Below are 280227 nucleotides of genomic sequence, written 5' to 3'. Positions count from 1 at the left end.
TCAAAGCTGGTACTCTATCTAATGTGCTACCTATTTGCCCCTTTGAAGACCATTTGAACCTACCAGCACATGAGCCTCTACTCTCTTCATTTGGAATGGAAAATATCAAGGAAAAGGTCAGGAACTTTCCTTAGGGCCACAGGGACTCAGCATGGAAACTCATTAGAGCAAGAGATTTACTGAATGAAGTCAAAAGAATGAATGAAGAAAAGAGGAAGGAACCAAAGCTGAATGGCAATTTTGAATTCCTCCCAATCCAATAAAACATCCTCAGCTTTAACACCTTGTTAGTCAACTGTAACCTGGAGCAGAATGTCCACACGTGCTCTCCAGTCTCTCCAGGGCCTTTCCCTTCCTTGTTGCCATGGTTTCCCCAGAAACAAGTTCCATGGCATCTTCCACATGGAGTAGTTGCGGATCCGCTGCACAAGCTGAAAGTCTTCCTGTGACCCAGAATCCCATGACATACCTATTGCTTCTCGCTCCTTCCTCTGGGGCCAAGCAGAACAAGCTTCTTGGCCAGCCCACATGACAGCCCTTCAAATACTTGAGGACAGTTACCATCTTTCCCTTCTTAGTCTCTTCCCCAGTTCCTTCAGAAGGTACAGCTCATGGCCATGAGGCTCTTCATTGTTCTGACCACTGATCTCTGGACATGCTTCAGGTGGTCAGTGTTCCTCTTAAAATGTGGCACCTGGAACTGAACACAGTACCCCTGCTTTTTTTATGATCAGAGCAGAATCTATCAGCCCCATCGCCTCTCTAGTCCTGGATACTATGCCTTCATTCACAGCTTCAAATTGCCTGCCATATCGTGCATTGAGCATGTAGTCCATGAATCACGTCCCCTCTCCCCATCTTCTTCCATGACTTCGATTAAGCCATGCCTGCCCCATTTTGTTCTTGGGAAGTTCATTTTATTAAGCCAAAAGTATACAGTTTTACATTTATACTTACTAAATTCCATCTCATTAGATCGAGTCTGACATTCTAGTCTGTCAAGATCTTTTTAGATTCTGCCATCTAATGTATTGGTTATCCCACCTGGCTTTGAGTTGTCTATAAATCTGACAGGCTTGCCTCTATGCCTTGATTCAAGTTCAATGGTGAACAACCTCTCCTTTGCATTAAGTTTTTATTGGTTACTTTCATACTTCACAGAATATGCAAAAGAATTTTGGGGCAGGATATTGAAGTTAAGTGACTTGCTCAGGGTCATGCAGCCAGGAAGCACCCAATTTGGCCTGTGCCTATGGGAACTGGTTCTTGGTGCATCCCTGTCTGATGCTGAGGTATCAGCTCATCTTAGGAGAGCAAGGGCAGCATATTGAATGCCTCGCTGATCGGACTAGAAGTCATTTATTCTTTACTTGGCTTATCCTATTGATTTTAGTGAAGAACGCTGTTTACTTTGGGCTTATATTTCTCAGAGTGTTTGCTTGTTTTGTGTCTTCATTATTTGCGGTTCATAAACACTTTGGGTTGAGTAAAGAAATCTTTAAAGTCCTACATGATAGGACAGTTCTGTCTCGTACACCAGTGGCTTTTTGCTTACAGAAGCATTTCCCAGTTTCATCAAAGAGAGGGTGAGTTCAGTTGCTCCAGGGCCCTCTGACTTGTTTTGAGTGGGAGCTGGATGCTATATTAGGTACAACTTGTGGCCTCAACATGGCGTAATTTCAAGAGCCCTGGGACTGGAATCAGAGGGTCCTCGTGCTAGCTCTGACTCTTTTTGTACAGCTGATCTTTGGTAATTAGTCCTCTCTGGGCTTTATCTGTAAAATGAGAGGTTTGGATCAGATGGTCACTGAAGACCTTCCACATCTAATATTCTAGGATTTCTGGCCGTAGATATAAGGAAATATCCCAGGCAGAACAGAGGACATCACGAGAAGTTGAATTCTCTTCATTCTTCCTGAGGTTGACCTACCTTACCTATTACTATTAGACTGCTGCCCCAAATCTGATCTCTATCTCTCACCAGGATTCACTCTACCATGGCTCACATTTGTGGTACTTGTAGTCTCGTAGATGGGGGAGCTAGGTGGCACAGTGGATAGAGTCCTGGCCCTGGAGTCAGGGAGACTCGTTTTTTATGAGTTCAAATATGGTCTCAGACACTTACTTTATTAGCTGTGTGACTCTGGGCAAGTCACTTAACATTGTTGGCCCAAGTTTCCTCATCTATAAAGTGAGCTGGAGAAAGAAATGGCAAACCTCTCTGATATCTCTGCCAAGAAAACCCCAATTGGGGCCCCAAAATGTCAGATATGACTGAAACCACTGAACAACAACATTCACACACTCTAGTGGCCCAAGGGTGGGAAATCCTTTTTATTCCTCTTTGGTTCCATCTGAGACAAAGTTTGTGGTTTTTTAAAGGAACTTTACCAAATTAGAGTTATGCTAAGAAAGTGCTAAATATGTCCCTACTCTCTAACCCAGAGATTTCTCTCCTCTGCATATCCCTAATAAGAAGGGCAGAAATACAACCACATCTCACAGATACCAAAATATTTATAGAAAATCTTTTTGTAATAGCATGAACTGGAAACAACATTGATGCCCATTGATTAGGGAACAGCTAAATATATCAGGATATATGAATGTGATGGGATATCATTGCTCCATAGAGATATAATAAACATTTACCAGGTCCTACTATGTACCAGTACTAAGTAAGCACTTTATATTATATATATAATATAATTGTGTAAGCTCAAATATAATTTAGTTTAATCTCAACAACTTTGGGAGGTAGATGCTATTGTTATCTCTATTTTGTTGTTGTTAACCTTTACCTTCTGTCTTAGAATCACTACTATGTATTAGTTCTAAGGCAGAAGAGTAGTAAAGGTTAAGCAATGGAGGTTAAATGACTTACCCAGGGTCACATAAGCTAGGAAGTACCTGAGGCCAAATTTGAACCCAGGACTTTCTGTCTCTTAGCTTGACTCTCAATCCACTCAGCCATCTAGCTGCCCCATCTCTGTTTTTTAAAATAATTGAGGAAATAGAGACAGAGAGAGTTTAAGTGATTTGTGCAGGTCACATAGCTAATAAATGTTTGAGGTCCGGTTTGAACTTAGGTTTTCAAGCCCTGAACTCTCCACTTCACCATCAAGCTGCTTGATAAGAGGTGATGAATATGAAGTACTGGAGAAATACTTGAAAACTCACAGCAACTGATGCATTGTAACAAAAGCTATCAGGAAAACACAATATACAATCACTATAACAATGTAGATGGGAAAGGCAACAACAAATCAAATGTGAATGCTTTGTAATGATAAGGAACAATGCTGGTCCCAAAGAACAGAAGAAGTAGAATATGGAATATATTGTTAGACTTGCTTGATGTGCTGGTTAGTTTTGCTGAACTGTTTTTTTTTCTCTTTTACTTCTTTATTTTAAGAGCTAGTTCTCTGAGAGGGGGAGGAGCGAGTACTTTTTGAGAAATGAAGATCTAAATCAGAAATCAATAAAACTAAAAAAGAGTTTTACTGGGTAACTAAATGAAATAACCCAGAAGTCTACATAGTGCTCCTTTGCCACCTCCAGGTAGCAAGAATCAATTCAGGTTTACCATCTATTTGACCAGTGCTCTACTTCCACCCAGGTCTAAACTTCTCTTCAACCCTGGCTAAAGACCCCTCATTGAGGTTAGCACTTCCACACCTTGGCCCTCAAAGATTTCCTTTTGGACGCAGACCAAGCTCTTATAACCTAGCACGTGTTTTTGTTCCCCTTGCCTTAGGAGTCTATGGCTCTGGCCCTGGTAGTTCTTGTTTTTTTCTTGATCCATTTTTATGTCTGGGTGAGTGATCTGAAGAAATATCCTTGGGGCTGGTTCCGCTGTCTCATGAAGCTCACCTTTCCTTCTAGTCCTAACCAGGATCCTTGGTTCTCTAGAAGAGATTTGGAATAATGTCCCTATTATGTTTTGGATCACTCCTCAGCATGGTTCTGTCTTTTTCTGCCAAGATTATCTACCTTCCTTTTTCTCTTTCAAAACTTGAGCCCCTGCTATACCTCCCCATCTAGAAAGGGCTTCCTGACTTCATCTCTTCAGTGGGGTTGGGATAACAAAAATACCTTCAGTCAAATGAGCTATTTTTAAAAACTTATTTTCTGTCTAAGATAATATAGAGGTGGGAGCATTTTATTTGTTTGTTTGTTTGTTTATTAATTCATTCACTTATTTATTTATTTTTGAGTTGGAAAGTTTTATTTAATTAATTAATTTAGAATATTTGTCCATGGTTACACGATTCATGTTCTTTCCCTCCCCTTCTCCGCCCCCCCCATAGTTGACATGAAATTCCACTGGGTTTTACATGTGTCATTGATCAAGACCTATTTCCATATTATTGATAATTGCACTAGGGTGATCATTTAGAGTCTACATCCCCATCAAATCCCCATCAACCCATGTGATCAAGTAGTTGTTTTTCTTCTGTGTTTCTACTCTCATTGTTCTTCCTCTGAATGTGGATAGTGTTCTTTCTCATAGGTCCCTCAGAATTGTCCTGGATTCTCTACTAGCATTACTGCTAGCATTGCCTCTGTGTGCAATGTTCTCCTGGTTCTGCTTCTTTCACTCTGCATCAATTCCTGGAGGTCATTTCAGTTGACATGGAATTCCTCCAGTTCATTATTCCTTTGGGCACAATAGTATTCCATCACCATCAGATATCACAACTTGTTCAGCCATTCCCCAATCAAAGGGCATCCCCCCATTTTCCAGTTTTTTGGAGGTGGGGATATTTCAAAGAAGCATCTCTCTCTCTCTCTCTTTTTAAGGAATATCAGAGTGACAATGAATGTGTAGAAAGCTATCAATGCAGTGAGGGAAACAGGATAGAGGACATTTATGTGGGCATAAAAGGAAGGAAAGAATAGAAATGATTTTACTACGGAAGTCCATTCAGACAGATGAAAGAAATGTGGGATAAGCTTCTAATGTGTAAAATGTGAGCAGAGGAAAGATATAGTAGTTATAGGGAACCAGTTATCCAGATATCTTCTGGAAGTATCTTTAAAGAAAAGTTCCTTTTAATATCACCTAAAATTCTCACTGTATCATTCCTCCCCTGCCTTCCCAGAGAACCACTCCCAAATAAGATATTTTTAAGAAAAAAAATAAAAAAATAAAAAACCAGCAAAACTAATTAATATATAGAAAAATAATTTCAAAACATATACAATGATTCCCCACCCCAGGTCTCTTACTTCTGTAAGATTGTGTGTGTGTGTGTGTGTGTGTGTGTGTGTGTGTGATGTTCTCTTAACTCTTCTCTGGGCCACGTTTACTTTTTGTCATTTTGCAAGTGATTTTCAGTTGTTTGGTGAGAGTTGGTTTTTTAATTTACTTTATCATAATCATCGTATATATTGTTTTCTTGACATTTATTTCATGTTCACATGAGTCTTTCCAGGGGGTAACTAAGTGGTGCAGTGGGCTTGGAATCAGGAAGACTCTTCTTCATGAGTTCCAATTTGGCCTCAGACACTTACTAGCTGTGTGAGCCTGGGCAAATTAGTTACCCTATTTGCTTCAATTTCCTCATCTGTAAAATGGGTTGGAGAAGGAAATGGCAAACCATTACAGTATCTTTGCCAAGAAAACCCCAAATGGGATCATGAAGAGTTGGACATGATTGAAACAACTGAACAAGAAGTCTTTCCAAGCTTCTCTGTATTCCTAATTCTTACAGCACAGCAATAATCCATTACATTTGTGTTTCACAATTTGTTTAACCATCCCTCAATTGTTAGGGAAGGATCTTTTCTTTCTTTCTGATATACTTTTTCCTTGCCATGCTGTCACTTTTGTCTTTTCAAAAGCAGAGCAAGCAACAAGAAGAATACTCCTCTACCTAATTCTGATTAGTTGAGAGAACCTGGTTATTGAAGTGGAAGCAATGACAACCTTGGGGGAAAGTGGCCATATCATCTTTGAACTTGTGATAGCTAAGGAGAGGACAACAGGGTCCTCAGATGGAAGATTTCAAAAAGTTGAGAAAAGATAGACAGCGTGAACATCTTGAAGGAAAGACAAGAAGAATGATGGACTTTTATAAAGTAGATTCTGCTGACAAAATTGTTCCTCAAAAGGAAGAAAAGAGTGGAACATCTAGAAAGACCACTAGAACTATGTAGCTAGCATTTATTGGGCATTTTAAGATTTACCAAATGCTTTACAAATATTCACTTGGTCCTCACTACAAATCTGGGGGATAGTCTATATTACCATCCTCACTTTACGGTTGAGGAGACTGAGTCAGACAGAGATTAAATGACTTATCCAGGGCCACACAGGTAGGCAAAATTTGAATTTAGGTCTTCCTGACCCTAGGTCTAGCAATCTATCTACTGTGTTATCTAACTGTCCAAGGTGGAATGTTCTGATATATTAAAATATTTCAATAATCTTGGATTTTAAAAGGCCAATATTAAATATGAAATTGAAGGTATGTAAGAAAAGAAGAAGGAGGGGCAGCAAAGTGTCTTAGTGGATAGAGAGCCAGGCATCGAGATGGGTGGCCCTGGGTTCCAATTTGGCCTCAGATGTGTGAACCTGGGCAAGTTACTTAACTCCAATTGTCTATCCCTTACCACTCTTCTACTTGAAACCAATACCCAATATTGATTCCAAGACAGAAGATGAGGGTTTTAAGAAAGAAGGAAAGAAAGAAAAGAGGAAAGAAAGAAAGAAAGAAAGAGAAAAAGAAAGAAAAAAGAGAGGAAAAGACGCTTCCTTCCATTTCCCCTGTTAATAAAAATAGATTTAAACATGAAGAGAGAACAAAAATAATTGAGTGAAGAGGAGACAGTAAGAAGAGTTAGCTTTAATTGAGGACAAGAACACTTTACATCTTTAAGTATTAAAAAAACATCCAAACGTAATCAGTCAACCACAGCTTGTGATTTTTGAGAAATTCTAGACAATAGGATAAATAAATGCATTAGGAGTAGAGATGGGCAAAAGTCCTCACTTTTTAAAAGGGGAGACCTAACAAAGATTTCTTTTAAGTATAGACTAGTAAGTTTGATGACTATATCTGGAAAAATTATAGAATGGATCTTTATTTGAACAGTATATGAGCAATAGAGAATCACTGATCACAAGGAGTCAGCATGAGCTCACTAAGACAAACCTCATTACCTTTTTTTTTTTTTAATAAAGCAATTATATTGGCAGATTAGGGAAATGCTATAGACCCAGGATGATAGGATTTCAGAGTTAAAAGGGACTTGAGACATAATTTTGTACAAAAACTCCTTATTTAAAGGAGCTTTACAATTAGAAATTGAGGGGATGCCCATCAACTGAGGAATGACTGAATAAATTGTGGTATATGATTATAATGGAATACTATTGTACTATAAGAAATGATGAGCAGGATGACTTCAGAAAATCCTGGAAAGGCTTACATGAACTGCTGCAAAGTGAAATGAGCAGAACCGGGAGATCATTGTACACAGTAACAGCAATACTTTCCAATGAATAACTGAATGGTTAAGCTATTCTCAGTCTTACAAAGATTTAAGACAATTCTGAATGACTTAGGATGAAAAATGCTATCTACCTCAAGAGGAAGAACTGATGGAGTCTGAATGATAATCAGAGCACATTATTTTTCACTTTGTTTTCTTTGTGTGTGTGTGTTTCTTAATGTGTGTCTTCTACAACATGACCAATATGGAATTTTTTTTTTGCATGATATCACATGTATTGTTGTTCAGTAGTGTCTGACTGGCATTGGACCCCATAGTTATCCATGGGGTCTTCTTGACAGAGATGCTGGAGTAGTTTGCCATTTCCTTCTTCCGCTCATTTGACAGATGAGAAAACTGAGGCAAACAGGGGGAAATGACTTCTTTAGGGTCACACAAATAAGAAATGTCTGAGGACAGATTTGAACTCAGTTCTTTCTGATTCCAGACCCAGCACATTATCCACTGAACCATTTAGTTGCTTCCTAGACATACAGAGGTTAAGTGACTTGCTCAGGTCACATAGCTAGGAAGGGTCTAAGGCTGGATTTGAATTCAGATAATTCCAGGCTCAGTGCTCTTAGCCACTGAGCAACAGCTTACCTCTATCACAGTTATAACTTATATCAGATCGATTACTTTGGTGGGGGAGTTTGGTATTTGGAACTCATGACAACTCAGGCCCCCTCTATCAGCAAGCTCACAGGTCTTCACAAGTCCAGTAAAAACACTAACCTCTGCCCATGCACTGATTCCTCCTCTCTTTAAATCCTCTTCCAGGGGATTTAAAGAGGACAAGTGGGATGAAGGGATCAATCATCCCTTCTCCCCATCATTAGGAGCTTCGACTCTGAATGGTGTAATTTTCTTCTACTTTTGGAGAGTTCAAATTTGGTCTAGAACAAGTGTGAGTGCTTAGGGGTGGGTAGAGGGGCTAGAATGGAGCCCTGCCCACTGTCCCTATCTCAGCATCCCCAACCCACAAGTCATCCCATCCTCTGGTGGCCAGTTTTTTATTTATTTATTTTTATTTAACTCTGTATTGGTTCCAAGGCAGAAGAGTGGTAAGGGCTGGGCAAAGGGAGTTAAGTGACTTGCCCAGGGTCACACAGTTGGGAAGTGTCTGAGGTCAGATTTGAAACTAGGACTTCCCATATTTGGCCTGGCTCTCAATCCACTGACCTAGCTGCCCTTGGCCAGTTTTTTGATAGCAAACTTTTCCCCACTTAGATGGGCTGGTCTTCAGAGACACAGTCTTTCAAGTAGGCAAAGTCTTTCTAGCTTGGGTAGGACATGCCCCAGCTTGTGCCTCATTGGCACCATTTTCAAGATCCCCAGGTCACTTCCACTGTGGAGACGAGGCATCAGAGGAAGATCTTAATGCATTTATCCCTTATATCTTGTACTCCATTTGTGTGTATGTCTTACATCCAATTTCCTTGTAAATTCCTTTAAGGCAGGGTAGTTATTGATTTCATCTTAATAACCCCCTGCCACAGTGCCCAGAATGCCTTGCCTATAATAAGCTGGCTCAATAAATATTTTTTTTTCAAAAAAATGAATTAAAAGAAAGTTAGGTGAGCAGACTTGGTGGTTGGGAAAGCAGGAAAGTTGTTTTTGTTGTTATTTGCTTGTTTTATTATTTTTTTCTGTTCACAGTTAATTTTATTTGGTCAATTTCAAACATTATTCCTTGGTTACAAAAATCATATTCTTTCCCTCCCTCCCCTCCCCCCGCCCTTCCTGTAGCTGACTCGCAATTCTACTGAGTATTACTTGTGTCCTTGATCAGAACCTATTTCCATGTTGTTGTTTACACTGGGATGTTCATTTAGAGTCCACATCCCCAACCACATCCCCTCGACCCATATATTTAAGCAGTTGTTTTTCTTCGGTGTTTTTATTCCCACAGTGTTTTCTCTGAATGTGGATAGTGGTTCTCCTCATAGGTTCCTCCAGGTTGTTCAGGATCACTGCATTGCTACTAATGGTGAAGTCCATTACATTCAATTGTACCATAGTGTATCAGTCTCTGTATATATTATTTTTTAAGATAATGAAAAATCTAATCTAAAGCCTGAGATATGATGTCTAGAGATAAGTAATAGAAGAGGAATAGAGTCTGACTCATACCTTAAATAATTTTATATATTTTGTTTTTATATCACCAAGATTTCCCCCAGGATCGATCACTCTTCTTGCTCTCCCCAGAGAGACATTTCATATAACAAATAATATTTTTAAATGAAAAAATGAATAACAAAGAGGAAAATAAAAATCAAAAAAATCAATCAATATATCCCAAAAGTCTAAAAATATATGCCATATTCCATAGCTTTGCAAAGGAATTTGACCCATACCTTAAAAAAACAACAACACAAAACCCTTATTTTCTGTCTTAGGATCAAGGCCCAAGCAGCCAAGGATGCCCAAGGGTCACACAGCTAGGAAGTGTCTGAAGTCACAGTTGAATCCAGGTCCTCCCAAATCCAGGCTCTATCCACTGTATTACCCAGCTGCCTTGAGCCATACCTTTTCCCAAATCTTACCCTCTCATTGGTGCTAGTACAAAGAGATAGATCTCTGCCTTCTTTGATTCACTGACACTCCATCTCCAACCCCTACCATTTCCCTTGGCCATCTTTGCATGACTGGAATTCTCCCCATCCTTATCTCTATCTCCAGGCTTCCCTGGCTTTCTTCCAATCCTAGCATAGTGTTTGGCACATAGCAGATGTTTAATATAAATAGTGCTTTATTACTGGCTAACATTCTACAAGAAGCCTTTCCTGATTTCCTTAATATTAGTGCTTTCTCTCTGCCGATTGCCTCCAGCCTATCCTGTGTCTATTTTATTTGTACATAATCATATGCATGTTGCTTCCCCTTAGACTGTGAGCTCCATACTTGCTTTGTATCATCAGCACTTGGCACAGTGGTGCTTGGCAGATGCTTAATAAATGTTTGGGTTTTTTCTTTTCTTTTCAACTCTTACCTTCTGTCTTAGAAGTATCTGTTCTAAGGCAGAAGAGTGGTAAGAGCTAGGTAATTGGGGTTAAGTGACTTTCCCAGGGTCACACAGCTAAAAAAATACTTATTGACCAAGATCCTTTGTAGAATAATTACTTTTTCACTCCTAATCCAGATATATGGGAGGTGAATGAAAGTGTTCTTTCCACATCCCTCCATTAAGATTCTCATGTAAACAATGAAGGCAAAAAATAAGGGTTCCTGGGGGCTTAATGAATAGAGAACCAGGTCTAGAGATGAGAGACCAGGGGTTCCAATTTGGCCTGAGAGACATCCTAGCTCTGTGACTCTGGGCAAGTGAAATCACTTAACACCCAATGCCTAGCCCTTCCTGCCCCTTTGTCTTGGAACCAACACAGTATTGATTCTAAGATGGAAAGTGAGGGCTTAAAAAAATCAAATAAAAAATCAAACAAGGGATGTGGAACTTAAAGAAAAGCTAAACATATTTTGACAAATCTATTTCATTATAACTAGTTTATTTTATAAATCTATTTATTTTGTGTTATGCATTTTAAGACATCCTTCTGAGAATTTTATGCATATAGAAACTTTCTTCTGGTGGAGTGATGATAATTCTGAGAAGGGGGCCATGACTTAGAGATTTCCATGGTCTTTCACACCAAGGGTAACTGATTAACAGTCACAGTTCCCTCAAGGAGATTTTAAAGCTGCATTTTACTTTTATCAAAGCCAAATTATTTTAAAAAATATTCTTCTGGTGATTCTGTAGGGCTGTGAGTCATGGAACACTAGGATCTCAGAAGAATCAAAATTGTAGGTAACACAGAGGGTAAAGGAAAGATTGATGGTGGGCGGAAGGAGGCTACAGAATATTAGCAGTGACAACTTGAGGGGGAGAAGTGGAATAAAAGACATCATCAACTACATAAATCACTGAAAAACAAAGTGGTTTAGACTGGGAAACAATAGATGGATAGTCTGAGTACTCCTTTGGTACACTTGGGATAAAAAAGAAGAAAGAATGCTGATTATAATACATATGACTATTATTGTGTACAAGGAGGATTAGCACCTCCAGCATGAAGGCTTGTCAAGACCATTTCAGGGCTATTCATGCACCTTTGGTGTCTACCTTCCCTCCTCTCTCACCTGGGACCCCAAGGAGCTGTGGCACATGGAGCATCCATATCCCAATAAAACTTGTTTGGGAGACAAGCTAAAGAAGGTTGAGGGTGATGGTTGATGACGGGGGGGGGGGGGGGGGGGGGAGGAGGGGAGAGGGAAGGTATCTACTACCCCAAGCATGTGAAGATTTTCCCTGATGGAATGGGCAGATGAGAATAATTTGTTCCAGTAGCCATGAATGTAGAGCTTGGTCAGGCATCAAAGATGCCAAGGTCATCCTGCATCCTGGACCACTGCAATTCATCTGACTTTTGTCTGGCCATTGGATTGCCAAGATGGTTTACTGGAGAGTGGCCACTGTGCCTGCTACTGCTTCTTGGAGCCCCAAGTGAGAGCTGAGTGGAAGATGGTAACAGAGGTACCAGTCTTCTCTGAATACCCCATAAATCCAGGAGGGCAGCTAGGTGGGGTAGTAGATAGAGCATTGATCTTGGAATCAGAAAGACTCATCTTCATAAGTTCAAATCTGGCTTCAGATACTTACTAGCTGAGTGATCCTAGGCAAGTCACTTCACCCTGTTGCCCTCAGTTTCCTCATCTGTAAAATGAACTGGAAAAGGAAATGGCAAACCACTCCAGTTTCTTTGCCAAGAAAACCCCAAATGGGATCATAAAGATTCAGACATGTCTGAAATGACTGAACATTAGATACAGGTTAAGATTGCATAGGAAGGCACCTTGAGGGATGGCTGCCTGCACAGTTTCATCAAATTATCAAAATTATTTTTCTCAGAGCAATTATATTCATCAAAGGAGGTAAGAACTGAGAATACCTAAAGGCCAGGGTTAGTGGTTAGAGTTGGGAGGCTTCCCTGGGCCTGGGAAAGAGGGAGAATAAAAAGGAACCTAATATTCAAAAATCAGAGAAAGGCTGTGGTCAATTGGAGAGGGTATTTCTACTGGAGAAGGAAGGAAAGAAAGAAGCTTTATCAAGTGCTTACCACATGCTAGATGCTGCATTAAAGGTTTTTACAAATCATTTGATCCTCACAACAACCCTGGGAGGCAAGTGCTCATATTATGCCCATTTTGCAGTTGAAGAAACTGAGGCAGACCAAAGTTAAGTGACTTGCTCAGGGTCACATGGCTAGCAAACATTTGAGTCCAGCCTGGAATTCCTTTCTCTAGGATCAGCACTTTCATGTTTTCCTCCTAACTGTCATGCTAAGAAGACCAGACCTTAGTTACAAGTTAACAGCTGGTCATAGTAACCTGATCAGAGAGTACTTAAATATTGGTCATACAGCCATTGTAGCAGCTTGGGTTTTAGTACCTCCATTTATTATATGTGTGGCCTTGGGCAGTCATGATTTTAATAAGCTCTAGTTTCCTCACCTGTAAAATGGGAATAATATCTAATAAGAGGCACATAAATAGCACCCTGGACCATTAGCAGCCATCCTAACTCTTGTCTTACCACTGGAATTTCATGACTCTGGAAGAGAGTGAGGCTCATAATTTTGTGCAACTCTGACTCAGATTTATAAAATGTATAATTTATAAAGATGAAGATAAATGTACATAACATATTTCATTTACAAATTCAAATGTATAAAATCTAATTTATACTCAGGTCAAAAGATATCACCCATTGATGTCATTTTGGACCTTTTTGAATACAAATGACAACAACTAACCTGTCTTTGAAATAAGGGGCTCAAGTACTGCCATCTCCATCTTATTGATGAGGAAACCAAGGCTGGGATACGAAATGACTGACTGACTTATAATCCTGCCGTTATTAAGTAGTGATGGAAGGAAATGACATGTCTTTCAACTCCAAATCCTAAGCTCCTTCCATGACACCTGGCTATTTACCCAACACTGTAATAATACATATAGTGGTGCTTGGTATATCTGTAAAGCCATCTGCAAGAGGATAAAGGAGTTCTTTTCTTTTAAAAAAAATCCTTACCTTTTGTCTTAGGATCAATGCTGTGTGTTGGTTCCAAGGCTAGGCAATGGGGGTTAAGTGACTTGCCCAGGGTCACACTGCTAGGAAGTGTCTGAGGCCACATTTGAACCCTGGACCTCCCATTACTACGTTTGGCTCTCAACCCACCAAGCCACTTAACTGCACCTCCAATAAAGTGTTTTTTGAAAGACTTATGTGAACTAATATGAACTGAAGTGGGCAGAACCAGGAGAACATTGTACACAGTTGACACCAATATTATACACTGATCACCTGTGAATGACAGCTATTTTTGTCAATACTAAGCAATGCTGATACAATCTAAGCCAGTTCCTAAGAACTTGTGTTGAAAAATGTTATCCAGCTCCAGAGAAAGAACTGATGGAGTCTGAATGCTGATGGAAGCAGACTTTTAAAAACAACTATTTTTCTTGGTGATTTTTTTGGTTTATGTTTTCTTTCACAACATGACTAATATGGAAGTGTGTTCCACATGACTGTACATGTATAATTGTTATTAGATTGCTTGCCTTCTCAATGAGGGAGGAGGGAGAGAATTTGGAACTTAACATTTTAAAAAACAAATGTTCAAATTTTTACATGCATTTGGGAACAATAACATATTTAAAAAAGTTTTCTTTATAATAAGGTACCACAGGATGAATTATATCTGAGAAGTAGTCTATTGCCCCCCCCCTAATGAAAAAGACAATTTCAGAGACCATGAGAAATTAAAGAGACCTTGAATGCTTAGCTAATGAGTCTAGAATTGATGCAATAAGCAACAGGGAGCTATTGCAGATTCCTGGGTAAGTAGAAGTGGCAGGATGAAAGGGCTATATTAGGGAGATGCACCTGGCTTCAGTTTGTAGGGCTGATCAGAGAGGGGAGAGCCTGCAAGTCAGGAGACTGGCTTACAGGAAGCTGCTTTAGTAAGAAAGGTTGCAGGAAAATAAATAGGATTCAGAACTTTTATGAACAGATGCAGAGCGAAGTGAGCAGAACCAGGAAGATAATTTGTACAATGAAAGTGAGATTATAAAGAAAAACACCTTGAAAGACTTCCTTCCTTCCTTCCTTCCTTCCTTCCTTCCTTCCTTCCTTCCTTCCTTCCTTCCTTCCTTCCTTCCTTCCTTCCTTCCTTCCTTCCTTCCTTCCTTCCTTCCTTCCTTCCTTCCTCTCTCTTTCTTTCTTTTTCTTCCTTTCCCCATTTCCTTCTCTCATTGTATCAATTTTAAGACAGTAACATGGGCTAAACAATTGGGCTTAAGTGATTTGCTCAGGTTCACACAGCTAGGAGGTTTCTAAGGTCAGATTTAAACCCAGGACCTCCTGTCTCTGGGCCTGGCTCTCAATCCGCTGAGCCACCCAGCTGCCCCCAACTTTAGCACTTTAAACAATGCAATGACCAGTCACGATTCCAAAGGGTCAAAAGATCAAACATGGTAGCCACTTCCTGACAAAGTGGTGATCAGCTCAAAGTACAGAATGAATATACATTTTTGGAGATGGACAATGCAAGAATTTGCTCTCTTTTCTTTTTCTTTTTTTTCTGTATGATGGAGGTTGGGGATGTAGGAATGAAAGAAAAAAATTCTAATTGGATAAAAAAATTAAACAAAAAAAAGATGAAGGGTAGATAGTTTAAAACTTGGTAGTGGTTCTTGTACCCTTTCCCTAAACAGAACTGGTGAGTTGCCTCAGTATCTGTGAGATGTAGAAGATTCTGGAACATTTTTCACTCCAAAGAGTAAGGTCCCAGAAATTCAGACTAAGCTGGGGAGACCATTCTCTTGCTCCATTTCCTAGGAGGTGGCAGTGAGAAGGGTCAGTGGGGAGCCTGAAGCAAGACAGTTGTGGAGAAAGAGCCTTGGTAGCTGACTGACCAGCATTCCTCCACACTCATCCACCAACCCAGGCCATAGAAAGGCACATCTAAGCCCAGAGTTCAGAAATGCCAGATGAAGTGATGTTCAGAGGATTGCAGGGCGGGGAAGAGAAATCTGCCCTCTGGATGCTTCTTGGCTTCAAATAGGTAGGAAAAGAATCAACTTTTAGTGATTGGACTAATCTCATACTAGCTGCTAACAAGTTAAAAAAAGGAATTCTAAAACAGTGCCCAGACTTTGAGGAGGGGAGGAAGGAGGGACAAATACTCACATAACAGTAAGGTCTGGGGAGGGGATGGAACCTGGAAGCATGGAAATGAGAAAGCATCAATATATAGGAGGAGGACAAAAAAAAGAGAAACATGGACACAGGGAGAATAAGAGCTAAAGATGAAAGATAAGTGAGGGAAAGGCGAAGCTGATTAAACACATACAGAGGGGGAATGGAGGGAAGATAAAAGATATGGGGTGGGGTGGGGGGAGATGGTAAAGCAGTCACATGGCCAAACCTGAGATGGTTTTGAGAATAGTTAGAAGTCATGCTCACAATGATATCCAGGTGTGCCACCCAGATGGGAAGATCTAAGCCTATGCAATCAACACCACAGGGGTGATAATTCTTGTGAAATAATCGAATCTTAGGATTTAGAGCAGGAAGAGTCCTTGAAGACCATCTAATTCAACCTCCTCCTTTTACAATTGAGGAAACTGATTATTCTTTGCTTTATGAAAAGGACTCAGGGTATGGGCTTGGAAACAGCTACCTTCAGAATCTATTTAAAATATGACTCGACTGACTAGAGCTCAATTTATATGTAACTTTTAAGGAACATATCAATTACATGAAGTGAAGTGTTTGTATGAGAAATGAGGGTTAAAAGTGCAGAGAGAGTCTAGAATAAAAGAATGCTAGAGTGGGGAGGAGGTTAATCCAGGCAGCTTTCTCCCAGAAGAGACCTTGGATGCTCAGATGAAGAGTCTAGAATTGATGCAATAGGCAATAGGGAGCTATTGTGGATTACTGGGTAAGGAAGTGACATGATGAAAGGGGTGTATGAGGGAGATGCATCTGGCAGCAGTTTGTAGGGCTGAATAGAGAAGGGAGAGACTGCAAGTCAGTAGACGGGCTTAAGGAATCTGCTCCAGTAAGCCAGGTTGCAGGAAAGTGAATAGGATTCTATTACTATATATAGGATAGTCTCCATAATATTTACATATATGTATATATAATCTCTTCCTATATATAATACATAATAATCTAATAATATATACTCTTACAGATGAGGAAGCAGATGTGCCTAGAATCACATCCCCAGCATGGCTGAAGTCAGAACTCTCTTTCCATCATAGGTATCATCAAATCCATTATAGGAAAAAGTGCCAGAATCAGAAAAAGATCTAGTTCTGAATCCCACCATTGGTATGTCTTAGCTGTGTGACTATGGACCAGTCATTCAACTTTTCTGAGCCTCAATGCCTTCATGGGTAAAATGGAGATAAAAGCACCTACCTCCCAGGCTTGGGAGTATCAAGTGGACTAGGGTGTGAAGGATCCAGAGGAAGACTGTAACGTGGGAATTGTCCACCAGATGGAACTCTTAGCAGCTGAGCAGTTCAAAAATCTAAACTGGTTGACTTTTCTGCAGTTAAGGAAAAGGATCACATAAAACATTGCCCAAAAAGTACTGAAAGCAGAAATGTTTGGTTTCCTGCCTTTCTGCCCCACCATGTACATCTGGGATCTCTCCTACCAGTGCAATGACTGCGCTTCTCCCATTGATAGGAAAAAAATATCAATAGATAGTCAGATGGTGTATTAGACATAGCAAAACCCTCTAAATATTTACTGAGCCTCTGTGCTGGGATACAAATAAAGCTCCCCTGCTGTCCCTTCCTCCCCAAACCCAATGCTTGCTTTGGGGAACCTACAGTCTAATGGGGGAGACAACATAATAAACTACTATTTATAAACTCTGTGGAAGCTATGTGCTGGATAAATGGAAGATAATCCAGAAGGGGGAGGTACTAAAATGAATAAGAATTAAGGGCATCCAGACTTGCTACGAGGATCTGAGATGAGACTTAAAGAGATCAGGAAAGTCAGGAAGTAAAGATGAGGAGGGAGAGCATCCCAGGAATGGGGGGACAGTCAATGAAAGCACTTGAAAGTGGGAGATAGTGTTTTGTTAGAGTAATAGTAACTAGTGTCGCTGGCTTGTATATGGAGTATATGGAGGGGTATAAGGTGTAGGAAGACTGGAAAGTTAAGTGGGCTGGAGGACTTTGAATGGCTGACAGATGATCTGATATTGATTCTGGAGCTGAAAAGAGAGTTGCTTTTGAGCAGAAGGTTAGACCTATGCTTTAGGAAGGTGACTTTTGGTAGCTGAATGGAGGATACACTGATGTAGGGAAAGAGTTAGGAGAGAAGGTTATTGCAATAATTTGGGCATGAGGTGATTTTGAGGGCTTGTACCAGGCTGGTGGCAATGTCAGAAGAGAGAAAGGAGATATACCCCAGAGATATTGTAAAATTAGAAACAATAGGACTTGGTAAAAGATTAGATAAAGGGGATGAGGGAGAGAAAGATGAGCTGACGATGACATCCAGGATGGTGGTATAGGAACAGGGAAGTTCAAAAAGAAGTTCAAAAGAAGGACTTTTCTCAGGGAATAGATAACATTCAGTTTTGAGTACACTAAGTTTCAGGTGTCTATGGAACATACAGTTAGAGATATCCAATGGGCTACTTTGGATACCAGACTGGAAGCCAGCAGAGAAATTAAGGCTAGCTAAATAGATTTGAGAATCGTTAACTTAGAGGTAATATTGAGAATCCATGGGAATTGATGAGGTTGCCAAGTGAGATGGTATGGGGCAAAGAGAAGAGGGACAAAGTCAGAGCCCTGTTGTACACCAGTAGTTGGCAGTCATGACTTGGTCAGATATGGAGAGAAAGAACCAGGAGAGAGCAGAGTTACAAAAACCTTGAAAAAAGAGAGTTTGGAGGAGAAGAGGGTTGTCAACATTGTCAAAAGCTGCAGAGAGGTCAAGAAGATAATTAGATTTGGTAATTAAGAGATCAATGTGGTAGCTTTGGAGAAAGGAGTTTTAGCTGAATGATGAGGTCAGAAGTCAGATCAGAGAAGCCAGTGGGGATAGATGGAACATGTGGGGATTTTTTGAGGACTGAGGAATCATGGGCATATTTAGAGACAGGAAGTAGCCAGGAGACAAGGTGAGATTGAATATAAGTGAGAAGGGTGATAGAGAGAGATAATTACTGGAGAAGACAGGATAGAATGGGATTGTTTGTGAGGGGGTTGCCTTGGCCAGAAGGGCCATGCTATTTTGTGGGACAGCAGTAAAGACACAGATAACAGCAGAGATCATCTGGGACCTATGATTGAGGAGGAGAGAAGAGGGATCTCTTGTTGATTTTTTTCAGTGAAATATATAAAGACTCTCATTTGACAGGGTGGAGAGTGGGGGAGCCAGAGGTTTGAGAAGGGGTGAAAAGGTCTAGGAAAGCTATTGTAGTGAGGATAGTGAGATAATTGGGAAGGTGTTAAAGGGTTGCCTTACTTCCATGAGAGCCCAGTTGAGGTTCTGTAATATAAATTTGTAGTAGATTTTGTCAGCACAGTTTCATTTTTTTCCCAATTTCATTCTGTAGCACGTGGGCTGGCATTAATGACGGATGGTGGGAATGATCCAAGGCTAAGGCTTGGCAGAGCAAGATCACTGATAGGATGAGGGATTTAAGAGAAAATGGCAGTGTGGTGTTGACCTGATTCACTAAGGAGTAAAAGTGGGAATGGGAGAACAATGTTACCAGGGCAGGGGTGATGGTCTGGGAAAGAACTATAGAGTCAAAGGATTAGATAAAGAACAGGGTTTGGGGTTGCAAGGCAGAGGGAGAAGTAGAATATTAAAAGATTGTGATCCAGGGGTCATAAACTTGGGAGTGGAGCCTCTATGGGCAATGGCAAAAAACAAGGGTATGACCAACCCTCTTCATAAGTGAGGTGTGGTAGAAGGAGTAACTGGTCATTGGAAATGAGTGAGTTATGGAACTGAGAAGTAAGTGTGTTTAAGGGAATATTTATAGTATGTTGACTATGTCAGATTACTTGCCTTCTAGGAAGGGGACAGGGAGAGGATTTGGATTGTAAAATGTCAGAAAACAAATGTTAAAAATAATTTCTAGGGGGGGTATCTAGGTAACTCAGTGGATTGAGAGCCAGACTTAGAAATGTGACCTCAGATACTTCCTACCTGTGTGACCCTGGGCAAGTCACTTAAACCCCATTGCCTAGCCCTTAGCACTCTTCTGCCTTGGAACCAATACACAGTATTGATTCCAAGATGGAAGGTAAGATTTTTTTTAAATAAAATAGTTTCTATGTGTAATTGGAGAAAATACTATAAAATATTGCTGGGAAAAATATGTAAGTTGAAGTCTTCTAGTATGAAGACAGGAATTAAAGAAAGAGTAGGAAAATGAAATTAAGAAGTGTTAGGTACTTCTCTCTTGTAGCCCTCTAGTTCGACATCTTCCTGAACTCCTCCTGTACTCTTTCCCCATCCTCCATCTTTCTGGGTGGGAGCAAGAGGATTTCCAAAGGGATTATGCACATAAATGAGGAATGGGTGTGTCTAGAACTGTCAGAGGTTGATATCTCTGGGTATATCTTGGACAAAGATCTGAGAGTCCTCCTCAGAGGTTGAATTCTCAAGGTCTGTCTGAGAACGGGTCCAAGTGCCCTGACCTCCACCTTCTCTTAGTTTCCCTTAACAAGATTGCTGACCATTCCATGAACCCTGTATGATTCCTGGAATCTTACCCCAACCATTATCCTACCAGCCACACTATCTACATTCTTGTTATACTTTCCCATAGACCTTTCTCATGGGCAATGGTTTCTAATTCCTGTAGTTTTTACCTTTAAGAGATCTACCAGTTTGCTTTAACATGGGACCTCATCTTGGGGTTCTGTAACTATTTCAAAGCAGGAGAAACTCAATGAAAAGAGGAGCAACTGTCTTCTTCATTTCACCATCACATAGGTTTTTTTTAATAATTTCCTGTCCCTATCACTCTCAACTCAATTCCTATATGCTAGATGTTCATTGTCTGGTAGTTCCAGGGAAACACAATTCTATGAGCTTAGTTTAACCTTCTAAGGTCCTGACCCCTGGCAGATAGAATCTCATACCAGTGTAGGAGAAAGAAAATTGAACTCCGAATCAGAAGATTTTGGTTTGAATTGTGACTGACACTAGCTGTATGCCCGTGGGTAAATCACTCTAACTGTTAATCTTAATTTTCTTATCTATCAAATGGAGATAATAGTATCTTTATTATTTACTGCATAGAGTTGTATGAGGATCAAATGAGATCATATATGAGCCTCGTAAGCCTTAAAGCTGCTATCTGCTTTTTATAAAGAATGATAATATCATTATATTATAATCCAGTAAAGAATAGGGACCAGAATCCAGGTGCCTGGACTCTTACCTCAGGGCTCTTTCCAACTCTGTGTGCTTCATTTTTTGGGGTTAAGCATTGTTCCATTAAAATGAAAATATTCTGGGAGAAGTAACATTTTTAGTTAGAAATTGAACTATTAATGGCATTTAAAACTTGTCCTTAAATCAATCACTTAAAGACTGGGCATCTCAGTTTCCCAACTTGTAAGGTAAAGGAGCTGAATTCTATGGACCTGTCAAATCCCTTCTAGCTCATAATGTAACATAAGGTTTTGAGGGAAGAAGATATTTGGCTTTGTATCCCCAGTGCCTATTTTTGGCACATCACAGGCACTGAATAAATGCTAAATTATTTATTTTTTATAACTCTTACTTTCTTAGTAAAAATTCTAAGACAGAAAGGCAAGGGCTAGGCAAAAAGGGTTAAGTGACTTGTCCAGGGTCACACAACTATGATGTATCTGAGGCTGGACTTGAACCCAGGATGAGGTCTAACTCTATCCACTGAGCCATTTAGCTGCCTGCTAATGCATTCATCCATCCATCCATCCATTCATTCATTTTCTAAACCCTGGTCTTCTGCCTTAGAATCAATGTTGTGTATTGGTTCTAAGGCAGAAGAGCAGTAAGGGCTAGGCAATGGGGATTAAGTGATTTGCCTGGGGTCATACAGCTAGGAAGTATCTGAGGTCAGACTTGAACCCAGGACCTCTCATTTCTACCTACCTGCTCCCTACATGCCCCTCCTCCACCCCATTTATTTGTAAAATCAAGTTTTAATAGTGTTGGTGAATAGATAGAAGCTTTGGGACCTAGGAATAGGTGGTAAGTGGGCAGCCACTATACTTTAAAGCATATTTGTGGGGGACAAAGGTAGAGTTAAAGAGAAATGTATCTATTTCAAAACTCTTTTTTAGGGCCGTTTCTACCCATTTCACAGATAAGGAAAAGAGTCCAGAGAGGACAAGAATACTGAATGTGAAGTCAGAACATATGAGTTGGAGTTCTGCCCCCCAACTAGTTACAACTTTTGTGACCTCGGGCATACAGTTTGTGCTCTTGGCCTCAATTCCTTCATCTGTAAAACGAGGAGGTTAGACTAGATGACTTCTGAGGCCCCAATAGGTCAAACTTCTATGATTTTATTAACTTATCTGTGAATAAACAATAGTCTAACTCTCCCCATTCCAAGTAGGCTGGTCTATCCTGTTTCTAATGAATTAATCAATAAGCATTTGTTAAATATCTACCTTTCCTTTGACATTGTGCCAGGTTTCTGAGGATACTAAAACCAAAGACTGAAGGTACTTTAATAGGAGCAGCAAGATAGTTCAGTTGATTGAGAGCCAAGCCTAGAAATGGGAGGTCCTGGGTTCAAAGCTGAGTTCAGATACTTCCTAGCTGGGTGACCCTGGGTAAGTCACTTAACCTCCACTTATAAGCCCCAATTGCTCTTCTGCCATGGAACCAATATAGAGTATTGATACTAAGATGGAAAGTAAGGGCTTAAAAAAAATAGAATTTATACTAAGCCAGAAGGTAAGAGTTAAAAAAGAAAAAGAAAGTTCAATGCATATTATCTAAGGTCTTTAAGTGTTTTTAAAAGCCAAAGGAGGGGATAGCTGGATGGCTCAGTGGATTGAGAGCCAGGCTTAGAGAGGGGAGGTCCTGGGTTCAAATAAGACCTCAGACACTTCCTAGCTGTGTAACCCTGGGCAAGTCACTTAAGCGCCATTGCTTAGCCCCTACAGCTCTTCTGCCTGAGAACCAATACATACTATTGATTCTGAGGTGAAAGGTAAGGGTTAGACATGTATGGGGACAAATGAGCTAAAAAGGACCGTTCTGGACTGGGCTAGCTGGTCATGTAGCTTGCCGTTATTAGTTACTGTCACAAGAGGGCGCTTCAACCACAAATTCCCAGCCTTCTCGACCTTCCACTTCTCTCCTGGTCTCTGGGACTCAAAGAGATGGGAGTGGGGAGAGAAGGGCAAAGAATATACTGCCTAGGAAAACCCCAACTTAAATCAGATTCTGGAGTCAGGGTGCAATAGATGGACTTCCAGTTAGGTAGGTGCCTTTAAGGGCCTGCAGTCCGAGGGAATCCAAGATGGCGCTGGTGGAAGTTAGGGTCCCATCTTGGCAGGAGGGGGAGGCACAGCTCAGTGTCCCTGGGACTTTGGGAAGTGCAGGCTGTGCCTAGGAAACTGAGGGATCTGGTTACAAGGAAGATTAAAGGAGCTAAATTGGGCCTGGGGCAGGGGGAGGTGTTAAAGAGAGGAAAACTGAAACTGGCCGTCCCAGCCCAGCAGCTGCCAGCATTTGGAGGGACTGGAGGGCCAAAGGTTGGAACAGGGAAAAAAATAAAAGAATAAAACAGGAGCAGGAAGCCCTCCTGACCCGCAGAAAGGGCAGGAATGTGGGGGTCAGCACCCCAAAACATTCTTTTTAGAGTCTTTGGATGTGACCCCTCAAGGAGGAGGGGACAAGCAGGGAGAGCAGGGTGGAAGGGAAAAGAGAGCCTCGTTGGAGTGGGAGAGAATTTTAGCACGGAGTAACGGGGAGTCCTTTCCCCTGTGGATGTGGAGGCAGACCTAGGTTTCCATCCACCTCCTATGTACTTTAGTAGGCTTTCAGTCCTACCCCGTGTCAGATTGGGGGAGGGAGGGAGAAAGCTGTGGAACAATGGAGTCCCAAGGACCCAGATTTACTCATTGGACCCTGCTATTTACACAAGTGTGACCTTGGGTAAATCATTTAACATCAGTCCATAAGCTGGGAAAATTGGACTGTGGAAAGGGGGCTGGAGCTGGAATCCATGAACCTGGGATCAAATCCTTTGATGCTTACTGCCTGTGTGACCCTGGGCAAGCCATATCACCTCAGTTTTCTCATCTGTAAAACTAGTTGGTTGCATGAGATGGGATCTGAGGTCCCTTTCAGCTCTGAATCCCCATTGTATGACCAGGATTAGACAGCCTCAGCTGGGGTGGTTTCCAACTCTAGCAGGGAGAGAGAAGAAAGAAGCTATGTGTGACCTTAGGGGCATTGTTTCATCTCTGTGGACCTCAGTTTCCTCATACTTACGTGACCTCTAGGGTGTTTTCTCCCTTGAACATTCTGGGTGTGTATGATTCAATGATTCTCTTTCAGCCTTCTCAAGAAGCATTTATGGGAAATGGCTCCCAGCCTTGCCCACAGCCACCCTCCCCCAAAGAAGCCTGAGCCACAACACCTGCTGCAGCCCCTCCCACCCCCAAGGGCAGGCTGTCATCCGGCTATTCTGGTCCTAGGGCTGGGACACACACTCACTGGGCTAGAGCAGGGTGTGGAGCAACTGGACCAAATGGGAGAGGACAGGGACAGCGTCTAGTGGGGCTCAGTTCTAAAGGGGTGGGGAGCAGTGACATTCCAGGGGGAGCCCAGACTCTTGGAGGGTGGTGGTTGGGGTATTGGTGTAATATAAAATATAGGTATAGGTATAGAGAATATATATAATAGGTGTAGGTATAGACTGCATATAGATGATATAGGTCTAGTTATATAGAACACATACAATAGAATCGGCATATATAATAGGCATAGGTATAGGATATAGGAATATATATATTATATAGACATAATATATATAATCTAGGTATAAGTAGATGTACTGTATACAATAGAATATATATATATATATATACTCTATAGGTATATATAATATATGTACAGGTATATAACATGTATATATATTTATGTTATATATACATATATTATGTAGGAATAGATATATAATATAGGTATCGTGTTTTATATATACAAACAAATAATATTGGTATTAAGTATATATAATATAGGTATATATAGTATACAATATAATGTATGAGGTAGATAATATAGGTATATAACATATAATATAAATATAGTTATGTTTTATATACATATATCATGTAGGTATAGATATAGAATATATATAATATAGATATAATTATGTCATATGTATACACAAATAATATAGGTATAACTATAACTGGCATAATAGGTTTCTCTATTTCCTTCTTTTATTGAACATACCTCATGGGGATCTCAAATACTTTTAACTGGGAGACACCATATAGTTTTCAAAATTAGAGAGCTTAACTGGATCACAAACTGAGAACTGATTTCTTTGTAGTCACATATATCACTGATTAGTGTGTCCGGTCAGATTGTCTTCTTTCTCAATACTCTCTAAATAACCACTCTCTTGATATTGCCTGCTCAAGGGGCCCTGCTCAAAGGCCAGTTGGGGGCACTCCTAACCAAGGGCCCTGGCCTGGAGAACGGCCAGCTCTGCTGCAAAGGAGGTCAGTTTGGATCTGACCCTGACTCCTCAACTGTCTTCTTTCTCTCTTCCTCCCTTCCTCCCTCCCTTCCTCCCTTCTTTCTTTCTTTCTTTCTCTTTCTTTCTTTCTTTCTTTCTTTCTTTCTTTCTTTCTTTCTTTCTTTCTTTCTTTCTTTCTTTCTTTCTTTCTTTCTTTCTTTCTTTCTTCTCTTTCTCTCTTTCTCTCTTTCTCTCTTTCTCTCTTTCTCTCTTTCTCTCTTTCTCTCTTTCTCTCTTTCTCTCTTTCTCTCTTTCTCTCTTTCTCTCTTTCTTTCTTTCTTTCTTTCTTTCTTTCTTTCTTTCTTTCTCTCTCTCTCTCTCTCTCTCTCTTTCTCTCTCTCTCTCTCTCTCTCTCTCTCTCTCTCTCTCTCTCTCTCTCTCTCTCTCTCTCTCTCTCTCTTTCTTTCTCTCTTTCTGTCTCCCCACCCTCCCCTTTCTCCCGGTCTCAGTAACCCTCTAGGACAGCTTGGCAAGAGCTAAACAAATAGGGTAAAGTGACTTGCCCAGGGTCACACAGCTGGGAAGTGTCTGAGGTCAGATTTGAACCTAGGACCTCCCATCTCTAGGCCTGGTTCTCAGTCCACTGAAATACCCAGCTACCCCCTGTATACTTAATTCTTGCTAAAAATCTTTTGCTCAAATATCTTCTATGGCTCCCTACTAAATCATATCTAACTACTTCTGCCTGATTTTCAAGGTCCTACATACTTGATATCATAATTTCCAGTCCAGTATTATTTCTCACATGAAACTTCTACTCAAGGCAGGCCAGTCTATCTCCATATCTCCATACATCTTTGCTATAATGAAAGAGATCTAGGAATGTGGTTCAGTCGGGCTTCAGCCTTGTTGAACCTGTAATCTAATGAAAAAGGGTCTAAATTCCCTTTTCTTATATTCTAGCTCATTAAGACTTCACACTAGGGTCTTGGTCATAAGTGATTTAAATTTTAGGTACAGGATCAAATTGAAGGTTTCCCTAAACGGAAATGTAAAAAAGTCTTGAATGTACACTGTAAGTCAAGCATGGGACAAATATTTATTTCTTGCACACAGGAGGAAGACTAAAACACAGATAACTGTCACAAGTATACATTGATACCACTTAAAAAAGGGTTCAGTAACTCAATCCTACTGTTACCATCTCTTGGGAAACTGATACAATTTATCGGAACTGTAGAGTTCCAGCTCTCTCATTTAAAAGAAGAAACTAAGGCTGTGAGATTTAAGTCTCCCAGGGAGTAACTGAGCTGGGATCCGAACTCAGGTTTTCTAAACCTCTGAATCTGGTGTGATTTTCACTGTACCATACTTGCTTATAGGGCAGCTAGATGGTGAAGTTTATTGAATACTAGACCTGGGAGTCAGGGAGACTCATCTTCCCAAGTTCAGATCTGGTCTCAGACACTTACTAGCTATGTGGGCAAGCCATTTAACCTTGTTTGCCTAGGTTTCCTCATCTATAAAATGAGCTGGAGAAGGAAATGGCCAACCACTGCAAGTATGTCTGTCAAGAAAACCCTAAATGGGATCACAATTTGTTGAACATGCCTAAAAAATGATTGAACAACATGGTCTTACATCCTAACCTAGACCATAAATTCTATAAGGGTAGAGACGGTGTCTTTTCCCCAGCCTAGCACAGTGCTAAATAAATATTCACAAATGGATTAATATATCTTTTTCTTCAGACTGAGCTCATACTAATTTAATATTCTGAAGGGATAATAATTATAACAGTACTTTATTCTTTCATAGCAGTTTATAATTTTCAGAGTGTTTCAGAGCAGTTCTTATACATTAATTCATTTGCCCTATTCAATGACCCTATGCAATAATCAGGACAGATGTTGTTATCTCCTTTTTACAGATGCGAAAACTGAGGAATAGAGAGGTTAATTCATTTTCCCCAAATCATGCAGCTCATTGGTAAAGATGACACAAGATTAAAATAATCAGTGTTTGAGGATCTGTGGAAGACAGGCCACTAATACACAATGGACAGAACTGTGAATTTTTGAACCATTATAGAAAATAATATGGAAAGGACATGGGTTCCAGAGTAAGAGAACATGAAATCAAATCCTACTTCTGATTTTTATTACCTCTATGACCTTGGACCAGCCACTTAACTCCCCTGGGCCTCAGTTTACCCATCTGTAAAATGAAGGGATTGGACTATATGACCTCTATGCTCCTTTTAGCATTGTTTCTAAAACCAATGCAGTTTATATGGTACCCACCCACCACAATTACTTGATTGTTCATGTTCACACTGTTGTCTTCCCTATGAATTGTAGCTTGTGACAAATAAATCTGCAAAGTAAGGAGAGAATCAGGCAAATTATTCTTTTCCTAACCTCTCATACAGTTGAAGAAAGAAGAGAGAAGTAAGCATTTATTTATTTATTTGTAAACCCTTACCTTTCATCTCAGAATCAATCTTATGTATTGGTTCCAAGGCAGTAGAGCAGTAAGGGCTAGGCAATGTGGGTTAAGTGAATTGCCCAGAATCACAAAACTAGGAAATGTCTGAGGTCAGATTTGAACCCAGGACCTAGGCCTGACTCTCAAACCATTGAGCCACCCAGCTGCCCCCCCAGAAGTATGCATTTATTAAGCACCAGCTATATGCTAGGGTTAGGGTGAGCTAAGCACTTTATGAATATTATCTCATTTTGATCCCCTCATCAACCCTGGAAGGTAGGTACTGTTTTTATCTCCAGATTATAATTGAAGATACTGAGGCAGACAGAAGTTAAGCGATTTGCCCAGGGTCACACAGCTAGGAAGTATCTGATGATGGGTTTGAACCCTGGTCTTCCTGATTCCAAGCCCAGCCATCTATTCACCATGTTATCTACCTGCCTTTCTGTGGTTTCACCCAACTTCCTTGGATTCCTTGGATAAAATTTTGGAACTTTTTGTCCTTCTGTTTCCCTATTCCCATCACCAGCTCCATCCCTATCAATGCTTGGTCTACTATGGAAGCCCATTATTATGACCTAATTGACTCTTGGTCCCTAGACACGTCAATGTGTCAATCAATATTTATTGTGTCTGCTGTGTGTCAGGCAAAGTGGTAAACACTGGGCATATAAAAAGAGTCAAATGACATTTCCTGCCTTCAAAGAGCTGATAATCTATTGAGGAAAAAATGGTAAACAAATTTGTAAAAACAAGCTATATATTTGGTAAATAAGAAATGGATTGGTTGGTTGGTTGTTGTCCTTCATACTCAAAGAGGACCAAAATGACATTACAGGTGATTTCTTCTTTAAATTTTAACTTTCTAAAATAATCCATACCTTCTGTCCTAGTATCAGTTCTAAGGCAGAAGGGAAAGGGGTAGGCAAGTGGAGTTAAGTGACTTGCCCAGGGTCACACAGGTAGGAAGTGTCTGAAACCAAATTTGAACCTAGGACTTCCTGACACTAGGCCTGGCACTCTATCCATTGTGCTACTTAGTTTCCCCTGGTCACGTCTTTTGACTTGTGCATAAATTGAATTTAAGTGAGACAGAGTTGCACAAAGTTTTGGCCTCGCTTCCTCTTCCATAATCACCAAATCCAGTGGCAAGACAAAAGTCAAGAGGGCTAGTTTTGGCAAATAAGAAATAATTAAGATAGAGAAGGCACTAGGATTAAAAATGATTGGGGAATGTTTAGTGAAGATGAAGTTGTTGTTTTTTTCAGTTCTCAAGTTTTTTTTTAATTGAAAATTTTTATTTAATTAATTAATTTAGAATATTTTCCCATGGTTACAAGATTCACATTCTTTCCCTCCCTTCCCCACCCTATAGCTGATGCACAATTCCACTGGGTTTTATATGTGTCATTGATCAAGACCTATTTCTATATTATTGATCTGGGGTGATCATCTAGAGTCCACCATCCCCAATCATAGCCCCATTGAACCATGTGATCAAGCAGTTGGTTTTTGAAGATGAAATTTTAGTTGGGTTTCAAAGGAAGCCAGGAGGTGCAGATGAGGAGGGGGAGGCAGGGCATCCCAGCCATGCGAGACCGCCAGTCAGAGAAAATGCTTGGACCCAAGAGATGGAACATCTTCTCTGTGACCAACCCAGAGGCTGTTGTTACTGGCTCCAAAAACATATTGGGGAATAAGGTAGCAGAAGCCTGGAAAGGTAGGAGGGGGCTAGATTGGGAAGCAAATAGAATATGTGGTATTTGATTGCCGAGGTAGGCTGACCTACCAACAAGCTATTGCAATAGTCTTGGTGTGAGGGTCCAGGGTCACACAGGTAGGAAGTGTCTGAAACCAAATTTGTGGTGTGAGGAGATGAGGGCATGGTGGCAAGAATAAGATGAGAAAGGGCACCTATTGGAGAGAAGTTGCAAAGATGATGCCAATAGGCTTTGGCAACAGATTTGAAATGGAGGGTAAGAGATAGTGAGGAGTCCAGGATGACTCCTAGGTGATGAGTCTGAGGGCCTGGGAAGATGGTGTTGCCCTCAACATTAATAGGGAAGTTGGTTGGGAGGATTTAGGGGAAAGATGATGAGTTCTGTTTTGGACTCATTGAATTTAAGATGTCTCCTGGACATGCAGTTTGAGATGTCTGCATGGTGTTTGCCAAGGTGGGTTCAACTTTGAAAACTTTAGCTCCCTTTGGGACAGGAGGTCTTTACCACATCTGCTTCAGGATGGGATGTTTTTGTGGGGGCCAGGGTTTGCCCTTAAAAGTAGATTTTGATTGGTCTTTTGTTTTTATGACACCTACATTTTCATCTGCATCTCTTCATCTCCTACAAAACTATCTTTTTAACACATAGTTAAAGAAAAATTCCTTACCATCTGTCTTAGAATCTATGCTAAGTATCAGTTCCTAGGCAGTTGTTAAGGGCTAGGTAATTGGGGGCAAATGACTTCCAGAGTCCCACAACTAGGAAATGTCTGAATTCAAATTTGAACCCAAATCCTCCTCACTCTGGGACTGACTCTCTATCCACTGAACAACCTACCTGCCTCATAACACATAACTTTTTAAAAAAAACTGCTACCTTCCACCTTAGAATTAATAGTAGGCATTGGTTCCAAGGCAGAAGAGTGGTAAGGGCCAGGAAATGGGAGTTAAGTGACTTGCCCAGGGTCACACAGCTAGGAAGGGTCTGAGGTCAGATTTGAACCTAGGATCTCCTGTTTCTAGGTTCGGCTCTCAATCCACTGAGCACCCAGCTGCCCCCACCACATAACTTTTAAAAAGAGGAAGAAGAGGAAAAAAATTGAATGAAACCAATCAATTCATTTTTTAAAACATGCCATTCCACAACTATGCACCTTCACTTTTGCAAAAGAGTAGATATGCCATCTCCTGTAATGTCACAACACTGAATTTAAAAAAAATATATTTTTATTGATTTTTTTTTGTTTTTACATCATCTATTTCCTCCTCTATGCTCCTCATCCAGGAGAGCTCTCTACCTTTGAGAGAGAGAGAGAGAGAGAGAGAGAGAGAGAGAGAGAGAGAGAGAGAGAGAGAGAGAGAGAGAGAGAGAGAGAGGAGAAAAAATCAGCAAAATTAATCATTATCTTTTAAAAAATGATAGTATATGCAATGTCCCACATTTGTGGACCCCATACCATGGCAAAGGAATGGGGGGAGATATCTTCTTTATCTCTTCTTTGGGGCCAAGCATTGTAATTTACAAATCCTTGGTAATTATGCAATATTCATTTTTTGGTATTTCAATATTCAGTTTGGGATGTTTTGAGATTATTATTCTCTCTATAATTTTGTAGTTATTGAGTATACTATTTTCTTGGTTCTACTTACTTCACTTTGCATCTATTCATATGCATTTTTGATGCTTCTCTGTATTCATTAAATTTGTCTTTTCTTAAAGCATTTACCCAATTTTTTAGCCATTCTCTAATCAATAAACATCTATTTTAAAAATTATTTTTATAAAAACCTTTACCTTTAGAATCAATACATCAGTTCCAAGGCAGAAGAGCAATAAGGGCTAGGCAATGGGGTTAAGAAACTTGCTTAGAGTCACACAACTAGGAAAAGACTGAGGTCAAATTTGAACCTAAGACCTCTACATCTTCAGGCTTGGCTCTCTATTCACTTAGCCACATATCTATCCCCCAAAATTGTAAATATTTTGGTCAATATGGAACCTTTATTTTTGTCAGTGATTTTTTTTTTGGGTATACAACATAACAGTGGGATTCTAGGGTTTAAAATTATGAACTATTTATTTGTTTATTTTTAAAAATAGTTTTCCATGGTTACATGATTCATGTTCTCTTCCTCCGCTCTTTCCTCCCCCATCCTGGAGCTGACAAGCAATTCCACTGGGTTACGGCATGAATATTTTAGACCCTTTATTTGTATAACTCCAATAATTTTCAAGAATGGTTAGAACAATTTACAGCTCCACCAACAATGTGTGTGCTGTCTTTCCAAAGCTTTCTAACACTATTTCTGTATCTTCAGATTCTCCCTTCTCTCTCTAACTAGTTTCACAAAAAACACCAAAATAATGTACCCAAGGTTAATTCTAACCAGATCATCCCTTGCCCAACAACCTTTGCTGGCTAACTTTTACTAAGAGGATAAAACATCAACTTTTTAACTTGGCACTTAAAGCTCCCTTCCACCTGGCTCCTAACTTCTTTTTCAGTCTTGTTTCATATTATTCCTCTTCAATTGCCTTTCCTTTCCACCTAAATAGATCACTAGCTTGTTCCCTAAACATGACATTCTGTCTTTTGTCAAGTACAAGGGGTTCCCCGTGCCTGGAATGAAGGCTTTCCTCATTCTGCCTTTCCGAATTCTAATCTGAATTTTCTTCTGAAGCTTCCCTCAGATGTCACATCTTCTATGAAATATTTTCTAAGTTACAGCTCTCTCCCTCCTCAAAATTTCTTATATTGAGTTCCTGGGGATAGTGCATTGAGGACAGACTGTTCATTTTTATGTTTCTCTTCTTAGCACTTAGCACAGCACCCATAGTAAACCCTTAACAAATGTTGGAGAACTAAATGCTGTTTGGAGCGCAGACATTTCTTAGAGTGCACCATCACCTGATGACAAGACATATGCTTCTCCCCCAAGGATACCTTTCTAATCTCTATTCTTTGTACACCTCTTCTATCCCATCTTTGGACCTTTGTTTGTTTTAAACGCTTTCTGTCTTAGAATCAATACTAAATATTGGTTCAAAACAGAAGAGTGACAAGGGCTAGGAAACTGGGGTTTTGATTTTCTTGGGGTCACACAGCTGCGAAGTATTCAAGGCTAAATTTGAACCCAGGTCCTTTGGATTTCAGATCTGGCACTCTATCCACTGTGCCACCTAGCTGCCCAAGACCTAGTTTTGACTTCTCTTTCTTTTTTTTTTTCTCTTTCTTTCTGATTTTGGCTTTGGCAGTGATCTTTTTTCAGACAACAAAACCCTGTCTCTTGGGCAGCTAGGTGGCACAGTGGATGGAGCACCAGACCTGGAGTCAAGAAGACTACTCTTCTTGAATTCAAATCTGGCCTCAGGCATTTATTAGCTCTATGACTCTGAGTAGTTCACTTAATCATATTAATCTCAATTTCCTCAACTGTAAAATGAGCTGGAGAAGGAAATGGCAAACCACTCCAATCTCTTTGCCAAGAAAACCCCAAATGGGGTCACAAAGAGTCAAACTCTTTGTGAACAACAACCCTATCCCTGTATATTTAAGTCTGCCTAAAGGCATGTTCTCTTCTTCTGAACTTATTAGTTGCCCCTGTGGCAGAGATCCAAGTGGATCGATCCACTATGACTCCTATTCTGGGCTCTAGAGTTGTCTATGCTTATATGATCCCAACTTGAAATGTCATTTTCCTCTCCTGACTCTTCCCCTGATGACTGGGATTATATACCTGGTTAAACAGGACAGACCCCTTTGGTTCTTTCTACAAACCCAGGCTCTCTTTCAGCACACCAGGAACATTCCTGATGGCTGGTGGGCTTTTTGATATGCCAACCATACCTATCTCTTCCATCTTGATCTCAAGAATTTCCCCCTGTCCCAACCAATGTGGAATAGGGTAAAAGGACTTCAAAATAGCATTGTAGTCCCCCCACCCCATTACTCAGAAAAGGAATAATTCAATCTGACAATCAATTTGTTCTTAACATTAACATTAAGCCTTTCTTCACATGTCCTGTCAGGCTAATCTATCCCATTGGCTTGTAATAGATTTAACAAATCCTTGGTCTACTGAATCTTCTGATCCCTAAAACAAATTCACAGATGATCCAGGAAACCTGTGGGGTCCTGCCTCCTGTTAAATGAAGGATGGTGCTCAGAAAAGTGCATGGGAAACTCTTCTCTGGCCTTAACTTGGGGAGCTGTCTCTGTTCCCCAGAGAGCTGGTAGAGAATTAGAATTGTTTTTCTGTAACTTTCCTGGCAAGATTTTATTTAGCAGTGGTGTCATGAGAGGAAAGTATAGGGAAAACTAACAGAAGCAAATTCACTAGGGACCAAGGAAAGAAGACCATAGCTTTATAAAAACAAATGGAAGAGGATGGGGGCAGCAAGATAGCTCAGTGTATTGAGAGTCAGGCCTAGAGGTGGGAGGTCCTGGGTTCAAATTTGGCCTCAGACATTTCCCAGCTGTGTGACTCTGGGCAAGTCACTTAACCTCCATTGCTTAGCCTTTCCTGCTTTTCTGACTTAAAACCAATGTACAGTACTGATTCTGAGATAGAAGGTAAGAGTAAAAAAAAAAATCAATGGAGGAAGAGCACACTGAGGTGGGGATGGGGGTGTTAAAGAAGGATCTGGGATCAGAGTGGGCCACAAGCTCCTGTGTGACTCAACTGTACAGCATGAATACTGAGAAGAGCAGGATGATTCCTGGGATATAAATAGCAGTGCCGCATGCTAGAGTTGTGAGGTCATTCTCTCATTATATTCAACTCTCTTCAGGCCCCGTTTAAAGCACTGGTTTCTTGCAGCTTTGAAATGATGTAGGAAACTTGGAGGAGATCCAGAGGAGGGTGATAATTCCTGAAAAAAGACATGAGGAAAGATGAAAGGAATTGGGATGATTCAGCCCTGAGAAGAGAAAGCTAATGGGACTTATAAAGAAATGTCTTCCATGGGAGGGAGGAGAAGCTCTCTTAGACGAATTCCAGAAACTCTTTAATGGACCCATATCTCAGATCAACAAGGGGTGGGGAGTTGGGGGTGGTGACTCTTCTCAAAGAACTGCCTCTGGGGTACCCAGACTGCCCCATCTGGTCTCCTTGAGGAATGGAAATCTCTTTTTTCTTCATCTAATGGAGGCATTAACACACACACACACACACACACACACACACACACACAACTTCAGCAAGTAATTATAGGAAAAGGAATCTTGGAACAAGATTATAAAGCTGATTCCGGTCTGTTTACAAAAGCTGTTCCTTCATTTAACTCTTTCTGGTACAGTCACCTGGCTCCTTAAACTCACTCTCACCCCTCCAAAACCATTTGGAGAGCAGGGAGAGGAGCCAGAAACAAATCCCTTCAGCATTTATCTTTCTGTGGGTTGGGACCAGAGATTCCAGGTCATGAACGCTCTTCCTTCTCTCTTTAAAGGTACATTAGATACCTGATAGCCCGAGAATCACCCAAGTGCTCATGAGGCTGGGGGCAAAGAGATGCAAAGGGAAAGGAGGAAAATAATCTATTTCCTGGACATCATTGGATGGAGCTACGTGCAGGGAGGTCTCTTATAGATCTGAGTGTGATCGATGAGCTCACATGTCTTTCAAAGCAATTTACGAAAAATAGAAAATGACAAAATTTCCCCCATAGCAATCCTGTGAAGTAGGAGGTACATTTAATAGGTGAGGAAATAGGTTCAGAGAGGGAATGTGACTTATCCACAGCCTTAGAGTTAGAAAAGGAGTTGTTGGGGTTTCAGCCTAGGTCCTGGGTTTAAATTCTACCTCTGATACATAACTTCAGGTTTCTCTATCTTTACACTATTCTCTCCTGTCTCTTATGGAGGTATTAATCTCTTTTGGAGGTAGTTGGTAGATATAATAACCTCTTGAATTCTATCGTTTGGAGGCAGTGGTTTGGTGGTTAGAGCACTGGGTCTGGAAATCAGGAAGACCTGAATTCAAATTCAATCTAAAATACTTTTTAGCTGTGTGACTTTGAGCAAATTATTTAACCTCTGCCTCAGTTCCCTTAATTGTAAAATGGTGATGACAATAGTACTTACCATTCAGGGTTATTGTGGGGATCAAATGAAATAATATTTGTTTTTTTAAATTATTTTTAAAAACCCTTACCTTCTGTCTTGGAATCAATACTGTGTATTGGTTCCAAGGCAGAAGAGTGGTAAGAACTAGGCAAGTGACTTGCCTAGAGTCACACAGGTAGGAAGTATCTGAGGCTAGATTTGAACCCAGGACCTCCCATCTCTAGGTCTAGCTCTCAATCTACTGAGCTACCCAGCTGCCCCCATATTTTTTTTTTAAAGGCCTGAGGGACATCTAGGTGGCTCTGTGAATAGAGAGCAAGGTTTGGAACTGAGAGGAACTGGGTTCAAATATAGCCTCACTTACTTCCAAGCTGAGGGATTCTGGACAAGTCATTTAACCCCAATTACCTAATCCTTACCACCAATGCTTAGCATCGATTCTAAAACAGAAGGTAAGGATTAATTTTTTAAAACTGATTGGAGCAGCCAGGTACATAGTGAATAGGGCACTAAGCCTGGAGTTGGGAGGACTTGGGTTCAAAAAGAGACACTTCTTATCTGTGTGACCCTGGGCAAATCACTTAACTTTGATGGCCTACCCCTTACCACTCTTTTATCATAAAATTGATACTAAGACAGAAAGTAAAGGTTTTTAAAAAATCCTTATTGGTTGATTGATCTAGTCTGATCCCCTCATTTTACAGATGAAGAAACTGAGGCTCTGAAGTGAAATCATTTACTAGATGAGGACCTTAGTCTTCTCCCTCCTAGCATTCTCAGCTCTCTCCCTATATACTACCTCCTTACACTGAACTATTGATGAACTTTATTTATTTTTTCCTTTAATGCCACAGAGGAGGAGGAGGAGGAGGAGAAGGAGGACTTAGGGTATATATTTGATGCTGAGAAGCACCAGCGATCATTCTCCTTAATGTCTCTTTGGGATAGCTCCAGAGGGAAAGATGCTATTGAGTTCTGGTCGATGGACTGAGACTGTGTTTGGAGGTGGTAGGTAGAGGCTGGCTAACTATTTATTGAACATGTTATGGAAAGGTTTCTTATTCAGGACTGGAATAGCCTGGAGGGTCTCTGAAGCCTCTTCTAATTCTGAGTTTCTAGGACTTGGTAGAGGGTACCACAATCCTCTAAATCACCCAAAATGGAACCCTTGGAGTGATTTTTGATTCTTCCCTCTCCCTCACCCTGACCTCTATCAAAAGCTTTACCATATCCTATGGATCCTACCTCCACAGCATTTCTCAGTAGAATTCAGTCCCTCCTCATTCAGCATCTTTAACCTGGACCATGGAAACAGTTTCCTGGTTGGTCTCTTTGTTTCCAATCTTTGCTGTCTCACACAGCTGCCAAGATAGCCCTACTTACACTAAAGATGTCACTTCCTGCTCTAAAATCTTAGAAATCATGGGCATGATTTTCTAAAGTCAATAGAATGAGATTCAGACTCCTTAGCTGGGCTGCAGTGAAGGCCCTTCACAATCTGGCTCTGACCCATTTCTCCAGCCCAATTTCACATTCCCCTCCTTGAGGAATGTGATGTTCTGGCCCAATTGTATTACTGGTTGTTCCCTAGTCTGGCTCTATGTTCCCACTTTTGATTATTCACCCAAGCTCTCCCCCCTTCCCTGGATTTTGCTTCCTCATTTTTGACTGTTGAAATTCTCCTTTCTGGTCAAGCAATGGTGTCAGCCCTTTCAGGGACCTTTCTTTGATCCTCTTTCACCCTACCAGCCTAGATCTCTTCTTTGTTCCCCTAGCATCTGCCTTGTGTTGTAACCATTTGTGTTTCTATTAAAGCTACCCCCTCCCCAGGAGACTGCAAGCTTCTTTAGGGTAGTGGTTGCTTCTCATTCTTTTCGCTGTCAGCACATGGCACAGTATGTGGCCATTTGTTAGTGCTTAGGAGATGGAGTTGGAGCTGGAAGTATTTAGGGAGTCACTTGACAGATTCTTGGGGGGCTGGGAGACAGTAAGATAGGCAAATGGGGAGCCAGGTCCATAGGGATGTGCAGAGCCAGGGAAGAGGGAGGCTTGCACTCTGAGAAGAAAAGATTATTCTGAGTTCTCTCTTCTTGAGAGAGTAAAGACCCCATTTACTTCCCATCTTCTCTACATACTTCCTTCCTTTTCTCTCTCTCTCTCTCTCTTTTTAAGCAACCCTTACCTTCTATTGTAGAATCAATACTGTGTATTGGTTCTAAGGCAGAGGTGTATTGGTTCTAAGGGCTAGGCAATAGGAGTTAAGTGATAGTGCCCAAGGTCACACAGTTTGGAAGAGTCTGAGGGTCAAATTTGAACCCAGGACCTCCCATCTCCAGGCTTGGATCTCAATCCATTGAGCCACCTAACTGTCCCCTTCTCTTTCCGCTTTCACTCCCATTTATCTCCTTGGCTTGAAGTCTCCTTTTCCCTGCTTGGCAATTCACGTGATGCCTCTCTTCTCCTCCCTCCTGCCTGGACCCCTGGTCCTCAGCCTGAAAGATCTCCTATTTGGATGGAGCAGAGGTGGGGGCGGGGCAGAGGTGAGAGAACGTCTCCTACTTGGGCAGAAAGCTCCTAGAACTTCATGTCTGTAAAAGGAATAGAGGACAGGACGGGGCTGAGCCAGGAGGGAGAGGAGAGCTGGGGGAGAAAGGGAGGACCAGATCTATGGAATGGGGCTAGGAGCAAGGGAGGAGGGGCCCTGGGAATTAAGGAGGCTGGGTAGAGTCTAGGGGGCAGGGGAAAGAGACATGAGGAAAGCTGGAGAGGGGTGGGGATGGGCAGAAGGTAGGGAGCCAATTGCGAGTTTTGTTGGGAGGGGGTGAAAAGTCATTTGGGGAGAGAATAGAAAATTAATTAGAGGAAAATTTAATAAAGAGGAAAGCCAGCTCTCCCCTCACCTCCCAACCATCCTTACTGCATCCCATCCTAGAATATTGATTTCCAGTCTTCCATACGCCGCCTGCTTCCTCCCACCCATTTGATTCGGTGATAATACTGCCTTGAAATTCCTTCCCTTTTACAGGCACCACTCAGGATCTGGCCTGTGGGCCGGAGTGGAAGCCTGTGCAGCTGGAACCACCCCAAAGACTGATGTTGTAGGGAGAGCACAGGGGGAGAAGAGGGGATGCTCAGAGAGCCCTGATCGCTCAGGAACAAGGGGATACCATCTGAAGGGGAACTCGGGTGGGAGGTGACTGCCTTTGCTCAATGTTTAAGCTCCCTGGTCCCTGAAGACCGTAGAAACCAGACCAGAACCTGCTTATCCTTGAGCCTATAGCCAAAGAACTCTAATATTGAAAGGGAGCTCAGAGTACATCTAATCCAACCTTTAGACCATATGGGAACTCCCTTGATGAAATCCCTGGCAGGTGTTGATCTTGCTTCCACATGAATACCTTTAGTGACAGAGAACTCACTACCTGATCCCTTTTCCCTACAAAACAACCCATTCCATTTCTGAAGAGCTCTAACATTTGGAAAGTTCATTTTTTCTTTTTCTTCCAACCTCTAATGCTGCTTAAGTTGTAGATATTGACTCCTATCAGAGACTACGTTCCTAACAAGAGTCCATCACCCACACTTCTGTGTCGACATGGCCCTGACCTAGTGCTGCTGCCTGCTGCCCCCAACCTTCACATATGCTCTCTTTTCCTCCTGATTTAGAAGGGCAACACACTGGGGAACAGTAAAAGAAGGAACAGGAAAGTCTGAACTTAAGAATCGGGAGCTAGAGAATAGAGAATAAAGACTAATGGGAATGGTTATTGTTTAGGAGGGAAATTGGAGACTCATGAGTGTCTCATCCTTGAGAACCACTCTCAGTTCAAAGACACTAAATTCCCTCTGCCCTTGTCCTAGCCACAGGGGAAAGGGCATGAAGAACTCCTGATCAGTGGTGAGACTGTATCACTCTCTTGGTCATGAACCATCAATACCTCCAAGTGTCCTCTAGGTTAAAATTTGGATTCCTCAGTTTTGCACTTTCAGCTCCATTAAGTCTGGATCTGGTCTCAGTTTTCCCTTCATGCAATCACTGTCCATTCTTGTCAAACTAGCTTCCTTAAGGTTGTTCAGAATCTGAATTGCACCCCTCCCCACCTTGGTTCCACTTCCACACAAGATATGTCTCACCTGGAAAGTTCTCTTTCTCACCTCTGCCCTCTCCAATCCTTTGTTCCTTCCAGGCTCAGTCCTGATGCCACCTTTTGTGGGGAAGAGCCTTTCCTCTAAGTTGTTGAGTCTCTTGCCCCCAATTATCCAGGACTGACCTATTCCTTTATATGTGTCTCATAGAGAGTATAATTGTCCAGAGGATAGAATAAACTTGTGACTTGTGTGTGGTAGAACCTGTGATTTCATAGTATACTCTCAGATAAGGAATCCAAAGCAGCCCCAGATCTTTTCTGAAATTTATGGTTATTGAGAATGACCTAGAACATGGAAAGGCCCTGAAGTGGGGAAAGGAAGGGAATATGCATCAATATAGCACCTACTATGTGCCAGGCATTGTATGAAGTACTTTACAATTATTATTTCATTTGTTCTTCACAACAGCCTGGGAGGTAGGTGCTGTTTATTACCCCTATTTTATAGTTGAGGAAACTGAGGCAGAATGAAGTGGCTTGCCCAGAGTCACAGAGCAAATAAATATCTGAAGCTAGGTTGAACTCAGGTCTCTCTGACTATTCTCTTCACTGCACCACCAGGGTTTCATAGCCAGTGTGTATTGGAGGAATGGTTTGAATCTGGGTTGTCTTGGTCCCCAGACTATGTCTTTAACCATCCTCAGGTTGCCTCTCATGCACACAGTAGATCCTCAATAAATACTGCTGAACTGAATTAAACTGATCAAGGCAGGGGCAGGGTGACCCTTTTCATGGCTGGGCCTTTACATCTAGCTGGAGAGGTTTCTGTAGTCACACTCAAGACTCAGGGATCAGAACATGACTTTCTATTTTTAAAAAATCCTTACCTTCTGAGAATCAATACTGAGGATCAGTTCCAAGGCAGAAGATGGGTAAAAGCTGGGCAATTGGGGTTAAGGGACTTGCCCAGGGTCACATAGCTAGGAAGTATCTAAGGCCAGATTTGAACCCAAGACTTCATATCTCCAGTCTCTATTTACAGAGCCACCTAACTGCCCCAGAACATGACTTTCTGTCCTGGCATAGATCTTGGATTAAGACAAATGGGATTGCTTTCCATTCAATTCACTCAACTGGCTCCCAAGGCCAGCGTGTTCCAGTTATGGCTTAAACTCCTGTTTGGGAATTGCCTTCAGAGTGTGTGATGCATTCTTCTGACTTTCCTCATGGGTGACTCCTTTGAGACTTAGGTTTTTATTTTTTGAAAGGAGCCGAGTTAATTCAGGCCAAGTTTGGTGAATGAGGTGAGTGGTCATAGGATAGCAATGCTTTGCTTCTGGAAAGCCCTCGCTGTTTACCAAATGCTCCATTGGCTCATTCCAGCCTCTCTGAACAATAGCCCTATGAAGTAAGCAGGGTAGGAATTCTCCAGTCCGTGAGCCTTTGCTGAGGCTCTTTTAGATGCCTGGAATGCCCTTCTGTTCCTTTGCCTACTGAAATCCTACCCATCATTGGGAGGTGACCTGGAGTCAGGAAGAGCCTTGAGTTCAAGTTTTATCTCAGACACTAGCTGTGTGACCCTCAGTGGCTCCTTTAGCCTCAATTGGCCTCAGTTTTCTCATCTGTAAGATAGGAATAATATAGTGCCTGTCTCCTAGGTATGAGATATTTGTAAAGCACTTGGTAAACCCTAAAATGCCATATGAATGCATCTTTTATTATTAATATCAATTTATTACCAAGTAATATATAATAAACATCGACTTGTTTAAAAATAATTTGATGTTAAATAATATAGAATAAATAATAATTTGTTATTAAATAGTAACAAATAATTTATTATTAAAGTTCAACCCCTCTTTCTTCTCCCCTGAGTCTCCAAAAGTGATCAACTTCCACACATCTCAAAGCACTTTTCCTTGTATGTATCACAAATTCTTGTGTATTGTTGTTCTATATGTTTGTGTCCTCAGATCATAGTTTTAGAGCTGGGAGGGATCGTTGAGGCCATCTAGTCCCAAGCCCTCATTTTACAAATAAGGAAGAGATTCATTGAGTTGTTTAAATGAATCTGAGAGAGGGTAAGAGGCTTGTCCAGAGGTATACTATCTACTGTCTAAGACAGGATTTAAACCCAAGTCTACCTCTGACCCAGCCCAGAGTTCTATCTGCCTTTTAGCCCACTCTCTCCCCTCTCTTCCATTAGCCTGGGAGCTCCATGAAGGTAGGGACATAGGAGGCATTTGAATTTGAATTCTCATTTTACAGATGAAGAAACTGAGTCTAGTACTTTGTACTGGATCACATCTGTTCTTGTATAATCCAGAACTCTTTTTTAAAACCCTTATCTTCCATCTTAGAATCAATACTGTGTATTGGTTTCAAGGCAGAAAAGCAATAAGTTATGGGGGTTAAGTGACTTGCCCAGGGTCACACAGCTAGGAAGTATGTGAGGCCACATATGAACCCAGGACCTTCCATCACTAGGTCTGACTCTCTATCCACTGAGCCACCTAGTTGCCCTTGAACCCAGCACTCTTAATACCAGTTCCATTCTTCAGTGACACCTATAACTGGCTAAAAGCATTACCATTTTTGGTAAAAAATGAGGTGTGATTATGTAATAAGGAGGCCAGCTTTCTTGTGTGTCTATTAAGCTGGCCTTGGAGGGGTTTTCCTCAGAGAGTTCCAAGAAAGATGAGACCAAGAGGGAGGCAGCCTTCCAAGGTACCCAGTTTGGGGGATGACCATCCCTTGGACTGCAGAAGTTGGGTGTGCTTATTTAGACAATGAGAAGAAAGACTAGCAAGGATAGCAGACCAGGCTCATTACTTCTTGTTTCTCCCTCATTTTCAAAGACTTGACCTCAGTCTAATTTCCTAATCTAGGGTCCTAGTTCTGCCCTCTAGGTCCAAAGAGAACATGTGGAATCCCTTTTCTGCATATGGCCCTTCAAATACTCGTAGATGGCTCTCTTGTTATCTCTAGTGCTCACGAAGTGACATCTTGGCTGATGTTTTGATTTGCACGTGAATTGGATTTGTGAGGCAGAATTGCACAAAGTCATCGGCCTCACTGTCTTTTCCAGAGTCACCCAAGTTCAAGAGCAGAGTCAGGATGACTAGTGAGAGCCCAGGATTCAGCAGGTGACTCTTTCATCTTCCATGTCTGATTTACAATGCCTGCTTCTGCTCCCTTCATGACCTATTGGTTACCCTCAATCTGGTTTAGCCCATTTAAAGAGATTAGTTTACCAGGATGTGTCCGGTATTCATACTGTAGTTTCTTAGAGCCACAGGTGAGAGTGGGAGAAAGGTGGACACCAAAGGTGGACGAGCAGCCCTGAAAAGGGCTCAGCAAGCCTTCATGCCAGAGGTACTAGTTCTCTCTGAACACAATTATAATATATTATTGCATAATATATAAACATAATAAACATATAACAATATATTATAATATAAAACATATAAAGATAATATATTCTAATCAGTACTTTCTGTCTCATGTATCAAAGTAGTACTTAGACTACCCATTTATTGTTTTTCACTCACCCCCCAGTTAATTTTGTAGTGGTTTATGTCCTTGATGATCCTTTCATCTCATTTCTTCCTAGCAAGTTGTCGTGGCTTCCTTATGCCCATTCTTTGAAACTTCCACCCAAGGTTGAGGAAATGTGTTGTGGTAGAGAGGTCATTGGACTGAAAGACATGGGTCCAAATCACCTATATGTGACCCTGGACATGCAACTGGACCTCAGTTTAATTTCCTAAGCTGAGATCCTAATTCTGCCCTCCAAGTCCAAACAGAACATGTTTAATCCCTTTTCTACTTGCCAACCCTTTAAATACTTCCAGATGACTCTCTTGTTCTATCTAGGGCTCATCTTCACTAGGCTATACAGTCTTTGTTCTTCTAACCAGTCTTCTGAAGGCATGATCTAAAGGCCTTTCTCCACCTTGATCCCCTTCCTCTGGATGTTCTCCAGTTTCTCGAAGTTTTTCCTAAAAGCTGACACTCTAAATTGAGGACAGTTTAGGATTTTTGAGATGAGAGTCCTCAGAAACAAGTTCAAATCTCTCCAAATGGAGGCCATTGCATCCAAACCTCTCCAGTTCAGATCATTCTACAGGTGGTCTGGACAGTGGACCGTAGAGTGGGACAATTAGAATGTAAGCTCCCTGAAGGCAGGAACTGTTCTTGTCTTCTTTTGCCTCTGTGGTTCTTGACACTGCATGGCATATTGTAAGAGTTTAAGAAATGCTTGTTGACTGACCTTCTCTAAATGTAGCTGAAGATCACATGAGCTTTTTTTGGTTGTCACATCACATTATTGACTCATATTGAACTTACAGGCTATTTAATCACACCCTAGTTATTTTTTTAGAACTGCTCTTCTAAAATACTTTCCCCACCCCAATCTAGTACTTGTCAAGTTTATTTTTGAGCGTAACCTTACCTTTCTCCCAATTACATTTTATTTGATCAGATCTGGGTTCTAGTTTGTTGAGATCCTTCGGGATCTCTTGGTAGAGCTAGCCCATTGCCTACCAATAAAGGCCAACGCCTTAAGGCTCCAATCTTTCTACTTTTCTGGTCAGATGCTACATTACTAGCCTTTCAGCATTCTGCCTTCCCAGCCAAACTGAATTAGTCACCATTTCATGATCATATCCCATATTTTCTCTCTCTGTCTTTGCTCACATTTCATCCTGGGCCCGAGATGCTCTCTTCCCTCATCTCTGCCCTCTTCAAGATTCAGCTCACTTCCTTTCCTTGCTATCCAACTTGGAAATTAGTTTTTCTTCTTCTGAACTCTGATAAGCCATTTGTATTTCTCTCACACACTTCAGATTTGTTTGGTATTACAGCTTTTTACCTCCCCTAAGGTCCTGTTTCATCATGGCCTTTGGATGACCATGGGCCAAAGATTTAGTGAAAAGACAGGGCTGTCCAAGCTTGAAAGGTCAAAAGAAACGTGTCTTTTGTTTGACCACTAGCATAGCTAAGAGCGAAAAAGAGATTTTATTTTGACCTGACAACTCACGAAATCACCTACTGAGGTTTGAGAGAATATCTTCATTTGTGAAATCATAGTATCCTAAGATTTTAAGCTAGAAGGAACCTTTGTCCAAACCCTTTATTTTATAGATGATGCCCTGATAGATTGGATAATTTGCTGGAGGTCACATAAGTATTAAGTAGCAAATGAGATAATCTTAACAGTCTAGCACAGTATCTGGCACATAGCAAGCACTATATGACTGTTAGCTATTATTATTATTATTATTCATCCATAATGATTCCCATTTTCTCACTTAATTAATGAAGAATCAAAGTATATATTAACTTTTTTTTTGGTACTCTTACCTTCCAGTTTAGATCAATACTAAGAATTGGATCTACAGCAGAAGAGTGGTAAGGGCTAGGCAAGGGCGGGGGTGATGTATTTAAATGACTTGCCTAGGGTCATAGAGCTAGGAAGTACATGAATCTAGATTTGAACCCAGGACCACCCATCTCCAGGCCCGGTTCTTTATCCACTGAGCCACCTAGTTGTTCCACATATTAATTTCATTTGAATGATTTTGCCAAATGCCTTAGAGCAGTTTTGTATAACTTCATCCTCGGTAACAGATGCTGGCATGGAAATGACAATTATTTTCATGGTGGCCTTTTTTGAACATACTCATAGTGAATCCTCCAGAGCAATATGACTAAGCATTTTATGAAGCAATGTTTCTTGCTGCCTTTGGGCACGCCATGAAGCCAACTCTATCATCTTTTTAATTTGTCTTTTTTGGATGAATCTGTGAGCCATCTTTTTACACATGTGCAACTTCTTAATGTCTTCTGGTTTCATTTATCATGAGAATGACAATATTGATATAATTCAGGTCTTCCAGAAGTATAGCAAATGCTTCATCACTACACAAAGAACCTGCATGTAGAGTACCAAAAGTTAAATGAACGTTTATAGAGAGTTTAAAGACCTATGAGTCTTCCCATCCTCTGTTCAATTTCCCATCACTCTGCCACCATCACTAAGGAATCTGTGAAGTCTGAGAGACATCTTGTATTTGTTTCTTGGATTGCCATAAGAAAGAAATTCATCACTATGATAATGAATGTCTTCCTATTGAGTTAATCTAATCTTCAGATAGCTGGTGAAGACTTTTGCCAGGATCATACTTGAAGCGTTTCCAATTTTGTAGAGATGACCAGAACTTGCTTTTTGTTGGATGAGTGTTCAAGGATATATGATCACCTTCACATCACATCGAGGCAATAGATTAAGACTTTTGTGGAAGATTATAATAATATCCTTTATTTGATTAATCAGAGGGTCTATAAGTATTTATTCAGTATATACTTTGTGCCAAGCATTGTGCTAAGCATTGCGGGTATAAAAAGAGGTAAAGATAGAACTCTCCCTCAAAGAGTTCATAATCTAATGGGAGAGATAACAAACAAACAAATTCATACAAATTATATTCGGGATATATTCAGGATAAATAAGCCTCAAAAAGGATGAATAAGAAATAATTAAGAGAGGAAAGGCACTAGGAGTAAGAGGGGGTGTAGAGGATGGGATTTTAGTTAGGATTAAAGGAATCCAGGGAAGTCAGAAGGTGGGGAAGAGGAGTGGGAACATTCCAGGAATGGGGGACAGCCAGAGAAAATACCAGGAGTGGAGAGATTTGTTTGTGGAAAAGACAGGTAGCCAATTTCACTGGATCAAAGGGTATATGGAGGAGTGTAAGGTATTAGAAGACTAGAAAAGTAGGAAGGCACCAGGTTATAAAGGGTTTTCAAAGCCAAAGAGAGCATTTTGTATTTGATCCAGATGATGACAAGGAGCCACTGGAGTTTATTGAGTTGGGAGTGAGGCATATACTTTAAGAAAATTATTTTGGTGGCTGGCTGGATAGCAGTGAAGAGAGACTTGAGGCAGGCAGACCCATCAGCAGGTTATTGCAATAGCTCAGGCATGAGATGACAAGGTTCTGTATTAGAGTTGTGGCAGAGTCAGAGGAGAGAAGGAGGTGTATGTGAGAGATGCTGAAAAAGTGAAATAGATAGGCTTTGTCAACAGCTTAGTGATGGGGTTGAGAAGTAGTGAGAAGTCCAGGATGACCCTTTGGTTATAAACCTGAGAGACTGGGAGAATGGTGTTGTCCTTTACTATAATAGGGAAGGTGGAAGGGGAAGAGATTTTAGGGGGGAAGATAATGAGTTCTGTTTTGTATACACTGAATTTAAGATGTTTACTGGACATCCAGGTCAAAATATGCAAAGGCAAAATTTGTTATTTTTATTTTTTTGAAAATTTGATTTAATTAGTCAATTCAGAACATTATTCCTTGGTTACAAGAATCATATTCTTTTCCTCCCCTCCCCCCATCCCTTCCCATAGCTGATTCCGCAGTTTTACATGTATCCTTGATCAAAACATTTCCATATTATTGATAATTGCACTAGGATGATCACTTAGAGTCTACCTCCCCAATCATATTTCCATCGACCATGTGATCAAAGCAGTTGGTTTTTTCCCCTGTGTTTCTATTCCTACAGTTCTTCCTCTGGATGTGGATAGCATTCTTTCTCATAAGTCCCTCAGAATTGTCCTGGATCACTGCATTGCTACTCGTAGAGAGGTCCATTACATTTGATTGTACCACAGTGTATCAGTCTCTGTGTACATTGTTCTCCTGGTTCTGCTCCTCTCACTCTGCATCACTTCCTGGAGATCTTTCCAGTTCCCATGGAATTCCTCCAGTTCATTATTCCTTTGAGCACAACAGTATTCCATCACCACTAGATACCATAATTTGTTCAGTCATTCCCCAATTGGAGGGCATCCCCTCATTTTCCAATTTTTTGAAAGGCAAAATTAAAAAAAATATTTTATGGGGGCAGCTGGGTAGCTCAGTGGATTGAGAGCCAGGCCTTAGAGATGGGAGGTCCTAGGTTCAAATCTGGCCTCAGACACTTCCCAGCTGTGTGACCCTGGGCTAGTTACTTGACCCCCATTGCCTAGCCCTTACTGCTCTTCTTGCTTAGAACCAATATACAGTATTGATTACAAGATGGAAGGTAAGGGTTAAAAAAATTTTAATTTTATGCAATAATGTACTAGGTGGTCTTAAAGGGGCAGCTAGGTGGCTCAGTGGCTAGAGAGAGTCAGGTCTGGATCCAGGAGGTCCTGGGCTCAAATCTGGCTTCAGACATTCTATAGGTGTGACTTTGGGCAAGTCACTTAACCCTAGTTGCCTAATCATTACTGCTCTTTTGCCTTGGAACTGATATTTTGTATGGATTCCAAGACAGAAAGAAAAGGTTTTTAAAAAAGTATTCTTAAGAGTTCTCCCTCAGGGATGTCCATCAATTGGGGAATGGCTGAACAAACTGTGGTATATGTTGGTGATGGAGTACTATTGTGCTAAAAGGAATAATAAAGTGGAGAAGTTCCATGGAGACTGGAACAACCTCCAGGAAGTGATGCAGAGCGAGAGGAGCAGAACCAGGAGAACATTGTACACAGAGACTAATACACTGTGGTATAATCGAACGTAATGGACTTCTCCATTAGTGGCGGTGTAATGTCCCTGAACAACTTGCAGGGATCCAGGAGAAAAAAACACCATTCATAAGCAAAGGATAAACTATGGGAGTGGAAACACCGAGAAAAAGCAACTGCCTGAATACAGAGGTTGAGGGGACATGACAGAGGATAGACTCTAAATGAACACTCTAATGCAAATACTATCAACAAAGCAATGGGTTCAAATCAAGAAAACATCTAATGCCCAGTGGACTTACGCGTCGGCTATGGGGGGTGGGGGGGAGGAAAAGAAAATGATCTATGTCTTTAACGAATAATGCTTGGAAATGATCAAATAAAACATATTAATTAAAAAAAAAAGAGTTCTCCCTCAGGAGTAGAAACATGGAAGAAAACAACTGCTTGATTACATGGGTCGAGGGGGATATGATTGGGGATGTAGACTCTAAATGAACATCCTAGTGCAAACATCAACAACATGGAAATGGGTTCTGATCAAGGTCACATGTAATACCCAGTGGAATTGCGCTTGGAAGGGTGGGGGGAGGGAAGTGAGGGAAAGAATATGATTCTTGTAATCAAGGAATAATGTTCTAAATTGACTAAATAAAATTTTCAAAAAAAAAAAAAGAATTCTCCCTCAGAAAGCAATGTTTTATCATTTACAGTTTTGGCTAGGGGGAAATTCTTTTAAAAATTATTGATCACTTACCTTTTTCAGCACCTGTATTTCCCAGTATATTATTCTTCCTATCTCAAAAGGTATTGCCTTATTGCAAAGAATAGAAAATAGAAAAAAAAAGAGATCAGCCAAGTTAGCCAATACGTTAAAAAATTTAACATTATCTTTTGTGATCCATTCCTATTTTCCCACCTCTACAAAGAAGGGGGGGCATTTTTATCTCTTCTTTGGGACCAAGTTTGGTCATTATAATTTCACAATATCCCATTTTATTTGCTTTGTGGTTTTTTTTAAAATTTGCATTGTTGTAGTCATTGTGCAGACTGTTTTCCTGGTTCTGCTTAATTCATTTTACATCAGTTAAATCATTTGGTGCTTCTCTGTATTCTTCATATTTATCATTCCTCCAGCACTGTGATATTCCATTACATTTATCAATTTGTTTATTTAATCCTCAATCAGTGGACATCTGATTTTGTTTCATTTCTTTGTTACTACTACGGAAAAGGCTGCTATAAATATTTTTAGTGTTTATAAGACCTTTCTTTATAATCATAGAAGTCTTTGGGCCATACTCCTAGCAGTAGAATCTCTGAGTGAAAACGTATGGATATTTTAAGTCACTTTCTTTGAATAATTCCAAATTTCTTTCCAGAATGGTTGAACCATTTCATATCACCAAATATTCATTAATATGCTTGTCTTTACACAGCTCCACCAACACTGATTATTCTAAAGAAAATTCTCAGAAACAGACATGGCATAGAGAGATCAGAGAGGACAAAAGAGGCAATTTCAAATATATAAAATTCAAGTCTATGAACAAATAGAATCAAGAAATATAAAGACTGGGAAAACAATACTTCCATTTAATTCCCTTGGTAAACTTCTGACATTGAAAGTCTGTAGTGAATTGTTTTAAGTCTATAAGATTTATATCAATTATTTCCCAATAGATGAGTGGTCAAAGGATATAAAACAGTTTTTTTCTTTTTTATTGCCATGCAAAACACAATTCCATGTTGGTTATTGTTGTGAGAGCAAAGTCATACATAACTAAAACCCCCAAATAAAATCCAAGATACACTGATGTGAACGATGACTCCAATGGTTCTTTCTCTGGAAGTAGATAGCATTCCCCATCATAAGTCTTTCAGGGTTGACCCAGATCAGTGCATTGCTGAGAGTAACCAAGTTTGATATGAAATTTTCTTTCTGTTTTTTAAAATTTTATTTAATTAGTCAATTTAGAACATTTTTCCTTGGTTACAAGAATCATATTCTTTCCCTCCCCTCCCCTCACCCCTTCCAGTAGCTGACACACAATTCCACTGGGTTTTACATGTATCCTTGATCAAAACCTATTTGAACAGTTTTCAAAAGAAAAAAAAAAACAACTATTAGCAACTGTGTGAAAAATGTTTGAAATCACTACTAATCGGAGAAAACACCCCCGTAGTATTACCTCCCATCCATGAAGTTAACAAAGATGGTAAAAAATAGAAAAACTTATTATTTGTGGGAGATAATCATACTTATGAGTCAACCTGGCATAGTTGAGAGAATGCTGGACTTGGAGCCAGGAAGACTTGCCTTAAAATCTTGCTTTAGATGTTTATTGTTCAATCCTGAGAAAGTCCTTTAGCCTTTCAGAGCCTCAGTTTCCACATCTATAAAAGGAGAGAAATTGCATTTGTAGTACTTATCTCAGAGGGCTGTTAAGAAGATCAAAGGAGTATTAATGAAAATCCCTTTGCAAATACTTATGTACTATGTAAATGTCAGTTATTATTATTCTGATCACTGTTGGAGTCTTAAATTGGTTTAGTGGTTCTGGAAAACAATTTTGAATTGCACAATTATTAAATTCTCCATACCCTTTGACCCAGAGATTCCATTACTGGGACTGTATCCCAAGGATGTCAGTGGCAGCAAGAAAAGATCCTAATGCACAAAAATGTTAATAGTAGCTTTATTTGCAATAAAAAACCCTGGAAACTAAATATATTCAATAATTGAGGAATGGATCAACAAATGTGGTATATAAATGTAATAGACTGTCATTGCACCATAAGCAATGATGAATGTGAAGAACTTGATGCAAAATGGAAAGACTTATGTGAAGTGATGCAGAGGGATGAAAACAGCATAAAAGCAGTTATATTATATTATGTATTATAGAATATTTACATATTTGTAATTACTACATAATTGTAATTTGTAATTACATATAATACCATGGTGTGAATTATGTCCATATTGAGAAATAACAGAACTTTGGTCAAATGCAGTAGTTTATGTTAGTACATTATTATCAATGTTAAAAGCTAAAGAATATATATTTTTTGTGAATTATATTTTAACTTTTTCAGAAGCATTTTGCAGGGAGTTTGTTGGGTGTCTGTTGTATTAAAACTAAATGTGTCAATGATTTTTTTCATGGCTTTCCAAAAGTTGCCTATTATATAAATGTTAATATGATACAAAATTTCTCAATAGACATAATCATAGAAATAAGTTGGTTCAATACTCCTGTGATTATCCATATTAATCGAGGCCTAAAAGGGGGGAAATATGCTTATCATTGTTAGAGAAGATGTTCCATGCCTAGAACTACTAGAACAGATTTTATATAGATTTCAAGGAATTCCAATGTTTTTGGAAGGCATGGATTACATCAGGCTCTGCATATCCCAGATACCCCCTCAGTGAATTCCATGGCTACCCAAAAGAGTTTGGCCTAGCAATTAAAGCAAAGTGAAATAAAGACAAATTAGTGAAAGCCAAAAATTCTTCAAGATTATGGCATGCAGCTGGATGGGATGTTCATCATTGGGCTAAGTTTTGGACAGTGACAGTCGGTGAACAAGCATTAGGACCAGAACTGAGCAGTAGAAGGGCCTGGGGACTGCATTTGAGAAAGTGTTCAGTGTTTTTAATTAACTTCAACTCCTCCTTTTCCTCCTCCTCCTTCTCTCTGTCTTTCTCTGTCTGTCTGTCTCTCTGTCTCTCTCATACACACACACACACAATTTTTTTAAGACCCAGTATTTTCCTGGTGAGGTTCTAGGCTGGGAATCATGGAACATCATGAGCAAGAGCTAAAGGACACTAGAGAGATACATACATCGCAGGGACAAGTAGGAAGCAGAGAACTGCCAGGCTTGTATGCAAGAAAAGACATAAAAGATACAATCAGGGTATAATCAGAAAAGGAGTCGGACAAGTGATGTCATTAGATTGAGATCTAATAAATGGACAACTGAGGTCTGCATTTGTACCCACCAAATGAAAAATTATGTAGGGAAAGCCCTCCAGTGTGCCAGGAAGATTCTCAAGGGGAATTTATGAGAGGCTAGAGAGAAGACTAGCACAGTATAAGATGGAAATGGATGGTTAGTAATGTGTACTAGTTTAGGGAGTGCTTACCTTGATATCATTGATTTATCCATCAGTGTTAGCATTCTTGATGCTAGGAATTTAATCTCTAAATGTATGAGGGTATGAAAGATGTCCATACTCAAAGGACACATCTAGAGATGCTCAGATCCAGTTAGCAATTTCAGGAATGTTTATTGGAGGAAATGGCAATCATGACAGATTTATATTAATGGGACCTGAGAGGAGTGAAGGGGGAGAAGTTGGTTGAATATAACTGAACTTTTTGGAAAGTCCCATCTCTTCAAGAATATTATCACCTTGGGAATAGAGTGGATTGGACTTTGTCATACCAAGTCATGACTTGACTTTTACATCCTCACTGATTTCTCAGTCACCACCACCCTGGTGCCCGTAAGTTCCCTACACTCCCTAACTAGCCTCTTACTGTTCTCCTGTTTCCTATGTCCAGGCTCCTGTGTTCCAGGCTCTTCTCTATAAATACCTTGTGGCCCAACTCTGGTATTTGGGGTTGGCAGCTGTTGCTGCCAGGAAAAGGCTGTGTCTGACAGGCAGGCTCCTGATGGGATACACAAACCCCTGGGATGTGTGTGTCAGGGTGGTGCTGGGGTAGGGGGAGGGAGAAGATGGGGAAGAATTCTGAATCAGAGAAATAGGCTTGGGGAGGTGGGTAAGAGGGTGGAACCATCCTGGGGAAGGAGACAGGAGCCATTACTGAGGGAGGGGATTGGAAGGCTATAAGGTAATCGCTCAGAGAAATCACTCTGTTGTTTACACCACTCAGGGTATAAACAGTCCAATCTAGGGTTTGGACAGGGAATGAGGGAATGAAGTCCAGGGAGAATAGTAGGAAACTGAAGTGAAACTGTGCTACAATGCTATAACACAATTGACCACAGAACTTGGGTTGTATCCATTGTGGTAACCACTGCTTTAGGCTTCCCTTTTGCTCTGTGATTCCTTGCCTGGTAGAAGAGAGGTCTCTGATGCAAATAAGTCCTCAGATCAGCAGCAAAGGAAAGAGACCTATACCTTTGATGAACTTGGATAAGTCACTTAACACTCTCCTAGTCTCAGTTTCCTTATTTGTAAAATGGGAATGAAAATAGCCTCTACCCCTCAGTAGGGTTATGAAGATATGAATATGAAATCATATGTATAAAGTACTTTTCAAACTTCAGATACTTCCTATCTGTGTGACCCTGGGCAAGTCACTAAAGTTCATTTGCATAGCCCCTGCCCTTCTGTCTCAGAGTTGTTTCTAGGACAGAAGATAAGGATTTTTGAAAAAATGCTATGTAAATGGTAGCTATTATTATTAACCCTTCTAGTCTTTTTTATTCTGGAGGGGGGAGGGGGTCATGGAAATAACAGCTGTTCAGTTTTCTGGGGGATGAAGGGATATATCCCCAAGGATCACAGACTATTTCCCAGCAAGTGGTCCTTAACTTAGTCCCCAAAGAGGGAGAAGCTGGAATTAGGGGTTGGCCTTCTGAGGAGGGAGGTGCTGGTTCTGATGAAGCCCAGAACTAGGGCTGGGGTGTGTATTCCCCTCACCATCATGCATGGATCAGTAGGCCTTCCTTCTATTCTCCTTCCTTTAAGGAAGGGGTTTAATAGGTCAGGTATCATAGTGGGGAGAGAACTGGCCTGTGATGAAGCTCAGATCCACAAGTGGGGTGTCTCCATAAGTCTCAAACAATGATGGGAGGCTCACTAACTCCATATCTCTACTCTTTTTTTTCCTCTTTGTAATGGAAAAGGCTAGTTTCCCTAGCTAATGGGAGACCATGCTTAGCAGAGGTGTTACACTTTGGTTTCCTCTATCAGGACCCCCCTTCCATGCCTTGCCCCTCTCTCCAGCCTGGAGTCAGGGCCTCGAAGGGGAGGAGTTGAGTTTGTAGATTCCCTTCCCCCTCTGCCTTGCCTTGCCTTCCCTTCCCCCTCTTAGGGGCCAGGCACTTTTCTGGCAGGACAGTAGGATCCAGCAGCTGTCAGGAGGAGGGGCGGGGAGGGGGCTGATGTCAGGAGGGATACAAATAGCCGGCTCTTCGAGGGGCCCTGTCTCCCCCTCACCATATCCTCCCTGCAGCTGTCTGTCCAGCCCTTCTGACAGCCACCATGAGCCAGTCCTACTCCTCCAGCCAGCGCGTGTCCTCCTACCGGCGCACCTTTGGGGGGGGGCCCAGCTTCTCTCTAGGCTCTCCTCTGGGCTCGCCCTCCTTGTCTCGGGCGGCCTTTGGCTCCAAGGGCTCCTCCAGCTCTGTGTCCTCCCGAGTGTACCAGGTGTCCCGCACCTCCGGGGGAGCCGGGGGCTTGGGATCTTTCCGCAGCAGCCGTGTGGGGTTCCCCCGCGCTGCCGCCTCCTCTTCCTATGGGGCGGGCGAATTGCTGGACTTCAACTTGGCTGACGCCGTGAACCAGGAGTTCCTGACCACCCGCACCAATGAGAAGGTCGAGCTGCAGGAGCTCAATGACCGCTTCGCCAACTACATCGAGAAGGTGCGCTTCCTGGAGCAGCAGAACTCTGTGCTGGCCGCGGAGGTAAACCGGCTCAAGGGTCGGGAACCCACGCGCATCGCCGAACTCTACGAGGAGGAGCTGCGGGAGCTGCGGCGCCAGGTGGAAGTGCTCACCAACCAACGCGCCCGAGTGGACGTGGAGCGTGACAACCTGCTGGACGATCTTCAGCGACTCAAGGCCAGGTGACGGAGCCCCAGAGGGCACGTTAAACCCTCTAACAGGGAGGGAGGAGACGGGAGATGGGCGGGAGGGGATGACGGGTGGAATGGGTATGGACCCTCTCCCCTAAGGAGAGTCATCAAACATTCGAGCTATCAGGGCAACTTGGGAGGTGGCTTATTTTTTGGAGAGGAGTCCCTAAGAGAGAAAGGGCCACGTGAGTCATAGAATTCTAGATGGAGAGCTGGAGGGGGACCTCGAAGATCATCTATTCCTACCCTTTCATTTTATAAATGAGGAACCCTGATTTACAAAGGGATGAAGTGACTTGTTTGAAGTCACAGTGCCATGAAGTTAGTTTGGAACCCGTTGTTTCCACTCTAAATCCAGTCCGTTTTCAATTGTCAAGTCTTTTGTCTCTGTCCAACATTGTGCTAGCTAGGCTCCTGGGACACCTGCCCCAGGCTGTCTGGACTTGGCAGGGAGAATGTCTCATCCACTCCAGTTCACTGTAGAAAATGATGGAGGGCAGGGAAGGGGAGTGGGGGAAGGCAAGAGAAACTTATGCTCGGGTAATTCGAGCCCTCTCCTACACCCAACACTGCATAGGGAAATATTTGAAGCATTTTCAAAGACACATTTTCAGAGCTAGAAGGACAGGAGAGATCCATGTTGATAGTTGGGCATGATGAACAGGAGGTGAGAAGGGAAGGGAGGGGGTAGAATGGGCAGGTTGAGGACAGTTAGACTGAGGATGGAAGACACTTAAGAATCAGTCTCCTTGTCAGTTCTATCCCTAGGAAGGGATCTGGTTTCAGAAAAAGGGTCTCACAGAGGTATGGGCAGTGGGGGATTGGAGATGGGGTTGGGGAATGGTTTCTCTTAGTCCTAGAGGCTCTTATTACCTAATCACACCCTAAATCCCAATTCCTGTTACCAGGGGGAGGGAGGAGCCTCCTGGGCAGAGCCTTGCCCCAACCACTTCAGCCCTTTAAAGTGAGGCCATTGTCAAATACAGTGTTAGTCAAAAGTATCTGACTGGTGGGCCGCTGGATGGCTCAGTGGACTGAGAGCCAGGTCTAGAGACCTGGGTTCAAATTTGGGCTGTGTGGCAGGTCATTTAACCCCCATTGCCTAGCTCTTATTGCTCTTCTGCCTTGGAACCAAACCACATGATTGATTCTGAGACAGAAGGTAGGGGTTATTATTTTTTTTTACGTATCCAACTGGTTACCAGTGAATCACCTTGGGATTGGACTAATAAATATAAAAATAGATATAAAAATAAAAAATAAATAAGGAGTTTCCTCAACTGACTCCCTTGCTGTTCTTGGCCTTAAATAGTTAGTCTATGACTGCAGGGATGGGATTCCCTTCTTTGGCAGCTTGGTATAATGGGATATATATATATATATAAAACACAGTTGGAATCAAGGTTCAAATCCTAGTTCTACCACTTGGTAGGTGTGAAACACTGGGCAAATTGTTTAACCTCTTTGGACCTCAGTTCCACATCTATAAAATTAGAGGGTTAGACTAGATGACCTTTAAGATCCCTTACAATTCTAAATCTGTGATTCTATGATACCAACCCATGTATGTGAGACACCATTTGGAATTGCTGCAGGAATCCTCAAGCCTATTATTGAGTTATTTCATCCCTTGGGGAACCCTATGCCAACCTGTTCTTTTTCCCTATGTCTCATAGGCTTAGTCAGGGAGACCGTGGGCAGCTGCCAGTCAGAATCTCATAGGCTATATGATCATATATTTAGAGCTAGGAGGGACCTCAGTAACACTTCTCCTTTCAGATCTAGCATTCTGTGATTCTCTGAGCAACTCCCTGGGGGATGCAAACAGCTGTACTAAGTCCTAAGAATCTATATTTCCCCTATCCTATCCCAGGCATCCAGTAGGAGATCTTCAAGCCCCAGAAATTCCTCTCTCCTCCTCCCTTTGGGGAAGCCCTGGGTGTCCCAGTAGTAAAGCAAGCATTGAATTTGGTGTGAGATAATTTCTAGAATCATCTTATCTCTGTAGGCCTCAGTTTTCTCATTTGTAAAATGAGGAATTTGGGGCATATGATCTTAAAGGCTATTTACTGCTCTAAATTCTTCAACCCCTGAGCCAAACTGTTAGTTTCCTGAGCCCAAAGGGATATATTGGGATGCAAGGAATATATTGGATGCAAGAGTTGTTACCAGGTACATGGGACAGAGATTTCCAGGGTAAGAAGGGAGAAATAAAGAGGAAGATGTGGCCTAAGGAATGGTTTGGGGGAATATAGGAAGATGGGCTTGTCAAGGTTATAAAACAAAAAAAGAGAGGTATTTGGAACTCTGACTCCTCAGTTTCCCACTGGTCCTGTCTCTAACCTTTTTTGCAATCTGGTTAAATCTTCACTCAATTCAGTCCCATCTTTTTCAGCAGGGTTCATATCCAATAGTAGGGTCACTCCTTGTACCCTCCCATGTCAAAGACCCCATTCAGGAAGTAGAAAGAGCACCTGGCACTCTCACCCCCTGTCTTTGCCAATGCCAGCTCCTAAAACTCATCCTTAAGGAGACAATAATAAGAACACTATATTAGAATCAAGATGTTCCTGGCCCTCACACCCATTAACTTTTGACCTTGGGTAAAAACATCCCAGATCCTGTTTCCTAACCTAAAAATGAGGGAAATGCTTGTATAATCTATATCACACTTGTGAAGAAAGTACCTTGCAGAAGAGAAGCACTAAAGAAATAGGAAATGGTAATATAAAGCAGTGGGGAGTAGAAGCGGATTGGTTTTTAGAATGCCTTTATTGTTGGCTCTGCTATCTATATTTGTTCTTGGGCTGGCTATTTAACTATTGAGTCTGAGTTTCCTCATCTGTAAAACAGAAAAAAAATATTGATGTTTTCTATAGAGTTGTGAGGAAAGCTCTTTATAAACCTTAAAATGTCACATAAATGCTAGTTATTTTTAGGCTGTCTGTCTCTGTGTCCCTGTGCCCCCTGAGCCAGGCTGCTGAGGACTTGAGGCTCTAGCCCCGCCCTTTCTACCCATCCATCATTCACTTGACTATCTATGTGTTCCATCCAGATTGCAGGAGGAGATCCAGCTGAAGGAAGAAGCTGAGAATAATCTGGCTGCATTCAGGGCGGTGAGTTGAATTCCCCTGAGACCCTCCTATCCCTGGCCTATCCCCATGGTCTTGTCTGTTTTCAGGTTGACCTTAGTGTGTCACTATGGCTCAAGCTGTTGTTTTCTTTCTCCTTCCATCCCCTTGGCCAGGATGTAGATGCAGCCACCCTGGCACGAATTGACCTGGAGCGCAGGATTGAATCTCTGAATGAGGAGATCGCCTTCCTTAAGAAAGTCCATGAAGAGGTAAGATCTCCTCTCCTTCCCTCAGCCTCCTCTTTCCCAAGGAACCACATGCCCAGAGTATCTCAGGAGCATTGGATCAAGGAGAGACTGCAAAGCTGGGGGTAAAACAGAGTTTGGGGAAAGAGGATTGAGTGGAGTTATTAGCCTGACCCATAACCCACCTTCCAACTCCTGCAGGAGATCCGTGAACTCCAAGCTCAACTTCAGGAGCAGCAGGTCCAGGTGGAAATGGATGTTTCTAAGCCAGACCTGACAGCCGCACTCAGAGACATCCGGGCCCAGTATGAGACCATTGCTGCCAAGAATATCTCTGAAGCTGAGGAATGGTACAAGTCCAAGGTGGGTTGGTTTGAGCCATGATAACCATTATATCCAACTAAGCCCTTTCTGCAAAGCTTCTGAGTGAAGAGGGTGGACAGTGGTTTTCATTCAAGGAGGAGGCACCTTCTTTTGTCTCTTCCCTGGTCTTTATAGTTCATAGCCTTGAATTCCTCTCCTCCATCTTCTTGGAGGTTGATGGCTATTCCCTCATGACCCACAGGTATCGGACCTGACCCAAGCAGCCAACAAGAACAATGACGCATTAAGACAAGCCAAGCAGGAGATGATGGAATATCGACACCAGATCCAATCCTATACCTGTGAGATTGATGCACTCAAAGGCACTGTGAGTATTAGGAACCAGCCCTCCATCACACTAACTGGCTGGGTGACTTTGACCAAGCCTCTTTGCTCCCATTGGCCTTCAATTTCCTTATCTGCAAAATGAACATAATACTTTCCCAACCCATCTCATGGAAAAGTGTTTTGAAAGCCTTAAACGACTATAGATATGTGACTTATAGTGATTATGATTCCCTGCCCCTCCTATGTCCTCTCCATGCCATCCCCTCTAAACTCTGAGGTTCTTTTCTTTTTATTAGACCATTAAGGATCACAGCTTGGGGTCTGACCTATCTATGTTCCATCCCTTTTCTTCCCTGGTCCTCTGCCCCCAGAATGATTCACTGATGAGACAGATGCGGGAGTTAGAGGATCGATTTGCCAGCGAGGCCAACGGCTACCAGGACAACATTGCTCGGCTTGAGGAGGAGATCCGGCACCTAAAGGATGAGATGGCCAGGCATCTACGAGAGTATCAAGACTTGCTCAACGTCAAGATGGCATTGGATGTGGAAATTGCCACCTACCGGAAGCTATTGGAGGGCGAGGAGAGCAGGTGGGGTAGACCAGGGCCTGCCCTTGGGGTTGAGGATCTGAGACTATTCACTGAGCCTAAGGAATATGGAGGTTTGCCCAAGGATAGTACTGGGGTGTGGACTAAATGCAATCATGAAGAGACCTATTTCTTCTCCTGATTATCAGTCTTTGTCACCTGTGATATAGTAGGGCTATTGAGATAGTGATCAGCTAAAGTGGTGAGGTGAGGTAAGGAGGTGAAGAGCAGCAAACAGATCCAATCAGAAACTGTCAGAGCTGGAAGCAACTACTCTAATTCTACAGAGGAGGAAGCCAAAACTCCAAGGGAGACTACAAGGTTTGGGAGGAGGAGGGAGAAGGAACAAGATCCAAGCCAGTAAATAGACATAAAGCCAGACCAGGGTCACAAGCAAGCATTCACAAAGATAGCCATTTCAGAGAGGAGAGTGGGGAAGGCAGGAACTGAATCTGAAAGTAAGAGGCTGAGAGTGGAGACTGTTCTGCATGATACAAGGTCAGGAAAATACTGCAAAGAGGGAAAAGCCCAAGTCTACGGCAACTAACAATCTTTCTCATAGGAGGAATTAGCTCAGTGCAAAGACCTTTTATGGGTGCTTCTCATCGTAGTAATGGGGCTTTGGGATTAATTATTGACAGTCTAATGGAGAAGTAGAGAACTTAAGAAATATTTTTTCATGGTAAAATGATATATAAAATTATAAAGTCCAACATATTTAGTTTTTTAAAAGGAGTATGTATAGATGCATATATGAACCTCTCTAATAATAGCTATGTCTTATTTGTTTCTGTGTATCCTTATGATCTCTTTGGAAACCTTTTCTGTCAAGATCCATTGATTAAATCACTGAAAACAACAGCTGAGGACCACAAAAATAAAATTTAAAATAACTTAATAATAATAATAGTAATATTTAGCATTTATTTGGCATCAGGTACTGTACAAAATACTTTACATGTGTTATTTGATTTGCTCCTAACAACAATCCTGGGAGGTAAGTGCTATTATTATCCTCATTTAAAAAATGAGGTAAACTGAGGTGATGTAACCTGCCCAAGGTCACACAACTAGTAAATGCTTGAGGTCAAATCTGAGCTAAGATCTTTCTGATTCCAGGACCAACACTCTATCTACTGTGCTGCCTAGCTGCCTTAAGTCTGTGTTGTTTTGTTTTACATCTGTTTTTAAAGAGAGAAATCAGTAATCAGCTTTCAAAATTAAGAAATAAGAATAAAATTTTCTAATCAAGAAATTATTTTATAAAATTAGGACCAGTTAAGGGATAGAAACAGAGAGGAGAGAGAAATGTGAAATTAATAGTCTGAGGTGGTTGCTGGAAGACACAGGAGGATGGGGTACACATTCAGAAATGGAACAAAAGTCTACTAGTGAGGCAGGTAGCCACACAGAGACAAAAAGAGATATCAAGACAGAAAGAAAGAGAGAAAGGAAGAAAGGAAAGAAGAAAGAAACACACATATACAGAAATTTCCAATAAAAAATAAAACAATTGAAGTCATGTAATAGTTTTATGACTATAACCCAAATGGCCAATAACCTCTTAGTACCACGAAATAGAAAAAAATAACCTGAGAATGGTTTCATAGGCTGGAGGTTCCTCACTTTAGCCTAAGGATCCCCATTATATTTAAATGCATGTATAGAAATATCTGGTTGCCATGTTGGGGGTATTTGCTGATTTGGTGATGGGTTGAATGAATTCTTCTGGAGGTGACAGTTCCCTAGAGTATTTGTCCAATTCAATCTACCCTATAGATCTATGGCTGCTCTTACTTATACCTTGGGACTGGCATCTGAAGGCCATCTCTTGAGTAATGTCATGACAGGCAGAGGGACATATGGGCCCAGAGAGCTAGTTGGGGGCATTGTGGAAAGTACATTTAGATCACTTCCTAGACCTCAAGTTTCTTCATTTGTAAAATGAAGAGGTTGACCCATATGGTCTCTGAGATCTCTTTTAGGGCTTCATGGAAGAAGAGAGGAGTTATTTGGGGAGGAGAGAGGGCTAGTATTAAGGGAGAGACAGAAGAAAGGGAGTTTCCTATTCTATCTTGGACATTTGGTATCTCTTCCTCAGGATTAACCTCCCCATCCAGAGCTTCTCTGCCCTCAACTTCAGAGGTGAGTGTGTTTGAGTTCATCAGGGGAGCAGGCTGGGTGGAATGGCCATACTGGGGCATGGGGTATGGTGAGAGGATGATAGGGCCATGTGAAAAAGATGGCAATGGGAAGAAGTAGAATGGAGCTGTGGGGACTCAGACAGAGCAGGAGGGAACTGTGTAGGGAGGAGCCAAAGTGAAGAACCGGAGATTCTTGGGGTATGGTAGCAAATAAGATCAGAGGGAGGTGTGCTATGCTATGGAGTACATATGGGCTTGATTCCATGTTACACTAGTTTTCTAGTCCCCCTTCAGTGATCTAATCATTTTAGAGCTTGTTGCCCTAAAATGATTGGATTAAGGCAGGCCCATGAGTAATAGAAAATGAATAACACTTCATCTTTGTAAAGCACTTTGTACCTTGAGCATTTCTTTCACCTATGATGTTCTATTAGAGTCACTCAATAACCCTGTGAAGTAGGCAGGGAAGATATAGTTTTATCCCCTTGAGAGATGAGAAGACTGAGGTACATGGAGCCTAAGTAACTTGCATAGGTAACACTACTAAGTAGTGATCCCTCCCCCATGGCTCAATTATCTTCCTCAGATAGCAAGCTAGCTCCCTCTAAGAGGCAAATCTATAGGCTCCCCAAGGGAGTATGGAAGGACGGGGCTCCTTGGATGGGGGAGAGGGGGATCCCAAGAGTTCAAATTTGGATAGGACCTACAGACAGGATGGAGTGAGAGGGGATATCTAGATCTGACTCATTCCCTCAAGATTCTCTTGAATTTGAGGACCTGCCCAAGCTTGGAGCTACCCCTTGGGCACAACTCTGGGTCAGAGGGTCTGAGGCTCATCCAAGTGTAGCAAATATTTAGGATTAGGGTTCATTTTCCTGATGGATTGGTTCAGATCTAGGCTGGGTGCTGACAGGGTCAAGTGGGGTTTGATAGAAACTGTTTACCAAAGAGGAGGAGGAGACAAGGAAGAGGAGGAGGAAGATAAAGAGGAGGAGGAGGAAGAAGAAAAAGAGGAGGAAGAGGAAGAGAAAGAGGAGAAGGAGGGATAGGAGAAGGAAGAGGAGTAGTAGGAGGAGGAAGAAGATAAAGGAGGAGGCAGGGATGAAGAGAATGGAGAGGACACTGGAAGTATCAAATCTTGGGGACTGGAACCAAGTTGATTTTATATATGATATTGCAGAGACAAGTCCTGAGCAGAGGGGCTCTGAGGTGCATACCAAGAAGACAGTGATGATTAAGACCATTGAGACCCGGGATGGGGAAGTAAGTACTGGATTCCTTGGATCCCTTTCAGCCTTGGACAATGGAGGGAGGGTTGAGTTTGTTTTATCGGGGGCCAGCTGGGCTTCACAGAAATGGGACATATTCCAAATGTTATGTGACTTAGGTTGTAGCTGGCCCATTCTTGGGGTCTCCTTACTGAGGGTTTAGAGGTGCCAAGCTATGCTTGAACCCAATTAGAGGGACTGGGGAGGAGGAGCAGCAGGAGATGAGTTGAATGAGTGAGTTTCTCTCCACAGGTGGTCAGTGAGGCTACGCAACAGCAACATGAGGTGCTCTAAAGGCAGAGACACAGCCGGAGGCACCCCCCACAGCCCGAGACTGCCTCCCATCACTACACCTTGAAACCAGCCTCCACCAATTCTGAGACCACCCTACCCAACTGAAGGCTTTCTCCTCACTGCCACCGTCCAGTCCTCCTCACTAGCCATTCCTCCCTCACAGCCAGGCCCCTGCCAGGCGCTCCCACAGCCCCCTGCCCAGCCCTGATTGTCTGCAGCCCTTTCTGTTGACCTCAAGTCTTAGACATGTTGGAACCCACAGTGAGATATTTGCCTTACTTTGGATCCCTGCCCTACATCCTCCCACTCCCACTTCTGTGGAGGGAGGCAGCAGAGGCACTACCTGCCCCTCTGACCCAGGAGTGTGTCCTGTCTCAGTTAGTGCCCTGGAACGGGACTGGAGTTGGGAGAGGGCAGAGAGCCCTTTTCACCCTTTCCTTCTGCTTCCTTGATTCTCCTACCTGCCTTCCTAGCCAAGTTCACGTTTTTAGTGTAGAACACTCAGGCTTGGAACAATCCACCCCCACCCAAGAAATGTCCTTTGACTCTTCTCTCATTAACCCATGGTTAGGAGATAGAGTACCCCCAGGAAGCCAGCGCTAGAACTGGGGGGTGGACTCCTGCTGGGTGGGGTGGAACAGCTCCTTTCCTTATTCTCCCACTCCTGCCCTAAGGTGGACCTGGGGAGAGTAGGGGCTGCAAGAGGGAACCCTGAAGGTGCTGGATGTGGGAGCAGGAGATATAGAGTGAGAGAGGATGTGGGAGATGCTGAAGAGGAGAGAAGAGAGAGTCAGAGAGTAGTCCTGGGCTGGTGGGCAGGGGAGGAGCCCATCACTCCCTCCTCCATCCCCTGCCTGGGGCGCCTCCTGGGCAATAACAATAAAAATAGAGCACATACCTAACACAGCCTACCTTTTAGCTTTTTTTTTTCCTCACTATCTTTCCTCTGGTATCCCCTGGTATATGAATGATACCTGCAGCATTCCCCAAACTTTTCCAAAGCCCCCAATTCGGCATTTTCTTTAGGCTCTGAGCATTAGCTTGCTCCCATCCTGACCTCTGTTTGGACTTCTCAGGACATTTCCACATACTTTCCCTTCAGGCCCTCCTTGTGATTCATCCCCTTCCTACCATCCAGGATGCTTTTCACCAGTTGGAGAGAAGACTGACTACCTGCAGGAGAATGGTTAGGGTTGGCCAAGGAAAGTCTCCACAAGGGGTTTTCTCAAGACATAATTCTTTCATTCCTCCCTTCATTCCTCCCTCCTTCCCTTCCCATTCTCTCTCTCTCTCTCTCTCTCTCTCTCTCTCTCTCTCTCTCTCTCTTTCTCTCCCTCTCTCTCTCTCTCTCTCTTTCTCTCCCTCTCTCTCTCTCTTTCTCTCCCCCCCCCCTTACCTTTTGTTTTAAAGTTGATACTTAATCTGTTCCAAGGCAGAAGTGCAGTAAGGTGAGGCAATTGGAATTAAATGACTTGCCCAAGGTCATATAGCTAGGATGTCTCAAACCAAATTTCAATCCTGGCCAGACTCTCTCCACTGTGCCACTTAATTGCGCCTCAAGAAGGAGCACTCTCTGAGTAGGGGAGAAGAATGTTTCTTATTCACCAAACACTAGCTTTCATACTTGGGTGGAGAAAAGGAATTTGATGAAGAGAAAAGGAGTCTGGATACCAGAATGGACACAAGTCTACTTAGATCAAATGAGATTATATTTGTAAAGCACTCAGCACAGAGCCAGGCACTTAGCGGGTGCTTAATAACTGCTTCTTCCATTTCTTTGCTTCCATGGAATTGAAATCTGGGGCTAGAGGAAAACGTTCACTTTGACCACGCTGGTCAGTCAACTGGCATTTATTGAGTCAGAGGAGAGAAGGAGGTGTCTATCAGATGTTACGAACGTAGAAGTAATAGGCATTGGCAACAGATTGGCTATGGGGGCGAGAAAGAGGGAGGAGATGGGGATGAAGTCTATGTTGTGAGCCTGGGTGATCGGAAACATGATGTGACCATTGACAGTAACAGGGAAGTAAGGAAGTGGGGAATGTTTGGGGACAAAGGTCATGAGTTAATTTTGGACATGCTGAGTTTAAGATGGTCATGGGAGAGGCAGCTGGATAATACAGTGGACAAAGCACCAGACCTAGAGTTAGGAGGTCCTGAGTTCAAATGTGACCTCAAATATTTCCCAGCTGTGTGACCATAGACAAGTCTCTTAATCCCAACTGCCTAGCCCCCCTTACCACTCTTCTGCTTTAGAAACCAAACTTGGTATTGATTCTAAGACAGAAGGTAATGTTAAAAAAAAGAGAAAGATGTTCTTGGGACTTCCAATTTGAGATATATGAAATACAGTTGGAGATGGGAAACCAGAGGTGATGAGAGAATTTAGGGCTGAACAAGCATGTCTGAGAATCATCTGTATAAAGATGATCATCACAATTAAGAGAGTCAGCATTGTGTGTGTGTGTGTGTGTGTGTGTGTGTGTGTGTGTGTGTGTGTGTGTGTGTGTGTGATTTCAGGAGTCTCTGGGGTTTTTGATCAGGTGGGACCTTAGCTTCTTCCTTCCTCAGAAAGAATAATATTGAGGAAAAGGGTTTCTTTTTAGTACAGTGATACTAAATAAGCCTGAAGCTAGAGATCGGTTCAGCTAAAGGAAACTTTATTACCCATCTTCCATATGCAAAGCCTTCAGAGATACAAAGACAAAGTGAAGAACAGTGCCTACCCTTGAGGACCTTACAGTCTACTGAATAAATTGTTTGTCCTCCGCTGCATAGACAAGTCAATAATAGATCATTTAAAGAACATTTATTACTAGGGGGCAGGGTAGCTAGGTGGCAGAGGGATAGAGCACTAATCAGGAGGACTCATCTTCCCAAATTCAAATCCAGCCTTAGACACTTAGTGACCTTGGGCAAGACACTTAAAACCTGTTGATCTCAGTTCCTCAGAAATAGAGGAAATGAACCCAATGGAATTGCTTGTCAACTCCAGGAGGGGGGAAGGAGAGAACATGAATCTTATAACCACAGAAAAATATTTTAAAATTTAATTTATTAATTTAACTTATTAAATTAATTAATTTAAAATTTAATTTATTAAATTAAAAAATAATATTAAAGACAAAAGAAATATAAGAAATGGCAAACCATTGCAGTATCTTTGCTAAGAAAACCTACAAAAAGGTCACAGAGTTGTAGAAGTTTGAAATGACTGAACCACAGCAACACGTTTCAGGTCCTGTGATAAGAACTCAGAATACAGAGAAAGGGAAAAGACAGGCCCCTTCTCTCAAGGAGCTCAGTGCAATGGAGGGGCAAGTGGAGCAACATGCATGGAAAAATAAAATATATACAGGATAAACTGGAGATAAGCCAGCAGAAGGAAGGTCAGCATTAAAGGGGCCCAGGAAAGGTGGAATTTTAGCTGAGACTAACAGCAAAGGCAGGAAGGAGCCAGAGTAAGGAAGGAGAGAATTCTCTGAATGGGAGCCGGGTAAGGGAAAATACCTGGAGCTGGCAAATGGAGAGTCCAGTTTGAGGAACAGCAATGAGCTCAGTGCCACTGGGTTAGAGTACACTGGACCTCAAATTAAGGAGATTCAGCAATTGTTGGCTGTGAGTGCTAGGAGAGGAAGATTCCAGCATGATCTTGAGGATTCCAAGTCTTGGTAACTGGAAAAGGTGGTAGTACCTTCAATAGAAAATATGGAGGAGGGACCATTTAAGGTGTCTGTATTTGGGAAAGGGAGTGTGAGGGAGAGCCCAGTCCTATATATTGGTTCTGGGGAACCCACAATGAAGTGGGAGCAGAGGCTCCAAAGACTATCAGGGCCCATGCCCCTTAATTTGCCTCTCCTCATGCCTTCTTGGCACCTAGATAAAGACTTGAAAAGGAAGCTGTCAGGGAAGAAAGTAGCTTACTAGATGATTTTTTAAAATTTGAAGTTGTCATCCAGTCAACTCCATACTATCCTCAAGTCAAAGCCCATCTATAAATGAGGGGGCTGGGGAAGATGTTCCACCCAGATATAAAACCTTTACCCTTTTGGTATCCTCCCTCTCCCACATAGGAAACTTTTGATATTCCTTTTTCCTCCCCTAAATCCATATCTTCTGTTTTAGAATCTATGCTAAGTATGGGTTCTAAGGCAGAAAAGCAGTAAGGGCTAGGCAATGGGGGTTAAGTGACTTGCCCAGGGTCACACAGCTAGGAAGTGTGGGAGGCCAGATGTGAACCCAGGTCTTCCTGATTACAGATCTAGTATTCTATCCACTGTGTACCTAGATGCCCCTGATATTCATTTGAACTTGCATTCTATTTGTATGCCACTGAGAGTCATCCAATAAAATTCCCTACTTGAACAAGATTCTACCTCCCATCTTCAAAGTGTGCTCATCCACTCAAGTTTCTCTTTAAAACAAACAAACAAAAAACAACAAACTCTTACCTTCCATCTTAGAATCAATACTGTGTGTTGGTTCCAAAGCAGAAGAGTGATAATGACTAGACAATAGGGGTTAAGTGACTTGCCCAGGGTCACATAGCTAGGAAGTATGTGAAGTCAAATACAAACCCATTCAAGTCTCTACTTAAACTCTTCCAGCAACAGGGAGCTCATCATCTAATAAGGCAGTTTGATTTATTTTCAGAGAACTCAAATTTTTTATGATCTTCTCTCCCTCTACATTCTCCCTTTCCCACTTTTTAATCACTGGAAACTCCCATCACAGTCCTCCAACACCCCTCAAAAGATTCCCCCCAAGAGGTCTAACTCTCCTGTAAAGGAAGTGGACTACCTCCTTACTGGTGACTCTGGAACTTCCTGCCTCCCACTCTTAGAGCCATCATCATATCCTAACCCTAATTGCCCAAATAAAGTCTGCCCTGGAGATCCACACCCTCCCCTACCAATAAATTCTCCTCCCCTCCAAGGAATTCCCAGGGGCCACCCAGCAGCCTCTTTTCCTGAGATTTAGCTTAGGACAAAGTCTACATGCCTATCCCTCACCCCCAAGGCAGGGAGGAGCGTCAGTCTGTACTCTCCCAGCTCAGGCAGCTGGCCCAAGAACACCAAGGGTTCTAGGCAGAGGTACACATGAGGGAATCTTTATTAGGCTGCACAGAACAGCCTGTCCTGAGGGAGAGCAGCCAGAGCGCCATTCCTGGAGTGTCTTCTCTTGTTCAGCCACAGATGGGAGAATGATCACTCCAGCAGAGGGTGCCAGCTGCGAAGAAACTCATCGATGCATAGGGGCTCGAGCAATAAGGCATAGATACACTAGCTACCCCAGGACACCTAGGCACATGGAGAAAGGGATGCCCACCTGTATACCAACTGGCAGAGGAGTTCCTCTCCTCTTTCCTTCCTCACAATCTGTGTGCCCTTTTTATGCCAGCTAGCATTCTGGATACACCATTCATAAGGCTCACTCTTTGGATGGTTTTTCTAGGACTAGTAGCTCTTTCTCTCCTTTCCAGTCTCTCTCTCTTTCTCTTTTTCTATCTGTCTCTTCTCTATCTCAGGGATACTGGAGTGGTTTGACATTTCCTTCTTCATCATTTTACAGATGAGGAAACTGAAGCAAACAGGTTTAGGTGACTTGTCTAGGGTCACGCCATTAGGAAGTATTTGAGGCTGGAGTTGAAGTCAGGAAGACTCTAGGCTTGGAACTATTGCCTTTCCTGGCACATAGTAGGAGATTAATAAATGTTTTGCATGGAAATAGTCATGTTTCTAAATGAAGGCTTCTGGTGTGGAGGAAGCTCTTCCTTTTCTGGGTAGCTTTAATTGTTAGGAAGTTTTTGAACTAGAATTTTCCTATGGTTACTAGCTCTGCTCTCTGGAGCCCAATAGGTTTGGTTTCATCTCTTTTTCACCCATAGGAAAATTCATCTTCATAGATGTGTGACCCTGGACAAGTCACTTAACCCCCATTGCCTAGCCCTTATGGCTCTTCTACATTGGAACCAACGCATAGTATTGATTCTAAGATGGAAGATAAAGGTTTTTTAAGAATCACAAAGGCAACAACATAACTGTAGCAATTGATATTCATACAGGGTTTTCTAGTTTGTAGATTAACTACTACATACAGTACATTTTTCTCATTGGATAGTCATAATAATTCATTCAATTAGTATTTACCAAGAATCTACTATGTAGAGCAACTAGGCAGCTCAGTGGGTAGAGTGCCAAACCTAGAGTTGGGATAATCAGGGTTCAAATCTGGCCTCAGACACTTTCTAGCTGTGTGATTCTGGGCAAGTCACTTAATCTAACTGCCTAGTCCTTACCTGCCTTTGCCCTGGGTCTGATACTTAATATGGATTCTAAGACAAACAGTAAGAATTAAAAAAAAACCTACTGTGTGCTAGGCATGGCATTATGTAATAAAGCCATAAGCACAGAAATGAACTTGTTCCTGAACTCTAGGAGCTTGTATTCTACTTGATATGGTAAATTCTACTCCTTAAATGCATCATGAGGGCATGAGTGTCACCTTTATATTCCTCTGGTTCCAATAAGTATTTGTTGAATAAGTGATTCAATGAATATGAATGAACGAGCCATTAAATTGGTAAGGTAGATAGTATTATGCCCATTTTACTGATGAGAAAACAGAGGTTAACTGGGTAGCCCAGAGTTACTCCCTGAGTATGTTGTGACCTCTTTTGTTCAGACTAAGTCCCTTGCTACCTTCATATAATGGTTCTCTCTCCTTTCTGGGCAGCTGGGTGGTGTGATGGCTTGGACTTAGAATTAGGAAAAATGGAACTCCTGAGTTCAAATCCTATCTCAGCCACTTACTAACTGTATGATCCTGGGCAAGTCATTTAAATCTGTTTGCCTCAGTTTCCTCATCTGTAAAATGAGCTGGAGAAGGAAATGGCAAACCACTCCAGTATTTCTGCCAAGAAAACCCTACATGGGGGGTTGAGAAGGGTCTGATACTACTGAATACCACCACCACTTCAAGTCCCTTTCCCATTGATTTTTACTGCTTAGAGGCAGCTAGGGGTACAATATAGTACAGACAGTGCTGGGCCTGGGGTCAGCAGCACATAAGTTCAAATCTAGCCTCAGACAATAGCTTGTGTGACCCTGGACAAGTCACTTAACCTCTGTTTGCCTCAGTTTCCTCCTCAACTCTAAAGTGAGGATAATAGTGCTCACATCCCAGGGTTGTTGTAAGATTGAATGAGATAATAATTGTAAAATGCCTAGCACATCATAGGTAGATATTGAATAAACGCTGCCTTCCTTCTGGTGAACCAGGGCATTCATCGCCTAGCCCTTGGGAATATTATAGCCTCCACTTTCCTTGAGTTTCTTCTCATTCCATAAAGCCAACAACTTTAGTCAGTCTGCTAAGATTTTTGTTCCATAGTATATATACAGGGAGTAGGAAGAGGAAAGTTGGAATATGGAAGGATTTGGGGGGAGAGACTGGGATCCCTTATCCTGCTGAGGGGAAATAGGGAGGAAAGAGGCCAAGCTTGGGTATATGGGGGAGGAAAATGAAGCAAGAAGGTTACCTGGGTTGGAGATTTAGGACCAGGGAGAGGGATAAATGGGCTTCAGGAAGGAGGTGAGGGAGACAAGGAGGTTCCATGGTTTTCTGCATTGGGCAGACCTTAGCTAGAATATTATATTCAATAATTTTAGTAATGGGGCAGCTGGGTGGCTCTGTGGATTGATAGTCAGGTCCAGTGATGGAAGATCCTGGGTTCAAATCTGCCCTCAGACAGGACTTAGTTGGATGACCCTGGACAAGTCACTTAACCTCCATTGCCCAACCCTTACCACTTTTCTGCCTTGGATCCAAATTACAGTATCTATTCTAAGATGTAAAGTAAGAGTTTAAATTTGTTTTCTTTTTTACAATTTTACTAATGACATTGACTAACTAGAAATGAACCAGAGCAAAGACACAGATGTGGTGAGGGGTCCCCCTGAGCCCATCACCACCCAAAGACCAGCTGGGAAGAACTGGGGATGTTGACTCAGGGAGAACTTGATAACTTGTCTTTGAGTGTTTAAAGGATTGTTATGAAGAAGAGGGATGAGATTTGTTATGTTTGGACATGACATGCAGAATCAGGATTAACCCCAGGAAGTTTCACAGAGTTAGATCTTTGCTCTATATAAGGAAAAACTTCCCGGCAGTTGGAGCTGCCCATCCATAAAATGGACTTTCTTGTGGGGTGGCAGTTGGAGTCGACAACTCTTGTCATTATCCTCCTCCTCCTCCTCCTCCTCCTCCTCCTCCTCCTCCTCCTCCTCCTCTTTGCCCCAACTGCTACAGAGAACTTAGAAGGCCCCCAAAGCATTTTATATACAATCTCTCATTTACTTTTCACCACCAACTTGTGAAATAGGAGCTCTCTAGAGGTAGTGAGCTCCCTGTCAGGAGGGGTCTTCAAGTAGAGTTGAGATGACCCCTGGTTGGGAAGGGAGTCCAGAGGATTCTGGATTTGGGTGAAAGCTGGGCTAGGTGGTCCCTGGGACCCCTTCTGATTCTGGGATTCTTGGGATTTGACTGCTGAGTTCTTCATTTCCTTTTCCCCACTCTCCTTGCCCCCTCTCCCCCCCACATTCCTTTCCTTTTCTTTCTACAGTTTACATGAGGCTTAGGGGAGGAGGATAGAATGGGACTCAGATGATAATCCTCTTCTCTGAGGATGTAGGCTGGGCTGGGGGTGGGGGGTTAGAATGGGGGCGGCCTCCTAAACAGCAGAGTTAATGATTGGCATAAAGTCCCAGGCTTGGGAGGGAGGGAGGGTGTGAGTGGGGGTGAATGAAGGCTGGAGGGAGGCTAGGAGAAGGGGCCCTGTCCATATTCCCCCTTCTGCTGCCCCCTCCCTTTGCTGTTACACAGGCAACCCGAGCTGGGGGCCTAAAAATAGCCCCCAGGCGAGGCGTAGCCACCCGCCGCCCCGGTGACCTTCTGGGTGGCACAGGCCGGCAGAAGACAGGGCTGCTCAGGCCCACTGGGGACTCCTCCTTCAGGGCTCTATTGTGCCCAGGTGCTCCTGTGGGCTCCAGGGTCTCCCACCCCTTGTCCCCCTGCAGCAGCCATGCAGAAAGCCCGGGGGACCCGGGGAGAATCTGTCAGCCCAAGGGCACCCCCCAGCCCAGGTGTGCCCCCAAAGAGAGCCAAGGTGGGGAGCGGGGCCGGGACGGGGGCCCGGGGAACAGCCGCAGGGGCCCCCGTCTTCCATCGGCAGCTGAAGAACACGGCGGTTTTCTCTGGCCGGGATGTGAGGCTGCAGGTGGTGGTGAGTGGGACACCCCAGCCTGTCCTCAGCTGGCTCCGAGATGAGAAGCCCCTTCCCCAGCCCTCCCCAGAGCCCAGCTGCCTCTGGCTCCGGGGCTGTGGGGCCCAGGATGCGGGAGCATACACCTGTATCGCGAGGAATGAGCGAGGAGAGGCCTCCACTACTGGGGTGCTGACTGTTCTCGAGGTGGAAGGTAATGGTGGGGATGGGGGAGGCAGCCAGGGAGGAATCGATTGGTGAATAGTTAAGCAGCATGAGTCTGGAAGAAAGGGAGGCTGCAGGAGCAGAGATGGGGAGCTGCGGGCGGGCATCAGAAAAAGGCAACCCCCAGCCTTTATTGCTCCCCCCAAGTTCCCTTCTCCTTTTTTCCTTCCCCTTTACCTCCCATTGAGCCAGGGGTCTGACAGGGAAGGGCAGTATGGGAAATAGAGGGGAAGAGAGGTCCCTCCTTATTTCTGAGTCAGTCAGAAGCCTAGGGAGAAAGTTAGGGCTGGGGCCTTTGAAAACCTGGGTTTTAATCTGGCCCAGGCACTAACTAGCTGTAACAGCTTGGTCAAGCCAGTCTCTAGGCCTCAGTTTCCTTATCAGCAAAATAAAGGAGCTGGACTCAGATCCACTTCCAGCTAGAAGCAGGCTAGGTGTTCATCTCTCTGGATCTCAGAATGAGCACTTCTGAGCAGATAAAGAAAGCCCCTTTCATGTCTGATTCATATTCCCCGTTCAATGTCCAAGGAGCCAAGGGGACATCCTTAGTGGCTTCTCTTGGGGCTCCACGTGGATCCCTGGAGAGGGAGCCTGTCTGAGTGCAGGAATCTCAGGGCCAGGGTCTCACTGACCCAACATAGAGTTAGGGTAAGTTGTTAGCCCCATGCAGAGACTCAGCCCGGGCAGTGTGTGTGTGAGTGGGTAGGGGAGAGGTAATGGGGGTGAAGGGGCATTTATGCCTCACAGTTTATGGGTGTTAGTGTGGCCAGAGCCTAGCAGCCAGGTGGTGGGGATGGAGAGAGTGTGGGAGGCTGATGAGATTCAGTTCAAGAAAAGGTATATGGGTAAATGCTGAAATTTGGTTTGTTAGGTACTAATGAGGGGACTGAGGACATTTGGGGATGTGCATCCATAAGGAAGGTGAATAAAAATGAGGGGATGTGAGAGGGGAAGGGGCTGGAGGGAGAGGGACAAATAGGAGTAAGGCCAGAAGCAGGAGGGAGATTTCTGGGAGATGGTACCAGAGGCCAGCCATCGATAGAGTCCCTGGTCTGATGCTTCTGGGAGAGGGCAAAGAAGCTAAGGAGCATGAGGATGGGGTGCTGGGGAGGCACGGAAGCCTGCTGTCTAGAGTTCCAGCTGGGTGTTACTCTGTGTGTGTGAAGGGATGAGTAAAAGTCTGTGGGAAGAGAATGTTGTGTGATGCCTGGGGGCTGTCAGTCCTGAGCCTGTCCCCAGGGAGTGTGGGCTAGGAGGGCTAAGGAGATGTGATGGGGCTACAGGAAGAGTTGAGAAGGGAGCAGCAATTCCATAGGGTTGGTTCTTCGATTCATCTTTTCCACACTTCTAGGCTCTGAATACCTCATAGTGATTATTGTCTAAGCCTGAGAAACAGAGAGAGGTGAGGAAAAAGACAGAAAAGCAGATTGCACCCTGGGAAGAAGATTTCAAGGTAGTTAGGGGTGGGAGTACTATAGCTGGAGAGTCTGATTCCCCAAAGTCATTCTTGTGCCACCTCAGGGTCCTGGAAGACTCAGAAAGGGCATGCCTAAGCAGAAGGTGTTGAAAAGAGATTTTCCAGAAAAGGAAGACCACTGGCTGGGTGTTGGTGTGGTTCCTAGGGAGTGTGATTAGGGGTGTGATGGGGGTTGGGTAGGGGGAAGCTTGTGGAGAGGAAACAAAGAGGACAGGAGGATCACAGTGATTAGAAAGGTCATCCTGGGGTGGGTGGCACTGAGTCAGACTGGGACTGAGACAGGTGCTGCAGGATCAGTCTCTGCTGGTTGGTACCCACCTCTCTGCCTATGCTCCTTAAGACACTAAGGCAGCTCCATACCTTATGGGTGCCTACTTGCTCTAAGCCAATCAGGTTGGGATAGAGTCTGCTTGGGGTGCCAGGGCCAGAATTTCCTCTGAATACCTGGAAATAGGGTTGGGTCATTCTCCTCCTTTCATCATCCTACTCTATACCCCCATCTGGGGTCATCCTTCAGATGGATTTGTAATCCCCAGTTTAGTCTAGACCCTCAAATATTATATATAGGGACAGAGCTAGGTACCAGGACTGCAGAAGACAAAATCTAGGCTTATATCTACGTGCAGAAAAAGAGATAGAGAGAGGACTATTATGGAAGGAAAGAGAATATTGGGGCCCCTTGAAATGGGGAACTTAGGGGAGGGAAATGGCACATTTAAGGGAGCATTAGGAAAAGAGGAATCTATGGGGGAAAGGATTGGAAGAAGGGAGATCATTAAATGAAGGAAGAGGAATATTTAGGAAGGGAAGGAAAATAATGGCTAACGAGAATTTGTGGAAAGAATTATATGGGAAGTGGTGTTCAGGTCTCACTTACTTCCTCTTTAATTACTTGGGAAAGAGGAAAATAGGCTCTTATAATTTCAATTCAATAAGCTATCACTTAACAAGGGCAAATCTTTGTGCTGAGTGGAGAGAGGAAGGGGATAAAAACCAGTCTCTTTCCTTCAGGATATGGTATAATAAAAACTGTACCCTGGCTCTGTAGGCTGAGGACCAATGTTTGAATATTGACTTTACTACTTGCTTCTGGTAAGACCATAGTCGAGTCATTTAACTTCCATTGGCATAATTTCCCTTGAGTGTAAAAGATCTCTAAGTCTAGAACATTGGCAGACACTTATTAGCTGTGTGACCCTGGACAAGTTATTTAACCTCTGCCTGGGTTTCCTCAGCTGTAAAATGGGGATAATAATAGCTTAAGAGCTGTAGTGAGGATCAAATGAGCTAATAGCATAGATGTTTAAGAAGTAGTAGGAAGTAGTAGTAGGGTAGAAAGAAGTTGAGGGAAGTAGATAATGGAGGAAGGAGTGGGGAGAAGATAAGCACAGGAACCACTTGGGGAAAGTAATATGAGGGGAGAGTAGCTTTGGGTTTAGGGAAGGGACTGAGGAAAGGAGTTAGAGGGAAAGAGATTCAGATTGTATAGGAAGAAATTACAGTATTCCTTGATTGGGATCTCTAAGATTAGCTCAGAGTGGGGTGATGGGCTTGGAGAGATAAGCTGGGAACGAAGGTTACCTCCCTACCTTTCATCTCGGTCTTCCATCCTCCCAAACATACAGCTCACTTCCCCCACTCCAGAGTGTAATTAAGGTTAGTAAGGAACTGTATACACTTGAAAAGGCAGCAGTGAAGACCATTCTTAATTGGGGCTGGTCCTCAAGGACAGACAGAGCCGAGCCTGAGAAGTCTTGAGGGAAAGGAACAGTCTGGAGCTTTGTGAGGAGGCAGGCAGAGGATGAGCAGTTTTCTATACATTTGAATGTTCAAAGAATTACTCTGCCTTTGTGACCAGGGATTGGTTGGGGGAGGGGGGGGGAGGCAGGGGAGGGAGTCTACTCCCTCTAGCTTTAACTGTGTATCTGGGTAAAGTCACATGAAAATGAACACCAAGGGCAGCCTCAAAGGAGATGTCTGGTGCAGTCCTCAGTGAATACTTGACTGACAGATTGATTTAGAAAGTTCTCTCTCTCTCTCTCTCTCTCTCTCTCTCTCTCTCCCTCAACAATATCTAGCTTTGGAAAGTCACTTTCAAGTCATAGCTAGGGTCCTGGAAAAACACACAGGTTTTAGGATTTCTGCCTCAGTTTCTTCATCTGTAAAATGAAAGGGCTAGGCTATGTAATTTCTAAGATGCCTTATATCTCTAATATATTTAGAAGAGCAATTTCAGCCTTCTGGGCTAGGCTTGGTTTAGAGGTTTAGAGGTTTAGAGGATCTGAAAGAATTAGAGGAAAGAGACCTGGGTTCGAATGTCTACTTGGCTCAGTAACTAACTTGTTTTTGTAATCTTGGTCCTTTCAATTTATTTGAGTTTCTATTTCTTCATTTGTAAGACAAGGAAATTGGATCTCATCATAATAATTTCTGCCTGTGTGACCTTGGCATGTCACCTCCACATTCTGGGGATCAGTTTCCTTACCTGTAAAATAAAGAAGATGGATTAGATGAGCTCTAAATTCCTTATGCTTTTAAATATGAATAGATTATCTCTAAAGCCCCTTTCAGCTCAATGGCTGATGAACCTAGGATAGAAAAAAAAAGATGTGGGTTTAGTTACCAAATAGGTATGTGGGTGGAATAGGATTGGTTTGGGATGATTGTATATATATGAACCTCCAGGCATTTTTAGTACCACCTAGAACTGTGTCTTACTGGCTATCAGAATCTCTGCTGAAATAATAGTTCCTGGTTGTGTGGCCTTGGGCAAGTTGCTTAACCCACATTGCTTAGCACTTAGCACTTTTCTGCTTTGGAATTGATCCTCAGTATTGATTTTAAGATGAAAGGTAAGGGTTTTGAGAGAGAGAGAGAGAGAGAGAGAGAGAGAGAGAGAGAGAGAGAGAGAGAAGGAAGGAAGGAAGGAAGGAAGGAAGGAAGGAAGGAAGGAAGGAAGGAAGGAAGGAAGGAAGGAAGGAAGGAAGGAAGGAAGGAAGAGGGAAAGAAAGAAAAGTTCCATCTGTGATCCTTCTACACTGACATTTCTCACTCTCGATCATGGAAAACATTATAGGTTGGTATGAACAACAGGACTTCAGGGACACTGGAGGGAATTCAGGGTCCAAGTCCTAACTCTTGGCTTAAGAAAGAAGGCAATTTTTCTAGCCAGGAACACTTCTCTGGCTCTAAATGGCAGATGGCTAAGGTGCTTGTCATTCCAATAAATGAGGAATTTGCTTAGAGATGTAGTGTGTGTGTTGTGGGGAGGGGGGAACTAGAGTGTAATTCAGAAAAATCTGGGAGAATTTTGGGTTTAGGAGAGAGTGAGAAGCAAGAAAAAGAGGAGGCAACTTTCTAATGAGGCGAGAAGGGCTATGGTGGGAAGAGTACTGTGGAGGGAAGGAAGTAAAGGGCCATGTCACCAGTTTTTTCCTCTGTGGAATTCTGGAGTCTGAGTCTTAGAGTTGGAAGAGACGCTAGATAGAGGTAAACTAATTCAACCTTCTGGCCCAGGTAAAAATCTTTTCTTCTTCAAGATAATTTTATTAAACAGTTTATTAAAATGAGTAAACATGATACTGTCCTGCTGGGTAGAGCCTAACAAATTCCCTGGAGGTAGTCCCTGTGGTCTGGCTTGGAATCTGATGAAATTCCCCAAATTTGGGCTGCATAGATGGGGACTAAAATGAAAGGTGAGGGACAAGAAAAGAGACAAGAGTGGAAAGGAGCAAGTAGGAGAACTTACTAGATTTATATTAGGTCTAAGGTTTTACAGAGACAACTAGAAAGAGAAATTTGAGAGGTAGAAAGGCCTGTAGGAAGAGGCAATAGAAGGACGAGGTAAGAGATAGAGATGGGGATGTGATGAGCAGAAATCAGAAATGGGGAGTTCTAGGCCTGGAGAATAAATGGGGAAATATTCAGGATCTGAATGGAGAATCTTCATTTTTTGCCATCAAGGCATGAAGCTAAAATGGCCTGAGCAGGGGGTTGGTGAGTAAATATTCATTCACTTATTCATTCAATGCCCTGAGTGCCCATCAACATACCAGGTGCTAGGCAGAGGTGAGAAGAGGAGGAGGAGAAGGGCAGAAACAGAGTTGTGAAGAGCCCTGGATGAAGGGAGCTGCTTCAGAACCTAAGGAGACAGGAACAGAAAAGTCCCTAAGTTAGCTCATAGGCAAAGCTGGGCCAGGGAGGATTGCCAGGCAGGAGAGCCAAAGTGCCCATTCAAAGAATGTCTTCCTTTCTGTGCTTATAGTGGGAATAGTCTAGGGACAAGTTTTGGGCATATTGGAGCACCATGGATCAGAAAGGATTCTAAAGGGAGTGAGGAGATGCCAGGCCCAAGAGTCTCATTCCCCAGCCTCCTATTCCCTCAGTCCTCTTCAGGAAAAGGTATTGGATGGGAAAAGAAAAGAGAATGAAGATATGGATGGTGAAACTGTATAAAAAGTCCCCATAACCTTCACAAAGAAACCTCAGGGATAAAGGGACTATAAAGGAAAGAGGCTGGAAGAAGAAAAAGTCAGAGATCTAATGGGGGTGGAACCAAGAGAGAAAGACAGGGGGAAAGTGGGAAGGGAAGAAAATAAAAAGAGAAGTTACCTTCTGAGAGAAGAAGGAAAGGAGTTGTGTGTGTGTGTGTGTGGGGGGGTAGGTTGGGAGATGAGGCATAGGAGAATACATTGTTGTAGCCCTCTAGATTCTGGGTTCAGAGGAACCCCATGAACGTCCAAATTGTCAGGCTGGGAGTAGAATGGGAATAGCTACTAGGGCTCCACTTAGTAGTGAGAACTGTCATTAGGGAAGACAGCTGTTGCTGGTAAAGACCCATTTGGAGGAGGTCCCAACTTGAGAGCATGGTACAGAGCAGAGTTAGGATGGGACAGAAGGCTAAAGTGAGGGGCAGCTTCTAGGGAAGGAGGCAGGGGCACAGCCTAGTGGGGTGAGGCATCTCTGGGGCTCTGTGGGCCCCAGCTGTCCTGCCACTCACACCTGCTACCCAATAGCTATTTTTGACATGGAATGTGCCAGCCCCTCGGATTCTCCTGAGGCACAGAGGCTCAGGTTACCTCTCTCCCCACTTTACTCCTCTATCTGTGGGAGGGTGTGTGTGTGTGTCTAGGTGGGTGTGTACCAATGCTTATACTTCCATGAGCCTTTGATAGGTACTGGTGTGGGCAGTTGTACCCTCTTTGGACCTATCATATAGACTGTGGAACATGTACTTTTGGAACCAGAAAACCCGAGTTCAAATTCCCATTCTGTAGTTTACCAGTAGTCTTATTTAAATAAATGTTGTTTATTTATTTATTAATATTAATCTTTATTAATGTGCATGACATTAGGCAAGTTAGCCAACCTCCATGAGCCTCAGTTTCCTCATCTGTTAAATAAAAGGGTTGGACTAGATGCTCTCAAAGGCATCTCTTCTCTCTAAGTCTATAATCCTATGAACTCACACCCCAGTGCTTGTTTCTGGGCAACATCCATCTCTGAGTGTCTGGGAAGAATGTAGGGGCATGCACGAAGAAAATGAGAAGACTGGTTTCCAAGGGGAGCTTGTGAAATTGTTCTTGCTATTTTCTAAACCACACTTCTTATTTTTATAGCTGTACTGGCAGTGTGTGTGTGTGTGTGTGTGTGTGTGTGTGTGTGTGTGTGTACATTGTCTGTGTAAGAGGACAAGTAGATGTACTCTAGAAGATTGTATGGCAGGAGATGACTGTGCTTGCAGGGGACATTAGATTAATGGGAGCCCTCACATTTTTGCTATTCATTCAAGTACCTTGGGCAGTTCCTGGGATAGTTTTTCGGCTTTGCTTCTCTACCTGGCCCCTGAAACCTTAGCCCAGGGTTCTCTTGTGCTTGGAGAACCATTCTGGGGCTTCTAGATAGACTTGGCCTGACCTGATCACTTTTTCTGCTGGGGAATTCTAGGAAGATGGCTTAAGACCCAGAGATGCAGAGCCTCGGGCCAGATGCACTTCTCCAGCCTGGCTTGAGTAAGGACGATCATAAAATTTATAAATCCCAAACTTTCAGCATTTGAGGTTTGCAAAATGCTTTATCCTAGGAGGTAGGGAGTGCAAGGACTATTTCCCATGTTTGCCCCAGCTCGTAGCTGCTTAGACCCTGGACCAGCAGGAGAATGTTTCCTCTTTATATGGCTATTTGGTCTGAAGGGTTATATAAAGGCCAGGTGAGCTGGGGGCCCTACCTGTGTGTAACTACCAAGGTTTGGAACTAGAGGGTGAGGTTCAGGCTACATAGTTTCAAATGCCACATCTTGGTGACCCTGAGCCAGTGTCTTCGCTTTCCCGTGCCTCAGTTTCCCCATCTGCTCCCCAAGGGACAAAGAAGCCTTTCCCCTCGGACTGGGAGGGGTTTTAGTGCCCCAGAAGGGTGGGTGGGTGGGGGGTTGCGCAAGTGTCCTGAGTGGCCAAGGGTGGGACCGGAGTGGGGAGACTATCCTGGAGGGGAGGAGGAGAAGGGCAGCAGGTGAGATTGGGGGCAGGGGAGGAGCAGGAGTAGGCTCCGGCCGCCAGCCCGCTCTCTCCGCTCCGGATTCCGCTCCGGATTCCGCTCGCGATTCCCGTCCCGGGAGGCTCCGGGGGCTCCCAGACTGGCTGCAGAGGCGGCTCCCGTTCGTGCTCGGCTCCCGCGGTCGCCCCCGGCTCCTCCTCCGACTCCGCCCCCGCCCCCGCCTAGTCCCCTCCTGGCTCCGGCCGCCCGGCCCGGCCCTCCCCCCCCTGCCATGAAGAAGCTGTGGGTGAAGAAGCGGTTCCAGGTAAGGGCTCTCCCGGCCGCGCGTGGGTGGGCTGGGGGGGCCGAGGGCTGGGGCGCCGAGAGGGCGGGGCGGAGGCGGGGGCCCCAGGGAGCGATAGGTGGGCATCGGCCCGGGCCCTTCCCTGGGCGCCGCGGCCTCGCCTAGGCATCCCCCTGCCCCAGGCCCTGGTACAGTCTGCAGATTGGCTTCCCGCAGGGGCCCCCGATGCCCCCTCCCCGCGCTGCGCTAGCAAGGCCCATCCTCCACCCCCCTTCTCCAGGACCACATCCCGGTACCCCAGATGCCTTTATGTCCATTATTGTCATCAGCCTCCATCTCTCCCCCTTTCCCTTCATTGGACTCACCCTTAAACCGCTGCCCGGTACCTCCATTCCGACACCTTCCTTTTCCGTGGGGTGATTCTCACCACCTTCGTGCTTTCTTGTTTTATTGGATTTCTAACTGCTGACTTGGCACTCCCTGGCTAAGAGTTGCCCGTAGGGACCTCCATCTCAATGTTTACATCCTCCTTGTCCCTGGTGACCCTGGAGCTTCTCCTAACTCCTTACTCTATTTCTGAGACTCTAATCCCTTTAGGTTTCCATGTCTGATGCCCCCACCTATGTCCCTGACCCATATATCCCTTCCTCTTGGTCCCTGCCCATATTCCACTGTCCAGGCTCTCCTCTCAGTGCCCCCTCCCCCCATGGCCCTGTGTCTCCCCATGCTCCTGCACCTCTTCTTATGTAGAACCTTCCTTCCCCAAGTTCTTCTGGACCCCTTTGTTTTGCTTTCCTCAATCCTCCCTTCCTTCCTTCATATTCCCTTCTCCATGTGCCCTCCCTCATCTCTGGACCTCAGGGTCCTCCCCTTGGTCTGCTACTCTATCATCACCTCATATGGAGGGTCTCCATGTTCCTGGGCTTAGTGTTCCTTGTGTCTCTCCCCTGGGGACTATAGCTTGGTCAGAGATCTCCCTACTCCCAACTTCTGTCCCTTGAGTGCCCATGGTCCCAACCCCCAGTAAAGTATGACATTGACCACCATTTTTCTTTTTGCCTGGCACAAACACATACATGACCTTTGCACTCTGAAGTTAGGGAGGGCCAGATGCTTAATAGTAAGGTTGCTGTAGATGTAGGGATCCCAGAGAATTCAATGGGAATACTTTTGGGGAAAGGTTGGGTTTTGGACAGGGAATCCTTTCCCCAAAATGCTCTCTTTTAGGATTATATATTGCCCTTGCTTCCCTCTGGTCCCACTCCATGCTACAGGTCAATAAGAGTAGTAGTGTTGTTAAATTGGGATCGAATTTCCTTAACCACTCAATTTGATTTTTCTTTTTCAGAAAACTGGCCACTCACGACGGGCCTTTGGTCGATTCACCCATGGTGCGTGGGACTGTGGCTGTCCCTACCTTATGCTCTTCTTCCCAGTGGTCCCCTCTCCCAGGCTCACTTGGCTATATTCTCCCCAAACTCCTGGATAAGGGACCAGAGCCATGATGATGCTTTATTGCATAGGGTTTTACATATCCCTTCTACTTGAATGTACACAGCCAGGAGAGGGACAGAAGTCTGCAAGGACTATAGTAAAGTCCAAAGAAAGGGCCCAGGCCCTCTATTCCTCATCTCTGGGACTTCTGTTTGACTCTCTGTCCCCCTCATGGTTTAGATGTGAAAAGGTAGACACCCCCACTTTGTTCAAATCTAAATGGGATTAACTTCCCCATTGCAATGATGGAGAAACTGAGGCAAAGAAGGGAGAATGGGCTCAGAATTCAGCAGGATTTGAGGGAACTTGGAATAAAACCTAGTACTGACTTTCAGGCTAACCATTGACTTTTTAGGGGGAAGATGTGTGTGTGTGTGTGTGTGTGTGTGTATGACAGGTAGTCAGACAGACAGACAGACAGAGAGAGAGAGAGAGAGAGAGAGAGAGAGAGAGAGAGAGAGAATGTGTGTATTTGTGTAGTTTGAGGAGTAAGCATGCCAGATGTACACCAATGGATTTGAAGGGCCCCAGACCAGTATCTTGGGTATGTGTCTGGTGTGGCAATAAGTGTGTATGCATCTAGTTGTTCAGACCTTAAGTGTGAGCACTGGGGTATATTTGTATGTGTATAGGCCATGGACAGAGTATGGCTGTGGAGGAAGGGGTTAATGGAGAGAAAAAAGGCTTACATACCTGAAACTTTTTATTCTATGTATAATAGGAATCTTTAGATAAATTCAGGAGAAGAAACTAGTTGTCAGTAGTGTGGGACTCTGCACCCAGGTTCCCTTACTCAGTCCCTGCAGAACATCTCTGGGAACTGGGAAGCCCAATTTCCCCCTCTATCCCATCTGCCCCATCATACCCTGCCCCACAGACGCTCTGATAACAGTCTGTCGATGTCTCTCTCCTGCTGCTCCTATGGAAGCGAAGTTTTCCGCTCCTGCAGAAAGCAAAGTTACGGTAGGAAACGGATCCCTGCCCTGCCCTTCTGCTCCTCGGTCCCTCCCGAGGGTTCCTGGCCTCATGGTCTGGCCCCAACACCATTTGCTGGTCTGGGGTGGAGGATAGGGCTAGCCCTGCAAGTTGGCTTTCTCTGACCGTAAGGTGTGACAGTGACTGCCATTTTACCTTGGGATGAAGTTCCCTTCCACTCCTGAATCCGAGTTCCTCCAAAGCTGGGACCATGTTGGTGCTATAGAGAGGGACCTGGAGAATAGCAGCCAGTGCTTTGGCGGGGTTCCTTTGGGTGGTTGGGAGCAAAGGCAGTGCTGTGGAGGTGATGTGGGTGGTAGGACTGAGGAGGAACTAGGAACCCAAAGGGCTGATGGGGAGAAGTAAGCTAGAGTAGCCCTTGGGGAATGGAAAAACAGAGAGGACCAGGTGAGGAATGGGGAGAGAGGGAGGCCCAGCTGATCATGGAATGGAATCAGCTTAGGGTCAGGGTCAGGAAAAGAGAAACATTCAAGGAAAAGCTGAGGAGCTGGTGATTGTGTGTGGCAGATAGGGGCTTCGTCCATGAAGGTCCCTTTTCCCCCTAGACTCGGAGACTGGTGAAGATGATATCAGTGATGCTCAAGGGACACAGCGCCTGGAACTGCAAGAAGATGGGGCCTTCAGCACTCCCACAGGTCTGTCTGCCTCAGAGTCCTGGGCCAGGAGGAATACTTCCAGGAAGAGAGAGTCAAGTCCTTGGGGCCTCAGAGCTCATGGCCCTTTCTCTTCCTAGGGGGTTCAGACACCCTGGTGGGCACCTCTCTTGACACCCCTCCGACCTCCGTGACGGGGACCTCTGAGGAGCAGGCGAGCTGGTGGGGCAGCGGGCAGACGGTGTTGGAGCAGGAGGCGGGCAGCAGCGGTGGTGGCGGTAGTTCCCGCCGGCTCCCAGGCAGCCCAAGGCAAGCACAGGCAGCCGGGGCCGGGGCCGGGCCGCGGCACCTGGGGGTGGAGCCGCTGGTGCGGGCATCTCGTGCTAATCTGGTGGGCACAAGCTGGGGGTCAGAGGATAGCCTTTCGGTGGCCAGTGACCTGTACGGCAGCGCATTCAGCCTGTACAGAGGACGAGCCCTCTCCATACACGTGTAAGTAATGGCCTTGGTTGGTCCTACTGCACCTCCACGTGTCCACACTCCCCTGCACTGCCCCCATCACTGGCCCATTTTCTCCCTCACTGCTCCATCTCTCTGTGACTGACCCATTTCCCCTCCATTGCCCGATCTCCCCTTTGTCTATCCCACCTCTACACCATTTTCACCCCATCCCACCACACCATGTCTTCCTCTTCATACCTGCCCCATCACCTGGTCTCTCATTCCCCAAATCCCTTCTGCCCCCACCTGCCCTGTCCTCATTGTTCTGCCCCTATTGCCTCTTGGATTCCGCCATCTTTTCCTCTGTACCTCCCTCTCATTTCCATGGCCCTCAGGATCCCCGAACCCCATCCCCCATTCTAGCTCCCACATCATTCCCATGTCTCCTCCCTCCTCTCCCCCCCAACATTGGCCCCCCTCCGCTCCTGCTGTCTTAGCAGATGCTGCTTTTTTTCATTCTTCCTTCATATCCATGTTCCCATTTGGCCCTTTTCTGTGAGAAACAGAACCTGCAGTCCCAGGAGAGTGGGAGAGAGAAAGGGAAGAGAGCAAGACAGCTGCTGGGAGAGAGAAGAGAGCAAGGTGGTAGGGCAGACAGAAAGGGAAGGAGGGAGGGCATGAGGGGCAAAGGGAGAGAGGAAGTGGTGGTGGTGGGGTGAGAGAAGAGGCAGGTCGATTGAGGTGAGGTGAGAGGAACGTTCTTCCTCCTGTGCTGAAGGGAACCGAATGGCCCTGGGGATGAAGAGGCATTGGCATGCGACTCTTCTTTGAGACCAGAACAGGAAGGGACTGAGGTGGGGTGGCTTGGCATGGGAAGCTATTTTGGGAAAGGAGCACAAAGTGACAGAATGGGGGTACTGTGGAAGGTGGTGGGGAGTGGCTGATGCTGGGATTGGGGGGAGCCTTTTGGGACATGGGTTGGGGTGGGGGATCTAGTGATCCAGAAGGTTTTTGTTGGGATCTAGGAATGGGTTGGGAGGATAAGGGAGGAGAGTAGTCATTGATGGCAAAGGGAAGGGGCAGAAGGATTGTTTTGGAGATGGATAAAGTGGTTGGTGGGGTAGGGATGAGGTGATGAGGGGATCCTTCTGATTTAGGGGAGACTTGCTCTAAAAGCATCAGCTAGGTGGCCCCTCTGCTTGGACATGCTGCCTCCTTTAGTGGCCTCCTCCCCTAGCAAGGCCCCAGTCAGAGCCTGGAGTTGCCATGGTAACCTCCCAGGCACCCATTTCCTTAGTGATGTCTGTGGCACAGAGACCAGACTGGAGCTGGGCCTGGAGCTGAGAGTTGTCAGTAAAGAGGCCTTCTCAACTCTGGCCCCTTGTCTCCCTATGCCATATTCCATTTCCTGGGCTAACTCAATGGGATTCCTTACTACAAAAATACATCTTTCTCTGAGAGGAACTACCCCTCCCTCATCTTCTCCCCAGAATGCTCTGTATCCCAGTTGATGCTATTTCTAGTCTTACCTTTCTCAAGGCACCTTGTAACCCTCTCCCATTATCCCATCATCCTGAGGCTTGATGCTAGGTGACAGGGTGCCTGTACATATTAAGGCTCCTACTTTGTGGCCTGTACTGGACCTGGATTGGGGGTGACATGACCAAGGAAGGATACTGCCCCCCAAAATATGCACTGGCCTTCTTCTTTTAAGAAGCATGCCTCCTTTTTCCATTTTCTTTAGTCTCATTTTCCCTTTATTATTTAGGGATAAGGAGGTGTTTTAACAAAGACCCCTTCCTTGACCTGTGGGGTGGATTTGAGCCCTTCAAGTCCAGTGGAGGCTTGAGACATAAGAGCTTGATTTATAAATCAAGGACCTTGAACCATCAAGATCCTGTTGGCCAGAGGTCTTCACTGGTTCCTTTATTGCTATCCCTTAGCCTCTTTCCATTAGATGTTTCCTGAACTCATCTCCATTTGGGAGAATCTTGACTATGTGGGGACTCTGAGAGAACAGAGGTCAAGTGCAGAGCCCTAGAAGAAACCCATGTAGGTATAACCCATGTTGACAAGGAATTTCCACAGTACGAATTCCAACGTCCATGAGTACTAGTGATTGAGATATTGGGGATGGGCCCTGGGAGCCCCCATACCAGCTGTGTGCACTGCCCCCAAGAGCTGAGTAGCTCCTGCTCCATGTTCTTGGAAAGGACTGTGCCTAAGGTTAGTGAGGTAAGTTCGAGGAGACGGCACTCTTCTTAGGAGCTGCAGTTGAGGGGAGAGTATGATGGTTGAACCTGGGAGTGCCTGGTGGCAGGTCTGAAAGGGTTGCATTCTCTTCAGGTCTTCCACTAACCCCAGCCTTCTTCTCTCCTTTCCTCCCCTCGCTTCATCCTTCAGATCCTCAGCCTCATTCTTTTCTTTCCTTCTTGTTCAGTTCTGTCTCTGCTGCTTGCCAGCTTTGGTGATTGGGGAAAGGAGGCTGGCCAGGGTGACTGGGGTCAAGTGTCTTTTGTGCCTGGAGTTTATGCCTTTCTTCCTCCAGCCTGACCCCTACTTCTCAGAGCCAGCCTCTGTCTCCCAAGGACCCCACCAGACCCAAGTTCCAGCTCTGGCTGCAGCCTGCACACAGCCACCCATGGGGTCTGGGGGGGAGGGATGCTTGTTGGACCGTAGGATGTCCCACCTTCCTTCCCTTTGGGCTCCTGCCCTGTGAGGCTCTCCCAGCCTCTGTGTGTGGAAGCTGTCCCTCACTCCAGCTCACTCTTTTTCTGACTTGATTTATAGCAGCGTGCCGCAGGCTGGGCTTCGGAGAGAGGACCCTGACCCTCAGCCCCAGCCTGCCAGTGAAGCTCCAAGACGTCCTGCCCAACCGCCTCCCTCCAAATCGGCTCTGCTCCCCCCACCTTCTCCAAGGGTGGGGAAACGACCTCCTTCTGTGCCTGGCACGCAGCCCCCTGCCCCTTCCACCGTGCCCCAAAGGAAGCCTCAGGAGCCGGGGGCCCTGGAGGAGCTGGAAGAGAAGAGAGGGAAGAAGCCCAAGTCGTCAGGGCCCTCGCTGGCGGGCACCCTGGAGTCTCGCTCCCAGACCCCCCTGAGTGAAGCTTCGGGCCGCCTGTCTGGGGTGCGCTGCTCCCCACGGCTGGTGCGAGCTGGCTCCCGGATCTTGGACAAGCTGCAGTTCTTCGAGGAACGTCGGCGCAGCCTGGAGAAGAGTGACTCCCCGGTTCCTCTGAGGGCGTGGGTTCCCTTGCGGAAGGCACGCTCCCTGGATCAGCCCAAGGCCGAAGGCGGGCAGTGGGGCACGCCGGGGACCTCCAGGGAAGAGTTGCGGGAGGGGTCACGAGGGGAGCTAGGCACCGTGGCAGAGAGGCGCTGGTTATTTCGGCAGAAGGCGGCCTCCCTGGACGATCGGGTCCGGCAGCGCAGCCCCAGCCCCGCCACTGACCTGGAGCTCCGCTTTGCTCAGGAGCTGGGCCGCATCCGTCGCTCGGCTTCCAGGGAGGAATTGGTCCGCTCTCACGAGTCTCTCCAGGCCACGCTGCAGAAGGCCCCATCTCCTCGGGACCCGGGGGAGCCTCCCTTGTTCTCTAGCCCCTCAACCCCAAAGACTCCCCCGCCAGAGAGCACCTCCACCGTCCAGCAGCTGGCCCTGAGCAGCGTGGGGAGGGTTGGAGATGAGGCAGCAGGCAAGGGGGCCGGCGCAGCCCGAGGCCGAGGGCAGGCAGGCCGGACAGACCTCGGGGAAGGCCACCAGCAAGAGGTTCGTCGGAGAGAACAGTTCCCACTTACTCGGGGAAGGGCTATTCAGGAATCCAGGAGCCCCGAGCCCCCCGAGCCCAGGACAAAAGCACATCTAGGCCGGAAGCGGGATCCCCCCACGCAAGCTGTACGCTTCTTACCCTGGGCCACGCCTGAGCCAGAGGGGTCTGCCGTACCCCCAACCCTGGAAAAGAACCAGCCTGGGCCCGAGGCAGAGAAGAGACTACGGAGAGGCCCAGAGGAAGATGGACCTTGGGGAGCCTGGGACCGGCGAGCACCGCGTAGCAAGGGCAAAGGTCATCATCGGGCACGGCCTACCTCACCTGACCTCGGTACGGTCCCACAGTGGCAGGCGAGGGAGCGTGGGGGCCTGGGGAGAATCTGCAGAGGTGTTCTCGTTTGAGGGCGTCTTCACCTCCTGATGAACTTCCCAAAGGGGGAGGCAAACTAGAGCCTGTTGGGGTTGTGTCGGAGAAAGAGGACCCTCCCAGTGAACGCTTTCTAGGGTTTCCTGCCCAATGCTGGCCATTGGCACCGAGCTAGGAAGGCCCAGAAAGAGCGGCACACCCACGCCAGCGTCCTTTCCATTTTCTCTGGACCTGGCAGAATCTCTCCTTCCGATCCCATGAGCATCCCCACTTGTCTTTGGTAGAAGTGATTGTCTGGTGGGGGTGGTTGGAGGGAAGAAGTGGGCCAGAACCAAGGGGCAGGCCAGGCCATTCAGATCGTCGCTTCATCTTTTCATTCTTTGGGCTCCGTTATGGGACCACCATATGGCAGTGGTTCAGGGTTGGCCAAGGGGTCACTGGGTAGAGCCTGGAGCTGAGCGCTATGAGATAGATGAAAGATTATAGTTAGACGAAGTCCCCATCGGCCAAGCAGTCACTGATTATTTATTGGGCACCATAGTGGGCAAGGCTGTTGAGAAGACACGCTCTTCTCTCCGTGTGGAAAGCAATTCCCTCTCTGAATTCCCTCTTTCTTCATGAAACTTTCCCAACCAGGCACACAGGCTACCTATTGCCTTTTGTCTGGCAACAAGTCATGGGCGGCTGATAACTTCTTTTTTACTTTTATTTATTTTTATTTTTTAAAGAAAAACCTATAAAGGTACATTTATTTGAGGAATTGGGAGGGACTACTAGCAGCATTCTAATCGGGAAAGAAAAAACAAGTGTCCTTTCGTTATCTTAATGTCTTCAAAAGACATTAAATTAGTAATAGAAAATATTATTTTTTTACTTTTATAAAAACCCTTGTCTTCTGTCTTAGAATCAATGCTGTGTATCAGTTCCAAGGCAGAAGAGCTAGGCAGTGGGGGTTAAATGACTTACCCAGGTCACACAACTAGGAAGAATGTGAGGCAGGATTCAATTTCTTTTTTTAACTCTTATCTTCTGCGTTAGAATCAATAGTGACTATTGGTACCAAGGCAGAATAGCTGTAAAGGCTAGGCAATGGGGGTTAAGTGACTTGTCCAGGGTCACCCAGCTAGGAAGTGTCTGAGGTCAAATTTGAACCCAAGACCTCCTGTCTCACTTGTATTGATTTTTAATTTTTCATGTGTTCATGGCACTTCTCCCCAGTTAAGTTGTAAACTCCTTGAGGGTAGGAACTATAGTTGATACCTTATATCCCTCCTGGAGTCCCGCAGAGTACAATGTATCAGATACAGTCCACACTTTGTACATATTTGTTGATTTTGTGAATCCTTCGGTGCCCCCAAATAGAGTCCTCGGACGATTCCTATGTCTCAGCTGGAGAGGAACCCTTGGAGGCTCCTGTCTTTGAGATCCCATTGCAGAGTGTGGTGGTGGCTCCAGGGTTCGATGCCATGCTCAAATGTATTGTCACAGCCAACCCCCCACCCCAAGGTGAGTTTTGGCATGGGGTCCTGGACTATGAATGGGAATAAGAGGAGGAATCCCCGGTTATTGGGGATGGGTATTTTCCTCCTTTTTTCAATCCCTCTAGAGATCTCTGGGAGAAGAAGGAAGGAGGGATATGAGGTCCTAGAATGACCCATCCCTGATGATTTCCTTGCAGTGTCTTGGCAAAAAGATGGCATACCCCTCCGGAGCAGTGAGCGGATCCTCGTCCGGGACGAAGGGGAGAGACACACTCTGTTGCTGCAGGAAGCCCGGCTAGCTGATTCCGGTCTCTATACCATCACCGCCACCAATGAGTTGGGCCAGGCCACCTGCAATGCCTCACTCTCTGTTGAACCTGGTAGGTAGGGATCTGATTGGGAAGACAGATGCGAACGGGTTGGGGGTAGAGAGGAATGGAATGGCGCTTTTCCCGAGTCAGATATGCTTGACAAAGGCCTCAATGATCTTTTGACTAGACCTAGCTAACTCTGCCTGCATTTTATTTTCAACCTAGAATTGAAGCTTTTTAAAAATGTATTTAATTTAATTATGTATGTATATAGGTAAGAATTTAATTTAATTTATTAATATTAATATAATTTAATTTAATTTCATATGCCAGTGGATCAATTAAAAAAAAACATTTTTAAGTGTCCTTGCAATACAGGGAGAAGAATGCAAGTTTTGAACAGAGTGGGCCTCTGTTCAGGTCCTTGTTCTCTGTGTGATTTTGGACAAATCACTTAAATTCTCTAGACCTCAGTTCCTACAAAGTGAGGGATCTGGACCAGATGGTCCCTAATGTCCCTTTGGGTTCTAAATCTGGGAGAGGTACTTTGTGTTATAGATTCAGCCCTACACTTGGAACCAGGAAGACTTGAGTTCAGATCCCACCTTAACCACTTACTAGCTGTGTGACTTTGGGTAAATCACTTAACTTTTCTGGCCTATTCTTCCTTCTCTAAAAAGATGAGATTGTATTCCATGGCCGTAAGGTCCCTTTCAACATTAAATCTATGATCCTATATAACAGTACCCAGGATAGATATGAGGCTGTAAAGTCTTTGAAGTTTATCCTTAGGGCTTTCTACCTCCCTTTCCTGAATTCTTCTATCCCTGATTTTTATTATCCCCAGGTCCTCAGGGCTTACTTCTTTAGAATTTTCTCCTCTCAAAAATAGGAATAGATCAGGGAAGGTCATTCATACTAGGTTATAATCCATTAGAATCACTATCTCCACACATCTCAGAAGAGTATTTGGGGACAGGGCTCTACTTAATCCCAAGGAATTTTGCTTGAGTTTTAGGTTTTATAAAGAAATGTGAGAAGGGACATAGTATACCAGTTGAACTTCAAGAGTCCTCTATGTGAGTTTCTTTTTATTTATAGGACTGAATTCCTTGTATCAGCTTTTTTCTTTTTCTTTTTTTTTAAACACTTACTTTCTGCTTTAGTGATAGCTCAAAGACAGAAGGACAAGGACTAGGCAAATGAGGTTAAGTGCATTGTCCAGGGTCACACAGCTAGGAACTTTCTGAGGTGAGACTAGAACCCAGGTCCCCCCGACTCCAGATTTGGTATTCCATCCATTGTTTCAGCTTTTGGTACCATCATTTCTCTTTAATCCTTTGAGACCCTCAGATTCCTTTAGCTCTCTTTGCCCAAGTGAGGGACATAAACTTTTGTTTCTTTCTAGGTTTTGCTGCTTACTTGTGTGATATTGGGTCAGTCATTCCCTTGGCCTCAGTTTTCTCATCTACAAAATAAGAGGGTTGGACTACCTTGTTTCTGAGGTCCCTTCTAGATTTAGATCCATTATCCTGTTTCCAAGAAATGCACTATCCCTGTGACCTTGGGTAAATAACTTCCTTTCTCGGGGACTGAGTTTACTCATCTGTAAACTGAGCATTTGGCCTCGACAAGTCTCTAAGGATTCATTTTTCTTTCTGGCCCTGATTTTCTACATCTCTTCCCCTCAATGGGCTGAAGTTTCCTCATTTGTGGAAAAAAGGTTTCTCTAGATGATCTCCAAGAGCTTTTTCTTTTTCTAGCCTCTGCTACTCATTACCTGTGTGACCTTAGGCAAGTTGCTGCCCCTCTGTTTCCTCAGGGGTGTTGGCCCCAGAAGTTGGAGTGTTTTGTTTAAGTAGGAGGAAACCCCTGTAGTTGCTATTACTAATGGAGATTTTTTTTACACTTTTAAAATTTAATCTGCATGGTTAACATTTTCTCCATCCCCTTTCTTTATAGTAATGTTTTGTTTTTTCCCATTTACATGTAAAAACCATTTTTGTTTTTCATTTTCTGACATTTTGAGTTCCATATTCTTTCTCCTCTCCTCTCTCTCTCTCCCAGTCTCTGAGATGGTAAACAATTTGCTGTTGGTTTTATTTATATATATGTGCCATCATACAAAACACATTTTCACAGAGATTTTCTTAGAGGGTTAATGGGAGTTCTTCAAATCATACTAGGTAAGCAACCTTATTAGGTGTTTTTTAGTCATCATAACTTACAGGATTTAAGTTAAAAATGATTTCTTTGAGGGGCAGCAGTCAGACCTGGAGTGGGGGGGGGGGACTGGGTTCAAATATGGTGCCAGACACTTCCTAGCTGTGTGATCCTGGGCAAGTCACTTAACCCCAAATGCCTATCCCTGACCCCTTTCCTGTCTTAGAACTGATACTAAGACAGAGGATAAGGGTTAAAAAAAAAGGTGACAACCCCCTCACACATAAATCCCTGTTGATTCTTATAAACCTTTAAGTACTCCAGGAATGTCTTGACTTTCCCATAGCTATATAACTACTTTAGAATTGTACTGTGAACCTTAATTGGAATTGTAGAATCTTAGAATTGGAAGGAACCTCTAGGGTCATCTAGTCTGACCTATACTGGGACCAGAATAATCCCCATGGCATTCCTGGCAAAAGATCATCCAGACCTTGTCTAAAGTTTGTTTTAGTGGAATTAAGACTGGATTGTGACACAGAGGACCTGGCTTTCAAGTCCTGGCTTGATCATATATATAATCAGTATGACCTTGGACAATTCATTTAATATCTCCATGACTCAGTTTCTTCATCAGTTAAATGGAGAGCTTTGGAAGTGTTGCCTCCTTAAAATTTGGACTATGCAGTCTTTAGAAAATAGTAAGAGAGATTTAGTACTCAACTGAATAACCTCTAAGGTCCCTTCCAGCAGCTTTATATCCTATAATCCTATGGCAGCCCATTCCTTTTGGAAGATCTTCAAGAAGCTTCAAGCTTCCTCAAATCAAACCCAAATCTTCCCTTCTGCAGTTCCCATTTGGTACCCTGAATTTTGCCTTTGAGGCCAACACAGGATAAATCTAATCCCTTTCCATGTGACAGCAGTTCCATTCTTGGAAACCTCCATCATCTAGTCTTCTCTTTCTGGGTATCAGAGTGGGGACCCAATAAATCCTGGTTTCTTTCTATGACACCCTACCGCTTTTCACTATACCAAATAAGGGGGGCTACATTTGGAGTTTAGGGGGGTTTATAAGTCTTCTGAATATCCCCTAGACCTGGGAGAGGGGGCTTCCTAAAGGATGAGATGGATGCATTTGGACCTGGGTGGGATGGGGTAGAAATTAGAAGAAGGGTTTCTCTCTCATCCCAACCTCTAATTTAAGAATTGCTTATGCTATTCAGACAGACCCTTCCAAAGCCATTTCTTCTCTCTCCCTGCCTCTATTCAGAATGGCTTTTTCTACAAAAAATGGTTACTTTTGCCCATTGGGGGCCAGTCTCTGAATCTTCTAGCCTCAGGCCTCCTACCCAATCCATAGCCCTAGGAATGGGACAAGAGCTTAGAGAAAAATGGAATAGTGATCATCAGAGGTCACCTTGTTTTCTTTTTTTATTAAAAATCCTTACTTGGCCTCTGCCCAACTTCTTTGGGGCCTAGCCCAATTTCTTTCTAGTGAGGTGAAAACACCAGGTCCATACTAATTTGTGTGGCCCAGGCAATTCAATTAAGCCAGTATTGAATTCAGAGAGCCTACTCCAGGACCAGCTCCATAAAGTGATACAGAAGGACTTGCCAGAATTGTCCCTGCCTCCAAGGACCCTCACAGTCTGCTTGGGGAGATGGACAATAGAAAAATATAGGGCAGAAAGGGCTGGAGCTATCAGAGGTTTTTAGGATTTGTTTGGCGGAGAAGGATCGACGGAGGGTATTTCATGGAGGAGAGGCAGGATAAGGGAGATGCTCTACTGCATTTAATAAGCTTCGAAAGAGAGGACTCATCACAGCCTCTCCCAGGGTGTCTACTTTTCCCAAATGCTTCTTGTTTTGTTGGTCACAATCCAAATAGAACCTTTCCTGCTCTTGTCTCATCCCAGTCCTCTGAGCTTGTCCTTGGTGAGACAGAAAAATGTTTGTTCTTAATCTTTCATATTAAGACAAATCTTTCCAGGATTTGAAGCTCCAATTTCAATCCCCCAAATTATTCTTTTTCCCTTAAGGCTGCCTAGTCTTAGCTCTTTAATTTTTCAGTCTTTCTGTTACTTCTCTGACTCTTTTGACTTCTCTCTCGATTCTTCATGCCCTTGGTTAGTTGTGGGTCTCACCTTGACCCCAGGACTTTCTGAACTGAAGACAGGGAAACAAGCCCTATGTGGCTGTCTCCCACTGGGTGGACTTCTTTCTGAAATCCTCCAAATTTGTCAAATGCAAAAAAGTATAATAACTATAATTATCACAATTCTATGCATATTTCTATCGCTTTAGAGTTTGCAACATGTTTTTGTGGCAGATATTATTCCCATTTTGTAAATGAGGAAGCAGGCTCAGACTTATTCAAAAAGTTCATATAGCCCTAAAAGAAAACACAAACCAAACACCTTACTTTTGTCTTAGAATCAATACTAAGTATTGGTTCCAAGGCAAAAGAGAGGCTAGAGTCACACAGCTAGGAAGTGTCTAAAGCTGATTTGAACCCAGGGCCTCCCTTCTTCAGATTTGATTCTCTATCCACTGAGCCACCTAGAGGCTCCTGGATTCAAATGTAGATCTTCTGGCCTCACTGCATGGACTTCATTTCCCTTGAAAATACAGCTTCTTTTCTCCCATCTATACCCAATGTAATTGTTTCTGGTCAACATTTCTTCTCCTTATATATGCTGCTATTTTCAATTTTTTTTATTTAAAAATTTTTTCCCATGGTTATATGATTCTTGTTGTCTTCCTCCCCTCTTCCCTCCCTCCTCTTGGAGTTGACAAGCAATTCCACTCGGTAATACATATATTTTACATTTTATTTTATTTTTTTGCTATTTTCTAGATGTGCAAAGAACAAAGGAATTTTACAGACTTAGAAGGAAATAACCTGAGTAGGGAAGACATTTTTGTGAAAAATGGAATTTCTTCCTTAACTATTATCTCTGATTTTGTCCTTCTCTAAGCACTGGTTCTTGCCTCCGTGAGACATATACTGTGGGTCAATGGAAAGTGGGAAGGAAAGAATTCAAACTAGATACTGACCATTTAGAAACAGTTTTCCCTTCCACATCTCAGGGGTTAGGGGCTCAGCACCCCTGAGATCTGGAAAGTCTGCATATAATTTGTTGGTCCTTCCTTTGTTCCAGAGAAGTCTGAATTTTTTCTTTTATGGAATCTAGTTGTAAATCTTGGGTTAAGAACACATTTGGGAGTTTCTAAATTTTTTCTGTGTCATCTCTGGCCTTCAAATGTTGCCTGTGGCTTCCTCAAGATTCCCATTTAATTTCTTATGCTGATCCAATATATAGAAACCTCAAAACTGAGAAGGGGAAAGGCTTGGTGTGGAAGGGATAACTGTAATTTGAATTGAAGAAGTCTTTATTAAGTACTATTATATACGAGCCATAGAAGTGCCTGGATTTGGGGCTATTAGAGAGGAAGGAAGCATTCACAAAGTGATCTGGAACTCAACTTTTATTCTTTGCAGTCCAGAAATCAACAGCTACTGGCTGGAGCTACCCAAATGCAAGCCTCTGGTCAGGGCTAGATGCTGGGGAAATACAGAAGATTCCTCAAAGGCTGTGAAGGTGCTGTCACATCAGTCTCAGTGGCCACCAGTTCCTTCCTAGTCTTTGGGCTTCCTCAGCTTTTCCTCAGGTCTCTTGGTCCAGGAAAGGGGAATCAGATTAAAAACCAGCTCCTTAGAGCTATAGGAATTCATAGGAATTTCTTCATTCATGGATTTACTCAGGAAAGGAGCAAAAACCCCTTACTCTAGTGGAGGCACAGTTGGAGAAAATTAAATGATGGAGCAACTCAACTTTATAACTTGACCATCCTTCATATTTTTTTTTGGTACCTTCTTTTATTTGTTGTTACTCTTTCCTTTCATGGGGGATTGTTTTGAGCACTCCTTTTACTGCTAGAGTTTGTGCATATTAAGCAGTGAGGAGACCCTTAGAGAGGGGCTTCTGGGACCTGGTTCCTTCTTTGTACTGCCCCTTTCCAAGCTGGGGCCAGTTTATTACAAACGGATCTGCGAATGTCTGTTATTGTCACTCTCATGATTTATATCTATGTGGGGAAACACCCCCTTGTAGAGGAGGGAAGAATAGTTGTGGCTAAATTCCAGATCACCCTAACCAAGCGGTCATCTAGGGGTACTTTTATCTGTTAGAGGGGGCTGAGGAAATTTGGGTAGAATGATTCAGGGGTCAACAGCCAGTGGTGTTCCCTTCTTTCCTGACTGGGACATTTCCTCTTAAGAAATTTCTATGAACTCCTCCAGCTCTAAGGAGCTGATTCTAGTTCACTGAGATTCCAGGGAGGTTCCTATGGCATCAGAGGTGTCACTTCATGGGTCGGGCAAATTTGTTTACTTAGTAACAACTCCAAGACAGAAGGGTAAGGGCTAAGCATTTGGGGGTAAGTGATTTGCTCAGGGTCACACAACTAGGAAGTGTCTGAGGCCACATTTGAACCCAGGTCCTCCTGACTCCAGACCTAGAATTCCATCCAGGTTCCTAGCAGTTCCTAAGGCACACTTGTGAACTCTAGGAGTTGACTGCAGTAAGAAACTCAGAATGGGCAAAGCCTGGGATAAGGAATGATATGGAAAGTAATTAGGGAACAGTGTGTACCTCCCCAAACCCTCATCTAGTCATAGACCTTTCATATTCTGACTTTTTTTTTTCTGGAAATTCTACTCTACCCTCTCCTATAAGGTCTATGGCTCCCAGGTGTCTTCCTATGCCAAGTCTTTGTAGTATGTACCCCAACATCCAGTCCAGCCAAGAAGTCTGCACCATTTGTCTCTCTTGTCCTGCTTGAGAGCCCAGCCTTCTCTACGCAGGGAAGTCAGAGGGGCGTAACAGTGAGATTTAGCACTACTAAGGATACTTAGAATATATAAAATATATACTTTATATATATATATATATACATACATATATATATATATACTTAAAATATATAAAATAAAAAAAAACCTTAGAATTGGGGGCTGGAAAGGACCTTAAAGTTCAACTAGTTGATGGGTCCTTCACGTGGGGGTTCGTGGACTTAAAAAAAAAGATAAATGTGTTTAAATGTAATTATTTCCTTTGTAATCATCTGCGTTTTATTTTGTGCATCTTAAAACATTCTCCTTGAGAAGAGGACCGTGACCCCCAAAAGAATCCCTGATTTCTAGTTCAAATATTTTGTTTTATTTTTAACTTCTGCTGAGAATTATGGCCATTCAAATAAAAAAGCAAAAATGCAAGAAAAGAAAATATGAAAGACTAATGAAGCAAATGGTACAAACCTTATCAAGGATTATACATACCTACATCTGCAGACATCTGCTACTTACTGATTTTTTTAACCCTTGCTTTCTGTGTTAGTAGCAACTCTAAGACACAAAGGCAGAGGCTAGACAAATGGGGTTAAGTGACTTGCCCAGGGGCACACAGCTAAAATGTATCTCAAACCAGGTCCTTCCAACTCCAGGTCTGTCTTTCTATCCATTGAGCCACCTAGCTGCCCCCTTCTTGTTATCTTTAATGCCATAGTAGTAGTCTGTATAGCAGGGTTTTGCTTCTGCTTTTGGATCTGCATTTTGGGGGTGTGCCCCTCAACATTTAACTTCATCAGTGTCTTCCCCAAACCCTCATCTTATAGATGAAGAAACTAAAGCCCAGGAATGATTTGCCTGGAGTCACCCAGTAAATAATAGAGCTAGTGATCTCTTTATTAGACCCCCACAGCCTTTCATGGTAGTGAGATAAGAGCATATTTGGGGTGCTGGGAGAAGCACCTGCCTGGGAAACAGGAGATGCGGGTTCTGGTCCCTTCTTGGTTATTAAATGTCTTGGATAAGTCATTTCATTTCTCTGAGCCTCTGTAAAATGAAGGGGTTGGCCTGGCTGATCTCTTGGGCTCCCTAATTGCTCGGACAGACTATGGTTCTGTCATTGGGGATAACGGAGCCCTGTGGAGGCTGAGGAGAAGGGGCTTCTGTGTCAGGCTCTAGTCCAGCTCTGGTCTGGCAGCCTTCTAGGAAGCAGACTTCTTTACCCTATAAGGCTCTGTTTGGGCCAAATGGCCTGGAGTGGAGCCAGCCGCCTAGAGTGCAGAGTACGGAATGAGCCAGTAAATGGAAAGATGGAGAGTATGTAGGAGAGAGTGTCCCGGGCCAGGATCTGGGGCTGGGGCTAGAAGAGCTCTTAAAAGGAGGCAGTAGTTCCTTGGGAGGACAGGATTTGTAAAAAGCCTAGACCCTTACGGGAAAAGGCCGACGGGGAGCCAGCTCTCTCCTACAATCCTTGCCTCCCTCCCGCTTTTCTTCCCTCTCTCACCCGGCTCTGGCAGCTAAGGAAAGCTTCTCTACTCCCTATGGAGTGTTTACCCAAAGAGATTGGAGCCAGGGTCAGTGGTGAGCCTGACGCAATGGTGAGAGGGGAGAAATACATGTGGGAACAAAGAAATGGAGAATGAGGGTTAGTGGACCAGGGTCTTTCATGTTCCTCCCTAAAGGGGCTGAAGGGTTCAAGGTGCTTTGGCTAAGCAGGTGCCACTGATTTTCCTATCAGTGTGTTTTGTGTTTTGTGTTTTTCTTTTTCTTTCCTTTTCTTTTCTTTTTGAGGCAAACAAGGTCTAGTGACTTGCCCAGCATCACACAGTTAGTTAAATGGCTGAGGCTGGATTTGAACTCAAGTTAGCACCCTGTTTTATGCTTTTCAAAGTGCTTTCATATCACTATTGGAGTTAGGCAGGGTAAGCACTATTATACCCATTGAGCAGACAGGAAAACAACCTCAGGATAACAGTAGAAAGAGCTGGGAATTAGAACACCTGAGTTCTATTCCTACAGACACAGGAATGGGGGGATAAGTTCCCAGTCAGATGCCATAGAAAATCATTTGAATTTCTGAGCAGATGAGAACAACATATATAGACATTCTTAGGTTGTATGAACCTAGGCAAATTACCTTAGACAAATCACAATGCCTTGCTAGACCTCAGTTTCCTCATTTATAAAATGTGATGGTCAAATTACAGTTACAAGATTCTGCCATTCAGTGCCCTGCTACCCAGGGATTAATCTGGTGTAGTAGTGTAGGAGTCAGAAGATTTGGGTTCAGATCCTAACTCTGCCACTTAATGTCCCCCTGATCTTGAGTAAATAATTTAACCACTGACCCTCAGTTTCCTAATCCAAGAAATGGGAATAACCGATGGTCTTCTTCATGAGACTATTGTAGGAAAAGTGTTCTGAACATGGCAAATATGAGCTATCACCTAGAATCTTATTGTGAAGACCTGGACTTGAACTCATGTCTTCCATCCCAGGACTCTCTATTGCAACATAATCTTTCTTATTTGGTCAGTGGAATGGAGAGCCATCCCCAAAGATCCCAGCAGGATAACAATTGAGATCTCAGAAGATTTGGAAAAAGGGACCTAGAACACTCATTGTTGGAAGGAAGGAAAGAAATAAACTCTTAAGTGTCTACCGTATGCCAAGCTAAGTGCTTTATAGATGATGTTTTATTTGGTCCTCTTAAAACCCTGTGAGGTAGGTACTATTATTTCCAGTCAAGGGAACTGAGATATATTTTAGTAATGCGACTTGCCCAGGGATGCACAGCTGGTGTCTGAGGCTGACTTTGAACTCAGGTCTTCCTGACTCCAGGTCCAGTATTGTATCTATTGCTACCTCTTTATGAGAGAAAACAAGCTATAGAATCAGGGCTGGGAGTTTTCCTTTCTCTTCTTTCCTTTCCTTTTTCCTCTCTTCTCCTCTCCTCTCCTCTCCTCTCCTCTCCTCTCCTCTCCTCTCCTCTCCTCTCCTCTCCTCTCCTCTCCTCTCCTCTCCTCCTCTCCCCTCCCCTCTCCTCCCCTCCCCTCTCCTCCCCTACCCTCTCCTCTCCTCTCCTCCCCTCTCCTCTCCTCTCCTCCCCTCCCCTCTCCTCTCCTCCCCTCTCCTCCCCTCCCCTCCCCTCTCCTCCCCTCCGCTCTCCTCTCCTCCCCTCTCCTCCCCTCCCCTCTCCTCTCCTCTCCTCTCCTCTCCTCTCCTCTCCTTTCCCTTTTGTCTTAGAATCAATATTGTGTATTGGTTACAGGGCAAAAGAGAGGTATGGGTTAGGCAGTGGGGGTCAAGTGACTTGCCCAGGGTCACATACTAGGAAGTGTCTGGTGCCAAAATTGAAACCAGGACCTTCTGACTCTAGAATTTGCTTTCAAACTGAACTACCTAGCTGCCCCCTGATAGGAGTTTTTCAACCTGCCAGAGGAGTAGAGACTATTACCACTACACTGAGAAGGGCTTTGAGCTCTTAGTGGAATGAAAACTCTTAAAGGGAAATGATGACTACTTTCATGTATTTGAAAAATTATCATGTAGAAGAGTTATTAATCTTCAGGAACAGAACCAGGAATAATGGATGGAATTTTCAGAGAGGATGATTTCAGGTCAATGTTAATAATAACTTCTAAAATATTAAAACCATACAAAATTGGGATGAGCTGTTTAAGGAAGGAGTGGGCTATCCATCGGGTATATTATAGAGTGAGATTACTATTCAGGTTCAGTTCAGGGTTTTTTCCAATGCTGAAATTTTTTGGTCAGTGTCTTAATTTATCAGCCATATCTCTGATCCCTGTTCTAGTCTCTTGTATAACTTTGTATTCATGCTATTATTACCTCTATTTTATAGTTGAGGGGACTGGGGCACATTTTGGTAAAGAGACTTTCCTAGGGACACACAGCTGATGTCTGAGACTGAATTTGAACTCAGATCTTCCTGACTCAGGTCTAGTAGTCTTATCTACTGTTAGCTCTTGATGGGAGAGAGCAAGCTGGCTATTGAACCAGGGCTGCCAGAGGAGTAGAGACTGATATCCCTAGTTATCTTTCATATCTTCATATCAAAAAGTAGTTTTATTTACTACTTTCCTGAATATATCTCTGGGCTGGACCCTTGAAAGACTGAGTTTCATGTATACATTATTTGCCTTCTGTGAATTTACAGGCTGAACACTTGGACCCAGAGGGGCAGCTTGGTGGTATGGTGAATAGAGTGCTGAACTTTGAATAAAGAAGAACTGAAATAAAATCTTCCTTCAGACATATACCAGTTGTGTGACCCTAGGCAAGCTATTCATTCTCTTAGCCTCATTTGCAAAATGAGATGGTTGTGACCCTGGACAAGTCACTTAACCCTCATAATCTAGCCTTTACCACTCTTCTGCCTTGGAATTAATACCTGGTATCCATTCTAAGAAGGAAAGTAAGGGTTTAATAAAATCATAGGGTTAGATTTAGTGACCTTTAAGATCTCTTCCATCTATAATTCATAATATATTAGGAATATCAAGAAAATTGAGTGATAGACAAAGGGAAAATGTTGATCATAATAAATATTTGTTCTATTTTCAAGTAAATGGAGGAAGGAAGTCTGGGAGAGTTAGAAGAGTGATAAATCAAAGGGGACCTGGGATATAATCCTGCCTCTAATTCTTACTATCTTTGTGATGTTGAGCAATTTACCTAACTTCCTAGGTCTTCATTTATAAAATGAGAAAGTTAGTCTATATAACCTTGAAATCTCCTTCCAGTTCTAACTATATGAAAAAGAATTAAGTAAGTGGAAACTGCCTTCAGGGGGCCAGTTTTGAAGGGGTGAAAAGTCCTATGTTAAGACCTGTGAATAGTTGAAGCAAATCTTATAAGTCTGGGAGGTCATCCTGGAAGAGGTTGGATTTAAGAATCTATGTAAATAATAGGGAGAGAGAGAGAGAGAGACAGACAGAGAGAGAGAGAGAGAGAGAGAGAGAGATTAGGAAGGAGAGGAGAGATCAGGGTACCTAAAGGACATTCCTAGTATATCACAGATCACAGCATGGAAAATTTTTAAGGCATATCCAAGATAGAGGAAGGGAATGTTGGGAGAATTTGCCCAAAAGAAGCAAAGGAGATGACTGAAACATGGAAACCAACTATAGACATGACGTGTAAGTAGGTGATAATTTGAGGCAACTTCTCTAAATCCATGACTAAGGATTTTGATTGCAAGGGGGTGGTTTATTGTTATTCAGTTGTTTCAGTCGTGTCCAACTCTTCGTGACTGGATATGGGGTTTTCTTGGCAAAGATTTTGGAGTGATTTGCCTTTTCTTTTTAAAGCTCATTTTATGATGAAGAAACTGAGGCAAAAGGGTGTGACTTGCCCAGGATCACACACATAGTGTCTGAGGTCAGATTTGAACTCAGATCTTCCTGATTCCAAGCTCTATGCTCTATTCACTGTGCCACCTAACTGCCCCTGAAGGGGAGGCACTATAGGGCACTATGTATGGCTGCCAGTCATTACTGTTCCCAAGGATTTATAGGACTAGGGCCACCCCTAGGGAGTAAGAGTCAGAGTCAAATAATCTTCTCTGTCACCATGACTTAAAGCATTTTTATACAGGGGAAATGATCATTAAGAGAAGTCTTGATGTAGAAAAGATGCCATAAAAGGGCAATCCTCTAGGGTGTGCTGGGGCAGGGGGGTATTTGGGGCTCCTTCTTTACATATTAACCCTAAATCTTCTTTGCTGTTTCTTTCCCCTCACTTCTCAGCCATTGTCTAGACACTAACACACTGGCTGTGCTCTGTGGTAGTGGGTGGGGTGTTGGACAGAGGTTGGTGTGATCGGAGTGACAAGGCTAGAAGACAATTTTGGCAACTGGGCCAATGAAGATTCACTTAACAAGTGCTAAGAAGGCTTGGGGAGGGGTAGGTTCTGACGTCATCTTTGTTGGGGCCTTAATCATCTCCTTGGTGACATAGTTATCAGAGGAGGAGAGATCTGGCTACTGTCTAGTGTCAGGAAATGAGCTCAAATGAATTTTGAGTGAAGTGGGAAGATACCAGACAATAGTCCCGACTTTTTGTTCTGGAATGGAAATTAATCTCATGGGAGTTCTTTGTTGAACCAACCATTAACATCTCCAGTGAGCTTTGTATTTTGCTTCTAAAGGGTCTGGTGCTAGAGAGATAAGAGATAGGGAGAAGGAATGGACCTTTAGAGAAAAGAAGAGATTCCGGAGTACCAGCTCCCTTTCTCCCTTCCCCATTTGAAAAAATGAGAAAAGGGTTGAATGGAAAGGTGTGATGGAGTAGACAATATACTGGCTTTGTAGTTAGAGAATGGGAGTAAAGGTTCTAAGCTCCTTTGCTTATTTTCTGTTTGACCTCTGAGCAAGCCATTCAGCTTTTTGGTCAAGTTTCCTCATCTCAAAAAACGAGGAGGGTGGACTAGATAACCTGTAAGATCTGTTTCAGGGGTGGCTAGTTGGCTTATTGGATAGAGCACTGAGTTTGGAATGAGGAAAATTTATCTTCCTGAGTTCAAATCTGGCTGCAGACAGTTACTAACTGTGTGGCCCTGGGCAAGTCACTTAACCTTGTTTGTCTCAGTTTCCTCATCTGTAAAATGAGCTGGAGAAGAATATGGAGAAGAAAAAGAAACCACTCCAGTAACTTTGCCAGGAAAACTAACTCTGTTTGCCTCAGTTTTCTCATCTGTAAAATGACTTGGAGAAGGAAATAGCAAACCACTCCAATGTCTCTGCCAAGAAAACTAACTCTGTTTCTCTCAATTTCCTCATCTGTAAAATGAGCTGGAGAAGGAAATGGCCAATAGCTCTAGTATCTCTGCCAAGAAAACCCCAAATGGGGTCACAAAAAGTCAGACATGACTGAACAACAACGAAAGTCTCTTTGAGGTCTAGGTCCCAAGATCTATTTATAAGAAGGCGAGAAATTGAAGAATAGAATTTGTTTGCGGGGTGGGGGATGGGGGGGGCGATACTTCTTTTGCCTTCCCGAATTTAAGGTCTGATCTGAGCATCTATCATAAAGGCTGCTTTCTGGTGGTGCCAGGGGGAATGGTGGTGGTAGCTAGGATATGCTAGTCATTCATTCGTTCATCATTTATGAAGTTTCAGCTACAAAACACTGGGGCAGCAGTAGCTACAAAGACAATTAGAATATAATCCAGCAGAAGGGAAATGATATACAGAAAGACAGAACCTCTAGGGACCATGTCTTTGAAGCTGGAAGGGACCATAGGGGCCAGTTATTCTCATTGCTTCATTGTACAGATAGGAAACTGAGACCTAGAGAAAGGAGCAGAGGCAAGATTTGCTCTCAGGACTGATTCTGACTTCAGATCCAGAGCCCACTAAGGAGAATGGCAGATGGTAGTTAAATCAATGGACTTTAATAACATAAGAGAAGTACAAAGTGTTATTTAAGGTCTGAGTTAGAGAAAAATCTTTTCTATGTGGGATGGAGCAGGAAGACTTCTTGGAGGAGGTGGAATTTGAGCTAGTCCTTGAAGGATGGGTAGGATTTCAGCCAGTGAAATGTGGGGTGGGGGGGACATTCCAAGCATAGAGCTCAGTGCCTTGTTTAGCCCTCAGAACGCAAGAGGAGGCTAACCTGGCAAGTGCCTGGAAGCCACGAGATGAGGGGGAGGGAGGGGAGAGGAGGAGGAAGGGAAGAGGCCAAAGCTGCCTGAGTCACTTGGTTTGAATGTCTCTTGGGAGTGGGGATCAGGAAGCCAGAGAGCAAGAGAATGACCCTAGCTTATGTAGTGTCCCAAGGAGCCACCAGGGGCCTCTGAGCTGGCTGCCATATTTGTGCCACCCTCTAAGTCTCTCTAGAGCACAGTGCTGGCTGGGTCCCCATTCCATGTTCCCCAGTGGCTGTGGGTATTGGAAACAGGGATGCTTCCCTAAGGAAGACCGTGTCTCCTTTGTGGGGGGGGGGGGTGTTGGGGCAGCCTGATACAGTGAAACAGAGGACCTGAGTATCAGAGGCGAAATTTGGACCAAGTCCTTTGACTACTACTATCTGTGTGACTTTGTACAAATAATTCAGTTTCCTCATCTGTAAAAATGAGGGTTTGGCCAAGATGCTCTCTGAGGTCCCTTCTAGGGAGAGCTAGATCCTATTCTGGATTCCCCACAGTTCTGAGAGTATGAATTGTTGTCAAGAGTATTTCTTGGCTCCTTACTCTTTTTCCTGGGTTTCTGCACTTTTCTGTCTCCCAGCCTTGAGGAAGGAGATGGAGGATAGCAATCTTGGGGTCCTTTTCATAGGACCATAATATCTAAAGCTGAAAGGAACTTCAGAACACATCTAGTCCATCCAATTCATTTTGCAGATCAGGAAGCCAAGGGCAAGGGATGAGGGACTTACCTATAGTCACATAGGTAGCAAATAGGTAACAGAATGGTGCTCAGATTGAGATCTTCTAACTCCAGCTTGGGTGGTTGCCAGTGCCCTACAAAGCAGCTAGGCAGGGTAGTAGATGGAGTGTGGGATTTAGGAGTCAGAGAGATCTGAATTAAAATCCAGACTCATTTACTAGCGGTGTGACCTTGGGCAAGTCACTTCCCCACTGTCTGCCTTAGTTTCCTTAAGTGTAAAATGGGAATAATAATAACACCTAATTCTCAGGGTGGTTGGAAGGATCAAAAAGGATAATTTCTGTAAAGTGCATAGCAAGATGCCTGACATAGTTTTCTTGTTGTTGATCTGTTGTTGTCAGTAGTGCCTGACTCTTTGTGTTAGGGTTTTCTTGGTATTCTTGGTAGGGGTTTCTTGGTATTCCAGAGATGCTGGAATAGTTTGCCGTTTCCTTCTCCAGCTCACTTTACAGTTGAAGAAACTGAGGCAGACAGGGTGAAGTGACTTGTCCAGGGTCACATAGCTAGTACATGTCTGAGATAAATTTTGAACTCTGGAAGATGAGTCCTCCTGATTTGACTCAATGCCCTACCCACTGCACCATTTTGCTGCTCCACCCTGACACATGGTAGATTCTCTTTTTTTACACCTTTACCTTCTATCTTAGAATAAATACTAAGTATTGGTTCTAAGGGAGAAGAGGGGTGGTAAGGGCTAGGCAATGAGGGACAAGAGACTTGCCCAGGGTCATATAGCTAGGAAGTGTCTGAGGCCAGATTGGAACCATGCCTGGCTGTCTATCCACCGAGGGATGTGGTAGATCCTTATACTTATAGCTCCCTTCCTTGTCCTCCCATCACAGTTAGTAAGGAGCAGAGTTGAGAGGTAAACCTGGTTCCTCTGTTTCCATCACCAGTTTTCTCTCCATTTGTATCACCCTACTCTTACTACCCCTCCCAATCCTACTTCTTCCCTCCCTGCCATCATCACTGGAAAAATCCAAGGCCCATTGAGGATGTGTCACTCTGGGGGCTCATTCATGTGCGGAGGAGAGCCCAGTCCTGCCCTCTCTCCTTTGGTCCATACCCATTCTCCCAAACAGGAGAAGGTTGCCATGCTAGCATGGTACAAGGAGGAGGACTTCCAAAGACTGCTAGCTCCAGGCCCAGGCTGGTATGGGTTGGGTGGGGACAAGTTGCCAACAGGTGCTCCTGGCAGAGCTAGCCCTGAGGGAGCTGGACGCTGGCCCAGCTGTGGGAATGGAATGGCTGGGGATAGCTCTTGGGCTGGCCAATTGGGCCATGTTCTGGTGAAGGGAGAAAGAGATTAATCCTTGGACCTTCAAGTTCAAGTGCCAGTTTTGTGCCTGACATGGTGCTAAAGGATAGACCATGTTTAGGTAAGATGTAGATGACTATAAAACCTAATATTGACTCCCCTGTTATTCCTGCCTTTCCTTCTTGGGGTGGGTAATAACAAGGCCTGGGCATCTGTTCCAGTCCCATCTACTAGATAAACCAGGGCACTTGGAGGAAGATGAGTTTTTCTTTTTTTAAATCTTATCTTCGATCTTAGAATTGATCCCAAGGATTGGTTCCAAGGCAGAAGAGCCGTAAGGACAAGGCAATGGGGGTTAAGTGACTTACCCAGGATCACACAGCTGGGAAGTGTCTGAGGCCAGATTTGAACCTAGGATCTCCCATCTCTAGACCTGACTTTCAATCCACTGAGCCACCCAGCTGCCCCCAGGACAACAAGTTTTGTGGTGAGAGTGGGGTCCCATGGCATAGAATCTTGGAATTTATTTTTATTTCATTAAAAAATAATCCTTCCCTTTGTCTTAGAATTGATACCAGTATTGGTTCCAAGAGAGAAGAACAGAAAGGATTAGGCAGTGGGGGTTAAGTGGAACAGCTAGAAAGCATCTGAGACCAGATTTGAACCTCCTGATTGCCAGCTTGGTGCTCTATCCACTGAGCCACCTAGCTGTCCTGAATCAGGATTTGGAGCTAGAAGAGCCCTCCGGTTGGACCTGCCCAGTCTAGTTCTTTTATTTTGCAGATGAGGAAACTGAGGCCCAGGGTTTAAGGGACTTGCCCCAGCTTCCATAGATTGTAAGCCAAAGGAGCCACGTCATAGGGCTCTACTACCATCGGTCTTTCCATCCACTGAATTCTGGAAGTGGAAAGTGGGCTGGCATGGTGGGGCTGCCTGCCAATGCAGTCTGGGCTAGAGCAGTCTGTGGTGCTCTCTGTTGGTGCCCCTTGCCTTTAGGGAATGGGGCGCTTCGCAGGGAGGTGCAAGAGGCGGAGAGTGTGGCATGGGGGTGGCCTCCTCCCAAGACCTTTCTCCCTGCAGCGCCAGGAGGGGAGATGCCCATATGTGTCAGGGTCCTGGGCCCGTCAGGAGAGAAAGAACAGACACAGCTGCTGGGGAATGAGAGGGGTGGCTAAATCCGGCAGTCCCTCCCTTCCCTCCCTGCCCTCCCCTTTCTCCTCTCTCCGGCTCTGGCTGCATATGGTTTCCTCGGGCACCGTCGTTGCTGCCGTCACCCTCCTGGGCCAGCTGCCTCCTTGTAGCCCAGACGCTGCCCTGGCCCCCCTCCCCTTCTCCCCCCACAGAGCTGGCTCTCGGGACGGGATCTCGGTGGGGCCCCGGCTAGGCTAGGCTGGGTTGGGCTCTGTCCTCCCAGGGGAGCAGGGACGGGGGTGGGCAGCCCACCTCCTTGCAGACCACTCTGGACCAGGCACGAGGGGGCAAAAGCTGAGGCTAGAGGCGGCAGGACACAGGCAGGAGCCCATGTGCTCCCTGGGTGAGTTGGGGGGCACCAGGGCCGGGTGACTAGAAGGCAGGGCCAGGAGGGACTTGGGGGGGGGATGGGGAGGGAGGTCAGGAGGAGGGGCTGGAGGGAGCTGGTAGCGGCTGATTCCTGTCTCTATTTGGCAGTCGGATCAGAGCCAAGCAGGGCCAGCCCGGGCCCCAGGCCAGCTATTGGGGAGGGCCTCTGGGCTTGGGGCCCCTAAGAGGCACCCCTTCCTTGGGAAAGCTTACCTTTTCTCTCACCTTCCCTAGGCGTCCCCCCATCCACTTCCTAGCCCCCTTGCCACTTTGGGATCGGGTCCCCTAGCAGGTGTCTCTGGGGTAGGAAGCTGAGCTGGGGGGAGGAGCAGGACAAATGTCCCTGGCATTGCCTTCTGAATTGGGAGGGGGGATATCTGGTGTGTCTAGTCTTCCCAGGAGGTCCAGAACCCCCATCCAGAGAGGGAGCGGCAGCCTTCAAGGGGGCCTCTGATTCCAGGGTTCAAAGCCACTTGGAGCCCCTGGAGTCTCTTAGGAGACTGGGATTTGCCATTTTGGCCTCTCGCTCTGCCCTCCTCTAGTTCCCAGCATCTAACTCTCTGTCCAGCCCCTTCACGGAGAAGCCTGTTAAGTTGGTGCCTCAGCTTCTCAGTTTCCTTTGAGTCTCTGATCCTCCCAGTGTGAAGAGTCCTTGGTCTTCTAAATCATGTATCCCAGCTCTTCCTAGTGGTGGTTTCCTGGGTTCTTAAGCTTTGTTTTGAATTCAAGATGGAAAGAACCCAAAGGATTCCATTCAAGCTCTCTCATTTGAGATACAGGGAAGCTGGGGCCAAAGAGCAAAGTGTTTTACCCCAGATCAAAGTGACCCTGGGCACTTGTAAGGTGTGTGTGTATGTGTGTGTGTGTGTGTGTGTGTGTGTGTGTGTGTGTGTGTGTGTGTGTGTGTGTGATGTCTCTATTCCTTCAGGCTGGGGGGTCTGGGTTTTGTGGTTTTGAACCCAGGGCAGCTAAGATTCCCTTGTCCCCAGCCCCAAGACTGATCTCTTCTTTTGAAAAAAAAACCTCTTACCTTTTCTTGCCTTCCATCCTAGAATTAATACTGTATATGGTTCCAAGGCAGAAGAGTGGTAATGGCTAGGCAATAGGGGTTAAATGACTTGCCCAGGGTCACATAGCTAGGAAGTATCTGAGGTCATTTTGAAACCCAGGACCTCCCACCTCCAGACCTGGCATTCTATCCACTGAGCCACCCATCTGCCCCTGAGACTGATCTATTCTTACAGTTTCTGTTTTGTTCTCTTCCTTCCTCTAATGTTTCCATTCCCCTCTCCTCTTCTCTTCATCTTCTCCAGGAGGGGCCAAATCCCCTTTCAGCAGCCCCATCACATCAGATGAAGAGTATCTGAGTCCTCCTGAGGAGTTTCCAGAACCAGAGGAAGCCTGGCACAAAACTTCTGCCATGAAGCTCAGCCCCAGCCAGGCTCAAAGCACCCCAGACACCAGCTCCAGGGCTCCCCCCATCTTCAAGGTTAGATCCCCAAAAGCAAGTTTGACTAGTTCAGCTGGGAGTGATCTGAAGTGAATGCCCCTGGAGCCCTTGTTCCTGTATCCTGTAGGTCAGCCCTAGTTCTTGGCATAGCCCCAGAGACAAGGGACTCCCTCCTCCCTCCTATATATACCCTTGGCACTTCCCTAGATCTCTGTCCATAAGAGTTTGTTCCTTCCTCAATGCCTATTCTCAGCTAGAGAATAGAGTTGTCCTTACTTGGATAGCTAGACTCTTTCCCCCCACAGTCCTTGACTTCCCCTGGCTATAGAAGAATGGCCCATCCCCTCCCTTCTCTACTCATCCTTTGACTTCAGAAGCTATTTTCCTGGTCATCCTTACCTCGTATCACCTCAAGTCCCCTTTTTAGGTTTCACTCATGGACCAGTCAGTAAGGGAGGGCCAGGATGTGACCATGAGCATCCGAGTGCAGGGGGAGCCCAAGCCTGTTGTCTCCTGGTAAGTACTCAAGGCCTACTAACTCTTAAAAAAACAACCTTACCTTCTGCTTTAGAATCGATACTAAGCATTGGTTCCAAGGTGGAAGAGTGATAAGGGCTAGGTGATGGGGGTTAAATGACTTGTTCAGGGTCACACAACTAGATTTGAACCTAGGATCTCCCATCTCTAAGCCTGGCTCTCAATCCACTAAGCTACCTAGCTGCCCCCTTTATTAACTCTTTAACCCTTACCAGAGACAACACAATTCATCCTGGGGATGTTAAAGATGGCAGGGGGTGGACTTATATATATAACTTGCCATGAGCCTACACAGGGTTCTTCCCCATAATTTATTGTCTCACCCTCCCGTGTCATCCTCAGAGAATTGGGATAAACCCAATAAGAGGTGGGGGGTCAGACGAAGAAATTCTGATTTCTAAGAATTCTAGGAAATTCTGATCTCCAAAAGCTTTTTATTCCTAGATATAGTTCTCTCCTAAGAAATAGATGGATTTTATATTTATCCATATCTTATCTAAATTGACATTGTGATATGCACACAGTAGCTGTTTAATAAATATTTATAGAAACATTTCTGCTTCCACTCTGACCCATTTGGTAGAGGGGTAGTTAGCTGGCCAGTTCCATGTAGTAACCGACCAAGTCTAATTTACTACTCCAGTCAACTCCTCCCAACCCAACCATCATCACCGAGAGTGTAACAGGTCTCTCCTTCAGTTGTGGATAAAGAAACCCTAAATTCTCCCACTTTCTCTCTTCATTTAGTAGTGTTTCTTAGGACCCCTTTCTGAAATTTTCCTTCCTCAGTGGCTGGTATCCATTCTGTAGAATAGGGATTTTTGAATTGGAGTCCATGAACTTTTAAAAAAATTGATAGTTATTTTAATGCAATTCATTTCCTTTGTAATCCCATGTATTTTATTTTGTGCATTTAAGAATATTATTCTGAAAAGAGGTTCTCCATAGGCTTTCCAGGCTGCCAAAAGGGTCTAGGACATATAAAAGGTGCCTTAGAGCCAATCAATCAGACAGTCTTAATGTTAAAAAGAATGTTAACAGCTGTCTTGTTCAACCTCCTCTTTTTATTGAGGAGAAAACTGAGGACTAAAAAAGTGAAGTGACTCGTCCATGGTCACATAGCTAGTAAATGTCAGAATGTCAGGATTGGAACCCATGTCTTCTTGACTCCAAATTTAGCATTTTCATGATGCTTCTACTCCAATCCTCTCATCTTGAAAACAAGGTCCAGAGTTCCAATGATTTGATCAAACTCTCAGAGGTAATAACTGGCAAATGTGGGATTTGAACCCTGATTCTCTGACTTGAAATCAGTTACTTTTTTGAAGTATGCTTAACACATAGTAGATACTTAATAAATTCTTGTACCCTTTCCTTATTTCCATACCACTTCCTTTGATCCAACACTATTTGTCAAATTGTGCTCTTTGCTCAGCACAGTGATAGACATTGTGTGTACGTGTGTTTATGGGAAAATCTAAAACAAAATGAATAAGAATAGTACATTTTAATGTCTGAAAGATTCAGAAGGTTGTTTGGTGGGTGGATGGGTGGGGAAATGGGGCCCTCCCTACTGAAGCAAATTGTTTTCTATTTCTCTACATCTTATCTAAATTTTGTATCACCATTAGCATTGGGCTCTGTGTGCAGTCAATGCTTAATAAATGCTTATAGAAGTATTTCTGATTTCTCTGTGGCCCATTTCAGCTTCCCTGCAGTTATACTGTGATTTTGTGAGTTGCTGTAGCCACATGGCATAAATAAAATTATATTATAAAAATAAATTTATTATTTAATGCTGGTAAGTCTCCTTGAATGTAGCTAAACCAGTTCTAGGATGTTAGATATATCTGAGGCCATTACTGGTGCCATCTTGAAAGCCTCTTCAGTGGGGTAGAGCTCTTCTTGCTACCATAAGCCAGTAGAGTAGGACTTCAATGAAGGGCATGAAACTACTGCTTAGCATTAATAATTAATGCTTAAACTACCAAATCTATTCATCCCCCCCATTATCTCATTTGGATCTTCAACAGCCCTGTGATTTCAGTACAGTAGATATTAGTATCCCGACGTTAAGTACGGAAATGGGCTCTGAAAAGTTAAGTAATTTGCTTAAAGTTGCACAGCTCATATGTGCCAAGGTCAGAGCTTAACCTCATGCTTTTTTTTTTAAATTCAATTCCACTTTATTTTTAGATTCCCATTCTCTTCTGACTCCCTCCATTCCCCAACTCCCCCCACCAACAGTGAGAAAGTGAGGAAGAAAACCCCATGTATAGTCAAGTAAAATAAATCCCCACATTGGCTGTGCACACAAGCACACACACACACACACACACACATACACATACAAATAAGTATACATGCACACATATATAAACACAAACATATATGTAGAGAGACATAGGTATATATAAACATCATGCATATGTGTAAACAGAGAGTTATATAGAAATAGAATACGTGTGTGTAAGTACCGATTGGTATAGATAATGTAACGACATATAGGTATATTAAAAAGTAATACATATATAAAAATGTCATGTGTGTGTATATATACCCATTGTGTAGACAGATTAATATGTATGTTTATGTATTGGCAAATAAAAAAGTAATACATGTAGATATCTATATGTATATATAAATGCAATATACATACCTTTAAGTATAGAGAACATATATACATATACGTATTGGTAAATAAAAAGCAATATGCATATAGATATCTATAGGTGTATATATGTGTAATACACATACCTTTAAGTATAGATAACATACTATATATGTTTACGTATTGGTAAATAAAAAAAATGACACTTGTAGATAACTTTTGAAAAATAGAATTTTATTTTTAAAAAATATTTTCCCATGGTTACATGATTCATGTTCTCTCTCTCCTCTTTTTCCTCCCCCTCCCAAAGCTGACAAGCATCTCCACTGGGTTATACAGGTCTTATCACGTACAACCTATTTCCATATTATTCATTTTTATAATAATCTTTTAAAACCCAAACCTCATATCGTACCCATGTAAGCAAGTGATAAATCATTTGTTTTTACATATAGATATATAGGCATATTCAAGTATAATAAAACACATACCTATATGTAACATATGTATATATGTGTTTACATATTGGTAAATTAAAAGGTAGTGCATATGTAGATAACTTTAGGTATATATAAATATAATACACATACTTGCAAGTCTAGATAACATCCATATATATGTTTACATGTTGGAAACTAAAAAAAGAATGCACCTATAGGTGTATATAAAAGCGTAATACACATACCTATAAGTCTAGATAACATCCATATATAAGTTTATACATTGGTAAATAAAAATATGTATGTAGATATCTATAGGTGTATACAAATATAATACACATTTGTATGTATTCCTGTAAGTACAGATAAATGTATGCATGCACATATACATTGATATATAAATGTAATGCACACACATGTAGCTATAATTATATAGAAGTATAATACATATGTATTCCCATGGGCATACATCATCACAATACATATGTATATAGAACTAGAATACAAAGGCATCTCAGTGTAGATAGAGACATGTGTATATATGAAGCATGCTACAGACATGTACATAGATGTACGTGTTGGCATGTATATCTATGTCTGGATTCTGTGACTCTGTCTAGACCTTCCTCTCCCTCAGTTGCAGTCTGAGTTCCTCAGCTCTCTGTCTAGAGGTGGGTGGGTAGGGTGCTTAATCGTGAGTCTTCAGGCATTGTAGTTGTGAACCTCCAGAGCTTTTCTAGTAGGTCATGCTGACCCTAAGAGAACTCTGAGGCACAGTCCCTTCCCTCCAGAAGCTTATGATCTCATGGAAATGAGGCAAAAGCTCTCCGAAATAGGACAATTAAATGCTTTGTGTTCCTGGTGATAAGTGAAAGAGGATTTCAGAGGAAGACAAAACTAGTGTGGGCTGGAGAGCTCCTGGGTCTCATCCTGTAGGGTTTGGAATGGTAGAGTTGGGGATGGCGTCATTTTGTGTCCATCCACTTCACTTCCCCTTGGGCCCCCACTCATCATAGGGCTTTGCATGTTGGTAGACCCAGGGTCTAGTAACAAGCATTTATGGAGTGTTTTCAGAGTACCAAGGACTTTTCCAGGCCCTGGGGCTACAAACTCAACAATGAATATCTCAAGGACCTTGTAAATGTTTGCAGTCTGCATGGTACCTGGTCCACTTGGGGCTTCAGGTCATGGGCACCTTGAGGTAGGGGAGGAGGTGGGAATCCAAATCCCAAGGCTGAAGGACTTGTCCCCATGGCAGGCTTCGGAATCGCCAGCCAGTACGCCCGGACCAAAGACGCTTTGCAGAGGAGGCAGAGGGTGGCTTGTGTCGGCTTCGCATCCTGGCAGCAGAACGCGGAGATGCTGGCTTCTATACCTGCAAGGCCGTGAATGAATATGGCACCCGGCAATGTGAGGCCAGGCTGGAGGTCAGAGGTAAACCTCTTGCATGCTTCTTCTCTTCATGGTTCCAGTGGCTCTTCTCCCCAGGCCCATTAGCCCCCTAAGAAGAGACAGGAAGAATGGTTTGACATAGGGAGCCCCAGGGACCCAACATCGCCTTTTACTCAGGGTGCCTCATTCCTCCAGAGCTACTATTTTAGAATGAGAACATGCTAGAGCCGGGGGTCACCCCAGTGGTCACTTGGTTCTAAACCCTTATTGGAGATGGGCAGAGGTGAAGTGATTCCACGAAGGTTTACCTAGTGAATTAGTAATAGAGCAAAGACTAGAAGAAGTAAGACCTTTTGACTCACTGTCCAATGCTGCTTCAATTATACTGTGTCTCAGTCAAGACCTCAGATTCTGCCCTCTGCCCCCTGCCCCCTACTCTTTGCTGGCCTGCCCCTGAGCTCTCCTGAACACCCTTCCTCCTGTCCCCTACACCCTCACACTCCTGCTGGTTTTCTTTTTCCTCTCTCTTCACCCAGATTTCCTAGTCTTCCTTTCTCCTTCCTTCCACCTCTCCCCATTCCACCCCCCATTTTTATTTTTACTGTTGTAGTGTTTTGCAGATGTTATCATTGTGGTATATTGTGCAGGGGGGTTGGTAACTGGACCCGTTCGTAGTGATTCTTGTGGGGATGGGAGGAAGTATCTCAGGGTCACAAGAGGCTCTAGGCATAGCAGAGAGTAGGTTAATGGGGGCATTGGTGCCTAGAGCCTGGGCAGGGGCAGTGGAAGTGGCTCTAGTCATGTGGGTCTTTCTGGGGTCAGAGATGATAGGATGTGGGTAACTGGAATACAAGTAATGTTGATGGGTGGTGAGCTGGCTGGAGTTGTGGGTCTGCCCTCTACCCAGTTTGATGCTTGAATCTTTAACCCTGAAGTGAGGAGATGATGGCACACTATTCCTTCTCTTGCCTTCCTGTCTTCCTCCTCATTCTTCCCTTGGTCCCCCTTAGTTTTTGGCTGAGTGACCCAAGGACCATCCTTGTCCCTGGCTCATCTAAGTCCTGGCTCTCTTGTTCCCCTGGCTGCCTCATGCCCCCCTGGAATACCCATGTTAGGCTTGGTGAAACCATGGTGGTGTTTGCCATGGGGAAAGGTATTTCCAGCTTTCCTAGCCACTGGCCCTTGCTGCCTGGCCTCCACCAGATGCGTCTTTCTTTGCTTTTTCTACCCTGTGTCAGCCCCACTACAATGGCCCCCTCCTCCTGAGTGATCCCCTCCCAGGAGCCCAAGCCTTTCTCCCCAGACCTGGAGCCCTATTCCCAGTCTCCCCCTGGCTGTGGCCCCTATCTCTGCCATGCTTTTCTGTATTAACCTGTGTTGAGTGCTTTTCTCCTCCCCACATGTTCTTTCTTGGCCTCTAAGCCTCATAGGCAGTGATTGGTACTCTCCAGGTCTTTGAATGCCCACCCTTTCCCAGATTTGGTGAAGGAGAACCCTCTTTCCAGGCCACTGCCTTCCCCCAACCCATCTCCTTTGAGGCCTGTACTTCGGGATGTGGGGGCAAGATGCCCTCTCCTGGTAGAACCCACTCGTTGCCTTAGAAGCAGCTTCTTGGAGTTCCTCTTGCCTGGGTCCCCTGTCCCCCAGGTGTGTGTGCGTGTGAGTGTGTGTGCCAGACTAACCTGCCGCTTGCTGACTGCGGTTTTTGTCTGTACACAGGCGAGTGAGCTCAGGGGGCCGCCTGCCCTCCCTCCCGCTGCCCTTCGTGCCACACGCCTCTGGCTCAGGCACCACTTGGACCTCGTTGTTTCACTGCCTCCTGCCCACAGACCCAACCGGCGAGCCGGCCCGGACCCCTGGCCTCCCGGCTTCCCCGCCCCGTGGGGTGCCCCGGGTCTGCCCGTGGGCTCAGCGGAGCTCCCCCCTTCCCTCCCCAAGTGGACGCATGGACGGGCGGGCACCGAAGCCCCTGGTCGGACCGTGTGTAGGGTGGGGAGTGGGGCTGAGTCGGGGCATTGAAACCCCCCGCCCCTTGTTGTGGGAGCACCAAGTGCATGGGCTGCCTTTGCTGCTGCTTCGGGGCACTGTCTAAATGTTGGTCTCTGTCTGTCGTACCATTGGGGTGGGGTGGCACAGAGAACATCCCTCCTGGGCAGAGAGGGGCAGGGAGGACAGGATGGAGGAATCCCTGCTGGTTGACATCAAGGACCATTCTAGGGAAAAGCACAGTCAGTGGTGGAGGGGGCACGTGGAAGTGTGCCAGGGACCGAGGTCTCTGTTGATATTCCTCTCCTGCCCCCACTTCAGGCTCTGGAGGGAGGGTAGGGACCATGACCATCCCACAAGTAGTTTTCAAATGGCACAAAAAACCTTTTCATTTCCCCAAGTGACCAAAAGCCAAACACCTCTCTGGCTCCTGGGACCCTGGGCTAGGTGAGGATGAGGAGGGAGGTATGGGCACCCGATGGCGATGGCCATGCTGGCTCAGGCCCCTCTGGTCTGCAGGTCAGATTGGGGGGTCATTTTGCCTATCTGTAGCTACCCTTGGCTCTGCCCAGCAAGGACAAGCTCTGCCTCAGTTTTGGGGGGCCAAAGGGGATGGGGTCACCAGGCATGTGATGTGGGAGGGTACTCGGAGCACTTGGTAATGCCTGGTCCTGAGCTCTAATAAAGTCTGGTTTGTACCCAGCTGGTGTGGTTGTTTGTTGTGCCGCCGCTGCACAAATCCTCCCCCCCCCCCCCCAACAATCTGGTCTTGCCCTCTTCCCTCCTTCCTTCCCTTCCTCCATCCCCCCTCTTATGTTTCCCTCACTGAGGCCCAGCCTAGGTCAGCCCCCAGTAGGACCAGTGCCTTTCCTGGAGCCTTTCCGACCTGTTCTGCTGGCACCAGGCCCCTTGGCTCTCTCCCGCCTGGGTCCTGGCCCCACTTTCCCTTTCTTTAGGGACCAAATTGCATCTCTCTCTCTTTCTCTCTGTTACTTGTCTGTGTGTCTGTCTGTGTCTCTCTATGCCCCCTCTCCCACTCTGTGTGTCTTTCTGCTCCACGTGTACCCCGGTCCCTCCTCTTTCCTGCCTCTGCTCCCCCAGCGCACCCTGAAAGTCGGTCCCTGGCGGTGGTGGCCCCCCTGCAGGACGTGAACGTGGGGGCCGGGGAGATGGCGCTCTTTGAGTGTCTGGTCACGGGCCCTTCAGACGTGGAGGTAGACTGGCTGTGTCGGGGCCGGCTGCTGCAGCCTGCCCTACTCAAATGTAAGATGCACTTTGATGGGAGGAAGTCCAAGCTGCTGCTCACATCTGTGCACGAAGATGACAGCGGTGTCTATACCTGCAAGCTTAGTACAGCCAAAGGTATGCCCCCTTCCCCTACGGTGGGACAGGAGCCAGCATGGGGATTTCTGAGGAGTGTTTGAGGCTGGAGTTGCCCAGGCATTAGGAGGCCTGGACCCCAGAGCTTCCCAGGAAATTGGGCTTTTCTGGGAGCTGTGCCCCCATCTCCTTTGTGAGTGTTGGCAGCTGGCATCACTATGCTGCTGGCGATGGGAGTGGAGACGCTGAACTCCCTCCTTTTCTCCTCCTGAAGACAACATTGTCAGGGAGGGCTAGTTGGAACAAAGGAGGTGGATCCCTGGGATGGGGATGGGAATGGATGAATAGAAATGATCAGGGGGACCTGACTGGTAGGGAAGAGATGGGTTTAAGATCAGGGAGGCAGAGAGGTTGATGAGCAGCAAATGCCAGCTCCAAGTTCCTCTCATAGGGACTGTTGGGACTATTGGTCGTGTCTCAGAAGAGGCACTTCCTGGTGGAGCAAGTGGGTGAGATAGGATGGGAGCCTCTTCCATCCACACAGACACACATATTCGGGGCCAGTTCAGCTTCCTAGCAGCTCTCACTTCCTCCCAGGCCCCAGTCTACCCTTGATGCATTCTCCATCCAGGAGAATGTAAGCTCCTTCCTAGAAGGGACTCTTTTATATTCTATCTATGGAGCCATTAAATCCAGCAAACATTTATTAAATCAACTGAATTAATAAGAGATGTCCAAGGCATTGTGCTAGGCACTGGGGCCACTAAGACTGAAGTGAAATCATCTTGGCCCCTTAAGGAGCTTATATTCTTCTGGAAACCACTCTGTGCACCCAAATAAGTGTAATTTGAGAAGAGAGAGAGCACTCACAACCTGGAGGATGGGGTAAGGCCTCATGGAGAAGAGAGTGCTTGACATAAGCCTTGAAGGATGTTAAGAGCTCTAAAAAAGTGGAGGAGAAGAATAAGTGAATCTCAAGCACAGTGGCTGGAGATGGATTGCCAACTGGGGGTACAGCAAGTAGGCTAATTTGGCTGAGATGTAGCCTGGGTAAAAGAGAGTAGGCTGGAAACATAGGCTGGAGACCTGAGTTACACATTAAAGACTTTAAAAATAGCTAGCAGTGTGGTGGATAGATTATTGGATTTGGAACTGGAAAGCCCTGAGTTCAGATCCTGCCTCAGATATTTACTGAGTGACCCTGGGAAAGTCATTTAACTAACTTTCAACCTTAATTTACTGTTTCATAAAAAGGAGATAAGGGCAGCTAAGTGGTACAGTGAATAGAGTGTTAGTCCTGGAGTTAGGAAGACTCATCTTCGTGAGTTCAAATACAGCCTTAGACACTTATTAGCTATGTGGTCTTGGGCAAGTCATTTAACCCTTTTGGACTTGGTTTTCTCAATAGTCAAATGATCTGGAGAGGGAAATGGCAAACCACTCCAGTATCTTTGCTAAGAAAACCCCAAATAGGAACATGAAAAGTTGGACACAACTGAAAAAATGACTGAACAACAACAAAATGGGGATAATGAAAGCACCTTCTTCTTGGGTTGTTGTGAGGCTCAAAGGGGATAACATAGGGGAAAGACTTTGGAAACCTAAAAGTACTATGAGATTAAAAATGAATAAATACTCAAAGTATTTATTATATGGGATTTAATAATAATAAAGTAAGAAAGGGGTTAATTCAGCCAAGTGAGCAGAGCTCAGAGCCAGAGAGACCCACGCCTGCTGCGCTTTATCAGAAAACCCAACCTCCTAAGGAGCTTGCAGTGTGGGTCTCAGCCAGATTTATCTTCCAAGCCTCCATATGTAAAATGAGGATGTAAATTAAAAGGATGCTGGGTGTGTAGCTCAGGTGTGGCAAATTTTCCACCTGCACAGTATAAATGCCTTCATTATTATGAGAGCCAGATGTGAGGGACTTTAAATTTATCCCAGAGGTAAAATAAGCCATAGAAAAGATTCCAATGCAGGACAGGGACCTATGAACCCAGGGCTTTAGGGAGATTATTTTGACAACTGTGTGGAAGATGGATTGCAGAGAGGAGAGGCTAAAAGCTGGGAGACCAATTAAGAGGCTGTTACTGGCGGACAGTGAGGTGACTCAGTAGATAGAGAGCCAGGCCTAGAGATGGGAGGTCCTAGGTTCAAATGTGGCCTCAGATACATCCCAGCTGTGTGACCCTGGGCAAGTCACTTAACCCTCATTGCCTAGCTCTTACCACTCTTCTGTCTTGGAACCAATATATAGAGTTGATTCTAAGGCAGATGGTAAGGGTTTTTTTTTTTTTTAAAGAAAATAAATTAAGGCAGGATAGAAAGATTTGGGAATTGAATCCATTCAATGAGAATTAAATTCATGGAAGCTAATGAAATCACCAAAAAAGGGAAGGAGGCCCAGAAAAGATCCTCTTGGAACCCTCCTGTTTGAGGGGCAGAGCAATGGGTAGTGATTTAGCAGAAGATATTGGACATAACTAAAGTGATGAATGGAAAACCAAAAAAGAACAAGGGAGGAGGAGAGAGATCTGAGCAACCATGTTTTCAAAGGCAATAAAAGTAATAATAACTAACATTGTTAGAACACTGTTAATTTGGAAATAAATACAGAACTTCCAAAGACTCAGAAAACTCACTTTTAAATCAAAATAAAGGGATAGGCTCATTAATCTGGGCACCACACAGAGTCGAAAATCAAATTCCATACAGAACCAAAGGCTCTGGGAACCGTATCCCTGGGAGAAGACACAGTGCTTAGTGCCAACTCCTCCTTGGGAGAGAACACCATGCTAAATGTCGACGCCAAAGAGATACTGGACCTGAGAGTCTCTTTATACCTTTGGGAAGCCTACAAAGTCTAACTACAAACAGGTGCATAAGCCTCCAAACACTCAACAGCTATGACATTAGAAAATGGTCATCTGTAACAAATTAAAGATAAAGGTCAAACTCAGGAGCTGGGCTTCCTGAGAGGAAAATTTCACCCAATAGAGAAGCCTCCGTAACAAAAAGGTGCTTAACATTTAAATCAAAATAGGTATGCTTAATACTGGGTTTTCTCAAAAGTAAAGGTAAACTGAGTCATCCCAAAATTCACATTGACAGCACTTTCAAGGTTTTCAAAGTACTTTGCATAGGTTATCTCATTTGAGCCTCACAACAGCCCTATGAGGTAGGTGCTGCTATTATTTCCATTTTATAGATGAGGAAACCGAGGCTGAGGGAGGTTAAGTGACTTCCCCAGGATCACTCAGCTAATTGATGTCTGGGATAGGATTTAAATTCCCACATTCTATCCACTACATCATCTAGCTGCCTGCAAAAAGGAAGAAGCAGGAGAAAAAGACTATTAGATGTAGCAATTAAGGGATCATGAGTAACCTTGAGGCAGGCATTATCAGTTAAATACTAGATTTAAAAGCCAGATTACATATGGCTGAGAAGAAAGAGGGAGGTGAGTAGATGCAACAAATAGAAACAATCTTTTCTAGAAGTTTGGCTCTGAGAGGGGAAAGAGGTATAGCATGATAACTTGAGGGGATGTCAGGGGTGAAGGGAAGGCTTTAAAAAACAAAACTGTTACCTTCTGTCTTAGAAGCAATACTATGTATCAGTTCCAAGGCAGAAGACAGTAAGGGGTAGGCAAGGTGTTAAGTGATTTGCCCAGGATCCGCAGCTAGGAAGTATGTGAGGCCACATTTGAATCTAGCACTTCCCCTCTCCAGATTTCAATCCAGTGAGCCACCTAGCTGCCTCCATAAAGTGAAGGCTTTTAGTGATTGGATTGAACTGGAGAGAGAGAGAGGGAGAGAGAGAAGAAAGAGAGAGAGGGGGGGAGAGAGAGAGAGAGAGGGAGAGAGAGAGAGAGAGAGAGGGAGAGAGAGAGGGAGAGAGAGAGGGAGAGAGAGAGAGAGAGGGAGAGAGAGGGAGAGAGAGAGAGAGAGAGAGAGAGAGGGAGGGGGGGGAGAGAGAGAGAGAGAGAGAGAGAGAGAGAGAGAGAGAGAGAGAGAGAGAGAGAGAGAGAGAGAGAGAGAGAGAGAGAGAGAGGAGAGAAACTGATGACACAAATTTCTAGAGGAGGCAGGACCAAGGGCCAAAGTAGAGGGATTGACCTTGGAAAGGAGAAGGGTTACAAAGGAGAAAACAGAGGACAATGCAGAGAGCTTCTGAAGTTTGGAGTAGGGGGGAAGGGCAGTTCATGATGGAAGGCCTTGATTTTCTCAGTAAAGTTGAAGGCATGGTTCTCTGCTGAGAGAAAGGATGGAGGGAGAAGTAAAGGAGACTAAAGGAGAGAAAAGAAGGTTTGAAACAGTCTATTGGGGCATTTGGATAAAGACAGCCAAGAAAGGATAGAAAGAGTGACATACAGAAGTGAGTGATGAGCCTGGCACATATTAGAAAACCATTTTGTGAATTGAATTTGGGAGGGGAGAGTTGAAATCACTTCCCAAGGGCTCTCTTTGTCCCAGCTAGGCTGTGCCCAGGGTCCCTTTCAGAGTGGTGGGCTCTCTCCCCCTATTCATACCCTATAACACCCAACCTCTGGTTGGTACTCTATCCAGCATGTTCCTTGTGGAGGAAGGGAGATGCCTGGAAGCCCCTGCTTTTGTTGACCTCTTTTCTAGAAATGGCTAGAGACATGGTAAATAAGAGAATTGAGCCTGGAGCTAGGAAGACCTGAGTTCAAATGCAGTTTCAGATATTGGCTATATGACCCATTGAATTTCTGTCTGCTTCAGTTTTCTCACCTGTAAAAAGGGGGAAATAAGAGCATCTACCGCCCAGGGTTACTTGAGGATCAAATGAGATATTCATAAAGCACATAACAGTTCCTGGCACTTAGCAGGTGCTTAGTAAATGCTTGTCCTTCTTTCCTCCTCACCTCTTCCCCTTCCTCCTACCCCCCCCAATCAGATGAACTGACCTGCAGTGCCCGCCTGACCGTTCGACCCTCACTGGCACCATTGTTCACAAGAATATTGGAGGACGTAGAAGTGTTGGAGGGTCGGGGAGCTCGGTTTGATTGCAAGATCAGTGGCCTGCCACCACCCACTGTCACCTGGACTCATTTTGGTAAGGTGCTCTAGGAAGATCCCTTTGGTAGCTATATAGGGAATGGATTGGAGAATGATGTTACCACACCCCTGTTCAAGAATATTCGGGGGTTTTCTGCCTTCAGGATAAAATTCAGACTCCCCAGCCTGCCATTTTAAGCCGCTCACAGTCTCACTCCAACCCAATTTTCTAGTTTTATTTCATATATTCTTTGTTTTTTTAACCCTTACCTTCCATCTTAGAGTCAATGCTGTGGGTTAATTGACTTGCCCAGTTTAAGGCCGCATTTGAACCCAGGTCCTCCCCTCTAGACTGGGTTTTCAATCCATTAAGCCAACTAACTGTCTCCTTCATATACTTATTTTTTTAAACCCTAACCTTCTATCTTAGAATCAATACTAAATATGGGTTCTAAGGCAGAAAAGTGGTAAGGGCTAGGCAATGGGGGTTAAGAGACTTGCCCAGGGTCACACAGCTACCCCCATTCCAGACTTATTGCCCTGTTCACCTAGGTCCTTCCCTCTTTTCTTCTTCATAGGTGTTTAATGATTCCACTCATCACTTTCCTGTGCTGCCTTTTTTACTAGACTCCCTCCCAGTCTTCCAATTCTGACCTTTCCTTCTTTCCTCTTCTTCCTTTGGTTCCCTTGTCCCCCCTTCCCACTATCATCCCCTCTGCTCCTCAGGGAACCCTGTGGAGGAGAATGAGAATGTGAGGCTTCGGCATGAAGGGGGCCTTCATTCCCTGCTCATAGCCCACGTGGGCAGCGAGGATGAAGGTCTGTATGAAGTCAGTGCCACCAATATTCATGGCCATGCCAACTGCTCTGCTCAGCTTTATGTGGAAGAACCACGCTCATCCACCTCAGGCCCCAGGTATTTCCTGTGGGACCCTTGACAGTATCTGGGGGTCGTGCCTCCCACAAATACTTGCTTTAGTTAGCTAGATTGGCTACCAAAGTGTGGGTGGGAAGCAGGTTGAGAAGCTGGTTCAAGGGTCTCTGAGAAGTCAGAGAAAGGTAGGGTGGGGTCCTTAAATTTCTTCAAGCAATTGTGCCATTGATTTTAGTTCCAAGTTGGAGAAGATGCCATCGATCCCTGAAGAACCTGAGCAGGGAGAGCTGGAGAGACTGTCCATACCAGATTTCCTCAGGCCACTGATGGACCTGGAGGTAGGGCTAGCCAAGGAGGCAGTACTGGAGTGCCAGGTGACTGGACTGCCCTACCCCACCATCAGTTGGTTCCACAATGGTCAGCGCATCCAGAGTTCAGATGATCGTCGGATGACACAGTGTAGGTGTCTGGTGACTGGCTGAGGGGGTCGTGAGGACACCTGGGTGGCAGTGGGGGGAAGTAGGAGGGGAGCAAATGGGGGAGGGATTGAGATCATTACAGGGCCCTAGTTCCCTTTCTTCCTAGTCTAGAGGAGTCGAGGAACCACTGGTGGTACTCTTAGAGTTTCTGTAAGCCTTCTCTTTGTTCTGTTTGCACACATTATCCACCCAGGGTCAAAGATCCAGTAGGGTAGAGAGAAAAGGACCTTGGGCAAACAACTTAAGAAGAATGAGAATGGGTGCCCCAGAGTCTACCTTCATAGCTACTTGTTGGCTCTCCCATCTAGCTGTCCCACAACCCTTTGTTCAACCTCTTCCTATGCCATCCATCCCTCCTGCCTGGTACCACTATAGACAGGGCACAACACTCATTCCTTTCCTCCTTTCACCTTCTGCTCAGTTTGCATGCCCTTGACCTTGTCTGTGGTTCTAGGCCTGAATCTAAAAAAAATTCTTACATTCTGTCCTAGTAGCAATTTTAAGATAGACAGGCAAGGGCTAGGCAAACAGGGTTAAGTGATTTGCTGAGCCACCTAGCTGCCCCTGTGCCTGAATTTTTATCTGTGTACTGTTAAGATTAAAATTATCTCAAGAGACTGATTTTAGGGTAAGAATACTAGCTTGTTACTTATATTTGTTTATTGGGTAGTAATTAAGTAGTCCATCAAACCCTCAGCCTTTCCCATACCTCCAAGTAGACAGAAGTTTGTCACATTTGTGGGAAAAGAATCCTGCCCCTCTTCATTTATTAACCAAATTCTGCTAAAAGGGAAGACTTTTTTGGGGTTCCCAAGGACAAAGAAAATGCAAAAAACAATAGATTGGATAGAATCTCTGATCCAGATCACAGACACAGGAATATACAGTAATACTCCCTACTATGCAGAAATTGGGAACTTTCTACTCCAGGGTCCTGATATGAAATTTAATACTGTATATGAAAATTAATTCTCACAGTGCCTATCTTTGGATTTTTAGGAGAGGTAAGGGTCTTAAAGGGAAAGAAAACTTTCTGATAGGGGCAGTTAGAAGCTACAGTATTTCCTTCTTCCCTCTATAAATTATGGGGTCTTAGTTTAGATAAATTCAGTAGGTGGCATAGTAGAACATGGGAATGGTGTAAGAAACTCTTGACTTTGAATCCTGCCTCATATACTACTTCACCACTTTATGCCTCAGTTTAGTCATCTGTAAAATGGGGATAAATAATAGCACTTACTTCTCAGGGTTGTGGTGAGAATCAAAGGAGATAACATTTGTAAAGGGCTTTGAAAACCTTAAAGCACTATATAAATGCTAACCATTGCTACAGTTATTATTGTCATCAGTATCCAGTCTGTATCTTCAATTCGTAAATTAGGAAATGTAAAGCTCAGAGATTTTGCCTAAATTCATATAGGTTGTAAATAACAGACAGCTTAGGGTTCCAAGCTTAGGGTTCTTCTTGGTACTATGTTAACTTGTCTTCCCTTGCACATCCCTTGGTTCCATTGTCAGAGACAAAATCCTCCACAACAAATAACCAAGAATCTGCTATGTATAAGACCAGCTTCTCTTCCTGCAATGTGGGAATATTTAAGTCATAGTACCTGCCCTCAGGGGGCTTCCAGTCTATTTGGGGAAATAGGACATGAATCTATGAAAACTGAACTAATAATACAAGATAGTGTAATAAGTCACATATATGTATGTGTATATGTATACATATATGTGTTTAGATATATAAAAGTGGGGGCAGCTCGGTGGAGAGAATACTGGATTTGGAGTCAGGAAGACTCATCTTCATGAGTTCAAATCTGGCTTCAGATACTTACTAGCTATGTGACGCTGGGCAAGTCACTTTATCCTGTTTGCCTCAATTTCATCATCTATAAAATGAGCTGAAGAAGAAAATGGCAAAGCACTCCAGTGTCTTTGCCAAGAAATGGGGTCACCAAGAGTTGGACACACCTGAAAAATTACTTAACAAGCACAACAAGATCCTTTCAGCTCTGACATTTTGCAATTCTGCATTTCTAGTCTCTTCTCGTTCAGATGTGGGAGGCTACAGGTTTGAAGTAGGGTCATGGCTGTGATAAAAATGTAAAGGAAAATGTGAGAGAGACTTTTTGAAGAAGAATCAAAGAGATTTCATGATTCACTGGTGTAGGGGGAAAGGCAGAGGGAAGGATCAAGAATGACTCTAAGCTTGGTGGCAGGGAGCCTTGTGGTACTACTTACAGAAATAGAAAAACTGGAGGGGGTGAGAGGTTGGTCTTTTGGTTTTTTGGAGGGGAGGGTGGAACATGATAGAAAGATGATCATTCTAGTTTTAGATGTATATAATTTGAAGTGAAGACCTCCAAGAGCCTCAGCAGAAATTTAAGGTTGTGAGACTGTAGACTGGAAGACAACCTGTGTGACCTTAGAGACCTTGGGCAAAGCACATATCCTTCCTGAGTCTCAGTGTCTTCATATGTAAAATAAGGTAGTTTGATTAGATGATCCCTAAAGTTTCTTCCCATTTCAAATCTTATGATTTTTAAAAAACTCTTACTATTCTATCTTAGAATCACTACTATGTATTGGTTCTAAAGTAGAAGAGTGCTAAAGGCTAGATAATGGGGAGTAAGTAACTTTCTAAGGGTCACCCAACTGAGAAGTGTCTGAGGCCAGATTTGAACCCAGGATCTTTGGACCTGGCTCTCTATCCACGGAGTCACCTAGATGCCCCCAAATCTTATGATTCTTAAAATCAGAGCTAGAGATGTAGCCTTGGGAGTCAGTCTTGGGCAGGTTAGACTAGGGTCCAACCCAGGATAGCTATTCTTTTGTTCTCTCCATCATTCCTCTCTCCCTTTGGTGGGTACCAGCAGAAGGGATGTGAACCCCTTGACTCTGGAGCCTTCTCCAGCCTGACTGTTACTAGGTTTCAGGGGATCACCTGAGCTCTGGGAACCCCAGCCTTTGGAGTCTCCTTAGCTCCCACTCTGTGTGTTTTGTGTTTCTTTCCCTCCCCAGACAGGGATGTACATCGATTGGTGTTTCCAGTGGTGGGGCCACAGCATGCTGGTGTCTATAAGAGTGTCATTGCTAACAAGCTGGGCAAGGCTGCCTGTTATGCCCACCTTTATGTCACAGGTGAGGACTTTCTTCTTGACAATTATCTTCTGATTGTTCCTTTCCAGCCTGAGATCTGAAAATCTCTGGGACAGAAAGGACGGCCACTCCAAGGCAATGGCACATCTGTCCAGAAATTTCCTGGGGCATTCCTTTTACTTTTTATTTTTTTAAAACTCTTACATTCTGTCTTAGAATCCATAGGCAATTGGGGTTAAGTGACTTGCTCAGGATCATACAGCTAAGGAAGTGTCTGAGGTCAAATTTGAACCCAAGTCCTCCAAACACCAGGCCTGGTGCTCTGTCTACTGAGCTACTTAGCTACTCCTTTCCCTTCTCTTTTAGAAGGGGGTAATTGGGGGAAAGAACTCTAATGGCATTCCCATCCAAGAATCAAACAACCAATACAAATGTGCTGATGGGGATCCCAGTATACATCTCACATAATGTTCTATCTAGTGGCCTAGAGATTGCATAGGGCAGGGGATTTGACCCTTATTTGGGTCATGGTCCTCTTTGGCAATCTAGTGAAACTTATGGACCTCTTCTCAGAATATTTTTAAATTAGTAGTAAATGCTAAAATTTAGTTTGGCTATTAAAAATAAAGATGCATTTTTTAATCCAAGTTCATGGACCCCCTGGAATCTATCCACAAACCACTGGGGGAAGAAGGGCAGGATTCTAAGACAAGATATTTTGGTCTAGAGAAAGAAAGCTTTAGCTTAAATCTTGGCTCTGATACTGGGTGACTGCAGATAAAGCACCCAATCTCTTATACTCTGGGCTAGACATGTCAAATATATGACCCAAGGACCACATGTGGCCCACAACACTTCTAAGGGGAACCTCAAACCAGATTAAAATGGAATTGAGAAATATTTAACAAAATAAATAAAAATGCAGTGAAACATAAATCCTGTTACATTTAAAACCTAAGTCAACATACAACTTGCTGGAATCTTTATGTACAGTTCAGTGGTCCCTTTTTCTATTTGAGCTTGACATTGCTGCCCTGGAGAGCTTTCTCCTTTCTCTCTTTCTTCAATAAAACCCTTATTTTCCATCTTAGGATCAATACTGCGTATTGGTTCTAAGACAGAAGATTGGTAAGGGCTAGGCAATGGGGGTTAAGTGACTTGCCCAGGGTCACACAGCTAGGGAAGTGTCTGAGGTCCCATTGGAACCCAGGACCTCCCATCTCTAGGCCTTGAGCTCCATTGAGCTACCTGGCTACCCACGCAGGATAGGTCTCTTAAGATAACTCTCTGAAAGTCACTTACCCTTCATTGCCTAGCCCTTACCCCTACCTTTATTCTGCCTTAACTGATACACAGTGTTGATTCTAAGACTCAAGATAAGGGTTAAAATAAAAAAAAGCCCAAGTCATTAAGAAGGGGTCAACCTGTATCCATGGAGAGGAGTTCCCTAGACTCAGTTGGGTCAGAAAACCAACTTGGCTCAATTTGGAGATCTTTATCATTGAGTTGGTGACAGAAAGTCGCCAGGCCTTGGGTGAAATAATGCAGAATGAAACAAACGGGGCCAGAAGGATAATTTCTATAATAGCACTAACATTGTAAAGATAAACAACTTGGAGAGACTTCGGAACTCCGATCACGACCCGCCATGATTCCTGAAGGCAGATGAAAAAGCAGGCTCTGTCCACCTCCTGCCAGAGGCAACAGACTCCGGCTGCGGAATGAGATACGTTTTTGGGCATGGCCAACGTGGGGATTGTTTGGTTTGCCTGAGTATATTTGTTCCAAAGGTTTTCTTTTTTCTTTTCTCCATGAGAGTGAGGTGGAAGGGAGAGAAAATAGATTTTTTTTGTTAATTGAAAAAAACCTTAAAATTTAGACATTTAAAAAAGAACATAGTTGGGGTACAGGAAATTGGGTATTTTTAGCCACAGAAATTCACAAATACTGTCTACTGAGGCAGGATGATGAGGACGATGGTGATGATGATGATGATAATGACCAGGACAATGATCATGAAGATGATTGATGGCATCGTGATATTGATGTCCCTTTGCCTAGGATTTACTCATGGATACGTTGAGGGTCCCCATGACTCTGGCATTTCTTCTGGGGAAGATACAGGGTCCATTCCTACCTCACTGGAATTGCTTCTTATTATGACTTTCAGATTTAGTACCTGGTCCTCCTGATGGGCCCCCACAGGTGGTGAATGTGACTGGGAGAATGGTTATGCTCAAATGGAATCCTCCCAGAAGCGTCGACATGGCCATTGGTGAGTCAGGGCTGCAGGGGGACCCCAGGAATCCAGGTAGATATGTTTTGCCATAGGGGAGCACAGAGTTTTAAGGAGAGCCCTGAGGAAAGCTTGTTGAATGTAGTGACAAAAGCTGGTGAGAACAGAGAGGGAGGTTTGGGTTGGTGAGACCATTGCTCTTCTTCCATGGCTTATACCCCTCCCTTCTATCCCCATATCAGCCGTGAGCCATTGCTGGGAGTTAAGGCTTAAGAAACAGATTTTCCATTGCATCTGGGTAAATCACTTAACTCCTAGTTTGCTTATTTTATTTTAGACCCTTATCTTGTGCCTTATGATCAATACTATGCATTGGTTCTAAGGCAGAAGAGTGGTAAAGGCTAGGCAATGGGGTTAAGTGCCTTGCTCAGGATCACCCAGCTGGGAAGTGGCTGAGGCCAGATTTTTATCTTATTTTAAAAAGGAGGACTTGGACTAGATAACCTCTAGAGTCCCTTCTGGCTCTAAAATGATGACATTCCATGTTTCCTTCTTCCCTGAGAAGAAGGAAACCCAGATGTATGTATGTCCTCACTGCCCCTTAATCTCAAAGCCTGGGACAGGAGGATGCCCTTTACCCCCAGGAAATCAAAAGGGTTTGTTTAATCTAAGAGTGTTGGGACTAGAGTGGGAGCAGGAAAGCCCTCCTGCAAAAAAAGTCTCTCTTATCTGCTTTTCCTCCATCAGATCCAGATACTCTGACCTACACAGTTCAACACCAAGTGGTAGGTTCAGGCCAGTGGACGGCTCTGGCCTCGGGTCTACGGGAGCCAAGCTGGGCAGCCATGGGGCTGCGTAAGGGGGCACAGCACATCTTTCGAGTTCTTAGCACTACAGTCAAGAGCAGCAGCAAGCCTTCCCCAGCCTCTGAACCTGTGCAGCTGTTGGAACGGGGTAGGTGGATGACCAAATGGTGGGATTGGGATGCTTGAGCTCCCCAGTGAACAGGGAAAGGGGTAGAAACAATAGTGAGAACCTGTAGTGGATGGTGTTGAGTGACAGAGGGAAAAGTGGTCCTAGGCGGGGATTGAAAGAAAAACCCCATTTGCTGAGACAGGCCTGGGCAGGGTGTTGTGACAAAAGCAGAAATCCTGGTAAGAAAAGAGATGGATTTTTCCTAGTTCCACCAAGGATTGGGCACCTCCAACTTCTAAGCTCCTTTGATTCCTTATATGATCTTGAGTTGTCCAACACCCCACTCACCTTGGTGTGTGTCCTATGTCTCCTGCTGCCCCTGGCCTGAGGCTACTCATGGTTCTCCTAGGTTCTCTGACTTAAGGGTAGGTGGGATAGCTCATTTCCTCCGCCTTTAGCTTACCTGGGACCAACATGGAACCTTTTACAGAAAGCTTTACTAGAATTCAAGGGAGTCAAGGTGAAATAAAATGTTATAAAACTGTAGAGCTATTTGGGAATCTTATTCTAAGTTGGAGTTTTTAACCTGGGGTCCCTGAACTTTTTAATATTTTGGGGGCAGCCAGATGGCTCTGGGGATTGAGAACCAGAGCTAGTGATGGGAGGTTTGGGGTTTGAATCTGACCTCAGACACTTCCCAGCTGTGTGACCCTGGGCAAGTCACTAAACCCCCATTATCTAGCCCTTACTGCTCTTCTGCCTTGGAAACAATGCTCAGTATTGATTATAAGATGGAAGGCAAGGGCTTAAAAAATAATTAATGTTTTGATCATTGCATTTCAATCTTGTGTATTTTGTTTTGAGAGTTTAAAAACATGACCATGACCCAGAAAGGGTTACAAATCCCTATACTATAGTGCCACAGAGGCTGGACTCAGAAACTGAATCTCAACTTGACTTTCCAGTCTTGGGCAGGATTCTGAATGGCTGAGCCTCAGTTTCCTTATCTATAAAATTTCCGTATCTAATACTTGTAACGTGATTGGGAAGAAAGCACTTTATAAACTATGAAGTTTTATATAAATGGGAGTTATTAATAATAAGGTATTTCTAATCTGGTTATAAAGGCTGGTATAAGCTTTGTGGCTAACTAGCTAATCCCTTTCTTCACCCACCACTTCCCATCCAATTATCCTGTGATCCCATCATTTTCCTATAGGAAAAAAAAGCCAGTGACAAGTTCCTTCTTCCCCTCAAGGCTAGCACCCCTTCTGGCTCTCCTTTCATCAGTTTCCAGAGCTAGTCCTCCCAGTGGCCATATCTGCAAGGCTCTACCCACTCTGGCTGAGTCATGGTTCCATTGCCCTCCATTAGGGAAATATTTACCAGTTTACAACACCCACAGGCAACACTGGACAGGCATATGCCCATATGATTTTTTAAAATAATATTTTATTTTTCCCCAATTCCATGTAAAAACAATTTTTAACATTCATTTTTTTAAAAAATGAGTTCTAAATTTTCTCCCTCCCTCCATCCCCTGGAAAAATTTTCTCCCTCCCTCCATCCCCTGAAACGGTAAGTAATTTGATGTAGGCTATCCATGCATATATAATTTATACCAACAATTGAAGGGTCATTTCTTTCCAGAAGTGTCCCCTTGCAGTCTGGGCTGAAGGGGGATTGTCAGACCTAGTGTGGGAGCTGGAGCGATAGAGGACCAGGCAGGGAGTTGAGGGACCTTAGTTTAGGTCCTAGCTCTGCCCCTAACTGGTTGCCTCTAAGCTAGCTTCTCAGGAATTCAGCTGCATGAATTCTAAGATCTCTTCCAGCTCTTTGCTCTCCGTGCTTCTAAGATGGATTCTTTTCTATGCTTCTCTAGCTCTGAATGGACTCCTGTGATTTCCCCCGCCTCACCCTGTCTCTTCTCCTGGCTCTTTAGGTCCAGTGCTAGAAGAAGCCCCTGTGGTGCTGGACAAGCCAGATGTGGTGTATGTGGTAGAGGGGCAGCCAGTCAGTGTCGCTGTCACCTTCAACCACGTGGAAGCCCAAGTCGTCTGGAGGAGGTGCTTTTAATGAGTGGCTCTGCTCATCTTCACCAGGGGCACCCTTCCCCGGGGGTCTCAGCCCTATGTCAGCCATGCTCCCTGCACCCAGCCCCTCCAGGCTGTGATGCTCCTGCCTGGGCCCCCTCAGGGGAGGGTGATCATTCCTCTCTTCTGTATCCCTTTACAGCTGTCGAGGGGCATTATTGGAAGCCCGTGCGGGCATGTATGAGCTGAGCCAACCGGATGATGACCAGTACTGCCTGCGCATTTGCCACGTGAATCGTCGAGATGTGGGGGCCCTCAGCTGTACGGCACGAAACCGGCACGGCACCCAGGCCTGTTCCATCACCCTGGAACTCGCAGGTGAGCCTGGGGCCCCAGGCTTGTTTCAGTACTCTTCTGATCTCGGCTGCCTTTTTTTTCTTCCGTTTTTAAACCCTTTCCTTTTGTCTTAGAAGCAGCACTAATCGACAGTTCCAAGGCAGAAGAGTAGTAAGGGCTTAGGCACTGGGGGTTAAGTGACTTGCCCAGAGTTACACAGCTAGGAAGTATCTGAGGTCAAATTTGAACCCAGGACCTCCCTCTCTAGATCTGACTTTCAATCCACTGAGCCACCCAGCTGCCCCAACTGCTATCTTTTTCAAAGTGACTTTGCCAACATTTAAGGGATAGAAGTCAGTTCAATTCTATTCAACAGATCAAATAAAAGAAATTTTCAAAGCACACAGAAATCTCTTCCTATCTCCTCAACGAAGCCAAATAGACGGGTACAAACTACTTGCTAATTGGCACTGACCAGTGAGGGCTAGTTTATATTTGTCTCCACTTGGCATGGCACCCCGATCAGCCCCGACTTCTTCCTATTCAGAACCGAGGCTCCTTTTGGTTCCTCCTACCAGTTTCTGGGCTGCAGCGTTTCTAGCCACTAATGAGTCCATCCTATTTGCAAAGCTCTAGCCAAACTGATTCAGTTCATGTCAATTAAGTTTAACAGAGATCTGTTTGAGTGCCTACTGCATAGGGAGCTCTGTGCTAGCTTTGGGGAGGTTCAACTCGATCGTGCTTGTCCTTTTAGAACTCAGAAGGAGGCTGGGAGAACCCTGGCAAGAACAACACGAAATAATCCATGAAAAGTACATCGTACGATAAACGGGAACAACTGAATGTGCTCTATGGAGCTTGAAGGAAAAGGGTCTTAGTCCACTAAGCTCGGGGGGCAGGGAAGCCTTCCTGGAGGAAAAGGCATCAGGACTGGGTTATAAAGGATTCTCAGGTGAAGAGGAGGGAAGACATTCCAGGCACGAAGAACCGTGTGAGCAAACCATGGAGCTCTTAGAGCAAAGGACAGGTTTAGGAGGCCAAGAAAAGTCTAGTTTGGTGAGGCATGTAGCAGAATTATGTGAACTGATGTTAGAAAGGTAAGGAGGCACCCGACTGTAGAGAGCCTCGAAGGACATTTTTAATGGCGATTGTGAACTCCTGAAGAGTTTTGAGCAGAGGAGTGACGACTATGATTTCCTTGCTTGTATGATTTCCAGCAAGAAAGGGTGCTTCCTGAGACCCTCCTCCCCGACTCCCTTGTGTTTCAGAGGCTCCGCGGTTCGAGTCCATCATGGAGGACGTAGAGGTTGGGCCTGGAGAGACGGCTCGTTTTGCTGTGGTGGTAGAAGGGAAGCCACTGCCAGACATCATGTGGTACAAGGTGAGTGGGGAGTGAAGGAATGGGGAGCCCAAATGGGGCGTTGGTTTTAAGGGGGACTGAGGAGAGAAAGATTCAGGTCAGGGAAGAGAAGGATCCTGGGGGAATCCTTGGGGCATTGCTCAGGGATGTAAAGTATGAGCTTCCTTCCTCTAAGAGAGCATCACAGAGGCTGAGCAGTCCAGGCAGAGCTGGTAACTCTGAATGGGGAATGTCAACCGTGGGAGGAAAATCAAGAAAGAAACCAAAGCTCCTTCGGGGATTGGGATGGGAGAGATGCGGGCCTTGGGTGTGATTGGGGACCGGGGGTGGAGGTGATCTCCTGCTCTACAGGAGGAGGCCCTGTTGGAGGAGAGCAGCCACCTGAGCTTCGTGTATGAGGAGAGTGAGTGCTCCCTCGTGGTGCTGAGCACAGGACCCCAAGATGGCGGGGTCTACACCTGCACAGCCCGCAACCTGGCAGGGGAGGTATCTTGCAAGGCTGAGCTGGCCATTCGAACAGGTGACTGGGCTGATGGGGAAGCTCTTGCGTCTGGGTTGAGGTTGGGGGATACCTACACTCTAGGGACCCTACCCTTCCCACCCCCCTTCTCCCAAGGTAACTGGTCCCCCAAAAAGCCCCTGTGGCTTAGACTTCCCTGAGGTTAGTTCCCCTACTTACAGGATCACTGATTTAGAACTAGAAGAGATCTTAGAGGTCATTAAGTCCAACGTGCATTTTACAGATGTGGAAACTGAGGCTGAGAGAAGTTGAGTGATTTGTACAATGTCACCTATAGCCACAAAGTATCTGAGGTCTGATTTGAACTTGGGTGTTCCTTGCTCCATATCTAAGACTCCATTTTAGTCACCAACATCTCAATCCCCAGAGACTGCCCCTAAGCCATTTAGTCCCTTCCCTGTGCCCAATCTGCCACTTCCTGGCCCACGTTCAACTTTCTCCATTGCTTCCCTGTCCTTTTCCCTACTTCATTCCATTCCTGCTTCTACCCTTTAGCATCCTATCCCATCAGCCTCACCTGTTCATCTTTGTTGCAGCTCAGACATCCATGGAGATTGAGGGGGTTGGGGAAGAAGAAGAGCTGCGGGGACAGAGGCTCAGTGACTTTTATGACATCCACCAGGAGATTGGCAGGTAGGACGGTGGATTCCGGCCCTCCTGGAGGGGCTGAGGTCCAGTAGATTGGGTCTATGGGGTCTGAGGGGGATCGGGGGCTCAGGGTGGGAGGACAAGTCACCCTTCTCCCCTGTCCCCCTGTCTCAGAGGTGCCTTCTCCTACCTTCGTCGGGTGGTGGAGCGGAGTTCTGGCCTTGAGTTTGCTGCCAAGTTCATCCCAAGCCAGGCCAAACCGAAGGCTTCTGCGCGCCGGGAGGCCGGGCTGTTGTCCAGACTCCAACATGACTGTGTCATCTACTTCCATGAAGCCTTTGAGCGGCGACGGGGCCTCGTTATCGTCACTGAGCTGTACCCAGGGAATGGGTTGTGGGGAGACACAGTCACTGTCTGCCACCAAGTGCTGCTTGGGGGAAGAGTGTGTGAAGGGATGGGTGGGGAACACAGCAGCCCAACCCCAAACTGGCACAGAGGAGGGAGGGGGCATTCTGGGGGTGACACACTCTGAGGTGCAAGGGGGAAACTCAGGGGGCCGATGAGGGTCAACGCAGGCCCCTTTTCTCCTTGACCATTGATTCAGCTGCACAGAAGAGCTTCTAGAACGAATGGCCAGGAAACCCACCGTGTGTGAGTCTGAGGTGAGGGCAGGGGGTGGGTGGAATTGGGTGTGGGGCTCCTCGTTGGGTCTGACCCTCTGCTCTGGCTAGGCTGGCTAGGACAGGCTCTGGGGAGATAGTTGTGTCCATGGTGGTGGTGGTGGTGGTGGAGGTGAGTGGGGCAGGTCAGAGCCCAGAGGGACCCCTTAGTCAATCCCTGGTGCCTGGGCTCTCCCAACAATACTATCTAGTTATTCATTTTAAAAATCAAGAACTTTTAAATGGAAATGGCCAAAAATCTGTCATAGAATTTTGAGACCATTAAAAATGGTTGAATATGAAAAACAAAACCAAAAAAATTCATTCCCCGGCGAGCTCCATTCCTCTCAGAAGTCTCCTCTTTACTCCACTGAAACTTAGCCAGAATCTCTCCCCACCATCAGCTCCCCTCAGCACAGGCAGCCCCTGCCCATTTTGTTCTGCTGTTTGGGGGCCCCCATCATTGGAATGTAAGCACCCTGACGTCAGGGAGCACCTCTTTTTTTCTGCTGGATGCATTTGTAGCCCAGCAAACAGTAAATACTGAATAAATGACTTGTTACCTGACTGCCTGCCTCCCCTCTCCCCATCTCCTTCTCCCATCCCAGCTGAGCCCTCCTTAGCTTAGCTAGTTTTTCCCACTCTGGCTCCCTTCTACCTGGGGATGCCGCACTGTCTCTCCAGATCCGGGGCTATGTGAAGCAAGTGCTGGAGGGGGTCTCTTACCTTCACCAGAGCCACGTGCTGCACCTCGATATCAAGGTGAGGAGAGGGCAAGGCAGTGGGGTGGCAGCCTGGGGAGAGGGAGTCGGGGTCTCTCACCTCTTGTGTCCCCCCCCAGCCGGAGAATCTGCTGGTATGGGATGGGGCTGGGGGTGCCGAACAGGTGCGGATCTGTGACTTCGGCAACGCCCAGGAACTGACCCCCGAGGAGCCCCAGTACTGCCAATATGGCACCCCTGAATTTGTGGGGCCTGAGATTGTCAACCAGACGCCTGTATCTGGGGTCACTGATGTCTGGTAGGTGGGGGGTGGGGAGAGAGTTTGGGGTTGGGCTACTGGGCGCCAAGTGCTGGGAATACAGGGAAAGAGCAAGGACCAGCTGATGGGAGGGGAGAGATGGAGTCTATATCCAGGTCCCTGCTGATGGCGCTTGTTTTCTTTCCCATAGGCCTGTGGGTGTCGTCGCTTTCCTCTGGTAAAGACCTCTCTGGTGTCTGATTCTTCTCTGTGGCTTCCCTTTTCTTCTTATTCCCCCCCCCCCTTTAATCCTAATCTTCTGTCTTAAAATCATTGAGTCAGTTCCAAAGGCGATTGGGTCACCCAGCTAGGAAGTGTCTAAGGCCATTTTGGAGCCCAGGACCTCCTGTCTCCAGGCTTGGCTCCCAATCCCCTGAGCCACCTCGCTGCCCCAGCATTCCTTCTCTTCTCTCTGCCTTAAGCAGCAGTCTTCTTTGGGGAGGGGAGACCCCATAGGGATGGAAAGGAAATGGACCAGACCTGCCATGCTGGCCCTCTCCCAGCCCCAGTCCAGGCTCCTGGGGGCTACTTGGGCTCTGCCTTTTCTTAGAACCCCAGTTTATACATCCCTGTTCCCACCTCCCCAAGCCCTCAGCTCCCTCTGCTTTGGCCCCCTCCTGCCTCCCCCAGACACCCCAAATAACAGCCTTCTCCCTCCTGGGCTCTGCAGTCTGACGGGGATCTCACCCTTCGTTGGGGAGAACGACCGCACGACCCTGATGAACATCCGAAACTACAATGTGGCCTTTGAGGAGACGACGTTCCTCAGCCTGAGTCGAGAGGCCCGAGGCTTCCTCATTAAAGTTCTTGTTCAAGACCGGCTGTGAGTCCCAGAGTGCCCCTTGAGTATCCCCATCTGACCCATCCTGGTGGCCTCTCCCTTTCCTCATTGCCTCCTTCTAGCCACTTGGGGCAGGAGATCGCTGCAAATTCTTTTCCTTTAGTATTTTGGTAATGATATTTCAACATAATTGGACTCCTTTGAAATCCTTTGCATTTCCTTTTATGCATTTAAAAATGTTACTCTGAAAAAGAGTTCACAGATTGCCAGAAGGATCCAAGATACAAAACAGGTCAAAAACCCTGCTTTGATGGCTTTATAATAATAGCCAACATTCCTAGAGCTTATTTATATAACACACTTGAAGGTTCACAAAGTACTTTATATATATGTATATATATATATATATAATCTTTTCATAGTTATATAATCTTTCTCTTTAACTACATATCTTTTAGATATATTATCTCTTTATGTATAATAATATATTGATTCTTAGGATAACCATGTGAGGTAGGTGCTATTATTATCCCCATTTTACAGATAAAGAAGCTAAGCGTAACAGGAAAAATTTAGTCAAGGACACACACATAGAAGTCAGGATTTGAACCCATGTCTTCTGACATCAAAGGCAGTGCTTTTTCTGTTGGACTGTTTTGCTGAGATTTTGATACATTTTGACATATTTCCCTCCTCCATCAGTTTCCACTTTATGTCTCTGTTTCTTTGTAGGAGGCCCACAGCAGAGGAAACCTTAGAGCATGCTTGGTTTAAGGTAAGACTCTCTCTATGAAGTGGGTGGTGGCGTGAAGGACACCTATCTTGTAGAGCTAAGAGGTCAAATGGACAGAATGGTCAGGAAGTTCTGAGATCAAATCCGACCTCAAACATTTTGTTAGTTGCATAATTCTTTAACGCTCCCTGCCTCAATTTCCACTTTTGTACTAGCTGTTATTATCCCCCCCAGTTCCTGTAGTCAGCAGCACCTTCCTTTGCAGAAGGAGGAGGTTGGAGCTAAAGGGGGTGCACAGAAGGTGACAGGCTGAAGACCACCAATATTCACTGTAACATCCTTTTCTGGGTTGCAGGCAACAGCGAAGGGGGCAGATATCAGCACAGACCACTTGAAGCTCTTCCTGTCCCGAAGGAGGTGGCAGGTGAGCATCAATCCTGCTGCCCATATTTGAACTTACCTCTGCCCCGTTCATGTTCTGCCTTTCCCCTTCCCATAACTCCTCTTCTCTTCTCTTCTCTTCTCTTCTCTTCTCTTCTCTTCTCTTCTCTTCTCTTCTCTTCTCTTCTCTTCTCTTCTCTTCTCTTCTCTTCTCTTCTCTTCTCTTCTCTTCTCTTCTCTTCTCTTCTCTTCTCTTCTCTTCTCTTCTCTTCTCTTCTCTTCTCTTCTCTTCTCTTCTCTTCTCTTCTCTTCTCTTCTCCATCTCTCTTCCCCCCTCTCCTCATCTCTTCTGTCTCTTTCTCTCCCTCCCTTCCCCTTCTCTCTTAGTCTCTTCCTTCTCTGTCTCTCTGCTCCTCTCCTTTTTCTTGCATAGACATCTTAGAACCTTAGCTGTGGTGTCATATCAGCAAATATCATTCCTTGGTCTATCACACACCAGGCATCTAGGGATTAATCTGAGGAAACAGGTCCCAAGAAGGGACAGAGATTGGCTGCTGATTATTTGTTGTTGTTCATTCAGTTGTGTCTGACTCTTTGTGATTCCATTTGGGGTTTTCTTAGCAAAGATACTGGAGTCATTTGCCATTTCCTTCTCCAGCCCCACTTGGGTTTCTCTGCCTTTTCTGTGAGCAAAACAGTCTTTTATCTTTGGTTTCCCAGAGATGCTGGAGGTTCTGGAAGGACACAATAGTCTATTAGCAGTGACCTGTCTGCATCTTCTATCTATTGCTCCTGTGCCTCTACCTAGCCTTGGTGTGATTGTCCCTTTTATTCATTTTTAAAACTTCACCTTCTGTCTTAGAATCAATACTGTGTATTGGCTCCAAGGCAGAAGAGTGGTAAGGGCTAGGCAATGGGCGTCTTGCCCAATGACTTGCCCAGGGTCACCAGCTAGGAAGTGTCTGAGACCAAATTTGAACCCAGAATGTATGATCTCCAAGCCTGGCTCTCAATCCACTGAGCATCTGCTTTATTTTTCATTAAGAATTCAGGAGTTGGAACTTTTGGATGGACTTTGCTAACGCTTTCAAAAAAAACCCTATCATTTAAGGGGGGAAGGGTAAATGAAGGTTTAAAGAGCACAGGAATCTTCTCCTAGGATGCCTCTCCTCTAATTTTAAAGGCCAGCACCAGCTTCTTGGACTAATCATCTCTGCTCCTAACCGGTATGTAGGCCTGGTTTTACTGCATGGCTAGCTGCCATCTTGCCTCTGGAGAAAGCCCCATGTATAAGGCTCTTCCAGCTGTGCCTCCAACCAAATTCCAGCTTGCCTTCGCTTCAAAGCTGGTGCCCCTTCTGGGCCTCCTGCTAACTTTTGGGCTGTGTTCTGGAGCCATCAGTCTTTCATATTAGCAAATCTTTGCCAGTTTCCTAAACTGTGCACCAGAGCATCTATGAGAAAATGTCTGTGTTAGCAAAGGCTGGAGAGAGGATGGGAGGAAGGGATGGGGAATGGGGCAGCCACCTGGGAACTCAAATAAATCTGCAATAGCTGTGAGAGCAGCCATCAGGAAGGTCTTCTCCATCCTGCCCAGATGCAAAAGATACACTATCTGCTCACCCTGCCAAAACTAGGTTCCTGTTCTTATAGAATACACACACACACACACTCACTCTCATCATCCTCATAGGTATGTATTTGTAAATACACATATATGTAAATATAATATAGCTTTAAGGTTTGCAAATCATTTTGCATATATCATCTTAATCCTCACTGCAACTCTGGAAGGTAAATGCTATTATTATCCCCATTTTACAAATAAGGAAACTGAGGCAGAAAGATGTTTAGTAACTCACTCAAGGTCACACAACTAATTAAGAGACTGAGGCATGATTTGAACACAGGTTTTCCTGACTCCAAGTCCAACCCTCTGTCCATTATACTATTTACTTGCCTTATCATTTTTTTCCTTGTCCCTCTTGATATTTCTTTTCCCCATACTCTCATTGGTTCTTCTCACATTACATCTCTGTATAACACACACCCTCTTACTCAAACCCAAAATCTGACACATATACATGGACACTCCACTGTCCTTATAAGGCATTTGTCCTAGTCTGTGGGTCCTTCTGGCTACTACAACCCTCTTGTTTTTTTTTTTTAATTGTTCTAAGAGATCGACTCAAACTTCTTTCTTCCTTTCTCTCTCTGTTTCTTTCTCTCTTTCTCTCTCTCTCTCTTCCTTTCTTTCTTTCTCTCTTTCTCTCTCTCTCTTTCTCTCTCTTCCTTTCTCTCTTCCTTTCTTTCTCTCTTCCTTCCTTCTTAAAATCAATATGGTGTCTTGTTTCCAAGGCAGAAGAGCAGTGAGGGCTAGGCAGTGGGGGTTAAGTTGCTTGCCTAGGGTCACACAGCCAGGAAATGTCTGAGGTCATATTGGAACTCAGGACCTCCCTTCTCTAGGCCTGGTCCTCTCTCCACTGAGTCACCTAGATGCCACCCCCTCCTCTAAGAGATTCCTTCTTTCTGTGTCCTTTCTATTCTCTTACCCCCTGAATCCAGAAAATAGACTCCGAACCTGGCGGCCTCAGCTTTCATGTCTTCTCTCTACCTGATTTCCTGATTCCATTTCTCCCTTCATTACTACTATTATCCCTTGTTCTAACACTCACAACCTCTTTCCCTTCTTAAACCTGTCCCCACGTACTTCATACCCCAAAGGGAAGAAGGTAGTAGTATGCAGTTGTAACAAAAATGGGCTGTAGATAAATGAAAGTATGAATATAAGAATCCTTTTAAAGATTATTCTAAACCCTTACCTCCCATCTTAATTAATACTATGTATTGGTTCCAAGAAAGAAGAATAGAAAGGGTAGGCACTTGGGGTTAAGTGGCTTGTCTAAGGTCACAAGATAGGAAATGTCTGAAGTAAGATTTGAGTTCAGGATCAGGAATCTCTAGCCCTGGCTCTCAATCCACTGAGCCATCTAACTGTCCCCACAGGAATCCTTTTCACTCTGGGCTGAATGGTTCCTAAACTTGCTAAGGCATGAGCCCCTCTAAGCATGGAGTTTATACCCTGCCTGGTACTCTGCTCACACTCTGGCTTAATGGAGAATGTCATCCCTTGAACCAGAACCTTCTTCCATTTTACAATCTCAGTCTCATTTTTGGCCAGTGGGCAGGCTTTCTGGTTGTTCTATAGCTTTCCACTTAATCATTATTTAAGTGACTGTCTCATTAACTTTACTAGCATACAGTCTAATTAGGTAGATGGCATGTCCCTGCACCAAGGACAGCATCATCTGACCCTTGAAATATGTTTTTGGGTTGTTCAGTCAATTTTCAGTCATGTCTGACTCTGTGTCTCCATTTGGGGTTTTCTTGGCAGAGATGCTAGAGTGGTTTGTCATTTCCTTCTTCAGCTCATTTTTACAGATAAGGAAACTGAGGCAAACCCAGATATGTAACTTGTCCAGAGTCACACAGGTAGTGAGTGACTGCGATCAGATTTTAATTTGGGTCTTCCTGACTACAGGCCTGGCATTCCATTTTTTGCACCATCTAGCTGCCCTAAATGTTGGCTATTATTGCTAGTTATTGGCTTAGGCATTCCTCCTGGTCCACCACAGTCCTACCAGTATCCTTGTCCTGACTTGAGTAAGACCATTTCCTGTTAGAAACCCCTAAACCCACTGACTCATTTTCCTGAGAACATAAGATTTAGCTCTGGGAGGGAACTTTAGAGGTCATCTGGTCCAGCTCCCTGATGTAATAGATGAGGGCACTCAGGGACACAGAGAGCTCCTTCAAAGTCACAGAAGTCCTAAGTAACAGAGAGGAGTCACATCCAGGTCGTCTGGCCCTAAGTCTAGTAAGTTTCCCATTGTACCACTTTTTCTCCAAAAGCAATGGGGCTGGTTGGCCTTTCCATCAAGTGCTACTTCCCAGGGCACCAGCAGCTCTAGCTCATTTGTGGATGACTACCAGACCTTGAGCCCAGTCCGCAGTTACCAACTTTATTCCCTGATGCAGGTTAATTTTTGATGATGTCCTTCCCTATCTTCAGGGGACTCCTTTATCCCCAACCCCATTTTTGAGTGTTACAAACACTTTAAGCACATAGTAATAATAGACTTTTTACCAGCTATAAGAAAAAGGTTATTTTGTCATACCTTCTCTGTCCCAGCTCTCTGTCTTTTCTCTCTCTGTCTGTCTCTCTATCTGTGTCTGACTTGGTCTCTTTGTCTCTGTCTCTCTCTCCATTTGTGCCTCTTTCTTTCTCTGTCTCCCATCACTTTCTCCCCCTTTCCCTTTCTGTCTCTTTTTCCCTCCCCTTCTCTCTGTTTCCTTCTATCTTTATCTCTATCTCTCTCTGTTCTTTCTCCTTTCTCTTTCTCTGTTTCTCTGTTTCTTCCTCCCTCCTCTTTCTCTGTCTTTCTGTCTCTGCCTCTTCCTCAGCCTGTCTCTTTCTCTCTGTATCTCTCTCTTTCTCCCTCTCTGTCTGTCTGTCTTTCTCCCTCCTCTTTCCCTCTCTCCCTCTCCACTCCTCTCCATCTCTCTCTCTATCTCTGTCTCTGTCTCTTCCTCTCTCCCACATCATTCTCTCCCCTTTCCCATTCTGTCTCTGACTGTCTGTCTGTCGGTCTCTATATCTTTCTCCATCTCTGTCTCCTCTTCCCTCTCCCTTCTCGTTTTCTCTGACTGTCTCAATCTCTGTCTGTCTGTCTCTCACTTGCTTTGTCTTTCTCTATCTCAGTCTCTGTGTTTGTCTGTCTCTTCCTCCCCTTTCTCTGTCTCTGTCTCTCTCTCTGTCTGTCTCTGCCTTTCTTCCTCCTCTCTCCCTCTCTCTCCCCTGGCTCCTCTGGCTCTGGCTCTGCCCCACCTTCTCTCTCCCTCCTCCTTTACTGACCCTTTTTTTTATCCCTATTTTCCCCTTTCCTCTTTATCCTTTCCCATCCTACCCTAGGAGACAAGTTGGAAACAGGGCCCATGTGGGGTGGATCACACTGTCTCTGCAGCAGCCTCTTCCTGCCTGTCCTCCCCCCCAAACCCCATTCCTCCCACACCCCCTGACTCCCATGTTCCCTTCTCCCCAGCGTTCCCAGATCAGCTACAAGTGCCATCTGGTGCTGCGCCCGATCCCAGAATTGCTGCGGGCTCCCCCTGAGCGGGTGTGGGTGGCAGTGCCTCGGCGCCCACCCCCAGGGGGTCTTTCATCTTCCTCAGACTCAGAAGAGGAGGAACTAGAGGAATTGCCCTCAGTGCCTCGCCCGCTGCTGCCCGAGTTCTCTGGCTCCAGAGTCTCTCTCACTGACATCGCCACTGAGGACGATGCCCCTGGGGTTCCTGACACTAGGGATTCTACCCCCATGGACTGGCAGGAGCAGGGTGGGCCGCCCCCTGGAGATAGTGCTCCCAGCTCTCAGGCTCTCCCCTCCCCAGGCCCACAAGCCCCTGAGATGGCAGCTCCCCGGCGGGGGGAGCTTCGCAGGGGCAGCTCAGCAGAGAGTGCCTTGCCCCGGGCAGGGCCGCGGGAGCCGGGCCGGGGGCTGCAGAAGGCAGCCTCTGTAGACCTGCCCCAGCGCCGCAGCCCTAGCCCGGGGGCTGCCCGCCTGGCAAGGGGAGGCCTGGGTGAGGGAGAGTATGCTCAGAGGCTCCAGGCCCTTCGGCAGAGGCTCCTTCGGGTAGGTCCTGAAGATGGCAAGGTCAGCGGCCTTCGTGGACCTCTGTTAGAGAGCCTGGGGGGTGGAGGAAGGGCCCGTGATCCCCGGCTGGCACGGGCTGCCTCCAGTGAGGCAGCACCCCGACATCCACTGCCCCCTGAGGCCCGAAGCCTACAGAAAAGCAGTAGTTTCTCCCAGGGGGAAGCAGAACCCAGGGGTAGGCACCGCCGGGCTGGGGCCCCCCTGGAGATCCCTGTGGCCCGACTAGGGGCCCGGAGATTACAGGAGTCCCCTTCCCTGTCTGCCCTCAGTGAGGCCCAACCACATAGTCCTGCCAAACCCATCCCTGACAAGCTATCTCCTACCAAACCTGCTTCCCCAGGGCCCACCAAGCAGCCCTTGGCTTCCTCTAGGGGCTCGCCCCGGCCAGGGCCCCCCAAGACTGCTCGAGAAGAGCAAGTGCCTAAGCCAAGACCTTCCAGAACCCCAGAACCCCCAAAGGCAGCCCCCCCTGCCCCAGAGACTCCACTGACCCCCTATGCCCAGATCATCCAGTCTCTCCAGCTGCCTGGCACTCCAAAGATTGTCTTGGGCCCTCCCCCGGAGCCTACGCCCCACGAGGCTGTCTTTGCCAAGGTTGCATCTCCTGGGAAGCCAGGGCTGGGAGTCAAGGGGCTCGGACCTCCTTCTGGGGAGAAGGCGGTGCTTCCCTCGAGGCCTACTGGCTCCAACAGGAGCTTAAGCAGCATTGAGAATCTGGACTCAGAGGAAGTGTTTGAGGCTAAATTCAAGAAGAGCCGCCAGTCGCCCCTGGCTCGGAGACTGAAGATACTGAGCCGTTCTCAGTCCGAGGAGCGGGGCCCTTTCCGGGGCTCGGAGGAGGAAGATGGCATGTACCGGCCCAGCCCAGCTGGGACTCCCCTGGAGCTGGTGAAGCGGCCTGAGCGGTCTCGCTCTGTGCAGGACCTTCGAGGGGCCGGGGGGCCGGGGGAGATGGGGCTGGTACGACGCCTCTCGCTGTCCCTTTCCCAGCGGCTTCGCCGGACGCCCCCCTCCCAACGTCACCCATCCTGGGGGGCTTCCCGGGCTGGGGACGGCGAGAGCTCGGAGGGGGGTGATTCGGCCAAGGGGTCCCCAGTCCTGGCTGTTCGGAGGAAGCTCAGCGCCACCCTGGAGCGACTCTCGGGGCGCCTGCACCGGAGCGGTAGCAGTGAGGAGTCGGGAGGCCGCTCCGGGGGCAGCACCCCGCTCCTGGGCCGCCTGCGCAGGGCCACATCCGAGGGCGAGAGCCTGCGACGCCTTGGCCTGCCCCACAACCAGCTGGCGGCCCAAGCGGGCACTGCTACGCCCTCGGCCGAGTCTCTGGGTTCTGAGGCTAGTGCTACTTCTGCCTCTTCAGGTAGGTTCTTTGGAGGGCACAGGAGTGGGGCTGGGGCTCAGGGCAGCCTCTTAGCACGAAGGGGGACCAAGACTGAGCCAAAGACTGGGAATGCAGTGGGGGTGGGGGGTGGGCTGGAGAGCTGGGGGCCGCTGCACTTTCAGGAGTCAAGCAGGGACCAGGGATCTGGCTACACTTTCCTCAGCTCACTGCCCTGGTAGCATAGGACCAGGGCTTGGGAATCCCCCTGCAGCCAGGCCTGGAGAAAGGATGCAGCCAAAGGCCTTAGGCCTGCTGACGTGAGTCAACTTCGGAGAAATTCTGATTCCCACTGGTGGACCATCTGGGGGGCCTCTGCCCTACGTCGACCTTCCTCGGTCTTGAGATCCTCTTGGCCTAACCCGGTCCTTATGCCCACCTGACTTCCTGGGCTCAGCAGTCAGCTACATCCTGTCCCCACGTCCCTCCCCTCCTGCTCCAGCCACAGAGGAAGGGGCAGGCCCCAACCTGACATCTTTTTCCACCGACCTTACTGCCCCGATTGCAAGAATGGAAAATAAGACTAAACAACAACAACAACAAAGATTCAGAAGAGGAAGCCCGAGTGTAGAGTCTTCCTTAGACTAGCGTACAGATACCCAGCTAGAGATGCCCAGTCCACGGCTTTTTAGGCTGGGAGGCCCATGTTCTCCTGGCTCCCTCCTGACCTTGGAGGATGTTGGCTTCTTCCATCCATCCCAGAAGAGCGCCCCCATCCCCTTCCTCCATGATTTGGGAATGGCCCACCTGAGTGCTCTGGCGCCCAATTCACTGGTCCATTCTACAGCCCTGACATCCACTCAGCCTTCTGGTTGCCTGGGGTTTATGGAGGTTTCAAATGCTCCCATTTCAGCCTCATCCCCAATGATTCTACTTTCCTCTAGTCTTCTACCTTCCCCAAGCCCCAAACAAGGAAATGTAGAACCAGGTCTATAAGTCTCCTAAAAACAGAATAGGTGCTCAGCCCCGTGCCTGGAGGCATCTCAAGGGCTGAAAATGTCCAAGACAGGCTTGGGGCAAGAGGGAATGGGGGTAGAATGGGAAGAAAGAGTCTGGAAGACTGGGATCTGGGTGCAACCCAGCGAGGGAGGCCATGGCTTCCCATCGGTAGCCTTCCCTGTGCTGGAGCATCTGCAGAGTCAAAATAGGACAGGCCAGGGCTAGGGCCGGGGCCAGAGGTTCAGTGCCAATGAGTTAGAGTTTCTGCAGGTCCTGGAGAAGGCCGGACTCGGTCCCGCTGGGATCGCTGGGGCCTGTCAAGGTCTCGGAAGGACAAAGGGTCATCCCAGCCTAATCTCCCAGCCAGCGTCCAGGAGGATTCAGCTTTGGGCTACCAATATGTGCGCAGTGAGTCAGGTAGGTCAGTGATGGAGCCTACACTCCCTTCCTTGGTTTGGAGGGTGGGAAAGCATTCTAGGGACTGAGGATGGAGGGGCATCTTGGCAGGCCATGTGCTTGGGGCTGGACAGTTGAACTGATTTATTCGATATGGCCCCAGGGGCGCCATGCTTGGATTTGTTTCTGGTCACTCCCCTCTCACCCAGACGGATTCCAGATACTTGAAGGACTTCGGGGAACTATGCCTAATTTAGAGAGAATGCAACCCTCAGATTTTCCAGGTCTCTAACACATTCCTGGCTCTCTTAGCCCTAGAGCCTCCATTCCTACCCCTTTTAATGACCGATCCCTAGCATTCCTAGTTCACATTCCTGCTCTCCTTACCCTCTAGCCCTAGGCAGCAGAATTATCTAAATTGGAGCTGGAATTCTGGGACTTTAGGGATCCCCTAGGCCAAATTCCTAAGGAATGGAATGAAAGTTTTCAAGCTGAGAGAACTCTTTGGTGATGGTAGCAAAGCTAGGAGAGATCCCAGGGCTTCCAGGGGTCCCCCCAGACACCAGGGCTGGCCTTTTGAGAAACTCCCATCTTCATTCTCCTCTTTCCCAGGTTCCCTCCACCCCCAGCTCCTTTTCTGGTCCCCACCCAGGCTCTTTCTGCCAGGCCAGGCCTTTTGTTGTGGTTAGCCCCAATTCTCTTTGTCAGGGCTTTCAGGCCACCCTGGCCATTTGCTTTTAAAAGAGGGAAAAGGTGATGCTTAAGCTAAAAGAATGAGTCTCTATTTGTAGAGTCTCAGCCCCGAGGTTGGGAGGGGGAGGTGGGAGGAGATATTTTTGGATGGTGAACTTTTCCAGCCCTTCTCAAATCACATGATGAAGTGACCACCCAGCCCGCTCACCCTTTTCTCACTTGTCATTCCATAGGTGGAGGTGACCAAAGAGGTCTCTGGGCAGGAGGGTACCATTCTGAAAGCTGGGGGGCTTCTTTTTCTATTGCACTCAACAGTTAGTGGTTGTCTCCCCCAGCACCCCTTCCCACTTACCCATCCAAACTGTTGGATGCGCCATTTCTTTGACCTCTGCTGGGTTGCTTTGAGTGCATTCCTGAAATGGATACCCATTTCCTTTCCCAGTATCTTGTTAAAGACAGATGGTAGGGTTTGGGGGGCCAGAGGAAGAGGACTTAACTAGCAACTAAGAGATAAACCAGACTTATGGAAAATAGGATAGTTGGGGGCAGCTAGGTGGCTCATTGGATTGAGAGAAAGACCTAGAGATGGGTGGCCTCAGACACTTCCCAGCTGTGTGACCCTGGGCAAGTCACGTCACCCCCATTGCCCAGCCCTTAAAGCTCTTCTGCTTTGGAACCAAAACACAGTATTGATTTTAACAAAAGGTAAGAGTTTAAAAAAAAATGAATCCTGCCTCACATACTTCCTAGTTGTGTGACGTTGAGCAAGCTCCATTGCCTGGCCCTTAAAGCTCTTCTGCCTTGGAACCAACTCCTAGTATAGATTCTAAGAGAGCAAGTAAGGATGCAAAAACAAAAAATCGAACACTTGTCCTGCTAGGCCCTGAATTTAGATATCAACGAGCAGCGCCACTTTGCTGCTAGCCCATTCTGGAGCATCGGAGTCATAGGAAGATCCCATCATGCCCTGGGATCCTGGAGTTTAGGGCTAAGAACTATTGATCTCCAGAATCTTCCAATCCCATCACCACCTTTCACTTCCAAAAGCCTTGCCCAGGGAAGATTAAGTGATTTGCCTCAAGTCCCCCAGGCAAAGCTGGGTGTGGAATCCAGGTGTTGGCCCCAGACTTGGCTCTCTTTTAGAGGCAGATGCCTGGAAGCAGCTAGTTGGATGTGATCTGGGCTTTAATGGAGGAAGACTCAGCCCCAGCCTGGGCAGGTCAATGAATCTCAGTCTGCCTCAGTTTTCTCAGTGGTAAAGTGGGGATAAATAATAGCACCTACCTCCCAGGGTTGTCCTGAGGGTCAAATGAGATGATATTTATGAAGTGCTTAGCACAGTGCCTGGCACATGGGAGATGCTTGCTCCCCCCTCTTTTCTCCCTCCCTGTCACTGTGCTCCTCTTTGTTTCCAGGCTGATGCCTTTTCTAGCCCCTTCCTATTCACAGGGCCAGGCTAGGCTAGCACCAGCTGGGTCCAATTAAACCTCCCTAACACTGGTCCCAGCCTGGCTCTTAAGGGGGAAGGTTGGATCCCTACCAGCTCAGCTCTCCCTCTCATCCCAGGGAATTGTTCCTCTTTTCCATCAGTGAGCATTCTCTTCTCTGAGCATTCATCATTCATAGCACAGCGTCCCTCTCACGTATGCTGGCACCCCGCTTTGGAATCTTCCTCCATGTGCGATGCGGTAGGGTGATGACGGTGCTGGATTTGGAACCTGGAAAGAGCTGGGTCTTGGACGTGGAGTCTTGGACATTTGATAGTCTCAGTTTTGTCATCTGCAAAATGGAAATAATCGCAGTGCCTACTTCATATCTTCATCGCAAGGATCAAACGAGATAAAATCTTTGCAAACCTAATCATGGTAGAGAAATGCTCACTATTATTATCATCATCATCATGTGCTATCTGTGTCTCTCCTGCCATTGGCATATGCTTCATTTCATCCTCTGCAGTGGAAGTTTTTTGAGGTCAGGGCACTCATCTAATCTATTTTTTGCAGCTCCCAGAGCTCCTTGTACAAAGTAGGCCCTCAATGAATGTTTATTGACTAGAATCGGAGCTGGGCACTCAGAGCCTCTCTCTACAACAAACACACACTCTCCAGGAGTTATTCCTGCCCCTCACATTTTCTCAGACTAATGCTGTGCTTTTTTCCTCTAATTCTCCCTTTAGACTTTCCTCCCGTCTTTCATATCAAGCTGAAGGACCAGGTGCTGCTGGAGGGGGAGGCAGCCACCCTCCTGTGCCTCCCAGCAGCGTGCCCTGCACCCCACATATCCTGGACAAAAGGTAGCCATGCGTCTCTCCTCCTGCCACCCCCTACCCTACCCCACCAAGATTCCCCACCTCATTCTGTGTGATCTGTAGGAAAATGTGGGCTGGACATGTTGGATCTTATAATTTCAGAAAATGTATGTCAAAAATTATTATATAGAATTGGGAAAAATTAAATATCTTTGAGTAAAGAAACATAGACTGGGGGGGCAGTTAGGTGGCTTAGCAGGCAGAGAGCCAGGACTGGGGACGGGAAATCCTAGGTTCAAATTTGACTTCAGACCCTTCCAAGCTATATGACCCTGGGCAAGTCACTTAACCCTCATTGCCTAGCCTTTCTTGCTCTTCTGTCTTGCAAACAATACCCAGAACCCATTCTAAGACAGAAGGTCAGGGTCTTATTTAAAAAATGGGCTGGCAACTTCCAATCCTCGTCCCATTTCCTCACCCTGGAACTTCCCCTCCATTCAGGGAAGAGAGGTCCTTCCCTACTATCTCTTCTAGGTCTTTGGGAGGTAAGCAACGTCCAGCAATGAGAGAGGGGGGCCCTGGGCTCTCTGGGAGCTCAGGGGTAGATAAGACTGATGAACCCGTGGCTCTTTCTTGGCCCCTGCAGACAAACAGTCCCTTCGGTCAGAACCATCGGTGACTATAGTATCCTGCAAAGATGGACGACAGCTGCTGACCATCCCTCGGGCTGGGAAGCGCCATGCTGGCCTGTATGAGTGTTCTGCCCGCAATGCCTTGGGTAGCACCACCAGCTCCTGTACTCTGGCTGTGGCCCGTGAGTCCATGGGGCAGCATCCGTAGAACCTCAGTAGGAGTGAAGGAGAGGGGGAGAGAAGAGAGAGAATTGATGGAGAATTGGCATGGAGGTTGAAGGGCTCATGAGGTCTTCTTCCATCTAGGTCTTCCAGGAAAGCTGGCTCCCCCTGAAGTGCCCCAGAAATACCAGGATACAGCATTGGTGGTGTGGAAGCCTGGAGATAGTCAAGCCCCTTGTACATACACATTAGAGCGCCGTGTAGATGGTGAGTCTTGGAGCAGAGGGGTTCTGGGAGCTCAGAGAAAGCTGGCAGGGTCTAAAAGATGGGGGTGAGGGAGATTGGCAATGAGGGAATCCTAACAAGGAGGGAGAAATTAGATTTGGCCTCTGTTCCTCTGCCTCTCTTTCTTCTCCCTTCCCCTTATCTCCCACCCCCAGCCCTCGAAACCATTCATCACTCCCTCGTTTCTTTATAGAACTCCTGGGGACCATGTTGTGTGGGCTAGACCTCCCTCGTGCTCTCGTGGCCTCATGACAGCCCCCCACTGTTTACCTCCCACTCTCACCTCCTCTCTGCCTCCAGGGGAATCCACATGGCACTGTGTGAGCTCAGGCATCACCGACTGCTACTACAACGTGACACAATTGCCACCGGGCATGACGGTGAGGTTTCGAGTGGCCTGTGCCAACCGAGCTGGGCAGGGCCCCTTCAGCAACGCATCGGAGAAGGTCTTTGTTGGGAAAGTCACAGGTCAGTAGGGAGGGTGGGACAGGGGGGCCGTTTTTGTGCTTGATGTCGTGAGGACCTGGTGGTTATAGAGTCAGGACTCTGCCCTCAGGACCTTGGCATTCTGTCTGCCTAGCATATAAGGTTCTCCTTTCTGCCTGTTCATCACCAGGGTCTCACTTCTACACAGAGCATCCTATAGCAAATGCTTTCTCTTCTCTCTGCCAGATACTGCCATTCTGAAATCGACTCAACAAGAAATCCCTATTACCTCAGTGCCAGCTGGGACCCCCATTCCTTCCACTCCTACCTCACCTCTCTCTACCCCAGCCCCAGGCTCTCCAGCTGCCCCAGCCTCTCCAGCTCCAGCCACACCAACCCCAGACACCTCAGCCCCAGCTCCTGGGCTCCCATCTATCTTGGTTCCAGCTTCTCCACACTCTCCTCCTTCAGCTCCAAGCTCCCCCTCTCCCCCAACACCCCTCAACCAGGTCCGGTCTCCCCTCAAGGCTGTAGGCCCACCTCCTCCAACTCCTCCACGAAAGCACAGGGGCCTGCTGGCCGCACGGCAAGCAGAGCTCACGTCCCCCAGTGATCAGCCCCCGCCTAGTGGGTCGGAGCCTCTTGCCTCTAACACAAAACCCCCATCTCCCAGTCCCTCTGAGGATAAACCGAGCTCCTCCCCAGCCCCCATGTACATGGTGACTTCTTTTGTGTCTGCACCTGCTATCCCTGAGCCCCAAGGCCCTGAGCCTGCCCCCAGCCCCACTAAGGTGACTGTGCGCAGCCTCACTCCGGCCAAGGAGCGGGTCAGCTCTCCAGCCAGCGGATCCCCCAGCTCTCCTGGCCCCGAGGGTACCACTCTTCGTCAGGGACCTCCCCAGAAGCCCTACACCTTCCTGGAGGAGAAGGCCAGGCAAGTCCAGAAGAGGGACGAGGGGCAGGTGGGGGCCCCCAGAGGGGCTCTCTTACTATGGATCCCCAGTGTTGGGCAGCTGCCTCAAATAGATCAAACATTTCGTGGATCCTTGCTGGCTGGGGGAGAGGGTTAGGTGGAACTGAGAGTGGGGAGGCTGATGCGGAATCCTGACATCCAAACCACGTAGGGATGGATCTGAGATACAGGACGGGACACAGATGCCCAAACTCCTTTCTTTCTCCATCTGGGCTTCCTGCCCTTATTCAGGGGTTTCTCTGCCTCTCATTTCCCCTGACCTCGATCTGTGCCCCTCTCCAGGGGTCGTTTCGGTGTGGTGAGGGCTTGCCGGGAGAACGCCACGGGCCGGTCATTTGTGGCAAAGATTGTCCCCTATGCGGCGGAGGGGAAGCAGCGGGTCCTTCAGGAATACGAAGTATTGCGCTCTCTACACCATGAGCGGCTCATGTCACTGCACGAGGCGTACATCACCCCCCGTTATCTTGTGCTCATCGCTGAAAGCTGTGGCAATCGAGAGCTGCTCTGTGGACTCAGTGAACGGTACAGCCAATGTGGCTTTTGGCTTGACGCCTTGGGGGAAGAGAAGGAGGGAGATAATGAAAGGCTCCGGCCACATCTTGGTGCCTGTGGTTTTTAGCATCCCGAGATGGAGGTGGGCCCCTGGAGGGCGGCTGTGCCCCACTCTCCTGACCTCTCCCGCCATATCTGTTATTTCCTCTCTGCAGATTTCGGTACTCTGAGGACGATGTGGCCACTTATGTGGTCCAGCTGCTCCAAGGCCTGGAATACCTCCATGACCACCATGTGCTGCATTTGGACATCAAGCCGGACAACTTGCTGCTCGCCCAGGACAACGCTCTCAAGATTGTTGACTTTGGCAGTGCCCAACCCTACAGTCCCCAGGCCCTGCAGCCCCTGGGTCACCGTACTGGCACCCTGGAGTACATGGGTGCGCATACTCTGTATTGGCAAAACTCAAGTAAAGGCACTCTCTAGTTATTAGAAGATATGTTAGAGCAAGAGCTGTCTGGTTTCTCTCAAAGATAGGGTTAGGAAGGAAGGAGATCAGGAAGTAGGACTGGAAAGGGGGTAGCTTGGAGCCATGAGGGATGCCTACAGTTGGCCATCGGGAAGAGAAAGTATCGATGGCAAATAAGAGTGAAGGAGTAGTCAGAAAGAGGGCAAGTATGATGGCATGAAAGCAAAAGGAGAAAGTATCTGCAGGAAGATTCGTAAAAGCATCCAGTGATGCAGAGATCTCAAGGGGGATGAGGACTGTGAAGTGGCCACTGGATTTGGCCATGAGATGGTCACTGAAGACCTTGGAGAGAGAAGTTTCAGGGTGGGATGGGGAGGGAGCAGCAAGGAAACTTGATTACCAGGGATGAAGGACCGAATGGAAGGTGAAGAAGCAGAGGCATCAGGCGTAGGCTACCTTTTCTGGATATTTAACACTCGGGAAAGAAGAAGAAAAAGTAGGTTGGAATTTGGTTGATTCGAGTCTTGGGATGCTAGTCTTAAAGTTTGGACTTTACTCAATGAGCAGTAGAGACTACTTACAACTGTAATTGTTTTGAGTGACAAGATTGGAGGTGGGTAGGGGTTGGCTCTCCCATAGCTACTCACTGGTTCCATGACATGCAAGGACACCATACATAGGTGGGTGGGTCAACTCTGCCTCTGTCTCTTACCAGCTCCTGAGATGGTGAAAGGTGAACCCATTGGCTCTGCCACAGACATCTGGGGTGTGGGTGTGCTCACCTACATCATGTGAGTGATGCTATAGCTCAATGAAGAACCCATTTGTACTCCCTAAGCTCTGGCACCCACCTCCCTCCACCTACGAGTATTTTGCTCATTTCAAAATCCATCTCTGTGGACTTGATATGAGTGGTAGGATAACATAGTCACAAAGCTCTGGGTTTAAATCCCACTTCAGACACCATCTTGCTGTGTGGCCCTGGGCAAGTTACTTAACATCACTGAGATCCAGTTTCCCATCTATAAAATGGGGGGATAGGACTCAATGGCCTCTAAGGTCCTTTCCAGCAACAAGTCTTTGATTTGATCTTTTCCCTATACATTCCCTGGGATCTTTCTCCCATTTCCCTATTTCCTTGAAGCTCCTTCCCCAGAATTCTTCTTCAGGAGTTGGAGTGTTGGTAGGGTGCTTTCTCATACATAACATGGTTCTAATCATTCTTTTAACTCCAGTCTCTCTCCTGCCCCCAACAGTGACCTCTTTGCTGTGTCTTTCTCCAGGCTCAGTGGACGCTCCCCATTTTATGAGCCAGATCCCCGGGAGACAGAAGCCCGGATTGTTGGGGGCCGATTTGATGCCTTCCTGCTGTACCCCAATACCTCCCAGAGTGCTGCCCTCTTTTTGCGCAAGGTCCTGTCTGTCCACCCCTGGTGAGTGGCAGGGCTGCCCGCTTTCTTATTCCCTTTCTTTTAAGGTCCCCAGCCTCCTGCCCTGAATTCATTCCTCTAGCTTCTGATGGATCTGTCTCTCCCTCCCCAATCCATCCGTTTTCCAGGAGCCGGCCCTCACTGCAGGACTGCCTGGCACACCCATGGCTTCAGGATGCCTACCTGATGAAGCTTCGGCGCCAGACACTGACTTTTACCACCAATAGGCTGAAGGAGTTCCTGGGAGAACAGAAACGACGACGGGCAGAGGCTGCCACCCGCCATAAGGTGTTGCTACGCTCCTACCCTGGCAGCCCTTAGCCTTCTGGATCCCAGATCCCTGGCCTCCTGGACCTCAGACCCCCCAGCCTCCTGGGCCCTGGACTCTGGGGTCCCTGCAATCCAGCTCCTGGACTCCCCAGCCTTTGCACACGGGACATTCCAGAGGCTTATGGCAGCACTGGGGTAGGGTGGGGGAAGGCAGAGAGGCCAAAGGGGACTGGACACCACCAGCAACAGCCAACCAGGTGGCATTACCTCATGGACCCATGGGCAATGGGAGCCCCAGGGATAGCATAAGCCCTGCCTGGGGTCCAACAAGCTTCAACCAGGCTAAAGGACTGAGAGCTGGGGGAGATGAGGGACATGGAGAGAAATAGAGTCAGAGGACTGGGGCAGGGCAGAGGGCAGAGGGAAAGGGAATTGAGGATTTGGAAGGAATATAATGCTGGGTAGGGAGCCCTCTGGGGAAGAGATGGAGGGGAATAATGGGTCTAGGCACCAGTATCAGAGAGAAGAAAGAGCAGGAGTAAGAAATGAGACAGCCAGCATTGTGGGGCCGATGGGATGAGAACCGTCAGTAAACTAGGATGGGTAAAGGCAAAAGAAGCAGGAATAGAACCTCAAAGAGTCCTGTTAGGTGGGGCAGTGATGAAGCCTAGGAAACTGATGGGGGGGTCAGTCTGTGGCTGTGGGAGTTGGAATAGGGGAACTGGGCAGCAGAACCACCATGACTGTATGTTATAAGACAAGGAAGTTCAATGACGGTATAGCCTGGAGGTTGGGAATCAGTGAGAGAAGAGGTCATCCTTCCTTTTCCCTCTTCTCCCTGCCTAATTGGGGTGGAGGAGTCTTGCCGGTTCTCTCAGTTTGTGGCTCAAGGCTTCTTGCCCTGGGCCTGAAATGATTTCACCACCTGTCCTCCCCCCTCTCCCCAACCCTTGCAGCCTTTGCCCTCACCACCCTCATATTTATTTATTTATTGACTTTTGTGAATTTTCCCCTTCCTCTATCTGTCCTTCACCCAACCCCTATCTCCAGTGTTGTCCTGAGCCCTGCCTCTCTCTCCATCCATCTGTCTGTCTGTCCCAGGGCCAATAAAATCAATCACCAGGGAGATCTTTGTGTTCTGTCTGGGGACTTTCCTGGGGTGTGAGGGTGGGAGAGGGAAAGTAAGGAGCACTCTTACTTCCTATAGAGCTGGGTTCTTAACCTGACACCTATGGAAGGGTCCATGGATACATTTAAGGAGGTCCATGGACTTGGATGGACAAAAACAATCTTCTATCTTCCCTAGTTTCCTTTGTAATCCTATAAATTTTACAAAATTAAGTACTATTCAGAGATATTTTACCAGTCTGCCCAATGGTTCCATGAGACACAAAAGCATAACCTAGACCAATTGAGGCAGCTAGGAGGTGCCACAGGGTACAGAGTACTGGGCCTGGAGTCAGAAATAGCGGAGTTCAAATATGACCTCAGACATATGTATGTCTGTATGACCCTGGGCAAGTCATTTAACCTTTGTCTGTTTCAGTTTCATGAAAAATGAGGATAACAGCACCTACCTCACAGGGCGGTTATGATGATCAAATGAGATGTTTGTAAAGTGCTTAGCACAGTTCCTGGCACACAGTCAGCACATAATAAATGTGTATTCCCTTCCCCTGTTCCCTAGTTCCATCCATGAAGTCCTTTTCTCTGCAAATGACTGCCCTGTTGTACTATCCAAACCCTGACTTTGACTACTCATGTTTAATAGCTTTCCTCCCATCACTATTTTCCTTCCTTATTTGGGATCCCTGCCTTCCTTTCCCTGTCCCCACCACCTTGAGCCAATCTCCTCCTTCCTCTTCTTTCTACTTTCTAGACTTATTTGGTCCTAATAAACACAACAGTCTCTGAGTTAGATGTTTCAGGTGTAAAATCACTCACCAAGTGAGACCCCAGGAAGTGAGCTGTCCCCTAATCTCCAAGAAGCACATTGGGAGGGTAATAAAGTAGAATTTAGTAATAGGCAGGAAACTAGGGGAATGGGCACTGGAGTTATTTTGCTCAGCCCAATCTGACCTCCCCATAGCTCTGCTAGATAGAATCCTTAGCTCTTTTCAGTCTTTAGCTCCCAGACAAATACTTTTCTCAACCTTGAGAATACATAAAATGTTTGTAAACCACTTGACACAGTGTTTGGCACACAGTAGATACTTAGTAAATCCTTCCTTCCCTCCTTCTCTCCCTCCTCCTTTCCCATTCTTCCTTTTTCCTTCCTTCCTTCCTTCCTTCCTTCCTTCCTTCCTTCCTTCCTTCCTTCCTTCCTTCCTTCCTTCCTTCCTTCCTTCCTTTCTTCCTTCCTTCATCCTTTCCTTCCTTCCTTTCTTTCTTCCTTCCTTCATCCTTTCCTTCCTTCCTCCCTCCTTTCCTTCCTCCCTCCCTCTCTCCCTCCTCCTTTCCCATTCTTCCTTTTTCCTTCCTTCCTTCCTTCCTTCCTTCCTTCCTTCCTTCCTTCCTTCCTTCCTTCCTTCCTTCCTTCCTTCCTTCCTTCCTTTCTTCCTTCCCTCTCCCCTGTTCAGCATAGCCAGACCAAGATCTTTGGTCCAGTTTGTAAACCAGTTTATATTTGCATAATTATAGTTTATAAAGCAGTTTTCTTAAAATCACCCCATGAAGTGGGGGATGCAAATATTATACCCATTTTACAAATAAGAAAACTTGGAACATTCCAAGGACTTACAGAAGCCTTGGTTTGTGTGGAGAGGACAGAGAGGCCAAGGGGAACGAGATGTCATCATCATCAGCCAACCAGGCAGCATTACCTCAACGACCCATGGAAAATGGGAACCTGGAGGATGCCATAAACCTTCTCTAGACTAGAAAAAAATTCATCAAAGCTGAGGGGCTAAGGAGCTAGAACTCAGAAAGGTTAAGTCATTTGCTGAACATCTAAGGGCTCCTGAATCCAGACCAGTGCTCCTTGGACTCTGCCATCTTGTTTCCCTGCTAACTGTTCCAACATCTGTACTTTGTGGAGTACTAAGTCTTGAGAAAAGACACCAAACAAGAAGATGGGAGATATGTATCATTTGTACATAAGAATACCGAGAAGGCAGCAGCTGACCCATTAGCAACTGCACCCTGTTGCTGGGTATGTAACCAGAGTTGAAGGGTCCATCTATGGTAGCAAGGCCCAGTCAAGGACCATTTTCCTGGGCCTGGAGGGAACTTAGGCTTATTCTACCTTTAACCACAAATCAGCATGCTACAGTAGTTTTCTTTCATTTTTGAAATAACTGAATCATTTTGTGAGAGCTGCAGGGTCCCCTGAAATACAGCAGGGCTGAGCCAAAGGTTTCTCTGGGTTCTGTACAGCTACAGGATCCCTGGAGGGATCCGTTCTGTGCTCCCACCCCCTTCCATACCCCAGAGCTGGCTATTCTGAGCTGCTGCTCAGGAGGGCATCTTGATTCTGCCGATGGGAAGGGATCTCAGAGGCCATTCTACAGACAAGGAAACAGCACATTCCAGGGGTTTATGGAAGCCCTCTACCTGACCAGGCATACCTTTTGTAGCATCCTTAAGAAGTGGCTGGCCAGCCACTACCAGAAAATTCTAGTGAGAGAGAACCCACTATCTCTCCATCAGCCCATTCTATTTTCAGATTGCCTTCATTGTTTGGGAATGTTCCTTTGTAGCAAACCAACATTTCTACACCCAATTGTCCTCTTTGGGGGTGGGGGCAAGCTGACCAAGTCTACTTATTCTTTCACATAAGGGCCCTTCAAAATCTTGAAGATAGGGGGAAGCTGGATGGCTCAGTGGTTGGAGAGCCAGGCTCAGAGATAGGAGACTCTGGGTCCAAATCTGGCTTCAGACACTTCCTAGCTATGTGACCCTGAGCAAGTCACTTAACCCCCATGGCTTAGCCTTTACAATTCTTTTGCCTTAGCACCAATACACAGCATTGATTCTAAGATGGAAGGTAAAGATTTAAAAAAAAAAACAATTCTATAAGATAGCTAGCACAGCTTCTCTAAGCCATCTCTTTTCCAAGTGAAATATCCTCAGATTCTTCCACTGATTCCCATCAAGCATTTTCTCCAGATTCTCACCATCCAGGTTGCCTTCTAGACATGCCTGTCTATGCAGGGTCTTTGTCCTTGTTGGCGTCCTTCCTTAAATGTAGCACCAATACCCGCCCCCCCCCACACATATGGAGTGAGCAAAGGATGAAATGACTAAGGAAACAAAGGCTGATCCTCCTTCTCAAAATTAGTCTATTCAAAGTCCTCTGTGTAGTTTAATCTGGAACCCAACATGTAATTCTGATTCTGATTTGGCTTATCAATAAGAGATCCATGGTGGGGTTGGGCACTCCCCCACACTAAAACAGGGGACATGGAAAGAATCGAGAGGGTTAGGACAGCAAGTGCTTAATTGTGGGAAATGAGTGAATTTTGTGACTCAGTTCTGGAGCTAGTACGGTTCCCTTTCTATTCAATTATGGGTCTGATCCAAATTCTGTGTGGGAGAAAAGTTTATTCAATTGTAGAAATTGGGAGAAAACCTTATCACATTGTTTGAACCTTGCCCTGCCTGGCTGGGAAGCTAGACCACCTGGACCTGCTGTTTAGAGACCCTTCCCCAAGAATGTGGGCTATGGGACCAGACACACCATCAGAGCTTGAGGTACTTTCTCGTAATTGTACATCTGAAGCAGCTCATATGCCTTCTCTGAAAACTGGCCCCAAACCAATCAGCTGGCTATGGTTTCCATGTTCCTTTGTTTGTTTGCAGAGATTCGGGAAGGAGTGGGACACCTCTTTTCCTGAATTCAGGGAATGACACCTGTTCATTCGCCCCCTCCCAACATGGAAAGTCCCTAAGCTTTCATCCATTTGGAAATCGGATTATTTTATGTAGTATTGCTTCCTTTTAAGTAATTGGCCTTATATGTATGATGAGGAATGCTATCTACCTCAGAGAAAGAACTGTTGGAGTGGGATGGATGCAGATCAAAGCAGATTATCTTTCACATCAGTTTATTTATGGCTATATTTTGGGATTTGGGATTTGAATAAGTGTGCTCTTACAACAAGAACAATATGGTAGTGTGCTTTGCATACTAATACATGTATGGCCCAGATCAAATTGCTTACCATCTCTGAGTGGGGAGAGAGAAGGGAGGGAGGGAGATGGTTTGGATCTTATAATTTTGGAAAATGTATGTTGAAAATTATATGTACTTGGGAAAATAAAATATCTTTACATTAAAAAAAGATGTAATCAATTAAAAAATTGACCTTATTTGATGAATTGTTTTTTTTAACCCTCTTGGAATCAAAACTAAGTACTGGTACCAAAGGAGAAGAGTAGTAAGCCCTAGGCAATTGGGGTCAAATGATTTTCCCAAGGTCAAGTGACTGAGGTCAAATTTGAAACCAGGACCTCCACTCTTTAGTCACCTAGCTGTCCCAAATTGTGTTTAATGTATAAATACCTATATAATGTATAATGCCCCCGTATTCAGAGTCTAGCCCTAAACTGAGGAAGGGGCTTGGTCCCAATTTATTAGGTAATTGGCATGCATTGCTCAATTAGTTGAAATGCTGGGAGGACTGAACCTTTGTTTCCTCTGTCATTTCTTTTTCTTTCTTTTATTTTTTTAAACTCTTACCTTCCATCTTAGAATCAATACTGTGTATTAGTTCCAAGGCAAAAGAGTGGTAAGGGTTAGGCAATGGGGGTTAAGTGACTTGCCCAGGGTCACACAGCTAGGAAGTATCTGAGGCCACATTTGAATCCAGGACCTCCCATATCTAGACCTGTCTCTCCATCCACTGAGCCACCCAGCTGCCCCCGTTTCCTCAATCATTTCATCTTTTGCTCATTACACATATATACACATTTTAAAGTAAGCTTAGGGACTCAACATTTATCACTATTAAATTTCATCTCATTCTCTAACCTATCAAAAGTTTTCTGGCTCTGAGCTTGGTCAGCCAGAACTGTACTCTAATATTGACTAGTCCAATCTGGAAGTACCCTGGAGTTTGGGGTTTGGGTAAAGTAGAACTTCAGTCTTATAGTCTTATGCAGTAACATCTCTTCTCTTACCTGTGCTTCATCCTCAGCCTTGATCATTCTGCCCTGGGTAAAGGAGGACAAAAAACAATCACCCCGCATAGAAATGTTCTCAATGATTCATCACTTGGAAGAGGCATTTACTGGCAATTTTTTGCTCTGCCACTTGAATCCAGCTTCTCCCCCCACAAGAGCTCCCAGGCTTTCTGTCCCACCTCAGATAAACCCTTCTTTGGACTTTGATGAAGAGAATTACAAATGATTAGGATTTTAGACTGAAAAAGGGTCCCCTCCATCAGCCCATGAGGATAGGAGAATCTTCCACAGCATAGTCAACAGAAAGCAGTGACTATGGAGTCAGAGGACCTGGGTTCAAATCCCACTTAGTTTCCCTCTAAGTTTCCTCACCTAAAAATGAAGGGTTTGGACCAGATGGTCTCAGGTTCCTCTCGGCTCTAGATGTATGACCATAAGGTCACAGATGTAAGGCTGGAAGAGAGCATATACATCAGCTTGTCTAACCCTTTCATTAGAGATTTCCCAGGTTCATGTAGGATTTGAAATGGGTCCTTCCACCTCTTTTCACTTTCTTTTCACTACAATATTCTGCTTCTCTAACTCATACTCAGGTGGCTTTTGAGCCTCTTGTTTCCCCAAATATCCTCACTCTCTTCAGGATTAAGTAGGACCAAGACCAAAAGATGATGTTATACTTAACCATAACTTACATTTATAAAAGATTTTCTTTACAACAACCCATTTCCAGATGAAATAGATGGGTTAAATGATTTGCTTAAGGTCACACAGCCATGAAATGTCTGACCCAAGACTGCAAAACCCAAATCATAGCTCGGAGGAAGGAAGAAGAAGGGAGCAAGCATTATTAAGTCCCTACTGTGTGCCAGATGTTGTGCTAAGCTCTTTACAAATATCTCTTTCAAATGTTACAACAACCCTAGGAGGTAGGTGCTATTAAGATCCCAGTTCCACATTGAGTAAACTGAGGTAGATAGAGGTGAAGTGACTTGATCAGGGTCATTTTAGTGTCTGAGGCCAGCTTTGAACTGAGGTCTTCTTGACTCCCTGACTTCCTGACAGACCCAGAACTATCCATTGCACTTTCAGCAGTGAGTTGCCCAAGGTTACACAAGGCATCAGTTGAGGAAGCTTCATAGGTTCATAGAAATATCAATGTAGAAATGGAAGGTGTCTTTCTGGTTATCTAGCCTAACCTTCATTTTTACAGTTTAGGAAATTGAACCCAAGTTCTCTGACTCCAAAATCCAGTAGTTATTTCCACTCTAGTACCTTGCTTCTCTAAGAGGTGGGGGGTGGGATGGAGAGACACAGGACTGTGGGAGTGGGAAGAGAGTACACCTGTCCTCAAGAAACCATTTGATCCTGTCTCAGCCACTACTCTTCCCTGCCTCCTCCCATCAGCCCATTGGCTAGTATTGGGGGTTTAGGCAGAACTAGACACTCGTAGGCAAAATGTTCAGACCCACTCAGGTCTGGGCATGGAGGGCTCTGCCTGATTGGTCACAGTGGCCCTGATAGCCTCTTATGATTAGCCAAATGGGTATTTCACCTAGAGAATTGGACTTTCTGCTTTTATCCTCCCCAAGTGCTCTGGTGTTGGGAGGGGGAGGAGGTGGGGCAGTGTCTCGCTGTCCAGCTGTCAGGCTGGTGATGCTTTGAGGGCCCCAGTGCCACTCGGGTTTCCCCCACGGCTCAGCAGCTATGGCTGAGCCAGCATCCCTGGCGTCCTCGGGCTAAATAAGGATCCAGCTCGAGCTGGGTAGGCAAAGACTGGGGTCCCAGGGGACCAGGGGCTACCACGCCAAACAAGGCCAGGAGGGGAGCTGTATATAAAAGCAGGGCAATGAGGACACCTGCCCGTCCTGCCCGGTCTAGTGCTTTCCTGGGGGTTCTGCATCCAGAGCTAACCTAGCCTGTCCACCCCAGCCCCTTCTATTGGTCCCTCTGCCCCAGCTCGGTGGTGAGTTTGGATCTCCTCTTATCCCACTCAGTTTCTGCTGTGAGAGGGAAGGGGTGGGGTGTACTTGGGGACGAGTTTCTACCTAGGCCTTGAATTCTGTGGTCACCATCTGTTCCCCCAGATGTCCAAAGCAGCTCCGGCCAAGAAGCCGGCAGCCCCACCTCCAGGCTGTACCTTGGACATCAATGACCCCCAGGTGCAGAGTGCGGCCATCCGCATCCAGGCCTCTTACAGGGGCCACAGGTGAGGGGCCAGGAGAGTTTTAGGGTTCCAGAGGTCAGTAGGGTATCTCTGAAAGAGGAATAATGAGGGAAGAGAGAGAGAGAGAGAGAGAGAGAGAGAGAGAGAGAGAGAGAGAGAGAGAGAGAGAGAGAGAGAGAGAGAGAGAGAGAGAAGGAGGGAGGGAGGGAGGAAGGGAGGGAGGGGAAGGGAAGGAATAATGGGGGAGAGAGAGAGAGAAGGATGGAGGGAGGGAGGGGGAGGGAAGGAATAATGGGGGAGAGAGAGAGAGAAAGAGAGAGGGGGGGGAGGGAGAGAGGGAGGGAGGGAGGGAGGGAGAGAGAGTTTGTTTGATACAGTTTGAAACGAGAAGTGCACTCCTGGGGACGTGGCCTAGAACCCAGAGGTCAAATAAAGAGAGGGCCGTTAAAATAAGAGGTCAATAGTTTGGGGAAAGACTAGGAGGGAACCTCGCCAGGTGAATCGCCTATTTTGGGGGAGGCTTGGTCTTTAGTTGAGCTGAAAGGGACTGGGCGCAGGATTGACACTGACCCCGAACTGGGAACAGGTCCCGGAAAGAGTTGAAGGAGAAGGGGCCACCCCGAGTCCTACAGCCGCTGCAGGACGTTGTACTGATCGAGGGAAGCGCAGCGAAACTGTCCTGTCGTATCTCGGCTTTTCCTGACCCTTTTATCCGCTGGAGCAAAGATGGCAAAGAGCTCCGTGATGGGCCCAAGTACCGCTACGTCTTCGAGGACCCGGACGTGGTAGCCTTGGTGGTGCGCGATGGTGAGCTGGCTGACCTGGGTCAGTACAGCATCAACGTTACCAATCCCTTCGGCGAGTGCTCCGACTCCGCGCGGATACTCGTGGAAGGTAGGACTTTCTAGATTTCTGGTCACATCCATCCTACATTTGGGGTTTTGTTGGGAATTTTTGACTTTCCCTTAACATAACTCATTTCCCTGCATACCATACTGGATCCTCACCACCCGCCGGCAAGGGGGCGGGCCAATTAGTATTACTACGGCGGTATAACCGTCTTTGCCCAAGGTGAACCCCGGTTTCCTGACTTCGCTTTCCCCGCAGGGACCGAGGTTTTGTGTTAACTCTCCATTCTGCATTATTTTCGTCTGTAGATATAGAGCACACACATTTTTTTTTTTAGTTCTGTAAGGTTTTAAAGAGTGCTTTCTTCACAACTCAGTAAATTAGGTGTGCAAGTATTATAATGCATACCCGTTTTACAGAGAACTGCTGACTTGCACTCAGCCTCTAAACTCAGCAAGTGACAAGGCTGGGATTTGAACACAGATCCCTTCTGTGTTCTTGTGTAACACTGCCTTCACGTCCAGTGTTATAACATACGAGTAAAGGTGGAGATTGAATTATCTCTAACATCCCTGTTAGCTCTAAAATCCTGTGATGGGTACGTCCCGGGGGAGGAGGGAGGAAAGAACTCTTCTTTATCCATCTCTTTGCCCCATTATCGGTTTTCTCCTTTACACACCCTACAGTCCCAGCAAAGATCAAGAAGGGACCAGACAATGCCAAGGCACGTAAAGGAACCACGGTAACACTGACCGCAGAAATCCTAGGCGAGCCACCTCCTGACGTAGGATGGACCAAGGACGGACAGGACATTGATGAGGATGACAGGCGAGAGACAGGGCTCTGGGCAGAGGATGGGGCTCTGGATGGGATGAAGGGGTGGGGCCTCGGGCACGGCTGGGGGATGGGCCCTAGATATCAAGGTGGCCTGGGGAAAGCCAGCAGAGATATCCTCGTCTCGGCTCTCTTCCAGGGTGTTCTACGAGATCGGCAGCACTACCACTACGCTGACCATCCGCCGGGCCACAGCTGAGGACAGCGGCAAGTACGAGGTCTACGTGGAGAACAGCCTGGGGATGGACCAGAGTTTCGCCCGCTTGGATGTTGCCTGAGGAGAATGTTTGGGTCTTTCATCCGTGTACCGGGTGCCAGGGCTGTTACAACATCTCTTCTTCTTCGGGTTGCAGATAATAAAGTTATTGTCGCTCTGACATTCCCTGTGTCATTTTTTTCTTTTGGGGAGGTAGGGGGCGGGAAGTCCGGTTCCCCAAGCTAGACTTAGCCTCTCTGTCTCCGTTTTCCACACATTCGAGCGTCACAGAACATCAGAGCTGAAGGAGATCTTAGAGCTCCTCGACGAGACAACTACCTGGTGTCCTGGAAAGAATACTGAACAGAGGCTTGAGTAGGAGCCCCTACTCTACCATAACTGTGTCACCTGGGAAAGTCACTTATTTAGACAACTAGGTGGCGCAGTGGATAGAGTGGTGGGCTTGGAGTCAAGTTCTGGGCTCTTAAAGCAAGTCAAACAACCTCTTTAAGCCTCAGTTTCACAATCGATAAAATGAGAATAATTGCACCTACTTTCTAGAGGTATGAGGATCAAACGAAATGACATATTTACAATGCCTTGCAAATCTTACAGCTATATAAATGTTATTATCTCTGAGCCAAATTTTTTTTCACCTTCAAACAAGAATCATTTATTATCTATAAAAGGAGAGAGTGGCGAGTGGGTTGACTTCTACGTGCCTCAGTTTCCTCACCTACAAAAGGAGTGGGAGAATTTTATCTCTAGCTCTTAACCTATGATCCTTTGACACGTTAGAATGGAATCGAGTCTAAGGTTCCCTACAGTTTTTATTACTCTCCATCACCAAATGAAAGATTCAAGTCTCTGTGGCTCTATCCCAGTCATTACCCCCTCCCTTCCTCTCCCTCTTCCTTGTCCTTCCTCCCTTTCCTTCTACTTCCCCACTTCCTTCCATTCCTTCTGTCCCTTTAATATTTTTTATTATTGTCCGATCACTCTTTGTTCCCTCCACCCTACCCAAACTGCGCGGGCTTTTTCTAGCCTTTATCTGCTTTATCTAGTCTACTCTCTGAGCCCCCATCCCTGTTGCACCTCGAACCCTAAGAAGGAGTCATCGGATGGTGACCGAGGGACCTGACTAGCTCTGTGATCTTGAGAAAATTACATTCCATCTCTGCGCTTCACTTTGCTCGTTTTTCTCCCTTTTATTTAAGAGGTAATTGGATTGCCTTACCCATGAGGTCCTTCCCAACTCTAAACCACAATTTCTTGGACCATTCCCTGCCCCAGTAGATAAGGTCCCACTCTTCTCCGGGCTCTATCCCTGCCCCCTTGTCTTGAGGCCCCGCCCCTCTCAGAGGCCGCTTTCCCGGTAACCCGCTACAGGAAGAGGTGGGAAAGCCTCGAAACTACAATTCCCGGCATGCCGTTTCGACGAGTTATCGCGAAGTCCGAGAGGACACGTGTGCGGAAGAATTGTGGAATTGACCAGGGATCCCGGCGCTACGAGTTGATGTGAGGGGCAGTGGGAACTCGGGGAGTCGGGCTGCTCCCCCGCCCTCACCCTCGCGCGCGTGCGCCTGCCCGCTCACTCCCACTCTCCCCCTCCGGCGCAGGGCGGGTCGTGGTGTGCGGACCTGAGGGAGGGGTGACTGGGGCCACTGTCTAGGGGTCCGGATTGGGGTCAATGTCGAGTTCTGGGCCTGTGGGGATCGGGGGTTCGGAATTTGAAAGGTCATTGTTGGGGTCCAGCATCCGTACTGTTTGGGAGGGCTGTACTCAGCAGGGGTCCGAGACGATGTGAGGTTCAGGAGCTTAAGGGAGGGAAGGTCTTTGTCGGGGCTCAGGTTCTATAGAGATTGGGGTTCACTTCTGAAAGGGCTCCTTGGGGTTCAAAGTCTCGAGCCTGAGGGGGATTCTGGGGGTTCATTAATCTAGGGCTTAAGAATGGGGGGACTGCGAAGTTTGTTCTAGTGGAAACAGTATTGGGATTTGGATGCCCAGGTTTGGGGGTCTGAAGGGAATCTGTGATTTCCAGGCTGATTGGCGTTTGAGTTTGAAGGAGGTGGTTTTGGGAATTGTGGGGTTCCGGGTGTGGGAGAGCGGTGAGCCTCAGGAGTCTGAGCAGTCTGTTTGGGGCTTTCAGGGATTAGGTGGTACACCTTCATCATGCTCAAAGCGGTGATCCTGATTGGAGGCCCCCAGAAGGGTGAGACACCTGTGTGTGTGAGAGAGAGAGAGAGAGACAGTGTGCCCATAGCTACCTCCCTTCCCCCTCAGTGATACACTCATGCTAAGCTGGGCTGCTTCTGGCCTTCCATATCCATCTACTGAGAGGGTCCCCTGGAAGGGTAGCTAGGCTGAGACTAGGAGGGGCAGGCATCTAAGACTCTTTACCCTAACCCCAGGGACAAGATTCCGGCCTTTGTCTTTTGAGGTGCCCAAACCACTCTTTCCTGTGGCAGGAGTTCCTATGATCCAGCATCACATAGAAGCCTGTGCCCAGGTAACCCCCCCCAGGCAATACTGGACCCTCCTTCCCAAAGGAATGCTCTTTCCAGGATCTCTCCATATGGTTAAGCTGACCCTTCTCCAAGAGTTTAAGACCCTTGCTCATCCCCTGATACAGAGTCCAGACTCAGGAAGACCTGAGTTCCAATGTATCCTCAAGACACTAGCTTGCCTGTGATCCAGGCAAGTTACTTCACTTTTGTTTACCTCATTTGCAAAATAGGAGTAATAGCACCAATATTACAAGGTTAATGTGAGACTCCAATAAGAATATATGTAAAGCACTTAGCACAATAGCTGACATACAACAAGCATTTAATAAATGCTTGTTTTTTCCTTCCATACCCAGTCCTGTCATTACCTTCTCCTTCCTTTCTACCCTCTACCCTGTAACCCTAAATATGTATTCCTTCAAAGGTTCATGGGATGCAGGAAATTCTCCTCATTGGTTTCTACCAACCAGATGAACCACTGACACGATTCTTGGAGGCTGCTCAACAGGAGTTCAACCTTCCTATCAGGTGTGTGTGTGTGTGTGTGTGTGTGTGTGTGTGTGTGTGTGTGTGTGTGTGTGTGTGTATGAAATGTGGGAGATGCTGCCTCTGTATACTTCTGGGTGAGGCCACTTAGATACCTGGGGCCTGGAGTTCCTTTGAATTTCTGGGGTCTGAATTGAAGTGAGTTGAGTTGAATGGAAATGCCCCAGGGACTAAGATAGATCAGGGATTTAGGCAGAAGGGAGTGGGTACTTCTCCCTAGATCTCACCTGAGGGGTCTTTTGGGCTTCAGGTACCTGCAAGAATTTGCCCCCCTGGGTACAGGAGGAGGCCTGTATCATTTCCGAGACCAGATCCTGGCAGGGGGCCCCGAAGCCTTCTTTGTGCTTAATGCTGATGTCTGCTCAGACTTCCCATTGGGTGCTATGCTAGACGCTCACAGACGAGAGCCCCATCCTTTTTTGCTCCTTGGCACTACGGTGAGAGAGATGGAATGGTTGGGAAAGGACTCAAAGTGGATTATAGTAGCCAGTAGCTATGGGGGTGGAGGTGAAAAGCCTGACCTTATTTAAGACAACACAAGATACTGAAGAGAAGCTTGGGAAAGTCACTTGAGAAGCCACTGATCCCTTGGGCACCCGCTTGTTGTGCTCCCTTTGGAGAGAGGTGTGGGGAAGGCCACAGCTAAGTCTTCCCCCTTTGTTTGATGGTTGAGGTTTGTGGAAGTGTGTGTCAGGGCAGTAGGGGATAGAAGAGAAAGAATCAAGACCTTGGGGCTCACTCATCTGTGTCTCTCAGGCAAACAGGACTCAATCCCTCAATTATGGCTGCATCGTGGAGAATCCAGAAACACACGAGGTAAAGAGAGAAGAGTGGAAGTCTGGTGCCTGGCTCCTAGGCAGCTGGAGTTTTAGACTTTTCTCTGTTCTTGCCCTTAGAGAATCTGGGTGCAATTGGTTCTTATTGGGTATTCCATCTCTGGGTCCTTGGGAAAGTGATTGAGCTTGACTTCTTTCCCTAGTTTTTGCTGCTAATCACAGTGATACCCCCAGGGGGAGCTGTATTCAAATATGAACCCCAGTAGCAGCCCTGAGGCCTGAGACTTTTTGGGGGGCCTTGGCAGGCAGGCCCTTCCTACCATTTGTCCTAACTGAAGCCTTTGGTCTCTGAGCAGCAGTGGCCAGCCTTTTTCAGCCCCCCAGTTCTTCTTGTCATCTTCAGGTTTTGCACTATGTGGAGAAACCAAGCACATTCGTGAGTGACATTATCAACTGTGGCATTTACCTCTTCTCCCCGGAAGCCTTGAAGCCCCTTCGTGATGTCTTCCAGCGAAACCAGCAGGACCAGCAACTGTGAGCGGCGTCCTAAGTCCTTGGTGTAGACCCTTCCACAGTGTCCTTTCTTCTACCTTTTCCTCCTTTCCTTCTTGGCCCCATCCTGTCTGCCCTCCCCTAGTTCTTATTCCCCCTTCATCTCATCCACCCTCTGCCCTTTTTGCTTTCACCCCATCTTGCTCATGTGACTTTGGAACAGTTCTCTCCAGGAGCCCTGCCCCCACCCCCAGCCAGCCCCGGGATTCTCCCTGTATTATATTGTGACCCCAAACCCCAGGGCCAGGGATGGCCTCCCACATCCACTTCCTCATCTCATGCAGCCCCTACTTCATGTCTCGTTCCTTCACATTTACCATGCTTACTCTGCTTCAGCTTGTGTTTCCATCTCCTTTCGATTCTGTTTGTTTCTGGTGTCTTTTGTCTCTGCCATCTCCCTCTTCATCTTTTTCTGGCCTCACCAGCTGCCTTGATCTGGGGTGAGTGTCTGTCTCTGAATCAAGGGATAGGTAGGGGAAGAGATAGAAACTGTAGGGCTTTAGGAGCTGAGTGTATAAGGGAAGAACTAGCAGAGGTAAGGGGGGCAGACTAGGGCCCTGGGTCATTTGCTTTCCACGCTTCCTCTCAGGGCTGGGGCTGGTGGGGGGTGGCCTTGGGATTGCTTCATATCCTTGGGTGGCGCTGAGGTACCTGAACTCCCTAGATGGTGGTCACTGCCTCCTCCAGGAATGTGCATAGGGCGGTAGTGTCATACAGGGGCTGGAGAACGCTCTTGGAAGGGTGATGGGCTTCTTTAGGCATCACCCCCAAACTATCTTGTCCCCTGAGCCCCAAACCTTGGTTCCCTTAGGGACGGTTCTTCAGGCAGCTGGCCTGGGGCAGGGACCATCCGGCTGGAGCAGGATGTATTCACAGCACTCTCTGGTCAGGGCCAGATCTACGTCCACCTTACTGATGGTATCTGGAGCCAAATCAAGTCTGCAGGGTAAGAGTGCACATTGGGCATTCTGGATTGAGAGAGCCTGGGTGGAAGGGCATGGGGTCAAGGCTGATTTGCTTTTGAGCTCTTCCTTCTCGCCCCTATAGTTCTGCCCTTTATGCTTCTCGTCTCTATCTGAATCGATACCAGCTCACTCACCCCGAGCGACTGGCCCAACTCACTCCTGGAGGCCCCTGCATCCGAGGTAACATCCCTCTGCTCCCCAGGGTCAGTTCAGACCCTAATCGCTGAAGCATACCTCTGGATATCTTCTACATCTGGGACTCTCCAGTCCTTCCCCTTCCCCTTCTTAGGGCCGGTTGGGGACATTTTGTTTCCCAGGCTTTCTCTTTTGTTTATAGGAAATGTTTTTATCCACCCGACGGCTAAGGTGGCCTCCTCTGCAGTGGTAAGTGGCTCACGGTTCCAAGGAGCCTAGATAGGAAACATTGGCAGTGACCCCTCATCACTGAGGCCCCGTAGGATTTTAGTCCTGCTTCTGCCTGCTACTAATTAGCTATGTCACTCAGGCAAGTCCCAGGTTTTCTGGGCCTCGGTTTCTTAATTTGTAAAATTGAAAGATTGTACTAGATATTCTCCAATCCTAATATTCTGTTCTCTCCATAGCTTGGTCCTAATGTCTCCATTGGGGAAGGGGTGACTATAGGTGAAGGGGTTCGACTCCGAGAGTCCATTGTCCTTCATGGAGCTACTCTGCAGGTATGGTGCTCGACTAGGGGTTAGAGGGGGCCGAGGAAATAGGGCTGGGAGGACTGACTGGACTGTGTTCCCTGTAGGTAGAGAAAGGAGAGTGGGCAATTTGGGTATCTCAATCCTTTGGTACTGTTGGATGTGCCTTCTTGTACCCTTCCCCATGAGAGCTCGTTGGGGCTCAGGGACAGGACTGAGCCTGATCTCAGTCCAGAGATGAGTGGGCTTGCCCTGGGAACAGACGTAGGGAGAGGGGTGCATGGAGGACTAGTCTGATGACTCCCAGCCCAGAAGCCAGTCCACTGCAGTAGCTGAAGATGCAAATTTACGCTAGCCGGCAGAATTAGTCACTACGGTGTTTGCGTTAGGTGATCAACCCAAGATCCAGAATATAGGCCAGGCCATGAGGGAGAGCCAGCCTTCAGGGTCCAGGGCAGGAGCCCCCGCCTCTTCAGGAAACCCAATTGGGAATGTAATGGGGATGCTTTGCTTGGAGATCAGGACACTTGTTTTCTGTGTCTGTGGCTAGAAAGTTTAGAGTAAGGGAGATGGCCGCTTGCTGGTCTAGAGCCCCGGAGAAGGGACTTAAATGTCTCCGGTGTGCCTGCCGGAGGCCCTGCCATTCACCCAGGGTGGATGCTGAGGGTCATGAGAAGAGGTTACGACCCATCATGGCTAACATTTACGGAGTGTTCTCAGTTTGCAAACACTTCACGACTATTAGCTCATTTTATGCTCACCACAACTTGTGAACGAGGTCTTATTATTATCCCCATTTTACAGATGAGGAAACTTGATTTAAGTGTTAAGTGATGTACCCAAATTCACTGGCACATAGCTGGCAGGTGTCTGAGGCAGGCTTAAAACTCGGGTTTTTATCCCCCATGACACCTCGCTGCCTCTTACAAGGCTGAGACGCCATGAGCAGAGCCGAAATCGAGGGCCAGAAAGAGGCCACTAAGACGTGGGAGGCCCTGTTGGCTAGTGGCATTGGGATTTGCCCTTACGGAAACCCTCCTGCTTCTATCTTGTACTTAGTAGCAGAAAACCAAGGATTGTGTGCTGCTCTGGGGAGGAAGGAAAATGGTTGTGCCTGCGCTGGGTGGTGGCAGTGGGCAGAAATCGCCGAAGGCGGCGCCAGTGAGACACGGTGCTGGTCTTGTGCATAGGAAGGAGGAATGGGAATGGAAGGGTACAGGGGCCCAGGGAAGGCCTGGGAATGGAGCCCTCTGTTCCCTGCCCTGCCTTTCCCCACCACAGGAGCACACGTGTGTGCTGCACAGTATTGTAGGCTGGGGGAGCACAGTGGGGCGATGGGCCCGAGTGGAGGGTACTGCCAACGACCCCAACCCCAACGATCCCCGGGCCCGAATGGACAGCGAGAGCCTTTTCCGAGACGGGAAGTTACTGCCAGCCATCACCATCCTGGGTATGGCAAATGCCCTCCTGTGTTGGGGTGGGGCAGGGAGTGGGGAGAAGGAGCTGGCGCTGGGCTGCTGGTACTGCCATCATTGTGTGTGCCGAGGGAGGGCAGCCCCAGGACTGCCCTGGGCATTCTGATCCCACTAGGGCATTTCACTGCACTGGGCTGGGCAGTAGACGGGGCTCTGAGGGCGTGTGGCACTCCCAAATGCCAGTGGCCTTTGGCTCTCCTCCTTATGCCTTCTCCCTCCCTTCCCTGACACCGTGTACCCATCCTACTCACCCTGCAGGTTGCCGGGTTAGAATTCCTGCTGAAGTGCTGATCCTGAATTCCATTGTCCTGCCACACAAGGAGCTGAGTCGGAGCTTCACCAACCAGATCATCCTCTGAAAGGGGGGATTTGGGGAAAGATGCACCCCTGCCTCCCGTTAGCCTGGCTGCTCAGGCTGGCTCTTGTCCCTGGACAGGAAGGGATGGAGTGGGTTAAGTTGAACCCTCTGGGTGGTGGGAAGTGTGTGGGTGGCCAGGGCACACCTCCCTTTCCACCTCCCAATAAACCCCCATGAACCTTGGAGCCAGGACTGTCTCCCGCCTATGCCTGGAGTGAGGGGGGCAGCTGAGTCAGGGCCCCCCCACCCCCCCACCCACATTAGCATTTAAATTGGAGTCTCTGGGCTGCAGGCTCATGAATAATGAATCTGGATTCGTGGTAAATCTCCCCCCCTTCATCCTCTTGTGCTGCTCTGGAGGGAGACACACATTGCCTCATATCCCATCCTGTCTTTCCCCCGAAAAACTTCGCCCAATAAATAACCTACCCCCCCCCCCCCCCAGCATTGCCCTTCCCGCAATGCTGAGCCTCTCCTTTGTGGGTCTGTCTCTGGAGCAGAAGGGATTGATTACCAGGGGGAGTGGGAAGCCTCTAGGTTGATTGTTGGTATTGGGGAAAAGCTGGGCTCAGGAGATGGAGTCCTGGACCAGTGTGTTAGAGCCAGGTTCCCCCTTGGTTTGAGCTGCACTCCAATCCCCACCCTGCTCCGCTTTGCTAGCTCCATCTGCTACCCAAGTTCCACTGTTAGCAGAGGAGAGATCCTTCTTCCCATCTCCATCTCTCTGGGTCCCTGCCTTCTGCTCCTTGGGCTCAGGGTGGGAGATGCTGTGCGGCTCACAGTGGGAGGCAGTGTTTAGTGCGGGGTGGGGGTGTAAGCAAAGGGGACTCCTCCACATTCTAGAAGGCGTTAGGGTTTCTGTGGTCACCTCTTTCCCTTCCCTGAGAGATTTATTCCTCTCCCCACCCCAAGGGACCTGAACTCAGAAAGAAACCAACTTTGTCCCCACCCTGTGTGTGTCACCCCCATGTGCTCCCCCCTCTCCCCCTTCCCCCAGCTGTGGGTGCGGAGCTTAGTTGCCAGATGAGCTGGTAATGATCGTAATCTGCTAATTGAGAGGAGTCTAATTACCCGAAGAGAATGGGGGGGGTAGGGAGTGGGGAGGAGGAGGGGTATCATCAGCAGGAGGTTGCATGTTGGGGGGAGGGTTACCCATCTGAGATCCTAAGCCTGGACCCTGGGTAGGTTTGGGAAGGCTCAAAGAAGACAGGCAGTTTGGAAGGACCCACTGGAAGGCAGGCTGTGGGCATCAGACAAATGCCAGGTTTAGGGGTTCGCAGGAGTTAGGCTGCTGTGGAGAGTGGAAAATGTGTTTTCCTGGCCCTTAACCCCAGGAGGCTGCTCTAGAAGGAGAGCAGGAAATGTCAGCTGCTTTCCCTGTCACTGGTCCTACCTCTCTGTCTGCACTTTTTCCTCCTTTCCCTCCAGAACCTGGGGTTTTGGTTTTCCCCTTTTGCTTCTCAGCTTGGCACTTGAATTCCCTCCCAGGTGCAACATGTATTCCTATGAATGGGGGGTTGGGGGTGCAATGTGTTGGACTGGGGTCTTGCCCCCCCCCCCCGACCCTGCCGTTCTGTGTGAGTGGTAGAGGCCATGGCAGCTCCATCATAAATATGATAATTTAATTATTTTCTCAGCAAAACACCGTGAAATCCAATAAGTCTGTGTCAGGCCCTGGCCTCCGGGACAACCCCCCCCCCCCACTTCACTGGGGAAGGAAGGAGGGGAGAGAGGGTCTGGATGTTCTGTTGTGTGTTGGGGGGGGAGCTAAGGGAAGGGAATAGGAATGGGAGAGAACATGGCATCTTCCTCACACCAGTTCTCTTGCTTGGGGGGGGGGGCAGTATGTTCCTGTGGGGGCAGGACAAGAGCTTAAATAGAAGAGAAAGGCATGAAACAGAACAGCATAGATTAGTACCAGGAGAATTGGGAAGAAACCTGGGACCCAGATTCCTTCTTGCTTCCAACCTAGGATGAAAAGAACTCTAGGAAAGAGGAATGTTGGATGGGGTGTGGGGGGATTTACTAGGCTATAAAATGAGGGGGAGTGGGTGAGTAACGGAGAGTATGGAAATGGGGAACAGAAGATTCTGGGAACAGGGTTAGAAGATGGGGATGGGTAGATTGATGAGGGATGGAGGAGGGGAGAGGGATGCGGAGGAGGTGAAAGCTCCTGCCATTAGAGCTTTTCTCCTTTTCCATAAAAAGATTATTCTGTAAAATCAGAGAGGGGGAGATGGCACTAGTGGGGGAGAGAGGGATGAGGTGACACATGGGGAAGAGGTAGGGACAGGGATTCCAAAGAGAGGTACATTAGGACTAGTATCAGGAACCAGTAATTACTGTTTGGGGACAGAAATGGACCAAACTCAAAAGGTGGGACAGATGGGGTCTGGGCTAAAGATGAAGACAAGAACAGACTTGGAAGGAAGATAAGGGATAGGGAAGGAGCAGAGCCTAGCCCAAGACAACTTGGACCCTACTAACTGAGCACATAAGTTACTTTGAGAGCCTAAATCCATGTTCCCTTCCCCCTCTCCCTCCCTCCAGCATTTAGCAGCCATTAGCTGGGGAGCAGATTGCAGCACCCCCCCCTTCCCCCACCCTATGGAAACTGGCACAGCTGGGCGCTCCTCCACATCTGCCACATCAGCACTGAACACAGCTGGATGCACCCAGAGCCCCCCCCCCCAACTTCCCCAAAGCAGGGAGGAGGCTGGGCAGGGACAGTTCCTGGGACATCCCTCCCCCTTCACATTCTCCCCAAGACAGAAAGGCACACAATTACACTATGACACAGAAGCACACTAACACACAGGCTGACATACACACAATGAAACACAGATACACCCCCTGACAGACATACAAACACGAGGTACTGATAGACACAGACACGAAAACTGACAAAAACACACAATTACTCTGACAGGCTCACACACCTTCATTTTTCTCTCCCACTTTCTCCTCCTCCCCCTTTGCCTCCCTCACTAGTCTGAGTCCTGTTTCAGCACACTCTTCCTTCCCCCACCACTTCTCCCAAGACCTGGACCTATAGGGAACTTCAGCATGCCCTGTCCCTAGAATTATCCCCTTCTGGGCTAGGGCTGGGGGACAAGTGTCCCAGCTGGCTTTCAAATTGCTAGGGAGAAGTGTCTGAGGCACCACAGAGAGAAAGTAAGATCAGTGGAGCACCCCCATTTCCACATGCCATATAATGGCTTTCCCCTTGTTGACCCATGGGGCATATGGAAGAGAGCCCCCCCCTTATTCCACATTAGGGGCTTAGATACTGATTATGCCCCGACTTCTCTTTGGGTATGCCCATTACTCTTTGTGGGTATTGGTGGGGATCTGAATTAACTTATCTTCTAGGCTTCTCTTTCACTTTTCTAGCACATCTTCAAGGGTCAAGTACCTGCCCCTTAGCAATGTAGATTCTCTTGTCCTTCTTCCTGAGGAATAGTTGCTCTCTGAACTAGGAAATGATCTGGACTCTGAGCTTCAGACTGTTTCCCTTGGTATCTGCTCTATTCCCCAGATACTTGAGGTTTGTTTTTCCTTAGGTCTACAACTCTCCATCCATCTATCCTTCAGGCTCTGTTCTACTTAGATTGAGGCTGCCCTGGGATGATGGAAGAGGGAATTTTCCAAGGTCTGCTTCTTAATGCTGAGAGGCTTTCCCTCTTTGTCCCCTTACTCTGAAGGGTTCCCCACTCCATTCCCCAAATCACTACAGATTGTCTAACCCCAAGCATCTGGCCATGTCCCCTCTCCTTTTTCTTTTCCTATCCCCTCTGATTCTCTCCCCATCCCTGACCTCCCTCTCCCTCTCTCTCTTTCCCTCCTTCCCCCCTTCTCTCTCTGTCTCTCTGTCTGTCTGTCTGTCTGTCTGTCTGTCTGTCTGTCTGTCTGTCTGTCTCTCTCTCTCTCACACACACACACACACACACACACACACACACACACATGCTGATTAAATCAAGACCCACCTCCCTCCCCACATTTCCCCTCCCAGATCTTCACCACTTGGTTTTTCATCCTTCTCCTCTCTTCTCCTCCCTCCCTTTATCCTTTCCCCTCCCTTCTTCTCCCCTCCCTTTGCTCTCCTGCCCCTTAGAGCTTTAATCCCTCCTGCTGCTTTGCTGCCTTATCTTCTCCCAGCAGCTTTCACTGCTGCAAAGCCCTCTCTCCCTCCTTCTCCATCTCCCTCCTCCCCCCACCCACCTCTAGCCTTCTCTTTTTTTTCCCTGTCTTTGACTCCCTTTGCTCTCTGACCTTACCATCCCTCTCTATTCTCCCCACCTCAGATACTCATCTTTTCCTTTGCCAGCCCTGGATTTCCTCTATCCTCTGGACCCCCATCTCTCTTTGACCTCTCCCCCTCTCCACTCCCATTCTTCTGACCTCTGCATCTAATCTCTTTCTCTGCCCCATTCCTTTGATTTCCAATCCTCTGTAACCCCCCCCCCCCCCCATTTATCTGGTCTATTTTCTGCACTCCATCTTTCTGGCCTTTCCCTTTATGAACCCCATCTTTCTCTTCTCTCCTATATGCCATATTTCCCACTATCCCATCTGTCCCTCCACTTCCTCTCTGACACCCTTCTTTGCTTTCCTATTTCTCCAACTCCTCCGATCCACACCCTATCGCTAACCTCTTCCTTCTGAACCCTATCCCTCCCTCCACATTTCTCTGGACTCAAGTCCCTTTGAATCTCCTCATTTCTACTTTCATGCCATCTCTGACCTCTCTTTCGTCTTCACCCCTATTTCTTTTTGACTCTTCCTTCTGCCCCCCCCCATCTCCAAATCTCCACATCCCCCAATGTATATATATTCACTCCAACCTCTCTCCACCTGTCCTTTCCTCTCTACAATATCTCTTGTCTCTGGTGTCTCCCCCTCTAGCTGTCCTTGATTTCTGTCTCTGTCCATCTATAGATGTCTCCGCCCCCCACTCCCACCCCATCCCTCTTACCCAGGCTCTTCTCCTCAGCTCCGTTTGTCAGCCCCCTTCCCCCCACTCCCCAAGTCTTGGCTCTAGCCCCTTTCAGTCTGAGTCACTGTGGAGTGGATTTGGATCTCCGGGAGGCTAGGGATGGGGGCGGGGGGGGGGGGCAGCGACGGGCAGACATTAGAGGCAGGAGTAAAAAGGCTCTTAGTAGGGCATGGGGGTGTTTGGGGTGACGAGGTAGGGCCATGCGGATCCAGGGCTGGTGTCGGTATGGGCGAGCTGGGGGCAGAGCCCTCCCTTCCGGGACTCTAACCCCTCTTCAACAGCATCAGATCACGTCCCGGCCTCCCCGCCCCCCCTCCCAGGGACTCTCATTAACCGCTTCTCCTGCCTCGTCCGCGGCATAAATAACCCAGATAAATCAGCCGCCGTCCGCCCCCCGCCCCCCGGCCCCCGCACCGCCCGTTTGTCACCGCCGAGCTCGCCAGCCCCGCTCACCAGCCCAACCCCAGCGTATCCCCCCCCCATCCCCTCCCACCCACTACCCACTCCAGGGTACTGGCTCAGCACTGCCTCCTCCCCATGGGTAGGTAGTGGGGAACACTGGGGGCTGATAGGGAAGGGAAGCCCTTGGGGGAGGGGTGACGCGGAGGGAGGGGGGCGGGAATCCTTGGAGGTGAGGAATTACACAGTCGGCCTGAAGAAGAGAGAGAAAAATGAAGCCCTGCAGAGTAGGGGGTTCTCGGGACTTTTTTTGGGTGGGGGAGTGATTGTTCTGGCTTTAAATGAGAGAAGGCACTTACAGAATCGGGGTAGGGGACATTTTTGTCACACAAAAGGGTTGGAGAAGGGGGGCTATAGTCCAAGGGAAGGTCTATGGTGGATAAGGTAGAGTAGTATGGTGGGAGAGGAGGGTGGTGGAGAAGAACCACATACATTCTGAAGATTGGTGGAGGCTCCCTGTTCCATGTTTGGGAGGGGGAGCATAACCCTAGAGAGGGGCCCTGCATTTTCCCTCTGAGGGTTGGGGTGTCTATCTATGTCTGTATGGGGGGCACTTGTAAGGGATTGACATGGCTCAGGGGGATTGTATATTGTTCTTTGCAGCTGTTTCCCAGGTCACAGGGTCTTCCTTTCAGGCAACTTGCCAGAACTGAACCACAGGTTTTCAAATGGACCTCATCCCAGCCTGCTAAAACTACCTGGCTATCCCCCAGACTCAGATTTCTCTGCCCCTCCCTTCCTTTCCTCTCCCCACCCATTCTGATGCTCCCAGTGCTGTCACCCAGCCTAGCTGTGCAGATGTCCCTCCTCTAATCTCTCCCTCTCTAGGCCACTTTCTATTTTCCTTTAATCACTGTCTCAAAGCCCAGTCTATCATCTCTGGGGGGCCCTGGGAGAGGTGGGGTAAGGAGAGGAGCATTGGAAAGGCTGCCAGTTTCCACAGGAGACAAGAAGAGGACAGGGAAACATACCCCATGGACTTGATGTTAACTCCCAGCAGTACTTCAGATCATCTTCCAGGAGAGGCTCCCATCATACATAACCAGAGTCTATAATGCCCTTACCTCCATAACCTAGTCCAAGCCTAGACCAGTTCTAGCTGATCTTGATACCCCTTAAAGGGGTCTCCAGAGGTGTGTGTGTGTGTGTGTGTGTGTGTGTGTGTGTGTGTGTGTGTGTGTGTAGGGCATGCCTGCATTCATGTGGGGGAAGCAGAAGAGGGATTGGGGGGAGGATGGGTTATAGGGATTGGGGGGGGGAGGAATCTGGGCTGGGCCCCAGGGACCGGCTGGGCAATGAGCCGGGGAAGCAGCCGGGAGGCTAAATGAGGGAGATTATCACCCAACTGCAGCCGGGCAGGGAGAGAGCAGAGAGGAGGCAGGGAAGCGGAGAGAGGGGGTGGGGGGGAGAGTGGGGATGGGGGGCTACAAGGGAAATGGGGGGAGCATTCAGGGGTGAAGAGTTAAAAAGATGGGGACTTGGGGAGGATGGTTTTGGAGGAGCAGTAGGATGTGGTAGGGACTGAGAGAAATGAGGAGAGGGGATGGGGAGCAGAGTAGATGGGAATATTTCTGTGGAGATGGGAGACAGGTGATGGGAAGACTGGGGAATGGTGGAGCTGGTTAGTGGTGAAAAGGTTATTTTGAGGGGTGGGTGGGAATTATTTAAAATTGCCTTGTGTTTTAAGGCCATGAGAGCTGTCCCTGAGTGGTACCAATTTCTCTACACCACAGAAACCCCTCCCAAATATGGTGATACCCCTCTTTCCCATCTGCGTGTGGAATTTTACTACCACATTACTGTTTGGGATAGAACTTTTCCTTCCATTCCCTTAGGGGAAAAAGGAGGGGTGGCATGGACTTACTATTCATGCCAATGGGGGACAGGGAAGAGGGGATCTAAGGTTTTTGAAAACCTGGAAATCTGGGGAGCAAATTAAGGGCATGTAGGAAATTGGGGTTTAGTTATAAGAGACTATGGGAGTTTGAGCTTGAGATGGGGAGAAGTGGCCAGGCCCCTCATTTCCTTGGCAAAGACCCAGACTGAAGTAACCTTAAAAAAGCAATTAAATCACCTTTAAAAAAACCCAGTAAAGAAAAATCAATACTGGGAGAAAAGGGAGGAGAAGGAGAGCCGAGAGTAGAGGAGGGGGGGGGGAGTGGAAAGAAAGGGGAGAATAGACTGGAGACTGGAAAAAAGTGGTAGTTTAGGACCAGAGAGAGTCGGGGCATTTCCAGGGGGCAAGGGGAGGGAAAGGGGGGAAGATGCCCTGTCATTTGGTCACCTTAGCAATATTTGCATTTTCCACAACACATCACTTTCAGCTTCCTGAATCCATGACTGATTCCCTCCCAAACCCCACATTCAGCCTTCAGTTGGAAGTTGAGGTGCATGGATCCTGAGGGTACTATCCATGGGCATCTTTCGGTAGATCAGGTATCCCAGGAACCAGGTATCCAAGTACCCAGTTTCTCTCTGGGGCCGTTGTGGTAAACCAGCTTCAGGAGTTCCAGCCTTCCCAGCCGGGTCAGGCAAGATACATTTAACCAGGTTTGGGGTCAGAGCCTTTAGAAAGGAAGAAGCAGGATATACATGATCCTCTATCCTGACGTCTCCAGGGAGGGCCAGAGAGACTAGAGATAGGGGTGGAACAGAGCTGGCAAGGAACAAGGACCATTTCTCCATCGGGGACCCCCGGGGAGATATTCCCTTCTCTCCCTGTAGGGCTAAAACCGGGGTTGAGTGTCCCCACCCCCAGGAGTGCCCAGGCGGGTGTAAATGGACAGGCCTGGTGCATGGGAGGAGGGAGGGGGATGGCGGCAGGCGGGCTTTGGGCTCTAATCCCCAGCAGCTGCCGTTTCCCTCAGATCGATTCCCTTCGCACTTTTTTTTTCTGCTGCTGGTTCCGCGGCGCTGGATCGATGGAGCGGCCTCCCCCCCGCCCCTCCGTGCTTCCTCTCCCTGCTGCTCATTAGCGCTCCGATTAATCAGCCCCCCCCTTCCCCCCCGGGACATGTGCTCTCTCCCCTCTGAAGGCACATGCTCCCACACACAGTTCTTCCTTACCCCCTCCCAACATCCCCTTCCCAAAGCGCATACCTTCCCCTCTTGCCATCCCTTGTCCCTGGAGACCACATGCTAATGCTCCCAGGCCAGCCCTCATGTTTCCCCTGTCCACAACGGCTAACGTGTCTCCCTCTCCCCTCAGCAAGATAACCCATCCCTTCGGGTCTTCCCCTGGTAGGCTCTGGGCCATGGCACATTTCTCAGCTTGGTCATCTTACACCAACACGACTATTGCTTCCCCTCAGCTCCACCTGACATTGGGGCGATTTTTAAAACCTCAGAATGCTGTGGTAGTCCTCTGGCGCTCCCACAGTTGTGAAGGCAGCACCCTCTACCCGCAAGGACCCTTAAAAAAGCATTTTCCTCTTACCTACGTTCAACCCCACCCCCAACAATTAACTCTGCAGAAGTTTCTCCTCATTTCCCCAAGGGAGACCGGAAAACAGCCATATACACTCTCCCCCACTCCCACCCACCATCCAGGTAGGACCCCCTCCCTACCTCTGCTTCCCTCCCTACCTGAGCTCAGGCAGCTTTCTCACCAGCCTTGCCATACCATCTGGGTAGCCACAGCTGGTGCAAGTCAGCCCGGAGGGTCCCCTCTGCTACTTACTGCTGCCTGTGAGGGTCTTGGGGACTTGGGGAGGAGAGGGTTGGGGGCTGAGAGACGTGGCATCTCTTGGGGCAAAGCACTGTATCCAGAACCTAGAGGGAGCCTTCGGGAGGTTTAGACGAGCTAGTGCGGAATTCCGTACCCTTTTTTCCTCCTCCCAAGTTCATGAGCTATTCAAACAAGTGGCCCAGGTAAAGCAGCTTGGGAAGCTGAGAATGGGGCAGCTCGGTCAGATGCAAGGCCAGTGGTAGTTGTGGTAGCAGTAGAGATGTCAGCCGGTCTGAGGTGGACCTGGGTGGGGCCTGCGGAGCGGTGCCCCTAGGTGAAATAGCGAGGGGGCTTCCCCGATCAGGGCCACGGCCTCAGGCCCAATGGGGAATAAAGGGAGCTGAGCAGAGCTGGGAATCTGTCATGTGATTGGGAGTGGGAGGTGGGGAGGGGGGCATCCTTTGGCCGGGGGCTCAAAGAGAGTTTGGGGGTCCTGAGTGCGGTGGAGGCAGAACGGGTCTCCCGGGTGCTGGGCTGGGGTCCGCTTCCTCCCCGGGCGCTCCCCTCCCCTGGCCCGGCTCCTGCCGCCCGCCCGCCCGCCGGTGAAACGCTGTTGACATGTCCTGAATTATTAAGCGCGGGGTGGGCTTCGGAGCACATGCTGAGCGGCGCGGGCTGAGCGGCGTGGCGGAGCGAGCGCTCGCAGGGACACACGCAGGGGCTGACAGCTGTGCTGCTGCTGATAAGCGAAGCCACAAGGAGACGATCGAGGAGAGAGACAAGCGGCGGCAGCAGCCAGGGCTGCGGAGCTGCTGGGAGTGTGAGCAGCTCCCCTCCCTCCTGCCCCCCTTCCCTCCTCCCCCTCCTCGGCTGGAGTTTGGAGGAGCGGCTGCTGTCACCACCACTTGGGAAGAAGAGCCCGGGCTGCCAGGCAGGGAGGGACTCTCTGGCCGGCCAGGTCCAAGCAGCCAGGGACAGATGCCTATCGAGATAGTGTGCAAAATCAAATTTTCCGAGGAGGATGCCAAACCGAAGGAGAAGGAAGAGGGAGATGAGCAGAGCCTGTTGGGGGCCCCGTGCCAGGGGGCACCCCCCAGGGACCTGGCCACCTTTGCCAGTTCCAGCACCCTGCACGGCTTGGGGCATGCCTGTGGCAGGGGGCCTCGAGGGCTGCGCAGGAGCCTGTGGGCACTGGCCCTTTTGGCCTCTCTGGCTGCTTTCCTCTACCAAGCAGTGGGCCTGGCCCGAAGCTACCTGGCCCGGCCTCACCTGGTCACCCTGGACCCAGCCGGGGTAGCCCCAGCCCTGGGCTTTCCTGCTGTCACCCTTTGCAACATCAACCGCTTCCGACACTCTGCACTCAGTGATGCTGACATCTTCCACCTGGCCAACCTGACTGGGCTGCCCCCTAAGGACAGAGATGGACACCGGGCAGCAGGCCTTCGGTACCCTGAGCCGGACATGGTGGACATTCTGAACCGCACTGGCCACCAGCTGGCTGACATGCTCAAGAGCTGCAACTTCAGTGGCCACCACTGTTCCGCCAGTAACTTCTCTGTGGTGAGTCCCACCAGCTGGCTTGCCCCTGGCACTAGAAGGGGCCATCTGGGTTGGGGTGGTGGAATGGGGTGAGTGCCCTGCATCAGGATTCCCCATTCCCTTTGCTACTAGACTGCTTGCTTGGTGTCTCCCCTGAGCTTAGAGGTCCCTCTCCACCTCCTAGGCACAGAGCCACAGCTGAGGAAGCACTGAGGGGGCTTACCCTGCTCCTGTTGCTGTTGCCACTGCAGCACTACCATGGTTTGGGGGGGCCTCCTGGTGCCAGGGGGCTTTATCCAGACAGGCTTTCCCTGAAGGGATGGGGTAGCTCGTGGCTGGAGCACTGTGGGAGGCTCATAGGTCCTTCCACTCAAATGAACATCCTCTTTCCTGAAAGTCAGGGTTTGTGTCTCTCCTCTCACCACCCTCATCATTCTGTATCCTTCTCTGACTCCTGCTGTCCCCTGAAGACAAGTCAAGGGTTAGGGGCTCAAGAAGGGATTGAGTGGGGAGCCACTGTGGAGGGCTTAGAGTGGCATCTTGAAGAGCTGGCATGGGCAGTACCTAGAAGGACCTCGTGGACATTTACACAGTGCCAGTGTCTTCTCTTTCTCTCTCTCACACACTCCCCCTTTCATGTTGTCCCCCACGCTCAGCTCTAGCTTTTTCACTCTCTTGTCACCACTGATAGCTCTTTCCCTCTTATAGTCTCTCTCTAGCTCTCAGTCTCATGCTCACTCATTCATTCTTGGGTGCACAATCCCCTACCTCCACCACACCCCCCAAATCCTTAGTCTGGGTGGCCACGGCTTCTTAAATAGCCTGGTTCTCACACACATACACTACTCCATTCCTGATGTGTAACCCGCATGGATTACTCCTCATCTCCATACGCTTACTGTCAGGGTGTTGAAACCCAGGGACGGGGAGGGTCATTCCCCTGAGTGTCAGGCCTCTCACATGATCACCACGATCTCTCTCAATTCACACTCTTCATGTCAGGGTCTTTTACACACACACACACACACACACACACACACAGATCCAGACACCCCACTGGGAGTTTTGATCTGGATTTCTTAGGCACACACACACACAGTAGTGCCCCAATGATGGTGCATGAAGGCTCTTTGCCCACTCGTTCATATATGTCTCTCACACATGGTATCAGTGATCCCTGCACGAACATTCATGTGGTATCTGTCATTTTGGGTGCCAAGGTCTCAAGCAAACAGTTCATGCCATGCTCTCTGTATGTATTATTTTTTCCTGTACACACACACACACACACACACACACACACACACACACACACACACACACACACACCCCTTTCCTCCCAGTGAATCAGCCACAAGACAGGTTTGCAGATGATAGTATGATAGTAGAACTAGGGTTCCCCAGTGTACCTATGAGGTTCTCAACACAGACCTGCTTCAACATCCTAGGACACATGCCCCAAATAGAGTAATGAGTCCCATCATGGTTGCTGTCAAATGTGGCCAGCACCCCCCCCCCCATGGCTATCCAGAGGGGACTATGGGCTATGAGACAGTTTTGGAGAAGGGACACAGAACAGGGATGTGAACCTCCTTGACTGTGGATATAACTAGAGGCAGTGACCGGAGAAGGGAGCATAGGGTTGGGGGGTTTATTAGGAAAGTGGGCAAAGAGTGGTCAAAGGGGGCGTCCCTGCTTCGAGCTGGGGAATATGGATAGTGAGCTGGAAAGGGGGTTTTCAGGGGAGTTGAGGCAGTATGTATGCTATCCCTCTCTCCTTCCCATTCTCTTATGTGATATATCCTTGAGCCTTAGCTCTCTGCAGAGATTGGGAGGACCAAGGGTGGGACATAGAGTTGGGGCATAGGAAGGGGGGTCCCAGTTCCCTGTGAGCTACCCACTCATGTTTGTCATCCCCCTGGGGTAAGATTCCCTGGCTCTCTCCTCACCCCGCCCCCCCAAATCGAGGAGGAGCAGAGACTGATCCCAGCAGGTGCTGATGGGGGCCAGAAATCAATGGAATCTTTGTGCCTACTGAGCGGGAGTTTGTATCTCAGGGCCTGAGGGGGATGGGAGGGGGGAAAGGGAGGAAAAGAAAAGGGAGGGAGAAGCAAAGGGGGAAGACAGGAGGAGAGATGAAGAAGTAGAGGGGGAGGGAGGCAACAAGAACAGAGGGAGTGGGGAGAAAGAGGGAAAGAGGTAGAGGAGTATTGGGGGGAAGGGAAGGGAAGGAAGAAGAAGGAAGGAGGGGGGAAATTAAAGGAATGAGGGAGAACAAGGGGAGGTTTCTTGCTGTTTGATGGGAAAGGAGAGCTAGCTAGAGCTTTTGGAAGCAGGGGTATCCCCTATTTAGGGTCAAGGAGACCCATGTGAGGAATTCCTTAGACTCATATGTCTGGTCGGAGTGAGAGTGATAGGGGAAGGCTTGTGTGGAAGGAGCAGTTCTCTTGGGTCCTTTTGATACTGGATAATCTGGTGACATGAGAATGGTTAGAGTTTTTAGGGGTCTCTTACAGAAGGGGTTACAAGATAGTAAGGACTGGATGGGAAGCATCCAGCATATAGGGAGAGGAAACCCCATTCATTTGGGTATCCTGCTCTCCCGGCTCACCATTGCCCCTTAGCACTGTTTCCCCCTATTCCCATTCCCTTCTCTTAGAATTGGAAATGCTGAATATGATTGTGGCATCGGCAGGAAAATTATGGGATCTGTGAAGGGGACTGATTGATGAAAACATGGCATCTACATTGAGGATGGGTCCATGATGGGAATGGGGTCTATGACAGGATTGGGTCTGTGAATAATGAAGAGAATTCTAATATCGATTGGGAACTGGGCAATGAGATGGGCCAGCCAATTAGAGAAATGGGTCCAAGGAAGGGGTTATTGTCCTGTTGTTTTTTTTTTCTCTTACCTTCCTGGATCCCTCCTTCCCACTCCCCACTATGCTGTGACCTTTCCTCTGGAATCCAAGTTAATAAATGTCACATTTTCCAGCCTATTTTTACTTTGGGTAATGCTCCCTCCCCCAGTCCTCCTCAGCTGCTGCTCTATCTAACTGCTGCTACCACTTCAATCTCTCACCCCCACACTTTGTTACCTCCCCCACTCCCCCAACTCATTTCCCATCTCCCCACTTACTTCCCTACATATCCCCTCCCATACTTCTACCTGTTCTAATCCTTGCCCATGACCACTGCTACTTACCCTCCCTATCTATTCTTCTCCATCCTCTCTCAAGCAAGCAAAGAAGCACCAAATATTTATTAAGCATCCACTCCATGCAGGGGTCCCTGTGCCAGACACCATGAGGGTTTAAAAAAGAACCCCCAGAGCCTGCCCTCAGGGAGTTTATAGCCTAAACACAGCCTCAGTAAAATAACAATGAAAGACAACAGATGGTATGAGAGATGTCACAAGGCAGTTTATGATTAATTAGCAAATGATGTCTACAATCAGTAAATGCTATGACTCCAGAGAAGAGAAGGGAGAGATCCTTATAGGATGAGAAGGCTTGGGAGAGGTTTCTTGAGGAGGTAGAAGCATCAAGTGGGCCTTGGAGAACCTAAAAGACTTGGATGGGCAGAAAGGAAAACTCATTCCAGGTAGAGGAGAGGTTTAAGAAAATGCTACCCCCCACGCTAACATCCTCACCCCTTCTACTCTGCCCTTCTACTAACAAGGCACGATTCCAGTTGAATCTACTGTCGCTCCCTAGGTCCTTCAGTGGCTCCCATTGCTTGCCAAATATTGGGATGGGCTTGACGTGGGATTCTTGTTTGAGTGGGGTCAGAGCTTTGGAGTGGACTGAAATCTAAGGTATAATAATAATGGTAAACATTGATATAGCACTTCCTATATTCCCAACACTGTGTAAACTCTTTACAATTATCACATTTGATCCTCACAACAGGATCTGGGACATAGGTGCTATTATTATCTCCATTTTACAGATGAAGTAACTGAGGCAAACAGACATTAAGTGAGTTGCCCAGGGTCACAAAGTTAGGAAGTGTCTGAGGCTGGATTTGAACTTAGATCTTCCTGACTTGAACTGTGGTGCCACCTACTTGCCCCTGTCCATCCATGCCTGGTAAGAGAGTTGAATTTTGTGAATGTCAGTCCTTCAAAACATAGTCCTTGTATGAAATGGGACCCAGGCAGAATTCAAGAGGTGCTTTTAGAATGAATAAATCAAATATTAATGATTACACACCTTTTCCTTCTATCATACTTCAAGGTTTGTAGAACATTTTTCTTACCACAGCCCAGTAAGGTCAGGGCACAGTGACTTGCCCAAGGTCACACAATTAAGAAGATCTGGAGTAAGGATTGAAACCCAGTCTGCTGACTTTGAGTACCATTAAATCTCTGTCTCTTCTCCCCCCCACCCCCATCTCTCTGTCTCACTCTCTCTCTCTCTCTCTCTCTCTCTCTCTCTCTCTCTCTCTCTCTCTCTCTCTCTCTCTGACTCTCATTCTCTGACTCTCTCTGTCTCTGTCTCTCTCACACACATTCTCTGACTCTCATTTTCTCACTCCCTCTCTCTCTTTCTGTCTGTCTTTCTGTCTCCTTCCTTCCTTCCTTCCTTCCTTCCTTCCTTCCTTCCTTCCTTCCTTCCTTCCTTCCTTCCTTCCTTCCTTCCTTCCTTCCTTCCTTCCTTCCTTCCTTCCTTCCTCTTCTGTCTTAGTACCAATTCTAAGACCAAAGAGGGGCAAGGGCTAGACAATCAGAGTTAAGTGACTTGCCAAGGGTCACACAGCTAGGAAATGTATTTCTAGGGCTAGATTTGAGCTCAGGTCCTTCTGGTTCCAGGTCATTTAATTTCTATGACATCCCACTATTTTTTCATATATATGACCTTAAAACCTGAAGGAACCCAGCCATGATTGAACCAGTACTCCTAGCCTTTCCAGGTTGGGAGAACCTGCTAGAGCTTGAGATGTACTGAGTAGGCCTTCAAGAATATAAGTTCAAGGGCAGCTAGGTGTCTCAATGCATCAGGCCTGGAGATAGGAAATCTTGGGTTCAAATCTGACCCCAGAGACTTCCTAGCTATGTGACTCTGAACAAATCACTTAATCCCAACTGCCTAGCCCTTATTGCTCCTCTGCCTAGGAGCCAATACTTAGTATGGATTCTAAGAGAGAAGGTAAGGTTTAAAAAAGAATGTAGGCTCACTTCTGTGTCTTGCTGAGGCACTGGAGTAGGACGAAGAGGAGGAAGTAAGAGCAGTAACGTCTGTTTCTATAGCATTTTCCACTACTCACAAAATGCCTTCTCTAAGTTATATTCTCTAATTCTCATAACAATTCTGGGGCATGCGTATTATGCTCATCTTGTAGATGAGGAAACCAAAGCTGAGGACTGGACCCACGCTTCACTGGAACAGGCAATGGAGCATTAGAACTCTAGACCGAATCTGTATCAGACTTTCCTCTGAGGAGGGCAAAAGTTGTGTCATTTTGCTTAGAGACTAGAATGGGAAAATCTTGTGAATAAGACTGAGGGGTTTGGAGGTGGGAACTGGGATATCACTGGGTGGGCTGAGAAGATGATATGGGTGGAGAGGACCAAATTAAACCCAGACTGGGCCTTTTTAATTTGTTAAACCCTTACCGTCTGTTTTAGAATCCATACCAAGTATCTGTTCCAAGGCAGAAGAAGGCTTAAGGGATTTGCCCAGGATCATATAGCCATAAAGTGTCTGAAGTCCGATTTAACCCAGGACTTCCCATCTCCAGTCCTGGCTTTCCATCCACTGAGCCATCTAGTTGCCCGCCATATTGTATTTTATTTCTGCCTTTCTGATAGATTGTCTGGTAGGTGGTACTGTCTGGATTTGAGCCAGAGGACAGAGTTGAAATCTTATCTCTGTCACTGTTGGCATGATCTTGGAGACCTGACCTCTGTAGGGCTCAGTTTCTCTAGATATAAAACCAGGGAGCTGGACTAGATGGTTTTCAAGTCCCCTCTAGTTCTAAATGATCATTTTCCTTAGGTGGGAAAACTGAGAGTGGGAGCAAGCTGAATTTCCCAAAAGTGACAAAATTCATGATCAGTGTTAGAAGCAAGGGGATTCTGAGGCTCAACAGATCCAACCCATATAACAGACAAGAAAACAGGGACCTCAGCTGAGCTAGAATTAGAACCCATGTCTTAGGATTCCTCCATCTGGGGTCTTAGTCCATTCTTGGAGGCCAAAGAGACGCAAGAGAGAAACTGTCTTTCTCCCTCTTTCTCTCACCAAGCTCCTCCAGGCTCCCCTTCTTCCCCTCATTTCTGGCCTTCCTACCTACATTCTTTTACTCTCTTCCTTTGACTGGCACGACTGTTAATCACTCACCCTGTTCTCCTTCCTCTCTGCTAATCAGGCACAATTAGACAAGGCCACTTCCAGCTGGGCAGTCCCCCCACCTCTTACCCCAGGCTCCTTCCCCCACCCTCCAGGTCAGCTCCAAGACAAGAGAGGACCCTGGGCTGCTTTGGGACCCTCCTCCAACCTTTAGACCCCTAAGATCTCAATTCCTCAGTTCTCATTCCATCCAGCTGCCTCAGCCCCTTCCCCCTCAGGCCAACATTGGGATGGGCTTTGGGACCCTCTGCCCCATTCCTTCTCACTTCCCTCCGGTCCACCAATCCCCCTCTGCTTTCCCCAGGGTGGGCTGTTGGATGCCAGGCAGAGGGCTGCCGGGTCCTGCCTGGTCCATCAACCCGTCCAGTGGCAGCTTTTTGTCCAGGTTCTTCTTTTCTGCTAACTACTATCCCCAGGTTCCCTCTAGGGATGCTGCCTTCATTTTCTCCCTTCTTGCTCTTAGCTTCCCTCACCTCCCTTTTAGGGGGCTCCCTGCCAGGGGGCTGGGAGTGGCTTCTTACCAAGGGTGCCAAGCACCAAAGGTGACCCTAGGAGGTCTGGGCTCCTCGTTGGAGGAGGGGATCAAGGACTGAGGAAGACCTGCCTCAGAGGGTGGGAGGGGCCCCTGCAGAGCCAGCCCTGACCCGGTCCCACTCTGCAGAGGCCCCCGCCGGCCTCTTCATTAATCAGGAATCAACCGGGAGCCCAGCTCATTATCAGCTCAGCTCCTCTATGGAGCTGCCGGAAGACGCTGATTAGTGTTTGTAGCAGCGCTCCCTTCTTCTCCCCCCCTGGACCCCCACCCCTGCTCCTTGTCACTCCTGGCACTGCTCCCCACCTGCTCCTCACCCCCTCCCTCTGCTCCTCTCCTTCCTGGGCTCTATCCCAGCCCCTTCCACCCCACCCCATCTCCTCCCACTGCGGTCCTAGGCCAGATGTGTGTGGACCACTACGGGCTCTGGGCTGGGGCTGGAGGTGGAGAGCTGGGGAGGACTTAGCTGGGAGGAAGGAGCGGGCTTTGGGCAGGGAATGCCCAGGTCCTGTCTGCGATTTGGTGTCCAGTGACGCAGGGCAGTTAGGCTGCTGCCCTTCCTAATCCTGTCTACTGGGGGCTGAGGGGGTGGGGTGGCCAGGAGCTTCCAGGAATGAGGGAATGAGGGGGAGCCCAAGGCCCAGGGAGAAGACCCGTGATTCCTCCTGAATGACGAGGATGCTGGGGAGAACTCCTCAGACCACTCCTGGCTCTCCATGATCTCTTCACCCTGTGGCCAGGCAGTGGCCAGGAGGGCGGGCGGGTGGTGGTCTGAGCCCTAGAGGCTGGCACAAGGAGGAGAGGGGGAATAGACCTACCTGGCATCTCGCCTGGTCAGGACAGGCCAGGTTGGGGTGTCCAGACCCGGCAGGGACAGTCAGTCTGGGCTCCTCCATGGACTCACCATCTGAGAGAGGGAGGGAGGATGAGTCTGAGAATGAATGATGAATGGGACTGGGAATGAGAGGGGTGGGGATGGTGTGTGTCTTGGGGTGAGGGTGGGGGGAGGGAGTGGGGGTGTCAAATGTAGAGGATCCCGTAGGGTTGGAGAAAAGTAGATTCTTCAGACGGGGAGAGCACTGAGAGGATTTTAGGGGTGAATTGGGGCTGGGATCTGTTTTTGCCTTTCTAGCATTAAGGATTGGGGAGCTAGCTCTCCCCAGAGGAGTGTGGGAATCCCTCCCCACTGGCCTCAACCTCTTCCCTCCTTCTATGGCTTTAGGACGCCCCGTTTTGGCTCTTCAGATTGTGGGGGGAAGCGGCCCCAGCCCTAGTGAGACAGAGACAGGCTGCAGTGAGTGAGTTCAGGGAAGAGCCACGGGATGATTAAGGGGAAATGGAGGATTGATTTAGGAGGAAAGATTAAAGGAGCTAAATCCGTGGCGCTTGGCTCAGCGGTGACTAAGCGTGGACAGGATAATAGCTTACAAATGTGTGAAAGGTGTAAATACCAGGCAGGGGGAGGGGATAGAAGGCAGCTTGGCTGGTTGGGGGAGAAGGGGCTGGGAGCCATCTTTCAGGGGCGAGAGACCCCGAAGCCACTGGCCCTGGGGGCCAGAGACGGGTCAAAGGGGAGGGTGGAAAGAGGGTGAGACTAGCAATCAGCCTGTCTGAGGAAAGACAAGGCACCGTTTTCCCAGCTGAGGAGTTTGGGGACGCCCTCTAAAGAGCTGCTTCCCCAAAGCTGGGTAGTGAGGTGACTCCAGCGGCTGTCCACCACCTTGACCTCTTGCCTTAATGGACAAATGAAGGGAGCACCGGTTTGAGCAACTGGCTAAAATAATTATCTTCCCCTCTCCCGTGACTCTCATCCCTGAAACTCCTTTCTGAACCCCAAGACTTCCCGCCTTCCTTCTAGCCTTGGCCCACCTCTTCTCCCCCTCATGCCACCCCATCTCCCCAGACACATTCATACGGGGGTCTGCTGGCCGGCGTTTTCTCCCTGCGAGGCCCTCTTCACTCTTCCTGCACCCTGCGCCCCAGAAACGCGCACGGGCCATCGTCGAGCCCCCTCCCCCCTTCTCTGGCCGCTGTGGAAGCCTCTGGCGCTTCTCGAGCGGAGGTCACTTTGCTGAGGAGCTGGGAGCCTGGGGAATGCAAATGAGGCAAACCCAGAGAGGAGAGAAGAGAAGGAGAAGAGACAGGAGGGAGGGCGCTGCATGTGTGATGGATGGATGCCAGACCATGTAAGTGTGCAGGAGAGAGGGCCACAGTGAGTATGTGTGTGGAGGGCTGAGTGGGGGCAGGGCTCCCTGGATGGATGCAGGGGCGAAGCCCGAGAAGGTGGGGGCCTGCAGGACCCAGGAGGTACAGGGCCATCGTGTGCCATCATCTGAATGTGGTGGCTGGCCGAGGCTGAGAGGATGGAGCCCTGTGGGCTTGTGTAGAAGACCTGAGGGGCTGCTGGGGGTTTGGGATCCATGAGTTGAGTAGGCTCCCAGGGGTGGTTGGGGGGCAGAGGGGATGCTGGGGGTGGGCAGGTGCTTGTTTAGGACTCCATGGCTGTGCGAATGGGAGGCTGAGTGATTGTGCAGGTAAGGGCATCTTGGGAGTGTCGGTCCCCAAATGGGAGCCTGGCACTCCATGGTGCCCCCCTGCTCTTGGATTTCTGTGCTACTCACTGGAGAAACAGAAGAGGGGCCCATATCCCGCCTGAACCCTCCGCCATGGTCAGCCCTTGCTCTCACCCGCCTCCCTTGTCCAGTCTGACACACACTGAGCACCTAAGTAAGGGGGGGATCCTTAGGACAGAGGTTGTGGACGTGAAGGATCTGGGATGTGCCCGGTGGGCAGGAGCTTTGCGCTTGCAAGGAGCGCCTCCCTCCACAGATTCTGTGTCCCCACCTAAATCTTGGAGAGCCCTCCAGGTTCTCAGTGGGGCCAGTGCTTGGGTCCATCCATCTTCGTCCCAGGATGCTTGCCTTCCCCTCTTCCTGGAGCCGGCGTCCTTGGTTGGCTCTTGCTGGAGTCAGCTTGTGTGGAGGCCTTTCACAGATCCCACCACCACCACCACCACCACCATTGTCTTCCTCTTCTCTTCTCAGGACCAGCTGGCCCGTAACAATGGCACCGATGCTCCCACTACCACTCGCCATTTACATGTGTATGAAGACAAAGGCAGCTTCTTCCCAGGCACAGTTATGAAGAGGGTTGAGGGAAGAGGAAGAAGACAATCCATTTCTTTAGCATAGGGTGGATGTATGGGGGGGCTGTGAATCATATAGATGGATTCCTCCCTAGTCCGGAAGGATTACGAATGTATTGGAAAAGGAGTTGCCCTCTGGGTTTGGCATCACTTAAACGCTCAGTGGATAGAGAACTGGAGACTTAGGAAGTCTTGGGTTCAAATGTGGCCGCAGACACTTCCTAGCTGTGGGACCTTGGCCAAGTCACTTTGCCCCCACCCCCACCCCATTGCCTAGCCCTTACCAGCTTCTGCCTCGGAACCAATACACAGTGCTGATTCCCAAACTTGGAAGGGAAGGGTTTAAACAAACAAAACACTCCAGCCAGATGTATCTTGGGAAGGGTGGTGAGCCCTCTCACCTTGATTAAATACCTCATCCTTTATTCTGATCAGCCTTATTGAATTCTCTCTAGTTCCCGTCTGTCCCTCGAGAAGTGGTAAAAATGAATTGGGGATGAGGAGAACAGGGGAACCAGGAAGCTCTAAAAAGCCTTGGGGCCCCACCTGTCCAGTGTCTCCCCTCAAAGGCGGCTACAGTCTCCCCATTCTGAGCTGAAGACGGCCACCCGCCCCGAATATCTGCCCTCCCCATACAGTGGGGTCTGAAGGTTTAAGCAGCAGAACTGGGGAAAGAGAACAAGGGCTCGAGGCCAAAAGTGGGGAGGTGCAGCCGGATCCTAGATGGTGGCACTAGGGTTGGGGATCGCTGGAGCCGGGGCAGCTAGGGAAGTCTGAGCTCCTTGGAGGCAGAATGCCCAGAAGGCAGCTGTGATAAAGCCCGGCCAGAAGATTAGCTCTGGGATTAGCCCAGTCTCTGCAGCTCCCCGGCTGCCTCTTATCTCCCGGAGGCTCGGCCCCCTCTCCCCACCAAAGCTCTGAGCCCTGGCCCCACTAATTGCCTGTTAACCCCGTGGGCACTGTGACTGAAGGGAGAGAGAAAGGAGGGGGCCGTCAGGAGAGCAAGAGCACCGCTGAGGGCACCGAGCAGAGAGCTTTCCTGGGAAATGGGAGCCCAGCCCATAGATAGAGCCCCAGGGACTGATAGAGCCCAGCACCGAGTTTAGCTCAGGACAGATCTCTCCAGATCTCAGATTACCGTCCCCCGCTGCACAGTGGGGAGGAGGGAGTCGGAAGGCTGGGAAATGTGCCCGGGCTGTCAAGGGGAAGGAGGGAGGAGTGGCGGAGACCGAAGGGCTTGAAAGGCAGAGGCTAAAGGACAGCATTGGGAAGGTGGACAGGCAGAGACCAGGGGACAGAGAGCTGAGATTCAGAGGCCCGGGGGACAGACACACAGAACGGAGGATCAGAGGCCAGGGAGATGGAGAGCACAGGGCCAGAGGCCAGGGAGATGGAGAGCACAGGGCCAGAGGCCAGGGAGATGGAGAGCACAGGGCCAGAGGCCAGGGAGATGGAGAGCACAGGGCCAGAGGCCAGGGAGATGGAGAGCACAGGGCCAGAGGCCAGGGAGATGGAGAGCACAGGGCCAGAGGCCAGGGAGATGGAGAGCACAGGGCCAGAGGCCAGGGAGATGGAGAGCACAGGGTCAGAGGCCAGGGAGATGGAGAGCACAGGAGAGCACAGGGCCAGAGGCCAGGGAGATGGAGAGCACAGGGTCAGAGGCCAGGGAGATGGAGAGCACAGGGCCAGAGGCCAGGGAGATGGAGAGCACAGGGCCAGAGGCCAGGGAGATGGAGAGCACAGGGCCAGAGGCCAGGGAGATGGAGAGCACAGGGCCAGAGGCCAGGGAGATGGAGAGCACAGGGTCAGAGGCCAGGGAGATGGAGAGCACAGGGCCAGAGGCCGGGGAGATGGAGAGCACAGGGCCAGAGGCCGGGGAGATGGAGAGCACAGGGCCAGAGGCCGGGGAGATGGAGAGCACAGGGCCAGAGGCCGGGGAGATGGAGAGCACAGGGCCAGAGGCCAGGGAGATGGAGAGCACAGGGCCAGAGGCCAGGGAGATGGAGAGCACAGGGCCAGAGGCCGGGGAGATGGAGAGCACAAGGCCAGAGGCCAGGGAGATGGAGAGCACAGGGTCAGGAGCCTGGGGGACAGCCAGCCAGCACACAGAGCAGAAGGTCAGGCATGAGGGTGAGGGCCCCTCTTCTGACAGAGAGCAGGGATATGAATAGGCAAAGGCTAGACAAGCAGAGAGAAAAGAGGTGTCTGCACAAGGAAGGAGGTGATGGTCCATGCTGGCAGGGGCAGAGAGAGGATGAGAGATCAGAGGAATGAGGAGGTGAGGACAGCATCCAGGGAAATGATGGGGAAGGGGAGGATCCCTTGACTGGCTCCATTCGCTTTTCCTCAGCTGGTACTGGTGCCAGCACCATTGACTCCTTCCATTCGTCCACTCCTCCTATCCCTCACCCTCTCCATGTCCCTCCTTCCCCTACCCCCACCTGAGGTCTCCTTCTCTGTGGAGGAGACATGGGATCTTATGGGACAGAGTGGCCGTGCCGTCTCCATGGAAGAGGCAGCTGGGCTGTGCTGCCACCAGAGTTCTGCCACTTAGGAGCTGGCGGCTCCACCCGCTGCCCGACCGCCCCAGGGGCTGTTTCCGGGGCAACGATGTGGTTGGCCTGGCTGTCAGTACTGCATGGGGTGGGGGGTGGGGGCTGGATGGGCAGCCTGGCCTGGCCAATCTCCTTCCCTGTGGACTTCCCTTTCCTGGCCTCTGTCTAGCCACCCCCACTTCTACTTCTTTTTCAATCCATGTCCTACAGGGCAGAGGGAGGTACTGGGGGTGGGAGGGGAAGACACAGAAACATAGAAGGGCACAGATTCCTGGGGTTTAGAGAAGAAATCATTAGGCTCAACCCCAGCATCTTATAGAGGGAAAAATGGGTGTGTGTGTGCAAAGGTGATGTAACTGGCTCAGGTAGCAGCGCCCAGACTCTCTCCTAACCTTCTGCCTCCAAACTCAGTCCTTTTTTTTTTTAAAATATATTTTATTTGATCATTTCCAAGCATTATTCGTTAAAGACATAGATCATTTTCTTTTCCTCCCCCCCCCACCCCCCATAGCCGACGCGTAAGTCCACTGGGCATTAGATCAAACTCAGTCCTTTTTAATGAGACAATCAAGGTTCCAGAGGTTGGGGCCGCCTGCAATGGGGGTTGAAACCCCGGGGAAAGAAGGCAGATTCAGGTTATGAGTTCCTCACCAAGTTTGTACGGCATGGGGCTGATGTCAATGTTTATAGAGAAAGCTGTGATGTGGCTGGTAAGGGTCCGCAAGTAAAGTAGTGCCTTCACAGTACTCAACTGAAAAGCTATACACACACCTTTTGGAAGCTTACCTTTGAAAACAAGTAACTCTCCTCTCCTCTCCTCTCCTCTCCTCTCCTCTCCTCTCCTCTCCTCTCCTCTCCTCTCCTCTCCTCTCCTCTCCTCTCCTCTCCTCTCCTCTCCTCTCCTCTCCTCTCCTCTCCTCTCCTCTCCTCTCCTCTCCTCTCCCCTCCCCTGCCCTCCTCTCCCCTCCTCTCCTCTCCTCTCCTCTCCTCTCCTCTCCTCTCCTCTCCCCTCCCCTCCTCTCCCCTCCTCTCCCCTTCCCTCCTCTCCCCTCCCCTCCTCTCCCCTCCCCTCCTCTCCTCTCCTCTCCTCTCCTCTCCTCTCCTCTCCCCTCCTCTCCACTCCCCTCCCCTCCTCTCCCCTCCCCTCCTCTCCTCTCCTCTCCTCTCCCCTCCCCTCCTCTCCCCTCCCCTCCTCTCCCCTCCCCTCCTCTCCCCTCCTCTCCTCTCCTCTCCCCTCCCCTCCTCTCCTCTCCTCTCCTCTCCTCTCCTCTCCTCTCCTCTCCTCTCCTCTCCTCTCCTCTCCTCTCCTCTCCTCTCCTCTCCTCTCCTCTCCTCTCCTCTCCTCTCCCCTCCCCTCCTCTCCCCTCCTCTCCTCTCCCCTCCCCATCTCTCCTCTCCTCTCCTCTCCTCTCCTCTCCTCTCCTCTCCTCTCCTCTCCTCTCCTCTCCTCTCCTCTCCTCTCCCCTCCCCTCCTCTCCCCTCCTCTCCTCTCCCCTCCCCATCTCTCCTCTCCTCTCCTCTCCTCTCCTCTCCTCTCCTCTCCTCTCCTCTCCCCTCCCCTCCCCTCCCCTCCCCTCCCCTCCCCTCCCCTCCTCTCCTCTCCCCTCCTCTCCTCTCCTCTCCTCTCCCCTCCTCTCCCCTCCCCTCCCCTCCCCTCCCCTCCCCTCCTCTCCTCTCCTCTCCTCTCCTCTCCTCTCCTCTCCTCTCCTCTCCTCTCCTCTCCTCTCCCCTCCTCTCCCCTCCCCTCCCCTCCCCTCCCCTCCCCTCCCCTCCCCTCCTCTCCTCTCCTCTCCTCTCCTCTCCTCTCCTCTCCTCTCCTCTCCTCTCCTCTCCTCTCCTCTCCTCTCCTCTCCTCTCCTCTCCTCTCCTCTCCTCTCCTCTCCTCTCCCCTCCCCTCCCCTCCCCTCTCCTCCTCTCCTCCAACTCTTATGCCACCTCCCCCAGGAAGTCATCCCCAGCACCTTCTAGTTGGGAAAGAACTTTCTCTGGCCTCCAAGCTCACCAGACCCTTGTTTTTGTCTCTGATCTCCTCCTCAGGTATTTCTGCATTTATCTAAATCTGCACTTTCACCAGGATCTAGCACAGGGCTCTCTCCAGGCAAGAAACACATATAGTCAGCTGGAGAGGGGAGAGGAGCAAGGGAGAAATGAAGGGAAAGAATGAATGGAATTGATTAGGGGAGGGAGGGGGCGGTCAGGGAGATGAACCATGATGGATGATCCTTGCTGGGCGATGGGGAATGGCTAAACAAAGACTGACAAAAGAAGTAAAGAAAGGGGAGAAGGGAGAGATGGTACTTGTGGTCAGTGGGTAAAAGAGGAATGGCCAGTCTGTGCCCTCTCCTCTTGCTAAAGAGAAAGGCTCATCTATTTCTAGGGACCTCCTGGAGGTGGCACTGTTGGTAGTGGGCAGGGATGTTGTGAGCCTCCCGGAGAGAATGGATGAAAAGCACTTTGCAAATCCTCCAGCTCCCCCAAATACCATGTCGTTGCTGTGCTGCGTATTATTTTGACCCCACAGTCTAATACAGTACAGCTTCCCAGTCTCCAATCTGGTGATGACTTCACTCCCTAATCCTTCTGCCGCCCTCCTGCTGAGCTCAAGCAATGTTTATAGAGTGATATAGAGGTGTGCTGGTAAATGTTTAACACTATATATCCATGGGGGAAATGTATGCGCACATACTTTGAAGATTAATCGGCATTATTAACATTTTCTCCATCACTTTCTTGTCTAGACAATCAACAAAATAATAAATCAAGCCCTAATTTGTGGTGATTGATTTCTGAGGTATAACTGCTAGCGATGAAAATTTAACAACGGACTCCGAAAGCCTGTTGGAGTCGATTCCAGCACACCCTCGGGCTATGGGATGCAGTCCAGTGGCAGAGCATGTTCTATGGGGAGGCAGAATAACCTACGAGCCTATAGGGAAGACAAGGCTTCAGCGTTTGACTGAAAGAGGTTGATTCTTGGAGGAAGGCTCTCTACTTCCAGAACCATGAACGCCATCTGAGTTCTGGCTCTTATCAGCCCTCTCCTGGGCTACTGTCATACCCTCCTAACTTGTCTCTCAGCTGCCAGCATCTCTCCTCTTCAATCCAGCCTTCACACAGCTGCCAAAATAATCTTTGTAATACGCAGGGCAGAACATATCACTTGCCTATTCAAAAATCTCAGTGACTCCCCATTACCTAAAGGGCAAAATGCAAACTCCTTAGCCTGCCATTTAAAGCCTTTCCCAATATGACTCTCCCCTACCTTTCTAGGTGTATTTCACGGTATGACTTCATGTTCCAGTCAAGCTAGCTGTTCTCTGATCTTGTTTTGCCTTCTTCTCCCACCTTTATGCACTCATGTTTAGGAGGTCTTCCCTTTACCTCTCTCTGCCTGTTGTAGTCCTTCTCCAGGGGCTATCAGGGGCTGCTTCCTATAAACAGTCTTCCTTGATTCCTCCTTTCCAAATCCCACTCCTCATACATGTCATCTCTTCCTCCTTATATTTTGTTATATCCAATTAGGACCTCTCCTTTGCACTTTTCACTTTACTTTTTGTACTTAGCACTTCTTCTGCCTTGTCTTATACTTAAATATGAAGGTATCTGATCTCGTTCAGTCCCATTTATTAGAAAATAGTAATCATTAATTTTCTGGGCTCTAGGGCTAGGTCCCTTCTCAACTTTTTATTCTCAGCTTCTAGCACAGTGATGATTTAACAAACCTAGCATATTAATACATCTCCTTCCCTCCCTCCCCCTTCCTTCCTTCCTTCCTTCCTTCCTTCCTTCCTTCCTTCCTTCCTTCCTTCCTTCCTTCCTTCCTTCCTTCCTTCCTTCCTTCCTTCCTTCCTTCCTTCCTTCCTTCCTTCCTTCCTTCCTTCCTTCCTTCCTTCCTTCCTTCCCCTTTCCTTTCCTCTTTTTTCTTTCCTTCCATTTCCCCTTCCCCTTCCCCTTCCCCTTCCCCTTCCCCTCCCCTCCACTCCCCTCCCCTCCCTTTCTCCTTACCTTCTATCTTAGAATCAATATTGAGTATCAGTTCCAAGGCAGAAAAATGGTAAGGACAAGGCAGTTGGGGTTAAGTGACTCCCAGAGTCATATAGCTTGGAAGTATCTGAGGTCAAATTTGAACCAAGGACTTCTGTCTCCAAGCCTGCCTCTCTATCCAGCGAGCCACCTAGCTGCCCCTCTCAATGAATTTTTTGTTGACTTTATTGAGGTTAGGGATGCGATGCATTGGAGCTGACCTTTCTGGGAGCAGATGAACAGACCTTTTCCTTGGGTCCTGGGGAAGGATGTGAATGAGAGCCATTTTCCAAGATCTCCCTATTCATGCATATACAAGCTAATATCAGGTAGGGTGATAACTAAAGGAAACATGGGGCTCTCCTGTGACCTCTTTTGGTCTGAGAGATATCAGGGTAAGCAACAGACATTGACCCAGAAGAACCGGGGTAGGGGATAGGAACTGGATCTGTCATTTTGTTGATATAGAGAAATCCTGAATGAGGGAACTTCCTACACTAATGTAAACTGGTGCCTTCTCTGTAGCTTAGGGTTTTAGAATATTCGCCTACAGCAAAACGCCCACCATCTATTGGCTTTCTCTCTTCCTCTTCCCTTAGCCCAAGTGCAGATCCCTGGTCCTTGACTGTCCCCTCTTTCTGTCTGTGCTCTATCACTGCCACCTGGTGGATAGTGGGATAATTGATCAAGGAGAATCAGGACAGTGAGAACAGGAGTGGGCACAAAGAATGTGGAGGACAGATAAGAATGTGGGGCTAACTGGGGGAGCAGAACTTTGCCAAAAAGATGTTGGCTTTCTCCTTCTCAATGACTTTTATTACCTGAGTCCTTAGTAGGTATGGCAAGTGTTATCTCTTTAATGCTAACCTCCCTTTCTCACCTGTCTCCCCAGGTATATACTCGATATGGAAAGTGCTACACTTTTAACGCTGACCCCCAGAGTCCAAGGCCCAGCAGGGCAGGGGGCATGGGCAGTGGCTTGGAGATCATGCTGGACATTCAACAGGAAGAGTACCTGCCCATCTGGAGAGAGACTAGTAAGAGGAAGAGATGGGGGGGTTCCTTCCAATAAGATGGGGAGATGGGGGAGTTACCCTAGTAAGAAAAGGATATGGGGAGTTCTTCCAGTAAGAGGAAGAGATGGGGGAGTTTCCTCAAGTAAGAGGAGTTGATGAGCAAGTTCCTCCAGGAAAAGAAAGAAATGGGAGCATTCCTCCCACTTTTGATCCTTGAATTAGTGGTAGGGATGGGGTGAGCCTTGGGTATCTCACAATCTTTCTCTGAGTGGGGATATGGGAACAACCTCTTTGGGAGCCATTGTGGAGGAGCAGGGAGGCTGGTCACTGAGCCCAGATCCCAGAGAGCCCCAGAGCTCCCAGGGATTCCCCATATCCCCACCTCTGGGGTTCTCTCCCTGCAGATGAGACATCATTTGAGGCTGGAATCCGGGTGCAGATACACAGCCAAGAGGAGCCACCATATATCCACCAGCTAGGGTTTGGGGTATCTCCAGGCTTCCAGACATTTGTGTCCTGCCAGGAGCAGCGGGTGAGCACAAGAAAGAAGGCAAGGGTAGCCAATCCTAGAACTGCTTCACCCTGAGAAACTTCTGGGCATTCTGGATTCTCCAAACCCAGTTTGCACCTGCCTGCTTCCTTGGTAGGGTCTGGGATTGAAGGAGTGAGGTCAGTTATAGGGGTTGTGGGCTGTGTTTTAGGGATTGGACATAGTTGAGTTGAGCTCCTGGTGTTGACCTCTTAAGACTAGAAAGACTAAAATCAGAGATTGTTCAGACTTGTCTTTTTATGACCCTATGGACCATGGGGTTTTCCTGGCAAAGATTCTGGAGCGGTTGGCCATTTCCTTCTCTAGTGGATTAAGGCAAACAGAGGTTAAGTGACTTGCCCAGGGTCAGACAGCTAGTAGGTGTCAGAGGTTGGATTCAAACTCAGGTCTATCTTGACTCCAAGCCCAGCACTCTACCCCCCTGAGCCATTTAGCTGCCTCTACTCAGTTAAGTAATTTCTGATCATTACTGTCTGTGTGACTGGGGCCTCAGTTTCCCTATTTGTAAAATGAGGTTGGATGAGATGGCCTCTGGTCCCTTCTAGTCTTAGATCTGTGGTGACCCTAAGATCCTTCTTTCCTTTTCTAGCTGACATACCTACCCCAGCCCTGGGGTAACTGCAGGGCTGAGAGTGAGGGAGGAGAGCCTGAACTCCAGGGCTATGCATCCTATAGTGTCTCAGCCTGCAGGCTTCGATGTGAGAAGGAGGCTGTGCTGGCCCGCTGTCACTGCCGCATGGTTCACATGCCAGGTGGGTGCCTTGCTGTTCTTCAGCATGCTCCCTCCCATGAGCCACCTTTTCTTTCATTGTACGGTTCCTTAGCAGTCTCTGCCACAGGTGTGGAGGGGGAGGGCCCTGCCTCTGTGCATGCTGGTATGTGCATGTGTGTGTGAATGCGTGTGTGTGTGTGCATGCATGTGTGTGTGCATGCATATGTGTGTGTGAGTGAGTTTAGGAGGGTAAGGCTTGGATAGTGGGGAAGGGACTGTGGATTCCAGGGATGATCTCCTCTCCCCCTAGGCAATGAGACCATCTGCTCCCCCAACATCTACATTGAGTGTGCAGACCACACTTTGGGTAGGTGCTGCCTTCTTCTCTCTTCTTCCTCTCTGCCTCCAGCTTCCCATTTCCCCCTAGCTCTACCTTTCTTCCTCCCCTCTTATAGAATCCTGGAATTGAAGGTCCCCCAGAGATCCTCTAATCTGATCCCTGCCTGCTGGATAAATCTTCTGTGCACCATTCTAGATAACTCAGCTTTTGCTTAAGCATCTCCAGTGATGGGGAGCTTGCCACCTGATAAGGCAGCCTATTCCATTGTTAGATAGCTCTGATAGAAACTTCGGTGCTCCTATTGCACAAAAATGTGCCTCCTTTTACATTGTGCCTGTTGCTCTTAGTTTTATCCTCTAGCACCAAGTAGAATTTGTTTTATATCTCTTTCACATAATAGGCCATCAGATAATTGACAGCAGACATGTCTATCCCAGTTCCTCCTCATCGTCGGCTCCCCATCTACCTTTCTTCTCATTCTATATCATCCCAATCATTGCTTTCCTCGACTACCCTATCTCCTCTCCAGCCAGTCTTCCCTCAACAGGGTGCTTCTTGGGGTTTAAAGGCAGGGGTGGCTAATCCGATGGGATTGTGGCATAGGTGGAAGTAGGGTGGACTTACAGGTCAGGGGTCCTGGGTTCTAGCCCAGGCTTTGCTGTTAACTTACTGTATAACTTTGAGCCAGTATTTTAGCTTTTCTGGATAATCTAATGTTAGAGGCATGACTCAGTGTCCTTATGGGGCAAACCCTATTGACCCATCCAGGCTTCCCTCCCGCTTTCTTTTCCTAGCTAACTTTGTAACTTATGACTTTATCCCTCCTTTGGTCCTGGCCCCTTCTATCACATGCTGGTTCTCATGCACCAGCTCCCAGGGGCTTGTTTCTCCCTTTTTCACCTCGTCTAGCCTTAACCTGTGTGTCTAGCAATTCCTATGGCAGATTAGCCATAGCGGGTGAAATCTTAATTTTTCATTGTCATCTGGCCTCCTCCTGTGCTAGCTTGGGGGGCATAGTGTGGAGGAGACCCAGATGAAGGGCCATTTGGAGGATCCAGACTTCTCAGAAGTTTCTCAGGGTGAAGCAGTCCTGGGTTAGCTCCAATGAGAAGGATCTTGGACCTTTAGAATTAAGTGGGATGGAAGGGGTAGTCCCATCACTCCCATTGCAAAGGGAGCATGGGAGTGATGTACAGACCTTTGCTTTCTTGTGAATGCACCCCTCTGAAAGGACTAGTACACTGTCTCTGCTGACTTGTTCCCTTTTGAAGCTCATTTCTCCAGCCCATCTCCGACAGAACTGTTGTATTGCAGACTCTCTGGGTGGGGGATCAGGAGGCCGCTGTGCTTGCCCCATGCCTTGCAATCTGACACGCTATGGGAAAGAGATCTCCATGGTTCGGATCCCCAACCGAAGCTCAGCCCGTTATCTGGCCAGGAAGTACAACCGAAACGAGACCTACATACGGTACAGGGCTGGGGCTGGGATAAAGTATGGTGAGGAGGCATGGGACAGCTGCAAAGACATGGCGGGTGCTAAGGGTGTGAGGTAGGGATGGAATCATGGGACAAGGTCTGGCACAGAAAGGGATACGGAGGTTAAAGGGCTAACAATGAAGGAAGGGTCTGGGAACAAAGAAGACGCTGCATCCCAGCGTCTGCCTACCACTCAAAGCCTGGCACATAAGAGGAACTCAATAAGTATAGAATGATCTAAAAAACCCCAAACCCCCAAAACAAATTACATCCACCTAGTATTTATCCAACACCTGCTCCATGTTCGACTGTGCTAGGCATGTGAATGAATGCATGAGTTAAGGTATGCATGATACACAGCTGAACAAGACTCAGCCCCTGCCCTCAACGAGTCTACAGTCATGTTGGGAGGACAAAAGTACAATTAAATGCCCATTTCACTAACTAAACACTATAGAAATGGAGAGAAGAGAAATCTCCCTGGTAGTCAAGGAAGGTTTCATGGAAAAGGAAGATGAGGTGGGCCTTGAAGGATTTAAGTCGGCTATGAGAGAGGGTATTCTAGGTATTCTAGCAATGGTAGGGAGGCTTATGATCATTCTGGGTTTGTGGGCTATTCAAGAATGGAGAAGAGGGTATATATTGGAGTGTAGAAGACATAAGGTGGCATGGGGCCAAGTTGGAGAGGATTGAATGAATGTTAGAATGAAGAGTTTGGACTTCATGTGTTGGGTAGTAGGGAGCCAATGTAAATGTTGGAATGGGTGATGGGATGTTTGAGGCAGTAGGAATGAGGGAGTAATAAGGTTCATCTAGTTATCAGAGTTTTAAGGGCTTAAAAATCTCTGAATCCAGTGTTCTCCAAGGTATAAAATGGGGGGCAGGGGACTTCTAGGACATGTGAGTCTGTTCTCAGAGAAGGCATGAAGGAAGAGCCATGTCTCTTTTTTTTCCTGACATTCTAGTCTCCCCTGGGTAATTAATCCCTGAGGGGATGGTGGAGGAGGCTGCCTATTTGCTTTGTACTCTTGAAGTGCTTGACTGCCAGGAGTGTCCTAGATGGGGGTTCTATGGGGGTCAGGTCCTCCCCCCATACACTCTGTGTTCCTTGCCAATCTACAGGATGACCTGGCCACATTCTCTTTCTCTGATCCTATCCCAATTTTTTCCCCATATTGAACCTACTGAATGTTTCCACAGAGAGAACTTCCTGGTCTTGGATGTTTTCTTTGAAGCCCTGACCTCTGAGTCTGTGGAGCAGAGAGCAGCTTATGGCCTGTCTGCCCTGTTGGGTAAGACCTCATCCCCCTCCCCATGCCTCAGACATTCCTGCAGGCTACACTCAGGATCTGGCCTTCTAACCATTTGCTTTGTGGCTCTCCCCCTAAAGCTAGACCTTTTCTCCCCCAGGTGATATTGGAGGTCAGATGGGACTCTTCATTGGGGCAAGTGTCCTCACCCTTCTAGAGATCCTTGACTACATCTATGAGGCAAGGATGGGGTCCTGTTGGGGAAGAGTGCCTGGACCCCTTAAGGGCCCAAGGGAGAAGGCCTTAGGGAAAGCAAAGAGTGGGATCAAGGAGTCAGTCCTAGGGAGTGATGGGAGGATCAAGAAAACCTGAACAAGCCAGCTTTTTATTGTGGGGAACCAGAATGTCTCCTGAATGTCTAGGAAGTCTGAGGCTGCTGCATTCCCATCATTCCCTGGCAAGAGCCAAGGGTGAGAAACCAGACTGGGGAAAATGGGGTGGGTGAGAGTGAGGAAGCCAAGGCTGGGACTGGGGAAGATGTGAGGGAGGGGATCCCAGGGAATCAGGATAGAAAACGACTGGGGAAAAAATACATATGAAGAGGTGGAGCCCATGCTGAAGGCAGCAAGATATAGTAGAAAGATTGCAGTCTAGATGACCAGGGTTCAAATCCTCTGGTCTTTACTTTCTGTGTGATCTTGGACAAATCAGTTCATTTTCCTGGACCTCAGTTTTCTCATCTGTAAAATGAGGAAGCTTTTGTGATTCTTCTAATCAACTGAGCCTCTTCCCCTTTCTTCTGAACCCTAACAAGGTATCCTGGGACCGACTGAAGAGGACATGGCGTCGCCCCAAGCCACCCCTTAGGACCTCAACAGGAGGCATTTCTACCTTAGGGCTGCAGGAGCTAAAGGAACAGGTAAGGGAAAGCTTCCAATAACCTGTGATCTACCCTCTTCCAAGAAGCAGGGGTCCAGGAGGATAGGGGCTAGGGAATGGCTTAGTGTTAAACCCCCATCCCAACTGACACTAGGAAGGGCAGGCTGCTCTTATTCTGACTAGTTGTCCTCATACCTATTGCCCTGCAGAGCCCGTGCCCAGGGAGAAGCTGTGCTGAGGGTGGAGGGGCCAGCAGTCTGCTCCCCAACCATCATCACCCTCATGGTCCTCCTGGAGGCCTTTTTGAGGACTTCGCCTGCTAGGATGGTGCTCTCAGAGGAGGGAGCCAAGCATCCAGGCCCCTGCACTGATATGGGGCCAGGGGTCCCAGCCCTCCTCCTCCCTTCCCCTTGGGACAGAATCCAGTGACTGTCAGGAGCTGGGGGAGGGGGGTTAGAGAAGACAGTGGCTACATCTCACCTATCCAGTAGCCCATGTCCTGGCTGCAAATTCTTCTCTCTTCTCTCCCTACTTTCCTTCAAATCCTCACCATAGTCTAAGACCCAGCCAAAGGCTGGAGAACCAGGCTTCAGATGGGTTTAGGACTGGGATAGGGAGTGTCCCTAGGAGAAGGCAGTTGGTATGTGAGTAGACCACCTCTCTCTGGGGAGTGGCAAAGATCCTTGCTAGGTGGGGAAAAAAACCTGCTCTGTATATTTGTAAATAGCTGGGAGGGAGGGTGGGGGTGAAATAGGGGTGGGAAAGGGCCAATAGCCATCTGAGAAAGATGGTTGGGCTTAAAGCGTGGGAGCCCTCTGTGGACCTTGGGACCAAGTAGTATGTGGGGGAGGGAGGGGTACTTGCCCCAGGGATGAGGGACTTCTGGGCTGGCCCTGGTTCAGGTTTCTTGGCACAGCCTCATCTCCTGTTAGGTTATATGGGAATGGCCCCAGCTGGCCTGGTCTGCCCCCCCAAGCTCACCCTCTGCCCAACTCCCAGTCCTCTTCCTAAGGCCACCTTTTCATTCTCCCTTAACCTTCATCCTTGCTTCCTTTCAAAAGACCCTCGTGAATCTTGGTGGGCAGGAGGCCTGTCAGACCTTGGCTGGGGGGAGAAGTAGGAGGAGAGTCCTCCCCAAGACCCCCTGCCTCCAACCATGAGTCTGATTTTCTAAATCTGTGAAAAATGGAAATAAAGAGTCCCAAAATAGTTTGTGTGTGAGTGTGTAGACATGAATGTCAGTGGGCTGTGGGGACTCTACAGACCCTTGGAGGGGAGTGAGGCCCCTGGGGAAAGGAGGAATAATGGCCAGAGCTCACACCTACAAGTTCAGCTGATTTATTAAAGATAATCAGCATCATCAGGGGATGGTGGGCTTTTAGGTTCTAGGTGCCCCTCTCCCCCACCCCACAGATTCCATTGGAAACCCAAGCCCTCAAAGCCAAGAGTGACTCTCTCCAGACTTTCATCTACAGTTCCCCACTTCCCCTATACCGGCTGCCACCGGGTCAAGGAGGGGTGCTGGCGTCAAGCAGACCTTGCTGCATAAATACTTAAAGGGCCATGGTCCAGAGGCTGGGAGAGCTCCAACCCCTCACTCAAGTCCCCTGCTCAGAGGGCACCTACCCCCTTTTCCCCCCCAGAAGCCCAGGCTGCTAGCTGCTGGCTTTCTCCAAACCCTGAGGCTAGAGGTCACAGACCAGAGCTAGGTGCCAGGGCAGCTCTGAATTCAGGGAGAGGAGGGTGGGTCTTCAGTGGGCTCTAGTGCAGTCAGGTGCTGTTTCCCTGCTCTTGCTCGAAGAGCAGCATGGCTAGCTGGGAGCGGGAGCCCAGACCCTCGAAGACGCTCTGGCGGCAGTGGTGATACAGGCTCTCACTGAGCTGGGCACTGCAGGGCTGGTGTTGGTAGGGCTGCCGCAGGGCCGGCTCCACAGCTCGAAGCACATGCAGGCTGGAGAACTTCAGGAAGAATTCATATAGATCCAGGCCCTCCAGCATCTCCTCTTCCTGCTCCCAGGCTTTGGCCAGCTGGCCTCGGGCTGCCACGTAGTCCGAGTTGTAGAAGCAGGCTTCGCTGGCTACGTGGCGGTCAAAGTGTCCCGTATCCCGGCCCAGCTCAGGGGGCCCTGGGGCCTGTGGGGGCGCCACGGCAGGATGGAAGGCCTGGAAGTGCATGGGGAAGAAAGCCTGCCATCCCGCGATGGCGTGCATCCGACATCGGTTCAGGAAATCAGAAGTGAGGACCGTGGCTGGCCCCGCCAGCAGGAAGAGCGTGTCCAGGGGGTGTTTCTTGGAGAGCAGGTCCAGCAGACGAAGGGGCGTTGGGACAGCTGTCTGCACGCTGAGCCAGGGGACTTGGGAGCCAGGGTAGCGTCGCTCCAGCTCTGCCACACGGCTCTTCACTGAAGCGAAGATGTCAGCATGGGTCACATGCTGGGCTTGACGGGGCTCGTAGAGCAGCAGCAGGGTCAGAGCCACCGCAGTGTCCCCCGGCTCAAGAGCAGCAGCGGCAAAGGCCTCCAGAAAGCGGGGCGCCATATCGAGATCGCTGGCCGCCAGCGGCAGCAGCACCGTAAGGCGGGATGCCTCAGTAACGTAGGGCACCGGCAGGATTTCCACCCGGCTCAGGGGCCTCAGGAGTTGCACTCGACGGGTGAGGTGCTGGCGGGCCCCCTCTGGGGTCAGCGCCTCCAACTCCAAGTCCAGCGTGTACTCCATGCCTCTTGTTGGGTCAAAGCGGCGGTAGCCGTTGAGCAGCTGTTGTTTGCGAAGCTGAAGAGCAGGGTGGTAGCGGCGATTCAGCTCTTCCAAGGCCGCCCCCAGGACATCTGCTACATCATCCCGGTCGGCTCCCCGCAAGGGGCAACGAGGGGAGCCATCCGCGCATGAGAAAACGTGCTGCTCCGTGAAGTAGTCCCAGCTCAACACCTCGAATCGAGAAGAGGGACGGAATGGGGCTGGGATGCCTAGCGGCCAGGATGCCTCCTGTTCCCCGTCCACAGAGAGCCGGCTTGTGTTCTGGATCTCCCACTGGGCGAGGAAAGATTGGGGCGTCAAAGGCAGGTTACCACAATTCCTTCTCCCTCCCACCTATTCTCAACCCCTGGCCTCCGGGACCTCACCTGCAGCTCCTGGATCTCCTGGTAGGTGCGCTCCAGCTCAGCTCGGGCGAAAGCCTTGTGCAGCTTGTACATGTGCACGGGGTCCCGTACAGGGTGGGCAGTCAGGGCACTCTGGAAGTGTGGATCCCCCTCCTGCACTGCCTCCCCTGCACCGCCCAGTTCCAGGTAGTTATAGTGCATGCCCTGGGGCGAGGGGACAGGGGAAGGAATAAGAGGGACCATTTCTCTCACTCCATCCCCAGCCCTGGTGCTCCAGGTTCCACCCCGCTCCCCTTCCTGGAGGCCCTCCTGCCCAACTCCCCACCTGGTGCTCTCCTGTACAGCTGACCCCGGTGGCATCGAGAATACAGCGGCCCAACCATTCATCCGGCCGAGAGCTGACTATGTCATTTCGGCAGCTCTCCAAGTGTGGTTGTAACTGCTGCAGGAGCATGCGGGACAACAGGACCCCAAAGCCAATGTGGCAGTATCGACCCGAGGTGGGTTCTCCGATGAACTCTTGGGGCCGGCCCAGGTAGAGTTGGGAGGCTGTGGCCAGGCTGAGGTGGCCAGCCAGCCGGGCTAGCCTATGGGCTTCTGTGTAGGTGTTATCAGGCACCAGGAAGAACCAGTCAAAGTCTTCCCCATGCTTCTCCAAGAGGTGCTGAAGGACCAGGTGCAGCTGCCCCATTGGCCGATCCTTTCCCAACGCCACCACGGCCATGCCAGGGGGCTCCCTGCGGTTCTGTGTGCCCGTCAGGAACACCACCTGCTCTAGCCAATGTCCAAGGGTCCGGTTCACTGCCACCCCCAGGGAAGGCAGGGTGTCCTGGGTAGTGAGCACAGCCACCAGCAGCCTCTGCCGGATGCCCAGCTCTGTGCTGATATAGCGAGTCCTAGGGGAGAGGGAAGAGTAATCATGACAACTTCGAGCCCTGACCTGTGATTTCCTTGGCGGATGAAGCTCCCTTCACCAATGCAACTTCACCGTAGCTTGTAGCCTTAGGGCTGTGCTGTGGCATTGGGAGTCAGAAGTGGGATCTGACTGGCCCTCCATCCACTCTGTCAGGGCAAATACTGCTCTCTTGGTTTTACAAAGATTCAGGGAAGTTGTGACTTGCCTGGGATTACCCAGCTCCCAAGGGTCTGAGCTGTACTTCTAACCAGACTAACCGAGGAGTGAGATAGCTCCAGGGTGAGGAGGAATCCCTCAGGAGCCCTAGCAAAGGAAGGAAGGTCACTAATGGCAGAAGAGACAGGCTGACCATTACTTCCCCGCAAGGCCCCACCTTTCCTAAGGGATGGAGGGCCATAGGAAGTCATTGGAGACTAAAGACTTCCTGGCCCAGGCCAGCCCCTTCCTGCCCGAGCTGGATCCAGCCTCCGAAGTCCCCTCCGAGTCTCCCTCTCACCACTCCGCTGGCCTGCTAGTCCCAGAGGAGGGCTGTTCTCCCCACCTCCCCCCAAGGGGGTAAGGGGGCGGGGCTGTTGGTTCTGTTTTGGGGCTGGGAGGAGGTAGAGGTGTCCGGTACCTGACAGCTTTCTTGGGGATCTGGCTGGAGTGCGTGGGGCGGTAGGGCACCACGCGGGGCTCCCAGATCTCCGTGTCCTCGGGCCGTTCGCGATCCGGGCTGGTCTGCACGGAGTTGGGCCGGCGGGCTGCGTTAGTGTAGCCGCGGAGGGGCAGGTCGGGGTCTCCGGGGCGGGGCGGGCCGGGGCCGCAGGGCTCCTCCACCCAGGTGACGCTGAGCAGGCTCAGGGTGAAGCCTAGAGAGATGCCCACGGCCACGGGCCCCGCGGGCCGTAGCACCGACAGCAACAGCGAAGCCCGCATGGCCCCGGCCCGGGAGACCGACTCAGCTCGGGCTCAGCCCCAGCCCAGCCGGCCTCCCGACCCCGGGGAGGGGGAAGGGGGCTCGCTCAGCAGGGGTGGGGGTGGCGGGTGGACGCTCCGCGGGAGGTGCCCCGCCGGGGGGCTCTCAGCAGGGGGTGCTCGGCGGGAGGCGGGAGCAGGAACGGGGGCGCGGGGATGGGGGCGGGCCCAGGTCCGTGGAGGAGGGGGGCGGGAGCACCGCGACGGCTCAATTTTCCTCTGTGGAGCAGAGCCCGCGTCTCGCCACCGCGATCTGTCTCGACTCTGACTCGATCTGACCCGAGCCAGGGGATCGTAGGCAGGTCCAGCGCCGCCCGGACTGGTTGCAGTCACAGCCGCCGTCCGACGTGTCACTGGACCGGCCCCGCCTTGGGGGTGGAGCAAGACGCTCCCGCTCCGGCGGAGGGCGGGCACGGGGGCGGGCCAGAAGACCTCCGCTCCCTCCCTCCTCCGCCCGGAAGTGCCCCCTCTTCTGGGCTCCGGGGCCGGCCCCTGCCAAGTCCGTCCCCTCTCCCGGCGCGGGCCGTGCGTGCAGGTCGTGACGTCAGGAGCAGCCCTCCTCTGCCTGGGTGGTGCGCCCAGAGTGACGTCAGGAGCAGAGACCGGAGCTGTCCATCAGCACCAAGAGGCCTTGGGCGGGCTGCTGGGTATGGGGCCGTGGCGCCGGGCCTGCCTGAGCCCGAGCTGGAGCTGGAGCTGGAGCTGGAGCTGCAGCCCGAGCCCAGGGGAGCCACGGGAGCCAGGGGGCCTGAGTGGGACCCAAACAAGGAGCCGGCGGAGCAGCGGCAGTGCAGTGCAGGTACCAGCCCTTCCACCCAAGCCGCCCCTGCCCCTCCACAATGCACTGGTTTTTGTTTGTTTGTTTGTTTGTTTTTGTTTGTTTTTTTTTTCTTTTCCACCTGGCGTCCCTACCAACCCTTTCTCCCAGGCCACCCTTCCCTTTTCCGGAACTCCCTGGCCCTGCCTCGACTCCCTACTCCTTCTCCTCCATCCTCCCAACTTTAGGCCCCTCCGCCCCCGTCCCTCTGCTCTAGGCTCCTTCTTTTCCAATCTTCCCACCTTCCACTATAATTCCAGCCCCTGGTCCCCTTTATCTGCAGCTGGGACCGCTAACCTCAATCCCTGGAATCTCCTACTGCTCCCTCCTTTCTCTCACCCTGCACCCCATCTTTCTTGTTTCCTCTGTTTCCAGTCCGTCCATCCGCAGGGCTTCCTTCATCTCCCTTTTCTCTCTCCTCGGCCCCTTCAGGTACTAGTAGCCTTCTCTCCCCTGTAAGGGCCTTGGAACTGGAGGACCCGTGTGTCTCTCCTTCGTCCTATGTGGTCGGATTAAGTCCCCTCCCCGGTAATTGAGACTGTCCCACGGAGTCCTTTTAGAAAGCCTCCTTAGTCTTCCTCCCTTCCGCTCCTAACCTTGGCTCTCATCCCAGTGGAACTGGACTTCTGTGACCCCTCCCCTCCTTCTTTCTCTGCCAGGCTGCCCCGGGTGGGTGACCCCACACCCTTGCCTTCCTTGGCGCCATGTCCGGCACTGTGGAGACACTACGGTTCCAGCTGCTGCCTCCCGAACCAGATGAACCCCTCTGGGGCCTCCCCTGTGAGCAGCCCCTGGAGCGGAGGTATCAGGCGCTGCCCTCCCTCGTCTGCACCATGTGCTCCCTCTTCGGTGTTGTCTACTGCTTCTTTGGTGAGGCCCGATCCGTGGGGGCTAATCCTTCCACACAGACCTCTCTTAAACCATTATCTTAACCTCTCATTCCTTTCCTCATTCTCCTTCCCAGACGCCCCCCCCCCCTACTCCCCACCCCCAGCTATTCTCTGAAATATGGTGCTAGAAAGAGGAGCAATGGGGACTTTGGTGGTTGGGTTCAGGACTAGGGCAGGGACACCGGGTGGGTGAAATCTCTCTACATCTTCTAGTCCTGAGCGTAGCTGAATCTGGGAAGCCAAAGCCAAGGCTGCTTGTTGTGTATGCCACCTCCTCCTTCCCTTCTGTGAATTTATCCCTTTTATAGACTGTGACTGAACCCCTTATGATGGAGTTGTAATAGGGCTGAAAGATGTTCCCCAATTCTGGGGTGTGTTTATGAGCTTGGCCAGGTTGCCTTTTCTAAGACAAATTATACACCACCTAGGATTTACTTGTAAGGAAGACCAGCCTCTCTTTTCCCTTTTCCCATTTTTACTGACCCCAAATCCAAATATTTCTACCCCTCCCCTTGAATGCAGCATCCCAAATCAAGTGCTAAGGGCCTCAACATCACCTGCTTCTGGGTGACACATAACATTTCACTGGAGTGACAACTTGACTATCTACTTAATCTCTCTGGTCCTCAGTTTCTTCATCTGTCAAATGATGAAGCTGGATTAGATGACATCTAAGGTAGTTTCCATATCTAAATTTGACCTCAAAGTAATTTCCATATCTTCAGTTCCACATCTTCCTTAAACTCTGACCTTTCATCTAGATCTCCTTTCCCCAACCCAAGTCCAAATACCTCATTGTTTCCTGGTTTGTAATCTCTTTCTTGAACCTTAATCTCTAATCACTTCTTCAGTGGATCCAGATTTAGCTCTTAGATTTTTCTTCCAGGGATATCCATTTCTTTGGGCATCCAAGTATAGGGTACCTTTGCTCTTGGGTTTATGACTTTCATTTTTCATTACTTTCTAAATTAGGAGATTATTGAAGCATCATGCTTCCTGTACTTTTTCTTGGTTTCTAATCCTTGTCTAAATCCTTAGGCCTTGAGAGCTGCTTCACCTAAGCCTTAACAACTATTTCTCCCCTTTTTTGCTATTACAACCATAACCGGAGATACTCAATTCTGGTATCTACTTTCTCTTTCTTTTCTAAACCCAGCAGCCACAAAGTAGAGGCAGCAAGAGTTAATTTCTAGGTTTATTTACAAGGGAAAAGAGCATATGCAAATTAAGAATACCCTAGGGAAGGATAATTAGAATTGCAAATAGGAGGGGAAAAAAAAACCTATTCAGTCCTAGCCTGGGGGATATTGGATAGTAAGCTATTCTACCTAGCCACAGTTTCCTGGGTCTAGCTTGATCTACTGTACTATCTTACATACTCAAGAAAGATGACACCCTATGCCAACAGAACACCCTTCATTGACTTAGAAATAACCTACCTAGGTGGACTTTCAGGGTATGGCACACTTTACTATATAATCATTTATCTCCCTTCGTCCAAACATAAAAGTGAATCAAAGCCATAGGGACGTAAGAGGTCATTTAGTACATTTCCCCCCCTCCCTAATTTAAAAATAATGAAATTTAGGGCCAGAGAGGTTAAGCCAGAGGATCCCAGGTGAGAAGTATCAGAACTGAGATTTGAACCCAGATTCTTTGACTGTAATCTAGCCCTATTTCCACAGCTCCATGATGCTCTTAAAGAACTAACACAAAATGACTTTTCCCCCATCACTTCAAAAAATAGAATACAGCACCACTCCAAACATGCACACAGTTTTCTGTCACATATTTTTATACTTAGGGTTTCCCAGGCTTTTGGGTACTCTCCAACATGGCCTTTATTTTGTGTGTCTTCATTGCCCCTGGTTCTGATCCTCATCTCTATGATGCCTTCATGGCACCCATTTTTTTTCTGGTCCCCCAGGGTCCCAGCCTTTGACCTTAGGTTTCATATCTCTGATTCCCATATAACCCTAAGATATGAATCTTCTGTAACTTTCATCCTTGACCAACTTATCTCCATCTTTTTGAGCTTTCTATGAGCCCCAAATCTCTGACTCCTTGGGCTATTCTCTGATGTTCTACATCTATGTGACCCTACCTTTTGAGGCCTTTATGATACACAAACACACACACACACACACCCCTCTGCTCTCTCTAGCTTCTGTCTTTCTGACCTCTTATGAATGCCATCTCTCATATTTACCCTTACCCCATCTCTCAGACTCTCCTTCCTTCATTTTTCTGACACTCTTTTGGGAATAAAGGGACCTGGAAAAGGGATCAAAGGGAGACCATGGAAAGGATGTATAACCCTGTAGTGAGAAAGGGCCAGGATGTGTGTGGCTAGTTAGCCCAGGATTCTGTTGCTAGCTTATTTTGAATGGAAATGGGAAACTTGAGAATAAAATGATCCTGATCTGTAGCTTGACAATTGTTCTGTGGATCTGTTCCCCCCTTCCCCCTTCTCTTTAAAGTTTAGTAAAATCCTTTGTTTAAAAAAAAAATCCAAACTCTCCCTTTTCAGCATGAAAGGATATGGAAGGCAGAGGTTCATATTTAGGCCAAGAGAATTTGGGGCAACTGAGGTATTATGGAAGCCAGGTAAGGCCTACTGACTGACAGTCCACATTAACAGCCTGGGAATCAAGGGCAAGGGAATAAACTGGATAGAAAAGAAAACTTTAAGACCAGGGATGGCTGAGAAAGACAGTCCCCTTCCTACTTGGGGTCTGTTTCTTACTCTCCGATCCTACTGATCATCTCCACAATCCCCTCAGATTTCTCTGTTCGCTGACCCTTCTCTGTCTTCCATAATCTATTTCTCTGGCCCTGTGACTGATTTATTTGATCTTTTTCCGATGTCCTGACCTCTCATCTCTTTGCCTCTTTTTCTCTGGCCTCTGCTTCTCATCTCTCCATCCCCCTTTCTGACTCCTTCAGGCCCTCCTTTTTCTGAAACCATCCCACGACCCTCATTTCTCTGACCTGTTCCATGACCTTGTTCTTAGCCCGTTCTCTGCCTCCCTACCCATGTTCCCTACAGGTTACCGCTGCTTCAAGGCTGTGCTTTTCCTCACGGGACTCCTGTTCGGTTCAGTGGTCATCTTCCTGCTCTGCTACCGAGAGCGGGTGCTGGAGACGCAGTTGAATGCTGGGGCAAGTGCGGGCATTGCCCTGGGCATTGGCCTGCTGTGCGGGCTGGTGGCCATGCTGGTGCGCAGTGTGGGGCTCTTCCTGGTTGGGCTGCTGCTCGGGCTGCTGTTGGGGGCAGCTGCCTTGATGGGCTCAGGCCCCTTCTACCAGCCAGGCTCTGTGTGGGGGCCCCTGGGGCTGCTGTTAGGAGGAGGCCTGCTCTGTGCCCTGCTCACATTGCGCTGGCCTCGTCCATTCACCACTCTGGCCACTGCTGTGGCTGGGGCTGCACTGATTGCTGCCGCAGCCGACTACTTTGCAGAACTGTTGCTGTTGGGGCGCTATGCTGCAGAGAGGCTTCGGGCTGCCCCAGTGCCTCCACTTTGCTGGCGGAGCTGGGCCCTGCTGGCCATCTGGCCGCTGCTCAGTCTGATGGGCGTCCTAGTACAGTGGAGAGTCACAGCTGAGGGGGACTCACATACTGAGGGTGAGACGTTGTGCCCGGGCGGCAGCTACTGGGGGTGGGAGAGAGAGCAGAGGAATGAATTGCCAAGTGGCAAGAGAGATGCTGGCGTCAGGGCGAGGAAGAAACTGAGGGAACTCACAGCAAGGACAAACAGTTTAGCAGTGGGGTGGGGAGGGGTCTTTCACATGAAGGGTTCATGCAAAGGGGCATGAATTAGATCCAGAAGGGAAACTCGGAGGTCATGTGGTCCAACGCTCTATGACTTCAAATCCAATGTCTTCCGTTAGATGTAGAGTCCATTCCTGGAAGGTGGGTTCTCACCACAGAGGAGGGAGTAGGGAGATGGAGAACTGGACAAGGACCCAGGAGGATTGGGATGGTGCAGGGAAAGGGAAAGTGGGTAGGAGAGGGATGCTGCTAGAGTAATATTTTATTTGTGGACATGGAGGGATCATGGGAGAGGGGATGGACTTAGGAGAGATGAAGGAAGGCAGAAGAACACTTCCACATTGAGGGTGAGAGATTCTAAGGGATGAAATAAATAAACCAGATGAGGAGTGCAAATCTAGAAGGAGATGTGCGAGTCTAAAGATGGGGAGGGGAGGGCAAAGAGAAGGACCCTTTTAATGGGAGACCGAAGAAGTGCTTTGTAGGTTTAGAAAGCACTTTCTTCCTAGCTGTGGTAGGGAGAGTGAATATTATTCTAATTTGGCAGATAAGGTTAATTCATTTGTTCACCAGAGGCAGGGATAGGGCTGGAACCCAGGTGTTGAAATGACAAGACCAGTGAGCTCTCCATCATACTCTAATCAGAAGAAGAATTGGGGAGCATTTTTTAAAAATGAGGGGTAAATGCTAGATTTTGGGAGCTTGGAGCTACTAGTTTAGGAGGTGATGGAGTTTGGGTATGAAAGAGAAGCTGGGTTCCCAGGGGTCACTTTTCTTCTCTACTTCCTGCCCTCTCAGTGGTGATTAGCCGGCAGCAGCGTCGGGTCCAATTGATGAGAATTCGGCAAAGGGAGGAGCGGAAGGAAAAGCGGAGAAGGAAGAGACCCCCACGGGCTCCTCCTCGGGGTTCCCGGGCCCCACCAAAGCCAGGCCCTCCTGACTCTGGCTATCGACGAAGGCCTGTGCCTGTCAAACGATTCAATGGAGACGTGCTCTCCCCAGTGAGTGTCCTTGTCTAAACTTCCCTACTTGTCTTGGGTTTGATAAGGAGGCTAAGTGTTCAGGACTGTGGCATCTCATTTGGGCTGTTCCTAATGTTTGGACACCCTAGAGAGATCTTGGTTGCTGGCACCAAGAGTCATCGCTTCAGAGAAGAGGGTTCTAAGTCACAGGACCTGCTAGTTCAGGGTCTCAGGGCCCTACATTTGGAAAGTAGAAAGGGTTTAGGATCTAAGGCCTAAGGATTTTGGGGTGGAGTGTCATGGGAATGTGAGTTTTAGAGGGGGAGTTTTGGGAAATTGATCATGAATGGGGAGGTCTCAAGAGTGTGGATTTAGGGGTGAATCTCAGATTTGTCATTTCTTCTACCTAGAGCTACATTCAGAGCTTTCGGGACCGGCAGACGGGGAGTTCTCTGAGCAGTTTTGTGGCACCACCTGTAGACCTGGATTATGAATGTGGTTCCACAGTGCCACTAACAGCTGCCTCGGGCCCCCCTGTTCGAGTGTAGCTGACCCTCATCTGGTCAGAGGAGACCCTGAAACTTGACTCTTCAGACACTGACTCTGCCAGGATGGGGTGGTGGTGGGGAATAACTTCATCCTTACCCCATGGATTGACCTGGACCAGGGCTTCATTCACTGCCCAAGGGCTGGCCCTCTGATCAGAGTTCCTTTGGGGGGCCAATTACCTGAGGATAATCTACTCAGACTCCTCCCTCAGGGGCTACTGAGAGTGAATCTGGTCCATTTGAGCCCCTGAAGGAAAAGGATCTGCCTTTGGGGCTGAACTCAGGAGTTTTGTGTTTGTATGTTGGGGGGTGGAGGGGACCCAGCCTCCTTGCCTTAGATCTCTGGTGTGTAGGGCTGCTTTCCAGGGGACACTCAGCCTTCTCTCTCTCAATGTTCTGGATCCTAAGGGCCATCCCCCTGCATGCCTATGTTGGTGGGAAAGGCCCACCCTTGTCACCTCAACCCCATCTCAAGGGCTGGGGCTGCTTTCTGAACAGGCTCTTCATACAGGCTGCATCCCTTTTGCCTGGGGGGGGGGAAGGTTGCAATGCCCTTTACCCCTATGTCCCCCATCCCTCCTCATCTTCTGCTAGATGCCAGCTGCAGTGGTATTTGGTGGAAGGTGGGCAGGGGCTTCTGGAATTGCCCCAGGTGGAGAGGGAGGGAGGGAATGGGGGAGGGTGTGTGGGCTGAGGGATTGGGTGGGTGGGTTTTGGGGGCTTGTGCACGGTGCATGTCTGGTGTCTTTTGTTCCACTCCAGACACCTCGTGCTTCTGTCTCCTCCTGCTCCTCCTCCTCCTCCTTCTCTTCCTCTTGTTTTACATCTTTTATAAATGTGCCAAACTGCACGATTTGAGCCAGGAGTGGTTTCCCAGCAGCCCATTTGGGGGGGAGGTTGAGCAATGAAAATGGTAGATGTTCAAAGACATATGTGAATAGTCAGAGAGGCAACCCAACACTACAGAGAGCCTGAGGGACAGGTGGATGCAAGGACTCCTAGTCCGTGTTTATTTCCCCTGTCCCCCCATGCTCCCCAGACCCAAAGCTCTTTGGTTTCCCATCTGTCCGTGGGCATCCATTCTGTGTCTGGGGCTGGTTCTAGCTACCTGCAGAGGAAACGATTCTTTGTCTCCAGGCCTCCCTCTTCCTTTTGTCATTCCCTTTGTCATGTGTCATTCACATAAGAAGATGATTTTCCCTTTCTGCTTCAGAGCCTGTTGAGGCTCTAAAGAGAAGGGGACAAGTAGGGTAACAGGGACTCAAGCGAGATCAGAATAGGGAGACTCCCACATGGAGGGAGAGTGACAGTAGAGGACCTAGCTACCCAGGAGTTGTAATGTCTCAGAGCCCAAGTTTGGCTGCCCAAGTTTGGCTGACCCTCTTCTCCCTGACCTCTCCCTCAACCTCCCCCTCCAACCCTTTCTGAGAACATACCCTATGATAGGTATAAAGAGGACAGAGATGGACATATTGTAGATCAAAAATGCTACAGGGGACAGTGGTGGGAAAAAGTTAGAGTTCAAAAGTTGGGATTAAGGAAAGAGTCATGGAAGGAGAGAAAGGGAAGGGAAGGGGAAAGGAAGGGAAGTTCTGGCTGTAGACAGAGCTGCTGAGGGGTCCTCTCTAAGAGTAGAGCAAAGGCACCTCCCTTAGATTCTGTCCTTGCCCCTGGTTGACCCTGGCCTCTGTCCCTTTCCCCATTAACATCTCTGTATAAGCAGACAACTCTTTGAGACTTTCCCCTGACCATTATCTTTCTGTGATTTTCCCTCTTGCTTGCTGCTTCCCCAAGGTTCCCAACTAAACCCAGCCCTAATGCCTCAGTTCTTGTTCTCCCATACCAGTCCAGGTCCATTACTCACTCTCCACTAGCAGATTGGTATTGGCACTGTCTTCTCCAGCCTGGCAGCAGTAGGTGCCCTCATCAGTGGGCTGGACGTTGTGAATGATCAGACTGTGGGTGACACCATGGCTCCGAAACTCATACTTTGGTCCAGGTGGCAAATCAACCCCACCCAGCAGCCATCGAACATGGCCACCTCCCCTGGACACAGTCACTTCTAAGGCTGCCCTCCGGCCTGCTAAAACCGTCTTCTCTCGAGGAGGTCTACGACAGATCTGGAGAGGCAGGACTGGGGGTGGAGAGGAAGGAAAGTGAGCAGTGGTGGATGTTTCATTGAGAGTTCCACACCGGGAATTGAGTCATGTTGGCCTTAATGTCCCATGCCACTTATTCTTGGGGGAATCACAACCTTTGTGGGCTCCAAGTACCCTCTCTGGACAATGAGAGGACTGGCTAGAAGAGGAAGATTGTTACTTCTTAATCTAGTGACTTCTTAGCGGAAAGCAAGTCATTCCATTTGGGGAAGCCAATAATAATATCCTCTTTCCTAGAATGGGCCAACCATTCTAGAAGGTAGCTGCAAACCCTCAAATTTTAGTCCACAGCAACCTCTTCTAGCCCTCCCGTGGTCCTTTCTTACCCTCAACCTCCAGATGAGTGGAGGATTTTGCTTGTCCAGCCTGGAACTGGATCTCCCCAGAATCTTCAGCCTGCAGCTCACTCAGTGCCAGGGAGTGAAGGTTCCCTGGGGTGGGGAGTGAGAGAGGGGAAATAGGATTCATCCTTGGACATGGGCAAAGTTGGGGGAGCCTGTGGGGCATGTAGGGAGAATCTTGTTTGTTTATTGAGCTTGTCTTTAGGGAAGGTTCTGGAGATGGAAATGAGGGAGTAGTCTTGGATGCCTAATGAGGGACAGGGACACTGGAGAGAGATTGAGGAAGGGCACAGTCTCATAGTTGAGGGCTGTGGGGGTGGGGGTGGTGAGTGGTTGGGGAGAGAGGTTAGGGAACATTAGCTTGCCTACTGCTGCTGCTGGTGTGGGTGTGTCAGTTTTTAAGGTCCGGGGAGGGATGCGGCTCTCATACCTTCCTGTCGGATTCGGACACGGCCTCCTGGGCGCAGGACTCGGCCTCCCAGCTGCCAGCTACCAGGGATGCCGGGTTGGGATACTGTACACTTGAAGGTGGCGCCGTCGCCTTCCCGGGCCTTCACTGGCTTTAGTTCCTGGAGCACTGACACCTCCTTCTCTGCGGGGTCAGACCAAGGATGGGGTGGGCCGAAGCTGGGGCACCTCCCACCACTTCCCTCCCTAGTGAGCCGGTCTGCCAGGAGGGACACCAAACTGACCACAAACGCCCCCACCCCACCCCCACACGCCCACGCTCAGGCAGTCTCCCTTTGACCTCCCGGGAGCCCAAGTTAGAACTCCCACACCGGCCTCCATCCCCCTTCCCCAGGGGACCCCCGCCCCCGACCCCTTAGCTGAGTCGCGGGAGCCCCAGTACCCACTCCGCACAGTGAGGCGGGCAGCCGAAGCTTGGGAGTTCCCCACGCAGCAGCTGTAGGTGCCGGCGTCCTTCGGGCCGCAGCACCGGAGCTGCAGGAGCCGGCGGGAGCCGAGAGCCTGGATCCGGAGCCGAGGGCTGGGAGACAGTTCCTGGCCGTCCTGGCAGGGGGAGGGGCGCGGTCACCGGGGCCGCTGGCCGGAGCTGAAGCCTGCGCCTCTCCTTCCTCCCTTGGGTTTTGGGGGCGCTGACCCGCCGCGGGGTCCGGCTGCCTCCCACGGCAGACTCCTGCTCGGCCGCTCTGAAATAGAGCTCACCTTCCCTCCCACACCAGCAGTCTGTAAACCCGCCCCACGAGCCGGGTTGGCTGGCTGCCTAGCACCCCCCATCCTCCCCAAATCCTCTACCAAGACTGCGGGAGACCCTTAAGTCATCGTTTTCCTCCTTCAGACCACCTGGCCTTTTCACCCAGGTTTCAGCTGTGTGAACGGTAGTACTGGAGGCAGAGGGATCCACTCCCATCCAGAAAGGCTCCTTACTTGACATCTACAGCAGCCCCCTTCCCTTCTTCGACGATCCCCTCACCCCCACACTGGTCCTGCCAGGGACACAGGACTTGTGGCAGCATGAAGGGGGGACTTTACCAATTACACATAGTCCAACCCCCTTCATTTTACAGATGAAGAAACTGAGGGCTAAGGAAGGGAAGGGACTTCCCACGGTCATAACAGCTGGTAAATGGCCTCGAAATATATAAACATTTATAAACACAAGTAGATAAACAGCTGGTAAATAAGTCCTTCTGAATCTAAAATCAGGGAGCTTTCCATTAGTCTTACTCCTCCTCTGGGGGTGGGGAGTGGGGAAGACTTTGGTGATGGGGGCAGGGAAAGGAAGTGCACTGGTTTGGGCTCTGACCTTATCCCATGTGAGGTCCGCCTGGGTCCTGGACAGCTCACACTCAAATGTAGCTGAGTCACCTTCTATCACTTCGAGATCCTGGAGTCCCTTCACAATGGCTAAAGGTATCTCTGGGGATGGATAAGGGAGGGGGAGATGGTCAGAGAATATAAACAAGAATACCAGGTGAGACGTGATTAGTAAGAGATGAGGAAGTAGAGGACAGCTAAGTGGTTGCATTGAGAACCAGGTCTGGAGATAGGAGGTCCTGTGTTCAAATCTGGCCTCAGACACTTCCTAGCTGTGTGACCCTGGGCAAGTGCCATTGCCTAGCCCTTACAGCTCTTCTGTCTGACTTGAAACCAATATATAGTATTGATTCTAAGAGAGAAGGTAGACTTTTAAAAACAAAAAGAAAAAAGAAATGAGAGGTGGAAGGAGGCTGTCAGGGTGGGATGGCCGCTAGAGGGCAGGAGGATGCAGAAGCAGAGCTGGCCTTAAGAAGGGTTGGGGGTGGTAGATGACAGGAAATAGAGACCTTTCACTTCTAGCCGTGCAGCACAGCGAAGGGTATCAGTGGTGAAGGACACGGTTCCAGTATCGGCCAGGCCAAGGCCACTGAGTACCAGGCAGTGGTTGTGACCCTGGGCACTGATCTGGCAGTTCCTGCCAGGCTCCAACCGGACCCCTCCCCGGGCCCATTCTCCGGTCACCCCAGACTGAGACAACTCCAATTGGAAGGTGGCACTGCCCCCTTCAGTGACCACCACGTCCTCCAGGGGATGCCGAACCTTCAGCTGCTCCGCTGTGGGGAGGACAAAGGGAACAAAGGCATTATCAGTACCAGGGTCCCGAGCTGTGTGCTTGTGGAGTCATCGTCCCGAATATCCCACAATGCCCTGATTTCATGGAATCTACAGGTCTGACTGAAAAGGAATCATTTTAGCTTTGGATACTTGAGATCATAAATACAGTTGGAAAGGTCAGAGAGGTCTCAGAGTACCAGTAGGGGTCCTTATGCCTATTCTCTTATGACTCCCACCCCACTTGGGCTGGAAGAGATACAGAGGGAAGCTTCAGAAAGAATAAGGGGGTGTTGGGGGGAGTGTGTTACTGGGGGTTAGCTTGTTGCAGGGTAAACTAGAATTGGAGTGAGATACACAGACCTCGGAAGTGTTTGGGGACAGGGGCCAGATTCAGATTTCACATTGAGGTAGGTATTGGGGGACATGGGTAAGACCCCAGGGAGACACTTGTATTGATAGGTCTTGGAGGGAATGAAGGGTTCCTGGAGAGGGGGAATCATATTCATCTTCTCTACTGAATTGGAAGGGAAGATGAGATCCTAGATAAGGGATGGTAAACCTCTTCCTGAGCTAGGCTTGAGGAGACGTTAAGAGGTGTGTGTGTAAAGCAGGAGTTTTTACGGGATACTCACGCCTCACAAGCAGCCGGGCCTGGGTGCGATCATGGTGGCTCTTGCAGCAGTAGATGCCCTGGTCACTCACCATGACTTTGTGGATGATCAGACGATGCACTCGGCCATCCTGGACCACTGAGAACCTAGGGTCTTCAGGAAGAGGCTTTCCCCCTCGTAACCAGGTCACTATTCCTTTCCCCCCAACCCTACTGGTCTCCACCTCCATAGACAGCTCCTGGCCCTCTTCAGTACGGGCATCTTGGAGCCTTCGCAAAAACAGCAGTTCAGCCTCTGAAGAAGAGGGAAGAGTAATAAATCCTAGGTGGAGCTAAAATAGAGGGATAACTCTGGGGAGGAGGGTAAGGGATCCTGAAGGAGGGAGGAGAGAGGCAAGGAGCTCCTCCAAGTTGCATTGTTCTGCCTAGAGATGGGAGATCCTGGGTCCCAATCTGGCTCAGACACTTCCTTGCTGTGTGACCCTGGACAAGTCACTTAATTTAACCCCCATTGCCTTGCCCTTACTGCTCTTCTGCTTTGGAACCAATACTTGATTTTATTTTATATTTAATTTATTTTAAATAAATAAAATAATTTAATTTAATAAAGCAATAAATGCTTCATTATAAAATATTGATTTTATACATATTGGTTTTAAGATGGAAGGTAAATTTTAAAAAATGTAATTGAAAAAATATATAATAAGTGAAAAAAATTGCCTAGCTCCAGGGGCAGCTAGGTAGCTCAGTGGATAGTGTGCTAGGCTTAGAGTTGGGACAACCTGGATTCAAATCTGGCCTTAGACTCTTGTTAGCTGTGTGACCCTGGGCAGGCCACTTGACCCTGTTTGCCTAGCCCTTTCCTTTCTGCCTTAGAGTTGTTACTAAGACAGAAAATATGGGCTAAAATTAAAAATTGGATTGCTTTTTCAAGACCTAGCCCTCAAAGGTCATTCTGGTAGAAAGAACAATGGCTCAGGAGTCAGGAGCTCTGGGTTCTAGTCCTGGCTATGCCACCTAAGTTCCCTGAGCTTAAACATTCTCAGTTTCCTCTTCCGTAAAATGAGAACTCTGGGTGAGATGATCTCTAAGGAATAGCTAAAGTCTATGATTCTAGGTTGAAGTAGGAGCAAGAAAAAGGTTAGAAAGTGAAAGAAGCCTTGGGGCTGAGTAGGGAAGACAAGAAGTGGTTTTGCCCAACAGCCCCCAGGTGGTTAGAGTCACACCTCGGACGTGGAGCCTGGCAGTAGACTCGGAACCCTCCGTCTGGGCGGTCACGGTGCCTGAGTCACTTATCTGACAGCACCGAAGGGTCAGAGTGTGGTTTGGGCCATTCTGGCTTGTTTCTATCCGATTGCAGGGGGTAATTGCAGTCCCATTTAGAAGCCAGGTGAGCTCAGCATCTGCTGGGAAGACCTCACACCGGAATGTGGCATCATCCCCTTCCTGGATGGTCAGTGGAGTCAGTTCTAAAACTAGCTTCGCCTGGGGGATTTCTGCAGGGAGAACCGGGGACCCTTGGTTGGGTGGAGGTAGGCACATTCCCTCCTCTGCCCTACATCCTTTCTCAGCCCAAATATATCCCAGGGAAGCATGCCTTCTCTCTTATCACCCTTCTCCCAGATCCTCCGTTCCGGCCCCCCCCCCCCCCCCCCGCCCTCCCCGGAAGTCTAGGCTGGAGTTGTTGCATCTTTCTCCACCGTCCCAACTTTGGCCCCTATTTCTTCTTTCTTTGCTCACCACTTCCCCTTTTGTGGTCTTTGTTTTTAAAAATCAAGTATAAATTACTTCCTAGTAAAATCTTGTGATAGCTTTCCCCGCTTTATTTTATTTTAATGAGCTGCAGATGGGGGAAGAGGAGCGCAGGCTGAGGAGGGACGAAGGAAGGAAAGGAAAGCTGAAGGGAAGAATGGGATACTCGGGGATTATGAGAGCCAGCGGGGCGGGGCGAGGTAAGGTGGGGGGTTCAGAGAGCACTGTGGGTCTGGGGTGAAGTGGGGAAGACTCTTTACCTTCCACAGAGACGAGGAAGATGCGACTGTCCTGGGAGGCATCACAGAGGTACTCGCCGGCATCCCCGCTGCGTGCCCCCCGCACCCGAAGCACCCGCCGTGCCCCGGCCTCCTCCAGCCGCACCCGCCCCCGGCTGGCCAGCCGCTCCCCGTCTTTGTACCAGCGCACGGCCCCCCCAGGCCCCGAAAGACACACAGCCAGCTCCAGGTCCCTGCCTGGGGCGCATCGAACCCCAGTCCGGGAGGCCTCCGGCGACAACACTTTCACGGGAGGCTCTGTAGGGCCAGAGCCCAGGGCATCACGGGGAAGGCAGGGAAAGGGGTGGTGGAGAGGGCAAGGCCAGGCGGGAGGGAAGTGGGACAAAGGTTTGGGGTCGGAGCTTTGAGCAGAGTCGATGGTGTGCATGGACGTGTATGTGTGTGTGTGAGGGACAAGCTGACCCCCTGAGTTCTGGGGTCTGAGGATGCCCATCCCCCGGGGCCTTTGCTCCCCCTCCCCTTGCTTAGCCCACTCCCCCTCATCTGCCCTCCTCTACTCACCAGACACCTGGACAGGGAAAGTGAGGGTAGGGGCTGCGGGCTCAGACCCAGCCTGGCACGTGTAGTTCCCAGCATGAGAAGGGTGGGCAGCGCGGATGAGCAGCATGCGCCGAGGGCCCTCAGACCGAAGCTCCAGGTTCCCATCCTCGACAACTGGGATCCCATTCAGGCTCCAGAACACTGGCGCACTCGCCCTGGACAGCTCGCAACTTAGAATGAAGTGCTCCCCGGGGGACACAGACAGCGGAGTGGGAGCCGCCTCCGGGAGGAGGAATTGCACTGGGGACTCTGTTGTGGGGAGGGGGGGGAGTTAGGATTGAAGAAAATGTTGGGGCGCTCCCCTTCTTCCTTTCTCCCCTTCCTGGGCAGAGCACTGACCAGCTAGGCGGATGTCAAAAGAGACTGCCTCATCTCGGGTCTCACAGACATACTCTCCAGCGTCCTGGGGCCTGGCTTGGGGCAGGGTCAGGGTCCGGATTGGGCCTTCAGCCCCCAGTTTCAAATCTTCTGATGCCTCCACCTCGAGCCCATCCTTGTACCAACACACACGGGCCCCCACAGGGGCCACCTCACAGCGCAGCTCCACCCGACCTGGGGACCTGAATTGCAGCTGTAGGAAGCGGGCAGCTGGACGCACGATCCGTTCTGGGGGTACTGGAAGGAGGGAAGGGATGAGGAGGAGGGGCAAGGGCAGGGAGCTTCTGCTTCTCTCCTCAACTCCCATCAGGCATTGTGGCCCCTACAGACCTCCATCTCCACCACCTTCAGCTCTGGCCCCTTTGAATCCATGTGGTTCTCTCCTTCATTGTCTTGCTCCAGAATGTTGTCTCAGGTCTTCTGTCCAGTCCTCCCTGCTCTCCCCACATCATTCTACCTCTGCCTCCCCTTTTTCTTCCACTACCTAATATTCTTGGCAAGTTAGGAGAGGCAAATGCAATGACTGCAAACATCTGAGTAGTAGCTTTGGCTTTGCCACTATCTAGCTGTGTGACCTTGAACAGGGTTAACTCTCCAGGGTCTCATTTTCTCAGTCTGCCAAATGCTGATAATATTTGCCCTGCCTGCAGTGGTGTTCTGGTACAGATTTAACAATCAGCTCTCTGGGGAAAAATGTATGCTTGACAAACTTAAAAACAAAACAATACAACTCTTCTGTCTTAGAATTCATACTAAGTACTGGTTTTAAGGCAGGAGAGTGGTAAGGGCTGGACAATGAGAGCCTGGTCAAATGACTTCCCCAGGGTCACACATATAGGAGATGTCCACCTAGCTGCCCATCCTGACAAACTTTTAAGTTTAATCTGCATTGTGAACATTTTCTCCAACCCTTTTTTTTTAAAAAGCCCAGGTGATCAATAAAACAACAAATCAAGCCTTGACTTGTAGAATTTGCTGATTTCCATTTTCATGCTGAAAATTAAACAACTAGCTCACTAGATAAAGCTAGCGTTGGCACCTCCCTGATTACCTGCCTCATAGGACTACTGTAAAGCTCAAATGAGGTAAGTTATACACAGTGCTTTAGGAACATAAAGCACCAAATTAACAAGTGGGCATATTCAATTTGACTCTGTAAGTGGCTTTTCTGGAACCTTTCACGGAATGGTAGGATAATAAATTTAGAGTTGGAAGAGACCCTCAGAGGTCATCTGGTCCAACTCCATCATTTGACAGATGAGGAAAACTGAGGCCCACTTAACCAAGATCTGTAAAATAAGGAAGAACTTCTTCTAGCTTTAAACAGATGATCCTGTTGGATAAAAAGGTTGGGGAACATATCCAAAGTCACATAGATAGCCAGTGCCAGAGGCAGGGTCTGGCTCCAGATTCAGTCCTCCTTCCAATCTAGTGGTCCTGGGATCAGACATGGCCTCAAATACTTCCTAGCTATGTGATCCTGGATAAGTCATTTACAACCAACTGCCCAGTCCTTACCACTCTTTTGCAGAACTAATAAACAGTATTGATTCTAAAATGGAAGGTACGAGTTTTATTTGGAGGGTAAAATGCTTCATAAACCTTAAATGCTATAGAAATTCTATTTATTATTTTACTATGGGGAAGTTTTTTTTTTTACTATGGGGATTATTTTTACTATGGGGAAGTATTTTACTATGGGGAAATTTTATTAGGAGGATATTAGGATATGATTTCTGGGCTCTGTAACTTTAATATTCTGGCTTTTAATTTTAGATTAAAAATTATTATTGTTTAAAAATCCTTATGTTCTAAGACAGGAGGGCAAAGGCCAAGCAAACAGGGTTAAGTGACTTGCCCAAGGACACACAAGAAGTATCTGAATTCATATATAAAACTGGGTCCTCCTGACTCCAGACCTGATGCTCTGTTGAGAGAATTTATTCTTAAAGTATTGAATTATTTCTATAAGACTCAAAGCAGTTCTTTGACCTTTATACTCATTCCTTTGTCCTTAGCAATTCCAAGGAATATCCTATTCTAGAGCCTGATTTATAGAAAGGGGAGATGATAGGTTCATCTTACTCCTAATTTAGTCCAGGAGCTACAGCCAATGGCAAAACACTAAATATGTGCCTGCCTACCATTACCCAACAGATGGGCAAGGGTTGAGAATTTTGATGGATCTCCTCCCTATTGGCTATTCACCAACTGGAAATGCCTTGGGTGTCTAGGAGAGGGCCAAAGGGTGAGCTCCCAAAATGTGTTTATGGACCTGCTTGAGGGGACTTCCTGGTTTTGATCACCAACAAATTAATTTGTTGGATATTGCTAGCCTAACCAATAGATTTTCTTATGCAGAACTCAGTCTCTTGGAAGTTTTAATCGCCATATTGTTACTATAGAGACTGTTAACTCCATGAGGGCAGGGGTTGAGTCTTGTCTTTGTACCTCCAGCACTGCCTAGAATAGTGCTAAGTTAAACTGATTTTTATTCTTCTCAAGTTGGTTACATTTTTACCTTAATTTAATTACGTTTCTAAATTAAGTTTCTCTTCATTTCTAGCCAAAGTTCTTTGGATAAAACAGATTCTGTTTCCATGTGGGCTAAGGGAATGCAAAGGGGAAAGAGATGGGGTAGCACTCCATTGGGGTGCTTTGGAGCTATCTGTGAGTCAAGGTTGAATATTGAGTGAAGTAAAACTAGGAGTTTTATTGAGAAGGAAACATGTGCAGAGAAAATTGGGCCAAAATAAGTAGCACGTGGGACTGGGGCTGGATGTCTAGGAAGGTCTGAGTGGCTAGGGACCCCCTTTCTCTGCCTAGCATGCTAAGTCTGAACTGGGGCTCTGAGAAGTCTGGCTTCTTCAGGGAGGAGCTGAAAGGAGGGACAGGTGACTCTTTTGGGGGCTCTGTCCTATAGACCTCTCCCTTTCCACCCTGGTTACCTCTGAAATGCTCCAGAAGTGAGTCTTAGTAAGGAAAATCTCACAGAATGTTATCTGGGGCTTAGCTGTGAAAGCTCCTTTCCTTCTCACCCAGGCAGCTTTACAAATGGCGGCAAAGGCAAGCTAAGCCTAAGGAAGAGACTCCTCTACACCTGGGAGTGTAGGGTGTCGATGAGGAAGTAGAGGGTGGCAAAGAAGAGAAAGCCCCATGGAACCTTGCAGGTGTCTCCCTCCCTCACCGGGTCTACTCAGAGCTTTAGCTCCACCAGACCCCTGACCTGTGACACTGACGATGAAGAAGGCCGAGTCATCCCCTGCATCACACACAAACTCCCCTCCATCCTGGGGCTGGGCTGCAGGTAACACCAGGCGGTGATAGGGGCCCTCACTCTCCAGAACCAGGGCCTCATTCTCCTCTACCTCCAGCCCATCCTTGTACCAGCGTACAGGGGCTCCGGCCCGAGACAGCTCACACGTCAGAACCACCCGCTCTGAGCTCACGGCAGCCACAGACACCTCATCTCGGGGGAACAGGATTTTCACTGGAGGCTCTGCAGAGGGGGAGAAACAAACACTCTGGAAACAATCCCAGAATCAAGGAATCTCCAAGGACCCTCAAGCAATCATCTAGCCCACCCAGACTGTGAGCTGGAACCCCTGCATTAACATTTCCTGACAATTGTTTGCCTCCACTTGAAAGCCTTGAATGACAAATCTTCATGGAGTTCTCTCTCTACTCCCATCCCTGGAGCCTGATTGTCACCCATTCCACATGGGTGCCCTCTTGTTGAGGGGATTCTTCTACAGATAAGGGTTGGACTAGAGGCCAATCAGCTCTAGAGATCCTGTGAGCTAGTGTGCTTTCCCCAAGTTTCTCTCTCTCTAAATTCAATACCTCTAGTTTCTCCAGCTGGTCTTGGTAGGGCATTAAGGGGGACCACTTTCCTCAATCTCCTTCCCCTCCAACCCGATAAAACTCTCAGCCAGCCTTTCCAGCTACAGGAATGCATAGATCCTGCTCATCACAGACAGGCTGGGCTCATCCAGCCACTCCAACCCATTCCCACTAGCTGATATCCCCAAGTGCTCCCATAGAAGGGCTGATGTCCCACGAGGTGGAGGGTTCAATGGGGAAAATGTAGGATTTGGAAATTCTGTGTAAAAGCTGAACCTAAGGTCTAGCCCCTCTATTTCCTAACAGTGTGACTTTGGGCATCACATAATCTCTGACTTTATAGTTCTTCATCTGTAAGATGAGGGTTGGGCAAGAGGGTTGAACTAAACAGAGGTCATTCTCTGCCAGCTCTAAATATATTTAGATCCCATAGTTACCTTCTCCCCTCTTCAGCTGTTCCCCTCTCCTTGGGTTTGCGTTTGCATCCCAGGGAATTTCCTGAGTGCTGAGCAAGCACTTTCTTGCCCAAAAAGTATCCCATTCTCCCTATTATTCTGGGATCAGGGGAAATGGAAAGCTTTAAGTGGTTGGGGCTTCCTCTATTCTATGCACCCAGCCTTGCCTGGTCCCTGACCTGTGATGGTGACGTTGAAGAAGGCTGAGTCTTCTCCTGCTTTGCACACAAACTTCCCTCCATCTTGGGGCTGGGCTGCCGGCAGTATCAAGCGGTGATGGGGTCCCTCATTCTCCAGGATGAGGGTTCTACTCTCTTCCACCTCCAGTCCATCCTTGTACCAGCGAACAGGGACTCCAGCCCGGGACAGCTCACATTTCAGGACCACTCGTTCTGAGCTGAGGGAAGCCAAGGACATCATGTCCTGGGGGGATACAATTCTCACCGGAGGATCTGCAGTAGGGGAGACACAGCCACCCAGAATCACTGACAGTTGACTTTGTGCTAACAGATCAAAATCTTGTTTGCTATCAGGGAACTATGTTGGCCAAGGATCCAGCTAGGGCTTGTGTTGGTGGACCTATGGTACATGTGCTGAAGGGAGCTTCTCCTTTTCCCCTCTCTACCATGCTGAGGACATTTTTTGGCATCATCCACTCCTCTGACCAGCAGCCCAATGGGAATGCTTCTTCCCTTCCCTGTCTAGAGTAAGGAGGTGGCTCACATTCACATGTGAGAGTGCAGTTTGCTCACTCAGTCTCTAAAAGGTTTGCTATCGCTGCGTTAGAACATCCTCTGTTCAGAAACTTTGTGACATTTGTCTCAGAAACAGTGACCAGGAGGACCTGAACCCATTGTTTGCCCCGATGAAGAAGTATAGACTCTTCAAACTAGAAGGGTCCCAAGATGTAATCTATTCTAACCATACCTGAACCACCTTCATAACATCCCTGAAAGAGGTCTTCTAGCCTCTACCTGGAGACCCACATTCTTCAGGAACTTAGTACCTCCTGAGTCAGCCCAATTAGGGCCAGGTCTAATTGTTGGGGAGTAAATTGCTGGGATGTCTTGAGAACTGTACCTCCCCTAGACTCTCCAGCGTGATGGAGAAGGGCTGACAACCTCAGGTATCCCCTCCTTGCCCACCTCCCCACTCCCAATATTCTCCCACACAGGGCAACAACAACAACTCCTGCCATTGGAGTAAAGCTATAAAATATAGTTGAATTCCATTTATAAGAACTGAGTCTCAGGACTCATTTTCCAAGAATTCCCTTATTCCACTGCCCACTGGGCCACCTGACCTGTTACAGTTAGTGTGAAGAAGGCAGAGTCATCTCTGGTGCTGCAGACAAACTCGCCCCCATCCTGGAGCCTTACAGAAGGCAGCACGAGACGGTGTTGGAGTCCCTCACTCTCCAGTACCAAATATTTGCTCTCTTCTACCTCCATCCCATTCTTGTACCAGCCCACCAAGGCTCTGGGCTGGGACACTTGGCACATGAGGACCACTCTCTCTGAGGTCACAGCAGTCAGGAACATCTCATCTTGGGGTTGTACGATCCGGACTGGGGGCTCTGAAGTGGGGGATATGATGTCATAATCGGGGGCTTGTGAAATTCAAAAGAGATCCAGTGGTTTACAAACCTTGAAGTTATCATTCCAGTTTTCATTATCACCATTATTATTATTATTATTATTAGTCTTGAGTCACAGAGCCCCTCCAGTCTGGTGATGACAATTCCCTGAGTCTCCTGCTACACTCCCACAGAGCATAAGTAGTGTTTATAAAGTAGCAATAGAGAGGTTAGCAGGTAAATGTTTAACAGCTGGGCTCTCTAGGGGAAAAAATATGCACACTTTTTTTTAAGCCCATACCTTCTGCCTTAGAATCAATACTGGGTATCAGTTTCATGGCAGAAGAACACTAAGGGCTGGACAATGGGGTTAAGTGACTTACCCAGGGTCACACAGTCAGATTGGAAGCCAACACCTCCCATCTCTAGCCATGGCTCTCAATCCATGTGCCCCCTCAGCCTCCTTTTGGATAAGACCATTAGAACCCACTAGTTCCTGAGGCAGCCCATTCCACTACTAAATGGTTTTAAAGTCAAAAAAGTTTGGGTTTTGGGGATGTTTTTTAAAATACTGCAACGTAATTCAAAATGGTGAAGAGTGTTGAGATTCTGTCATGCAAAGATGGACTGAAGACAGTGAAAAGTTTAGGCTGGAGAACAGAAGACTCAGGGAGTACATGAAAGCCTTCTTCCAATATCTGATGAGATATTAGATGGAAGAGGGATTCGATTTGTTCTATTTGGATCCAGAGGGCAGAACTTGGAACAATGGGTGGAGGCTGTAGAAGGGCAGATTTTGTTTGCCTAATAGAACCAAGGACGGCACATTCTGCCCTGGGAGATAGTGGGCTCTCCCTTGTTCAAGGTCTCCAGACAAAGGCTGGGTGACCTCTTGATAGGGACACTGTAGAAACAGTTATGGGCTAGACTAAATAGCCACTGAATCATCCAACTTTGGAGATCCTATGAGCTATCACGTTTCTCTCCAGTCTCCTTTCCTCTAAATTCAACATCCCCAGTTCCTTTAGCTGACCCTGGTATGGCCCAGTTGCACTGAGACCATTCCCCTGGAGCCTCATCCAGCTTTCCCAGCTGCACTCCCTCTCACCACACATCCCCATTCATCATGGACAGGCTGGTCTCACACAAGACAAATCAGCCCCATTAGCACCATCTGCTTGCCCAATTCATGCTGGTGTGATGAATCTCTCCTCTCTGTGGTTATTGGGTGCCACGCTTATATGCCAAAGACTCTCGTGACTCCTGGGCAACCTTTTCCCCAAAAGACCCCCCAATCTCTCCATTACCCAGACAGAGCCTCAGCTGGACAGCTGCCGCCATACTTTTCATCTTTTTGTGCCCACCTGTGATGGTGACATGGAAGACAGCCTGGTCATCTCCTGCCTTGCACACAAACTTGCCCCCATCCTGGGGCTGGGCTGCAGGCAGAATCAGATGGCAGTGGAGCCCTTTGCGCTCCAGTAGCAGAGTTTCACTCTCCTTTGCCACCATTCCGTCCTTGTACCAGTGCACAGGGGCTTCAGCCTGGGACAGCTCACAGCTTAAAACCACCCGTTCCGAGCTCTCAGCAGCCACACATACCTGGTCCTGGGGGAATAGGATCTTCACGGGGGGCTCTGCAGTGGGATAGATCATGACCCAAAGACTCAGGGTTAGAGAATGTCATCTTTTTTTTTCTTAAACCCTTACCCTACCAAGTCACTTAACCCCAGTTGCCTAGCCCTTCCTGCTCCTCTGCCTTGGACCTGGTACTTGTATTGATTCTAAGACAGAAGGGAAGGGTTTAAAAAGATGGAGGAGGGGGCCAGTTGGTGAAAGTCTTTAAAGGGTTTAAGAGATCTTAGAAATGACTCTAAGATAGGAGGGGAAGGGCTAGGCAAACAGGGTTAAATGACTTGTCCCTAAATTAGATAAAAAATGCAGGATTTAGGAGCTGGAGGCCAAGCCAGAGCTCAGGTCCAAGCCAGAGGAGATAGGGCTTTTGTAGAGAAGATGGAGACCACAAAAACAAATACAATGGGGAAGGTAATGGACTGTTGAACTGTCCAGAGAGAGGAGACTTTAGAATGAGTTCTGCCATAGAAATTTCATAGATGGGATTAGATAACAGAACATAACAACTCCATGTGAGAGTTATGCTTATCTTCCTTGTACCTTCCTATACCATGAATCCATTGGTTTGTGGGAACTAGATGACTCAGTGGATAGAGACCCAGGTCTGGAGACAGGAGGTCCTGGGTTCAAATGTGGACTCAGATACTTCCTAGCTGGGTGACCTTGGGCAAGTCATTTGAACCCCATTGCCTAGCCCTTACCACTCTTCTGCCTTGGAGCCAATACTAAGTATTGATTCTAAGACAGAAAATAAGGGTTTAAAAAAAGAGGAAGGGGCCAGATAACGCAGGATTTAAAGGTCAAAAGTGAATTTATATTTTATTTTAGAGTTTCCTGAATACATACGTGTGACATGGTTAGGTCTGTCCTTAGCAAATTCAGTTTGGCAGCTATAGTGGAAAAGGGTTTTCAGTGGGCAGAGACTTGGGGCAGAGAGGTCAGTCTAGGAGGCAACTGTAATGGTCCATACAAAAGGGAATGAGGCGATAGGCTGGGTGAGTGGAGAGAAGGTGATGTATATGATGGGAACCATGAAGGGAGAAATGAACAAAACAGACTAGATAGATAGAGAGTAAGTTTGATTGGAGAATGGTGGTGCTCTCAACAGTAAAAGAGGTCCTATGAAGAGTGGAAGATTGGGAACCTGTAAAGTTATGCATAGATAAAAAAAATCCCTTACCTTCTGTTTTAGAATCAATTCTGTGTTTTGGTTCCAAGGCAGATGATCGATAAGGGCTAGGCAATGGGGAGGGGGGGGGGAGGTTAAGTGACTTGCCCAGGCTCATACATCTAGGAAGTATCTGGGACCATATTTGAACACAGGACTTGCCATTTCTAGGCTTGACACTCTATCTCTTGAGTCACCTAGCTGCCCTGATGAATAGATATTTGTTGAGTTTTTTGTTGAATACAACAGTTGCCTTATTAGATGATGAATTCTCCATGGGATGTTCAAAGAAAGGCTGGACAACTATTGCCCATCAGGTATACTGTAAAAGGCTCGCCTGCCTGGGAGATAACTTCCAAGGTCCCTTCTGCTTTGATGGTTTCAAGACTCTTTGTGATAGCACAGAATGGTGAGAGGGTCCCAACAGGGCAGTTCCCCCTCCTTCACTATCTGGCTCTGGCTCCCTTTTTTTCTGAAGCAGAGAGACAAGTGTGGGTGGTGAGGAAGGAAGGGGGCAGAGGAGGAGCTGACAGCATGGATCTTCAGCAGGACCTTCTAGAGGGAGCCCCTGTACCAAAGAAGCTGAGATGCTGCTCCTACTTTAGCTAGCCTCCAGTTCTCTGGCTCCGAACATCTAAGCTCAATCAGGCCTCTCACCTTTGATGGTGACCATAAAGAAAGCCGAGTCCTCTCCCGCCTTACACACAAATTTGCCCCCGTGCTGGGGTTGGGCAGCTGGTATCACCAGGCGGCATTGGAGGCCCTCATTCTCTAGCACCATGGCTTGGCTCTCTTCTATCTCCAGTCCATCTTTGTACCAATGCACAGGAGCTCCAGCCCGGGACAATTCACATAGGAGCACCACCTGTTCCAAGCTCTTGGCCTCGATGGATACCTTTTCTTGAGGGAGCACAATCCTCACGGGGGCTTCTATGGAGGAAAGGCACACATACCCACACACAGATATAGACAATTATAATGGCAATCATAGGCAGCAGAGCTAGACCACTCAATAGGCACCCTAGGCATGGAAGGGCCCAGGGATGGGTAGTAAAATGGTCAGTCACCATGGAAACACAGGTTTCAGACTCTTCATTCTCACATTGGACCTGTCTATCATGGGTTGCCATGGGAATGCATCCCCCCATCCATATCACTCCAACAACTTGTTCTTTTTGTTTGGGGATCCCGATGAGTCATTTTTATTTACCATTATACCAAATATAACTGTATAAAAATGTAACCTTCCTATAATAAGCCTACATAAATAGATGATTGTCTAGACCACAGACGCCAGACTGATACTACACATGTGAAACTTCCAAGTGCAGTCCAAACCAGATGAAAATGTATTCGGGACTGAGTGACCCTGGGCAAGTCACTTAACCCCCACCACCTAGTCCTTACTGCTCTTCTGCCTTGGAGCTAATATATAGTATTTATTCTAAGATGGAAGGTAAAGGTTTAAAATATATTTGGGAAATGTTGAACAAAATAAGTAAAAGTAAAAGAAAATATAGATTATTTTTAATTTGTGGTTTTCAAAATCTGTGTAGGGCCAGTCAAGATCCCCTTCTGTTTGAGCTTGACCCCACTGGTCTAGACAACTGTCTTATGATCTAAGTTCTAATACAAAGTTGAATGGGCAATCCATTGAGCAGGTCCTCATGACTATATCCATCTTATTCAGGCACTACAGAAGGACAGGGAGCTGGGCCAACTGAACGGGACAAACAGAGTGGGCTAGTTTTAGGGAAACTGAACAGCATTTTCAACAACTCCCAAGGTTCTTCCCATAACAAAAATCTCAAAATTTTAACTCAACATCCTTTTGGTGATGCCATACGACAGTGAGTCATTGAATGATTCAATCTCTGAGGAATAAAAAATATGGGTCACTGAAAGGGCGATAGAGAGGGTGCTTGTATGATGGGCTTCTGTGGGCTGCAGCACATGGTACCTAGGGTGAACTGTGTGTGCCAGAAGGAGCCAAGAGAAGTATGATGAGAAAAGGAGGTGGGAGGGTCATGCAAGGAAGAATGAAAGAGAACCCCTTTGGGTGGGCCATCCCTTCTGTCCTATGGAGGATTTATGGGAGGGCATAGACAAAAGTCTCCCATGATGAGAAGATGTGGATGGATTACAATCTGTATTATTGGCCTGAGCTCCAACATTGATCAGAGAGCTGACCCATGGAAATATTGAAGCCTGATAACACAGAAAAGCCTTTATAATTAATGAGTTACTGAATTCAGGCACATTGCCAAGGAGAAAATCATTAGCCTCTGCTGGGCTGAGATTTAGAAAGCGACGAAGTCTCTAACCTCTACTAGGGTAGTAGGGGATGGTCAGGGAAGGGTTCCCACATCTCTCTATGCCCAGTGACTTTAAAGTGGTTGGAATAAATGAACCTTTTGGATCATTTGGATTTCAAACGGATCCCCTTGGCACGTTAGGTTTCCTGGCACAGACAGAAATGCAGAGGAAACAAGGCTTCTATTTGCCTCCTCTCTGCCTGATAAAGGTCCCAACCTGGGACCTTGAAGAGAGACACCTGAGCCTTTTTGTCTCTTGTTTCTTGTTCTTGCCTTGCTTCTCTGTGAGGAAAGGGCATCCAAGGCTGAGGAGACCAGGTGGGCTCAAGTTCCACCATAGCCAGAAGGGAGAACAGGGCAGGCTGGAATTAGAACTGGCCAAAAGAAGCCACACCAATAAAGCTCCTTCCTTTTTTAGTCTATACTCAACATTTACTTGCCAGCACCCTGAAGCTATTGGTTCAGGCCTTGTTCCATGTCCCAATGCTATTCTTACTGGCTGGGACCTTGAGTAAGATCCTTCCTCATTGGTCATTTGAGAGTAAAACCATGGCCCTGCCTGGCTCACAGGGGTGTTGTGAAGAGACTGCCTTGTAACCCTGAGAGAGTGACTGAAATGTCCCTCATCTCCATCACTGCCACCAGTGGGGCTCTCTGGGCCCAGATGTCTCTTTGTCTCTGCTCGGCTCTCCTGCAGATAGAGGTTGAGTTTTACAAAAAGTTTTCCGTTATTTGGGAGAGAAATAGTGAAAGAAAGCGCTGAGTTACAGAGCGTGGTTTCTGGGTCCTTCCTGTTCCTCATCTGGCCCCAGAGACCAGCTACAAATTCCTGCTCCGTCTAGGCTGTCTCCCTCAAGGTCGAATGGATGCCTGAATAAACCCTCCACAAGCAGGTCCTGCCCTGGCTGAGTTGGCCATGCAGTTTCTCACGCCACCATCATAATGTCATTCCCACTAGAAAGATGGAGGGTCTCCCTAGCTATGGTGGATAGTGTGCTAGACTCGGAGTGAGCAGAGCTGGGTTTGCATCCTGTAAAATGAGGAAGAAACACCCCTCTCCCCTCCTACCTCGTTTATAGGGCTGTCAAGAAGAAAGCGCTTTGTGAATTTCAAAGCACAATGTAAACTGGGAAATATTTTGATTATTGTGAATTTCGAGGAGCATCAGCTTTGAGCCGGAGGGACCACAGAGGCTATTGGGTCCAGGCCCTTCATGGGACAGATGTAAAAATTGAGGTCCAAACAGCATCAGCCCACTCCATACTCCTGGCCAAATCACACTCGTATTGAGTGACCAATGAGATATTAAAATCCAATCCTCTGATTCAGAGGACACTTTCACTGAACTATACCTGCCCTAAGATCATGCAGGTAATAAATAAGTCAAGGTCCTCTTATTCTCAAGCCAGTGCCTTTCCCACCATCCCTTGCTGCCTCTTCTAATAGCCGAGGTCCCTTATGCCCAATTCCCACCTTGCACGTGGAGAGTGGCAGAGATGTGTACACCAGGGCACAGGAAAGTGATGAGGGCCCCACTGTCCCGGGGCCTCGTGGCTCGGAGGAGTAGGCTGTGATGGGGGCCATGCTGCTGCACCAGGTATCCTTGGACTTCATCCCTGGACCCACTCTCTGGACCTTTTGCCTTGAGCTCTGCCCCGTTCAGAAACCAGGCGCCTTGCGCCGAGGTGGAGAGTTCAAGGGAGAAGGTAGCATCATCCCCTTCTTGTACACATACATCCTGTAGTCCTCTTTGCACCTGAACTGCAGGCACTGGGGAGGTAAGACGCCATCATTAGGGTCAGAGAAGGTGGGCACGGCTTAAACTTGGGGCACAAGGTGGGGAGAGCACATACGGAGGGCACAGATTAGGCGCTGACAATTGAAAGGACGGACGAGACAGAGAGAGACTCACCCAGGTGCACTGAGCCAGGAAAGAGGATGTAGGGGCTCTGGCCATGCTCACTGACCACACAGAGTCGGAAGCGATAGTCACCCTCATTTGGCATGCCATCTCCGGGCACCTCCACCATGCCTGCTGCTTCTGTAGTGAGGCACTGGACCCAGGCATCTGTGCCCACTTCTTGTCGTTCTAGCCGGTAGGTAAAGGCCGTGTCAGGGGCAGGCACTGGGGGTTTCCAGCTGAGCAGAGCTGCATTGCTGCATCCTGTGCCCAGCTCGACTGAAACTGGGGGTCCTGGGGGAACTTGCTTCATACCTAACACAAAATGAGTCAGGGTCCAGGGCTCGCTCGATGCTCACCTCATGACCCACCTGCGCTCTTCCTCTGGTTGTAGCCTGGCAGCAGACTCGTCCAGCAACCCACCTCTATCGCCCAGCTCTACCTCTCCTTCCAAGCTGCCAACCTGTACCTTATTCCCCGAGGCTGTGCCCGCCATGCCCATCTTTTGCTCCATCCTCATTCCCTCAGTCTTCCATACTCTTGTCTTGTGCCCTGTGCCACGATCCCAAGGCATGCCCCCCTTCTCTGACTGATTGCTCTCCTCATTCCCTATTCTCTGCCACTTAGCAGGCTGTTCACTCAACTCTAACCCTTACCCCATCCAACCTTCTCTGGCTCTCCTCCCAAGCTTTCCTAGGCTCTTGGGTCTTGGCCATGCCCATTCTTGTCTCTTGGCCATGCCCATTCTTACATTTGACCCTCAGCCTGGAGGAGGTGTGGGAAGAGCCCAGGCTGAAGGTGACCACCCCAGCATCCTGGCGTGTGACCCCCACCAACACCAGAGTGTGCGTGTGGTTGGAGCTGGTTTGGATGATCCGGGGCGAAGCCGGCAATTCCTGGCCATCTCGAGTCCAGCGCCCAAGCGCCTTAGCGCCTCGGACCTCTACCGACAGCACAGCGTTCTCTCCTTCCAGCACGTCTAGCTTCCTTGGCAGCCGCCTTGTGATGGGCCCTGGGGACACAGGAGCCGTGTCATCGTGCATAGGGGGGTTGGCACGGGCAAAGAAGCCCGGGTTCAGCTTCCCTCCTCCCCTCCGCCCTGGCCTGGCTACCTTTGACAGCTACGGCGGCTACGGTCCGCACTCGGCCCCGCATCTCACACAGGTAAATGCCGTCGTCATCAGCCTCCAGGTCATGGATGATGAGGCGCCGCATGACCCCTGCCTCCCCCATCTCGTACTTGGGGCCGGGCAGCAGCCGCTGGTCCTCGCGGTACCAGGTCGTGGTGATGCCCCGGGAGGGCACCTGGCATTCTAGCACGGCGGCTCCACCTTCTTCACCCTCCACGTCCTCGAGGGGGACCGCAAACCGCACTCGGGGCTCTGGGATCCAGGCAGAGACAGAGTCAGCGACGCAAGAGGGACACAGGTTCTAGGGATGCCCCCGAGGGTCGCCCACGAGAGTCTTCCCCAAAGACCTGACCAAGTTGCCTTATTCCCCAAGACCTGGAAACCTGCATAATGTGGCTCTTTAGCCTTCTTAGAGTGCTTCAGGTATGACGGTCTGGTGTCCCCAACTGGCCTGTAAGCTCCCTGAGGGCCTTCCGGGGTGCTCCGGGCCCCCTCGGCCCCCGTACCTCGGACGTGCAGCTGCACGGCGCTGAGAGTGTGTCCCGCGGTGTTGCGGGCGGCGCACACGTAAAGCCCGCAGTCGGACGGCTGGCAGTACAAGACCTTCAGCACGAAGCCCCCGTCGTGGTCCCGGTAGAGCAGCCGTCGGCGCCCGGGGCTCAGCGGCTGGCCTTCCCAGTGCCACTCGGTCTCGGGCTCTGGCTTCCCGGTCACGTAGCACCGGAATTTGGCGTGCTTTCCCTCGCTCACCCAGAAGCTCTTCGGGGCAGCGGGGCCCTGGCCTGGCCCTGCAGAAGCCCTCTGGCCCTGGTGGGGCGCGCTCAGAGGGGCCTCTGCAGAGGGCTGGATCTGGAGCAGGGCAGCGGCCACCGTGCCCCCGTGCGCGTTGCTTGCGTGGCACACGTAGACGCCCGCGTCTGGTAGTCGGATGCCCCTGATCCGCAGCGCGTGGCTCCCGTCCCCAGCCGGGCCTCTCGTCAGAGAGAAGTGACTGCTCTCCCAGACATCCTCCAGGAGCCGCCCGTCCTTCTCCCAGTGCACTGCTGGCTCTGGCTGCCCCCCGACTTGGCATGCCAAGACTACGTCCTCACCCTGCTGCACCCACTGACAGCGTGGACCTTCTAAGAACACGGGGGGCCCTTCCAGGGGCTCAAGCGGTAAGCCTGGGGGCCCCTGTGAAAGGGAGGGGGCCTGGGCCGGGTCTGAGGAGAGGAATGTGGAGTCCGTGTCCAAAGAACTCGGGGTCCTGGCTCTATGAAGGGGACCCTGCAAAGAGGTCAGGTCTGGGGACCCCTCGGAGGGAACGGGGGCTGCCTCTGAAGGCTCTTGTACTGTGAGGGCTGCGGCCGCGTAGGCCTCCCCAGAGGAGTTTTGGGCCCGGCACACATAAACTCCAGCGTCCGGGGCCCCGACTTCCCTTACCAAAAGGCTATGCTCAGTCCCTTCTGTCTGGAGACACAGACGGCTGGAAGCCTCCAGCTGCTGCCCATCCTTCTCCCACAGAACCGTGGGTGCAGGGGCCCCTGTAAGGCAGCACCGCAACACGGCATCGGCGCCACTCACCGCCCGCACGGGCCTTGGGAACCGAAGGAAGCGAGGGGCACCCCCAAGAACAGCGCTCTCTTCCATGGCCACTGTGGCGAAAGAGATCCGGGAAGGGAAGGGAGGGGGAGAGGAAGAGGATACGGGAAGAGAGCTTTGTGACGGCCGGCCGAGGTCTGCCATCCTCAGGCAGTCGCTGCCCCCATTCCCTCAGCCTTGGCCCTCCCGCACCCTTCTCCTTTCCTCCTTACCCTCCAGTCTCAGCGGGTGATAATACTCCAGGGAGGCTATTTTGAGGCCTCCCACTTTCAGAAGTCCAAAGCCGGGGGGAGATCCGTCTGGCTGCCCGACTGTCTCGCCAAGGGGCCCAGCTCTCCCCGCTCACTGCCTTGTCTTCCACCCAACTGACGGCCTCTTCCCTCAGCCCCCTGCCCACAACCTGGCCCTCCTCCCTCCCCCACCTCCAGTTCCAACCCCCCAGCGGCCCCATTCGGGCCCCGAGTGTCACAGACGCCTGCAGCTGCCAGCCCCAAAAATAATCTCTGATGATACAGCTGGATGATAAGACACTAGCCTGGCTCCTCCAGGCTAAGTATAGAGCAAAGCGACCACCCCCATCCCCCAGCTCTTCCCCATAAGCCTGGGGAGCAGCTGCAGTCCGAGAGGGGCCACAGCTGTTTTGGGCCATAAGACTTTCTAAGGGACCGAATAATTCTCTCTTAGGGCCGGAGAGATCCCCTTTCCGGGCCCGAAAGTTCACCCTCCACCCCCACTGCACCCCCAACCAGCTCTGTAGACAGTCGGGTGGGAGCCTCAGGAAATTTGCAGAATTGGGGAAGGGGTACACATCGGGGTGGCTAGGGCATCGGGGCAAGACATCCCCCCTTTACCCCACCCCCAGCATTCCAGGCGGGGGTGGGTGATAAGGCTCAGGGCCACAGACATCTGCGTCAGAGATAGGCCTCAATGCCAGCCAGGGACCGCCGGGCGTGGGAAGAAGAGAGAGGGCTGGCAGGGAAGAGTGGGGGTGAATGGGGTGGGGTGGGGAGGGCAGGAAGGAGGATAGAACCTGCTTCGAGTGGGCACTAAGAACAGTGGACCGGGAACCGAGGGTAGCAGGAAGCTCAGGCTGGGCGAGCTTAACGCGGCCAATGGCCATGCTGCCTCTGCCACTCCTGGTGCTGCTTCTGCTGCTGCTGAGGGATTTGAGGGGTGGGCACGGATGCCAGGGCCCAGAGCCAGACAGGGAGCTGCTGCTGGCCAAAGTCAGGGCCCTGGTGCTGGATGCTTTGGGCCCTCCCACCAGCTCCAAGGATGGGGGAGAGGCTGGGGCCCGGCGCTTGCCCCGCAGACATGCCCAAACTGGGGGTTCCACACGAAGAAACATGGAAAATGAAGATGAGGACCTATCACAGGTCATCCTTTTCCCAAGCACAGGTAACCTGAGCAGGGCAGGGGGATGGAAGATGCAATAAGTGTAGAAAGGGCCAGTGAGCATCTGGAATCTTTCTTTCTTTCTTTCTTTCTTCCTTTCTTCCTTCCTTCCTTCCTTCCTTCCTTCCTTCCTTCCTTCCTTCCTTCCTTCCTTCCTTCCTTCCTTCCTTCCTTCCTTCCTTCCTTCCTTCCTTCCTTCCTTCCTTCCTTCCTTCCTTCCTTCCTTCCTTCCTTCCTTCCTTCCTTCCTTCCTTCCTTCCTTCCTTCCTTCCTTCCTTCCTTTCTTCCTTTCTTCCTTTCTTCCTTTCTTTCTTCCTTTCTTCCTTCCTTTCTTCCTTTCTTCCTTTCTTCCTTCCTTCCTTCCTTCCTTCCTTCCTTCCTTCCTTCCTTCCTTCCTTCCTTCCTTCCTTCCTTCCTTTCTTCCTTTCTTCCTTTCTTCCTTTCTTCCTTTCTTCCTTTCTTCCTTTCTTCCTTTCTTCCTTCCTTCCTTCCTTCCTTCCTTCCTTCCTTCCTTCCTTCCTTCCTTCCTTCCTTCCTTCCTTCCTTCCTTCCTTCCTTCCTTTCTTCCTTTCTTCCTTTCTTCCTTTCTTCCTTTCTTCCTTTCTTCCTTCCTTCCTTCCTTCCTTCCTTCCTTCCTTCCTTCCTTCCTTCCTTCCTTCCTTCCTTCCTTCCTTCCTTCCTTCCTTCCTTCCTTCCTTCCTTCCTTCCTTCCTTCCTTTCTTCCTTTCTTCCTTTCTTCCTTCCTTCCTTCCTTCCTTCCTTCCTTCCTTCCTTCCTTCCTTCCTTCCTTCCTTCCTTCCTTCCTTCCTTCTTTCCTTCCTTCCTTCCTTCCTTCCTTCCTTCCTTCCTTCCTTCCTTCCTTCCTTCCTTCCTTCCTTCCTTCCTTCCTTCCTTTCTTCCTTTCTTCCTTTCTTCCTTTCTTCCTTTCTTCCTTCCTTTCTTCCTTCCTTCCTTTCTTCCTTCCTTCCTTTCTTCCTTCCTTTCTTTCCTTCTTTCCTTCTCCCTCTCCCTCTCCCTCTCCCTCTCTCCCTCTTTCCCTCTTCCTCTCCTCTCTTTCTTCCTCCCTCTCTTCCTCTCTTCCTTCCTCCCTCCCGCCCTCCCTCCCTCTCTTCCTCCCTTCCTCCCTTCCTCCCTCCCTTCCTCCCTTCCTCCCTTCCTCCCTCCCGCCCTCCCTCCCTCTCTTCCTCCCTCCCTCCCTCTCTTCCTCCCTCCCTCCCTCTCTTCCTCCCTTCCTCCCTCTCTTCCTCCCTTCCTCCCTCCCTTCCTCCCTTCCTCCCTTCCTCCCTTCCTCCCTTCCTTCCTTCCTTCCTTCCTTCCTTTCTCCAGTACCTCTTGTCTCCAGGCCTGGCTCTCTATCCAGTGAGACACCTAACTGCCCTCTTTCCTATCTCTTTTCAGTCCCTCTCCCTGCCTCCTGGTCCCACCAAGCCCTAGCCTCCTAGGACCTCTGAATGACAAAAGTTCCAGAATTGGTCTAGCCTGCAGGAGAGGGAAAGGAGGAATTTTCCAAGGGTGGCTTAGGAACATTTGGGGGCACCCTGGCTGCCTCTAGCTTTCCCTTCCTCTTGACTTCCCTCTCCCCTACTTCATGATTCTCTTTGAAAGCTTTCTCTTCCCATTCCTGGTAGAGGCTCACTCATAAAAGGCAATAAATATGGGCTTGTTCCCACTAAATTCTGCACTGGTTTGAAGAGTGGAAGGAGTAAACATCCCATTTCCCTAAGTCTTTTCTCTCTCCTGCTCCTGCCAACTGTGGCTGCCCTCTTCCCTTCAGCTGTCTGTCTCTTACAGGTCCTGGCTGTGAGGATGAACCAGAGACTGGAGAGGCCGAAGGCCTATTCACATACACATTCCGGCCTTCCTTGCACATGCGAAGCCGCCAGGTGACAGCTGCCCAGCTGTGGTTCCACACTGGCCTGGACAGGGGGGCTGCCGAGGCCCACAACAACTCAGGCCCCCCTGTGACCCTGTTGGCGATGTCTTCGGGGGGACCCGTCGCAGTGCCAGTGCTAGTGGGCTCAGCCCCACGCCACTGGGTTGTGTTTCATCTGGCAGCCCCTGCGCTCGCCCTGCTGACCCGTCCACTCTTTGTTCTGCTGCTCCGATGCCCAAATTGCCCCTGCCTGGCCCGGCTCGATGCCACCCCCTTCCTGGTGGCACACACCAGGGCCCGTCCTCACAGCGTGGGGGAGAGGGCTCGCCGGTCACCTCCTCCCCCATCTTGGCCCTGGTCTCCAGCTGCCCTGCGCTTGCTGCAGCGCCCTTCCGAAGAGCCGGCCGCCCATGCGGACTGCCATCGGGCTGCCCTCAACATCTCCTTTCAGGAACTTGGCTGGGACCAGTGGATCGTACACCCGCCTAGCTTCGTCTTCCATTACTGCCACGGGGGCTGCGGGCTAGTCCCCTCTCCGGTCCTGTCTCCTGGGGCTGCCCTCCCCCCTGTCCAGCCCCTGCCTCTGGCCCCAGGCTCCCCGCCTTGCTGCGCTGCTCTCCCCGGCACCATGAGACCCCTGCGGGTCCGAACCACCTCCGACGGAGGCTATTCCTTCAAGTATGAGACGGTGCCCAACCTGCTCACTCAGCACTGCGCCTGCATCTAGGGAGACCCCCCCCAAGTCAGGGCCAAAATAGAGTCAAAGGAGAGATTCCCTGACATCCCCTGTATGCCCCCCATGCCCATCTGCTAGTGCCCGTCCTCCTCTCCGCTGCAAACAGATTAATAAACAGTTCAGCAAAACTGCCTGGAGACAAGGCTGGAGAATGACCCCTCCCATTCCCAGAGCCATGTGGGGGAGAACTGGACCACGTGCTGCTCTCTCTCGAACCTGTACATTCCGGAAGCGGGTGCTCGGGGTGGGGCAGAGAGGAGACACCCAAGGCTTTGAGGATGGCCCGCAAGGGAGCTCCACGGACAACAGACAGCATCCGTCTTTTAAAAGGCAACTTAAACGTGCCTCCCTTTCTAAGCCCTTCATGTGGTCCGCTGAGGGGCGCTGTGGGGTGCTGGAGGGGACAAGCCTTCCTGATCACGTATATGGGGCTCTTCGGAGCACCTTCCCACTCAGGACCTCCCTGCCTCCGAATGCTTCCATTCTGGAGATCTTCAGCCGCCCTGGGCAGAGGTTAGCTGGTCGCCGAAGGGCACGGCTTTCCCTGGGTTTGTCTAGGTCCCACATTGCTCCTGCCTGGCTCTGGACCCAGGTTCTCCCCCAACTAAATAGTGAACAGAAGCTTTGGGGGGCATTCTAGACAGGGGGCTGAGGTTCTGGGGACATGACAGAAACTAGAAGCTAAGGCAGCCCCTGGGAAGTCCATGGACACTGCCTCCCAAAGGCCCCAAGGCCTTAGTCCTTACCACACTGACACATAATAAAGGCGGCCAGCCAGCCTCAACTTGGGGTGTGGACCCCCCAATTATGTTTCAGTCTCTGAAGTGAAGTCTACAAGACTGATGGGACAGAAGACGGGAAGGGAAGGAGTAAGCATTTATTGAGCACCTACAATGTGCCAAGTACTTTACAAGTATGTCTCACAGCAACCCTGTGAGGTGGGTGCTATTATTCCCATTTTCCAGTTGAGGAAACTGAGGCAGACCTCCTCAGGTTAGATGTCTTGCCCAGGGTGACACAGCTAGCAAATATCTGAGGTGGGATTTCAGTGAAATCTTCCTGACTCCAACTTAGTACTCTAAACATTGTGCCACCTACAACAGCTTGGGCACCATTGAGTCACTCTTGCCATCCTGACTCCAAGGGGTTATAAAGAAGGAGAGGGCCAATACTGGGGCCACTCTCTGTGCTTTTACTATTTTTTTAAAAAACAGACCCATATTTTCCTAAAGTTTCTGCTCTAACAGTCCCAGTAGCTACCAGGCCCTTTCCAGGGTGCCAGCATTTCCTGAAGCTTTCCTGGTCTTGAAGCGATAAAACCCTTCTCTCCTGATGTTGAAGACCTCTGAATTCAGTTCTTTGTCCAATAAATAATGAAGGGAAAAAGCAAAAATAATCAGGTCAAGTACAAAGTGCATGCACATGGCTGAAATCAGAAAGGCAGAAGCTGAAATTTCTTTCAGCTCAGTCTAACCTTTCTCTCTTGATCCATAGGATTTAGAGAGGGAGGGGACAAGAAAGATCCTTTCCTCTAAAAGCCCCCTCAGAGGCTCCCCTTCTCTCCTCCCCACCTCCCTCTACCCCCTCGTATCAGGGGTTAAAACTTCCTAGTCGCTCTTTGGAGGGTTACCATACACATCCTCAAAGGCTTTAGGAGAAAATCAGGCCCACCTCTGGGAAGGAGAAATACAACCAAAAGAAAAGCAGCCATTTGTTTCCATGTCCCACCAAATCTCTGGGATTCCGGAGCAGCAGGTTCCAACTGTTCCCTTTCCAACTTTAAAGCCTGAACAATTAGGTGACCTCACTCTTCCTCTGAATGGTAGCCTGTGTTGGGTGGAAGATCACCATGGTCAAAGGCCTCATTTCCGGGTTATGAGATTGACAGCGGAGAGGGGAAGCTGCTTGCCCAATTAGTGTCGCTTGCCTGTCTACCATCTTTAATGTTCATGAACATGAAAGCCTTCCAAAGGCAGCCTTCCTTTAGAACAGTCTTCCCCTTCAGTTAGCCCTGAGTGTAAGGGGGAGTTAAGATAGAAAACAGATGACACAAACACCTGGATGGCAAAAGCAATTCATCAGCCCATGCCCTAGAGAGAAAGACCTGGGGGAGTCTTGAAGTCCAGACACAAGAGAATGGCTCATTAATTACTCTAATGACCCAATTACTCTGTGTTGGTCACTTTGCCAGCCAGAACAAGTGCTGCCCTGCTCAGAGCCTCCCTCCTGTGGTTGATCACCTTTCCTTCCCATAGTCCTTCACCCCTTTTCACCTTCTGCTACCTGGACCATTGCTGCTGCCACCCTGTCACAGTCATCAGACAAAGGCGACTCACTCAGGGATTGGGGGGCCACACAGTCGATGGCAGTGATTTATACTCACACCCACGGGGCCTTCCCACATGGTGGCATTGGGAATGATTCCTGGGACATTCAGAATTGCACCCTGTGGAATTTACAGAAATCAACAGGAAGCCACCAAGCAGAAGGCAACCTCAGGATTGGGGATATGGCCAAAAAAATGACCTCTGAAATGGATGTTAATAAGGACAGACATAAAAATAATCCCTTCGGCACCCTTTCTGATTTAGCTGCTCTTCAACCATTTCTCCAAGCTCATGTCCGAACGTTCCCTCTCTTCATCTTGGCTTCCCTTGCTTCCTTCAAGACTCATCTCAAATCCCCCAAGTGGAGGAAGCTTCCCCCAGTCCACTAGGCTGCGAGGGCTTTCTTCTTCCAGATCACCCTTAATCGACTTTGTCTGTAGCTTGTCTATATCTCTTTTAAATGTGGTATTGAGTTCCTTGAGGCCAAAGACTGTGTTTTTGCCTTTCTTTGAATCCCCAGAACTTCACACCATGCCTGGCACACAGTCAGAGTTTAATTAAATAAATGCTTATTGACTGACTGACCCTGACAGAAATGGGCTGAAGTACGTTGTCTAAGAGCTGGTTTGTTGCTGATGTAATGAAAAGACTTCCAAGATCACAGCCAGGAAACTATTGACGGATAAACCAGTCTCTTGTGGGTTGGCTCACTGTATACTGGTTTCCCAGAACTTGAACAATATACAAATCTTAAAATACTGAATTTTAGAAAATGGAAAGCAGGGGCAGCTAGGTGGCTCAGTGGATAGAGTACTGGCCTGGAGATGGGAGGCTCTGGGTTCAAAACGTAGCTTCAGATATTTCCTAGCCCTGTGACCCTGGGCAAGTCTCTTAACCCCAATTGCTTAATGCTTTTCTGCCTTGGAACCTTGGAATGCTATTAATTCTAAGACCAAAGATGAGGACTAAAGAAAATGGAAAGTAGATGAGACCCCAGACCTGTGGTGAGCCCTCCAAAGTATAGCTAACTTGTTAAGGCTCTGCCAGCAGTCAGTATCCAACTTTTTTTTTATCACTTCTTAAATATAACAGTAGCCTATGAGGGCAGTAGAGGATTTGAGCTAGGTCTTGAAGGATCAAGAGGAAGGTGGGCAACTTCATTCTAAAGTCATTTCTAATAGCAATTTGGGCAACAGAACTGGAATATACCATTGGGCTTTTAGAAGATACAGTTGTTGAAAAAAAAATCTCCAACAACTCATCCCTTCCATCTTACAAGAAATACTGTGTATCAGTTCCAAAGTAGAAGAGCAGTCAGGGCTAGACAATGGGAATTAAGTGACTTGCCCAGAGTCACATAGATAGGAAGTATCTCAGGTCAAATTGGAACCCGGGTCCTCCCAGCATCAGATTTGGCTTTTATCCACTGAGCCACCTAGTTGCCCCAAATATATAATTTTATTATAAAGAACATATTTCACTCTTGCTATGTCTGAGGTTATATAATAATATGATAATAGGTTTATGGTATAGTTTTGTCCCTTAACATTTTTAATTTTTTAATTTTTATGATTAGTAAATTTAGAATATTTTTCCATTGTAAAAAGGAATTCTTTATTCCTTTTTTAATTTAATGAGGGACCTGGAGGTCCTCTTACCATAGAGATATGTAGGGATTAACCAGCCCACAGTGACAGGAAGTAGAAACCATAGAGACAGGAAGAAGGAACTATAGAGACAGGAAGTGAATTAGAAAGAGGGTATAAAAGGGGACAGCATCAGTTGGTCAGTCAGTTGCTAACAGTTAGGTGTTGGCAGTTTCTGGGAAGCTGACTGCTGGGGGGGGATTGGGTTGGTGGTTGGTTGCTGGAATATAAAAGGTGAGCCTCAGTTTACTGACATGACTTTTTGACTTTAACTTTTAGAGAGCTTTTGACTTTAGCCTTTAGAGGGCTTTTTGGGTTTTGGCTATTGGTTGGGGCTGTTAGCTTTTTTTTTTTCTTTCTTGAACTTTTTTGGGAGGTGGTTGATCTTCATTGACAGACCTAATTGGGGTTGGATTAAACACTGATTGGGTTGGTTTTGATTGGGCTGGATTGGGTTGGAACTTTGTGGGGTGGTTGTTATTAGTGGTAGTTATAGGCAGTTATAGGTAGTAATTATAGGTAGTTATAGGATAACTAGTATAGACATTAGGAAATTTTCTTTCTCTACCTCTTTTCTATATTTCCCTCCTTTATTATATTCTTTTCTATCTCTATTCTAATAAAATTGTTAAAAGCTGCTCTTTTATTTTTGTCAACCCATCTATTTTAGCCCTTACACTATGGTTACATGATTCATGTTCTTTCCCTCCCCTCTTCCTTGTTTTATCCCTTTTTAATGGTACTTTTTTTAAAAAAAAAAAATCTCCTTTTGGTATCTAGGAAAGGTTACAAGGCCAGGAAATCAGGGAACTTAAAGTTCTGGCTTTTTTATTAGTTGTTCAGCAAAATACGTAACTTCCCTAAGTCTAGATTTTTTTATTCCTTTTTTTTTAACCCTTTAATTGGTTCTAAGACAGAAGAGTGGTAAGGGCTAGGCAATGGGGGTTAAGTGACTTACACAGGATCACACAGCTAGGAAGTGTCTGAGGCTAGATTTGAACCTAGGACCTCCTATTTCTAGGCCTGGCTCTCAATCCACTGAGCCACCCAGCTTCTTCATTCTTAAAAAGGAGGATGAGTAGCAGGGAGGTTGGACTAGATATCTAAGGTTCTTTCCAATTATGACCGGACTCAAACTCTAATAACTCTTTAAAAAAGAATTGATGCCAACCAAAGGCCTAGTTGACCAAGTTATTTCCAATAAATCCAGTCACATTGACAATGATAATAAGCCTGCCAAATACAGCATAAAGGGCAGGGTTGCATAGTGGATAGCAAAGTGGCTTTCACTGAGTCAGTGTCAGAAGTAGGACTCAAAGGCAGGTCTAAATTCAGCCTGATACCACCCTGTCTCTGCCCAGAAAAAATGCTGCGTAAAAATAAGTAATAAAAAATTAAAAAAAAAAAAAATAAATCCTCCCCCCAGATTTTGAATAACTACTATGCAACTTGCACCTTGACAATATTGTTGGTTTTTGTATTCAGGTTTGCAAGTCTGGCCAGCTTCCAGGCCAATTATGGCCTCTTTTCCTTCAATTAGGCTTCCCCAGCAAGGCGGTGGGGCCTGTCTAAGGGCATATTATGGTTTCTAAAACACCAGGTGCAGGGGAGGGGAGATTAACATGCTTTTCTATCCAATTATCCTCTTAAAAAACAAACAGAAATACAAATCTATTAAAAGTTAAGAAAGAATTTTAAATAGTGAAAAGATAATCCTAAGGAACAAGTTTTTCAAGACCAAATTTAGTACCTTTCTCATGACCCTGTTTCCTGTTATTTATTGATTTCAACCTGAATTTAATATTGCTGTTATTCAGTCATTTCTGATTCTTTGTGATCCCATTTGGGGTTTTCTCATCAGAGATACTGGAATAGTTTGCCATGTCCTTCTTCAGGTCATTTTGCAGATGAGAAAACTGAGGCAAACAGAGTTAAGTCACTTGCCCAGGGTCACACAGCTTGTAAGTGTGGAAAGCCCAGATTTTAATTCAGGTCTTCCTGACTCTTGGCCTGGATGCTGTGCTACCTAGCTGCCCTAATTTTATGTATAGACATTAATTAGATCATTCTCCTAACTTAGAGTCAAAATATTTGGGTGCATGAATGGTCTGGGACTCACTCAGCCATTTCAAATCACACCAAAATCTCAAGAAATTTGACTCTCATCTCCCTAGTGAAAGTCATTTCTATCTCTTTCCCCAAATAATTAAAAGAAAAAAAGGTTTTTTTTTTCCTTTTTTCCCTAGCTTCCCAGCCTTTGATTCTTGCTTCTTCAGAATCAGTAGAAATAGAGCTAGATGGGATTGAAACAAGACAGGTTTAGGGCTGGAAGGTCATCTAGTCCAACCTCCTCATTTTTTAGTAAGGAAACTGAGGCAGAGTCAGGGTAAACATCTTGCTCAGGGTTCCACAGCTGGGAAGAAGTTGAGGTAGGATTTGCCTTCAGGTTTTCCTGGCTCCAAGCCCAAGGCTCTACCCCCTGGGATATGCTGCCTCATTAAAACAAAAAGCCCTCCATCACTGATTGTGGATAAGCTCATAGATTGAGAGGGAAGGATTCTTCTGGGTCATCTAGCAGACTCCGAGTCCCAGAGGGGGAAGGACAGGAATCGGGATTTGAATCCAGCTCTGTCCTGTCTCACTAAATTCCTTATACCTAGGCCCACCACCTTCCATAGGGGCCCTGGTTTTTCTCATTGTAGGTTTTTCTGCAGAGCCCCAGAAAGAAATGCTGGGGTCCCTGGGGTCAAATCTAGGCTCTAGGGAAGCCCATACTCCTCATGATGAGTGGGTTGCTGTTGCTACTGAAGGGAGGAAGTCTTCAGCAAAGACCAGACAGCCCTTTGGGGGTATGCTATGGAGGGGGCTTTTTGTGCAGGCAGAGCCTGACATCCTGTAATTCTTTTGGAGAAAGAACCTCATAACAGCAGCGAGGTGGCACAATGGATAGGTTGCTAGACCAGGAGTCAGAATAAACCTGAGCTCAAATCCTGGCTTAGACTACGTGGATCTGTCTAAGTCGACCTTTGTCAGCCTCAGTTTTCTCATCTTGTAAAATGGGGATAATAGGACCTTGTGAGGACAAATAAGATGTCCATTCATATCTATCTCTTTAGTAAATAGCTGTTAACTATTAGCTATTCCTGTTCCCGCCTATCAGGTATTATTTGCTTAGGGTTCTCAGCCTGTGGTCTGTATAACAACCAGCAGCTGTTCCTGATACCTCCCAGCTTATAGAACTGCAAAAAGAAAAGAAAACTCTCCCTTTCTGTCTGAAATTATTGATCATTTTACTGCAGAGGCAAACTGCTTCTCACCACACTTGAGCAGGACACTGAACAAGAATTTAATTTATTTTTTTAGTCTTAAAATTTTTTAATTTAATTAATTAATTTAGAATATTTTCCCTTGGTTATAGGATTCATGTTCTCTCTCTACCCTCCTCCCACCCCCCTCCCATAGCCAATGTGCCATTCCACTGGGTTTTACATGTCGGAACAAGAATTTAAACCCAGCATATAAAAAGCAGTTTCTTTCTAAACAGTGAAAACAGAAGTCTAAAATACTGTCCTTGTCCTCAAAAAGCTTCCTGAGGAGATAAGGCAGACACATTAAATAGAGAACAACACAGGAGACTAAGGGGGCAGGAAAAAACTGTTTACACAACACCTACTAGGCACCAGGTGTTAATAAATATTATCTCCTATAATCTTCACAGCCCTTGATGGCTGAGGAAACTGAGGCAGAAAGAGGCACAGCTGCCCAAAGTTGTCAGTTTCGTTGTCTTCCAGAGCCACATTAGCCCAGTGGCCAGACAAAAGTCGGGATGATTGGTGATGGCCTGGGTGCAGTGGATGATCTTGGCTTCTTCTAGGTTTAACCAAACTCCTCAGCCCTGCTTCAGCCTCCTTCGTGGCCTTGGAACTAATTGTTCTCATCTGCACATTGGGCTGGGGAAGTCTTCACATGCTTGGGGGAGACACTCTTAACTCATCAATGGGTCTGTCCATTACTTTCCACCTGGTTTAGCCCATGTGGCAGCTGTATAAGCTACAGCTTCTTGGAGTCACAGGGGAGAAGTGGGTGGCAGGTGGACACCAAAAGAAGAAAGCAGTCTTACAAAGGGTTGGGAAAGCCCTCCCCACAGAGTACTCATCTTCCCTGAATACCTCATATACTCTGGACAGGACCACTTTGTACACATTCAAAGGCTAGGTTTTAGGGGAGAAACAGCAAGTGCTGTAGGAGTTAAAACAAAACAAAACAAAACAAAACAATCCTGCTTGAAATGTTCAACTGAGGGAAGACTTCCCAGAAGAAATGGGGCTTGAACTAAATACCTTGAAAATTGGGTAGAATTTACCAAATAAAAGGAAATTCAAAGAAGTCTTTTTCTTCTTCTTATAATGTAGAAATCTGAAGGAGCCAAGGATAACTCACTGATTTAAATGCTGTGTCAAACAAAAAAGATGTCAGTACCTTTTCCTGATAACTATTTCAGAGGGGTATGGAAATCACTGGAAAACTCATATGCCAAGTGACTAGGTAGCTCTTTTATGGCCACGTGGTTTCTAGAGGTGCCAGGTGTGGCATGCTGGGTGATAGAATGGTTGGTCAATCCCTACCTAATTCCAGGTGTTTTATAGCATAGAGGCAGGTCTCTGACCAGCAAGTAGGTAAAATTGTCCTATTCGCAAGACCCATTGCCCCTTGTTTACTTGAGTAAAATGTTCATTTCAACTGTTTTGCTTTTATTTTTAGCATATTTTTATGAAGAAATGACTCTCAACACATACTTTTTAAAAAAAATGTTTTCTAGAAGGCCAAAAAAAAAATAGCTTTATTTACCTTCCTTTTTCTTAATTTGGATTAGTAAATGACATTGGGGTTTGGTAAATATTCCTCATGTAGAAACCAGCTATTGCTGCAAACAGAAGACCAAAAAGGCTTTGAGGAGGAGGGAGGTAAGGTACATTCAGATACTTCCCAGCTGTGTGATCCTGGGCAAGTCACTTAACCTCCATTGCCTAGCCCTTACTGCTCTTCTGCCTTGGAACCAATATACACTATTGATTCTAAGGTACAAGGTAAGAGTTTACAAATAAAAATTATGTGGGTGTGATTTTCAGTGCATTCATAGGAATATTCCACAATCTTTCACCAGGGAGAGATACACATTCTTTGTGAAAAGGGAGGGGCCTTAAGAGTTAATTTAGTCTAAACCCCTTTTTAAGTAAGTGAAGAAACTGAGTCCCAGGGAAGTCCTGCATTCAAGTTCATGGTAGAGCTGAGACTAGAAGAGAGGTCTCCTGGCTTCCAGTACACTGACAATGCACCTTTATCTTGGAACTAGAAACTCCTTCTAGGACCCACCAATCTCTGTTTGCCTGGAACTGGAACCCCTGATATTTCCTTTAGAAGACTTCAGTTTGGGCTCCTTTTGTGTAGGTTTCAATTCAATACAGTAAATATGCATTAGGGGCCCACTCTTGTGCTTGGTTCTGGGATACCAAAAAATTCAAACATTCCTGACCTCAAAAAGCTTAGATGATTCAACTAGATGATCCTTGCAGATCTTCAATTCATGAGTCAATTCTTGGATTTGATTCAACATCCATTAAGTGACTCTATGGGTAAACTACTTGGCACATGGTTGAGTTACACATGACATGAGTCCAAGTCCTGTCTGACCTTGAGGGCAAAGTTGGTTCTAATCACAGTGGAAGAGAAAATTTAATAGGATTTTAAACCCTGTATAAAAGTCCTTGTTTTTTCCACAGCCTGTGAAACATTGAGTTGGGCCTTGGTTCAGATCCAGTCACTTCCTAGCTATGACCATGGATAATTCACTTAACCTCTGTCTGCCTCAGTTTCTTTAACTGAAAAATGATAACAACATCTACCTCTCAGGGTTGCTGTGAATTAGCACAGTGTCTGGTCCATGGCATGCAAGGCATAAATTCAAGCTATGAAGATCTGAATTCAAATGCTTCGTCTGAATTCAGACACTTCTTGGCTATGTGACCCTGGGCATGCTACTTAACCTATTATTTGAAAAACAGGGATAATAATGGCACCTTCATACCAGGGTTGTTGTGAAAATAAAATGAAATCATCTTTGTAAAGTACTTAGCAAAGTGTTTTGACACATATATTACATGTAGTTACATAAAAAGGCGATTAAACATACTATGTAGAATTATAAGATAGTACATTTTGGAGGTGGAAAAAAAACAATGAGATCTGAGGAGGGACATTGCATAAGTTTCAACACAAAGTATCTGGGAAGACTTCCCGGCCGTGAGGCTTGAATTGGGCAGAAAAAGGGAACTTTCTTGCTCTTTGTATATTGAAATATTTATTTGCTGATGACTTTTTTACAATAAAAATTCCGCAACAAATTTATGATCAAAAGAACATTATTATTTTATTTTATAAAGAAGAGGCTCAAACCACAAGGTTGTTTCTAGTAAGTACAATCGTGGACTGTATTTGCGGTAATGACACAAACACAATTATCTGCAACCCAGAACACACTGACCCAGAATGTGGTCTCCAATAAAAAACGAAAGCAACACGACCTGATGGGGTGCAGGATGAGGAAAATCAGATGAGAAGGGGCACAAGTGAAAAAGTTGTGGATAATCTTCTAACATCCATATGTAAATATTTATGTGTATGTATATATTATATATATACATTTTGGGGGGGTTGTTTGTTTTTGTTATATATATATATATATTAGTTAAAACTCTAAATGATTTTACGGTTACCTTTAAAAATCAGACTTATTTGATAACTTGTGCGAACTAGTAACTAAACTCATTTACCGGATTGGATGGAGACCTAGATCCAGACATAAAGTCCTGGGTTCCAATATGACCGTAGGCACTTCCTAGTGGTGTGACCCTGGGCAAGTCATTTATCCCTATTGCCTAGTCCTTGTCGCTTTTCTAACTTAGAACCAACACATAGTTTTAATTTTAAAACGAAAGGTAAGCGTCTTAAAAATAAACAAAAGAAAATAAATGCCACCCTCCCCACAGATTTATTTAGAGATGTAAAATGCAGAAGGCCAGTGACGGGAAGAATCAGCGTAAGCACAAGCGGACAGAGGAGGGGCCAGGCTCCAGTCATTGGTCAGAGGCTCCGCCCTCGGACGGAAGCTGAAAGGTCCTTCTGTCTCCGTGGGCTCTCACGCTGCTCCTCGCTAGTCGCTCCACAGCCTGGCTCCTCCTCTTCTTCCGCTTCGTCTATCGCGGAGCCGGAAGTCTCAAGGCTCAGTTTCCGCCCTGGTGGGGCGGAACTTCCGCTTTCTCTCTCTCTCTCTCTCTCTCTCTCTCTCTCCCCCCCACCCCTCCCCTCACCCCTGGCCGGTGTCCGGCAGTGGAGTCCGTAGGAGGGGCGCCCGGACCTCGGAAGGATCGTTCCGGCCGCATGCCCTCAGGGATCCCGGGACACGTCGGAGCCCAATCTCACTCCCCGCGCCACGCTCTCTCCTCCTCCCCAGAGCCGTGAAGTGTCTCTTCGCCCGGCCCCTTCCCCCGCCCCGAACTGACTCTAGTAAGGCGGTGGGGAGGAGCCCGGGTGGGATCGCTTGGCTCCGCGCTCCTGCTTGGGGTCCTCCTCACCCGGGCCTCCCTCTGGCTCCGCCCCCAAGCTCCTCGTTGCTATGGCGACGAGCTCATTGGTGTGGAAGCTGGCGGGGCTGCTGCAGGACTCGGGTAAGGGCGCTTCCGGGTCAGGGAGCGAGGACCAGGGAGGGGGATAAGGGGACCACGCTGGGCAACTCACATGACCAGCCCCAACCCGAGGCCTTGAAGCCCCTCCCACTATGGTGTGTTGGGTTCGAGAGCTGCCTTCTAGCTGTGTTGCTTTGCGCCGCTAGGGGACTCCGTAGTGCACAGAAGGCCTGGCCTGCTATCAGGAAAACCCGAGTTCAAATTCTGCCTCCACCATTCCTAGCTGTGTGACCCATGGTATGTCACGTCATCTCTCCTTCAGTTTCCTCATCTAAAATGATAATAATGGCTCTAAGTCCCAAGATTGACATAATTATAAAGTGCATACATAACGCAATGACTGCACATAGTAGGTGCTCTTTGAACAGTTAACTATCATCATCATCATTGTTAAAAGAGACTAATTGGTTTCTTACAACACCCCCTTAACTTTCATTTTAGACTCAATACTGTGTATTGGTTCCAAAGCAGGAGTGTGATAAGGGCTGGGCAACCCAGGGTCACATAGCTTGGAAGTGACCAAGGTAAAATTTGAACCCAGAGCTTCCTGTCTCTAGGTTTGGCTTCCTACCCATTGAGTCACCTGACTAACCCCTAAATGAGAATAATTGTAAAAGTGCTTATCACATGGGTGCAATAGAAATGTTAACCATTATCATTTTATTACTATTATTAAATGACATTGTAAAGCGCTTCATACAATGGTTGGCACATAATAGCTATTATTATTATAGATATCATATGTTAGCTTTTATTATTATGGATAATATTTGCAAAAGTACTTGGCACAGTGCCTGGCCCACAGTAGGTTCTATATAAATGTTCTCTAACGGTAACACACCATCTTTGAGTTTCAGTTTCTTTATTTGTGCAGGGGAGATAACATGACCCTTGCCTGCAAATGTGGTAGTTGGAGAGAATGTGCTTTGCAAATCTTAAAAAGGGCTCCAGAAATGTGAACTTATAATAATTAACAACCACATAAATTTTTTTTTTTTAATAAAACTCTTACCTTCTGTCTTGGAATCAATACTATATATTGGTTCCAAGGCAGAAGAGTGGTAAAGGCTAGGCAATGGGGGTTAAGTGACTTGCCCAGGGTCACACAGCTGGGAAGTGTCTAAGATCAAATTTGAACCCAGGACCTCCCATCTCTGGAACTGGCTCTCAATCCGCTGAGCTACCCAGTTGCCCCAACCACATTTCTTAAGGTTGCAAAGTGCTTTATACATTTTCTCATCTCTCTAACAACCGTGGATGGTAGGTGTTCTTATTTCCATTTTACAGATGAGGAAATTGAGGGCCAGAGATGTTAAGGGACTTGTTCTGGGTCACACAGGTAGTAGGTACCTGAGGCAGGATTTGAACTCTAGATATCCCAACTCATGTCCAGCTGCCCAAGGTCAGAAACTTATGGGATGGTATCTACTTTTAAAAATTTTTAGGGGAGCAGCTAGGTGGCTCAGTGGATTGAGAGCCAGGCCTACAGATGGGAGATCCCAGGTTCAAATTTGACCTCAGTCACTTCCTAGCTGGGTGACTCTGGGCAAGTCACTTAACCCCCATTGCCTAGCCCTTATTGCTTTTCTGCCTTGGAACCAAGACACAGTATTGATTCTAAGATGGAAGGAAAGGGTTTAAAAAATTTTTTTAAATTTCTCTTTTCAATTATACATAAAAACAATTTTCGACAGTTGTTTCCTGTCATTTTAGGATTCAGATTTTTCTCCCTCCCTTCCCCTGCTTCCCCAGGCAGTATATAGTCTAATCTAGGTTATATCAGTACTTTCATGCAATACATATTTCCATATTGCTCAGATTATGTTCCCTTTTCAATTTGGCATAGTTCTCCCATTTTTTCTTTGTATTCAGCACTGAGTTAGGTACTGTGAAGCTTCCTGCCCTCAAGGAACCTCTGAGCTTGTTGGGACCTGGGCTGGCTATTTTAGGAAACACTTCATAGTAGCAAGAAGTGTGTGTAGTGAAGCATTACCAGTCCTGGTGCAATAGGACTGATAGGTCACCCAAGTTGGAGGTGGTCAGGGAAGGAGGGTTTTATAGAAGAATGGATAGAATTGAGTTGAAAGGGAAGTCCGTGCAGGTCAAGGCCTGGAGGAATAGAGAAAATAATAGTGACCCAAAATTGGAAAGCCTCTTGCCCTCACCCTTTTCAAGTTCTGGAGCCCAACAATACCCAGCATTCCCTGTGCTTGGAATGCTGACCCATTACAGCTTACTGTCTTGGAGTCTCTAGCCTTGGTCAAGGTACAAGTGCTGTCTCTTAATGCCTTCCTCTGACGGAGCCTGCCATCTTCTGGGAGGGCCTCTAAGAGCAGAAAGAGGAAAAGAGCACCTGGTTCATCTCCTGCCCAGTCCCCAACTTTTGCAGGGAAGAGGAGTGGAGTCTTCTACCCAGGGATGAACATTCTCACTTGCTCCTGAAGGTTGTCCCCCATCCCATCATCTCCCAGCCTGAAGTCTGACTAGATATCACCTCTCCTTTCCACTGGACCCTCTGAAATGCCTCTTCCCTTTATCCCATGTCTTTTTCTCTTGTCCATCTCCCATCTTCTTACAACTATTACACTTTCACGATCTCCCTAACCCCCTTTCCAGGACTGATCTTACCTTCCCTCGATCCCTTCAGCTCCCTGGTCACATTGGGGGATTCTAGCTTTTCATCTCTGCTCAGTTCTCCCTTTGCCACCATTCCTCAGTGACCTCTTGTCCCTTGGAGCTCAGTCAGAAATCCTGGTAACTGTTTTAGACCTCCAGGTCACTCCTCTGTTCCTACTCTCATACTTGGGGACTTTCAACTTTTCTTCCAGCCCAAACCACTGACTCTTTGACTTACTGCTCCAGGCCAGCTCAGCCACACACAAAGATGATCACACTCTTGATCTTGCCATCACCCATGGAAGCACTACCTACATGTCCCTCTTGTGATGGCTCCATTAGCTCTCCACCTTTCCCTCTGCCATTGTTCCAGGTCCCTTCTGAGCTGGTGTCTCACAATCTCAGCTGGCTCCTCACCATCACGAGGCAAAGCTGCTGAACTTTCCTTATTTGCTCACTACCTGGCTCTTCCAAACTTTGTCATCCTTCCTAAGGCCTCCCAGGGCTCCCCCTTCTCCTACTTATATTTTACAGAAAAAGTGAAGGCTGTTCATTGAACCCCTTCTCCCCCATCATCCCTCAGGGGTTGCCTGCCACTCTCTCCTCCATCCATCTCTCTTCTCTCCTATTTCACTTGGTGATCTCATCACGACCCCCCTTACATTACATCTTACATTATACAAAGGTGGCTTTTCCCTTTCCCCAGGCTAAGCCTCTGTCTGTTCAAGGGATCCTGGAACATCCTGCCTTCTCCCACAGGTTGCCCCTTGCTCTCATCCTCATTCTGTCACTCATCTTCAGGTTTTCTATTAACTCCTTTCCAACTGCTTGCAAACATGCCCATGCCTCATCTAGCCTCAATAAAGGTCTTAATTGATCTCTTCATTCCAGCTGAACATCCTACTGGATTTCTTCTGCCCTTTTGGCTAGACTCCTCAAAAAGACCTTCTGCAATAGATGCCTGGAGTCCAGCTTCTAATATTAGCATTCCACCTAAAGTTTTCTCTCCAAGGTCACTAATGACCTCTTAGTTCCCAAATCCCATGTCCTTTTCTCCATCCTCGGTCTCCTTGATCTCTCTGCAGCCTTTGGCCCCATCGATCTCTCTCTCCTTCCTGATTCTGGCTTCTCTGAGAGCCTTCCAATCTCAGTTACTTCTAGTTCTCCTCCTGCCTACATGATTGCTCCTCCTCTGGCTGCTTTTCTGGATCCTCCTCCAGACCATGCCCCTCCTGGAGGTGTCCCTCCTTTCTGCCCTAAGCTCTTTCTGCTTTCCTATTTCACTTGGTGATCTCATCACAACCCTCTCCATGCTGAGCTTTCTCAAATCTGCCTTTCCTGATCTGGCTTCTTTACTGAGCTCCAATCTCACATCTCCAACTGCCTTCCAGTGGGCACCCGAAACGAAGCCTATCTAGGATGGAACTCATGTTTTTTTCCCCCTAAGTTCTGTCCCCACTCCTACAGAAGATTGTAGCTGGCAGCATCTTTCTTCCCAGCCATCAGGCTCACTGCCTGGGGTATAATCCTCTCCCTGACCACTAGGCTCTTGTCAAGGTGGTTTCATCCCTTGAAAACATGCTTTCTCTAAAGTGTGGATTTGACTGTGTTCCTCCTTCTTTGTAAACTCTAGTGGCTCCCTTTCCCCTCCAGAAATGCTTTTTGTGGTGTCCCAGGTCCTTCAGCACCTACTGCACTCCCTCTCCCCCCAAACACGCATGACATTGGCCTCCTGGCTGTTCCAGCCATAAGACCCTAGGTCTCCTGACTCTAGACATTCTCTTTGCCCAGAATATATGTTCTCCCTCCGCTTGCTAGCTTCCCTCAGTCACATTGAAGATTCCTCCTGCAGGAAGGAAGCCTTTCTCAGCCTCTTAATTATTTCCCATCTATCCTTTATTTGGCTTGTTTGTACAGATTTGTGTGTTGTTTCCCCTCCTTAGACTGTGAATTCCTGGAGGGCAGGCGCCATCTTTTTTGTGTCTCCAGTGCTTGTTACTGGGCCTGACTGTTAGGGGACTCTTAATAAATGTTTATTGCCTGATTTCTCCCTCTTCCCCCTTTTCCCCTCATTTACAAGTAGTTTAGTTGTTGGGCTAACTTCTCTGTCTATCTACAGTAGAGTATAAATGTCTTGGTGGTGGGTTCTGTTTCATTTTTTTCTGGAATCTATGGAGCACATGGTAGGGACATGGCTTCATAGTAGAGCTGGAAGGTCCCTAAATCTTATCTAATGTGCTCAGTTTGTAGAGGAGGATGCAGAAGCCTAGAGATGGGAAGTGACTGCTCAGGGACAAACAATCATAAGCAGACAGATTTGAACCCAAGCACTGTGACTTTAAATCCAGCACGTTTTCTGGGGGTCATACAGCCCAGGCCCTCAGTGGAGGCTTGATACAGAATCAAATGGCAGCCTGGGGAGCCATGCTTTTATGTTGGAAGCAGTGAGGTGCTGCCAGAGGTTTTAGAATAGGGCTGGGGTATTATGAGAGACAAACTGGTCTGGCCTCAGGAAAGCAGACTGGCAGGCTGAGGCTCTCTGCATGGATGCTGAGGGGTAGAGCTCCCCAGCTCACTGTGTCTCTTCTTGGTCTTTTTCCCAAAGGTGACCTGGTCCTCTCTGGTTGTAGCACATTGACCCTGCTGACCACCACCTTGCAGCAGCTGAACCATGTGTTTGAGCTTCACCTGGGGCCCTGGGGTCCAGGGCAGGCTGGCTTTGTGGCTCTGCCTTCCCACCCGGCAGACTCTCCTACTATCCTGCAGCTTCAGTTCCTCTTCGATATCCTGCAGAAAACACTTTCACTCAAGGTTTAGGGGCTGAAGGGAATGTGGGTATTAGGAGGAGTACACAACTAACAAGTGTTCAGGGGGACTGAGCCTAAGGCCTAGAGGTGGGGGTGGCTCAAGGTCTGGCTGTGAGGATCTAGGAGAGGCCGCCTTGTATAATTAAGGGGTGCTGGGCCAAGGGAGAGACCCATGGCTCACTCCAGGGAGCTCTGTTCTTTTCTCTCTCTTAGCTAGTACATATCCCTGGCCCTGGCCCTCAAGGCCCCATCAAGATCTTCCCCTTCAAGTCCCTGAAGCAGCTGGAGGTATGGTGAGATGGGAAGGGCATGGCTGTGTACAGCTTGTTTGAAGAAACCCTTTGGGGATCTGAGAGGGGTGATTCTTTCCTTTTTCCTTCTGCCTCCTCACTTGTCCCATTAGGGATTTCCCAGAATCCAGCAGTACATGGCCTCTTCTTCCTCTTTTGATAACTCTAATTTTCCATCTTAGAATCAAGACTAAATATCTGTTCCAAGGCAGAGCCACCTAGTCACCCCTGCTTGTCCTCTTTGTCATATCAGCTACTTTTATGATAATTCCACTCCCACCATTATCTCCCTTATTGATTCCTCTGTCCCTTTTGGTTATGAAACCTCCCCAGCTACGAGCTGTACCCCTTCACTGTTTGTGTGGCCTCCGTGGAGTCTACTCTCAGCTTGAGACTTTAATCTGCAGCAAAAGCCTCAGAGCACTCGAGGTAAAGGAAAGGTGGGAAGGGGCGAGCGTGGTGCCCACCTTCCTCTGGGAGCATGTTGTTCCTGGTGGTGGGGAATAAGACATGGGCTGTGGGGGACCCTCAGAGAAGGCGGGTAGACTGTTAAGCTTTTCTCCTTTGCTCAGGAACTCCTGTCAGCTTGTGGAGGTGACCTCTGCTCTGCCCTCCCCTGGCTTGCCCTAGTTTGTGCTGATTTTAGCTATAATTCTTTGACTGCCTTGGACCGATCCTTGGTGAGTGGGGTGAGGAGAAGGGCCCTGAAGGGAGAAGGGGGGAAATGGAACCATCCATCCTGAGGGACTCCTTCTGACTCATTTCCCTCAGCATCTCTTGTCAGCCCTTCAGATCTTGAATCTAAGCCACAACCAAGTCAGGGATTGTGAAGACTTCTTGACTGTGAGTGTGAGGGCAGTGCCTGGGGTTAGGGGGTTGGGTGGAGGCCTGTGATAACTGCATCTCCGACCCCTAAATAGGGATCTTCCTTTTGCACTACTCTACCCGACACAGCCATTTGGACCTAAATCTTTGCCCTTTTAGGCTGTTTTTGTCTCCCACATGTGGGTACAATTTCATTCTAGCCTTATTATGCCATCTCTGCCCTCCAGGCATTGTCTGAGTTGCGACATCTGGATGTCTCTTATAACCACCTCCAGTCAGTCCCAGTGATGGGTCCCTCAGGGGCTGTGCTGAGGACCTTGGTACTGAGGGGCAATGAGCTTCGAAGCTTATGTGGTGAGTGGGAGGGGGAGGCCAGAGGGGAAAGATGATAGAGAAAGAAAGGGGCCCTGAGAGAAGTGGGGATGGTGGCAAGAGCTTATTTAGGGCAGAAGTGTGCATATTGTGGTATTTGTATTTTGACACTGTTTCTCTCCCATCAGGGCTGGATCAGCTGAGGGGCCTTCGACATTTGGATGTGGCATATAATCTTCTAGAACAACACAGAGAGCTCATGTCCTTGCGCATGCTGCCTGAGCTCCACAGAGTGAGTTGGGGCCTTGGGGGATGGGCAGCTGGCTTCTCCATGCTGGGAGGAGGGCCCAAATTCTGAGTTTGGCTGGAAGAATGAAGTTGAGGGACCCGTGTTCCTCTTGGCTCAGTGTCATTGTACTAGATGCAGTTTATCTTCTGACTCCACAGCTTCACCTAGAGGGGAATCCTCTGTCGTTTCACCCTAACCACCGAGCAGCTACTGTCCAGTATTTGTCACCACAGATCAAGGAAGCTTCTCCCCTGGGGGTGAGCTATTTTGGCCCTTCCTTTCTCCAACTTTTTAAAAGCATTTTAAAAAATCCAATTTATTGATATCTTGTTTTCACATTGCCTGGATCCTTGAAGCCTTGAAGCCCCCATCCTTGCCTTCCCAAGATCCATCATTGTAAAAAGGATTTTTTTTTTTAAGCAAGAAAAGGCTGGAGAAGAGAAAAATCAATAGAATTGATACGTTGAAAAAGTCTGAAGTTATAGGCAGTGATTTATCCCCATGGACTTCAAACTGTGCCATGGAACAGGGGAGGTGTTTGGGGGCCCAGCTGGTTCTTTTTATATAACAGCATTTGGTTTTGATTCTTTTATTGCTCTTTCCATTTCCATTGTTGTAGTCTCTGTCTTTGCATACTTTACTCTGCAGCCTTTCATAGGTTTCCCTGCTCCTTAGTATGTATCATGCTCAAGGCTTCTTACTTTTCCATAGGTTTCTACTAAATCCAGGCACCCCATAATATTTCTCCATTCTCTGATAAACAGGCATCTACTTTGCTTTTAGAATTTTTAACATCTCATCAATAATAATACTCCTTTTCTGGTTTATTTATATCACTGTGTTACTTCCCAGTGTCTCTTCCCAGGAGAATCCTGTCCTGTCTTAGATCAGGACAGTCACGTAGAACCTCTCTGAAAGTGTCTCATGCCTCGGCTCTTTCTCTCTACTTTGCTAGAGAGGTGACAGGAAGTAATGCTGTGGGTTCTCTGAGGCATGATTGGTTGTTTCACTGACCCAGGATCTGGAGGCTTCGGATGATTTTTTCTCATGCCATTGTAGTTGTAAATTGTTCTCCGCTTCTGCTTAATTTTCTTCTCCCACCCTTCTCTGCATTCCCCCTTGCCCCTCTCCCCAGACAACAAACAGACCTAGGGCCTAATCCTGGGCTCTCTGGAATGTGGCACATGCCTGCTGTCTCTCTTGTTCTTGTCACCACTTTGGCAATATTGAAGACCACTTTTCAGTGCCCCACCTTGCCCTTCTCCAGGGTGTCCAGAGCATTTGCCTCATGTTCCCCCTCCCCAGCACTTAGCCGCTCACATGCAGCTTTTGTTCCTTTTTTTTTGTTGTTCAGTTTTTTCTGGATGGGGAGCCCTTGTCCCGTGCAGACCTACAGGTCAGTCTTGGGAGAGGGATCCGGCAGGGACCAAATAGGGTGGTCCAGGCAGGTTAATAGGTGCTGTACAGTGAACTCAGAGGGGCCAGTGGTGGTGGTGGTGATGGTGGTGGTGGTGGTGGTGGTAGCAGTAGCAGTAGTAGTGATGGTGACAGTTGTGGCAGTGGTGATGGTTTCCTGCCTAATTGGCAGCCATAATCCTGTTCCTTACCATGACTGAGCACAGAGGAGGAAGTCTGTATCCTTTATCCATTTCTATAAAAGCCCCATTATTTTTATGTGCTTCCAGCCTCCCACATCTTCTGGGCTTTGCTCCTTGGCCCTCCCTCTACCCCCTGTAGGCGGAAGTGCCTCCGAGACCTCATATGGCCCTGACCTCAGCGATAGCCCCTCCTCAGGAGCCGTCCTGGTTCGCCCTCTCCCTCGCAAGTCCAGGGTGAGTCTGCACTGCCTTGTGCCTGGGGGCCACTCTCCCTGTGAACCTTGGCAGTGTTTGATTGGGGAAGGCTGGTGGTACCTGGAAGCAAAGGGTTATGTTTTCTGGGGTCCCACTTAACTCAGAAAGGAACTTGCTTTTTGTCACCCTCAGAGCCGAGTCCGTGTGAGACAGGCTAGCATCTCAGAGCCAAGTGACACGGATCCTGAACCCCGCACTCCAGAACCCTCCCCTGCTGGTGAGACCTGGCCCCAGATTTTCCTCATGTCCCCTAGGGTTTCAGCTTTGTGCCTCCCAACCTTTGCTCTTGTCCCTGCTGAGGGTGCCTCCCTGTCCCTGACCCTTCTCTAGTTTCCCACTTAGGAAAGGCATCCCTTCCTTTAAAGACCCTTCTCTGGGACCCTCCTCATTGTGCTGGGTGGTTGGTTCTGGGTTCTCAAGTGTGGGCAGCAGTAGAGGGAAGCTGTAGGAGGCCCAAAGGCTGGGAGGCCTCACAGCAGGCTGCATGTGTCGCTTCAGGATCAACCTAAGCTCAGAAAGGCCCCAGACTAGGTTGGCCATAGGGTGATGCGCTTTTCAGCCTCCACAGGTGGCAGAGACCATCTTAAAGACTAAGGCCTGTCACAGAAGCCTTGAAGACTTCTGAAGGGCATGTGGAGATCTGGCCCAGCTGTTCACCCCTTTATTTTGTCTTTTCTAGGCTGGTTTGTGCAACAGCAGCGGGAGCTGGAGCTCATGAACAGCTTTCGGGAGAGATTTGGTTGTGATTGGCTGCAGTACCGGAGCCACCTGGAGACCCCTGGGACACCTTCTCTGGGGACTCCCAAGGTCTCCGACTTTGGCGAGCTCCCCCTGGATCCCCCAAATGCTCAGAGCCTTTCTAGCTCATTGCAGCTGGGGGAGGGAGCCAGCAGTGTAGAGGAATCCCTCCTGATTGGGCCAGAAGAGGGCCCATCAGAGGAAGGGGTGGCTGTGGGGATGGAGGCAGCTGTAGAGGAAGCCAAAGAGGAAGGCCCTGAGGAGGACGGAGAAGGTAAGAGGTGTGAGGGGTGGGAATGTGTGCACATTGGGTGGGTGTTCCAAGAAAGTCATGGGCATGGGGGGAGTCCTAGTGCCTCCTGTTGGGTTTCTCTTCAGTGGAGTTGTGCCGGCCAGTGCTGGTGCGTCTGCTGGAGGGGACTGGTGGGGCCTGTAGCCCAGAACGGTTTCTCCGGGTTACGTCTGGCCATTTGCTGGAAGTGGAACTGCAGGCAGCACGAGTCCTTGAGCGACTGGACCTTCGGAGCCTGCAGGCAGCCGAGTTAGAGTCAGAGGCTGAGCCACAGGCCCAGAGCGGGGAAGTGTCTGCAGTAAGAGCTGGGATGGGTGGAAGTGGTGGGTCTGAAATGGGAGCTGCGGGGCTACAGGTCAGGGAGAGGCCCTGCTCAGCCTTGAAGACACTTGCTGTGCTGGACCACGGGGTCTTGTGTGTTCCCCCGGGCCCCCCTCCCCCCAGGCCATCAGGAGGGTGTGCGGGGTCCTGCACCCTCCTAGGCCTCCCTTCCTTTCCTGTCCCCCCTCCCAGGACTGCGATCATGCTGCTAAGGCCCCCATTCTCGTTCTGCGCTTCTCCTACATCTGTTCCGACCGGCAGCTACGACGATACCTGGTTTTGGAGCCCGATGCTCTGGCCGCTGTGGAGGTGCCAGACCACTGTGGGGCCCAGGGAGGTGGGGCGGCCACAGAGGAAGGGAAGGGGCCTCGAGAGGATCTGGAGGAGAGATTTCCATCCAGACTGCATTTACATTTCAGGAGTTGCTTGCCATCCTGGCCCCGGCAGCAGCCGCCTCGAGGCTTCAGGCGGGGGCAGCTGGAGGCCCTTTGGGAGGCCGACTTCGCTGCCTCCGCTGCCATCAGCTCAGCACAGTGATGATTTCCAAGGAGGAGCTGGACAGCCAGGGCGGATGGATACCAAAGACAAGTACAGGTCTGGCCTCCCTCCCTGCCTGCACGCAGGGGTTCCCTCCTTTCTGTTTCTCCGGCTCAGCGGGGGGACCTCACAGGGGAGATAGTGGCTTTGAGAGAGGGTGTGGGGATGTGCAGAGCTGGAGAATGGCTGGGGCACAGAGGGGTGGGGAGCCTCTTTGGGGGGGCACCTCATGGTTCCACTCTGCAGATTCTCCCATCCTGTGCCCTGTGTGTGGCAGTGACCATGTCGTTCTATGGCCTCAACACGATGAAACGCCCTGTGGGGATGGGACGGAAGGGGGGCCGGGCCTGGCCTCCTCCCAACTCCCCAGCACCCCTCCTGGCTCTTCGGATGATGTTGACGGTGATAACCTCAGCAATTCCTCCCCCCAGGCCCATGTGCCTGACGATGCCAACAGCTGGGGCCTTTGCCCTTGTGAGTACGGGGAATCAGATGAGGAAAGGCCCCGCTCAGGGCTCAGACTCTGATGCCTAACCTTCAGTCTGAGCCTCAGGGTCCCCTTTCATAAAATGGGGATGATGCTACATCGACTACCTCACAGAGGGCCAGGTGTTGGGGGGAGAGGGGAGAAGGGAAGGCCTGAGATTGCCTGGAGACTCAGTCTGTGCCTGGCCTCTAGCTTCTGACCGCCGTGGGCTTCGCTCTGTGGATCACCGGATCCGACTTTTCCTGGATGTGGAAGTGTTCGAGGATGTCCAGGAAGAGTTTCAGTGCTATCTCAAGGTGCGACTCCAGGGCTTCCTGCGGTCTGTGTGCTGCCTGGTGTGTTCCTGGACCCCTCTGTGACCAGCTGCTCCCTCCTTTCTTCTAGGTGCCAGTGGTATTCCGTGGTCAGTCCATGGAGGTTCCCTCCCTGGTTGTGGTGTCTGATCTCAGGCTCTATGTGCTGGAGGTGACTGGGGAGATGCGGTGAGTCTGGGCAGAGGGGAGCCGTGCACGTGGACGTGCTTCTCCCTCTCAGCTCAGCCCCGGCCATTCCTTCCTCCCTCTGCCTGCAGGGGCCAGCCTTCTAGCTGGCTGCAGCTGTGCCTCGCCATCTCCCTGCAGGACCTGAGCCGCCTGGAGCTTGGCCTGGCTGGGCAGAGCCTTCGGCTGGAGTGGGCAGGGGGTGGGGGTGGCTGTATCCTGCTGCCCCGTGAGTCCAGATGCTGCCGGGCATTCCTGGAGGAGCTTGGGGGTGAGAGGGGGAGGGGACTATATGGGGTGGGAGGGGGCGCTGGAGTGGGGAGTGGGGAGTGGGGATGACCAAGTGTTGGGGAGGCCCCTGATTGCTCAAGGTGTCTTTCTGGACCCGGAGCTCTGTTCCTCTCCCAATCTCCCCTTGGGCTCTCTCCAGCCATCCTGCAGTCACTTCCTCCCGGCCGAAGGTCCCAAGTTAGTGCCACCAAAGAGGAGATGATTCCTCAGCACCGCCTCTGGTGAGTCCTACAAGGTGTCCTCCAAGTCCTTCAGCCCACGTCCCCGTGGAAACCAAGGTGGGCCCTGGACCAGAGAGTGGCAGAGCAGCAGCCCCACTCCCTGCCTCCATCCTGGCACCACTTCTCTGCCCCAGGTCTCCTTCCATGGGCCCATGGTGCTCCCTGCCACTGTCCTTCTCCCCCCATAACCCCTTCCCCAACTCACCATTGATGCCCATTCCCTTACGTGGCCCCTGCCCCCCAGGCCACTGCTGGGAACTGACTCCGGCCCCGAAGACCCCCAGTTCTTCTACTTGCAGGTGTTTCTGATTGAAGGTACTGGGTGGGAGGCTGTATCTCTTGGGCAAACCCCTCTTAATGCTGTGGGCACGTTTCTGGGAAGAGACCTCATCTGCTTCTACCTGGAGAAAACTTTGATTTGGTTGGGGGGAGTAATAATGTCCTGAGCTTGGCTGGAGCTCTGCTCCATTGATTGGTTGGGACGTACCCCCTTTCCCACCCCAAGGGGCATGAGGAGCTGCAGAAAGCTGAAGGTAGCCCCCAGCCCTGTTTGTGCTTAGTAGTGGAGGGGGTCTTGTAATCTCAGGGCCAGCAATGGCATCTCAGAGGTTCCTAGAAGCCAGGGGCTCCTGGGACTTTAGGAGGGGAGAGCACTGAGGACAGAGGGATCGCGGACTGTGCCCCTTTCCTTGATCCAAAGCATGCTTCTACCCTTTTTCAGTGACCTGGGGTAGGGAGATCTTCCATCTGCCTTTGCCCAGGTCTCTTGACCTCCCCTTCTCTTCAGGTTCCTCTGTCTGCCCCATGTCCCTGTTAATAACTCCATCTACCCTGTATCTGCTGAATGAAGATCCTGTGTGGTCTCAGGCTGGGCCTTCTCCTCCAGAGGCTGGGGAAGAGTTCCTAGGGGCATCCCCCTCAAGCCTGCATCCTTCTGTCCGTATCCATGAGCAGCAGCCACTCAGCAGCCTCAACTCCATCCAGGTTTATCGAACAGCCCTGATGGACTTGCGCCTGGCACTGTATGATGAGGTATTTGGAGGGGGCTTGTGAACGGTTTGAGGAAAGAAATAGGGAATCCAGGAAGGGAAAGGTGCTAAGATGAGAAAAATGGGGAACCTTGGCCAGGAGGTGGCACTGGGAAGGGAAACGACAGGGGATTAGAGGAGGGTTAGAGTGACTCGGGGCCCCAGGTTAGGGGGAGGAATTAGGAGCCTTGGGATGCAGCATGGCCAATCGAAAGGAGGAGAGGCACAGGAGTGAGAGGACTGTGACTGCAGGGGGTGCTGGAGGGCTTTGGGGTAGGGAAGGACGAAGAGACACTCTGGACAGAAGCTTAGCCTCTGTCAGGATAGAGCTCACAGACTCCTTGGCCCCACAGGTATTGCGACTGGAGAGTTTTTGGTCTCTTCGTGTTGCGTGTCCTGAGCAATTGACTGCACTGCTTGATTGGATCCGAGGTCCCTGGGAGGATCTCTTTTCCATTGAACTTCGAGTCCTGACCCAGGAAGCCCTAGATATTGAACCATGAAACTGTGGACATAAAGCTTTATCCTCTGGGAGCTCACCTGTTGTACTGTTCATGGTCCAGTCGCCTGCCCCGGATTTGCTGGGGGAAGGACTAGAGTGTGCTGCTGTGGTCCCTGGGCAGCTCTGACCAGAAGTGACCAACTAGAGATAGTGTCCAGGGACCAGCCCAATTATGGCCTTTGACAATGTGACATTGAATATTTCTCAGGTGCCAATAAAGTTTTTTTCCATTCCTGATGTCATGGCTACTGCTGGGGAAATGGGGCAGCCAGGGAATTGGTTGGAGTGTTAGAGTTTAGATCAAGCCATCCTATGGGCCAGGGCCAGTTTGCCAGATCCCAAATGTCTAGCAACCTGGGGCCTGGCTTTGTCTTCTTCTCTCTTCCCAAATTGAGGGTGGTGATGACAAGCTCTGTGGAGGTACCACCTTAGGCGAGTGGGACTCTATTCAGTCAGCAGATGAAGTTTCTTCAGATTTTCGGTTTCAGGAGTGACAGTATCATTTCTTCCATTGCACACTGGAAAACTAGAAAAAATCTTTCCCCCCTTTTCAAGTGACCTGCAACATCTCCTTGTTTCATTTGCTACAAGGGGGCAGTGGATATTGACCCTTTCTTGGAAGTCTTTTGATTGCAAAAAAGCCTTTTTGGGACTTCTGTTCCCTTGGTGGCTCATTTCAAAGCCTCTGGCCACAAAAAGTGAGAATATGTCGATGGGTCAGTGAAAGTTCATCACTAGCCCTGGAACTACAGCCTGGAGCACCTGCTCCAGGAGCCAATGTTCTGAGGCCCGAACTGGATTATGGATGCAAGAGAATTCTAACCATGAATGACCATATTAATGGAAAGACATTGCTATCAGGGTAGAAGGACTGTAGGGTGTAGGAGAAGGGGCTGAATGGGCACTATTGCTGATACTTGAGGGAGTTGCTGACTCTCCAGACCTTCAGCTCCATCTTGGGACTCGCTCTTCCCATTCAGAAGCTTTTATCTTCTCAGAGAAGCAAAGATCCTAAAGGTCAGAGCTGGAAGTGACCCAAGACATCTATTATAAACTCCTTTTTTGATTTATACAGGATGTGACCTAGGACATCTATATACAGTGCTTTGTAAAGCACTTTACGAATATCTTCTTACTTGATCCTCACAACAACCCTGGGATGTAGGTACTGTTATTATCCTTATTTTACCAGTGAGGAAACCGAGGCAGGGAGTTGTGAAGCGACTTTTCCAGATCACAGCAAGTAAGAGTCTGAGGCAGCATTTGAACCCTGCTCTTGCTGACTCCAGGTCCAGCCCTCTGGGCACATGAGCACCATATAGCTGCTTCTTGGAGTAGACGAGGTCCAGAGAGAAAGGCTAGTCATTCAGTGAGTCGGTCTGCAGAGCCAATACCAGGACTCTTGACTTTGAACTATTATCAACAAGGCAAGGATCCAGGACAATTCCAAGGGACGAGGACAGAAAAGGGTATCCACTGCCGGAGAAAGAACAGATGGATCATTCTTCACTTTATTTCCTCCATGGGTTTTTCTCTAGTGTGTCTTGTTTCACAACGTGATGAGTAGGGAAATATGTGTTATGTTATAATATACGTACGACCCATGCCATAGCACCTGTCTTCTTGAGAAAGGAGGAGAGGTAGCAGGGAGAGGGTAGAAAAGAATGAGACAGATTTTGGGACAGCCAATGTGAGAATTTTTTTCTTTTGGATAAACATTTATCATAATGTATTACATAGCTATAGCCATTTGTATGTATTCTACATATAAAATTGTATTAATATATAATATTAAGTGACAAAAAACCCCAAAATGGTAAAAAAAGAAAAGGGCCCACTGGTTAAAACTCAAGTTCCCTACTAAGCATAACTGAACTTCCCATGTCCCTGGTTTCTTTGGATTAAAGTGATAAGATACCGTAGCATGGTGGAAAGAATGTTTGCTTTGGATTCAGAAGATCTGATTCCCTAATATGGTGTGACTTTGGGCAAGTCTCTTATCATCTCTGGCTCCCAGCATCCTCTTCTTTATTATTTTTTATTGTTTTTTAAAATTTAATTTAATTATTTTTGTTACAATAATCACTTTATTTCCCTCCCTCCCCTCCACCCCCCCTTCCCGTAGCCGATGCACAATTTCATTGGGTATTACTTGTATCATTGATCAGAACCTATTTCAGTGTTGTTGTTTACACTACACTTCAGGATGTTCATTTAGAGTCTACATCCCCAGCCATATCCCATGTATTCAAGAAGTTGTTTTTCTTTGGTGTTTTTACTTCCACAGTGTTTCCTCTGGATGTGGATAGTGGTTTTCTTCGTAGGTTCCTCCGAGTTGTTCAGGGTCATTGCATTGCCACTAATAGAGAAGTTCATTACATTTGATTGTGCCACAATGTATTGGTCTCTGTACAATGTTCTCCTGGTTCTGCTCCTCTCGCTCTGCATCACTTCCTGGAGGTTGTTCCAGTCTCCATGGAATTCCTCCACTTTATTTTCCCTTGAGCACAATAGTATTCCATCAGCAACATATACCACAATTTGTTCAGACATTCCCCAATTGAAGGGCATCCCCTCATTTTCCAATTTTTTGCCAGCACAAAGAGCGCCACTATGAATATTTTTGAACAAGTCTTTTTGTCCATTATCTCTTTGGGGTACAGACCCAGCAGTGCTATGGCTGGATCAAAGGGCAGACAGTCTTTTAGCACCCTTTGGGCACAGTTCCAAATTGCCCTCCAGAATGGTTGGATCAGTTCACAGCTCCACCAGCAATTCATTAATGTCCGGACTTTGCCACATCCCCTCCAGCATTCATTACTTTCCATAGCTGTCATGTTAGCCAATCTGCTAGGTGTGAGGTGATACCTCAGAGTTGTTTTGATTTGCATCTCTCTGATTATAAGAGATGTAGAGCACTTTTTCATGTGCTTATTAATAGTTTTTATTTCTTTATCTGAAAACTGCCTATTCATGTCCCTTGCCCATTTATCAATTGGAGAATGGCTTGATTTTTTGTACAATTGGTTTAGTTCTTTATAAATTTGAGTAATTAGGTCTTTGTCAGAGGTTTTTGTAATGAAGATTGTTTCCCAATTTGTTGCAACCCTTCTAATTTTGGTTGCATTAGTTTTGTTTGTACAAAAACTTTTTAATTTGATGTAATCAAAATTATTGATTTTATATTTTGTTATTTTTTCTAGCTCTTGCTTGGTTTTAAAGTCTTTCCTTTCACAAAGATCTGACATGTATACTGTTCTGTGTTCGCCTAATTTGCTTATAGTTTCCTTCTTTATATTCAGGTCATACAGTCATTCTGAGTTTATCTTGGTGTAGGGTGTGAGGTGTTGATCCAAACATAATCTCTCCCACACTGTCTTCCAATTTTCCCAGCAGTTTTAATCAAATAGTGGGTTTTGGTCCTCAAAACTGGGATCTTTGGGCTTATCATAGACTGTCTTGCTGAGGTCACTTACCCCAAGTCTATTCCACTGATCCTGCTTTCTGTCTCTTAGCCAGTACCAAATTGTTTTGATGACCACTGCTTTATAGTATAGTTTGAGATCTTGGACTGCAAGTCCTCCTTCCTTTGCATTTTTTTTCATGTTTTCCCTGGATATCCTTGATTTTTTTGTTCTTCCATATGAACTTTGTTATGGTTTTTTCTAATTCAGTAAAAAAGTTTTTTGGTAGTTCAATGGGTATGGCACTAAATAAGTAAATTAATTTGGGTAGGATTGTCATTTTTATTATGTTAGCTCATCCCACCCATGAGCAATCAATGTTTTTCCATTTGTTTAGATCTAGTTTTAATTGTGTGGAGAGTGTTTTGTAGTTGTGTTCATATAGTTCCTGTGTTTGTCTTGGCAGATAGATTTCCAAGTATTTTATATTTTCTATGGTGATTCTAAATGGAATTTCTCTTTCTAATTCTTGCTGCTGAAATGGGTTGGAGATATATAGAAATGCTGATGACTTATGCGGGTTTATTTTATATCCTGCAATTTTGTTAATATTGTTGATTATTTCCACAAGCTTTTTTGTTGATTTTCTAGGATTCTTTAAGTAAACCATCATCTCATCCACAAAGAGTGATAACTTGGTCTCCTCATTGCCAATTTTAATACCTTCAATTTATTTTTCTTCTCTAATTGCTACTGCTAGTGTTTCTAGTACAATGTTAAATAATAGAGGTGATAATGGGCATCCTTATTTCCCTTCTGATCTTATGTCCTCTTCTTTAGAAGGAGGCAGTTAGACCAAATGATCCTTAACGATCCCTTCTAGCTCTTACATCCCTTATTCCTGTGAAGTGGTTCAAAGACCAGGTTTTGTGGTTTTTTTGTTGTTATTGTTTTTAAATCCTTGCCTTCTGTCTCAGAAGCAATACTATATGTTGGTTCCAAGAGCATTTTACCAGTATCAATACCAGTACCAAGAGCAGTAAGAGCTAGATAGTGGGAGTTAAATGACTTGCCCAGGGTCACACAGCTAGAGGCCAGATTTGATCCAAGTACCTCCTGCCTCTAGGTCTATCTCTCTATCCCCTGAGCCACCTTGTTGCCTGCTCAAAGGCAAATATTACAAGGGAGCAGAAATGGGGTCCCCAGTGGGCAAAGGAGTTTCAATTTCATCTTAGAAGCAATAGGGAGTCACTGGGAGAGAAAGAAGAGGGACGTGACTGTCCTGGACTTTAGGAAAATCATGGCAGCTGTGTGGTGGACCAGTTAGGAAGTCACTGAAACAGGCCGGTGCTGAGGTGATGAAGGCCTGAACTAAGATGGTGGCTGTACGAGTTGAAAGGAGGAAATCTTGCCAGAGATGTAGAAGCTTCTGGATTTGACAAGTAATTTGGAGTTGGAGGGGAGGATGAGGAAGAAATTGGTCAATCACTGGCTTCTATGAATGCTGTAGGAAAGGAGAACTTTCTGAAATGAGCTAAATTGTCCCTAGTGGGGCCTTGGGAGAGGGTGGTTTAAAGGGATGGAGTTGGAAGGAACTTGGAAACAAAGTATGGTACATGAAGTCCTAATGAATGAGGGTACTGGGTTAAGAAAGGGAACAGAAAGGAAGATGGAAATGTGCCTAAGGCAGGCCCTGAATGATCCACTTAATTTTTTTACACAGTGAAATTTTAATTAACAAAATTAAAACCTTCCCCAAATATTAGCTTACATTTAGCAATGGGCACAGATAGTATCCCCTCTGGCTTCAGTGATTTTATAGGAATGGGGACTGGACCTGTGATTTTATTGGGTGTCTGTCTACCTGTGCCAGTACAGATGAACACTTTATAGTCTCAGAGAATTGCCTAGAGGGCACTGTGAAGTTCGCTTACTTATCAGGGTCACACAGCCAATACGTGTCAGGGGCTGTATGATGATTTTGTAATTTAGGAACTAGAGCAAGTATTTCTCCCTGATAAGAGTCTGGCTCCGGGAAGCAGCTCAGTGTCTCAGTGGATTGAGAGTCAGGTTTAGAGACAGGAGGCCCTGGGTTCAAATCTGGCCTCAGACACTTCCCAGCTGTGTGACCCTGGGCAAGCCATTTAACTCCCACTGCCTAGTCCTAACCTCTCTTCTGTTTTATACACATTATTGACTCTAAGATGGAAGGTAAGGGTTAAAAAAAAAGTCTTTGCCTTTCAAAACTACTCTAAAAATTCATTTGAGATCTTGTGATAGTGTGCAGATAACAAGGTTCAAATGAAGAAGAGACCTTAGAGATCATCTAAGATTGCCCTCTCATGAAGGCAAGTCTCTTTTTGCCCAAAGACACCCAATAAGCAAAAACTCTAGGATTAGAAGCCAGGTGCTCAGACTCTAGTCCCAGGACACTTTACACACTACACAATGAGACAGTAGGATTAGAGAGTTAGACTTGCAGTCAGTGAAATCTATCAATTAATTAATTAATATCAATTAAAATAAAGACCCTTAATCTCTGTGTGCCTCAGTTTCCTCATCTACAAAACTGGGATAATAATAGTACATACCTTATAGGGATGCTCTGAGGATTAAATGAAATAAAACATAGAAAGCACTCTGCATTACCTTCCAGTGTTATAAGTGCTAGTCATTATTATTATTACCATCATTAGTTATTATTATCACTCTGATGCCTTTCAGACGCTGACTTTGAAGGAGAGAAGAATAGTAATCTGATGGGATGAGATCAAGCATTGTGACCAAGTAGCATAATTGCCTCTGATTTGCAAACATTTAAGGCCATGGATTGGTTATTTGAATAAGAGTTACTGTATATCTATTCCCTTAGTGGGCAAATTTTTTGAAAAGGTCTTCAGTTTCTTTAAGGTTGGGAAATAGTCTTCCTGCATTTGTTCCTTGAGGCATGCTGCTGTAACAATAACAACCAGCTCTGTGGAAATGAAGAACAACCCAAAACAACAACAACAAAAACTGCATGCCAGAAACTTTTCATAAAACCTTCCCTTCTGTCTTAGAATCAGTATCCTGTATTGGTTCCAAGGCAGAAGAGAGGTAAGGGCTAGGCAATGGGGGTTAAGTGACTTGCCCAGGGTCACACAGCTAGGAAATATTTGAAGTCAATTTTGAATCTAGGACTTTCCACCTCCAATCCTGCCTCTCTGTTCGCTGAGTCACCTCGCTGCCTCCTATGCATTTAAATTTAATCTGCATTACTGACATTTTTTCCATCCATCCCTTTCTCAAGTCTAGACTATCAATTAAACAATAAATCAATCCCTGATTGTAGCATTTTTTGGATTTCCCAAGGGGTAAATTTAAGTTGAATGCCTCTAGAGAATCCTTGTATGGCAGTCAGTCTTCAGCCCCACCTTCTTCTGGGTGGGATCCAGGTTGTTAGCATCTTTCCTAAACTATGGCAGCCAGAGTCTCCGGATGTGGTCTGAGCAGGACTCCAGCTTCTCTTCTTTGGACGATCTCTCTCTCTAAATGCAGCCTGGCATCCATCTAGCTTTCC

General features: G+C 47.6%; 10 protein-coding genes and 1 long non-coding RNA gene across 21 annotated transcripts; 8 read left to right on the top strand and 3 right to left on the bottom strand.

Annotated features, from left to right (window-relative positions):
* Positions 1 to 54311: 54311 nt before the first annotated feature.
* DES (desmin) lies at positions 54312 to 64147 on the top strand. Its single transcript, XM_001362511.4, has 9 exons — positions 54312 to 54971; positions 58036 to 58096; positions 58228 to 58323; positions 58501 to 58662; positions 58865 to 58990; positions 59322 to 59542; positions 61641 to 61684; positions 62864 to 62946; positions 63204 to 64147. Exons 1-9 carry the CDS (start codon positions 54388 to 54390, stop codon positions 63243 to 63245), a joined length of 1419 nt encoding a protein of 472 aa, XP_001362548.1. The 5' UTR covers positions 54312 to 54387; the 3' UTR covers positions 63246 to 64147.
* Positions 64148 to 72188: 8041 nt separating this feature from the next.
* Positions 72189 to 157074, top strand: SPEG (striated muscle enriched protein kinase). Of its 5 annotated transcripts, none has more exons than XM_007501654.3 (43): positions 80703 to 81005; positions 82333 to 82375; positions 83412 to 83441; positions 84020 to 84109; positions 84208 to 84559; positions 87299 to 88605; positions 90004 to 90147; positions 90320 to 90502; positions 109991 to 110166; positions 110555 to 110643; positions 114974 to 115149; positions 118195 to 118455; positions 123334 to 123492; positions 124161 to 124350; positions 124544 to 124767; positions 127809 to 127928; positions 130057 to 130161; positions 130870 to 131076; positions 132980 to 133103; positions 133273 to 133448; positions 134675 to 134787; positions 135118 to 135286; positions 135823 to 135919; positions 136049 to 136249; positions 136479 to 136536; positions 137218 to 137295; positions 137375 to 137553; positions 137705 to 137731; positions 138224 to 138376; positions 139067 to 139109; positions 139423 to 139491; positions 144550 to 146515; positions 147743 to 147889; positions 150738 to 150854; positions 151456 to 151623; positions 151748 to 151870; positions 152189 to 152356; positions 152561 to 153248; positions 153570 to 153809; positions 153995 to 154218; positions 154964 to 155039; positions 155532 to 155681; positions 155807 to 157074. In XM_007501654.3, the coding sequence occupies exons 1-43, from the start codon at positions 80973 to 80975 to the stop codon at positions 155997 to 155999; spliced, it is 9636 nt and encodes a 3211-aa protein (XP_007501716.2). In that variant the 5' UTR covers positions 80703 to 80972; the 3' UTR covers positions 156000 to 157074. The 5 variants fall into 5 exon arrangements, with proteins under 5 accessions (XP_007501714.2, XP_056663530.1, XP_007501716.2 ...); XM_056807553.1 differs by having other exon boundaries at positions 80704 to 81005; positions 84208 to 84376; XM_007501652.2 differs by lacking the exons at positions 80703 to 81005; positions 82333 to 82375; positions 83412 to 83441 and adding an exon at positions 72189 to 72721.
* LOC103098365 (uncharacterized) lies at positions 147883 to 164942 on the bottom strand. 2 transcript variants are annotated; one of them, XR_471687.3, is made up of 4 exons: positions 164806 to 164942; positions 162444 to 162524; positions 162069 to 162101; positions 147883 to 150340 (listed from the first exon to the last, which is right to left on the bottom strand). It is a non-coding gene; the product is annotated as an uncharacterized LOC103098365 (long non-coding RNA). The 2 variants fall into 2 exon arrangements; XR_008914033.1 differs by lacking the exon at positions 147883 to 150340 and adding an exon at positions 157133 to 158824.
* Positions 164141 to 166297, top strand: SPEGNB (SPEG neighbor). The gene is made up of 4 exons (XM_007501658.3): positions 164141 to 164277; positions 164822 to 165129; positions 165771 to 165912; positions 166058 to 166297. The coding sequence occupies exons 1-4, from the start codon at positions 164156 to 164158 to the stop codon at positions 166194 to 166196; spliced, it is 711 nt and encodes a 236-aa protein (XP_007501720.1). The 5' UTR covers positions 164141 to 164155; the 3' UTR covers positions 166197 to 166297.
* A 1201-nt stretch (positions 166298 to 167498) lies between these two features.
* Positions 167499 to 174143, top strand: GMPPA (GDP-mannose pyrophosphorylase A). Of its 3 annotated transcripts, none has more exons than XM_016425069.2 (13): positions 167499 to 167632; positions 168264 to 168326; positions 168526 to 168623; positions 169046 to 169149; positions 169418 to 169604; positions 169924 to 169983; positions 170347 to 170477; positions 171307 to 171441; positions 171543 to 171640; positions 171798 to 171844; positions 172063 to 172155; positions 173407 to 173575; positions 173859 to 174143. In XM_016425069.2, the coding sequence occupies exons 2-13, from the start codon at positions 168287 to 168289 to the stop codon at positions 173957 to 173959; spliced, it is 1263 nt and encodes a 420-aa protein (XP_016280555.1). In that variant the 5' UTR covers positions 167499 to 167632; positions 168264 to 168286; the 3' UTR covers positions 173960 to 174143. The 3 variants fall into 3 exon arrangements, with proteins under 3 accessions (XP_016280555.1, XP_056663532.1, XP_056663533.1); XM_056807554.1 differs by having other exon boundaries at positions 167617 to 167851; XM_056807555.1 differs by lacking the exons at positions 167499 to 167632; positions 168526 to 168623.
* Positions 174144 to 183539: 9396 nt separating this feature from the next.
* Positions 183540 to 208665, top strand: ASIC4 (acid sensing ion channel subunit family member 4). 2 transcript variants are annotated; one of them, XM_056807678.1, is made up of 10 exons: positions 183543 to 184643; positions 202126 to 202270; positions 202654 to 202781; positions 203389 to 203551; positions 203822 to 203878; positions 205166 to 205319; positions 206528 to 206619; positions 206738 to 206817; positions 207392 to 207496; positions 207666 to 208665. In XM_056807678.1, exons 1-10 carry the CDS (start codon positions 184062 to 184064, stop codon positions 207777 to 207779), a joined length of 1620 nt encoding a protein of 539 aa, XP_056663656.1. In that variant the 5' UTR covers positions 183543 to 184061; the 3' UTR covers positions 207780 to 208665. The 2 variants fall into 2 exon arrangements, 1 of the variants encoding a protein (XP_056663656.1); XR_008914056.1 differs by lacking the exon at positions 206738 to 206817 and having other exon boundaries at positions 183540 to 184643; positions 207666 to 207708.
* A 113-nt stretch (positions 208666 to 208778) lies between these two features.
* Positions 208779 to 212550, bottom strand: CHPF (chondroitin polymerizing factor). The gene is made up of 4 exons (XM_001362116.5): positions 212090 to 212550; positions 210883 to 211453; positions 210579 to 210761; positions 208779 to 210486 (listed from the first exon to the last, which is right to left on the bottom strand). The coding sequence occupies exons 1-4, from the start codon at positions 212389 to 212391 to the stop codon at positions 209227 to 209229; spliced, it is 2316 nt and encodes a 771-aa protein (XP_001362153.2). The 5' UTR covers positions 212392 to 212550; the 3' UTR covers positions 208779 to 209226.
* A 471-nt stretch (positions 212551 to 213021) lies between these two features.
* On the top strand, positions 213022 to 220269 carry TMEM198 (transmembrane protein 198). Its single transcript, XM_001370070.4, has 5 exons — positions 213022 to 213229; positions 213907 to 214117; positions 217187 to 217762; positions 218708 to 218910; positions 219282 to 220269. Exons 2-5 carry the CDS (start codon positions 213952 to 213954, stop codon positions 219417 to 219419), a joined length of 1083 nt encoding a protein of 360 aa, XP_001370107.1. The 5' UTR covers positions 213022 to 213229; positions 213907 to 213951; the 3' UTR covers positions 219420 to 220269.
* A 133-nt stretch (positions 220270 to 220402) lies between these two features.
* Positions 220403 to 244529, bottom strand: OBSL1 (obscurin like cytoskeletal adaptor 1). Of its 3 annotated transcripts, XM_056807675.1 has the most exons (23): positions 243870 to 244527; positions 242583 to 243710; positions 242059 to 242328; positions 241698 to 241958; positions 240959 to 241261; positions 240520 to 240816; positions 237389 to 237661; positions 235293 to 235565; positions 233656 to 233928; positions 232532 to 232804; positions 231281 to 231553; positions 228016 to 228291; positions 227638 to 227925; positions 227098 to 227373; positions 226312 to 226581; positions 225108 to 225380; positions 224208 to 224474; positions 223688 to 223800; positions 222774 to 222930; positions 222350 to 222511; positions 221905 to 222009; positions 221284 to 221553; positions 220403 to 220527 (listed from the first exon to the last, which is right to left on the bottom strand). In XM_056807675.1, exons 2-23 carry the CDS (start codon positions 243703 to 243705, stop codon positions 220520 to 220522), a joined length of 6084 nt encoding a protein of 2027 aa, XP_056663653.1. In that variant the 5' UTR covers positions 243706 to 243710; positions 243870 to 244527; the 3' UTR covers positions 220403 to 220519. The 3 variants fall into 3 exon arrangements, with proteins under 3 accessions (XP_056663653.1, XP_056663654.1, XP_056663655.1); XM_056807676.1 differs by lacking the exon at positions 233656 to 233928 and having other exon boundaries at positions 243870 to 244529; XM_056807677.1 differs by lacking the exon at positions 227098 to 227373 and having other exon boundaries at positions 243870 to 244524.
* Positions 244530 to 244547: 18 nt separating this feature from the next.
* Positions 244548 to 250584, top strand: INHA (inhibin subunit alpha). Its single transcript, XM_001362261.4, has 2 exons — positions 244548 to 245055; positions 246844 to 250584. The coding sequence occupies exons 1-2, from the start codon at positions 244650 to 244652 to the stop codon at positions 247650 to 247652; spliced, it is 1215 nt and encodes a 404-aa protein (XP_001362298.2). The 5' UTR covers positions 244548 to 244649; the 3' UTR covers positions 247653 to 250584.
* Positions 250585 to 258041: 7457 nt separating this feature from the next.
* On the top strand, positions 258042 to 273501 carry STK11IP (serine/threonine kinase 11 interacting protein). The gene is made up of 24 exons (XM_007501645.3): positions 258042 to 259358; positions 264598 to 264803; positions 265013 to 265087; positions 265423 to 265518; positions 265662 to 265769; positions 265861 to 265932; positions 266142 to 266268; positions 266415 to 266518; positions 266674 to 266772; positions 267870 to 267911; positions 268201 to 268347; positions 268501 to 268585; positions 269048 to 269380; positions 269485 to 269696; positions 269912 to 270028; positions 270139 to 270313; positions 270503 to 270730; positions 270936 to 271039; positions 271128 to 271225; positions 271315 to 271493; positions 271653 to 271734; positions 271979 to 272049; positions 272522 to 272766; positions 273116 to 273501. Exons 1-24 carry the CDS (start codon positions 259307 to 259309, stop codon positions 273263 to 273265), a joined length of 3207 nt encoding a protein of 1068 aa, XP_007501707.2. The 5' UTR covers positions 258042 to 259306; the 3' UTR covers positions 273266 to 273501.
* The last annotated feature ends 6726 nt before the right edge of the window (positions 273502 to 280227 follow it).

This window comes from Monodelphis domestica, chromosome 8 (assembly GCF_027887165.1).
Source record: "Monodelphis domestica isolate mMonDom1 chromosome 8, mMonDom1.pri, whole genome shotgun sequence".
Classification (NCBI taxonomy): Eukaryota; Metazoa; Chordata; class Mammalia; order Didelphimorphia; family Didelphidae; genus Monodelphis; species Monodelphis domestica.
The sequence above is the reverse complement of the archived record's forward strand: the minus strand, read 5'-3'. Positions and strand labels throughout refer to the sequence as shown.

Excerpts from the sequence above, each read along its gene's own strand:
- TMEM198 (XM_001370070.4), top strand. The coding sequence starts at position 213,952 with ATGTCCGGCACTGTGGAGACACTACGGTTCCAGCTGCTGCCTCCCGAA. Across the intron at positions 217,763-218,707 it reads GGGGGACTCACATACTGAGG|TGGTGATTAGCCGGCAGCAG; the intron begins GTGAGACGTTGT and ends CTGCCCTCTCAG. Across the intron at positions 218,911-219,281 it reads ATGGAGACGTGCTCTCCCCA|AGCTACATTCAGAGCTTTCG; the intron begins GTGAGTGTCCTT and ends TCTTCTACCTAG.
- STK11IP (XM_007501645.3), top strand. The coding sequence starts at position 259,307 with ATGGCGACGAGCTCATTGGTGTGGAAGCTGGCGGGGCTGCTGCAGGAC. Across the intron at positions 270,314-270,502 it reads GATACCAAAGACAAGTACAG|ATTCTCCCATCCTGTGCCCT; the intron begins GTCTGGCCTCCC and ends TCCACTCTGCAG. Across the intron at positions 270,731-270,935 it reads CAGCTGGGGCCTTTGCCCTT|CTTCTGACCGCCGTGGGCTT; the intron begins GTGAGTACGGGG and ends CCTGGCCTCTAG.
- GMPPA (XM_016425069.2), top strand. The coding sequence starts at position 168,287 with ATGCTCAAAGCGGTGATCCTGATTGGAGGCCCCCAGAAGG. Across the intron at positions 169,605-169,923 it reads TTTTGCTCCTTGGCACTACG|GCAAACAGGACTCAATCCCT; the intron begins GTGAGAGAGATG and ends TGTGTCTCTCAG. Across the intron at positions 171,442-171,542 it reads AGCCAAATCAAGTCTGCAGG|TTCTGCCCTTTATGCTTCTC; the intron begins GTAAGAGTGCAC and ends TCGCCCCTATAG.
- ASIC4 (XM_056807678.1), top strand. The coding sequence starts at position 184,062 with ATGCCTATCGAGATAGTGTGCAAAATCAAATTTTCCGAGGAGGATGCC. Across the intron at positions 203,879-205,165 it reads GTGTGCAGACCACACTTTGG|ACTCTCTGGGTGGGGGATCA; the intron begins GTAGGTGCTGCC and ends GTTGTATTGCAG. Across the intron at positions 207,497-207,665 it reads TGCAGGAGCTAAAGGAACAG|AGCCCGTGCCCAGGGAGAAG; the intron begins GTAAGGGAAAGC and ends ATTGCCCTGCAG.
- INHA (XM_001362261.4), top strand. The coding sequence starts at position 244,650 with ATGGGGTGGGGTGGGGAGGGCAGGAAGGAGGATAGAACCTGCTTCGAG. Across the intron at positions 245,056-246,843 it reads CATCCTTTTCCCAAGCACAG|GTCCTGGCTGTGAGGATGAA; the intron begins GTAACCTGAGCA and ends TGTCTCTTACAG.
- SPEG (XM_007501652.2), top strand. The coding sequence starts at position 72,328 with ATGCAGAAAGCCCGGGGGACCCGGGGAGAATCTGTCAGCCCAAGGGCA. Across the intron at positions 118,456-123,333 it reads CAAGCTTAGTACAGCCAAAG|ATGAACTGACCTGCAGTGCC; the intron begins GTATGCCCCCTT and ends CCCCCCAATCAG. Across the intron at positions 137,296-137,374 it reads TGCTGCACCTCGATATCAAG|CCGGAGAATCTGCTGGTATG; the intron begins GTGAGGAGAGGG and ends GTCCCCCCCCAG.
- DES (XM_001362511.4), top strand. The coding sequence starts at position 54,388 with ATGAGCCAGTCCTACTCCTCCAGCCAGCGCGTGTCCTCCTACCGGCGC. Across the intron at positions 59,543-61,640 it reads TTGGAGGGCGAGGAGAGCAG|GATTAACCTCCCCATCCAGA; the intron begins GTGGGGTAGACC and ends TCTCTTCCTCAG. Across the intron at positions 62,947-63,203 it reads TTGAGACCCGGGATGGGGAA|GTGGTCAGTGAGGCTACGCA; the intron begins GTAAGTACTGGA and ends TTCTCTCCACAG.
- SPEGNB (XM_007501658.3), top strand. The coding sequence starts at position 164,156 with ATGTCCAAAGCAGCTCCGGCCAAGAAGCCGGCAGCCCCACCTCCAGGC. Across the intron at positions 164,278-164,821 it reads GCCTCTTACAGGGGCCACAG|GTCCCGGAAAGAGTTGAAGG; the intron begins GTGAGGGGCCAG and ends AACTGGGAACAG. Across the intron at positions 165,130-165,770 it reads CGCGCGGATACTCGTGGAAG|TCCCAGCAAAGATCAAGAAG; the intron begins GTAGGACTTTCT and ends CACACCCTACAG.
- CHPF (XM_001362116.5), bottom strand. The coding sequence starts at position 212,391 with ATGCGGGCTTCGCTGTTGCTGTCGGTGCTACGGCCCGCGGGGCCCGTG. Across the intron at positions 211,454-212,089 it reads ATCCCCAAGAAAGCTGTCAG|GACTCGCTATATCAGCACAG; the intron begins GTACCGGACACC and ends CCTCTCCCCTAG. Across the intron at positions 210,762-210,882 it reads GCTGTACAGGAGAGCACCAG|GGCATGCACTATAACTACCT; the intron begins GTGGGGAGTTGG and ends CCCTCGCCCCAG.
- OBSL1 (XM_056807675.1), bottom strand. The coding sequence starts at position 243,705 with ATGGAAGAGAGCGCTGTTCTTGGGGGTGCCCCTCGCTTCCTTCGGTTC. Across the intron at positions 241,959-242,058 it reads AGCCGCCGTAGCTGTCAAAG|GGCCCATCACAAGGCGGCTG; the intron begins GTAGCCAGGCCA and ends CTGTGTCCCCAG. Across the intron at positions 237,662-240,519 it reads TGCCACTCTCCACGTGCAAG|AAGCCCCCGTGAGGATTGTG; the intron begins GTGGGAATTGGG and ends TTTCCTCCATAG.